The sequence below is a fragment of the Arvicola amphibius genome, chromosome 5 (genome assembly GCF_903992535.2).
Source record: "Arvicola amphibius chromosome 5, mArvAmp1.2, whole genome shotgun sequence".
In the NCBI taxonomy this organism is placed as follows: Eukaryota; Metazoa; Chordata; class Mammalia; order Rodentia; family Cricetidae; genus Arvicola; species Arvicola amphibius.
This window is the reverse complement of record NC_052051.1, coordinates 111786561-112018800: the sequence shown is the minus strand read 5'-3', so window position 1 is coordinate 112018800 and position 232240 is coordinate 111786561. Positions and strand designations below refer to the sequence as shown.

Here is a 232240-nt window from a genome sequence, read left to right as displayed (position 1 = left end):
ACAGCAGGTGGAGGCATATTCCTTAGTTTGAACCACTTTTTGGTTATCTTTAATAGTTTTTTACTAGCATATATTTATGTGTAATAATGGATCGTGTATCTGTGATTTGTTTGTTTGTTTGCTTTGGTTTTCAAGACTCAGTTTCTCTGAATAGCCCTGGCTGTCCTGGAACTTGCTTTGTAGACTGGGCTGGTCTTGGACTCAGAGATCTGCCTGCCTCTGCTTCCCAAGTCATAGGACTAATGGGACTGAAGACTTGTACTACTAGCATGATTTTTTTTTTAATGCGTGTATTTAATATTTAATCTCTGGGGTTTTGTTTGGTGTGTTTCTGTGTGGGCACAAGTGCCGTGGCATGCATATGGAGGTCAGACAGCTTACAGAAATTGGTTCCCTCCTTCTACCATGTGGATCCTGGGACTCTGCTTGTGCAGCAGTGCCTTTACCTACAGAACCATCTTGCTGGGCCTATGTTTGTTTTGGGGGAGTACAGCTTTGTGTCTGCAAACACTCGGGTGTCAAAGGAAAACTGGGAGTCCACGCTTTGATCACGTGGGTTCCAGGAATGGAATGACTGACCATCAGGTTTAGCACATGCACTGTAATTCTCTACTCTACTTCTTCCTCTCTGTTATGGTTTTTTTGGGGGGGGGTCTGAGACTTACTGTGCCACCCAAATTGGCCTCTAACTGAGCAATCCTTGTACCTTGGCCTCCCAAGCACTGAAATTTGTATTTGTGAGCCAGCTTGCCTATAGCTAATCATTGCCATTTTGTAATTTGGGAAGAAGATGAGCTTCTCTTGGAAGATCAATCCTTCCTGCTTCAAGAACCCAGATCACTCACTGTGCTTTTGCTTCCTCAGGTATCTTGCGGTACCGAGTAGATTTCCAGGGAATGGAATACCAAGGAGGAGACGATGAATTTTTTGACCTTGATGACTACTAGGTAGTCGACATGGGTCCGGCAAAATGTGCCCTCACCCTCCAGCATTCAACCCAAGGAGCATACCCGTGGTGGAATCCAAACAGATCCCTGCCTTACAATTGGAACATTTCCAGAACTTAATCCGTGAACATTGGATACTGAAAAGAAAGCGAAACAGAACCAGACCCAACCCTACACTTTGGTTTGTCATGGAGTCAGCGCAGCAGCCACAACTAAGTCCTAAATGCCACTGGACTAATTTAAAAAAGAACCCCAATTTTTACTTTTACTTGATGGTAAAATTGGTTGCTCTTGTATTTTATGAAAAAAAAAATGATTTTTTTAACCTTCATACATAGAAGCAAAACTACTTTAACTGCTGTAAACCTTCAAAAGTTAGTAGAAGTGAGATCATACTGGTTTGTTTCTTATTTTGATCAGAGAATAACTAAATTGCTGCATTTCGCAGTGACCCATTTACATGGCATTCTCAGCTTAGACTGCACAAGAAGAAATATATGTGGTGAAATATTGGAACTGTTTCTCTCTTGGTCTCTGTTTAATGTTGAAAGGGTGAGTTAATAGGAGGCAATTTCAGCTTCACTCCCTCACACTTCCCACTCCCAGACTGTCTGTTTCAAAGGTGCAGATTGTGTTGCAAAGTCAGACTGAGTGCTGAAACATTGGGGCCAGCGCATTCTTGACTTCCATCTTTTTGGAGGCACATTTGTGCCAAGCATTTGGGAGCTCTTAGTGTCACTAACATTAATGAAGCCCCTCCCCTTTGTCTCGGCCTACTAGGAACCAGTGTGGGATGGACACGATGGGGCTTCTGTGCCATTGCTGGGATTGGGAGAAATAAAACATGCAATTTAAGTGGAACCAAAAAAAAAAAAATGCAAAGATGATTTTGCTTGGATGTATTCTTGATAAACGGAGGTGGTCGTGTTTCCTTGTGTTGGGTGGCATGAGATTATGTGTTTTGATTTTTTTTTCTTCCAAATGAACTGCAAGATTTTTCACATGAACAACAGACAAGACATGTATGACTGCATGTTTCTCAAACCCCTGGTGGGGCTGGAGCATCTGTTTCAGAAGTGGGACTTAAAGCACTCTCAGATGAGAAAGTATGGGAGGAGGGTGGGGAGGGCATGGGGGAGGGATGGGACACAGCTTCTGGCACCATGGATTAAACCATGTTAGATCCAAAAGTTGGCCAAAAACCTGAAGCTTATGCTTCACAGCTGGGCTGTAAGTTGGATTTGAGCCCAGTTGAAGTACAAGGTCATGTTGTGCTCAAGGTGGTGACAGTAAAGGAAGTGTAGGGTGTGCCCAGTGGCAGCAATGGGGAAAGCATACCAAGTGGACTTTGAAGGACCAAAGGTTTTAAAGTCAGTTGGTATCACCCACACTCACCAGGGTGGTGGGGTACATTGGGTTTCAAATTGGGTACTTTTAACACTTTAGTGCCTGACTGCTGTTCCTCACTGACTTGACTCAGTCACTTGTAGCTTTATTGGTCTGAACCAGCTCCTGTTCCCAGGTTACAGACCTGCCTATCGTTCCAATAATCCTGTTTCACTTGAATGAAGGGAGTATGTCTTAAATGTAAAGCTTCTGGTTCTCACACTGTACCCTGAGGTCCAAATGACTGTCTGTCGCGTAACCTGATGTCTCAATCCCCAGTGAGAAGAGTCAATTCTTTCGTGTTCACCAACATGGCAGGCTTCACCAGAACAGGCTTTTTGCTTTGGGCTCTGCTGTTTGTTTGCAGAACACCCAAGAGCAAGCAAACACACTCTTCCCAGCAGTACCATAGGGCTTTGCCATTGTAAATGGGTCTAATGTGATATGACAAGACCAGAGAAATTGGATGTAAATTGACAGTTTTGAAATGCTTGTTGTTTCACATGATACATTTAGGGTATGCAGCTCCTTTTGTAGTTTTTATTTTTACTATTTAAGTTTGGAAATGATGCCAAATTTTTGTATTTCTTTAATCAATGTGTTCTCCTTGGTGATATATATTGCATTATATATTGATGTGTGTATCAATATATACCGATATGTGTTACACTTCCGCATACAAACACATACGTGAGAGGGGTGAAACCGTAGCCTGCACTCCCTAGCCTCTGCAGAGAGACCCTAAGAGCAGAATCTCGGTGTTGTGATGTACAGAAATGGAGAAGAGTATTAAACCATATTTAAGAATATATTTTGTGTGCTTGAGATTCTTTAGGAATGTTCCTAGGAAAGTCTGAACTACAGAGATTGAATTCTCCCATTTATTAGATTAGCCATGCCTAATAAATGCTCAGCCTTAGTGATTCCATGTTAATGAAGAATAGCTGAGGTTGCAATTCCAGGGTTATGCTATAGGAGCTTCCACTATCTATGGCCAAGCCAATTTATACCTTTCTCCACTTTTACATGTATGCCAGAAGGGAATGTGCATGTGTCCAGCTTTGGATTTTTGTTTGTTTTAAAATATTTCAAACCTGCCTATACTCCATGGAGACAGACTGTGTTACCTAACAGGTAAAAAGGCCTTCATCAGCAGCTCTTTGGTGATAAAACCAAAATTTTATCCTGGTCCCAATTCTTAAGTTAATTCTATGTCCACTTCCCTTTGAGTCCTATAAAGGTCCCATAGTCCTGTGGTGGTACAAGTTTGAGGCTAATCTTGGCTTCATAGCGAGATTCTGTCTCAAAAAATGAATGAAAGAATAGCCCAGGGGGCTGAGTAAGTTGGCTCAGCAGTTAAGGCTGTAAGCCAAGCCAAGTGGCACATGCCTTGAATCCCAGCACTTGGGAGGCAGAGGCAGGTTCAAGGAGAGCCAGGGATACACAGGGAAATCCTGTCTTGGAAAATGGGAGGGGTGGGGCACTGGCTACACTTGAAAGTGTGCGGGTTCAGTGCCCACATGGTGACTCACAATAGGCTGTAGCTCCAGTCTTAGGGGATCCAGTGCCTTCTGATCTCCGCTGGCACCTGGTGCATGCATTAAAAGTAAATCTGGTGTGATGCGGTTGGTGCATATCTTTAATCCCAGCAGGTAATCTCTTGAGTCCTAGGTCAGATCTTAACAATATTTCTTTTCTCTCCTTAAAGGTTTAGAAACATAGACGTTCATTTAACTTTATTTTATGTGCATTGGTATAAAGGTGTTAGATCCCCCGGAACTGGATTTTCAGACAGTGTGAGCTACCATGTGGGTGCGGGGAATTGAACCCCAGGCTCTCTGGAAGAACAGTCAGTGCTCTTAACCATTGAGCCATCTCTCCAGAGCCCCCCTCCTTTGAGAGTTTAAACGTAGTTGAGAAATAGCTGTCCATGGCTGGCTATTTCCAGTTTGAAGGAAAACTGACCGTTGTGATTTTCTTCTCCTACCCATCACTGCCTTTCCAGTGCTTTCTCATCTGACCCAGAAAGTACTCAGGTTAAAACAGTCTTCCTCTGGAAAGAGGCAGGCACACTGCGCAGCAAAGGAGGGGGTGTTTCTCCTGCAGCATGCCTAGGTGGTGTTCCTAATTAAGGTTCAGCTGTTGGGAGAGCAGGACATGTGAGCTGAGGCACTTGCCTGTCTGGGCCTGCAGTGCTGCCATCTTTTGTTCCCCGTTCCCATTCCCATACCACAACACTCCCAGACAGGCCCAGCAGATTGGCTGAATGCCACGGTGGAATTTAAGGTTCATGTCAGCTTCCCTGTAGTGCCGGTTGGAATTCGCATCTGCCAAAGTCCCACCCTGATGGAACTGTACCTCAAGGGGTGTAGGAGCTGGCGGGGGGGGGGGGGGGGGGGGGGGGGGGGGGGGTGGAAACATGGTGTTAGAGCCTGTGAGACAGGATGCCACAAGGTGGCATGAGGCCCAATGAGAACTAAGGGGAAATAAGCAGACATTCTTCTAAGGTTTCCTGCAAGTGCACGTCCTGGCCTGTGAACTGCCCTGGAGAGTAGAGCCGTCTCCAGGAGTCCCGGTATTCGGCAGGCTCATCCTTACCTGGGCTTAACAGGAACCAGTCTGTAATCCCTGGTCCTTGAGAGGCTTGGGCAAATCAAAGCCAGCCTGTTGAAACGAGTGAGGTCCTATCTCAAAACAAAGGGCTGGGGATGTAGTTTAGTGCTACGTTTGTCCAGTATATGTGAAGACTTTGGGGTTGATTCTTGTACCATGCTGAGCCCCCACCCAATTCCCCAGCACATGAGGTGTTAAAAAGCCCTGGCTTTGAACTGCATGTGACACACCGGCACTCTGGAGGCAGGAGAATAGAGAGTTTTTTAGGCCAGCCTTCTTACCTGGAAAGACTGACAGACTGGCTGAAGAATTTTCATAATGGTGAATCCATAGCACGGTACCTGGAGCTCGATTGGGCCCGTGATGAGACTTGCTATCAAGATTCCTTGGCTACCAGCTTCCTCATGGATGTGTCTAGAGTGACTTTACACCAGTGACCACAAGGTGGTGCTACACTACAAGGATACTAGCTATGGATGACATTTGCGTCGTCTGCAAAGGCCGGATCTCTGGCCAGCATTAGATGTCTGGAACAACTTGCTTTGTCCTTACAGTCTGGAGAAATAGCGAGGGCAGTCAACCAAAAGAGGGAGGAAGAACCCAGGGGGCTCATTCAACGTCTGCTCAGTTTTTGCCCTCTGAAATCTAGGTTTGAACCGTCATCTGTAAAATAACTACCGTCACTGACATTCAAGTTACATAACCCTTAAGAAACCACAGAGACATAGTTCTATCTGTCCAAGCTATTACATGGCAATCTAGGACTCGGTCAGGTCTTTTTGGTTCCAGAGTCATGAAATGCAGGCAATTCTTGCATTAAGGGGGAAAATGTTGGGGCAAGTGAGGTTAAGTGGGCATGCATGCCCACCCACTGGCATGCTTTCCCCCCTGCCTGCGTTGTATCCGGAAACACTTCTTCCCACAGCACACATTTCAGCTGGATAGCCATCTTATCCCCCAACACAGTTGAAGATGGATAAGGGGGTCCAAAGACCTCCAGCATCCTCACCAGACCTTGGAGGAGCACACTTAAACTGCTAGCACTTGGGAAGTGGAGGCAGGAAGATCAAGGAATTGAAGGTCATCCTTATACTGTGTTTAATGCTAGCTAGCCTTGGTTACATAAGACAGTCTCTAGGGTTGGGGGAAAACAGTTTATCCAGTGTCTTCATAGAATAGACAGAATTTTCCAAACGATAGTGTTTGTCCTTGGTCTTGTATTAACCCCAGTCCTGCTCTAAGCTAAGCATGTACTCTACCACTGAGCCACATTGCCACCTCCCACCCATCCACCCCTTTTGAAGCAAAAAGGTCTTGCTAACTTGCACAAACTCTTGGTCTCAAATGATTTTTTTTGGTTTTTAAATTTATATTTTTATGTATGCATTTATGCCTGCACACCAGGAGAAGGCACCAGATCTCATTATGGATGGTCATGAGCCACCATGTGGTTGCTAGTAATTGAATTCTAGTAAAAGGCCTTTGGAAGAGAATTCAGTGCTCTTAACTAAGCCATCTTCCCAGCCCTGCTGATTTTTTGTTTTTTAGACAGGATTGCTACATAGCCCTAGCTGTCCTGGAACTCCTCACTGTGTAGGTCAGGCTGACCTTAAATTCAACGACCGACCTGCCTCTGCCTCCCAAGGGCTGAGGTCAAAGGCGGGTGCCTCCACCCCTGCCTCAAGTGACTGTTGCCCTTTTTGCTCAGCATCAGAAGTAGCTGGTGACACAAGAGTGGCAGGTACCTGCATTGTGCCAAACTTGCCCCCAACTAGGTTACTTTTTCTTTTAAAATTATCACATTTTTGTTAACATTTTTTAGAGGTGCATGTCACAGCTTATATAAAAAATAAGACAACCTGTAGGTGGTGATTCTCTTCACCTCCCTCCGCCTCCCTCTGCTGAGCCCTCTTACCTGACCCTTGCCCCTGCTCTTCAAATTATGTCATTGATAGGACAGTTAACACTGAGATGTGAACTATAGATAAAACCACCATAGTTGGATTCTAGCTTTAGCTGGGCGGTGGTGGTACACGTCTTTAATCCCAGCTCTCAGAAGGCAGAGGCAGGCGGATCTCTGAGAGTTCCAGGACAGCCAGAGCTACATGGAACAAGGACTATTTGGGGACCTTTGATCCTAGCTAGACAAGCAGCAGGCGATGGGGAAGCACAGCTACCTGAAAACATGGAGTCCAACCTGAAGACAGACTTCTGTCCTTCGTCTCCAGTCAGTCCGCTCTTCACTACATAGCCTAATACCTTCACTTTTCAAAAAAGGTTGTTTCAGGGAGGGAGAGAGCTCAAGAAGAGCACTGGAATCTCTTCAAGAGGGCCTGGGTTCAATTCTCATTCACATCAGTCCCAGGGATCTGATAACCTCTTACGGCATTTACACATATTCCACACATGTGCACAGACATACATGCAGACAAAATATACACAAAATAATGTGTATGGGTGTTTGCCTGCATATATGTCTTGCACCAGCATGCATACAGTGCCTGCAGAGATCAGAAGAGGGCATCGGATCCCATGGAAGTCGATGGCTGTGAACCATCAGGAGGGTTCTGGAAACAGGATCCAGGCCCTCTACAAGAGTAACAAGTGCTCCTAACTGTGGAGCTGTCTCTCCAGTCACCCAATACTTGCGTTTTTGAGACAGGGTTTACTATGTAGCCCAGGCCAGTCACAGACCTAGTTATCCTCCTGCCTCCACCCTCGACGAGCTGGATTACAGGCATGCACCATTTTTGAGATCTTTGAGAATCCTAACTTTAGCACTCGAGAGCCTTGGATCTTATCCTGTTCCCTTCACAACCCAGAAAAGGCGGCTGGAGACCAGAGAGCAACATCACAGATGACCTGCCGAGCTCTAAGTTAGCACGAGCAGTCTCAGCAAACAGGTGACCTTGTTTTCTTAAATCCTGCTCTCTCCAGTGCTATGGGTGAAAGCACAGATTGTGAGAAGGGGCAAGTGAATGGCCATAACCAAAGGAGGATGGGAGGGGAAAGGAGGCGGAACATCCAGAGAGTGTTGTGAAGTCACTTCCCCTAGTCAGGGTTGCCTTGAGTGTGTGACTCAGTTGCTTCTCTTGCCCCAGGCTCCCAGCACTCTCTGCCACTCTGCTGAGACACCCTGTATGGCTCTATGTGGTCCTTTCTGCTTGGCTCTCCAAACCACTCAGCTAGAGATCCCATTCCTGGGGAGGCTAGGGAAAGAGCGGCAGCTTCAGAGACAGGCTCCAAGTAAGGAGCAAGGATCTTGTGAGATGGGGGCAAAGGAGAGCTCAAAAAGGAGAGAAATCAGGACTCGATGCCAGGACACAAGCCTGTTACATGGCTGTCCAAACTGAACAAGTTCCGAGTCTGGACTTTGGGGTGGGGAGTGATGGGACTAGCAAGGCCACTTAGAGGGGCTGCAGAGCACGCTCTGAGAAGATAGGATGACAGCTGCGGGAGAGATAGAGCTCCTCCCTGCAGAGTCGTGCTGGCCAAGACTAGGAGCTCGGTAGCTGAGGATTGCCTTGCATGTGTGGCTCTGGGGTTGACCCCAGCACTGGAGCTGCGCTCCTGTGCTCAGCCTGTGAACCTTCCCTTGTCCCACTTCAATTCTGTACTTCAGGCCGCCCTCCCATTCGTTCCCCATCCCTTTCAAATCTGACTTGGAAGAGAGGCAACAGATTAATTGTAGCCTGGGGACCTGAGCAGAGGGCCTCCGAAACCCAGACCCTTCCAGCCTTGTCTACAGCACCCATCACTGCCATCCTTTCCCTGAGCAAGCCTTCACAGGCATTTCCTATACGCTGAGCCTGTGCAGCATGCGGAGGCTCAGTGGTGAGCGGGCAGTGAAGAGCAGAAGGCCCAGGCTTTGGTTATTGACTTGATCTGAAAGCAAGGAAGTTACTCAAATTTCAGGAAACTGATATTTGATACTCATCATTTCTCATTTGTTTATTAATTATATTAAGGTATAATGTAAATACAATGAGACCCTGTGTTAAACCATTTCTAAAATAGGTGCCTATAAAATTCACACTATAATTTCATTTTAAAAATTATTTATTTATTTATTTATTTATTTATTTATTTATTTATTATGTATACAGTATTCTGTCTGCTTGTATGCCTGCAGGCCAGAAGAGGGCACCAGACCTCATTACAGATGGTTGTGAGCCACCATGTGGTTGCTGGGAATTGAACTCAGGACTTTTGGAAGAGCAGGCAATCCTCTTAACCACTGAGCCATCTCTCCAGCCCCTATAATTTCATTTTTTGAGACAGTCTCACTATGTAGCCCCAGATGGCCTGGAACTTGCTATATAGACCAGGTTGGCCTTGAACGTAGAGATATGTCTGTTTCTGTCAGGATCTCACTATACCTATTTTTCTTATTCTTTTTCTTCCCTCCCTCCCTCTCTCCCTCCCTGCCTCCCTCCCTCCACCCCCCCTTCTCTCTCTCTTTCTTCCTTTCAGCATGGCCTTTTGTTTTCAGAGACAAGGTTTTTCCTTTTTTAAATATTTATTGATTGATTTATTGATTCCTTGATTATGTATACAATATTCTGTCTGTGTATATGCCTGAAGGCCAGAAGAGGGCACCAGACCTCACTACAGATGGTTGTGAGCCACCATGTGGTTGCTGGGAATTGAACTCAGGACCTTTGGAAAAACAGGCAGTGCTCTTAACCGCTGAGCCATCTCTCCAGCCCGAGACAGGCTTTTTCTGTGTAGCCCTGGCTGTTCTGGAAGTCACTCTGTAGACCAGGTGGCCTCCAATTCATAGAATTCTACCTGCCTCTGCCTCCCGAGTGCTGGGATTAAAGTTGTGCACCACCACTGCCCTGTTTAGTACATTCCTATACTATACCCCGGGGTAGCCTGGAACTCATTGCCCTTGGATCTTCCTGCCCTAGTCTTCAGAGACTGCGGGCCCATGTGACAACACATCTCTCAGGACTGAACCTTTAAACTATGGTGTCTGCACTAAAATCAGCTGTCAAAATTGAACTGTTGGATCCCCAGCTCGTGTCTGGGGAGATGGAGATTCCACACACCCACATGCTTGGTGTTGAAAGTGTTGCAAGTAGAGTCACAAAGAGTGCAGCACTGCCTGGACATCCCCGGGTCTGGTCACCACTACTCTTTACTCATGGTGAGCAATGTTGCCAACCGCTCTTTGGGTAACTTTTGAGGAACTGGAGAGATGGCTCACTTAATAAAGTGCTTACCTTGCAAGTATCAGGATCTGAGTTCAAATCCCAGAACCCACACAGAGAGCTGGGCATGGTGGTAGGTTTGTATGTCCTTAGTGACTAATCCCATTTCAAACACATGTTCATAATGTTGCAATCTGCTGGCCTGCCCTGTCACCTGGGTATCCTGTCCCTTTAAGTGACAAGCCCTGCTTACTCCCAATCTCCCCTTTCCTGCCTACACAAGCAAGGGATCTCCTGCCTGCACTCCATCTCTCTCTCTCTGTGTCCCTCACTCTTCTGAAGAGGCCGCTTCTGCCTCTCTGCCTTTCCTTTCTTCTTTTTTGTTCCCCTCTTCTCTCTCCCCTTCTCCCCCCCATAACCCCTTACTCTTATAAAGTTCCCAATACCCACTAAATAAACTCTATACCCAAACTCTCTCTACACGGCATATCTGTCTGTCTCCCACCCGCGGGGCCTTGGGTCACCCATGTCATGACTAACACAATATGACTGTTGGCCATTGGCACTGCGTGTTCCTGTCCTTTGTTCATTTTTCACTTAAAAAAATAACTTGCCAGGTGAAAAAGGTACATACCTTTAATTCCAGCACTTGGCGGGCAGAGGCAGGTGGATCTCTGAGTTCCAGGCCAACCTGGTCTACAGAGTGAGTTCCAGGACAGCCAAGGCTAAACTGGGAAACCCTGTCTTAAAAAGAAAGAAAGAAAGGAAGGAAGGAAGGAAGGAGGGAGGGAGAGAGGGAGGGAGGGAGGGAGGGAGGGAGGGAGGGAGGGAGGAAGGAAGGAGAGAGAGAGAGAGAGAGAGAGAGAGAGAGAGAGAGAGAGAGAGAGAAAGAAAGAAAGAAAGAAAGAAAGAAAGAATTAAGTCCTGCAACTCAAGGACACAGAATGACTTTCTATTTATTTAGATTTTCTTTCTTTCACTATGGTTTATAATTTCCATTGAACAATCTTTCTACTACCTGAGTTAAATTTACTCCTGGGCATTTCTTTGTGGTTGAAAATGGAATTGTTTTCTTCATCTCTTTTTCAAACTGTTCATTGCTGGTGTCACTATGGTTTTGATTTGCATTTTCTGATGACTATAACAGAGAGCATCTTTTCATATGCTTATCAGCCATTCAGAGCCCTCCCTGGTGAAATCTGATCTTGGGGTTTTTGTCTTATTTATGAATGGCTATTTGCTTGCATCATATACCTGAGCACCATTTCCGTGTCTGGTGCTGCAGAGGCCAAAAAGGACACTGGATCCCGTTGAACTGTTGGAGTCACAGACAGGTGTTATAAGTGGCCATGTATGTGGGTGCTGGGGATCGAACCTGAGTCCTAGACCCTTCTCTGGGTCTCAGAAAACTACTTAATGAATGTGGGGTGGACATTGGAGTCAGCTGTCCAGGGGAACAGTGGCAGTCCAATTAAAGGCTCTGTGACTTTCAGGTTCAACTTTGAAATGAAGTTTTATTAAATATACTAAGTTGTTTACTACACAATATAGACAAGCAAAGGGTGAGCCCCGGGAATGTTTCATGAACAAAAGAAACAACCCCTGGACTTCCAGACTAGTGAATAACTCTGATGTGACACCCTAATTGTGACAGGGTTATGTGTGAAATCGAAGTCGCGCGGCTAACTGACCTGACAGAGAAAAAGAGGATCCCTAATCCAGAACAGCTCATTGAGGAGGCCATGTGAACAGGTCTTTTGGACTAAGGGAGAGTGTGACCAAGGTTGAACCTGTAGAACCAAGCAGACAGAGCCTAGTCATTCACGTCTGTTGTCCCAGCACGTGGGAGGGGGGAGGACCAGGTCAGCTTGCAATACAGAGAGGGGGACACGAGAGAGGAGGAAGAAGGGAGGGGGAGAGACAGAGATAAGCAAGCCAGGGAGCAGATCCCGCCCACCGAGTGTGAAAGGTGGGGCTGAGCTCACAACTCAGTTGAAGAATAAGGAGAAACTACTGAGGTATTTTAAGCAGGGAGGTGACACTCAAACCTCTTTTTCAAAAGATCCTTCTGTGCACAGTGCAGTTTGGAGAAAGCCTGGATCACTATGAAGAAGCTCAAAGCTACTTCATACCCAAGAAGAAACCTACAGGCCCGTGAGTGTGATATTGGAGAAGATTCGGAACACATGGAAGAGCAAAGAGTACATACTGCTCTTGTAAGAGGACCTAGGTTCAGTCTCCAGCTCGAGGGAATCTGACGCCCTCTTCTGGGCTCTGAGAGCACCTGCATGCATGTGCACACACCTATCACATGCATATGTGCATAATTAAAAATAAACCCGATTTGTGTTTGTTTTGGGAGACAGGGTTTCTCCGTGTAACAGCCATAGCTGTCCTGAAACTTGCTTTGTAGATTAGTCTGGCCTTGAACTCACAGAGGACCACCTACCTCTGCCTCCTGAGTGCTGGGATTAAAGATGTGTGCCAGCACAACCAGCCAAAAAGAATTTTTTTAAAAAAAGATATGGAAGTGAGCCAGGTAGTGATGGTGCACACCTTTAATCCTAGCACTTGGAAGGCAGAGGCAAGCGGTTGAACTCCCAAGAGGGGATCTATATGTGTACAGTCAGATCTCCTGCCCCCCCCAAACACACACACACACACACAACAAATGTAATTTTAAAACTCTAAAATATCCTAATAAACTCCAACATGCTTCAAAAAGAAAGAAAAAGGCATCCAGTCCTGTTGAGGTAGTCCAGCTTGGTATTTTAAGCAGTGGGCAGGTTTTTGTTTTGTTTTGTTTTGTTCTTCTCCCGTGGAGATTTGGTTAAGAAAAATGAGAGAGAGAGAGAGAGAGAGAGAGAGAGAGAGAGAGAGAGAGAGAGAGAGAGAGAGAGAGAGAGAGAGAGAGAGAGAGAGAGGCAACAAAATCGTGAAAATCCCAAGAGACTACACTACGTGTCACATGCTTTTTTATTTCTTCAAAAAGGTTCACCTTCTCAACCCAGATCAAATAACCAACCCTCGAGAGAAACCAAAAAAGCTGGCATCAGAGCTTTCAGAGGAGACTCAAGACCCCTACCAGTTCGTGGGGTTTTCTGAGACTCGTAGCCACATCACCGAGAAAGAGGTCTGCCAAGCAGAAGCATGGGGTTCCCGCGAATCCTCGTGGAGTTCAACACCTTCGACACCATTCCTCCAGCAGGCTGTTATAAATAGCTCTCTGGTTTCCAGCCCGGGATCTCCCAGCCTCACCAGAAGCAGTCACCGCCTCCACAGCCTGAATTGCCCTCGACCGGGAGGCATCGGCCAGCAGAGGGCGAAAGGAAGCGGGAGACGGCGGGAAGAACCGCAGGAAGCCTGGTGTTCAGGATCTTCTCCCACAAGAGGCGGTAGCCACGCTGAGGACAACGCTCAGGGCAGCTCCTGGAGCTTTGAGAGCCTCTCCACACACCGTATTCACGGCACTCACGGCGACACAAAACTCAACTGAAAGGCCTTAGTTGTAGCCATAGGGCATGGGAGTTTGGTAGCTGAGGGGGGAGACTGTAAGCCTGAAAGTCAGTTTACTCTAGATCGAAACGAGAAAAAAGAAGTCTGGAAGGAGGAAGAGAAAGACATACTGACGGAAAGATGTCCTTCAGAAAGCACCTGCTGTCCAGCACGATGACCTGAGCTTGAGCCCTGAGATACACACTAGATGAGACTTCTACATATTGTCCTCTGACTGCCACATACAGACCAAATAAATAAAAATGTAATGTAAAAATAAACACACACAACAAGAGCCCACAAGCTGCCTGGACTAGAAACCCCTTCTCTGGCAGCAAGGCAACAGGGAAGATTGCTTGTTTCCCACCCAGCATGAAGTCTGGACTTCAGTGACTCTGGTGCCCGTCCCTCTCTCTGACCTTTTTTTTTTTTCTTTTTTTTTTTTGGGCAGATCGCTTCAGTACCTGAGTGTCTGGCCCAGGTTTAAGTCCCTGCAGCTGCTGTAACAGGGCCTGTAGAAGCTTGTCGGTTCTTGTAATAGTGGATAGCTGTCAGGCAGAGCAAGAGAGGCCACTCTGGGGTTGAGGGGGCACCTCGTGGGTACTGTTGCTCACGGTAGCTGTACACCCAACCTAGCCGTCGCTACTCACCCCCCCCCCCGCTCCATCTTCTCTTACAAAACTGAATCACTCTTGAAGGGTTCTGAGGCTCCTGAACCTCCATCCCACAGGAAACCTAAGAGGCCTGATGAGAGGGTTCTTCCCTGCTTTACTTTCACGCATTTGAGGTGAACTAGGAATGCAACGAGCAAGACCAAGTCTGCAGTCTGGACAAACCGGGGTGCACAGAGCTGCTAGGTGCATCGTCTGCCGACCTAGGGGCAGAATGGGAAAGGTTTCCCCTCGGGTCACCTTAGGGAAAACTAGAAGCACTCGGTCTACCACAAGCCTGTGAGGAAGGCGCCTGAGTAAAGGCGGGGAGCTGCAAGAAGCAGCCAGATGCTCCTAAAAGACCAAATCGCCAAGCCAAAAGGGGGCAGGGCGGAGGGTGGCCGCGGCTCAGGAGTTGCGAGCGGCTAAAGGATGTCCAGCGATGGAGTGCTGCGTGCTCGGGAGGGGGAGAAGAGTGGGGCAGATGAAATGGATGGCGACGCCGGGCGCCTCTGACCGACCGACCTTACGGGGTGGAAGGCGGCGCTGTCCCGAGGGGCTCCGGAGGCCGGCCTGTCCGCCGTTCCCCTCCTTGGCAGGGTCACGGCGCCGCGGACTGCTCGCGGGGGCCGTGCTCAAGCCCGCGGGCAGACTGCCAGCTGCGCCGGGAAGGAAGCACCATGTATGGGCTGGTGACAGAGAAGGAAACTCCTTGTAGGGCTGGGGAAGGAAGCGCCATACATGGCGCGGGGAGGCGGGGGGCGGGGCGGGGGCGGGGAGCGCGGGATCGAGGCACTTCCGCCGCCCGGGGCCGCCCTAACCGCGCCGTGCCCCTGGCCCCGGGGGGTGCTGCTCGCACGCGGTCCCAGGATGCGGAGCCCGGGGGAAGCTGCACAGCGCTCGGCCCGGGATGGTGCAGGACCCCGCGGGAGCTGCACGCACGCATGCCATTCCACGGGGTCCCGTGGGAGCAGCACACCTCGCCCCAGGATGTGGGAATTCCAGTTTGGCCGCGCTGGTTCTGCAACCTTGAGCGGGTCGCCTTCTCTCTATCGCGGGGAAGCACGCCTGAGCACAGGCACAGCCCAGGGTGGCTACCCCGTTGTTGTGAGCTGGGCGGTTTTCCCAGATGTCTGCTGAGTCCCCTTAACCTCCTCCGGTTAAAAGATGGAACAGGGAGCTGCTTCGGAAGATATATGCCTAGAAGAAAATAAGGCGTCCTTACAGTGTGGGGTTTCCCCTTCAGGGCTCAGAGGAAGTCTAATCTCAGCTTCTCCCCTTACCAGCTGGTTAATGTTGGAAACAATACCTTCTCAGAGGCTCCAGGTCTTCGGTGAAAGGGGGCTAACGGCCCCTACTTTGCAGGTTTGTGGTGACCAAATGAAACAGAGTGTGGTGTGTGTGTGTGTGTGTGTGTGTGTGGTGTGTTAGTGGTGGGGTGTCTAACATGAAGTAGCCCTGGCTTGAGAGCTTGGGCATTCTTCTGGAAGGCCTGTCTCAGTGAGGAGAGGCATCCTTCACAACCTCCTTCAAATATTGGCACTGGAACACAAGGTACATGCTAGGCAAAGGCTCTCCAGCAGACCTATAACCCCAGCTTCTTTTGTATTTTTCATTTTAAAACAGGGTCTCCCTAAGTGGCAAAGGATGGTCTTGAACTTTTACAGTGCCATCTTCCTCAATCTCCAGAGTAGCTGGGATTACAGGCCCTCGACACCAGCCCAGTTCTCTCTCTTTGGCCACTGCTTCAGTGACCTGCCCCATGGTCCTGCGGTCCTGTCCTTCCTCCAGAGGATAAAGGTGGCAGGGGAGAAAAAGCACCCAGAGGAGACTGGGTTGCCATGACGGCCAGATCCAGGTACAGAAGATCCCTCTCCTCCATGTGCTGTCAGCACACACCCACACATTTCACCAAGAGGTGGGGATCACTCTCAGAAGAGCATTCCCCAGCCCAGCCTGTCATGGAGCCCACTGAAATCTAACCTGGATTTCCCTGCCCTGTCCTGTGAGCAGCTGTTAGATAGATTCCAGGCAAGTCTGTGAACACACAATAGCTGACTGTCACCCAGGGCCTTGTTTCCTTTCATCCCCGTTGGGCACAGAGGCTGTGGTTGGCATGGTAACCTTCCCTGTAAAAGTTGCAACTTTCAAGGATGTTTTTTTCAATTTCAGCGGGGACACAGCACCTTCTGTAGGCCACCGAGTGACATGGAGCTGTGTCATCCAGGCCTCCCCGGGAATGAAATGTGTCCCTGGTAGCAGGAAGGAAGGACCAGTTCCCAGAGAGCCCAGGGCTCAGTGGAGATGCACCCTGGATCTCCCTCCCTGTGTGTCAGTCCTGAACCACCAGAGAAACCAGTTCTGGAGCCTAGGGATGCCACCGGTGCATGATAAACATCTGACTACACAATCAGGCCCCCAGCAAATTGAGCAGCACTTACAGCTGCCATTGCTGTAGAGCAAGACTGATAAATCACAAAGACTCCAGACATCAGTGGGTTTTTTTCTCTTCAAACATCTGTGGAATATATGAATATTGACTATCTCCTGTGTTCCAGTTTCCCACAGTGTATCACCTAAGTCCCTGCTCAGCTCATTGAGGTCTTAGAACACTTATAGAAATTGGGGAGTTAGAATTTGGGCAAACATCATAAATAGCATGACCCAAAATCACATGGCCTAGCGGCGACATTAGACCTTTGACCTTCAGAGCATCTATCCCCCATCTTTTGTGTGAAGTCTTATACTCTGTTGTATTTACAAACACACACACACACTCTCTCTCTCTTCTATTATTTCTTCTTTGTATTTCCTTCTGTGCTTCGAGCAAGCGAACCTTCCCCCAAAGCATTGGCTTTCTAGGGAGCGCTCGGAAAAGAAAGGTAGCCTGGGCATCTGTATTGGGCCTGGATGTTCTTGTGTGGCCCCTTCCGGCTCCAAAGCACCCTCGAGCCAGCTGCCTTGTCTCCGTCATGGAGTTTTCCCAGCAGAGGGCAAGCCCAGGAAAGTGGTTCTCAGCTGCCAGCTCCAGCCAGGCAAAATCACATTAGAGCCAGCGCGGCTTCCCTCAGTCCCTCAGGGAGCGCAGTCAGCTCCCCTGCAAAAGGGAGGGGAAGAGAGGCTTGGAGAAAGGGAGGAAACTTCCACTTCTTCTCTCACTGGCTAGGAAGAATCTGGTGTCAAGCTGCCACTAGTGTAGGTGGGAAACATTGGTGCTGGTCCTCATGCGATTACAGAAGTCTGGAAAATAAACCTTGGGCAGAACCTTGGGCAGGGGCTAGGCCAAGGCCCCCGGTTAAAGAGTAGAGAGACTCAGGTCTCAGAAAGGAGAGAATCCCAGATCTCTCCTTCCTTCTCCTGCTGGCATTCAACTGTCGGTATGTCTCCCTCCAAAATGACAAGCCTGCCACCAAGTCTGACTACCTGAGTTTGGTCCCCCAGACCCTCATGAGCCGATTCTCACAAGCTAACCTCTAGATGTACACGGTCACACGCCTACCTACACTAAATAAATGAACGTAACTTAAAAGTTTTTCAGCTGAGGCTCGGGGTGGGGATGCCGTGCAAAGGCAGAGAGTATGGCTGCCATCACCAACGCCAGATGTGCCAGAGCAAAGGGTTAGAATTCGGATGCCTGTGGTCCTGGGGCACCTGCATGTGACTGCTTTGCCTCGCTGCCTCTTGACTCAGGCTTCTTCCCTTTTTTGAGGTACCTGCTTGGGAAGGCTGACACCACAAAAATCTGCTCATTGTGTTTGCCACACAGCACCCACTGGGCTTCACTCAGACGAACCATCAGAGCCTTTACTGGACTCATGGGCCTGCAGGAGCACAGTAAGGCCTTGGCCTGAAGAGCTGCTGTCAGTCACAGATCCCTGAGGCAGGAAGGAGCCTTGAGAGGTTTCCACTACCTCTCCCACCCTTGAGTGTTCCCTGAGAGATAGTCAGATGTCTAAACGGAACAGTGCCCAGTGCCGTGTCTTGGTGAGTTTAGTCTGAGAGCTAGAATAGCCATCACTGCTAGTTAACACGCTTAACACGCCCCATCTCCTGCGGATGATCGTTCCCCAGAGCCCTCTGCAGACTGCTTCTGAGAGTCATGCAGGAGCCTGACTCCATCGCTCCCACCCCTGCTGCAGCCTGAGGGGGTGGGAAACACTTGAAACTCTGAGTCAGAGGAAAGGTTCCACTCTCCCTGGAACAGAAAGTCAAGGATGCGGTCTGTAGAGAGGAAAGGGCACTGGAAAGCCAGGAGAACACACTGCTTCCTTCCTTCCCGGCCTCTCTTTTGTTTAGATTTTAAGCACTTACCTTTTATTCCATTGTGGGTAATGCATGCTCACTGCAGACAGCACGGATGCTGGAAACGAGGTTTGTTACCAGGCTTCTCCATTTAAAGAAAAACTCTCTCACCCACCTACAAAAGATGTCCAGCTCAGAAGTGGTGCCTACTCACGCACTAGGAGTTTGGCCTTTGGGGCCCCAGTCTTTGTTAGAATACAGAATAAGGGGCACTTGGGGTGCAGTCTGAAAGAATGGTACATGGAGACTGATGGCTTGGAAGGGAGAAGGCTTGAGCCGAGAAACGGATTCACCTGTGTAAGAAAACGCAGGGGAAAAGGGAAGTTGTTTTTTTAAAATAATTTTTAATTATGTATATGCGTGTGTCAGGGTGTAGACATGTGTATTTGAGTGCGGGTGTTCACTGAGGCCAGGGTGTCGGGTCCCTCTGCAGCTAAAGCTGCAGGTGATCATGAAGCCAGCTGCTACAGGTGCTGGGAACCAAACTCAGGGCCTCTCAAAGGCAGCTGCTGACCATCTCAGGAAGTGTTTGCTGCGGTGGTAAGTAGCTACCCTTTTATTCCCCCAGGTACAGATTAGAATATATTTTATTTTCTGGCTCCAGGATCATAATTTTTTTTCTAAGACAGGGTTTCTCTGTATATCCCTGGTTGCCTTGAAACTTGTTCTGTAGACCAGGCTAGCCTCAAACTCACAGAGATTCACCTGCCTCAGTCTCCTGGGTGCTGGGATTAAAGGCATGCGCCACCACTGCCTAGCTTTTTTTTTTTTTTTAAGGAAACAGGTTTATTTATTAAAGCAGCTGTTCAGCTGAGCAACGACTAGACTACTGCCAGCAGCAGCCATAACTATTTACTTGCAACGCTATAGAGAGCCTTGACCATTTAGGTACCTAAAAGATATCAATATTTTATAAATTAAAAAAAAGAATTAGATATTCATCTTCCTGAGGATGCTCATGTATGCCCGAAATCCCAGCACTTGGGATGCTGAGACAGGAGGATCAGGAGTTCAAGGCCAACCTCAGCTATGCAATGAGTCCAAAGATCTCCTGGGCTTCAGGGTGCCCTGCCCCCACCCCATACACACAAAAAAAAGGGTGCAAAAGAATCAAGGAGGAATTGGAAGGGGGAATATGATAGAATACACTTAGACATCTATGAAATTAATAATAAATTAAAAATAACCACACAATAAATCTAAGTGGAAAGGAAGAATAGTTTAGTTTACCTTTTCCTCACATCTATGATTCAGTCTAGAAAAATCCTGACTAATTAATGCAAATGGGGTGGCAGGACTACAAAAGTCATTGCAACACCCAATGAGATCATAGTTAGACAAGGATCATCAATAATGGGGAGCCAGCACCAGCACTCGGGCACCTGAGGTGAGAGGATCCTTTCAGCCCTGACAGTCAAGATCAGACGATGCAACACAGGAAGTCAACCCTTAAAACAACAGAGCCAGGGTTGGGGAAAGGCTCCTGGAGCCGTCGGTGGGGAGCAGACGGGCTCTCTATGGCATTATAATCTGGTAGGGCTTACACAGACAATGGTAACGTCACAGAAATAGACAACCAGCAAGAGAACTGAGAGCATATGTTTGCAAGAAGCCTGGATATGATGCTCATAGGACCAGTATTGTTCACAATAGCCCAAAGTGGCACCATGCCAAATGCCCTCCAACTGGTGATGGGATAAATAAAATGTGGCATAATCGTTTACTGGAATATTACTCAGCCATAAGAAGGAACTGAAGTACGGACCAATGCTACAACAATCTCATGCTAAGTGAATGAAACCAGGCATAAAATGTCATATACCATGATTCCTTTTGTAGAAACCTCCAAAACGAGGAAATGTTGAGAGATAGAAAATGGGGCAGCAGTTGGCAGGTGCTGGTGGATGACCATGGCAGCTACCTGGGACAAAGCTTTGGGGATGGTTTGAGTGTTCTAGAATGAGATGGTGACAATCACTTTACAGCACTAAATACTGAAAGTCATTAGAGTGTACACTTCATCTACATAGGTTAGGCTATGCCTCTTACAGCCTCTTGCGGCACCGAATGGCCTCGAACTCACAACGTAGTTGACTATGATCTTGAATTTCTCAGCCTCTTTTACTCCCAAGTGTGCATCACCACATCTGGTTTTTATTCACCACAGAGGATCAACCCAGACCTTCCTGTGCCAGCTCAGCTCATCCCTGCCCCCAACAGAACAATTTAAAATGCCAGATGGCTCCAAAGTTAAGACAGCACTGGCTGCTCCTGCAGACAGCCTGGGTAAGGTTCCCAGGACCCACAGGGTGGCTCTGAACCCTCTGTAGCTCCAGCTCCAGGAGGGCTAGCACCCTCTTCTGACATGGGTACCAAACACACACGCTGCATACGCAAACATGCAGGCAAACGCACACATAAAATAAAATAATCTTTACAAAAATAAAATGAAATGTCTTGTGAATTATATTGTAACTCTTGGGAATCATATCTGGGCAGTTAAAAAGAGGCAAAGAAGGGGAAAACCCAGAAATTCTGTACTCCTTTCGTTGCAGTAGAAAGCACATAGCATCGCCTAAAACTTGAATCTGACCCAGCCTCTCAGCTGCACAGCCTGTTCATAGGAAAGTTGTGGGGCTAAAAGGACATGGCTAGACCTGGGGGCACACGCCATCACTCCCAGCGTTTACGAGGCAGAGGCAGGCGGATCTCTGTGCACTTGAGGCCAGTCTTGTTTCCAGGACAGCCAAAGCTACACAAAGAAACCCTGTGTTGAAAAACCAAATAAGTAAGTAAGTAAGTACGTAAGTAAGTAAGTAAATAAATAAATAAATAAATGAGACATATGAAGCAAAAATTAGGAACAAATGCAATCTGTCAAATTCTAAAAGTGGAAAATTCTTCTGCCATGAGACAGAAAGACTCAACTCCAGCAGGGTTGCCCTGACCTCTTCAGGCATATGCCCCCCCCCCCACATAATAAATAAAATGTTAAAATAAATAAATAAAAAGATACCGAGAGGAACTATCATGACTGAAAAGAAACTTTAAGACAAATTAAGCAAATGCAAAGTGTGGTGATTAGGGTTCTGATTCAAGCAAAAGTACTTTTAAAAGTCTATAAAGACGTCCCCTGACACATCTGTAGACGGAAGTCATGTGATGTGTGAGATTTGCTTCGGTATCGTCTAGTGGGTGAGGAGGAGAAGGAGGAGCTAGAAAACCAAGGCTGGCTGTGAACTGCTTGACGGATAGGGATGGCTTCATTGTGCTAGTCCCGCCTGCTTCTGCGAAGGCTGGAAAATTTGGAGTTTCTATCCCCAACACAGGGGAGAACAGTGTGTATGTCTGTGTGTCTGTGTCTCTATGTGTCTGTCTACATGGGTGCCTGATTTGAGTCTAGACCTGTCCGTGAAATCAGGGTGTATTTAAATGCATAGATAATCTTGTTTGGTTTTTGTTTTGAGACAGGGTCTGTCTAAATAGCCCTGGTCATTTCGGAACTCACTATGTAGACCAGGCTGTCCTCGAACTCACAGAACCTGCCTGCCTCTGCCTCCTGAGTGCTTGGATAAAAGGCGTGCACCATCACACCTGGCTTGTTAGATGCATAAATATTCTATCTTACTTAGAGAAAATTGAGTTAAAGTTGAGTAATGGAGCCCCTAAGGTGGCTCTAATTGACGGAAACCTAAAGATTAAAGGGAATTCAGGAGCCAGGCCTGGTGACTGTCCTGGGTAGTTTTCTGTCAGCCTGATACAAGCTAGAGCTATCTGCAAAGACCCTCAATTGAGAAAATGACTCGATCAGATTGGCCTGTTGGCAAGTCGTTAGGGTATTTTCTTGATTAATGGTTGATGTGGGAGGGCCCAGCCCGTGTGTGATGTCACCCCTAGGCATGGGGTCCTGGGTTGTCTAAGACAGTAGGCTGAGCAAGCCATGGGGAGCAAGTCGGTCAGCAGTAATCCTCCATGGTCTCTGCTCCAGTTCTTGCCTCTCTTGAGTTCCTGCCCTGACTTCTCAGGATGATGGACTTCAAGCTGTCAGCTGAGTTTAACCCTTTCTCCTCGAGTTGCTTTTGGTCAAGGTGTTCTAGCGCACCAACAGAAAGCAAACTTAAAGCAGTGGCTTGCCCCTGAAATCCCAGCACCTGAGATGGAAAGGCAGGAGGGCTGCGGTGGCTTTAAACTCAGCCTGAGCATGGCTGGCCTGGAACTCCCAACACTAAAGGCATGCTTGAAATCTGGAGTGATTAGTCTAAATTATTGTCATTACCTTAATTGTTGGGTCAAGGGCGGGCACTTGGGCTCTTCTGAGAAGGGTGGACACACGCAGCCTTTCACACACACGAGGTGCCAGCTTCTATTGGGCTATCACTAAAGCTCTTCCAAATCTGGCCCCAACCTGCCTTTCCAGCCGCATTCCCTGCTCCTCCTCTGCTTGCTTCCTGGCCACACCCCCATTAATGTGCTGGTTTCTGATATCAGAGTTTGAGGTGCCTCTGCTGTGTACTTACTGTTCCCCCCGCCTGTGGGACCTTCTCCTGTGAACTCCCCAATTTCCTTCTCCACCCTGTTCCTGCATCCTTGTCCTGGACAGAATTAGTCACTCCTCATCCTCTACACACCTTTCATACACACACTGTCTGCTAATTATTTCTTTCCAAATATCCCCCCACCCAATTCTGGGTTTCCCCAAGACTACTTACCTTGTTTCTCTCTCTGTGCTCAGGGTTGGACATAAAACTGGTATTTGCTAAATGTTTGGGGAATAAATTTTGACAGAACAGCTAAAAGAGCCAAGGGAGTCTGGATGGCCCAGTGCTACTCTGTGTTCTCAAGAAAATCACACAGGCTCTTTCTTCAGCCACCACTAAACTGGGGTGCTCTGGAGGGAGCGGTGGACTGCGAATAGCTGAGACCCCCCTGGCTAACACCGACGCTAACACAGAGATCTCACCAGTTTTCTACAATACAGCTGAGGAAGGGCCAATGCAATGGCTCAACAGGTAAAGGACCTTGTCACCAAACCTGATGACCTGAGCCCAATCACCGGGATCCATACAGTGGAAGGAGAAACCAATTCCTGAAGGTTCTCCTCTAACGTCCACACAAGCATTATGGCAAACACAGACACACGCACACACCACACACACAATCAATCCAGCTAATAATAATTTAAAAGAAATAGTTGAGAAAGTGGGACCTAGTGGTATGCTCCTGTGACCCCAGTTCCTCAAGAGACTGAGGCAGGAGGAGGGCTGGAATCCAGAGTCTGAAGCCAGCATGGGTAATCAACAGTAAGTAGGTAGGTATCTAAGAAGAATATACAGATAGTAGACAGGATGGATAGATGATGCAGCTCAGAAAATTAAATAACTCTTCTTGGTTTGTTTGATTTGTGATAAAAATCAAACTCAGGGCCAGCAGTGGTGGCTCACACCTTTAAACCCAGCACTTGGGAGGCAGAGACAGGCAGATCTCTGTGAGTTCAAGGCCAGCTTGGTCTATAGAGCAAGTTCCAGGACAGGCTCCAAAGCTACAGAGAAACCCTGTCTCGAAAGAAAAAAAAAAAAGATCAAACTCAGGGCCCTGGGCCTGCTAAGCAAATGTGCCACAGGGTCTCACTCTACAGTTCAGGCTGAAGCCTGCTATCACTAGGGGACAATGGATTTGCAATCCTCCGTCTCAGCATCCCTAAGAACCGGGTTAAAGGCCGTACCAGCAGGCCCGGCTTCTTCATCTCTGTGCCTTACGGTTCTTTTGTTGTTGTTTTGTTTTGTTTTGAGAAAGGACCTCACTGTGCACACTGAAGCTCTAGCTAGCCTAGAATTCACCATGTAGACCAGGCTTGTCTTAAACTCACAGAACTCCACCTGCCTCTTCCTCCTGAGCGCTATGATTAAAAGAGAGGACCACCCTGCCCAGTCCGTATGGTTTTTGAAAACCGCGTAGCTGTGTTTCTCAACCTTCTAAATTAGTTTGACTCTTTAATACAGTTCCTCATATGGTGACCCCATTGCAAAATTATTTTCATTGCTGCTACTTCATAACTGTAATTTTGCTACTGCTAGGAATTGTAATTCAATATCTGTGCTTTCCTTTGGTCTCAGGTGACCCCGTGAAAGGGTCCTTGGACCCACATGTTGAGAAACCAGCGCCTTATAGCCTAGAGATTAGGAAGCCAGTGGCAACTGTCTGGCGCTTCTCTCCTCCAGCACCTAATGAGCATAACTCCGCAGGGACTACCAGACAGCTAACCTGCAACCATCTGGTAAACAGCCCAGAGCCCCGAGTCCCCAGAAGACATCCCCCTTCAGATTCCCCTTCAGCTTCAGCCCTCTCCTTTAAAGCTCGGTCCCTGAAGGGGCAGACCCCTGAAAAGAGACAAATATTCCATCAGAGAGGCGTCACAAAGATTCCATGGTACACCAAGTTCAAGGAAATGATTATGACACATATAATCCTCTTTTAAGATTGTATTTATAAGCCAGGCATAGTGGCACACACCTTTAGTCCCAGTGCTTGAGAGACAGGGGCAAGCAGATCTCTGAATCTGAGGACACGTTGACATACAAATCAAATTCTAGGACAGCCAGGGCTACACAGAGAAACCCTGTCTCAAAAAAAAAAAAAAAAAAACTATTTTATGTAAGTTAGGCATGATGTAACCCAGGATTTGGGAGGCAGTGGAAGGCAGACCTCTGTGAGTTCAAGGCCAGCTCAGGTTCAAGTTACATACTGGTTTCAAGGTGGTGTTACTTGTGTGCACGTATCTGATAAAACTGGAACAATGCCATCTAAGACTTGTTTTGTTTTTGAGCCAGAGTCTCACTATGTAACCCAGGATGGACTAGAACTTGCGGCAGCCCAGAACGGTCTCAACTCATAATCTTCCTGGGTCAATCTCTTGAGTACTGATATTACGGGCAAACAACACCATGAACGGCTCCATGTAGATTTGATTATTTAATACTAATTTTATTTTATTGTCTGGACATAGGGTCCTACTACATAGCCCTGGCTAGCTGAGAACTAGCTATGTAGACCAGCTTGCCTCTACCTTCTGAATGCTGGGATACTATGACCAGCTTATTGCTTAGCATTATAAGTCTCTTTCAGATCAATAAATAATTTATTACTCATCACAAGTGTTTATTTGCTTGTATGTGTGCATGCATGTGTTACGGTATGGTCAGAGGGGCAACTTTTCTTCTTACTACATAGGTTCTGGGGATTGAACTCAGGTTGCCATGCTTGGCAGCAGGTGCCTTTATCCAGTGCGCTATCTTACCCGTCCTAGAACATGATTTGTAATAACTGTCTTGTAGCCAATCATATCGTATAACACTTTATTATTCCAGCTGTCACTCACTGGATTTTTATGTTCATTTTTTCCCACCACAAGTAGAGAGTGACCAGCAGCAATCCTGGCAGACTCGCTAAGGAGAGGGTGCAAGCTATTATTAAAAGCTCTCGGCCATGCTGGTTCCCCAGGAAAGTGCTGGCTCCAGTTCATTCTTCCTCCAGCCATGCATGAGGTTTATGATGTCAACGGCTTTTGACTTATTTTAACATATACAGAAAGGGCAGGATGCTGTCTTAGTAACCAGTCCGTTGCTGTGATGAGGCACCATGATCAAGACAGCTTATACAAGGAAGCATTAATTAGGGGCTTGCTTACAGTTTCAGAGGTTATTATTATTATCACACCAGGAAGCACGGCAGCAGGCAGGCACAGTGCTGGAGCAGTAGCTGAGAGCTTACATCTGACCGGAAAACATGTGGCAAAAAGAGCCTGAGACCGGGCCTGTCACAAGCTTTTGAAACCTCAAAGCCCACCCCCAGTGACACACCTCCTCCAACAAGGCCACACCCCCTAATCCTTCCTAAACAGTTCACCAACTGGGGACCAAGCACTCAAGTATATAAGCATGTGGGGGCCATTCTTATTCAAACCACCACAGATGCTTTTACGTTTTTCACCAGGAGTATCTAATGTTTATGCATATGGCTGGTGTGTGTGTGTGTGTGTGTGTGTGTGTGCGCGCGCGCGCGCGCGCGCGCGCGCGCGTGCGTGGTATGTCACCATCCACTATGTCACTGTGGTGTAGCTGAGGCCAGCCCAGAGCTCTCTTTTTCAATCCTTCTACTTAGTTCCCAAGTGCTAGGCGGAGATTACAGGCATGTGCTACCAAGCCCAGCCCTAAGGAAAAGTAATGCCTTGTTTTGTTTTTGCAACCGTCTTACCCTGTATTTCGGATTGATTTGGAATTCATTATACAGACCAAAATGGCCTTGGCTTTGAGGTGACCTTCTTGCCTCTGTCTCCTGAGTGCTGAGATTATAGGTGTGAGACACCATGCCCAGCTGATACCACCTTTTTAAAGAAGAATAATTATCTGCTGCACTAAGCAGAAGGGGAAACTAAAGCCTAGAGGTGAATGTTAAAAGACATTGCTCCAAGAAGGCTGACAGCAGGGCCCGAGGAACTCGAAAAGGGTTTTTTGAGCAGAACCATGATATTCCTGAGGAAAAAAATCTAGAACATTCATTATTTCATTAGCATAAAATAAAATGTGGCTCTGAAGAGAACGAAAGATGGCTCTGAGGAGACAGTTTCAGAAATCATCTCAATCTGAGGTGACACGGGTTCTCTGAGCTGTGTCCATGGGACTGGAAGCAGCCAGTAGTATAAATTCTATCTATCTATCTATCTATCTATCTATCTATCTATCTATCTATCTATCTATTTTTTGTTTTTCGAAACAAGGTTTCTCTGTAGCTTTGAAGCCTGTCCTGGAACTTGCTCTTGCAGACCAGGCTGGCCTCAAACTCACAGAGATCCACCAGCCTCTGCCTCCTGAGTGCTGGTATTAAAGGTGTGCACCACCGCCCCCCAGCTAGCTAATTTTTTTTTTAAAAAAATTAATGTGTGTGTTTGTATGCATGGCACAGTGTGCACCTAGAGGTCAGACTGACTGATTTATGCTATTTTATGTGCATGAGTGTTTGTTCTGCATGCATGACTGTGCACTACATGTGTTCCTGGTGTCCATAGAGACCAAAAGATGGTGTCTGGTCCCCTGGAATGAGAGTCACAAACACTTGTGAGCTGCCATGTTAGTGCTGGGAACCAAGCCTGAGCCCTCTTCCAGGGCAGCCCGTGCTCTGAACAGCTGATTCTCAGACTATAGTTACATAAACCATCCCAGAATGAGGCAGAAACGTGACAGCAGCGAGCAGGTCTAGTATTCTAGAAAACTCACTGGGAGATAAGTACAGAAGTGGCCTCTAGAGAGCAGGCTCCTGGGCCGACTCCCTGTATCACTGTGGTGGTTTGAATGGCAGTCACCCGGACACGCTGGTTCATAACTGAATGTCGCATTGGAAGCTGGTGGCACTGTGCACCTGTTTGGGAAGGATTAGCAGGTGTGGCCTTACTGGAGGAGGTGTGTCACTGGGATGGGCTTTCGAAAGCCCATCAGATGTGAGCTCCAGCACCATGCCTGACTGGTGCCTGCTGCCATGCTGCACACGATAAAGGTCATGGACACAAACCCTCGGTAACTGTAAGATCCAAATAAATACTTTATTTTATAAGCTGCCTTGGTCATGGTACCCTATCACAGCAATAGAACAACAGTAAGATAATCATCTAATCCTCTGCCTCTTCCTTTGTCTCTTGGCCACTGGAATGTCTCTGGCCCTCTTTCTGTCACTTTTCCTCCATACAGAGCATTCCCAAGGCCTTATGCATGCTTGCTGAGATGCTGAGACACTGACAATATACCTTGCTTAGCCCAGACATCTCATTACCAAGAATACACAAACCAATAGGATTAAGTTTGTAATACAGCAATAAAAATAATGATTGGGGGCTGGATGGTGGTGATGTATGATTTTAATCCCACACCTGGGAAGCAGAGGCAGACAGATCTCTAAGTTCGAGGCCATCCTGATCTACAGAATGAGTTCCAGGACAGCTAAGGTTACAGAGAGAAATCAAATAAACACACGAAATGCCACACAAAAAACTACTACTTCTGTAGATGCCTTCTGAGTGCATTGAAGGGATACATTACGGGGGAAACTATGCCTCAACTACGTATTTATGCCAACAAATAAAACCTCCAGTGCCAAGAATGGGTTATAGCTTGAGTTGTTGGCCAAAGGGGTCTCATGGTCTGCCTCCCACAAATAACATACGCTATTGCTAAGGCAACTGGTCACTCCTCATAACCTGTTGACAAGGCTGTATTGAAAACACCACTTACGTCATCAAACATAGAAAAATCAGCCAGTGCCCGACTAGAGGCTTCACCCCCACTGGCTAGTAGATACTCTGCACACTACCAGAGGAGAAAAGTAATCATAAATTTCATCCAGATGCAAACCCTGCAACCTACAAAAGTGACCTACCTGCAAGATACACTGGCACAGATGGGATGAGGGTAACCAACCGCTTTTGATTGGATTTACAGCCCACTGTGTGAGATGGAGCGCATACCTGACCCTGCAAAAGAGGCCAAGAACCTGAGACAATATAGGTCATGGCCCTAGGGGAAAACACCATTTTTCTGCTAAAGGCGCACAGCAATAAAATGACTCCTAATGACACATTGCTGTACCCACAGATCAGTGCCTCGCTCAACTCTCGGCAGAGATGCTTCTTCTTGCAGTAGATGGTAATTAACACAGAAACCCACAGCTGAACCATGCACAGAGACGCTGGAGCACTCAGCCCGAAAGGGGAGGTCAAAGCCCTCCCCCAAGGCTAAGGGATCTATGAAGGAAAGGCAGAAAGATGGAAGAGCCAGAGGTGCTGCATGACGCCTTACAGAGACGGACAGCACACACAAGACCCACACAGCTTCAAACCAGACGAAACCCCAGCACTGAGGAGGGGTAGTGCACACAAAGTTCCATCCCTAACCGAAGAAACTATTTGCAATTGATAGCTGTTGGGAAAGGGGAAATCAATGCTTTCCAATGGAGTGTTATTGTATTTATCAACCATACTCCAAGACAGGGCTCATGTTTTTTTGGTTTTTTTTTTTTTTTTTTGGTAGGATTTTTTTTTTTTTTTTTTTTTTTTTTTTTTTTTTTTTTTTTTTTTTTTACATTTTTGCATTTTGGTTTTCATTTTTTGTTATTTTTGTTTTTCCTAGATATTTGTTTGGGGAAATGTTAGAGACAGATAAAATGAGTTTTGGTGGGTTGGGAGATAGAGATGATCTGTGAGGATTTGGGAGAAAGAGAAAGAAAGATGGCTCAGTGGTTATGAGCACTGACTGAGCCGGGCAGTGGTGGTACATGCCTTTAATCCCAGCACTCAGGAGGCAAGAGGCAGGTAGATCTTTGTGAGTTTGAGGCCAGCCTGGACTACAGAGTGAGTTCTAGAACAGCCAGGGCTACAGAGAGAAACCCTGTCTCAGAAAAGGAAAAAAAAAAAAAGAGCACTGCCTGCTCTTCCACAGGATCCAGGTTCAATTCCCAGCACCCACATGGCAGCTCTAACACCCTCACACAGACATACATGCAGGAAAACACCAAAACACATAAAATAAATAAATAATTATTAGCCTGGTGGTGGTGGCTCATGCCTTTAATCCCAGCACTCTGGAGGCAGAGGCAGGAGGATCTCTGTGAGTTCAAAGTCAACCTGGTCAACAGAGTGAGTTCCAGGACAGATTCCAAAACTACACAGCTACGCAGAGAAACCCTGTCTTGAAAAATATACAACACACACACATATATATGTATATATACATACATATGTATATATCAGTTATAGTTCAATAAAGTTGTAATGAGAAGTTTGTTTGTTTTTATGCAGTGTTAGGCTACGTAGCTTTAGTTGTCCTGGAACTCACTATGAAGAACATGCCCTCTTCAAAGTCACAGAGATCCTCCTGCCTTTGCCTCCTACGTGTTGGGATTAAAGGTGTGTGCCACCACGCCTGTCTCAATAGTTTCTAGAACCTCTCTGAGGACAGCCAGAGCTACGCATCTCATAAAAAATAACAACACAGCTTTAGGACTAGCCAGGGGTGGTGGCCCACTTCTCTAACCTCGATACTTGGGGAGCTGGGGGAAAGGTCTACAGAGCAACTTCCAAGCCAGTCGGAGCTACATTGTGAGACCTTGTCTCAAAATATCAAAAACCAAGGCAAAACCAAGGTCACTGCGTTGGCTCAGTGGGTAAGAGTTTGCCATATAAACCAGATGGCCTGAGTTTGGTTCCCAGAACCCACAGTAAAAGGAGAGAGCCATCCTTCAACACACTAACAAATAAATAAAATGCTAAAAACAAAAACTCTGTATAAATTTAAAATAGAATCAACGCCCTTAGTGCTGAGGAAGATGGGTCGAGAAGAGACAGTCCGCAAGTGGAAAACGAGATAAACTCATCAGACCAGAGCCATCATTCTGACTTAAGGCAGGTGATTATCTTAATTAAGCGTAACCAGAAAGGTCTCTCCTAAGTCCCATGTCTGGGAAAGGAAAACTTGGGGAGGAAATCAGCTCAAACAGCGGACCTGACTTGCTGTCTGAGTACGAACTATTTTATGGGTATGAGTGTTTTGTCTGCATGTATGTCTGCGTACCCCGTGAGTGTCTGCTCCCCTAGAATTGGGTTGTGGATGGTTGCAGTATGCCGTGTTGCTTCTGGGAATTAAACCAGGGTCCTCTTTGAGAACAAGGTCTCTTCGCTGCTGAACCATCTCTCCAGCCCTTGCCCTTACTGGCTTTTGTTTCAGGAAACACGTAGCGACCTGAACACAGGGCTGCTCTCCCTACATAGGGAGGTCACTGGCGGTGAATCAAAGGATCCCACCAAGTCCAGCCTGGTGAGCCAATGACTTCACTGCAGTTACCTGCAGGAAATCAGGTTAGAGGTTACTTACAGAAACATGAGTGGTTCAAAGCTCACCCCAGCATGGCTCAGGCTTCATGAAAGCTGCCGCCCTGCATCTCCCTGCGCAGCTGGTAGCAGGCAGGTCACACTCTCCCTAGCCTTTCTATACACTTTTATTACCTTGCGGGGGAGGGGCTTGTGAAACTTGTGAGTTTCAGCATTCTTAACCTTGGGAGGTTTGTTGACTTCCTGAGTCTCAAGACCCTCCAGGAAGGGGTGTTTCAATTGGAGGAAATCACCACACCACCGTACCCAAAGGTTTCTGGGTAAAATGTTGAAATTAAATGTTCTTAACATCTGATTCTTTGAGACTTAGTCTCATTTCCCTTAGGACACTGGGGTCTCCGTTTGCCCATCCCCCCAACAGTGCCAATGTTAGCATGATATGCTAGGATCTCAGTCAGATGGGGATGGGGACCTGGCAGAGAATTCCCAGCCTGTGGTCCTCTGACCTGGCCCCATTTCTTCTGTGAGTCAGGAGAGGTAGAACGAAGTTCATAGGAAAGCTGGAACATTGACAACCAGGCCAAATTCTTTCCTTCCAAGTGGAAGCTTTCAAATTGCATGGGATGGAATATTACTGAAATTCAAAAGAAACAGACCTGTAAAAAACTTAGGAGCCAGGTGTGGTGGTGCATGCCTGCAATCCGAGCACTCAAGAGGCAGAGGCAGGTCAGTCTCTGAGTTCGAGGTCAGCCTGGTCTACAGAGCTAGTACCAGGACAGCCAGGGTCTACAAAGAAAAACCTTTCTTGACCCTACCCCCACCCCATAAAAAGAACTTAGAGGGACGCTAGAGGGTTGTGGTTGTTTCCCTTCAAATCTAAACCGGTTTCTCCCCCTCTCCCGTTTCTTCCATGCTGTCTTGGTCTTCCCCATATTCCTAAAACTCTAGGCAATGTCCCCAGGCAACAACCCATTGTTCAACATTCATGTCACATCTCAACCATTTCTAAGATCACAGCTTTCGCCAGAGCTGTCCTGAGCCTTGGGTTGCAGGTGGCCCTCTGAAATGAAATTAACCCTTCTTATTTTGGGTGATTTTTCTGGAACCCAGGTTTTGGTACAGGCTACGAAAGAGCTACATTCACAGACCCTGCCAACACACCTAGATTCCTGGTCCATAAAACAGGGCAATTTTTTTTAAGTGGTGCCTTATTTCAAGCATGCAAAAGAACTTGAGTTTGGAGTGTTAGAATCTAATGAAACCTTGATGCCAAGACTGAGGAAAATTGCCTAGCGAGCTTGGCAGAATCTCTCAGCCAGCCATCTGCCTAGGAATGACCTTGTTATCAAGGCCAATACCAAAAGTCATCCTGGACAAGACGGCGGTGGGATGGACCCTCTGGGAAATTGGTCTGGTAAGCTTATCCTAGAGTCTTCATACAGGAGACACTGTGCTGTAAAGGGACTGTCCTTGCTTCCTCCTTCCCACACAAGTGTACTTCCGATGCACTTTGTTTCTTGGGAATCCAGGGTGAGAAACTCTAAAGAATGTCTAACAGGCACAGACCTGCATGAGCCTAGAGTGAGATGGGGAAGGGTAGGCGGGGCTAGGAAGAGGTCTGCCAACACAAATGTCCTGTGGGGACTTGGCAGTTTTGCCGGGAGGCTAACAGGGCTGTGCCCTTGTCTAGATAAGGTGCCTGGTTCCCCCTGGTCTAGGCTAAGGGATCTGGATTCATGGGAAAGGGCAGAGAAAAGTGTTGGCAGGGGAGGAGAGAATGCACAAGAACTAGGCTAATGCTAAGGGACTACTGGCATTCTCTGGGACCTAGGAGGTGAGGGCTGAGGACCTGAAGGGCCCTCAGAGGAAGCAGAGGGGTGGGGGTGAGTTCACCTTGACTCCACCTAGTTCCTGAGATGTCTGGGGTCAGAAGGTGAGTGTGGAGCCAAGACTGGAGAATTCCAGCACACCAAGGTTACTGTGCCACCTGCCCTAAGATCGTGGGTATCTGGTGAATTCGCAGAAGATGAGGCACATTGGAGCTAGAGGTGGTGTTTCCACAGCACTCCATGCTAACTACACTGGACATTAATGGCCACTGTCTTCCCGACTTGGGAACACAGAGGCACTGAGGTCCACCCCTACGTAGGCTGCCCAGTTTAACTTTCCCACCTCTTCTAAGTCCCCAGCTGGATTGGGTGACTGTCTTTGTGTATCCGGAGAGCCACACGCTTGCCCTGATTGTGTAACGTATCATTGTGTTGTAGTTTTTGGCGCACATCTCCATCTCCCCAACCATCTGCATTCCTGGAACAGGAACTGTTCTTGTCTGTCTGTCATGGCCAAGCCAAAGGCTCTCACTGAGCAGAGAGATGCTCACAAACCCAGGAGCACCCCAGCCCTGAGCATCCTTTAGGGACCAGAGTCAAGAAATCCTTGTACTGTGTACTCCTATTCAATGGGAACACACTTTGCCACCTCCTATTCACCCTGCCATCTCCCAGGAAGCTGCCAAGAATGGCCTTTCCAACTGGCAAAGGGATGAGCTTTCCTTCCTGGAAGGTTTTGGCTGGAGAACTGGCCCCTGCTTCGAAGTTGCTGGGTCCTTGCAAGGATGGAGAAGTTGACTCAGCCTGTGTTGTCTACCTCGTGTCTACCCCAAGAACATCTGGCAGGGACCAGATTTCTCCAATTCTGGGTAAAGGTAAAAGGTGGCATTAGCTCGTGCCTCTGGCCACAAGGCCACCTTAGGCTGCTACAGCCCACCACACTGACAGAAGAAGCCTGACATAGTGGAACGGGAGTACGGGAGTGCCTGCTTTTTTTTTTTGTTTGTTTTGTTTTTGATCCAAGGTTTCTCTGGCTGTCCTGGAACTCACTCTGTAGACCAGGCTGGCCTCGAACTCACAGAGCTCTGCCTGCCAAGTGCTGGGACTCAAGGGATATGCTACTTAACATGTGCATGGTCAGTTCCCAGCACCAACACACATGCACACACATCTGTAAAGCCACAGTCTGAAGAAAACCTCAACCCCCTTTTAGGCAGGAATGGATGTTGCACAGCCCTCCCCCTAGCCCAGGAAACACATAACCACTTACAGTTTCTTTATTTTCCTTTTAATTTTTCGGAAGGATATACACCACATATCCCATGGGCAATAAAGCGCATTCAATGTGTTTATAAGCCAAACAAGTCACTTTGTTTAAGCAAACACAAGTACAAAGTAAAATAAAACCACAAAATAATGAACTTCATGTTCATAACATACAAAAAATTGCCGCCTACTCAGTAGGTAACTACAACATTCCAACTCCTGAATATATGTATAAATTTACATTTTCAGTTAAAAAAATAGACTTTTGAGAGTTCAGATTTTGTTTTAAATTTTTTCTTCTTACATTCTGGAGAACCAAAGCTCAGCTCAGCCCTCTTCCTCATTTTTCTCTCAAAGCCTTCCCCAAGACATCACTCCTACCCGCTTAAGGCTAGAGGTGAGCGTGTCCCTCACAATTGCACATGTCAAGCCATCGGCAAGGCGTGTCACACAAAAGGCACCAAGACGTGAAACTTTTTAAACCAAAGGGACGGGCAAATATTTTTTTCAAAAAAAAAAAACAAAATAAAAACAAAAAACCAAACAAACCATACTTTGTCACATGTGAGAGTACAGTCGAGCATTATTTACAAAGAGGTTAACGGAACACTCTGACACATGCTCTGGTTAATACCTAGGACTGCTGCTTCAAAAGATGCTCCAAACATATTGTCACAGCAGCGTCATCACAAAATAGAGGATCACCATTGGTTTGCCTGGCTCTGCTCCCCCTCCCCCCCAAGTGAGAGCGGAACTCCAAAGAATACAATAGAGTATGCAAATTATCTTCACGTCAATACCCCAAGGAAAACAAAACCCACGGCACAGACGCTGTACAAAGATACCGGGCGGGGTTCCGAGGACCCAAACCCATTTTGCCAACTTGATGTTGTAGCACTGAGGGGAGCCAGGGTCAGGCGTATGATGGAGATGATACTGAAATGATTTACCCAATACCCATGCAAATCAAGTTCTTTGGGTAGAGGTGAAGAACTTGGACATGGCCGTTCCAGGCAGCTGAAGTCAAAGGGAATAGGAACGGGAAGCTGGGACGGCAAGTGAAAGGGCCGTTGGCCAACAGACCTCCTCCCTTGGACCAGAGGAAGGACTTGGCTTTGACCTAAGAGGAGCCCCTTCTGGTGGCCAGCTCCCTCCTGTCCTTTATTGTCTTTCATGGTTTCCCACCTCCCTCTCTTTTCTTTTCCCCTTTTAGCAAATTTCAATTGTCCTAGGAGAAAAGGTGGCTGTCATGTCCGAAAGCCCAGTCGAGGTGCTGAAGGAGTTGGTGACCGCTGCCGAAGGGAAGCTGCTGACCTGGGCAGGGAAAGCAGGTGGAACTGAGGCATAGGTGGTGGCCACTGAGGGCGAGGGGAAGCCACTGTGTGCAGGAGATGGGTAGGTAGAGGAGCCAGGAGAGGAGTAGGAGGTGGACACAGGGGACGGAAATGAGGTGGCGGCGGGGGATGGGTAAGAGGTAGCCACTGGGGACGGGTAGGAAGAGAGGGACGAGGTGGCCGAAGAGGCCACAACACTTTTGTCTGCTTTCTTGTCCTTCTGTCGTAAGTGGATTTTGGTATGCCTCTTGCGTTCATCGCTCCTGGCAAACTTTCTCCCACAAATGTCACAGGCAAAAGGCTTCTCGCCTGTGTGGGTGCGGATGTGGGTGGTAAGGTGGTCACTGCGACTGAAGTTGCGCATGCAGATTCGACACTGGAAGGGTTTCTGGCCTGTGTGGATGCGGATGTGGCGGGTGAGCTCGTCAGAGCGAGAAAAGCGGCGATCGCAGGACTCGACCGGGCAGGCGTATGGACGTTCGTGGGGGGGCGTCTTGCTGGGCCGGTTAGGGTACTTGCGCATGCGGCTGGGTTTGATGAGCTGGGACTGGTAGGTGCTATTAAGAGCCTTTAAGTCCTGGGAGCCCGACTGAGTGGCGAAGGCCTTAATAGTGGAGAGTGGGGTAAGTGAAGGCTGCTGGGTACGGGTCTCCAGACCCTGGAAGGGCTTCTGGTCTGGGGTGCCCAGGCCCAGGTCTCCTTGTTGCTGTGGAAACAGATAATCAGGGATCATGGGAACCTGGAAGCCACCCTTAGTGGCAGGGTAGGCAGGAGGCGGGTACTGTAGGGCTGTGCCTGCCGAGGTGGGAAAGGCCTGGCTTTGGGGCTCAGGAAAAATGTCAGTGTTGGGAGTGGGGAAAGTGGGCGCAGCTGAGTAAATGGGGCTGCTGTCGTTGGAGGGCACAGCGCAGCTCAGGGGTGGGCTCTGGGAGGCAGAGGAAGACGTTGAAGCCGCTGGAGAAGATGCTGAAGACGAAGAGACCGGAGGATTGGACATGCTCACGAGGCCACTGACTAGGCTAAAAAGAGGTTCAGGCCACAAAGTGTTGCCACTGTTGGGTGCAGGCTCCAGGGAGAAGCGGCCAGTGTAGGTGATGGGAGGCAACCGAGTAGTTTGGCTGGAATAACTTGTCTCCACCATCGCCTTCTCGTTATTCAGAGCGATGTCCGAAAATGACTCTGGTAGGAAAGAGAAGAGAGAGGCCTGGTTACTGGAGAGCAATCACTGGACGATGAGAACCGACGCGGCCAGGCAAGAGGTCGCCCGGCTACCAGTGATGTGGTTAATAATTGATAGCAGCAGATTGCAATGTTCCGGGACCTGCTCCAGTGGCAGAGCCCAATTCAACAGCTGACGCAAACAGAGAATCCCCCCTCTACTGCAGCTAGGAGAGCGCTCCGCAGCGAGGCTGCGCGAGCGAGGGAATCCCGCCAGCACCCTAATGGCCACGGCTAATGCCCGCCCCCTACCCTGGGCGGCAGGGACATCCCTGTTCACAGATTTTAGTCCTTCCTTGGGGACAAGCGGCAAGCCACGCAGCGCCGCGCGCGCGCGCGGGGGAGGGGGCAACCCTGCTCATCAAAACAAACCCCCCTCCCTTCTCCAACCACCCACGCAGCTTGAGCTCTCGGTCCAAAACAAACGCTCTGCCCTCCGCGCACCGCAAGGATGGTGGTGCGGGGTGGAGGGGGAGGGTTGTCCCCGGACATCTAACACAAGACAAGACCCTGGAGCCGTGTGGAATAGAGGGAACCCCAGGACCATGCCTAAGGTCTAGGAGCAGGTCTCTGCAGCAAAGGGCTGGACGTTAGGGTAGTCACTAAGGGGTATTCATCCTTGGCGCAGACCACCGCTTACCTGTGGTCAGGTGCTCGTAGGGCTGTTCGCCCGACTCCCCCTGAGGATTGAAGGCGCTGCTGCCGCTGTTGCTGCCGCCCCCACTACCGCCCCCGCTGCTGCTGCTGCTGCTGCTGCTGTTGCTGTTACCGCCGCTGCCCTCTGGGGCTCCGGCAGCACCGAGGAACTGGGGAGCCCCGTTGCTCAGCAGCATCATCTCCTCCAGTTTGGGGTAGTTGTCCATGGTGGGTGAGTGAGGAAAGGAGCCGAACGGGTCAGAGATCTGCAGTGGGGACATCAACTGCATCTCAGCCTTGGCCGCTGCCATCCCGGACGAGCGAGCTGGAAAGCTGATGTTGGGCGGTGGGCGCAGCCCGGGGCGAAAGCTACTGAGGGCGCACTCCCCAGGAGTTGGCCGGGTCACATACGGGGCGCCAGGGCACACTGCGGGGAGTGTAGGTGGATCCCCAGGCTGGCGGTGGCCGCGGCCCGTGGTGGACGCAGGGCTGCAGAGGAGGATGAGGCAGGGGCCGATCTTGCGGCGGCGGAAGCTGGCGGCGGCGGCGAATCGCGGCGAAGGTTCCCCAAGTTCTGCGCGCTGGGATCTCTCGCGACTCCCCGAATCGGCCTCTATTTCAAGGGTCTGGAGCAGCACGGGCCCGCCTCCGCCGTGACGTACATGGCCATATTTGGGAAGCAGGAAGCCCTAATATGGAAGGACCGGCCGGGAGGACCCGGAGTGACGTGAAGCACCCCCCCATCCGAGAGCGGTTGGCACCTCCACCCTGAGACCCGCTCCGGCATCTCGGGCACACAAACTCTGGAAAAGCCGAGTATCGGCACGGCAGCGGTGGCCTCCGGGGCCAGGCGCCTGGAGTTCCCAGCCTGCCCCCGCCCCAACCCCCCTCGCCCCTCCTCCCAGAGCCGGAAGCGGCAGGGCCATATTGGGCCGCTCCAAATAAGGCGCTGCCCAAATAAGGTCTGTTCCGGCGGGGGATCCTTCCTGCTCCTTATATGGCGTTTCCGGGTCCGCACTTCCCACCCTCCCTCCTTCGCCCCCCCCCCCCCCCCCCCCCCCCCCCGCCCCTTGGTTCCCAGCCGGGAGCCCGAACGCGCGCAGGAGTCGGGGACGCCCGCGTGGGGAGGGCGCCGGGCGTGTAGAGCTGGGCGCGCGGCGGCACCGACGGCCCCCGGGTGCGAGCTGGGCTGGGGAAGCCCAGACCGGGCGCGGGGGCGAGGGCGAGTCAGGCCGGGGTTCTACAGCCGTCATCCTGGGCTCGCCCGCCCACCTCGGGGACCGTGGGAGCGAGCCTGCCGAGAGGAGGAGCGGCGGGGCGGGCTGGGGCAAAGGCCGCCCAGGAGAGGCGGGGCCCTGACCCGAGCCGCCACTAATGGCAGGGTCACTTTCCAGGTGTCACCGGGAAAACTGAGACCAAGAGATGTGGCCCCTGGTGCTGGAGACGCTGCCTAGCAGTCGGGCGCGCATTCGGCCACCCGTCTGTAGGTTAGGGGTGTGAAGACCTGGGGCTCCCAGTGCGCCAGCCAGAATCGAAAATCTATTCCCTGGTCCCTGCCGTTGAGGAACCCACCTTTGGCGACCTGGACTGCAGACCCTGATTGCCCTAGGACAGTCTGGAGTCCCCGCTGGGAGCTGTTGGTTCTTGTGATGGTTGGACACTTCCTGACCTTTATGCAGTCCAGGTCGGGGCGGACCCTGCCCTGTTCTAAAGAGGGGACTTTCCTTCGGGCTCCCTGGCGACCCCTGGCTTGGGATGCTGAGGACGCGCCGGCGACTCCGTGCTGCCCTCTGGAGGTCTCTCCAGTTGTGTTTCCCCGGGCTCTTCCGCCGCCTCCACGGTCCCCCGCCCGTTTTCTTGGCTGGGCGCGGAGCCAGACTGGGAGAGCCTAAGACGCAGTGAGCGAGAACTGAGCAGGCGCGGCGGCCTGGGCCTTCCCCGCAGTCCCGAGGGAACCGCCGCTGCCAAGGCGCCCAGACTCCGGGGTAACACTTTCCTCCCGGAGCCAGGCCAAGGGCAGGGAACGCGGAGAGGTGATGGCGGAGGATTCCCGCAGGTCTCCTGGGACCCTGACGCAAGCAGCGAAGCCCTCCTCCCCCAACCCCAAAGGGAGAAGGAATTCAGGAAGGGAAGGCTTTGTTGTTTCCAAATTTGAATCCAGGAAAGGTGCAGCTTTATATTTTATCTTATTTTATTTTTTATATTTAAGAAGAAAGCAAATAGTGCGTCTGTGGGAGGAGTGAGAGACAGAAGAGGGAAGGTGATCAGGGTTTAACGGGGTGAGGGGACTACTCCAGCATTCTCTTTCTCTGACACCCCCCTTAAAAAAGCAGCTGAAGGAATCCAGCAATGAACCAGGGTTCCCCTGTGTTTGAACTCACCATCCTAAGTTCTTTGGCCAAGCGTTGCATTATTCACTTACGGGCTATAAGTAGCGTGCCTCTCCATAGGCTCCTGGCCAGGACAGGCAGCGTCAGTTGCTTCCTGTGTGAGAATGTCCCTTTTCCCCACTCTGCTAGGGTCCTCTGACCAAACTTTCTGTGTCTCGCGTTCTCTAGTGGTAAAATAATGTTAACGACGCTCATGTGGGAGAGTTGTTCCACAGAATGAAATTTACGCAGCCTGCTACCGACTACCAAGATCAGGGCTTGCGTTGCAATTAGTAAGCATTGAAGAAGGCTCACTCAGCCTTCAAGAAAACCCAAATGGGATTGGGGATGTAGCTCAGTTAATAGACGGATTATCATGCAGGGAAACCTTGGTTCTAGTTTGGCATGTATAGTGATTAGCTGTGGGCTGGCTTCCCGCTGCCCTATACCCCAAAATAATTACACGGAAACTGTATTCTTTTAAACACCACCTGGCCCATTATTTTCAGCCTCTTTCTCACATCTTGACTAACCCATATCTAATAATCTTTGTAACACCATGAGTGGTGTCTTACCGGGGAAGATTCAGCATGTCTGACCTGGTGGCTTGCTCCATCGCATCTGGCTTCTCTCTGAGGAGAGGCACAGCGGTCTGCCTAACTTAAGAGAGGCATGGCATCTGACTGATCCTTCTACCTCACTTCCTCTTCCTGTTCTGTCTACTCCACCCACCTAAGGGGCGGTCTATCAAATGGGCCAGGCAGTTTCTTTATTAGCCAATGAAATCAACTCAAACAGAAGACTCTCCCACATCATTTCCCCCTTTTCTGTTTAAACAATAAAAGAAAGGCTTTAACTTTAACATAGTAAAATTACATATAACAAAATAGTTATCAAGTAAGAATTAGTTACAATACTTATATCCATTTTATCTTTTATCATAACAAAGGAAAACTTTAACTATCTATCCATTCTTCAACTCCATCAAAGACTCCAGAAGGATATAATATTACCTAAGTAAATAAGAAGTAAGCAACTTACAAAACTCTAGAAATGACAGAGACATCTCGCTGCCTGGACAGTCACCCAAAGTTCCTCTGTACCGTTGGGGCATCCATCTTCGGCCTTCAGGCCCATAGTTTCCAGCAGACATTTCCATAAAGCAAGAAATTTCAAAGACAGTTCAGTCACTTTTTGCTGTGTCCTGCAGAATGTCTTGCAGACTCTTTCATGAATCAGGAATCCTGAAAGATCATCTCACTTTTAGGCAAGTTCAGCAGTCCTCTCTCTGAGGGTTCTCTATGTCCAGTTTATGCAATAGTCCAGGCAAGAGCAGTTTCTTGCCCAAATGGCTATCAAACTCAATAAGGATCCTCTTTGATGCCCATCTTCCTCTTGAAGTAGATTGGTGCTGCCAGGAGCAGACATGTCTCATTGTCATGAAAAACCCTAAGTTATTAAGACATTTAAAATGCAATATTCTGTAGTCTTTGGAAGATATGAAGTATGCCTATCTAACTGAAATATATCTCTATATATCTAGAAAATCTAACTAACATGACTACAAGCTTAACTATTATCAATGATTATTCATTAGCAACCTATATTTCCTAATTATACATTACATTTTTAAATGAACTACACAATCACAATACCTTAATCGTTATTAGAAATACATATACATATAACAAAATAGACCTTAAATTTCTATCAATAAGGCAAAATTTATACCAATGTAAATTATTCATATCTATATCATCTCCCCCTTTAAATGTAAAAGAACATTTATAAACAATATTTGGGAATATGGACGTAGTTATTTCTCTCCAAACTGCTTCCTGCTGAATGGGGACGCTGTTAATCAGATCTTTCATGGTGTAACCTGTGTGCCAGGTTCATCTCAGTCATCAGTTGGGTGAAGTAATTTTCTGAAGGTGTTCACAGCAACCTTTCAGGAAGGCGTGGTCTATCATACCATATTGGGATAGAAGCAATCCAACGGGTCTCATTTTCTGTAAAAATAAAAGAAGAATCTCTTTTCCAAAGTATCATATCCTTAGATCCAAATTCTGAAGTCAATGTATTTTCAAAATATCTATCTTGGATTAGTTCAGCAGCATTTATAAACAAATATCTTTTAGCAGCTGTTGCTCCTTCCTCAGCATTCAAACAATTCAAAGAGAGCACAATAGCATATAGTATCAAGATTCTCTGTGTATTTTCCATCTTTGTGCAGCTTTATTTTAACCTCTATTTCGTTTATTTTTACTTTTATTTTTTGAGACAGGTTCTCTTTATATCTTTGTCCTGGAATAACTCTTTAGACCAGGCTGTCCTTGAACTCACAGAGATCCACTGTCTTTGCTTCCCAAGTGCTGGGGATTAAAGGTGTGTGCTACCACACCGTGAACTCCTGGAGATCTGCCTGTCTCTGCCTCCCAGGCATTCGGATTAAAGGCGTGTGTTACCACACCTTGAAGTCACAGAGGTCAATCCACTTCTGCCCCTTGAAATCACAGAGGTCAATCTACCTTTGCCTCTCAAGTGTTGGGATGAAAGGTGTGTACTACCACACCCAACTGTTTCCTTTTTTTTTTTCTTAAGAACTTTAACTTTTAGCCTGCATATATTTCCAACACATTGTAAACCATTTTGACGTTTTCTTCGACTTTGAATCTTTCTTTTACTGTATATCTCTCTTTTTCTGACTATATGAGTCTTTAATTTACCAAACAATATCAGTAGGACTAAAGCCGTGGCTTTGACAGCTAGATCCAGCCCATTCCTTAGCTTTCCAGCCTCATGGCAGAGGTACCGGCTATAGCCTTGTTTATCACCACAACTCTGTGGCGGTTCAAGGTCCCTGCCAGCAAGCAAGCTGCAACAGTGTTAAACAACACTCAAAAGCTCCATAGTCAGGACCGCCTGCTTGAAAGAGTCAGAGTTTGCCCTGGTGGGACGGCCCAGACAGCTGGCATTTTAAAACGGCACAGCTTTTTTCCTGCTACGGCTGAAAACTGAAAAACAAACATTCAGCTTTTCATCAACACCATTTAAGTGTTTCGTGGCAGGACCTCTTAAAAGAGCTGCAAGATTTTGCAGCTAAAGCTGAGTCAGGAAGCCTCTCTTAGATGAGAGTGCTTTCTTACCTCTAGCAAGCAAAGCCAAACCTGAGAAATAGCTGCTACCAAGAAAACATGCTTTACTCTATTCTTTCCCAAGCTTTCTCAGGCTTTCTGTGGATTCAATTATCCACGTGGGCGCCATTCTGGTGCGTTGGCCAGGAATCGAACCCGGGTCAACTGCTTGGAAGGCAGCTATGCTCTGACACCCCCCTTAAAAAAGCAGCTGAAGGAATCCAGCAATGAACCAGGGTTCCCCTGTGTTTGAACTCACCATCCTAAGTTCTTTGGCCAAGCGTTGCATTATTCACTTACGGGCTATAAGTAGCGTGCCTCTCCATAGGCTCCTGGCCAGGACAGGCAGCGTCAGTTGCTTCCTGTGTGAGAATGTCCCTTTTCCCCACTCTGCTAGGGTCCTCTGACCAAACTTTCTGTGTCTCGCGTTCTCTAGTGGTAAAATAATGTTAACGACGCTCATGTGGGAGAGTTGTTCCACAGAATGAAATTTACGCAGCCTGCTACCGACTACCAAGATCAGGGCTTGCGTTGCAATTAGTAAGCATTGAAGAAGGCTCACTCAGCCTTCAAGAAAACCCAAATGGGATTGGGAATGTAGCTCAGTTAATAGACGGATTATCATGCAGGGAAACCTTGGTTCTAGTTTGGCATGAACCAGCCCCGTGTTGATAATCCTAATACTTAGGAAGTTAGGTAAGAGAATCAAGAGTTCGAGGCTATCCTTGACTACTTAGCGCTTTTGAAGCCAACTTGGGCTACATGAGACCCCATCTTTACAAAAACAAAAAAGAGAAGAAAAACAACAAAAAAAAATTGTGCCAAGAGAAAAGCATTCCAATCCTAACAGAAGAGATCCCTAACAGCTATTCTGTATCCTTTAAAAAAAACTTAATTATTTTATGTGTATGAGTACTTTGCCTGTGTGTGTGCAAGTGCACTGTCTCTGTGAACTGCCCATGGAGTCCCAAAGACGGCACCAGATCTCCTGAAACTGGTTACAGACTGTCTTAACATCTATTTGGTTGCTGGGAGCCAAACCAGGGTCCTCTCTGCAAGAGCAGCCTGTGCCCTTAACCACCAGCTGCCTCTCTGGCTCCTACCCTGTACCCTCCCTGCTGCAATAGGACTTTTTTTTCCTTAGAGCAGAAAAATTTCAACCTCAATGGTCAGCAGAATCACCTGTGGGATTCTAGAAAAGAAAGCTTTTGTGGAGCAACTGAATCATGGACCGGAGAAGGCAACCCAGGCAAGGACCCTGGTCCTATGAGTGGAGCATTCCTTAGACTGTGAAGCAAGCACGCGCGCGCACACACACACACGTGCACACACGCACGCCCCAGTGCCAGGACAAAGCAGTTGCCCCATGAGTCTACTGTGCGGTCCAGCTGGGTTATCTGCATGTCTCCATCTCTTGTGTGTCTAGCACTGTGATTTTGGAATATTCCTCAGCCAACAATTTCTTCTGAGGAGCTGCTGCCACTCCTGAGGTTGGAGGGAGATAACTCCACCCCTAAATCTAAGTAACTGTAACTGGGTTACAGTAGATCTGTAACCCAGGCCTGGCTATATAGGATCTTCTAACCTAGGAGCTTCTGTTTCCTATGGTGACTGAATTGAGATGGACATGTGCCACAAACCAGGCCAATGAAGATAACTCTGGGACTTTCTCTTGAACTCCTGAGGAAGAATCCTCCTTCTTTGGTAGATACAAAGCCAATGGAATGTGAGCCTCAGGACTGGAGAGCCTGCCTGAGGATGGAGCCAGTGGAAGGTGGAGGGCGATCAGAGAAAAGAACCTTTCCTACCCTGAGTTAGGTCTGGGATTCTATCTGGATCTTCAGCTCCACAGTGCATTCCCTTCTCGCTTCGTGAAACCAAATCTCCTCAGTTTCTATCCTTACTGTAGCAACACATCCTTCTCAGCTGCAGCGAGGCCTCTGGTGTAGCTGCCCCCGCCCCTCTGAGGAACTTACAGCGGGTAGAAACAAGCCTGGACTCTGAGGAGAAGAAGAAGAAGAAGGAAGCACTTCCTTAGCAAGCAGCATTGAGGGACTTAAGAGGTCCAAAGGAGTTAGATATTGCAAGGGTCGTGTAACTTGGTGACTCTAGTACCTGGGAGACAGAGGCAGGAGGACTGCTAAGATTTCAAGTCACTAGGTTGGGCCACCTAAGACTCTGTCTCAAGCTGGGCCATGGTAGCTTTTAATCCCAGCACTCAGGAGGCAGAGGCAGGCGGATCTCTGTGAGCACGAGGTCAGCCTGGTCTACAAGAGCTAGTTCCAGGACAGGGTCTAAAGCTGCAGAGAAACCCTGTCTCAGGGGAAAAGAAGAAGAAGAAAGAGGAAAGAGAAGAAGAAGAGGAGGAGGAGGAGGAGGAGGAGGTAGAGGAGGAAGAAGAGGAAGAGGGGGAGGAGAAGAAGAGGAGGAGGAAGAGGAGGAAGAGGGGGAGGAGGAGAAGAGAAGGAGGAGGAGGAGGAGGAGAAAGTTAGGTAGACAGGGACAGCGGAAAGATGATGGAGAAGAAAGAACATCCCAAGGACTGTACTGTACAGTGGGAAGTGAGACGCTCTTAGGCCCAGCTGACAGTGGGGTGGCCAGAGGGCCCACATCTAATTTTTCTGGTGAAGAGGATGCCAGGAAGTTCAAGCATGGTCTGGAATACAAAGGGCAAGGAGCCAAGTCACAGATTGGGCCTATGAGGAATAGCAACCCAGCAACTCAGATGGAAAAGTGTCCCAAGGCCTACAAGAAGGTAGACTGCATGGGCCTGCAGAGATGCTGGACCCCTAGGAATGCTCGGGATAACCTGGATTCTTGCTAGGGCCAGATCTGCTGTCTGCCATGCTCTAAAAATAGAGAGGAGAGGGAGGACCTGGTCACTGGTCTCCAGTAGAGAGCCAGTGGGCCATCTACTCTGTCAACCAAAGGCCAAGCAAGCGAGCTCAGCTCTCAGAGGAAACAAACCCCTTTTTCCATCCCCACTTCCTCTTCCCAGAGCTAGGCTGCGTCAGCACCCACGTGTGCTGCTCAGGCCGTGGTTTGCCGCTTCTGTGGCTAGCCTAGTGCTCAGGAAGTGACTCTTTTGGGTTCTGTCTGGGTTGCCTGTCACACTTTCCGATGGCTAAGGGGCCCCAACCGAAACCCAGACAACTTGACCCGGAATGTTCCTGGGTACAGCTTTTCTTCCACCTATGGAGGCCTTTGAGAGATGAGAAGCCGCTTGGAGAGGCCACAGATGAGGTGGGAAGGAAGTAGGGGACAAAAAAACAGGGACACGAGAGAGAAGAGGATTATCCCAGAATGAGAAGTCACATCCCCTCGTCTATAACCCTGAGACCTCAGCTAGGTGGGAAGGCCATGCAGAGTGGTACTGAGGCCTGAAACAGACAGGTTGATGGTCTGAGAGGGCCCCTGAGGGGCTGCAGCGAGACTTAGTGGTAGAGCGCTTTCCTAGTACATTTGATTCCCCAGGTTAAATCCCCAGAAACACACCAGACAGACATAGACATACACTCACACACACCCACACACAGACTCACATATACACATATACTCACACACACGAACACATGTACTCACACATGTACACAGAGACACACACAAACACAGGTAAACAGATGAACAGACAAACAAACATGATCTAGGCCTTGTAGAAAAGAGACCAAGAGGAATTTGGCACCAGGTTCAGGATTGCCTAAGGCAGTTGTGGTGTGGGTAGCTTGATTCAAGTCCTCAGAGCCCTAAGTAGTGATGAGCAGACAGAGTTAGGTTAGTCTTAAAACGGAAGCCACTGAGGCATGGAGAATTGGAGGAGGTGGCACAGTCTGTCCTGAAGGAGGTTTGTCGAGGGAGGAGGGAGTTGACTCTATAGACAGGCTCTCAGGAGCTTTCCTGCCCCAGGGTGCCCTGCAGAGACTGAGGGAGGCTCTGACCTGTGCTGCACAGCCCCTCTGCCGGATCTGAGCTGGATCTGAGCCGGTGAGGACACGGGACTCAGAGGACAACCCATCCTGTGCTGTTTTCTCTGCTCTCCCCACCCCCAGCTGAGTGTTCAGCAAAGCCAGCCGGCTGCAGAAATCTCTGGAAGCTCTCCGGGCAGGAGAGGGAGGGGAATGTTACATAAGAGCCCTACTGGTGTGCAGGAAGTCGAAAGCAGCCTTTAGATTCAAAAAGCAGGGTTTCCACCCAGCCCAGAAAGGCAGGAATAGAAACGGGTTATTTCTGGCCCCTCACCACCGCCCAGCGCCAGGCTGCTCAGCTTCTTGGTGGGTAAGCATGGATTCTGCAGACCTGGCAGGAGGAATGGGGGGAGGAGACAGGCACCTTCTGGGGTTACCTGATTGGGAACTGTCCTCAGTTACTCCCATCCTAACAAACCCGGGAATGCCAAGGACACAGTGGTGTCAGTGTGTGCTTCCGCCGGCTGTCCTTAATCTCTGGGTGCATTGTCCATGCCCACCCCTCCCAGCACACATTTGCTGTGGGACGTCTCTGGTTAGTGCTACCCAGCGTTTGTCTTCACAGGGCTTTGTGGGGTAGGTCTCATTGTTAGCCCCAGTTCATTGATGGGGAGGCAGAGAGGCAGGGAGGTGTGCAGAGAGGCAGCGAGGTCACAGAATTGAACCAGGATTCTCTTCAAGATGGTCTGACTTCTGAACCCTTTGCCTAAACTTTGACTTACACCAAGATCTGCTCTCTGGGGTCCCAGAATGAATCCGAGAAGCTCTCTCTCTCTCTCTGCAGTTCTTGAGTAAGGGGGGAACAAGAGACAAACAAACAGGTCACTTCTATCACGTCATATTTACTGACCAAACATCGCGTCTGTTCTATGATTAAAGGAGTTTAGGAGACTCCTGCAACCCTGCTCTTGCTGCTTCACAGCCTAGCCTAGCGGAGACAGACAGGCAGAGGATCCACGGCAAGCTGGGAGGTTACGGCAGGAGGGTCAGGAGCTCAAGGTCATCCTCAATTACAAAGGGAATTTCAGACTAGTTTAGGAATCCCAAGGCTCAGTTTCCTTCCCATCTAGGTGCAGAGGGTCATCATGGCAGTATGCCTGCCTTGAAGCTGACCTTGGACTCAGGGTAAAATTCTTGCCTAAATAGAACTCATGAGGATCAGTGATCGATTCCTAACATTGTCAAAAAATTAATTGTCTGGAAAGTAGAGACAGGCAGATCTTTGTGAGTTCAAGACCAGCCTGGTCTACATAGTCAGTTCCAAGACAGCCAGAACTATGAAGAGATACCCTGTCTCTGTACACATAAAATTTCCCATTTTTACCTCTTAATTCATATTTATGACCCAGGGCTGTTAATTACATACACTGTCCACATTGTCCACTTCAGAACTTTTTAATCCTTCCAGACAGAATCCTTCCATGACCATTAATCAAGTGCTCTCTGTCCCCTCCTCCCAACCCTGGCTAACTCTGTCTATGTTCTTGACTCCTCTTGGAACCTCAGATAAGGCAAACACACTGCAGTCTTTGGTGTCATATTTATCTGGGACTTGGCATGATGTTTTTATGAACTGTTCTTTCTTTTTTTTCTATTCTTTCTTTTCTCTTTTTTTGAGACAGGGTTTTTCTGTGTAGCCCTGGCTGTCCTGGAACTTGCTTTGTAGACCAGGCTGTCCTCTAAACTCAGAGATCTGCCTGCCTCTGCCTCCCAAGTGCTGAGATGAAAAGCCTGTGCTCCCACACCAGGCTTCTGTAGACTGTTCCTATTGTAGCTTTCCTGTATGACGATCAAGTCATGCACCATGTCATGTAGAGTTCACATTTTGTGTGTCCACTTATGTTAATGTGGGAGGTTTCCATATCAATTATTATTTTTGTCTTATGTACGTGAGTGAATGTTTTGCCTGCATGTTTGCCTGTGCACCATGTGTGTGCCTGTGCCTCGGGAGGTCAGAAGAGGGCATCCCAGCTTCTCTGGAAATGGAGTGACAGATAGTTGTGAGCCACCATGAGCATGCTAGGGATTGAACTCACATTCCCAAAAACTCAACAAGTGCTCTTAACCACTGAGCTATCTCTCTAGCCCCTTCTTTTTGTTTGTTTGTTTGTTTGTTGACTACTTTGAATTAGGCTGCTGAAAACTTTGGTGTCCCAGTGTGGTGGGTTCAGAATTATTATCCTATGGTGACAGCCATATGGTGTAGGTGACAGCCTGTGTCTACCTGTGCTTCTCTAGATAGGTGACAGCCTGTGTCTACCTGTGCCTCTCTGGATAGGCTTTGTTGTCTTGAGACAGGTGTCACTAAAGAGCTCAGCCTAGATTTGGGCCCACAATCCCCTGCTTCTAACTGCGGAGCACTGTTCTAGGTGCTCTACACTGCCACACCTGCTGTTCCAGGTAGCTCTTATCCCCGCCTCCCTCAGCCATGCCCACATACTCCCTGAGGGCCCGCTGAGTGGCTCCGGGTGGTTAGCTTTAGGAGTGAGGTGACAAAGGTTCCAGGCTCTTCTCCTGGACTCTGGGCATGTGTGCCAACATCTCCAAGCCCAGGCCCAGGCTGCTTTCCCTGGTAACATCCACGCTGTCTCACTTCTTCTCTCCCAGGCTAAATATGGAGTGTGAAACTGCTCTTCTTCCCGATTTAGCATTTGAATTAAAGCGAGAACTGCGTGTGGCTGAGAGGCCGCCTCCCATCTGTGTGCGAGAAAGGGCACTAAGGAAAAGGGCTGCCAGCAGGAAGGGCAGATGTGGCAGCGGCCTGGAGGGGACACCTGGCAGCCATCTGAGCTGAGAGTTGTGCACTTGTAGGAGCAGACCTAGGGAAGCAGGAGAGCCAGGAAGCTTAGGCAGAAAGAAGCGCCATGCACTGATGTGAGAGGCCATGGCTTTTGCCGAGCAGAGTCAGGAGGGTGGCCGTGGGTTGGAGCAAGACCTCTCTTTGTCTGCAATTCTCCCCTCTCTCCCTCCTCTTTTTACCCTTCATGCTGGAGACCAACCAGATGCCAGTGGCCTGGGCCAGAGACATCTGGTCACATGATCACTTTTATTTTGTTCGTGTGTATTGTTTTGTTGTGAGAAGAGTCTTCTGTGTGGTCCTGCCTAGCCTGGACCTCATATAGACCAGGCTGGCTTCAGCTGGGAGTGATTCTTCTACCTCTACTTCCTGAGGGCTTGGGTTACAGGTGTTCCCTACTATCCCCACTCATGAAGATCCTCCTGCTCAGGCCACTCAGAAAGAAAGGAGACCTAGCAGGCCCAAGGTGGACAGGGAACTATAGTAGGATCGGGATGGCATCACGGGAAATCAATCAGGAGAGGTCTCTGCTTGTTTCAGCCGAAGCCTCCTCCTCAGGGTGAAGTTAATCGCTCACAATCTTCCTCTTGCTAAAACCGAGTCATGGTTTTGGCTCAGATGGGAACGGGTGGAAATCTCAGCCTAAGAGAAACCTCTTGCTGGCAATGTGAAAGGCTATCTGGAGGGTCATGCCCCTGCCAGGCACAGCTGCCAGGCACAGCTGCCAGGCACAGCTGAGGGATGCTGGTGTAAAACTCGCCATCAATATTTCAGGCAACATAATTTATTGATCACTCATCTGGCTGGGACAAAAGGAGAGGATAATTCATCAGGGATACAGGGCCACTAGGGTCAGTTGGAGGGAAAGGTCAGAGAAAGGTAGGTCACCAAGGTGGCATCTCTGGAGGCCAGACCCTGCCAGACCCTGCAAGACTTGGGGATTTTAGGAGGTGCATATGTGTGTGTGTGCGTGTGTGTGCATGTGTGTGTGTGGTGTGTGTGTGTGCGTGCGCGTGTGTGTGGTGTGTGCATGTGTGTGCATGTGTGTGTGGTGTGCGTGTGTGTGTGGTGTGTGTGGGGGGGTAGGGGGGTGGTGGGTGGGTAGGCGTTTTGTTCTCTCTCCCAACTTCACAATATCCTTGATGAGAATAATGGAAAAGGCCAGGGGTCAGAGAAGCCTAGGGCAGGCCTGAGATGTCACCGTGGCCAGGTCCAGGGACACATCAACTCTGGAAATCTTTCCCCACAAACCCCAACTCTGCCCCTTGCCTCTCCTGACCCTGAAATCCATTTCACTAGGTGTCTCTCAGATGCTGGTTTGGAAACCCAGGTTAGGCCCCTCCTGGAAGAAGCCTGACATTGCCTCCTGCACCCAGAGCAGTGCAAGACCCTTCCCAGAAGGTTTCATTCTCTGTGTCTTGTCTGTCCACCTCCAGTTCTGAGTGGCGGGTGTGCACACAGTCTGGTTTCGGGCCGAGGTTGCTGAAGAGCCCACAGCTGTTCTGTCTACTCTCAAAGATGCGTTCTCCCCAGTTAGTCTCCCCTTGCGTGGAGCAGAGTATGAGGCTTTCTGGTTTCCAGGCCATGAGCCATTGGAGATTAGTCTCTGCTTGGTGATGGACTCTCACACTGGGAGGGAGCTGCGCCACCTAGTGGACCGTTTGACACCTTGCAGGCAGAGCTCCCACAGCCTATGCTTGGGTAAGATCCAAACGGAAGCCGCTGTCCAGCTCTCAGGACTGACTTGAGATGGCCGTTTTCTTCCTCGAGCCAGGCGTGAGACCCAGAACCGAGAAGAAATAACTTCTCGGTTATTATTCCCGGTAATGATCATGCACTCTCTGAATTTTAGGTTAGCAGGGAAACCAGCAGGGTCTTTCGACCCGGAAACATGTTTCTGTCACCCGGGATGCCACAGATTAGGCAGGTCACTGTTTAGGGTCCCAAGTCCCTCCCTCCTCTGTTAGCATTGCTTTCTTGTAGGCTGAGCAAGGCTGCACTTAGCTCTGCTAATCACGTTAGAGCTGGCACAGGCTCGAGGGAGCTGCTGGCTTTCCTCTGACGTCAGGGCCTGGAAATCCCATTTTAAGCAGGTTCTTGGGAGGTTGGGACACCCACAAAAAGGGAGGAGGAGTCAGATAAAGCAGCTTCAGGCCTGAGGCCATCGTAGATTGGAACATAGTCCTGGAGGGTTGCCTAATGTTCCCAGGAGCCTGGACGTGTGATGTAGCACTAGACCCCACCCATCAAAGGCTGATGAGGACCCATGCAGTTAGTGCCCTCCACCTAGCTCTAATGGACGTCTTTTGTACGCCTCTAGCCTGAAAAGATCTGAGGGAGAGGAGCGAGGGCAGGTAGACCTAGGGAATGAGGGGACGGCATGAGGTCACCCAGACCCAGGGTGCCCCACCAGTCAACCTTCTCCTAAAAGGCTTTCCAACTATTGTCACTCTCCATCTCCCCTCCCCTCCCCTGCACCACAGGAAGCAGGCCCTGTGCCTAGTTCTGGAAGCCTGAAGGTTTCCATGGCAACAGAACAAGGAGCTTGGAAATCTGAACATCTTCCTTTTGACACAAAAAAGCCCAGATGTATATGTAGAGTCTGTTCATGCGGAATCTTGGTCTCCTAACTACCACTGTGTGTGTGTGAGTGTGTATGTGTGCATGCGTGCACACACGCGATATGTAGCAAATGCAATTTGTACAGAATACCTAACCCGTTTTTCTGGTTATACGGTACGTGCTAGCATGGTACTACCTTCTGGGGATCTTCTAGACTGAGTCTCTTTTTTGACTGGTACCTTCCTCTCCTTTCCAATTAAAAAAATAAAAAGCTGAATTCCTCAATGGCTGTGCTGGCCAGCTTTTATGTCATCTTGACACAGGCTAGGGTCATCTGAGACGAGGAAACCCTGAGGAATTGCCTCCATCAGATAAGCAAGTCTGTGGTGCATCTTTTTCTTTCTTTTTTTTTTTAATTTTATTTATTATGTACACAATGTTCTGTTTGTGTGGATGCCTGCAGGCCAGAAGAGGGCGCCAGACCTCATTACAGATGGTTGTGAGCCACCATGCGGTTGCTGGGAATTGAACTCAGGACCTTTGGAAGAGCAGACAATGCTCTTAACCACTGAGCCATCTCTCCAGCCCCTTTTTTTTCTTTTTTTAAGAGATTGTCAGATTTTTTTTTAAAAAGATTCATTTATTAAGTATACAATGTTCTGCCTGCATGCCAGAAGAGGGCACCAGATTTCATTATAAATGGTTATCAGCCACCATGCAGTTGCTGGGACTTGAACTCAGGACCTCTGGAAGAGCAGCCAGTGCTCTTAACCTCTGAGCCATCTCTCCAGTCCCATGGTGCATTTTCTTAACTGATGACAGATGTGGGACAGCTCAGTTCCCTGTGGCCAGTACCGCCCCTGAGATGATTCTAGGTAGTACAGGAATGTGGCTGGAGGACCCACAGGAGCCAGCCGGTGAGCAGCGTTCCTCCACAGCCTCTGCTCTGGTTCCTGCTCTAACTTTCCTCCGTGATGGAGTGGGCCCCAGGAGTTGTCCACTGAAATAAAGCCTTTCCTCCACAAGCTGCTTTGGGTCATGGTGTTTATCACAGCAATAGAAACACAAATTAAACAGGGCCAGCGGTGAAAGGAAAGCCCTCAGAGGGCTTGATGAGAGGATTCTGGGGGAAAAGATCCTCTGTTGGTTTTTTTGTTTTTTCAAGACAGGGTTTCTCTGTGCGGTTATGGCTGTCTTGGAGCTTGCTCTGTAGACCAGGCTGGTCTCGAACTCAGAGATCTGCCTGCCTTTGTTCCCCAAGTGCTGGGACTAAAGGCTTGCGCCACCACCACCTGGCATAAGAGCCCTCTTATGTTCTCACATCTCAGTTCCGGAGGGCACACACATCCTGGTCCTCCAGGGCTACCACCTCAGCCAAGCCGCCTCTTCCCACACCTCATAGACTCCTTTCCTAGAACCCACAATCATGCAGGGCCCTGCCTTCTCTGACTCCACACTAAACTCTGGTCCCAGGATTTGGTGCCCCAGTATTTGTCTGTCCCCAAGACCGACAGACCTGGTTTGTCCACAAAACTTCCTTTGCTTCTTTCTCTTCCCTCACCCTACTCCCGCAGTCCTGGACTTTTCTGCCCCATCTACAGCTCTGTTTAACAGCAGCCTATCTTATTCTCTCCCCTGGGCACCTTGCTGGGTCCTTGTCCCTAGAGTTAACATATGAGGGGATCTGAGATTCTGGGGTGTAAAACAACTTATGGGGTTAAGAACCCTTAACTAGTTTCCCTGTGTTCTTCTGGCCTTTTTCGATCCCCCTCACAGCCGAGTCTTCTCAGTGGGGCCTCTACAGGCTTGGTGGGGCAAGAATAACGCAGAGGCCATAATGAAGGAGGTGGCAGAGTTTAATTTATTGGCTCATCCAGTGGGCACTATGGGATCAGGAGCCGCTCAGCTCCTCTTCCTTCTTCACAGATTCCACTTGGCCCTAAGTGAAGCTAGCAGTCCCAGGGCCAGGGGTGGGGTCCAGGTTGGTTCTGACAGGAGTATGCTTGGCACAGGAAGGGAACCCCATGGCAAGGTAGGATGGGTCCCCTTGACAGAAGAGGAGCCAGCTTGGCAGGACCTCCATAGTGGGCCCTAGGAGTGGAGGAGTCCAGCCTAAACCAAGGATGGAAGGGTAGGGAACAGTCCCTTGGAGCCTCATTCTGTCAAAGGTTCCGAGACCAGCAGGGGTGGATAAAGACCAGGGCTGAACCTCGCCAGCAAGCACGGCCTTGGGATCCCACCTCTTTCTGGTGGTATGGAGAGCAGACAGCCCTACAGTTACGGTTCTGGCAAGGCCGTGTCTTCACTCAGAGCTGGGCCTGAGCAACCCCCTCCCCACTTCTTCCCTTTCTCAAGGTGCCTTAAGGCCCCCTCCTTGGTCTCTCTGGACAGTGGCCACTACCCCTGTTGAAGGGAGAGCGGTGGAGGCATGGCAGGCCTCACAGAGGGGGATGGCCATGGTCTTCAGCAAGGCACTGGATGGGCGGGGCGGGGCGGGGCTAGAGCAGCCGGAGAGCGCCGCTGGCCGGGAAGCCCCCACATCCTCAAGGGCTCAGTCACCATCAGCTTCCGGCCTCAACCCTACAACTGTGCCTCCCTCCTCTCTGCCCAGCCCCCTCTGGAGGAGTGTCCACGGGAAGGAGGCACTAGAAACAGCCATCTAGGGGGTTCTCGGGTCCGGCTCACTGTGGAGGAGGGGCTAGGGCTGCAGCTCCCCCCAGTGCTTGCTATTGGCCTACAGCTGCAAGGGTGGGGGGAGGCGGGGCCTCAAGCGGAGTCCCCTCCTCCAGAACTCTTCTTCTTGGGTCGGGTCTTCAACGTCTTGGAAGCCACCGGCTATGGAGAGAGGATGATGGGGCTCATCCTGGTCCCACTCCATCGTCCCAGTTTCCCCAGGCCATGGCCTATGTTCTCACCTCAGCTTTGGGGACTTTTTTGATTGATTTGGTCCTCCTGGGTGCCTTGTCTCCCAGGTCATCTTCTGAGGTCTCTGTCCGGGAATCTGCCTGGCTTGTGCTGGACCTTACATTCAGGGCAGGGTCATCTCCTAGTTTGTGTGTGTGGTGGGGGAGAATAAAGGCTCAGGCGTCTGTCTGGTCTTTTCAGCTCTGTCCTATTTCCCCCAGCCCGGGGCCTGCCATTACCTAAGTCCTCAATAGTGTCCAGGAGCCCCCCAGGGCCAGGTCGGAGGCGGCCATCTGGCCCCTGTAGTGGCAATGCATCCTCATCTCGAATGAGAGTCAGGTCCTGCATGCTGAAGCTCCGGAGCTTTTCGGAGAGCACCCCCTGGCCCTAGGGTCACCACCACGCACCAAGAGAGCAGGAGGGAGGGGCGGGGTGGAGAGAGAGGTTACCATAGTGTTGGGTACCCTTTGTCCAGATGAGGAAACTGACCAGACAGTAGAAGAAACAAGGCTGGAGCCTGGATCCGCACAACCCAAAGTCTCCAAGGCCTGAGGACACGGGAATGAACCCACCCCCGTCTCACCTTGGCAGCAGCTGTGACTGCGGCATTGGCAGCCAGATTCAGGCCCCGCTTGCCCACCCGCATCATGGTCTCATAGCTCTTGTCTCGGGCTTGTGTGATATATTCGTCGATCTCCTGCGGGGATGGGAGACTGAGAGGTAAGGCTGCAGGCAGGCAAGTTACCTTTGTTCACATCTGTGCAAAGACATGGCCCGACCCAGGAAGCTGGGCTCTACAAGGTTACCGCAGGCTCTGGCCACCCCCGGGGAAATGTATGTGGCTGCAGGCACGGGAATGCCTCAGCTAGGTCAGGCTGGGAAGAGTTGAAGGTGGGGACGAACCTTTTCCTTGTTGGACAGCGTTGGATGCACGAACTTGCGGTAGAGAACGCTGGAGCCCTTGGTGTAAGGGGACAGCAGCCATATCACAAAAGCAATCTTGAGCTCAAAGTAGAAGGGGAACCTGTTGGGAGGACAGAGGCGCGTGAGTTAGGGGATCCTGGATCGAGTAGCATCGACCCCGAACAGTTCCCCGCTAGTGCTCTGGGGCCATAGGTTTCCAAGAGGACTGGAAGGGTGGATGCTAAACTGAGACTCCATGTGGGAAGGTAAGAAGTGACCCCAATCCGGGCGGCGGTGGCGCACGCCTTTAATCCAGCACTCAGGAGGCAGAGGCAGGCGGATCTCTGTGAGTTCGAGGCCAGCTTGGTCTACAGAGAGAGTTCTAGGATAGGTAGGACTACACAAATTTCTCTGTGTCAGAGAGAGAGGAGGCAGGAGAGGGGGAGAGAGAGAGAGAGAGGAGAGAGAGCGCGCTGGAGAGATGGCTCAGAGGTTCAATTCCCAGCAACCACATGGCAGCTTACAACCATCTATAATGAGATCTGATGCCCTCTTCTGGCCTGCAGTTATACATTCAGGCAGAACACTATACACAATAAATAATTTAAAAGAAAAGAAAGAAAGAGAAAGAAAGAGCGACCCCAATTGGGTACATGCCTATAATCCCTGTACTTGGCAAGGTGGTCACAAATTTGTGGCCACTCTGGGCTACCTAAGACCCTATCTCAAAATAAACCACAAACCAAAGACATGGGATATATTCCCCAATCTCAGGCAGCTGGGAAGGATCGTGAGTTCAGGTCATTTTCAGCTATACAGGGAGTTCAGGGTCAACCTGTCTCAAAAAAGAAAACAAAGCAAAAAGCAAAAAGAGACCCCAGAAGGAATTTCCCCAGCAAGCAGCTCTCCTTCCTGTGTGCTGAGGGATGTCACCTGTCTTCCAGGTTCTCGCCCTCCTTCCATGATGAGGACCGGGATGGTATCTGGATCTTGATCCTTGCTGCCATGACATGACCCCTACCCCCTTTTTTCTTCTTTTTTTTCAGTATCGGCCTCAGATGTGCTCAGCTCTCTACCATTGAGTTTTTTCATGTATGTGTGTGTGCGCGCGCGCTTGCGCAGACCAGATGTCAGCCTTGGGTACTGTTAGCCAGCCCTGGTATCCATCTTTCTGCTTCCCTGAGCTGGGATTACAAGCATTCACCATCACTGCCTTTTAAACATGGGTTCTGCATGGCAAGGTTCACACACTAAGCCATCTCTCTAGCCCTTCAGTATTTTTAGCTAAGAACTGTTTGAGAGGTATTCTCACTGCGTCCACACTGCGTTCACACTAGCAGCGGACGCCAGCATCAAGTGCCCTTCGCATCACTGACAGGCACTCGGTCCTTTGCCTTCTGAGTACCGCTCTCCATTTCCCCCAGGCTTTTACTCCCAGGCCCCAACCTCCCGCAAGTCTTCGACATCTCACAAAGCCCTCATCAAAGCCCTCTCCTTCACTTGTGCCCAGGGAATCTAGACTTACCACCCAGAGTCTTTTAACAAATTTCCAAATTACCTTCTCTCTACTGAAACTATAGCTGGTGAATACATTATCTACAAATGAAATGATAGTTTGTCTTCCAATCTTTACATTTTCTTTGCCTCTTATTTAAAAATGTTTTGTGAAGTCAAGGACAACTTTATTAGAGCGTAGAAGGAAAGCAAACAAACAATCCCAGGGCAGGCAAGCTTTCCATTCAGCAACTTCCGGGAAGAGGAGGACGGAAGCAAGGAAAAGAAGCAAGGTCAGACGCGTGGCTGACAAGCTGTCACGTGGGGGAGAGAGGGGAAGGGAGCCCTCTGTTGGGGAAGGAAGGTCCAAGTATTAAGGAGAGCATGTTTAGAAAAGAGATGGGCCAGGCTGTTGTGGCGCACAACTTTAATCCCAGCCCTTGGGAAGCAGAGACAGGCAGATCTCTGTGAGTTCGAGGCCAACCTGGTCTACAGAGTGAGTTCCAGGACAGCCAGGGCTACACAGAGAAACCCTGCCTTGAAAAACAAACAAAAAGAAAAGAAAAGAAAAGAAAGCAAGAAAGAAAGAAGAAAAGAGGCCATCAGTGGCTAAGAGCATAGGCTGCTTTCGCATAGGACCTGGGTTCAGTTCCCAGCACCCACGTGGCGGCTCACAACTGTCTGTGCTCCATTTCCAGGCGATCTGACACCCTCTTCTGACCTCCACTGGCACCAGGCACACAGGTGGTGCACAGACATACATGCAGGCCAAACACCCATACACATAAAACAAACATTTTTTTTTTAAAGAGAAAGTTGGACATAGTGGTGCATTATACACCTATAATTATAGCATTTCAGAGACTGGGGATCACTGAATTTCTGAGGCCAATTTGGGCTACATAAAGGGTTCCAGGCTACCCAGGTAGAAATAAATAGTGAAACTATCTGGGGGAGAGAGAGAAAAAGGAAAGGAGGGAGGGAGGGACAAAAAGAGGAGAAAAAAATTATGCTTTTTTTTTTTTTTGGTTTTTCGAGATAGGGTTTCTCTGTGGCTTTGGAGCCTGTCCTGGAACTAGCTCTTGTAGACCAGGCTGGCCTCAAACTCAGAGATCGGCCTGCCTCTGCCTCCCGAGTGCTGGGATTAAAGGTGTGCATTACCACCACCTAGATGCTATTGCCTTTCTAAAAGATCTTAACCATGGGGGCAGGAGGGATGGCTCGTTGGTTAAAAGCACTGGCTGCTCTTCCACAGGTTTTGAGTTCAATTCCCAGCATCCACAAGGTGGCTCACAGCTATCTGCAATGAGATCTGGTGTCCTCTTCTGGCCTGCAGGCATACATGTAGACAGAACACTATACATAATAAATAAATTTTAAAAAAATCTTACTCATGTGTGATATGTGCATGAGCACACGTGTGTGTGTTGGGTGCAGGCTTCTGCACAGTGCACATGTGGGGGTCAGAAGACAGTATCTGGGGCTGCTTCTCTCCTTCCACTCTTACCTGGCTTGCAGGGATCAAACTCAGGTCATCAGGCTTATGTGGCCAGAGCTTTGCTGATGAGCCACCTTTCTGCCCCCTGCACTGAGATTACGTAGGCCAGGCTGGGATACCTTATGGTCCCCAGGGATTACAGGTGATTCAAATTCCATGTACTGTCCTCTTCAAGAGGAGCGTGCTCATGCAGTAACACGTCCCTGTAACACTCCTGTACTTTAGGCCCATTAGCGCAATGCCTTGGAAATATGAGCATCCAGTGTCCCACACACAGGGAAGACAAGGCTTAGGAAACAGCCATCTGTCTACAGTCCCAACAAGGACAAAGGAGTGGACACAAAATCAGCGAATTCCACTGTGGTGCTATGGCTGTCACCAGAAATGAGGACAGTCTGACAAGCTTCTGGGCTAGGGTAGCCTCGGCTGTCCCGGAACTCGCTATGTAGATTCACCTGCCTCTGCCTCCCAGGTGCTGGGATTCAAGGCATGGACCACCATGCCCGGCTTGCTATATCTGTTCTTATTCTGCTGATATCAGGCCTTAAGTACAGTATTAAGGACACTCAGGGGCTGCTGGAAGTTGGAGTAACTCTAGCCTGGGTCTCAACCTTCTGCCTATCTGTCTGGCTTCTACAGGGAAGAGTCTGGGTCCTGAGACACAAGGAGCAGCCAGTGGACCTCACCATGACAGTATGATATCCGTTAGTGTCTCTGCTGTGGTGAAGAAGGCGAAGACAATCCAGTACATCATCCATTTTACCTGGGGGACAAAGGACAGCATTAAATGGGGCCTAGGCCTGAGGGTATCTAAACACCAAGGTCCCCGGCTGCCTGAATACCAGCTCTGAACACCCGGGCTAAGCCAAGGAAACCCAGGACCCCATGTTGCTGCCTGCTTTCTACTGAAGTCCTGGGAGAAAGTCCCCAGGACCTTTGTCTAGGTGGAGAATAGGGAACATCCCAGAACCACTTTTGCTCAGGGTTTCGTTGGATAGCATGGCACGAAGCCATAGTCTCCCCCCACCTGTAATGTGACAAAATGCCCCGCCCCCCGTTTGTTAAATGTTGTTCACTTACATATTCCTTCACGTTTTTGGTCTTCACGGCCTTGTAGGAAGAGTAGGCTGGGTACAGGGTGCCAAAGATGAGCCTAGGGAGGCAGGCATGGTTACTGGGCCCTCCTCCCTCCCAGCTCTGCATCAGCCCTTGGGGGCGGGGGGCTAAGGCGCAAAGGAACAGAGCTCCGAAGAAGCATCAGCGGGCTGAGGAGCTCTAGTAAAGAACTAAGGTCAGAGCAGTAAAGACTCCAAGGTCACATCCAGCCCTTTCCCTAGACCCAGAGGCTAGAGGATCCAAAGTGGTCCTTTCAGCCAGAATCCTTGGCGATGCACAAACATGCTTTGGGAGTTAAGGGGTCTGGTCACTGCCATGAGATGTCTTCCTTCTTGGCCTAATGCCCACTCAACCCATCTGTTCATACTCTCCACTTCCTTGTCTCAGAGACAGGCTGGGTAGAACCAATTCTCCAAGAGAACCTAACATCACCTAACAGCACCCAACCTGGCAGTCAGAACTATTGTGATCTTGGGACCAGAGGGCACAGGTTCAGGAGGTCCTGAAAGAGACAAAGAGGCTTATGGTCTGAGATCAGGTACAGTTAAGGCCCTGTCTGAGCATCCCACTGTAGATTACAGAAAGAACATCAGTGGGGGTGGGGTGGGAGTTTGCCCAGGCCAGGAGAGAACCAATTATTCGGAATGCCAAGCGGAGAGATAAGGCCTCTAGCGGGTGGGAAGAGGAAACCCCAATGGGCTGAGAGGAAACCAGGACACAGGCCTGTGACAGACAACACTGACTGGGAAGAAGGGTGGGGTTTCTGGTATGCCAGTCCTGATGGAGGCTGAGGGGCAGAACCTGAACTAGAGGAAGGGTTGGCTCTGAAGCCCGGCCCCTTCAAGTGTGGGTGTTGCCAAGATGGGGCACTTGCTGCCCGTGCTGATGCTGGATAGTGGGACAGAATCCTCAAGGCCAACATTTAGGCTTGCATGTGTTTGCGGGAGGGAGGTATTTCTTCCTGTATCCGGGGGAGGTGCCAGGGCCATAGCTCCACAATGTGACCGTTACAATGTGTCTGGGATCAAGGCTACCGAATGTTTTCCCAATCCTAGGCAGATAATAGACATCCATCCTGTTACCTCCCCACGCTGTCCTCGGCTTCCAGGCCCAGACTTCCTCCCTGGATGCCTAGGGCAGGTGTCTTCATCCAGCCTCTAGCTGGGGAAGCAGGAGGGAAGGTCTGAAAGCTTTGGGATCTGAGCTCTGGAATGATGAGGCCCCTGTCATGCTCCCCAGTCTTACTCTCTTCCCGAGGGAAAGGAAAGTCTTGTATGCTGGGCTAGACTGCTCAGTGGGGGAGGGGATGTGCCCGCCTCCCCTTATAAATCAGTAGCTGCTCAGCCTCTAGGATGGGGGAGGGCGCAGGAGCAAGGCAATTAAGAATAAACGGGTTTTAAAAATAATATGGGTGAGGTCTCTGGGAAACCAGGCCTGTATACTCCCGTAAGGCTGCTCCCCTTCCAGTCTTCGGTCTCACATCTCTGTCTCTGAGGACACCACATAGGGACCCTGGGCTAATCCGTCCCAGACTCGAATACCGCGCCCTCCATCACCGGCCCCCCTCATCCCCCACCGGGCGAGCCCCGCTACCGCCTCGGCACTCACACCACCAGGCGAGAGATGATCCAGGACACCATGGCGGGGCGGGGACCCTGCCCGGGCGAGGATGCCGCTGCCCGAAGCCGGCGGTGGAGGCAGCAGGAGCTGCAGTTAGCAGCGGCAGCCGCTGTAGGGTCAGCAGAGCGCGGAGTTGCCGCCGTTAAAGGGGAGGTTCCTGCCGCAGCAGCGGGCCGTGGGCGGTGGCGGCTCTTAAAGGGGAGGCCGCGGTGTCGGCGCGCCCCCCCAGCACCTGCTGTGGCTGGGCATGCGCCTTCACCCTCAGTGCCCAGCCTGCCTCTATATCGCTAGCTCATTTTCTTTGAGCTTCAAGGTGGAGGCCAAGCTCCCGGCGGGGACCCTTTTGGTTCCATCCTTTTGACATTAGCTTCGGCCCACCTCCGGCCCTGCCCACATCAGGTTGAAGGCCTCGAGATCCCACCAGGAGCAACAGCTGCTTTTTAGTGCTTAACAGGCTGGCCCTGTGCTTAGAGCTTTGTATGTTATTCCACTGCATCCTCAAAACTACCCTATAAGGCAGAAGTTATAGTTAATCCTCATTTTGAAGGTGGATGTTATTGGTTTTCACTGCTATGCTGAGGGTCACAAAACCACTAAGTCATACTTGTTACGATATAAAACCAAGTTTATTTTACAGGCTACAAGCTCCAAACACCCACCACCAAACTCTCCTCCCCCATTACAGGCTCCAGGACGTCCACCTGGGCTCCCGGGCCAGGAGTAGCTGCAGCTGTCCACTCCAGTTCTCATCAATAACCGCCAATTCCCAGGTAAAAGGGAATTTGTTCACATGGTTTAATCGGACTTTTGGGTAGTAAATTGTGCTAGGGTTAGGGATATGTGAAATTTAATTTCATGGGGAGGGGATAGGAGTGAGAGGAGTGAGTCTCAAGTCAGTGAAAAGTCCAGAGACCTCAGCGCCACCCCCATCAGAAAGTACAATTGGTAGTGGATGTCCTATTTCTGAAGACATTTATATCCAGAATGTAGGCTAGCGCGCCTCCTGATTTTCACCAAAGCAACTACATTCCAAAGCAGCCCCCTCCACTGCCCTCCTTCCCTGTCCCATTTTACAGCTGCTATATCCTGGCATCTTTGTGTTGAGGTATAATCCTTTTGGTGGATGACACTATTAAAATGTCCCGACCAGGCTTAAGGGCACGCTCAGAGTTCTGTATTTCAAAGACTCATATTCAAACCTAGCAGCCTTGAAAAACACAAATAGTCTATTTCTAGCTTGATAATTATGTTTCCAGGCTCAAATGCTTTGGAAGGTGTTTTCAGAGAAGCAGGCCTCTGATGATGCCTCTTGCTTTTCTGTACAACTTCCTTCCCAAAAGACCTCTTTTAACTAGAATGTAGTCTGTCCTTACCCAGCAAGAACAGTTAATTTTGCTTAATCAACAACCCCAGTGGGGCCCTCTTCCGCTTCATGGTGTGCAGTCGGATGACCTCACAGCCTCGCCTGGAGCTGTGCTCGGGCTGTACATTAGGGCACTGTTCTCGCATCCTGCACCCTAAAGGAAGGAGGACCCCACTTATCCCTTTTTGTTCACTGAGCATAAACTCTAGGGCAACAACCCCTCTACCCACCAGCCAACTCAGGTGGTCCCTCGCCTAGTCTCTCACTGGGCGCGTTCTTTCTCTCAGCGAAGCACAACTCAATGGCAGAGAGTGATCGGATCATTAAGTGCAGGGCAGCAGGAGGCCCTGAAACCAACTGCACCTCTGGCAGCCCACAGTGTAGTCTTGACTTTAGAAAAGTTGGCACAGAAAGAATTTTGTCTGCTCCAAACAGATTTGTTAGATTTTTTAATAAGAACATGGAAATCCCAATCAGCCCTTCAATAAAATTACAGAAAGTGAAATTAAAAGTATTCTACAGTAAATGACTTTTATTAAAAAAAAAAAGGTAACTGTGAACATATAAACAAGGCTGCAGGGCAGTACACCCGGGAAGAGATACATTTCCCAGTGTACCTATGGGCCAGTGAATTCCATCATTTCCAAGTAGATTCTTAATAAAAACTCCACTGAGTTGTAAAGTTTTGCTGAAAATAATTCCAGACAAAACTCTAAAAAACAAAAAAACTCTTATATTGGAAACCAAACTTTCCACCCCATTTGGAAACATATGCAGTCCCAAGGGAACGCTGGCAGTCAGCAAACAGATCCTGGAGTCAGCGGTGTGCACGCAGGGAGCGCTCCACAGCTCAGACATGACACAGTTCTTTCCCAGACAACTGTTCCCTCGAGATAAGACTGAGAGGGAGGGAGAAACTAAAGGATTCTAGTAAAATGCCAATTCTTTTAAATTACGCTTTGGCTGATTTTGTGCTATAAGGGACAGCTGATTTCTAAAAATCATATCTTTCAAAGAGTTTTATTGAAAGGAAGACTAAAGTAATGTGCCTTTCCTCATAGTCCAGGAAAACAACTGTGTTATTTCAAAAGTTCTAAAAATATCTACTTTCATGAAATAGTAACTATTTCACTACAAACCTAGGTCTCACTAAATACACACGTTTCCTAATCCTGGAGCCTCCTGGGAAAAGTTGTAGGCTCTCCCTGGGTCTTGAAGACTCCATATTCACAGAGAGTATGGGGAATGGGACAGGTCAGAAGTCATGTGCAGAGATATGGCCGGGCTTCCACCAGGCACATTGTATCTCCCTACTTTACCAGTTACGACTTCCTCCGCCTCCAAACACAGTCCCACTGAGCTAGGCACAAGAGGAACAGAGAAGGAAGGTGTGCCCACATTCCTGGTTTCCATGGTCTCAAACCAGGAGATGTGCAGGAAAGCCCAGCGAAGTTCAAGCAACCTGGATTCCCAAAAGGCCACTGGATGGAATGTGGCACCCTCAGCTTCGAGTCTGAAACTGTGTGTGTGAACAGTGCGATTTTCTTGTGTCAACCTTCAGTGTTGAGGCAGCATAGAAAGAGTGGCTGGAGAGTTTGTAATACTGACCACACTGGCTTGGGGAAGGGCCTCTGCTCTTGCAGAGCCCTGCCGTTCCCTGGTAAGTGTTGTGAAAGGCCTGCTTCACAGGAGAGCTGCAAGTTCCCCATGCCTTAAGACCTTGCCAGTTTGGATTCGTGGGCCTTGAGAGTGCCAACAGCATCTTTCACTGCATGGTATATGATGTTCTTCACCTGGAGAAGAATTAGCACTGTCAGTTCAGGGCAGCTCACAAACGCAGGTCTATATCCCACCCCGACAAGCTTACTGAAAAGCTAAATGAGGACACCCCAGCTGTGTGCTTCCCAAATCAAGCCCCATGATCAGTTACAAGTCATGCAGGATATGAGGTCCACACTCAAGAAAGACTGTGTATAGCCATCATCACCCCTGTTCTCACTAGGTGTTGGACAGTGTCACTAAGCTATTATGTGGACTTCTAGTTAATCTATGCTGTGAGCCTATGAAGTACACTTATTTTTATCATAAGCCTTGTTTAAAGACACTGAGAAAATCAAGTTCCAGGGAACTGAAGCTGGGCACAGAGGCAGATGTCTATAATTCCAATGGTGGAGGTCAACCTGGAATAAAGACTGTCCAAAATACCCTTGCCCAAGACCCCACAGCAATAAACAGTGGGAGTGTGGGTAGGCAATGGGCTGTGTTTCCTATTGCATGAAGGTTGGTTCTCTTCTTCCACCTTGTGGGTTCAGTAATTAGACTCAAATGCTTTCACACACTGAGCCACCCTGCCAGCTCCCCTCCCACCCTTGAGACAGGGTCGTACTATTTAGCCAAGGCTGGCCTCTAACTTCATTTTCCTGATTTAGATTCACAAGTAATGGGATTACAAGAATGTGACAGAGGTCTAGAGTGCATGTGCACACAGTCTAAGACACATATTTTACATGTGACATCGGAAGACTTAATTAAAGTTATTAAAATAAATTGACAGGCTAAAAACTTTAAAGAACTGACAAGATGATTACTATTTCTAGGGTAGAAAAGTGAGGTAAGACAAAAAAGGAAGGACACACTGGTACTTTATGATGTTGTCTATGTACATGCGTGTATTTATTTCATGTATGTTTGACATCTTACTTCACAAAAATAGGAGGCTCTGTGATGGGCATACAAGATGCCCTGGGCCTCTACTGGTCCTTTTCTATTACTAAACAAAAACGCATTGTGAGCTGTGTTTTTAGATTTGTGCCAGGGAAAGTTGTCAATTAAACACATTTCTGCCTTTACAAAGCTAATTAAGTTTTACAATTTAGCAAACTAGCAATGAACAAGTTAAAGAACAGTTATGTCAGATGGCGAAAACCATTACAGAAAAGAACAAAGTGATCGATGGGACCTAAAAGTATCAGCAGAATTGATGCTGCTATTGTATTATTTTTAGACTTACGTTTACATGTGTGTGTACACACTGAGCATCATAGGTGGGAGTTCTCTCCTTTACCACATGGGTCTTGGAATCAGATCCAGGTTATGAGGCTTGGTAACAGCTGCTTTTGCTTGCTGAGCCATCATGCTGACCCCAGTGCTGTTCTTTATTAATTTGTAATAAACTATTTATTTTTATTTTATTGTATTGTATTGTGTGTCTGCATGTATCCCATTACATAGGCCAGTGCTTGCAGATGCCAGGGGAAGGCATCAAATCCCCTGAAACAGGAGTTACAGGCAGTTATGAGCCTTGGGAACCACACCCAGGTTCTCAGCATCAGCAGCATGTGGTTTTTATTTTTTTTTAATATTTATTTATTTATTATGTATACAATATTCTGTGTGTATGGTTGCAGGCCAGAAGAGGGCACCAGACCCCAGTACAGATGGTTGTGAGCCACCATGTGGTTGCCGGGAATTGAACTCAGGACCTTTGGAAGAGCAGGCAATGCTCTTAACCTCTGAGCCATCTCTCCAGCCCCCAGCATGTGGTTTTTTGAGACAGGATTTATGTAAAACAGCCTTGGCTGTCCTGAAACTTTTTCTGTCGATCAGGCTGACCTCAAATGAGACACCCCGCCTGCCTCTGACTCCTAAGTGCTGGGATTAAAGGCATGTGCCGCCATGCCTGGCTAGCATGTGTTCTTAACCTATGAGCCATCTCTGTAGCCCCAGATGCTATAAAAAAAAAAAAAAAAGGATGAAAGGAGGATGAAGAATTGGCTCAGTGGCTAAGGGTACATCTGTTCTCCTAGAACACTCTTAGTACCAGAGTTACTGTCCAGAAATTTGGCTCCAGAGGTTCCAATGCCTTCCCCTTCCTGTGGAAAAAAAATGCTGGGTCGTGGTGGCGCACACCTTTAATCCCAGCACTAGGGAGGCAGAGGCAGGCAGATCTCTGTGAGTTCAAGGCCAACCTGGTCTACAAGAGCTAGTTCCAGGACAGCCAGGGCTGTTACACAGAGAAACGCTGTCTGGAAAACAATCAAAGCCTTATTTATTTATTTAGTGTATATGAGTGCTCTATCTGCACGTACAACTTTATGCCAGAAGAGGGTACAAGATCCCAATATAGACAGTTGTGATCCACCATGTGGTTGAGGGGAATTGAACTCAGGACCTCTGGAAAAGCAACCAATACTCTTAACTGCTTAGCCATCTCTCCAGTCCCCCAGCAACCCACCTCACCCCACTGCCCCCACAATGCCTTCTTCTGACGCGCGCGCACGCGCACACACACACACACACACACACATATGAACAGATACATAATTAAAAAAAAAAAAAGGCAGCTGGGTGGTGGTCACTTTTAATCCCAGCACTCATGAGGCTGAGGCAGGCGGATTTCTGTGAGTTTGAGACCAGACTGGTTTACAAGAGCTAGTTCCAGGACAGGCTCCAAAGCTACAGAGAAACCTTGCCACAAAAAACCAAAAAGGCATTAAGAGCAAAAAGACAGTCTACCAGTTGAGACCTGGAAGAGGTGGGGTATGAAATCGGTACATTTATATTGTTTCTATTAATATAAGTATATATAATGTGTGTAAGAATGTCCATCTGCTCTGATTTGCAGAATAAAGGACATGGCCAAGTTCAAGTTCTCTGATCACCAGAAGGCCCACTTGTCAAAGTGTGGCTCCTCTAAGTTTAATGCAGATGAATCTGAGGACGTAGTAGTTGAGAAACCACTTATCCCCAAAGGCTGTAGAGACAAATATGTCACCAGCTGTGGTCCCAGAACAAGTGCAGGCTTGCCACCTGTGGCGCCTTCTATTGTGATGAATGACGAGTCCCACTTTTTGACTAAGTTGGGCCTGTTGTCATAGGCTTATAATTCTAGCTACTCTTGAGCATGAGGCAGGAGGATGATAAGTTCTAAGCTAGCTTGGGCTACAGAGAGTTCAAGGCCAGCTTGAACAACTTAGTAAGAACCTGTCTTGAGTTCTCTCTGCTGTTGGTCAGCAGTAAAGGACAGCGAACCGTGTGCACAGCCTGTGCACATTCAGTTCCCAGCATTGTGAACAATGTACGAAGGAACAGGACTCTCCCTCTCTCCCAAATAAAAACCTTCCACAGTATTCTCTTATATCCCCGAGCAGGGATGCAAGCCTACTCAGTTATCAACACTAGAACTCCCAAGGACTGAGAACTAGGGAATCATTACATAGGAAAAAGGTAGATTAAAAGACCCCTCCATACACACACAACACAGGGCTCACTCAGGAGTTCAGGTCAGCCTGGAACTTGTGATAACTGCACTGCTTCGGCTGGGTTATAGGCATACATTAAGATGAGTGGATAATAAATTCCTGTAAAGGAGCTGGAAATAGGAGGATCAGGAGTTCAAGATCAGCCTGGGCTACTTGAGACAGTGTTCCAAAAACAAACCAATAATCGAAACTAAAAAAACCCAACTGAAATGGTTAGGTATCTGCTGTTTCCCCGAGTCACTTCACCAGAAAACAGCCATGAGGAGAATGTGTCTTTTGTGTGTCTGTGAGCATTAATTAGATGGGAAGACAGTGTGAGTGAAGGAGAGACCATTTACCTGTAGTTTATCCTCATGATTCGTATGGGTGTTGGAGAGATGCCTGAACTCCTGTGTTAGGCGGAAACAGTGCTTCACGTGCTCTGGGGATACAAAGTCTTCTGCGACTTTAATGCAACTATACAGATTGTGAACCTGGGAAGAGGCAAGTATAGCAGGAGAATGTAGACATCAGAGATTCAGTAACTCATACAAAAATGCCAGTGGGCCGGGCGGTGGTGGCGCACGCCTTTAATCTCAGCACTCGGGAGGCAGAGGCAGGCAGATCTCTGAGTTCGAGGCCAGCCTGGTCTACAAGAGCTAGTTCCAGGATAGGCTCTAGAAACTACAGGGAAGCCCTGTCTCGAAAAACCAAAAAAAAAAAAAAAAAAAAAAGCCAGTGGGCTGTGGCAGCACATGCCTTTTGCCTTTAATCCCAGCACCTTGGGAGGAGGGCAGGTGGATCTCTGTTGAGTTTGAGACCAGCCTGGTCTACAGTGGGAGTTCGAGGCAGCCAGAGCTACAAAGTGAGACTCTGTCTTGAAAACAAAACAAACAGTTTAGGGCTAGGAGTGGTGGTACACACCCTTAATCCTAGTACTTGGGAGACGAAGATCTCTAAGTTTGAGGGCTTCCTGGCTAAAAAACAAAAACAACCGCCCCCAAACCAACCAAAGAAAACAGAAACAGCAACAACAAAACAGAAAACAACTACCATAAAACAAACAAACAAAAACCAAGCATATAAAGTTACAAGGAATAAAGTTAAAAACTATCAAGCTATGGTATTAGAGCACCCAGTCTGATCCTGCCACTGATAGCTAGACTCAAGAAACAAGCCAAGCATCAAAGCCCATGGGGCTGTGGAGCTGGTCTCCACTGTGCAACCCACCTGGTGTGGGGCTCCAGCAGGTATGAAGACAGCATCACCCAGGAACTGCACGATGGCCCAGCCTTGCACGCCATACTCCTCAAAGAGTCGCTTCCGGAGGATCTGGTCCAGATACCAACTTTGGTCATGAATTGGGTCATGATCAGGAGGATTCTCTTGGCCTTGCTCTTCTCCAACCTGAAGTTATAATCAAAATCCAAAAAAAGGAAGAATTAATAAAGTAGCCCTTCCTTGCCCATGGTTTCAAGTTTCATTTACCCACAGCCAACTGTGCTCTAAAAACACATGGAAAAGTCCAAAAGGATTTGCAAGTTTAAAAATTGTGTTATTATGGTGTTTATTATGGTGACATGAAAGACTGTCCCACTGTCCAGCACCACCTCACACTAGACATGTTGTATCCTCATCTAGGATAGCTGTTGTGTCTAGGTTCCGTTCCAGTTCAGGTGGCTATGAAAGTTTCAGAGAACACGTGTTCAAGTACTCTTTAGCATGCTTTTAATCCCAGCACTCGGGAGGGAGGCAGAGGCTGGTGAAACTTTGAATTCGAGCACAGTCTGGTCAACAGAGTGAGTTCCAGGACAGCCAGGGCTACACAGAGAACCCTGTCCTGAAAATGAACAACAAAAAAAAAGCTCCTTGTCACCTCAACATTTACTACCAGTGTGCACATATAGGGGAAAAGATGTAAGGAACCTCCTAGGAATGTACTATCCCCTAAGCACACAAAGAACACTAATATCTTCTTTATTCTGTTGAACATGTTCTAGTGTGAGCTCAGGCCTCTTGCGCATCCTGAAAGGTTTCTCAACCAATAGGTCCCTTCTTTGCTTCCCCACAGTGCTGAAGATGGAACAAAGAACCTTATGCACACTAGGTAAGCATTCTAACACCAAACTCCAAACCCAGCTTTTGTTTATTATTTATTCATTTTTGAGACAGGGTTTCTCTGTGGTCATGGGCTGGCCTGGAACTTGCTCTGTAGACCAGGTTGACCTTAATGCTCAGAGATCTGCCTGTCTTTGCCTCCTGAGTGCTAGGATTAAAGACACGCTTCACCAGGTCTAGTCAAATTTTATTTATGTATTTTATGTATATGAGTGCTTTACTTGAGCATATACTGTTTCATGCCAGAAGAGGATGTTGAATTTCATTACAGATGGTTGTGAGTCACTATATGGTTGCTGGGAATCGAACTCAGGACCTCTGGAAGAACAGTGCTCTTAACTACTGAGGCATCATTCCACACACCCCCACCCCTTTAAAAAGACTTATTTTTATTTTATGTGTATGAGTGTTTTGCTTGCATGTATGATGTAAATCTGTTTACCACATGTATGCTTTGTGCCCAAAGAGTTCAGATGATTTACAAATGACCATGAACTTCCATGTGGATGCTGGGCACTGAACCTGGGTCCTCAGAAAGAACAACACGTGGTCTCAACCGCTGAGTCATCAGCCCACCAGCCTCAAGTTCTTGCTTTTCGTTTTCTTTTTTTTTGAGATAGGGTCTCTCCAGGTAGTCCAGGTTGGCCTCTAACTGTGATCTTCCGGATACCAGCACTCAAGTACTACAGGTGTGCCTACCATGCCTTGTATAAGTAGGTCTTTACTACCAAGAGACTTCACGTGAGAGACCTTGGTGCCTGGAGCTGGGGTATAGCCCCGCTGGAGGCGTACCTTCCTGAGGAGCTCTCGGATCTTCTCTGCATCCTTGGCTGCATAGATGTGCCATAAGGCCCCTGGCTTCTCTTTTCCATCGTGAATCCTCTGCTTGGTCACCTCATCAGCATCACCTTCATCAATTGTTCTGAGGACTTCTGAAAAGAACAAAGTGGTGATGACAAAGTGAACAGTCGCATCAGGACCTTTAGTGGAGATGTCCAACCACAACAAGTTTGGTCTCTGTTCTTCTCTAGCTGAGTAATATCACGAGAATCAAAGCTTACTAGGCAGTGGTGGCGTATGCCTTTAATCCCAGCACTTGAGGCAGAGGCAAATGGATCTCCATGAGTTTAAGGCCACCCTGGACTACATATGGAGTTCTACATAGATCCTGTTTTTTTTTGTTTTTTTTTTTAAAATCAAAACTCATATTGGGGCTGATGAGATGGCTCATCAGGTAAAGGCTCTTGCCATCATGTCTGCTGACCTGAGCTGGATGCCAGTGACCCGTGTGGGGGAAGGGAAGAACAACAGGGTCTCACTGTACCCTAGGCTGGCCCAGAATTCACAATGTAGACCAGGCTACTCTCTGAGATCCACCTGCCTCTTCCTTCCAAGTGTTGGGACTAAAGGTGTGCATGATCACTCCCAGCTTCTTATGGAAATCAAACTCTGGTCTTCATGCTATTGACACTTTACTTCAGTAAAAAAGATGACACTTTATGTTTCATCTTTGTGCATACGACCTGGCTTTGCCATTTATTATTCTACAGTTGATATGACTAATAAGTCAAGCAGATGGGTCAGTCCTGTCTTTTTTTCCCTTCATTTTATGAGACAGTTTTCTCTGTGTAGCTGTCCTGACTGTCCTGGAACTCGCTTGGTAGACCAGTCTGGCCTTAAACTGAGAGACCCATGTGCCTCTGCCTCCCAAGTGCTGGGACTAACAGAGTGCACCACCACTATCCAGAAGTCCTTTCTTATTATTTTTTTTTAAAGATTTATTTATTTATTATGTATATAACATTCTGCCTCTATGTATGCCCGCACACCAGAAGAGGGCACCAGATCTCATTACAGATGGTTGTGAACCAACATGTGGTTGCTGGGAATTGAACTCAGGACCTCTGGAAGAACAGACAGTGCTCTTAACCACTGAGCCATCTCTCCAGCCCTTCTTCTTTCTTTCTTTATTTATTTTTCTTTTTTTTTTTCTTCTTTTTTTTTAATATTTAGCAGGTGCCAGAGGGCATCAAATTCCTTGGAGTTGGAATTACAGAAGGTTGGGAGCTCTTGTGGGTCCTGGGCACTAGATTCAAGGGGCACTGCACTTTTAAGCAATGTGACAAGGCCCCAGTCCTCTCTGTCCTTTCTTTGCCAGACTTCATATTTGGACATTCCCTGAAAGGCAAGAATCCAGTCAAAAGTTTCCAAGCAGCACTTTGCTAGAACTTCCCGTTGTCTAACAATATCCACCAGGTACACACTAAACCTGGAAGAAACTTTCATTGGTTACTCTACTTCTTAGGAGAAGCCACATTAAAGCAATTTTTCTAGAACTCCTACCTTCATCATGAGCACCCTCCCCGACGGGAATCCCAACATACACCATCACGTTAACAGCATCAGACACATCTAAATGCAGGTTTGTTGTGCCAACTCTTCTGTCTTCTGCTGTTATCAAGCCTAAAGGTGGGAGGAAAATATGAAAGATGAACAGGTGCTATTACAAAGGACCCATGTCAAGCCTGAAAATGTGCTCTAGAAAGTCCTTAAAGAGATGCCCCGGGGAGAGGGAGTACCTGTTTATCAAGAAGGCAGTCCAGCAGTAGAATGCTGACTAATGTGCTCAAGCCCTAGGTTACATCTCTAGTACACAGAGGGAGGAGTGGAGCCAGGCAGGGAGGTGAGAGGGGAGGAATGAGCATCAGCTAAAGCATTCTTCTTTATCTTTTATACAGGTTAAGACTAATTTCTAGCTTGGTCCACATAGCATCAACATCCATCATGAAACCAAGCCACTTTTGAAAATGGTCCATTTCTTGAAATTCAAAACATACAGGCATTAGGGACATTCAGACAGAACTCTATTTTCACAGTATTTTATTTTTGGTCATTTTTGAACTTAATAGAATACAGGTATGACAGCAAGGAAGCTGGTATTCTTTAGTTTTCATAAAACTAAAGAATAAAACTAAGGATGTGTCTGCTGGAGTAGAATTTTTGAGTTTTTGTTTTGTTTTGTTTTTCGAGACAGGGTTTCTCTGTATAGTCCTGGCTGTCCTGGAACTTTGTGTAGACAAGGCTGGCCTTGAACTCACAGAGATCTGCCTGTCTGGGATTAAAGGTGTGCACCACCACCACCTGGTGAGAAGAAACTGTTTCTAACAGATATGCAAGCTTATGAACATTACACCAATCAGTGCGAAACATTCAGAACTACCCCCTATCATGTCTGTATATGAATGAGAACAGCAGTCCCCAAAGAGTTGATTCTGTCCTCCCCCTCATACCATAGGCGTTGTACATCTTGGGGCCCAGATCAGGCCTTACAAAGTAGCTGGGTAGCCTAGAAGCGAGGTTGAGCCTGCCATCCCGTTTGGTATATTCTGGAAGAGGAAGATTCTCCATCAGATCCTCAAACCTAAGAAAGGGCAGGAAGGAAGACAAAGAAGAGCATTCACTTCTCTGTGATTATGCTGTGTTGGTTTCAGCCAGGCATAAGCCCCTGAGGACGGCAATCCCTGAAGTCACTAACCTTGTTGGCATCATGTCCCGAAAATCTTCCCCAGGGGGCCAGTCTTTGAGTTTGAGCACCATTGGCTGCCCATCTTCTGACCGCAGTCTCTCTAGAAAACAGACAACATTCTCATAAACCCCTACTGCTACTCTTCGCAGGACCAAGTCTCTGGAGATGAGCCTCCTATTTCACTGTCTCTGCACCTCCTGTAGTAGTATGTGCACTATCTCTCCATTTTATAGGACTCTTGCTCCCTTCCTCAGTGCAACAGAGCTCCATGTAAGCCATATGCTCCCCGAACTGCAGACCTGTTCTGGGAGCCACAGGACTGCCATGCAGCTGTGTAGAGCTGGCATTAAGACAGAAGGCTCCTCCCAACAAGAGGATACAGTTTGTTATTTCAGGTACAGGACCAAGTATTTAGATGCTTACTACCGTTGTCACTGTGTAACCAGAAAGCAAAGTTACTTACTGCATATAATCTCAAAGCCATCCCAGAAATCCCGAACTTTGACATCAGAAATGATAGCACAGTTCCGGCAGTTCACCAAGTCCACATCCTGGTCTCCAAATTCCTGGCTAAAGGCTTCTGGCTTCCAGAGTTCAGACTTGAGCTTTTTATGTACCCCTGACACTAGCACTGGCTGTGGAAACAAAGATAACCCATCAGAACCATCTAGGAATATTGCTCTCATGAAAATTGATTGTTTTTCTCCAGAATGTAATCTACAGATTCCCATATATTAGTTAAAGACAATGGAAACTGTCTCTACTCTATTATTATTCTAGTCTCACTCTGGGGGAACATCCTCCGAAGAAACTTTTCTTTCTTGGCGAAGAGACATTGATGGCTAATGCAACCTTGAGAACACTGCCTCACAGTACAATGCAAACCAGCTGACTCCATAAGCTCCTGCTAAAGCATAAGCGCTATGGAGCACCATCACATTATCAAACGCATCACTAAAGACTCAAGTACTTACCCAGAACCCTACCACTCAGCTCCCACCTTCACACTACAAGCACTGCACTCAGGGTTCTCCTCCAAGGGTGTCAGCTCAGCACCCACTGGAGTTTCAACCGCCCTTTACAAATACCAAGCACAAAGTGTTCTTAGGGATTTCCTTGACTCTGTTTTGTTTTTTGAGATAGGGTTTCTCTGTGTAACAGCTCTGGCTGTCCTGGACTGCTGTTTGTAGACCAGGCTGGCCTTGAACTCACAGAGATCCACCAGCCTCTGTCTCCCAAGTACTTGGATTAAAGGTGATTGTCACTACCACCCAGCTTTCCTCGATTCTGAAAAGCAAAGTCAACTAGAAACAGAAGGATATCCTCAATGAATTTACTATATACATAATTTCCTGGCAGAAGACCTTCTAGACAGGCCTGGGATTATCCTGCCAGGCAAACAGCAGGCTATAAAATCAATTCAGTGTTTCTTACCTGGCCTTGTTTCCAGCATTCTCGGAAGATCTTCCAATTGTTTTTGTTGCTGGGGTCATGAAGACACAGAAGCCTCCCATCACAGAGCCAGGAATGAGAGGTATGGGGGTCTAGCACATTTAACCCCATCACCATCTCCTTCACTTCCTTTTGGGTATCAGTCAAGTTGCAGGACCGCTTTGAAGAATCTGAGGTTTTCTTATTTTCCACCACCGAGGCGATGATATGGTCGAGGAAGTTGGGCAGGCTGGCTTTGTTCTTCAATCCCTTCACAGACAAACCCTCAGGTGAGCTTGACTCAAGCACCATGATAACATTAACAAAAAAGAGGACTGTCTCACAGTTATAGTTCCAGGCTTTAATCTATCCAATTAATAAGATGTCTTCTGTAATTGCAGGGAAGACATAAAGTCACTAATCTTTAGTATCTTAAATTCCTTGACCTTTAGCATTTTCTTACATTTATGAAAGAACAGAAAGATTTTTTGTTTTTGTTAAGACAGGGTTTCTCTGTGTAGCCCTGGCTGTCCTAGAACTCGCTCTGAGACCAAGATGGAAACCTGCTTCTGCCCCGTGCTGGGATTAAAGGCATGTACCTCCAAGCCCGGCAGGAAGATCTCTTAAGACCCGGGAAACATATCTCTAGCTTTGAACTCTGTGTTAAGTACATGCATGTAGACTACAGAGGTCATAAAACACTAAGTGATTTATAAAGGTTAGTTCAGGAAAATCTCTCTTTGGATGGTATGCCTGGGAGATACTGCAATTGTACCTGAGCAGACTTAACAAGGCAGTGGTTTTCTGGGCCGGTGAGATAGATTGGCAGGTAAAGGTGCTTGCCACCAAGTCTGAGGACTTCATTTCTACCCTGGGACACACAAAGGAAAGATGGGGAGCAGGTGAGTGCCCACTCAGGTAACAGAAGGGCAGTAGTTTTCTGCCACAGAACATTTACCTTAGTAATCACTATCTAAGAACCATATACTCCAAAAGTGGTCTCTTTTCTTTCCAGTCCTTTTGTTACCATCTACTTTGAATTTCTCCCACTTCAGCTGATGGGAAAGCTGGGAAAGTCACAGAATAGAGGACTCGTATAAATCTGACAATCCTGTCTCAAGTACTATCCACTTATCCACTTATCATACAGTGGGGTGTGGTGGCAGGTGGGTCTCTGTGAGTTCAAGCCTAGTCTTGTCAACATAGCATTCCCAGCCAGGGCTACACAGTGAGACTCTGCCTCAACCAACTAAAAACATATAATCACACAATGTTCTGGTTGAAAAAAAAATTAGAAAAGGAAATGGGGGTATTCATAAGTACAACATATATTTTTGAAATAAATGACCTACAAGGTATAAATAAACACTAAGAAACAGGAAAGAAAACTGTAGAACAAACGTGTAAAACAGAAGAAAACTATATACATATAACATTTCTGAAATGACACTCAAGAAATAAATGCTGATGCTAGGCAGGTCAGATAGTTCAGCAGGTAAACAGACACTTGGTGTCAAGTCTGGTTGCCTGATTACTACTACCCACCAGATGGGAGAAGTGACTCCCAGACTTCTCTCTCTCTCTCTTTTGCGCGCACATGCACACACACACACACACACACACACACACCACACGACCTGAAAAAAAAAAAAGAGAGAGAAACAGAAACCAGGAAGACCTCTTTTTCACAGCACTGATTAAAAACAATACTGTACAAGTACCGTGACGCTAATGATATGTACTAGTGAATAAAATGCCTTCGCAAAGGTGAGAGTATACAATAGAACATATTATGATAAGTGCTATGAAAGCAATTATGTGTAGAGGATGGGAGTGTAGCAAAAACCCAGGTGAGGTTGTAGATGGACACTTACTGCTGAGGACGCAGAGAAAACAGGTGGGAAGGGTATGCCTGTGTCCAGGGGGGTTTGAGGAAGTTTTCCGGGTCCAGAGTGAAGGAGGTCTCGAAGGCTAGAACCCTCAGTTTTGCTGTTGGAGGCAGTGGGACCCAGTAACAGACTGTTAAAAAGCTTTGGAGTCAATGGAGAGACCTTTGCAGTGGAGTTGAATGAGTCCAGCCCAAAGGGTGAATGAGATTCTTTATTGAGCACCGACCTCAGGGACCCTGCTTCTGTAAGACCATAAAAAGAGAGAGCATTAGACAGGGAGGAACAGTCTGCAGACACCGACTCTCCCAACACTCCTAGGAAAGGTGCCCGCCCACCCCACCCAGCCTCCAAAATGAAAAGCTATGAACGCAGGTTTCAGGGATACAGAAAAATTCTCTACTTCTTTCTTCTTCTCTGTTTGGATCACAAAATTCCCTTTTTCTCATCTACCTTTTATCTTCTAAGACATTTTACGTGGTCTCCAGATCTCTTGAACTGGAATTGTCAGTGATGCTTGTTAAAAATGGAGGTCAATCCTTATCACAAGAAATTCTAACTTAATGGTTTCAAGTGGGATGAAAGAATGTGCATCTGAAAAACAATTCCCAGGTGGTACTGAAGCCCATTTAAAAAGGCTGCTTGGCAAGTCTGTGAGTGTGAGGCCAGCCTGATCTACAGGGATCACACAGAGAAACCCTGTCTCGAAAAACAAAACAAAACAAACAAAAAAGGGCTGGAGAGATGGCTCAGTGGTTAAGAGCATTGCCTGCTCTTCCAAAGGTCCTGAGTTCAGTTCCCGGCAACCACATGGTGGCTCACAGCTCACAACCATCTGTAATGAGGTTTGGTACCCTCTTCTGGCCTGCAGACATACAGACAAAATATTGTATACATAATAAATAAATATTTAAAATATATATATATAGGCTGCTCCTTTCAAGGCCAGTTGAGCCCTGCTTCAAAATAATCAGCTTTTCTAAGTCTTGCTGTCAACTCTGGCTGCAGAAATGAACCAGGAGGGAAAGAAGTTCACTAAAAACCTCAATTCTGATCAAGGAGGTCTAGGTAAGGACCCAGGATCGCTCTACTTTATATTCAAACAAACAAACAAACTCAAACAGAAGAGAATCACTCATGCTGTATGATCAGCCAGAGAAAAGAAGTGGCACTTTTCTAGAGGTGTATGGTTACAAGTCAGTTTGAAAATCAAACAAACAAATAAATCATAGAATAACCCAATTTTCCTCCCACAAGGCATGGGCAGTTTATCTCACCTTTTGTTTCTTCTTTAGCCTTCTGAGTTGCTAAATCTGCCAACCAATGCAGGGCAGAAGAGGGAGGGGCCGTGTCAGGGCACGGGGGCCTGATGGCTTTTAGTTCACTATTGCTATTTGATGCAGGGCCTTCTGCTCTTAGAGACTCCTCAGACCTGCTGTCAGTGCTGGGGCCTTTGGGGACTTGGTCCGGCTCTGGATTTATGATCGCTGCAGCTCCACCTCCGCCCGAGAAGGTCGTTTCGTTTCCAGAAGAGGCACTAGGGGTTATACTGGGGAGCTGAAGCAGGGACGGTGAAGAGTACCAGTTAGAAGCGCTACAGGGGGAGGGTTTGGTAGAACTGAACATGGCTACCAATGGCTGTGACACTACACCAGTCTGGGACGAATAACATTAACTGTCTCAAACAATGTTATTTTATCCACACTTAATGAGTCTACAATGTGCCAGCAGTTTACACTAGGTTCTGTAGAAACCACTAAGACTCGAAATTCATTACTTAAAGTATGTTTTAGATCACTTCTACAACAGAAAAACCAGAGATTAAAAATTAATCCTATAGGGGCTGGAGAGATGGCTCCTTGGTTAAGAGCTGACTGCTCTTCCAGAGGTCTTGAGTTCAATTCCCAGCAACCACATGGTGGCTCACAACCATCTATAATGGGATCTGGTGCCCTCTTCTGGCAGGCGTACACACAGAGGACTTATTCACCCAAAAATAAATAAATAAATAAATAAATAAGTAAGTAAGTAAGTAAGTAAGTAAGTGAGTGAGTAAGTAAGTAAATGTATGTATGTTGATTCCATGAAACCATTTTGGGGATGAAAAGAGATAAAATGTAAGTTATAGATGAGTTTTATTTGTTGTTTTGACTTTGCTCCTGAGAAGTAGTCTTGATACACTGCCCAGAGAGGCTTCAAAACTCACAATTCTGTCTGTCACCTCAGCACCCTGAGTAGTTAGAATTGATTATTATATTTTTTAAATATTTATTTATTTATTATGTATACAATATTCTGTCTGTGTGTATGCCTGCAGGCCAGAAGAGGGCACCAGACCCCATTACAGATGGTTGTGAGCCACCATGTGGTTGCTGGGAATTGAACTCAGGACCTCTGGAAGAACGGGCAATGCTCTTAACCTCTGAGCCATCTCTGATTATTTTTAAAAAGTCTTCTTTTCCTTTTAAACTTAAAGCACTGATTCTGTTTTAATTGGCATATAAAGTGACAGGTCCCTATGGCATCTTAACACACCTAGTTTTGCCCGCACACCCCAGCCCTGCTCTCACTTTCCCACCACCACCCCCAACCCCGAGTCCTGCCCTTTCTGGAACTAATTCTTAAATAAATAAAATATTAAAAAGAACCCAAAATAAGAGAGAGGGAGGGGGAGGGAAGGAGGGAGGGAGGGAGGGAGGGGGAGGGGAAAGTGAAACTAATTCGTCTCAGTTGTGACCCCACACTCTGTACCTGTGACATTCCGTTGGTGACAGCAGGTCTCAACACAGATTTGTTTTGCCGACTAATACAAGGGCAGTTTGCTTTAATTCCCCACTTTCCCCGGGCAGCATGTACCATGTCTCCAATGTTGTACAGCGCTAGGGGAGAAGGAAACAGTAAGGACCACTGAACACTTGCCCGTGTCACAGCGTACTAAGGCTCTTACTTTGTTATGAGACAGGGCACCCGTGGACCCAGGTTGGCTTTCAGCTCCTGAATCCCCCCAGAACTGGAGTTATAGGTGGTTGTGAGCTGTCCTATGTGGGTGCTGGGAACTGGACCTAGGTATTCTGCAAGAGTAGCAAAAGCTCTCAACCACTGAACCATTTTTTCCAGCCCTTAGCTAGATTTTTTTTTTTTTTCTTTTTTTTTTTTTTTTTTTTTTTCTTTTTTTGGTTTTTCGAGACAGGGTTTCTCTGCAGCTTTCTTAGAGCCTGTCCTGGAACTAGCTCTTGTAGACCAGGCTGGCCTCGAACTCACAGAGATCCGCCTGCCTCTGCCTCCCGAGTGCTGGGATTAAAGGCGTGCGCCACCACCGCCCGGCTAGATTTTTTTTTTTATAAGCCCAAAGCCAGAAGTCTGGTATGACGGTTTATTATTATTGTCAGCTTGATCAAATTTAGAATCACTATGGTAACACAACTCTGAGTGTGCTGAGGCACATTTCCAGAAAGGTTTAAGGGAAGAGAAAGGACCATTCTCAGTGTGGGTGGCGAGATCAGGAGGATTTGAGGCCCAGAACTGAATACAAAGGAAAAGCAAGACGAAGCATTTAACTTCCGAATCCTGACTCTGAATATAACCCTTAAGTGACTTTTCTCAGAATTTTGTCCCAGCAATGAGAAAGGTAGCAACAGATTTAGTGACTGCTACTGCTTTCTTTTACTCTGGCTCAGCTAACCATTCCACTGTTCCTAAATTCAAGGCCTGCTTACACTAGATAAAATCACTTTCTGTAGGTGGGGATGTGGCCTCAGGGTCATTCCAGGATGTAGAAAATAGCATGTGGTGGCAGACTCTTGTATTCCCAGTACTTAGAACTGGGAGACAAAAGGATCCTAACTGCAAGAAGCTTATTTACATAGTGACTTCCAGGCCAGTCTGTGCTAGAGTGAAACAGCAGTTAACAGTGCTTCCTACTCCTCTAGGGGACTTGAGTTCAGTTCCCGGTCTCAGGTCAGAGAGTTCAAAACTACTGGTAACTCCAGCTCCAGGGCATTGGATACCCTACTTCCCCTATTTCTGAGCTCCATGGGTGCTTGCACATAGACATACCATAAAGACATAAATAATATAAAATTAAAATAAATCTTTGAAAAATTAAGGAAAATGGCTGGAGAGATGGTTCAGAGGTTAAGAGTACCACCGACTGATCTTCCAAAGGTCCTGGTTCAATTCCCATGATAGTTTACAACCATTTACAATGACATCTGTTGCCTTCTTTAAATAAATCTTAAAAAAAAAATTAAGGGAAAAAATGCTAAAACAATGGGGCTGAAGAGATGACCCAGAGGTTAAAAGCACTGGGTGCTTTTTATAGAGTACAGGGTTCAATTCCCAGCATCTACACAGTGACTCGCAACCCTTTGTAATTCCAGGTCTAGGGGATCTGATGCCCTATTCTAGCCTCCATGGGAACCAAGCATGCAGGAGGCAAACATATACGCAGACACACATGCACGGACAGACACACACACAGAGACACACACACAGAGACACACACACACACACACACACACACACACACACACAGTAAGTAGACAAAAATTTAAAAGACTAAACAAAACAAGGAGCCAAATAGTTCTCTGTGAGTTGAGGCCTGCCTAGTTTATACATCAAGTTTCAGGCCAGCCAGGGTTACACAGTGAGACCCTGTCTCAAACACACAGACAGAGCGACTAAACCACACTCAGGCTAGGGATAGAGCTCTGTGGTAAAGTGCTGATCTATTGTGTAAAAGACCAAGAGTTCAATACTCATCACTAAAAAACCAAAACAAATAAGCACATAGCACTTTTTAACCCAATCTCAAAACAGAATTACTTACCTGTGCCTGGGATGATCTGTGTAGGCATGAGGTTTTCTGGTTCATGGGACTGCCCCTTGGCACACTTCAGCCAGGAGAAAACTTCTTCATCGCCCATTTCTTCTGTGTCTGAAACAGAAATTAATTACTTATTTTATGGGGTCATAGATGGATCTTTTTCAGTGAGCAGAAGTTTCAGAACCTTAACGGCCAATTTTCGCATGGCCAAAGAAAGTAGAGCTAACTTAAAAAAACTAAAAATTACAATCTGCTTTACTGTGTAACACTTCATAAAAAACATAAATCAACAATCTAAAGCAGATCACTGTTTCCTCTACAAACTTTGCTCTTCATAGCTTTCTTTCAATCTTAGCCCCAACTGTTCTGATTGTTGGATGAGGTCTCATGCAGCTAAAGTAGCTGCAGACACTGATCTCCAGCCTCTACCTGACAAAGGCAAATGTTACAGGAATGACTGACCACATCTGCCACACCCAGGCAAACACTACCAACACAGTGACATCCCTAGTCCTACTCAATCTTGTAATACTGAATTTTTTGTTGTTTGTTTTTGTTCTTTTGAGACAGGGTTTCACAGTAGCTATGGAGTCAGTCCTGGAACTCGCTTTGTAGACTAGGCTGACCTTGAACTCTCAGAGATCTTCCTGCATCTGCCTCCCAAGTGCTGGGATTAAAGGTGTGCGCCACCAGGCCCAGCTCTCACACTGAACTTTTCCTTGATGAATTTCATATAAATAGATGTATACAGGATAAAGTCATCTGTATTGGGCACCACTTAAGACTTTGTTTTGTTTTAGCCAGGATTGTGCTATAGAGTAGAGAGTGTACTCGCGCTCAGGCTGTAGTCCAGATTGGTTTCAGATGCATAATCCTCCTGCCCCAGCACTGCCTGGTGTAAATAGGTCTCCTGAGATAGGATGGATCTCAGGCTGATCTCAGACTTGCTATGTAGCCAAAGTCAGCCCTTAACTTCTGCTTTTTTCTCCAGAGTATAGGATTACAGGGGTTTGCTGCCAGATTTAAAGTAGATTTAAAAAAAGATAACTTCACCTGTGTCTGAATGAATGATGTATGTGTACAGGTGCCTGCCATGCCCAGAAGAGGGCATCAGGTCCCTGGGCCTGGAGTTAAAGGTAGCTGGGAAGAGCCTGATGTGGATGCTGAGAAGAGCAGAAACACTCTCAGCCAACAAGCCATCTCTCCAATTCCCCGCAGCTTCACTTTTAGTAATGGCTCTAGTGTTAACAGCATCAATCTTTAACTTATCATAGCCTATCTTCAACTATTATTACACCACTTTATATATGGTGTGGTGCTTTTACAGACACACACCTTTGAGCTATTACTTGTCACACATTTTCTTTTATTTTTTTCTTTACACTATTTCATTTTTATTTATTCATTTATTTTTCTTTTCGAGACAGGGTTTCTCTGTGTAGCCTTGGGTGTCCTGGAACTTGGTCTGTAGACCAGGTTGGCATCTGCTGCCCAAGTGCTGAGATTAAAGGTGTGTGCCAATGCTGTCCGGCACACTACTTTTACTTACTTACTTACTTATTTATTCATTTATTTTTTCAAGATAAGGTTTCTCTGTATCTTTGGAGCCTGTCCTGGAACTTGCTCTGTAGACCAAGCTGGCCTTGAACTCACAGAGATCCGCCTGTCTCTGCTTCCTAAGTGCTAGGATTAAATGCGTACACTACCACCACCTAGCTACCAGGACACTATTTTTATTTGATCCCCTTGGAATTGGAGCTAGTTTTGTGTGAGCTGTCGTATGGGTGCTGGGAATCGAACCTGGCTCCTTGGGAAGGGCAATCGGTTCTCTTAACCATTAAGCCATCTTTCTCCAGCCCATACACAATTTATTTTAAAGTTAAAATCTCCTAAATACACTGATTGTGTTTGTTTTTTATTTAAATTACATTTATTTATTGTGTGTATGTGTGCTCTCATGCATGGAAAAGTAGAATGACCTGCAGGAGTCAGTCCTTTCCTTCTGCCATGTGGGGGTCCTGGGGTCTCTACTCATTGAGTCATCTTGCCACTATTTAGTTTTTGAGAGGCCCTCCTCAAACATAGCTCAGGCTGGCTCCCAACATGATCCTCTTGGCTGATTCCTAGACTGTGATTACAGGTGTGCAACACTGTATTTTGCCTAGCAATTATTTTGAAAAATTGATTAAAAATGAGTGGGGGGGGAGTGTTTTATATATTAAAAAGAATATTTTTCGTTTCTTTGTGCGAACCTCAACTATCAGTATCATACTACTTTAAAATTTTTGCATATATTTAGCTAATTATTCCTATTTTATGTGCATTCGTGTTTGCCTGCTTGTTATATGTGAACAGCCATGTAGGTGCTGGGACTTGAACCTAAGTCCTCTGGAAGAGCAGTTAGTGCTCTGAAACTGCTGAATCACTTCTCCAGCCCCCATCATACCACCTTTTGTTGTCTGAATATTTGCAATTTATTACAGCAGTTATGGTAATGATCTCTCTCTCTCTCTCTCTCTCTCTCTCTCTCTCTCTCTCTCTCTCTCTCTCTCTCTCTCTCTCTCTCTCTCTCTCTCTCTCGGTTTTTTTCTTTATCGAGGCAGGGTTTCTCAGTTGCTATGGGGCCAGTCATGGAACTAGCTCTGTAGACCAGGGGAGCCTTGAACTCACAGAGATCCCCCTGCCTCTGCTGGGATTAAAGATGGCAGTTCGGGAGTGGTGCTCTCCCGTCGTGTGGAGCTGGGCAACCCTCTATTCTCTCACAGCTTGCCTTTTCTTTCTTCGCTTCTTCCCAGAATTAAGAGCTTGTTGAGAACACTGCGATGGAGCAGCACACTGCACAGCAACTAGATATGATCTTAAAACATTCTTTACTCATATTTGAAAAAGATTTTGAGTGTTAATTATGGACTTGTTTGTTTTCAACACTTTAAGATGTTATTACGTTGTTTTCTGGCCTATATGGTTTGATAAATTGGCTGCCATTCTTATACATAAAATGTGTAATAAGTAGTCTGCTATCTACCCACTCCTACCTTTCTAGATTTTCTTTATCGAAAGTCTGATTTTGATTATAATTTTTAAGAAAACACAGGCAAAATACCGATAAACATATTAAACAAACAGACCGAGTCAGGCAGAATACCCAGGAGGGAAAATGCTACACTTTTGTGGCTCTTTCTTTTCTTTTTCTAGGGAAGAAGGTGTTAGTATACAGTCCAGGTTGGCCTCTATTTGTAATCCTACCTCACCTTTCCAAGTGCTGGCTCAGAGGTTAAGAACACTGGCTGCTCTTCCAGAGGTCCTGAGTTCAATTCCCAGCAACCACATGGTGGCTCACAACCATCTGTAATGAGATTTGGTGCCCTCTCCTTGACTGTAGGTATACAAGCAGACAGAATACTGTATACGTAATAAATAAATTTTTAAAAAAAGAGCTAGTTCCAGGACACGCTCCAAAGCTACAGAGAAACCCTGTCTCGGAAAACAAACAAACAAGCCTGGCCTACAAAGTGAGTTCCAGGACAGCCAGGGTTGTTACATAGAGAAATCCTGTCTTGGGGAAGAAAAAACAAAACATTTTTTTTTTCTAAATTGTGATTTCTGAAAATTACTTGCCAATTATTTTCTGAAGGATTATCTTTGGGCCCCAAGGAATTTCATCTCATACTTGTGTAGATGCATTACACAGAAAACTGGGACCTCCACATGGCTCTCTGCTGTTAAGTTGTGCACCTTTTCCTCTTCAGCAGTCTACCTGAGGCAGACTTTGATCTGTCTTCATCCAGTGAGGCTGCCAAGCTCATCTGCTCCTAGGCAGAGCCCAGGCCATAGCAGAAACCAGCTTGCTTCATCCCATGTCTCAGAGATAACAGTCCCGTGGTGCCTGATGCAAATGTGGGAGGTTAGGGTTTTAAGTATTTCTTTTCTTTCTGTTTACAGCGGAAAAGCAATTCCTATAGTCTCCCACTGGCAGGGGGAAAGGATAACTGTAAATATCTATGCAGTGCTTAGTAGGTGTCAGTCCTGTGTGTGCATTTCAGATAGAATTCATTTAATTACCTGCAATGTTACAAGGAAGTACTGATAATACTGGCATCTTTGTTTTATAGAAAAAGGAAACTAGCCAGGTGGTGGTGGCACACGCCTTTAATCCCAGCAGTCAGGAGGCAAAGGCAGACAGATCTCTGTGAGTTTGAGGCCAGCCTGGTTTACAAGAGCTAGTTCCAGGACAGGCCCAAAAGCTACAGAGAAGCCCTGTTCTCGAGCCCTCCTGCCCCCACCCCCCAAAAAAAGAAAAAGAAAAGGAAAAGCAAAAGAAAAAAGACTGGCTCAAGAAACCACAGATGGTGTAAGAGATAGGTGCAGGTTTTCAAGTTCCAGTTGCTTCAAGTTCTAATACCCACTCCCACCAAACAAACAAAACAAAATCTATGCCCTTGGCATGCTACAGCCATGGCAACCAGCATCACAAAAAGCAGGCCAGGATCAGTGTTACAAACCATGGTCTCAGAATTTGGAGTACTGAGGAGATGCAGGGAAGAAAATAGTGAGCTTGACAGCAGCACAGCCTATGAAGGGAGACTGTTTTAACAAAACTAACCAACCACCAAACAACACAGATACCCAACTGTTAGAAAGGTTTACACTGGATCTCTGAGGAGGCAAGATGAGGATGAGGACGTCAAGGGGTAAGGGATTCCTAATCTAAGCTAGAACCAAGGGAAGCAAATAATTTGAATATACGTTTCTAAACAAAACAAAATGGATGGACAATAAGAACCCCAAAGATACTCAACATCACTAATCATGTAGATAAGATTTTTTTATAGGCTCGGGGATTTCTTTCAATATCACCTAAGTAAACAGGAAGTGCTTGTAAGCAAAATAACTACCCAATATGCTTTTCTGTAATGTTGGGGCATTCCTCTTCAGCCTATATGCCTAAGTATCTGACAGATTTCTCAGTGAAGTAGGAAATCTAAAGGACTGTCCCACCTATTTTGGCAAAATTCGTCAGTCTCTATTTTCTCTAAATTTATCAATTTATCAGTTGCTAATGGAGTAGATACTGTTGATGTATTTACTGCTTGTACATATTGTATATAGTTACTGTTCTTATGGTATACAGTTTTTCTTATAATTTTTTTAAAATTTTAGACAAAAAAGCAAAATGTGTATTTGTACTCTAACACATCAAGCTTGCCTGAAGATCAGAGGGCAGAGCTAGTCACTAGTTTGCCATAATTACAACGGGGCTGGCAGGATGGCTCAGCAATCAAGATTGCATACTGCTCTGCAAAGGATTGAAGTTTGGTTCCATAGAAGCCTGCACAGAGTCCCAGCTGGGTGGTGGTGGTGCGCGCCTTTAATCCCAGCCCTTGGGAGGCAGAGGCAGGGGGATCTCTCTGAGTTCAAGGCCAGCCTGGTCTACAAGAGCTAGTTCCAGGAAGCTACAGAGAAACCCTGTCTCGAAACAAACAAAAAGTCTGCACAGAACTATCTATACCTCCAGCTCCAGAGGATCCCATACCTCCTTTTAGCCTCTGTGAAAAGTGGCACCCACCTGTGCACACACCCGCAGACAGACATACATTCACATAATTAAAAGATAATAGCTGGACATGGAGCCATCACCAGAGTCAGACATGCAGAAACTTTGCCGGTAAGCCACTGCCATGTGGCAACACAAAGATTAATGGAGATGGGTTAAATTAATATGCAAGAGTTAGCCATTAAGAAGTTAGAGCTAGGGTTGGAGAGATGGCTCAGAGGTTAAGAGCATTGCCTGCTCTTCCAAAGGTCCCGAGTTCAATTCCCAGCAACCACATGGTGGCTCACAACCATCTGTAATGGGGTCTGGTGCCCTCTTCTGGCCTGCAGGCATACACAGACAAAATATTGTATATATAATAACTAAATAAAATATTAAAAAAAAAAAAGAAGTTAGAGCTAATGGGCCAAGCAGTGATTATTTCAGGGCTAAGTGGCAACAAATTGGCACTGAACAAGCAGCCTCCCTTCACCAACATTGCCTGTTTAAAACATCTGACAAAATAAAAGAGCTGAACAGCTAGTAGCGAGGTAGAAGGATAGGTAGGGCTGGCAGGCAGAGCGAATAAATAGAAGGAGGAATCTGGGAGGAGGAGGAGCACAAGAACAAGGAGAGAGGATGCTAGGGGCCAGTCAGTCAGTCAGCCATGGAATATAAGAGTAAAAGTAAGATTACAGGAGTAAGAAAAGGAAAAAGCTCAGAGGCAAAAGGTAGATAATTTAAATTGAGAAAAACTGGTTAGAAACAAGTCAAGCTAAGGCCGGGCATTTATAAGAAAACTAAGACTCCATGTGGGAGTTGGGTGATAGGCCCACCCCAAGCCAAAGAAGTAAAATGAGTAAAAAGAATACAACAAAAACAAATCTTTAAAAATAGATGTTATATGTCTCAGAAAAGATGTCGTGACAGCCAGGCAGTGGTGGTGCACGCCTTTAATCCCAGCACTAGGGAGGCAGAGGCAGGTGGATCTCTGTGAATTCAAGGCCAGCCTGGTCTAAAAGAGCTAGTTCCAGGACAGGCTCCAAAGCCACAGAGAAACTTTATCTCTTGAAAAACCAAAAATAAAAACCAAAAAAAACCCCCAAAACCAAACCAACAAAAACAACCCCCCCCCCCAAACAAAGGATGTCATGACAAAGACCAATGAGGCTGAAGAGGGACAGAAGCCCATTCCTGTCTGGTTCCACTGCCAAGCTCACCCAGACAGTATTTACTCACCACTTCGAGGACGGCTTTTCCTCAGCCGGTAGCAGTCCAGGCAGACCCCAAAGCCACACTTGCGACAAACCCAGTGGATGTTGAAGAGAGTCGTCTCGCAGACGTCACACATCTCCCGCACGCCCCGCACAGCTCGCTTCCAGGCCACTTTCTCTGGGGGGAGAAGAGTGCAGTGGCCGTGACTCCTGCGACTATAGCATAAGACCCCAGAATCTGACTGGCACTCATGGCATTTTGTTCAGTGATAAAAAATTAAATATGAACAGGTTTCTATAATTCTAAGAGAAACAAATACAAATACATGGAACACTTAATGTTGTTAGGGAATTGCGACAGGAGGTGATATGATAAACTAGTGCTGATTACATGTTATCAGTTAACAACAAAATTCTAGCTGTGTTGTAATTCGTGCACTTTGAAGGTGGAGGAAGGAAAATTAGGAGTCTAAAGCCAGCCTGGGTCACATGAGACCCTGTCACAAAAAAGATAGTATAAAATCTTTAATTAGGGAGAACTTGACAAGAGAATTTTTTCCTTGAAATTTAAAGTATAAATTCATAGTATAGTTTCCCTTGGTTTGGGAATAGCATGCAGTGTATTTGCACTGTTTCTCTGTAATAATGAGGATTCTAGGTGAAAAATAAAGTATTAAATGGCACCACATCTCAACAAACCATTGGTACAGATGCAAATTTGTTTAAAGCAAATGAAATCAGGATGACTCAATCCCAATGGGGTATCCAAAAGCTTCTGTTGGCAGACGTATGGCAAACAAGAAAGGCACACTAAGAAGGAGTTTCTGGTTTACTAATTGTCAAAGACTGAAAAAATGAGATCTGTTAGGTACAGTTCTGATTTTGATTATAGGTTACTACAAAGAGGAGTCTAATCAGTCTTAATTCATCTATAGTAGATGCCTTCTCCATCCACACACTCTCTCTCTCTCTCTCAAGCAGAGAAAATAATCAACACTGCATGCCACAGCAGCTGGAAACAAGTAGAAGGATGCCTTACGGTGCGGCTCCACCATCATCATGGCCTCCTTCTCAGACATTACAAGCTGGCAGAACTGGTCTCCAACATTGGCCAAGATGTATTTTGAGGTTTCTAGGTCTATTCCTTCTGCTAGGGAAGAAGAGGGAATCCACAGGTTCATAGCATCAGGGTCACTCTGCTGAGGGCTTAGAAATCCTTCTACACGGAGTACACCCTTGCGAGTGAAGACCAACCTAAGACAAAAAGGAGACAAGTCAAATACTACTGTCCTTTGGGAACTGAGGAGAACGGTTAGAGGCCATACTTCCTAGTGGGCCATGCTGCCTACTCCCTACTAAAATCTGTGGCTGATCAAGTCCCTCATAATATGATACTGTATTTTTACTACATGTTTTTGCATATTCCTTTAAGTCACAAGCAGGTTACTTATAGTACCTAATAAAATATAAATATTATAACATTACATATAGTATTACTATAATACTTAGTTTTAGGCTACACTGTTTAAGGACTGGGGAGGGATGAAGGGATGCACAACAGTGAGATGGCCCAGTGGGTAAAAGCACTTGCTGCTAAACTTGACAATCTGTGTTTGATTCCCAACCACTCCTTCAAGTTATTCCCTGGCTGTCAAATGCCACACACACAATTAAAAAAAAAAATTAACAGAGGTCAGAAAAGGCATTGGATCCCCTGGGATTAGGGTTAGAGATAGCTGTGAGCTGTCATGTGTGTGCTAAGAATCAAACATGGGTCCTCTAGTAAGAGCAGTCAGTGCTCTTAACCACTGAGTTATCTCTCCAACTACCTTGCCCCCAAAATAAGTAAATGTAAAAGCAAGATGAGAATAAGTTTCTACAGGTTTAGCTAGCATATATGTTATATGCCTAAATAAGTTTCTACAGGTTTAGCTAGCATATATGCTATATGCCTAAATAAGTTTTCAGTCCACTTGTTTCAATCTCTGTACGTGTGACCAGCACAGACAGAGGGCAAGCTACATGTGAGCTTTGCTAGGAGACCACTTACTAAATCTCCATTCTTTAAAAAGCTTCAATGAGGCCAGGCAATAGTTTAATCCCAGCACACTGGAGGCAGAGGCAGGTGGATCTCTGTGAGTTAAAGGACAGCCTGGTCTACAAAGGGAGTTCCAGGACAGCCAGGACTGTTACAGAGAAAACCCTTTTTTGAAAAACAACCAAACCAAACCAAACAGAACCCCCCCCCCCCAAAAAAAAAACAAAAAAACCCAACCAAACAAACAAAAAACTCCCATTAGAGTTGTCATGAGTTTTCCCATCCTTCTGTTCCAGGCCACATCCATGGCACTAAATGTAAATAGAGAAAAGCAGGGACCACTCCTTCGTCACACTTAAACCTTAGATGGGCCCTCCTCAGTGCCCAGCAGTCACAGCTGTTCACTGACTCACTCCTCTGCTAGATGCAGCCTCTCCCTTACCTCTCATCATATGGAGTATACAGAAACCAGAGAACAATATCTGTTTGTTCCTCTCACCACCTTACTGCCAGAGCTTCCTGCAAACAGACCCAAGTTCTCCATCTGATGAGCCATTTGAAATAAATTCTCAATCAAGTTCAGTATTTCTATGTATATCCTATCCTTTTCTCCAACTCAGTAGAATTTCTCTACTAATTCTTTCTCTCTTTCGAGAGAAGGCCTCATGTAGTTTAGGCTCATCTCAAATATACTACATAATCAATGCAAGCCTCAAACTCTTGATTTTCTTACCTCAGCCTCCATAGTGTTGGGATTACACACATGTATCAACAGATCTTCAAGCACTTACAAGCATAAAAGCCAAGGCTCCCGGTACAGTCCTTTAAAATATGGACCCATCAGTTTTAGCTTAGTGGGAAGAGTGCCTACCTAACTTGCAGAAGGCCCTGGTTCAGCTGTCATCACCACTAAAAGGACGGTGTTACACATCTACACCCCTAGCACTTAGGAGGCAGAGGCAGCATTATCAGAGCCTCAGTTCATCAGCACAGGGAGCTCAAGACTATCCCGGGGCACATGATAACCTATCTCAAAACAAACGAGCAACAAACAAAATATGGGCCCGCATGAGTTCTCCCTTTGCTCATCCTAGTCTATCCTCCTCCCTAGTTCTACCAGCAACGGTGCAACCTCCAGAATGAACTTATTTTCACGTTGTCTCTTGCGCTAGAATGGTGGTGTACATCTTTTCTCTTGAGACAGGGTTTTCCCTGTAAAGCCCTGGAACCCATTCTGTAGACTAGGCTGGCCTTGAACTCAGTGTTGGTGGTATTAAAGGTGTGCACCATTCCTGCCTGGCTCACAAAGAGTTCAGGACCAGTCAGGACTCATAGTAAGATCCTATCTCAAACAAACAAACAAACAAACAAACAAACAAAAAAACAAATAAGCCTCTCCAGCCTCCTCCAAAATATCAACTATCTTTTCACATTGTTTTTAATACTCAGATTTGACAGACTTCTTTTTGTACATATATATATTGGTTTTTTTGAGACAGGGTTTCTCTGCAGCTTTAGAGCCTGTCCTGGAACTAGCTCTTATAGACCAGGCTGGTCTCGAACTCACAGAGCCACCTGAGTGCTGGGATTAAAGGCCTGCGCCACCACCGCCCAGCTTGTACATATATTTTTTAAAATATTTATTTATTATGTATACAATATTCTGTCTGTGTGTATGTCTGCAGGCCAGAAGAGGGCACCAGATCTCATTACAAGATGGTTATGAGCCACCATGTGGTTGCTGGGAATTGAACTCAGGACCTTTGGAAGAGCAGGCAGTGCTCTTAACCACTGAGCCATCTCTCCAGCCCCCAAAACTTCTCCCCCCCCATGCTCGCCACAAGAGGGCGCAGGAGCTCGGGATGGACGTCCGAAAGCCACCGTTTCTCAGCCAGGAATCGAACTCGGGACCTCTGGACTCACAAGCGCCGCGTTTAGCTGCTGAGCCACCACTCAGTTCGGTTCATATAACATATTTTTAAAGATTTATTTTCTCCGGACGGTGGTGGAGCATGACTTTAATCCCAGCATTTGTGAGGCAGAGGTAGGCAGATCTCTGAGTTCAAGGCCAGCCTGGTCTACACAGCAAGTTCCAGGACAGTTAGGGCTACACAAAGAAAAACCCTACCTTGAAAAAGACAAAACAAAGTAATTATTTTTATTTTATATGCATTGGTGTTTTGCCTGGATGTACTGGGGGAGTTGAATCCTCTGGAACTGGAGTCATAGACAACTGTGAGCAGCTATGGGGGTTCTGGGAATTAAACCCGGGTCCTCTGGAAGAACAGCCTGGATCTCAACCACTGCACCCTCTCTGCAGCTCCAGACTGATTTTCACTTCAGGTCTGAGCACATGTGTCTGTGCTAACGTACACCAGGTGTGTGCAGGCCCTCACGCTGGAGTTAGAGTGAGGTGCCTCACAAAGGTTTTGGGAACTAGCAAGAGATAGCGAGACATTGTTCTAGCCCCTGGACATAATGTTTTGTTTTTGAACTTCTTCCTCTTGTCTAAACCACAAGAACTGAAATTTGGTGTTTTCTTGGCTTCTGAATGCACAGGGGATAAAATGGTTGACACAATAATGGCCCAATAAATATTTGCCAAATAAAGGAATTCAGGCCAGACCAATAAACAATTTGGATTTCTTTGCTTGATCTTAGTCAAAAAATGGATTTCTTTATTCAGTAAGTAGAGATTCTTAGTCTAGTGTGGTAGCAGACAGCATGTAATCCCAGCACTTGGATGGCTGAGGGCAGAGTGAGTTCAAGGCCACACTGACAACACAAATAAGACCCTGTCCCCAAACCAAGTCAAAAGAAAAAACAAAGGACAAAAGAGGCTTCACACTATCTCCTAACTCACACCCACCTCTCAGGCCACTCTAGCACTAAAGAAGGAGAGGTGGTCAGGTGGATCTGTAATATAAACTGAGTCCTGCTCATACTACTAACTTCGAATGGAACCCGGTTTGAGAATAAGTCAGGGACTAGCACAGGGCTACAGCTAGAACTGTTCACCTTCCATTCTCTAAGGGCAGCAGCACGTCATTTCATAATGCAACAGAGCCTCAACGCAGACTCCAAGAACAAAGGTTAAGGAAAGAGAGAGATGGAAAGACACCTTTGTGGATCCTGAGGAAGAGATGGTGGGATTCATTCAAAACTAATGAAAACTGGGAATTCAGTCAGACAAAGGAGCCTGGTACCTCCGGAAGTGGAAGAAGCGGCAGGCTACAGTGGAGTCGTCTTGCTCCTGTTCCTTGAACTTGCGATACCTCTCCAGGCGGCACTCCCTACACTTGTGCAGGTGGGGTGCCACGTTGATGCAGGAGCCGTCCTGCAGGAAGGGCTCTCCAGACTGCTTCAGCTTCTTCACTTTGCTCACGTCTTTCAGCACCGATTGGCCGACTGTGAGGAAGGAGGAAAGGCGGTCAGAGAGGTGTAAATAGGGTCCGCTGACACGATCCTCTTAGAGACAAGACAAATATCCTGACCTGAGCTATTTCACTTTGTATTCCTTAGGAATATAACCAGAAAGAGTACAGGAAGCAAAAAGGCCTCAGCTGGGAACTAAGCCATGGAGAATTTGTATCAAGTGACTTAGAGAAGTGAAAACACTGGTCTAGGGGTGAAAAACCCCACAGGAAAGAGGAGACAGCCACTACCTGAAGCTGGCTCTTCAGGATACGGCTGTATCTTGGGCTCCCAGAGTCTGTCAACCCCCAAAGGAAAGAGCTGCTTTTCTTACTAGACTCTCCTGTAGTAGTGACTGGACTCTGTAGGTGTTAAATGTCTTTTCTTACTAGACTCTCCTGTAGTAGTGACTGACTCTGTAGGTGTTAAATGTCTTTTCTTACTAGACTCTCCTGTAGTAGTGACTGGACTCTGTAGGTGTTAAATGTCTTGAGGGAGGAACAAACTGAGGCTGTGAAACTTTTTGCTTCATCAAACCTACAAAGGATTTCTATGGGAACAGTGACTATCTCTTTGGATCTCCCTGAAGTAAATTTAAAGCTGGTCTAAGTCAAAAGAAATGGGATATACACAGAAACTTAGTTCCTCATTTAAAAAAAAAAGACTGACAAGGTCAAGAATTTTGTGGCCAGAAAATCCTTACAGTAACAACACAGAAAACAATGCTGGTTCAGCAAGAGGACTCTGTCAAGCCCTTTTGGCTTTGTAATGCTATGAGATTAAGAACGTTCCATCAAATCATTTGATATTAGTGTTAGAGCAAAGCCCAGCTATGGTCCCAGCAGGATCACCTTTCAAGGGAGCAGTCCGAGGCCGGCCCTTTGAGGCCTGCTTCCCTTTGCCCTTGCCCAGCAGCAGCTCAGCACTGCGCTCCCCGTTGGGACCTAGCTTCCCCATCAGGTGCTCTGGAATCCCCTTCAGGCCACTCTTGGCCTGCAGCTGCTCCTCCGAATCACTAAGATCGGACAGGTCACTGTTGGTGCTGGAGTCAGAGTCCTGTCTGCAAGCCAAGCTTCGTTCATCCAATGAGAACCTTCTTACAGCTTCAAAAGGAGCTTTGTTCTCCTGTGAAAACTCTGCTGGGGAGGACAGAAAGCTGCTTGAGTGCCTGCCAAAGACGTTACTGAAGGTTTTGAGAAGAGGATTGTCCTGCTGGCCAGGCCCCACGGTTGGCCTCTCTTCTGTGGGGCTGGAGGAGAGAGTAGGCATCTCAATGGGTTGGGTGAGGCTGCTGGTGGGTGAGCTGGAACGGCCATTCCCCATGGCAGAGAGGCTTGGGCCCCCAGTGCTGAGAGCTGAGCCCAGAACACCAGACACCAGCTTTGAGGAGTCAGTTGTAATAAAGAGGGTTTTTTTCTTTGCTAAAGATGCAGAATCTGCAGAGGCATGAGACTCGGGCCAGCTGGGTGTTGCCTTTGAGGTGACAGTGGTGGCAGAGGAAGAGCTACCTGATGCCTGAGACGCAAAGCTGCTGAAAGGGCTGTGTTCGACTTTCTCCACAAACGCCAGGAAGGGGTTAGAAGGCTCTTCGCGGGATAGTTTGGGGGGCTGTAAAAATAGATTTTCATGACTCTCTGGGGTGCGGGTGTTTAAGAGACTCCGTGGGAAGGCTGGAGTAAGGGTGGGCATAGACTCTGCAGGCACTTTTCGGTCCACAGAGCTGCCAGTCTTGGGACCTGGCTTAGTATCTGTCCCAAGAGAAGATCTGCCTTTACACAGGCCTGAGCTCAGGCTCTCAAGGCTCTGTTTGAATGAGTCCCTGCTAGAGGAATCATCAGCCATACTCTCTGAAACCGTGGTGAAGTAGTTACTACTGGGTAAATTTTGGGACATGCATTGAAAAAAACAAGTTCTTGGAGAGATCTGAGTCCTTCTGAGACTCTGGTGCAGAGCTAGAGCTGAAAGAGAAGCCCAAAGGCTTGTTTTCTGTTGCTAAAACTCCATTGGACTGGCTCCTTCCACTTCCAAAAGTCAATGGTTGTGACAAACTTGAGAGAGACACTCCAAATCCAGAAGAGGCCAGACTAGAATTTCTTGAATTCTGGAAGGAAGATTTTAGTTTTAGTTAGTGATGCTGGCTACAACCTGCTAATCTTTCTTTGTCAGAGTTATAACTAAAGCAACATTTCTATAAGCCAATCAACTTCTCTCCTAGATTTCATGAATCTCTTCTTTTAACTGGCTTTCACCAGTACTGGTAGGGAGGAAACTGTCCACAGTATAGAAGTCATCTTTACTTTAGCAAGGTGAGCCAGAGGTGGCATGATGTCATCCAATCTGCTACTCAACTGGTCATTGTCTAGCTGGAAGGCAGTACCAGTACAATGCTAGATGCTAGGTGTATGAGTCTTAGTATATACTGTAGTTGGAAAGAAACTCCATCAAGGAACTGGGAGAAAGAAAGGGTTCCTGAACAGTCAACTCTTACTTTGTTATGTAACTAGAGACCTTTGTAACATCAATCTACTTCCTAAATGTCCTATTACAGAAAGGTATTGCTTTGAGAGATGTGGTCTCATGTAGGCCAGTATAGCCTCAAACTCCCTATGTCGTCCAGAATGACCTTGAACTTCTGCTCTTCCTGCCTCTACTTACCAAATACTGAGGTTACAGGATAGATGTGTGTCAACATGCCTGCTTTGAGGTAGTGGGGACTGAACCCAGGATTTTGTGTATGCTAGGCAGGCACTTTACCAATAAGCTATACAGCCCTCAATAGTTTTATTTACTTAAGCTATTGTAAATAGCCCACATTACAACTCCCTGTACATTAAAGAAAAGAACTTTATGAATTTGAAATTTCATAAAATGGATCTTTTTGGAAATCAGCCACCTACTTATAGGTTCATGTCAACTTGATGAATTTTTTTGAGACGGGGTCTATGTAGCCCTGGCTGGCTTTGAACTCAGATCTCCCGCTTTGCCTGCCTTTCTAGTGCTGGTATTTGATATGTGCACCACATGCTCTGTTCATGTCAACTTAAACTGAAAAGATGCTTCAACTAACACTAATTTACATGAGGCAATATACTGAGACCTTTTGCAATAATTCAGTTCTATTAAGACTCCCAAGGGGCTGGAGGGATGGCTCAGCGGTTAAGAGCATTGTCTGTTCTTCCAAAGGTCCTGAGTTCAATTCCCAGAAACCACATGGTGGCTCACAACCATCTGTAATGAGGTCTGGTGCCCTCTTCTGGCCTGCAGGCACACACACAGACTGAATATTGTATACATAATAAATAAATAAATATTAAAAAAAGACTCCCAAAATGAAAATGTGTACATTGAAATATATGCTAAATACAAACATTTAGGATAACAAAGAATGAAAGAAGTATTTTGACATTTCTTCCTTTACTTTGAAAATGCTTAACTTACATATGTGAATGCCTGTTGGACACTTTCATGTGCATTGGGCACCTAGACCTAACATACATAAACAGACACATTCATAGGAGCCCTTTCTTATTATTGGTTTAAATCTGTAATACTTAGATCCTAGCAGCTCACTTGCAAATCATGTACTACTAAAAAAAGAATGATATACCTAAAAATTCACTTTATTGTATCCGTTTGGAGTGAGAAAAATCTTGGAAACTAGTAATGGTTCTGGCTTTATAACATTGTGAGTGTACTAAACACCACCGAACTATACATTTTAATGGTTATAATGGTAAAATTTTTTTAGAGTAGCAAAGAAGCCTAAAATACTGGTGGCTTAGCTCCAGCTGACATTTGCTACCGAGACTGTTTTGGGACATTTAGAGTTAAAAAGTTCGCTTTCTCTCCACTAACCACACAAGTACTGACACACCCACGTTCATGAAAGAGAATAGGGCTGACAGTACCGAAGCTCTCCAGCTGTTTTACTGGCAGCATCTGGCCAGAAGCCCTAAATCTGCAAGACTCTAAGGAACTCTAAGTAACTCATACTTCATTACAAAAGCAAATAGCACATGGGCGATAGTAATTTGGTTGCTCTTTCCTTCAAATTCCAAATGCTTTTCTTTTTTTTCTCTTTTTTTTGGTTTTTCATGACAGGGTTTCTCTGTAGCTTTGGAGCCTGTCCTGGAACTAGCTCTTGTAGACCAGGCTGGCCCTGAACTCACAGAGATCCGCCTGCCTCTGCCTCCCGAGTGCTGGGATTAAAGGCATGAGCCACCACCGCCCGGCCCAAATCCTTTTCTTATAAGAAAGCGATGAAAACTCTTGCAACTCAGTTTTTAGAAGAAATTTCTTGGTGGCTATTCTGTTTCTATATTTCAGATCAAACAATTGTAATGGAAACATTTATGGTTATACTTTGATTTTAAAAGACAGGCTGAAACATAATAAAATGCTCGATAGTCCAGAAATTTCTCCAAGGTATTTGAATTTTTTGTGAGGTGGAATGAGGAGTAGGGACGACTAGGGACTGAAACTACTAGAACTGTGAGCACATTAGGCAAGTGTTCTACCAATGAACCATATCCCGAACCCTCCAACCCATTGAACCTACATTACTTACATTTATTCAGCTTTTCTACTTCAAGAATAAAAACATTTTATAGCACATAAAATTTGTTTTGTTTTATAAACCCATTTACACTCATACTAACTTTGATACAGTGTTGATTTTAAAAAACTTAGGCACTACAACGACTTATCTGCACTAGAAATCCACGTAAGAGCTACCTGTTCTTTTGCTAACACTGGCTAATTAACAAGACAACCATAAACAGTATTACATTTACAGGTCTTGTCCCTGCCTGGACTTTTCATCTCCCTCCCTACCCCTGAATACTAAAGCTTTGAAACATTTCACTTGCTAGGACAGGGAAGAAAAATGAAGTCAGTAAGCCATAGATTTTTGTTGCGGCTGTTTTGTAGTGTTAGAGACTGAAACCTGGCCCTTACACATAATAATCAAGAGCTCTGCCACTGACTATACCCTCAACCAAATGCCATTTTTTTTTTTTTGTTTTTTTTTTGTTTTTTTTTTTTTTTTTGGTTTTTTCGAGACAGGGTTTCTCTGTGGCTTTGGAGCCTGTCCTGGAACTAGCTCTTGTAGACCAGGCTGGTCTCGAACTCACAGAGATCCGCCTGCCTCTGCCTCCCGAGTGCTGGGATTAAAGGCGTGCGCCACCACCGCCCGGCCAAATGCCATTTTTATCTGGCATTTCTATACTTGAAATGATTCCATTTTATTTAGTAGGAGAGCGCCTCCAAATAAGGATTTGTCTTTTTAGAAAGGGTTTTAAGTAGCCCAGATTAGCCTCAAACTCTTTAAGTAGCTGAGAATAACCTTGAACTTTCTGACCTTCTTGCTCCCTCCAGAGTGCTATGACTATAGGTACTCATAGACCTCGCCTGTTTTTCATATATAGTATACAGTATTTAGCACACAGTAGTTTCTCGAATAAAGTTTTATATCGCCCAGGCTAACTGTCTTAAATCCTGGTTCAAATGAACCCCTTAGCCTCAGTTTCATTAGTACCTCAGACTACAGCATATCCAACTTTTAATTTATTTTATTTCTTTTTTTAAGACATATTTTTATGTCTGAGTGTTTTGCCTGCATGTATGTCAGTGTACCACATGTATAAGTTTGTAGAGGCCAGAAGGTATCAGATCCCTAGAACCAGAATTGCAGTCAGTTACGAGCCGTCCTGTGGGTGCTGGGGACTGAAGCCAGGTCCTCTGCAAGAACAGCCAGCACTCTCAACTGCTGAGCCACTTCTCTGGTCGCCAACTTTTATATTTTTTTCTTTTATATTTTTTAAAAGTCAAGAATTTCATATTCTAGTATAAGTTAACAGCCTGCTTGAAAGAAAAATGCTGACTAACACCATAAACTATACTTTGGTGACCAAATTTGATCAAAGCCCATATAAAACTAATTTTTATATTGTCCATTTTAGCTTATATTGCTATAACTGATCATATATACATATATATAAAGCACATAGTAAAGTGGATACCATTGTGACTAAAGCCATCAGATTTTACAGTAGGGCTCTTTAAGAGGATAAAATTAACAAGACAAAACTTATGGCCATATCAGATAACAGCAAACAGGCTGCCCACAAGAAAAAACATCACAGAAATGAAGAACTGAAAACAGCGTAACAGCAGTGTGGACACACACCCTTCATTATGGTGTTCACTATCATCAACACTGGAATTCATTAACTTTGCCTCTCAGAGTCCTAGTAAAGGCTCAGCCGCTATGTGAACTAAACAGATAACCCAAAGAAAAAGATTACCACCCCAGATCTTTTCCACATCTCATTCAATTGAATTGTCTTTTGGTTTTTAATTAGCTCAACTGTTAAGGTGAATTTTAAGAGTTGATGAAGTTATTAAAAAAATACATATTTGCCAAATGAGCAGAGTACAATTTAAGTCCATATCAGAAATCTTCCTTCCTTGGGGCGTTAGAGATGCTTTTCAATGTATTAGCAATGAAGGAGGGTGGAAGAATTAATGCAAATCTGCCAAGTCTGCCCTGAAGCACTCACCTCTCCTGAGGCCTGCGACCAGCTGCCTTTCTGTTTTTCCGGCCCAGTCCCTGATGCAAGGCCAGTGTCTGAGATCCTCACCGTAGTTGGGGTGGAGCTGGTGGTAGTGACTACAGCTGCTGAAGCCACCATGCCCTGGCTAACTTGTTCCAGTGCTTTTCCTGCCTCTTTGTTTTCAGCTCCACCTACCTCTGGGGCCAAAGGTGTCTGACCTGTGGCTGAAGAATATGGAGTGAACGGTACAGGTGTGTCCCCACCTACAGGTCCATCCTGCACCACCAGAGTCCTGCCGTTTTCTTTGGTGTAAGTGGCAAAGCGAATGCTGCGGTTAATCTGGGGGACAAATGTAGACGGCGTCTGCTTGGCTCTCTGCTCCAGCCCTGGCTCTCCACTGGCATTACCTCCTTTCCAGGGCCCTCGGCTTGCCTCACCTCCATCACTCCCATTACTGTCTACTTCACCCCTGTCTCCTTTTAATTTCTTTGTAGCAGGGTCACACCCAGAGTCCGAAGCACTTTTCCTCCTCCGGCCATCTCTCCCCTCTATGCTCTCTCTCTTCTTCTTTCCTTTGGAAGATTTTACTGCTTTTATGGTACCCCCCTACAAAACAAAATTCAAAAAAGGTTTATTGTAAGGGATCTTTCATTCTGTGAAAACCATTAGCCATTAATGCGTTCCCATCCCTAGAAGCAGATAAAGCAGGCACAGTTCTGATGCCAGCTCTAAACATTCAGAAAATCCCAGTCCTCTGGTGGCTCACTTTATAGGTACACACATTCAGGACAGTAGTTACTAGAGATTCACTTCCTTGGCAAAGCTTGCAGGTAAAATATATTACTTCACAGGGATTTTTTTTTTTTTGAGCATTTCAACAATTTGTGGAATTTTTGCTACAAACCCAATTGTCAGAGCTAGATTAGGAGCATTATTTGCCCAATAATGAAATAATGATTGCACAGTTATCTCCCTGGGTTTTTTTTTTTTTTATTTTTCATGTGTGTGTATGTGCCATGTGTCTTCCATGTGTGTACAGGTACCCTCAGAGGCCAGAAGTGGAAGTAGGATCCCCTGGTGCTGGTGTCACAGGCAGTTTTAAACTGCCTGATATGGGTTCTAGTTGCTAAATACCAGCTCTCTAAAGAGCAGCTGCCAGTGCTTTTAACTGCTGAACCACCTCTTTAGCATTCCTTCAAAAAAATTTTCAGCAGCACAGGCCTTTAGTCCCCAGCACCAAGGAGGCAGAGGCGGTGGAAAAGCAGTGTTGTTACATCAGAACCCTGCGTTGGGCCCGCCCTGCCAAGGAAACGGGGTCAGGGTGGTGGTGGTGGCTGGAGAAAAGACTCGGTGGTTAAGAGCACTAGCTGCTCGTCTAGAGGACTTGGATTTGACTCCCAGCACCCACATGAAAGCTTTCAACCACCTGTGTAATTTCACTTCCAAGGAATCTGACGAACTCTGACATTTGAGGGCACCAGGCATGCTCAGAAGCTGCACAGGCATACATACAGGCAAAAACACCCATACACATAAAATGAATACTTTTTTTAAAAAAGTTAAAAAATGTGTTTATGTTTTTGGATTTATTTTGAAAGGGGGAGCTTACATGTCACACTGACCAGTGTCTAAGTCCCTATGTAGACCTCAGGTGAGCCTCAGACTCAGAGCTTCTGCTTCTGTCCCACCAGCGCTGGGATTACATGTGCACCTATTCTGTTTTTGATAGGCTTGCATTTCAAATACTGAAATATAAAAACTCCACTATTTAGAAATCACTCAGCCCAAAATACGTGAATCCTGACCAAAGGAAAAGTAAACCTGACATTTGGAACTGCACACAGACACTGTTAGACTCCATTGATTTCCAGACCTTTCTCCAAACCTTTAGTCAGGGAATTGGAAAAAAACAACAGAGCAAACAGCAAATCTTTTTTTTTTTTCAAGTATCTCACGCTACCAATGATGTCTTGTGACATCTTTGAGGACAGATACCTAAGACGATGGGGATTAGAAGGGACAGTTCTCATCCTTTTCTGAGAAGCAGGTTTTAGGCTGATTCGGAAACACTGAAAAGTATAGAAGGGGTAATAAGCTAGTTCTGTGTAGCACTGAATATTTACCATTTAATAAATCTGCCTCCACTACCCTCAATACTTATTGAGTCATAACATTACTGGAATTAATTCTAATTACTGGAATTAGATCTGGTATGTCAATTTCTTTGGGTTTTTTTTTTTTGTTTTGTTTTGCTTTGTTTTATTTTGTTTGGTGACAGGGTTTCTCTGTGTAGCTTTGGAGCCTGTCCAGGAACTTGCTCTGTAGACCAGGCTGGCCTTGAATTCACCTACCTTTCCCTCCCACTTGCTGAGATTGAAGGTGTGTACTACCACCAACTTTGTAAAGCTTTAAAATTTCCTTGGAGCTGGGTGGAGTGGTGCACGCCTTTAGTTGCGGTAGAGGCAGGCAAAGCTCTGAGTTTGAGGTCACCCTGCTCTACTGAGTGAGTTACAGGATAGTTACAGCTACATAGAAAAGCTACATACTTTCTTTTTTTGCTGCCTTCATTTTTCTCCCTTAATTTTCTTATAAAATTCATTTTTTAAAAGATTGATTTTATGCACGTGTGTACACCTGAGTGTATGTACATAGGCCATGTGCATACACATGCCTTTGGAGGTCAGAAGGGGGCATTGGATGCCTGGAACTAGTTATGGGAGATTATGGGACAGCAGGTCAATGCTGGAACTGAGCCTAGGAACTTTACAACCTGTGAGCCACATTTCCAGTACCTCCTGCAAAACTCAAAACCCAAACCAAACCAAAAACCACTCAAGATTTACTTTCATTTCTCCATACTTCAGGCACTATTATCCACATTTCCACAGAGATAATTAACAGGTATGAATAAATAATAGAATGCTCACTATGACTAAGTATCATATTTCTGGTAATATTATGTTTCCCATACTTTTATTCAAGAATTGAAAGCACTTTGTTGAGTATAGTTTTTATTTCATCCTCATTTAAAACTACCCATTTGACGAGTTTTCAGTCTAACTGCAGAAGCATATTTACTGAGATAGTTCATTTATTCATCCTCACACTTAACAGAGATGAGGGGATTGATTTTGGAGGTCTAAAAAGGGTTATTATAGAGCTTAGCACAGTGTCAATAATAATTTTTTGTTAGTAAAGAATATAGTCATACCATGACAAAGCCAAAAAGGAAAGAGCCAATATCTTCAGCTAAAAAACACAGATTCAGTTTCTAACTCATGGCCAAACTGCAGCCCTGGCTCAGAGCAGTCTCCTACCATTCTCTAAAGAACCAGTGTGGGTCCTATTATACTGAGTTGCTCAGATGTGAGCAGACAGCATAGGGCAGTGAGACCTATCTAACCAACTGAGCAGTACCATTTATATAATAATAAGTACTTAAGCAAACAAATGAAACACAGAAAAAAAAAGTAGAGCTCAATACATCATCAAAATAATAGGTATTCGCAGCCATGCACATACAGTAAGGGTTTATCCTATTTATTTATGATAATGTAACTAAAGAGCTATTAAATTTAATCTGGTTCTTTCCTTTCCTTTCCTTTCCTTCTGTTCTTGTTTCAACAATGACTGCACAGCAGTGCATGGTAGCACACACCTTTAGGCCCAATACTTGAGAGGCAGAAGCAGGTGGATCTCAAGGCCAGCCCAGTCTACACAATGAGTACAAGACATACACAGATCCTGTCTCAACAGGAAAGGAAGGACCACATACTTCTCAAAACAGAATGAAAGAGGAACATTTACAGAGGTATTAGTACTTTAAAGACTATGAATGTGGACATTTGTTTTGTCTTTTGAGACAGGGCCTCAATTAGACCAGGCTGGCCTTGAACTCCTGATATTCTTGCTTTACCATCAATGTGCTGGAATTCACTGTCAGGTATGGCTGGCTCAGGCAGATTTTTAACATAGCTTTGTTATTTGTTATAATAATTTTTAATGAACCAAAGGTTGGCATGGTTCAGAATAATTATAAAACAAATCATTGTGTATGGAATGCTGAACTAGGCATTTGTTTAATTTGATTTCACTACAAAATATAGAATTTCAGTCTACCTTGGAGCTCACTGGGACCTGATTAGGGGTAGGAAGGATACAGCTTTTCCTTTATATCCTATTATGGGTAAGTCATTATTATTGCTATTGTTTACTGCAGTTTTAACTATCTATTAACTTGTCCTAGGAGAATATAAGAAGAAAGAGGCCATAGATTTTACAATGGGGACATAGCTTTAATTAAAAGTGTTTGCTCAAACAAGGTCTTTTTCCTAAGGCTGTTCTCTCTTAAATAGACAAATCAGAAAGAAAACAGAAAATAGCCAGAGCCAAGCAACTCAAGGGAATCCATGGAAAATATGTATTCAAGGGATCCACATAGCAGAGTAATTAACGCAAACTTACAAATCTACTTAGACTATTACTGTACCTCACTCTGTGGTGTCGAATTGTCCATCAGCATCACATGGATAAGTCTGGGGTCTATTGACTTAATCTCGCCAGTCTATAGAGCAGGAAAGCAGAACCCATGAAAAAAGGGAAAAGATAGTTAATACCTTGACAACCAAAATGTAATATACAGTTTGATCAACAATATAGGTATCTATTTAATTTTACTTCCCTACGAAAAGGAAAACTCCTAAGAAGTTTTCCCAGTAACAGTATTGGAAATAACATCTAGAATATGGTAAGGATTGATATATTTGTTAAGGTAACGAATTAAAGAACTGAGTGAGTACAAGATCTAAGTATGCCTTTGATCTAATAATGTCTATGATCAAATAATGTCTTAGCATATTCATTTAAATTTTTGTATCTAAGCCAACAATCATTAAAAGAGGCACTCAACTATTAAAGAAAAAAAAATAAAACCTGTAGGAATAGGGACAATGTGATAAAGTACAAGTTTATTCTATTTCTAGCAATTAGATACAAAGGAATTTATTTTATTTTTCATTTTTCTTTTTTTTAAAAAAAGATTTATTTATTTATTATGTACACAGTGTTCAGCTTCCATGTATGCCTGCAGGCCAGAAGAGGGCACTAGATCTCATTACAGATGGTTGTGAGCCACCATGTGGTAGCTGGGAATTGAACTCAGGACCTCAGGAAGGGCAGTCAGTGCTCTTAACCTCTGTACCATCTCTCCAGCCCCGTTTTTTGAGATAGGGTTTCTCTGTAGCTTTAAAGCATGTCCTGTAACTAGCTCTAGTAGACCAGGCTGGCCTCGAACTCAGAGATCCGCCTGCCTTTGCCTCCCAAGTGCTGGGATTAAAGGTGTGTACCACAAGTGCCCAGCTAGGAATGTATTTAACAGACTTATTTTTAATTACAAGCTATGTATGTGTTTGTACATGAGTACAAATGGTCAGAAGAGAGTGTGGGAACCCTTCTAAGTGGAGTCATAGGCAGCTACGAGAGGGTGCTAGGCAACAAACCCAGGCCCAGGCGCTCTTTACTGCTGAGCCACCTTTCCACACCTTCATGAAGGGTTCAATCTAATAAATAAAATGTGTGAAAGCATGTATAAGTGTGCTAATTTGCGCAATACCTGTGTTAGTAAAAATACTGCGCCTGATTTCAAAGTCCCCCAATTTAAAACTATTTAGTTATGATATATCCATTTAGAATATACTTTTTTTGTTTGTTTTTTGTTTTTTCGAGACATGGTTTCTCTGTATCTTTGGGGCCTGTCCTGGAACTAGCTCTTGTAGACCAGACTGGCTTTGAACTTACCGAGATCTGCCTGCCTCTGTCTCCTGACTACTGGGATTCAGGGCGTGCACCATCACTGCCCGTAGACTAAACATATATTTTAAAAGGATGAGTCAAATACCTATATATATATATATATATGTGTGTGTGTGTGTGTGTATAGCATGCATGTACAATTATATTCAAAAGATGAACTGTGCCTATGTACCATATTATATCAATCACTAAAGTATAATTTATGCAATTAAATTTCCTATAACTAAAAACATATTATAGATACATACTTAGAAAATATTAGGAAGAATATGGAAAACACCACACTGGTGGCACCACTGTGGGAGTAATAGTTTCTTAGAGGAAGTGGCAGTTTTCATTATGTACTTTACATGTATGTATATAATCTGAAAGTTTTTAAAAATTGTCTTTAGTGGGGACTAGAGAAATAGGACAGCTTTAGAGCAGAGGACCTGGGTTGGCACCAGGTTTACCCAGTGCCCACATGGTAAATCATAACTATGTGGAACAATTTAGGGAAATCCTACTTTCTTCAGAGCTCTGTGGGCACACTATGCATATAGCACATATACCCCCACACACCCATGCATATAAACAAAAAACTAACTTTATTATTACAACAAGTTTTTTTCTGTTTGCTGCAAAATTCAAGCTTGACCGTGCTTTAACCTGTTTCTGGAACTTGACATGCTCCCCACACTATGGAGTACATATATACTACATGTAAATGCAGTCACACCCAGTTTACAAGAACTGTCAAAGACTCCCAATGCTATGAAGTCAGTGGGCTTATTTATTTATTGGTTTTACAAAACAGAATTTCTCTGTGTAACAGCTCTGTCTGTCCCAGAACTCGCTCTGTAGACCAGGCTGGCCTTGAACTCACTTGCCTGCCTCTGCCTCCAGAGTCCTGGGATTAAAGGCGTGCGCCACCACCGCCAGGTGTCAGTGAGGTTTTACATGTTTACCTCTAATTCACAATTATGCAGCCTTCCTCAGGCTCACTCAGAAGCAGAGGTAGAAGCCAGTCTTCTTACAATGCTGAAATACTTTTGCTGTTATCCACACTAAAGCAGTGGCTGTTCCTCTTATGGAATAAGAGCCTCACCTCAGTTAAAGAAACCTCCATGAGACGGGTGATTGAGTCCTGACGGTTTACAACACCACACAGCCATACTTCTTCTCCTTCTGGCTGGTATATTTTGACCCTGTGACCTTGAATACTATAGGGACCTAGAGAAGAGAACAATTAGAACTGAATGCTTGGGCTAAGCACATGAGGTAAACACTTAGCATTTTCTGTGCAGAGCTGAAAGGAACAATTTTTCATACCCAGTAGAATAAAAATGAAACAATGTTTTTTTTCTAGTGAATTTTATAAACTTTTCATTTCTAAGGAATCTCCCAAGTCCCCAATTCTATCTTTTTAATCTATTATTTTATCTAATCTATTCTTTTTTTTAAATATTTATTTATTTATTATGTATACAATATTCTGTGTGTATGCCTGCAGGCCAGAAGAGGGCACCAGACCTCATTGCAGATGGTTGTGAGCCACCATGTGGTTGCTGGGAATTGAACTCAGGACCTTTGGAAGAGCAGGCAGTGCTCTTAACCACTGAGCCATCTCTCCAGCCCCTATCTAATCTATTCTTATCTATTCCCTCAACCATAAAATTCTGAAAGGCTAGCCTAAGATATAAAACAAAACAAACCAGGTCACTAAGCTAAATGTGCTATTAGGTAAAATGGCCATAAAAACAATAAATGACCATTAATATCCTGCTATCTGTTTCAGTACTGTTTGGGGGAAGAGTTCAACTCATGGTGAAAATATGGGAGCTAGGAATTTACATATTTTACAGAAGCACTCTACCACTGACTAGACACAAAAACTCTAGCACACACCTCCCCCTTTACTTTTGTTGTTAATGGACAAGACTATGAATTGACTGTTTTATGCATATACTTTGTTGGTGTTAACAAGCTTTTAGCTCTTGAGAAATGCGCAAGTTGTTAGTATAAATAGAACAACAGCAAAGGTTTCTCTAAGGGTGGTGTCTCTATCATTAATGCTTTGTTTAGTATGTAGTTAACATACTATGTGGAAAACACTAAAACTTTGTGTTTTGAAATACAGAAAAAAGATCTAAGGGTGCTGTGTTTGTCAGGACTATGAATTATTAGAAAATATGGAAATTTTATAAACTGAACCCTCTACCCAATGGAGGGAAGTGACATTGTACTAAACATCACTGAACATGATAGCGTGAGTAAGAGGCTGTTTTTTTGTTTGTTTTTTTCAATTTATTCTAGAAATTCAGCTAATTACAGACATTCTCTCCATCAATGGCTGACTGCCCATCTGCTCTAGATTCCAAGCACAGAAAACTGCTTGTTCTTACCTCGGCTGAATATCTCTTGTAGCTTTTGGTCACTGATCAAAGCATTAACTGTTTCTCTTAATGCAGCATGCTCTAAAAGAATCTGGTTTTGAGCATCTGTTCCCATCTGGCAGAGTGAAAGAAAACAACTGATGTTAACATGATGATGATAGACTCACCAGATGAGAACCCTCCTACAGAGTCCTCTGTCACCACAGACCCAAGGAGCACGAAGATGAATGAAGCAAGGATACTAAAGGGAATGACCTCTGAAGCCGCCATTAATAACTCATAGAATGTAGTTTAGGAAATATTGGTCTGAGCTCCCCCAATGAAAGAGTAAAACCTTCTAATCTACATGGGAAGTAGAAAAAGACAAGATCTCCAGAGTAAACTGGGAGCGTGGAGATCATGGGAGATGGCAGAAGAGGAGGGGGGAGGAAGGGAGGAGAGCCGTGAAAAATACATAGCTCAATAAAAAAAAAATTAAATTAAAAAAAAAAACAATCACAGGTAGAAACTTCCGAACCGTTTCTCCAATCAGTAGTATCTTTCTTAATGAAACTACCACTCACATGAGAGTGTGTTTAAACTATTCACATTCACTTTTCTCTGTGTGTGTGTGTGTGTGTCACACACACACACATATCCTTTCAATATTTCATACTGCTAGGAACCAGCTGTTACTCATTCCTGCTCATCTGCCACTAAAGTAAACACAAACCTCACTAGGTTCCAGCTACGCAAGTCATATCAAACGCCATTTTAGATAAGCCCCCTTTCAATTTATTTATTTGTTTGTGTGTAACGTGAGCAGGTATCAGGAGACAGAAGAGGGCATTGGTTCCCCTACAGCTGGAGTTACAGGCAGTTGTAAGCTTCAGGTTATAGGTGTAAGGAACCAAATTCAAGTCCTCTGGAAGAGCAGCAAGTGCTCTTACACTGCTGAGCCCTCTCTCTAACCCCAGAGAAGCCATTTTTCTTGAAGTCCTGGGTGGCTTTAGAGTGGGGGGTGGGAGTACAGAAGAGAAAAGAAGCATCAGTCACCAAATGTATTTTTTAAGAAATTAGAAAACTTCAAATGCAGAGAAAGGTAATGCCAAAAGGATTTGGATCAACAAGGAAATTAACAAGGAGGTAACTAATAAGCCCAAGATTAGATAGAGCAAATACCTGGAACAGATGCAGCCCATTAGCATCTGACATGAAACGCAGCTCTCGATCCACAAGGTATTCAACCGGCACCACAGAGCCCAGGCCCAGCTTATCTACCAGGGGAGTGAAAGTCTGTGGAGCACAGCGACAATGACAAGAGGCTGATGAGACTTGGAAGGGACTTCAGAGAAGCACATCCAATTACTACTCTCCTCTCATCCTAGGGAACACAGACAAGCTAACGAACAAGGCCTTGGGAACATTTCAAACATTGCCACCACTCACATTACCTCAGGAAGCAAACCAAAGGAGATTTTTTTCTCTCTCTTTCGTCTTTTTTGGTTTTTTTTTTTTTGTTTGTTTGTTTTTTGTTTTTGTTTTAGACAGGGTTTCCTCTGTGTAGCCTGACTGTACTGGTACTCACTTTGTAGACCAGGCAGGCCTCGAATTCAGAGATTTGCCTGCCTCTGCCTCCCAAGTGTTGGAAATTAAAGGTGTGCACCACCATGCCTGGCTATGTTTACTCAGTATTTTCTAACTTCTGTTTGTTTGGTTTTTGGCTCAGGCTACAGACCAGGTTTGTGAGGAATTTATGATAATCCTCCTTCCTCAGTCGCCTAAATGAGGGAATTATAGGTGTAAACCATCATACCTGGTTTTAATACTTTTATATCTAAAAAGGGCAAGTGGAATAAGAAATTAACCATTGTTGCCAGGCAGTGGCACATACCATTAATCCCAGCACTTGGGAGGCAGAGGCAGGCAGATTTCAGTGAATTTGAGGCCAACCTGGTCTTCAAAAAGGACTGTTACATAAGAAAACCTTGTCTCGAAAAACCAAAAAATGGCTGACCTTGAGATCTCTATAAACTAAGAATGACTTCTAGAATTCTGCCTTCATCCTCCTAGGTCCTGGGGTTACAGGTGTGTACCAACATACCAGCTTTTACGTGATGCTTTACATAAAACCAGGGGCTTCATATATGTTAGGCAGGTACTCTACCCAATGAGCTATATGTTCAAATCTCTTCTCCCCCATGCCTTTAATTATATTTATTTTCTGAAAGTGTATGGTATACTTAAACATGAACAGCAAGCAGCACTACAATACTTATGATATCAGAGGAAACCCTACGGTAACTTGTTTTGCTCCCACCATGTAGATTCCAAGGATCAAACTCAAGTTGTCAGGCTTATTGACAAATGCCGTGCCAGCATTGTCACTGTGACAACCTGCCAGCCGTGTGTGTGTGTGTGTGTGTGTGTGTGTGAGAGAGAGAGAGAGAGAGAGAGAGAGAGAGAGAGAGAGAGAGAGAGAGAACGAGCTTTGAGACTTTGAGACAGGGTCTCAATATGTAGCCCCCCCCCCCTTGACTCATATCAATCCTACTGCCTCAGCTTTCTGAATGCTAGGAATACAAACACACACAACTATGACCAGGCACTCTTGTTTTCTGAGACAGTCTCACTATATAACCCATTGTCCTTAAATTCATGATCCACCTGCTTTCCAAGTGCTGGTATTACAGGTATATATCATCAGACCAGCCTGGGCAAATCAGGAAGACACACTATCTGAAAGTGCAAGACAAAAAAAAAAAAAAAAAAAAAAAAAGGGCAAGCCAGGCATGGTGGTGCATGCCTTTAATCCCAGAACCCAGGGACAGACACAGTTAGATCTCTTGAGTTTGAGGCCAGCCTAATATATAGAGTAAGTTCCAGGACATTCAGGGCTACATAGAGAAACCCTGTCTTCAACATCAACCAACCAACCAACCAAATAAATAAATAAATAAATAAATAAATAAAACTTATATTAAGAGATAATAGTATACCAACAGATTGAATGTACCTTTTGGTTTATTTATTTTGGGTTAGTCACAGAATAAACCAGTGGGCAGTGGTAAAGCATGTTTTTATCCAAGACTTGGGAGGCAGAGGCAGATGAATCTCTGTGAGTTTGAGGCCAGCCTGGTCTACAGAATGAGTTCCAGGACAGTCAGAGCTACACAGTAAATCCTTGTCCCCAAAAAAATCAATCAATCAATCAAAATAAACTTTTCTTCAGAATATAGAGAAAAAGAACTGTTAATTTGGCTTTGGTAACTTCAGAAGAAAAGTTTGTTAAAGACAATGCATGTAAATATTTGCAATTTCTGAAGTTTATACTATGAGGTAAATATTTATAGGCCTAAGAGAAAAGGTCAAATTGCTCCTATCTAATAAAAGTGATTCATTTATTGGGCTATGATATAGCTCAGTGGTAAGGCACTTGCCTAGTATATAAGATTTGATACCTGACACCATAAAAAGAAATAGTACAACAGGGGAAAAATATCAAAATGCTTGCCTAACGTGTATGGGTCTGGGTTTGATAACCAGCATGGTATAAAAAGGGCTGGGTGGCACACACCTGTAATCCCAACCCTGGAAGGTGGAAGCAGGAGGGTAAGTTCAAAGTCTGCCAAGAAGCCAGTCTGGAGTATATGAACCTTTGCCTCCAACTCATCCCCCCCCCCCAAAATAAATAAGCACAAATAAATAAAAGCTACTTACTAGTGCTGGCCACTGCGCAACTGAGACACGAGTGCCCTGTAGAAGGACTGGGTCCTTCCGGGGTGCCCAAACAAGCGATCCTTCTAGCAGAAGTACTATTACTTCTTCAGCATGAACTTTAACCCAGGAGTGTTGCTTCCAGTTACAGCCGTCAAATTCTACAAAGATCTGCAAAGAGATATCAAAAACAATTGGAATGTCACATTTGGGGATAAAACCATTTTCCTAGTTTTAAACAACAGACTAAGAAAATTTCCATAAGCTTACTTCTAAGGTTATTTTTACTGATATTTTCTTTTACTTAAATGATTAAAACAGGGCTGGAGAGATGGCTCAGAGGCTAAGAGCACTGCCTGCTCTTCCAGAAGTCCTTAGTTCAATTCCCAGCAACCACATGGTGGCTCACAACCATCTGTAATGAGGTCTGGTGCCCTCTTCTGGCCTGCAAGGACACATGCAGGCAGAACACCATATACATAATAAATGAATTAAATCTTAAAAAACAAGATAAAAAAAACAAATTTATTTAGGGTGTGGCACATGCATGTGGAGGTAAGAGGAAAAGTTACAGGGGTCTGTGTCTGCTCTCTCCTTCTACTACATGGGTTCTGGGAATAGAACTCAGGCTTGGGGGTTAAGTCTCTTTACCTGCTTGCTAACCCATCTCACTTTAATTTTTATTACATTTATTTACTTATTTTGTGTGTATGTGCAATTGCCAGAGTATATACATGGAGGACAACTTGGAACCACTTCTTTCCACAGTGTGGTCACAGGGATTTGAACTCAGGCCAACAGGCTTGGCAGCAAGAGCGTTTTATCAGCTGACCCAACTCACTGGTCCAAGGTTTCCTTTTTTTCTTCCCAGACAAGGTCTCATGTGTCCCATACTGCCCTCAACTGGGATTACATTCATGTGCCATCACACCTGGTTTTATGCAGTACTAGGAATCCAGCTCAGCTCTGCATGGCAGGCAAGGAAAGGATGATAAATTAACAAAACCTGGAAGTTGGGAAGACATTCAGTGGTTAAGAACACATACTTTTTTGCAGAGCCCAGATCCATTTTGTTTTCTAATTGGAAGATTTTTTTGTTTTTGTTTTTAAGATCTATTTTTACTTTTAAAAATGTAAGCGTGGCCTGGTAGTGATGGTGGCGCACACCTTTAATCCCAGCACTCGGGAGGCAGAGGCAGGTGGATCTCTGTGAGTTCGAGGCCAGCCTGGTCTACAGAGCAAGTTCCAGGACAGGCTCCAAAGCTACAAAGAAACCCTGTCTCGAAAAACCAAAACAAGCAAGCAAGTAAACAAACAAAATAAAAAAGTGTGATTCAGATGTGGTGTCCCACAACTTTAATCCCAGGAAGAGTCGAACTGATTTGTGAGTTTGAGGCCAGCCAGGGCTGTTGCACAGAGAAACTGTGTCTGGAAAACAAGATGAAAACACAACAAAGGGTAGGGATGTGTGTGATGTGTGTGCATGCAGAGGAGTAAGAAGCCAGAGACCAGATTCCCCTGGAGCTGGAGTTACAGTCAGTTGTGAGCTAGCCAACATGGGTGCTGAGAATTGAACTTAGATTCTCTGCAAGAGCAGTAAGTGTTCTTAACCACTGAACCATCTCTTCATCTCTTTTGTTTGTTGTTTGTTTGTTTTAGTTTTTTTTTTTTTTAAAAGATTTCTGGGATGGAGACATGGTTCAACAGTTAAGACTACTGGCTATTCTTCCAGAGGGCTGGGTTCAATCCCTAGCACCCACATAGCAGCTCACAAATATCTGTAACTCCAATTCCATATGAATCTGATGTCCTCATACAGACATACATGCAAGTGCGCTTGTGCACGCATGGGTGCGTGTGATTAACTTTGATAACATGTTCCATTAGTGCAGAGGCCTATGGAGTCCAGAAAAGTCATCAGATACCCTGGAGCTGGAGTTACAGGTGGCTGTGAGCTGCGTGAGGTGGGTGCTGGGAATTGAACTTAGGGCCTCTACGAGAGCAACCAATATAGGCTCTTAACCACGGAGCCATCTCTGAGACAGGGTTTCTCTGTGTAGCTCTGTCTGTCCCAGAACTTGCACTATAGACCAGCCTGGTCTTTAATTTAGGAGCCATGTTTAGCCATGAGCCTGTACATCCACTGCAGTCCACTGAGAATGATGCTTCTCTGATTAAGGCTGAGAGGAGCATCTATATATGGGCATAAAACTCTGATTTGGGGGCTGGAGAGATGGCTCAGTGGTTAAGAGCATTGCCTGCTCTTCCAAAAGTCCTGAGTTCAATTCCCGGCAACCACATGGTGGCTCACAACTGTCTGTAATGAGGTCTGGTGCCCTCTTCTGGCCTGCAGGCAAACATACAGACAGAATATTGTATATATAATAAATAAATAATAAATAATATTTTTTAAAAATCTGACTTTTATCATGCTTTTTTCTTCAATGAATGTATCACTTATATAGGTAATTAATTTTAAAGGGAAAAATTAACTTTGGATTAGGCTTAAAAGATAAACTATGGAGTAACTAAGATTATTCACAAAGAAATAAAATTAAAAAACAGTAAGAGTATATGAATGTGAACTCTTTTTGAGATATTAGAGATGAGAATAAGGATATGGTGATGACTGTCGGGGAGTAAAGGAAATACAAGTTCATTAATAAGATTCTTGATTTTTAATTTCCCTTCCTATTTCAAAATGTGAATTATGTGCAATTTTACAAAACTGCAGGATAAAGTGAGTGGTGAAGCATGATTATGTGCTGCTGTTTTCAAGTAAATAACCATTTCCTCTTTATAGTTTAATTTCCAAGCAATATCTTTCCATACCCACCTAATACTGAGTATATTAAATGTAAGGTAGTTGGAGTAACAGTGATAGTGAACTTTCATTGGTTAATTAATAAAGAAACTGCCTTGGCCCTTTAAGAGACAGAAAATTAGGTAGGCGGAGTAGACAGAACAGAATTGTGGGAGAAAGGAAGCAGAGTTGGGGAGACGCTTCAGGCAGTCGCCATAGGCAGTCGCCATGCCTCTCCTCTCCGAGATGGACGCAGGTTAAGATCTCTCCTGGTAAGCGACACCTCGTGGTGCTACACAGATTACTAAATATGGGTTAAAGGAAGATGTGAGAATTAACCAATAAGAGGCTGAAACTAATGGGCCAGGCAGTGTTTAAAAGAATACAGTTTCCATGTAATTATTTCAGGTGTAAAGCTAGCCGGGTGGCGGGACGCAGCCCCGCCGCTCCTTCTACAGTGATAGTCTGAATAAAAATTCAAATATGTACAGCATTTTGAGGAGCTATAAGATCAATGTTACGTAGGGACTTGTACCTCAACTCCCCCATGGTTCTAATTTAGTCTCTTTGAGCCTGACTTCCTTTGTCTATAAATAGAAACAATAAGGGCTTCAGAGGGTTGCCTGGAGCATTCATTCCCTAAGCAAGCTTGGACTACTTATTGGTCATGGTAGAAACTAATAGAACCTTTAAAAGAGAAGTGTTGCTGGACTGTGGTAGCGTGCACTTTTAATCCCAGCACTCTGGAGGCAGAGGCAGGCGGATCTCTGTGAGTTCGAGGTCAGCCTGGTCTACAGAGTGAGTTACAGGCAGCCAATTACACAGAGAAACCCTGTCTCAAAAAACGAGAGAGAGAGGGGGGGGTGTCAGGTGTGGTGGTATATGCCTGTAAACCCTCTAGGTTTACCATTCTCAGGAGAGTAAAGCAGCATTAGCAGCATTGGGAGTTACAGGACAGCTTAGACTGAGATCATGCCTCAAACAAGACAAGAAAATGTAAAGATGTACCTAAAACTCTTAACATGTAAATAATCCGGCGAAACCACTCCTGTAATGATCTTAATTACCCCAAACACAGAGAAGTCTTTACAAAAAGTATTATTAAGGTAATCATGGTGGTACATGCCTGTAAATTCAGCATTCAGGAGGCTGAGGCAGGAGAAAAGAAAGTTCCCAGAGACTCGAGCTCTCCCCCCCCCCCCAAAAAAAGAACCTTGGTGCTAGGATTATAGATGTATGGCAGGCACTACTTTTGCATTGGAGGTGGGGTCCAGCCTTCATGCATGCTAGACAAGTGAGCTTCATCCCTAGCCCCAGATAGCTTAGCTAGCGCTGAGGTCAATATATTTATACTGAATCCACTATGCAGCGAAGCCTAGACTGAACCTGAAATGACTCTTTTATCTCAGCCATGAAGAACATGACATGCCACCACACCCACCCAGTTTATCATTTCCCCCCTTTCTGAGACTAAATTTCAATTGTGCAGACTTGACTGGCCTCAAAATTTATAGAAATACACCTGCCTTTGCCTAGCTTTACTATCTTTTTTGAAATAAAATCACATTGCCTAGGCTACTCAAAACAAAACATTTTCCAAACAAAGGTGGCAAACTTTTAATCCTAGCATTTGGGAGGCAGTCAGACAGATCTGAGTTCAAGGCCAGCCTGGTCTACAGAGTGAGTTCTAGGACAGCCAGGGCGACACAGAGAAACCTTATTCTGAAAACCAAGCCAAACAAACAAAAAACAAACAAAATAAAAAAAAGCTGGGCATGGCAGTGCATATCTTTAACCTCAGTACTTGGGAGGCAGAGGCAGGTAGATATCTGTGACTTCTGGACCAACCTGGTCTACACAGAACTTCAGCCTGTCAAGGCTACAAACTGAGCTTTCCTCTCAAAAAAAGGAAGAAAAAATTTCAGCCCATATTGGTGCATACCTATAAGCTCAACAATCAGGAAGCTAAGGTGAGTAGATCATTTAGGGTTCACCTGGGCTGTCTTGAGAAAGAAATGGGAATAAAGCAATGGAAGACAGAAAGCACTGGCGAATTAGAGGACTACAAACTGAGGGCTGCTTGCTATATCTCTGGGCCACATCTAATTTTCCTTGTCTAATTCTTCACACGGCAAAAATCCATCTTACCTTGAGTAGGTGAGAGGATTTTCATCTCTACAGGTATATGCACCACTGTAAATTAATAACTTTGCATATGGATTTTCAAATCAGTCTCCAGAGAATTTGGTTAGTGAGTCAGTCCCCTAGAGCCCCATTACCTACAAAGTCACTAAAAAATATGGAGCTTATACCCTCTTGTAAAACTAAGAGAGGCCACAACACTTGAATCACTACTAAACAATCAGGCAGGTTTCACTCATCTGGAGAACAAGAATAAAAGACACTTTAGCAGTGGACATGATGGGTTTTGGAGGGCTTAAAAACCACCAACCTATGGAAGGCTGTGGAAAACTGAGGAGTAACAGGTGTTAAGTGTCCCTCAGGCCTTCCGGCAAGAAAACCTACAGGCACACACCCACCACAGCTGTTGTTAAAAACACCGAGAGAATGTTTCTTATCTTCTACCCTGGGTTTGTTTGTGAAGGGAGACTAAATCAACCAGAACAAGCTAGTAGAACATACAAGTGCTTACAAGCTCTTGGCAGATGAGGAGTTGGTGATGCGAATCCCTGGTGTACGAACGAGCAATTAAGAGGAGCAATCTAGCTTGAAGTGGCAGCCGCACACACCTGCAGCACCAGGCCAGTCTGGCTACGAAGTTCCAGACCAGCCAAGGACACGGACACTTAGTAATGCTCTGCTTTAAATATAAAAGCAAAACCTAGCCAGGCACGGGCGCACACACTGGGGAGGAAGGGGGAGAGAGGAGGTCAGTTCAAGGCCAGCCAAGACTACATACTGAGACCCTGTCTCAAAAAACAAACAAACCTCCAGGACAGGCTCTAAAAAAGCTGCAGAGAAACCCTGTCTCGAAAAACCAAAAAAAAAAAAAAAAAAAAAAAAAAAAAAAAAAAAAAAAAAAAAAAAAAACAAACAAACCAAGCCAGGCGGTGGTGGCGCCTGCCTTTAATCCCAGCACTCAGGAGGCAGAGGCAGGTGGATCTCTGTGAGTTCGAGACCAGCCTGGTCTACAAGAGCTAGTTCCAGGACAGGCTTTAAAGCTGCAGAGAAACCCTGTCTCAAAAAACAAAAACAAAAAAAAGAACAAAACAAACAAAAAAAAAAAACAAAAAACACCAAAACTACAACAAACCCCAACCCCAAAGCAAACCAAACAAATGCGGAAAGAGGAGCGCTCTGATTCTGTAGTGGAGGAAGGTGAAGTAAGTGCTGTGCAGTGTGATGTGAGTGGACAATGGGCTGCAAAGACAAGGCCTTCAAACTGGGCAGCTGAGCAATTGGGAAGCTAAGGCAAGGGCTTCTCAAATTCCAGGCTACCCTGGGCTACAAAGCAATATCCTTACTAATTATTTATTTGTTTTAGTTGGCCTATACACTGTATAGTTCACACTGGCCTCAAATTCTTCCTCCTTAGGCCTCTGCTGGGATTAAAACCATTCACAACCCAGGCACAATAAATGTCTTTTAAAAATGAACAGAAGCCAAGAGTGTCAGTGCTTTCTTTTAATCCCAGAACTCAGGCAGGTGGATCTCTGGAGTCTAGGCAAATTCCGGTTTTACAAACTGAGACTCTGTCTCAAAAAAAAAAAGCGGGGGGGGGGGGGGGAGGGAGGGGAGGGGCTGAAACCTGGAGGTGGTGGCGCACGCCTTTAATCCCATTACTCAAGAGGCAGAGGCAGGCGGATCTCTGCGAGTTTGAGGCCAGCCCAATCTACAGAGTGAGTGCATTCCAGGACAGTCAGCCAGGAAGGACTGTGTCACAAAGAAACCCTGTCTCAAAAACCCAACCCCCACCCAAAAAAGTGGGTCTGGACTCAAGATGATAGGTGTTCTTAGCATCCAATTAAACACTACATGTTCTTATCAAATGAGCAGAACCTCATTGCTATTTAAAGCTACTCTCCAAAATGCTAGGAATTATAGGCTTGCATCACCATGCCCCGTTTATCTACAACTCTCTAAGCAGGTGTGGCGGCTCAAAACATAGACTGTTTCAAAACAACACACCTCTCTAAACATGCACTGATCCACAAAATATACTTTATTTACTTTACATGCAGGCAACACACATTAACATAAAAAATAAGTCAACAAATCTTTCAAGTGACAAAATGGAGAGAAGGGGAACATAACTGGGGGTGGGAAGTACAGGGTAGGGGCAGGGATGTAGCTGCACGGTAGAATACTATTACTCAGGCAGGGGTTTGACCTCCAGCATCAAATCACAGACTCCATCATAATCAGGGCTGACAAGTCTAGAAGTAGGTAGAAAGTAAGAATAATAGTTTCTACACAGGAAAAATGGTACTGGCATGGACCTGATTATAATGACATCATCTAGAAACAAAATGAGAAAGTAGGCATTTTATGGTTCACCTTCCCTACTATGACACAAAGAGAAAAGGTTGGTGTAGAAATAGTAGGCAGCTTGGTGTGGGAGTCCATGCCTCTAATCCTAGTACTCCAGAGGAGGAGGCTAAGGCAAGTGGGTCTCTATGAGTCTGAAGCCAGCATTGCCTACACAGTAGTTCCAGACCAGCCAGTGCTATAGAGACCCTGCATGAAAAAAAAATTGGGGTGTCGAGGGGGAGAGAATAGATACACTTTCATTCCTCATAGACTTCCAGATAAAAGTCATATGGTACTAGCCAGAACAATGCTATAATTATTATCTCAAATCACAACAAAGGGAATATTTTATTCTTATACTCTAAAACAGAAATAAAAGATTGAAAGTTAAAGCGCCCTTCTTGAGAGTATGGAGTGCTGAGACAGCTGTGATGGCTCACAGTCAACGCAACACTCACAGCACCGTTTAATTCCACCATACTGCAGCAACAAGAGCTTCCGTCAGAAAATTGGCAGTGCTACAATTGATTAATCAATAGGAGAAAAGAAAGGAGAGATCAGATCGCCTATTTTATTATATTCAATGAAAAAATTATCAGGTGACTGGGAGGTCCAAAGATTAAAGCAAGCCAGGAGTGGCAGAAAGCGCCTTTAAAACCAGCTAGCACTTGAGTTCACCAGCCTGGTCTACATAATGAGTTCCAAGCACACAGGGAGTCATACATAGTGGGAATATCTCAAAAAGAAAAAAAAAAGACTAAAATAAAAATACAAAGAATATTTATAGCCTGGTGGTGGCGGCACACGCCTTTAATCCTAGCCCTAGGGAGGCAGAAGCAGGCAGATCTCTGAATTTAAGGTCAGCCTGATCTACAAAGTGAGTTCCAGGACAGCCAAGGCTACACAGAGAAATCCTGACTCATAAAACAAAAACAGGGCTGGAGAGATGGCTCAGAGGTTAAGAGCACTGACTGCTCTTCCAGAGGTCCTGAGTTCAATTCCCAGCAACCACATGGTGGCTCACAACCATCTATAAGATATAGTGCCCTCTTCTGACGTGCAGGTGTACATGCAGACAGATACTGTATACAAAATAAATAAATAAATCTTTTAAAAAAGAATAAAACAAAAACAAACAAGAGTAGTGATTACAATATACTAGAGAGGTAATACAAGTTAATAACCAGCCTAGAAGTAGTGGCGCACGCCTTTAAACCCAGCACTTGGGACCAGAGGCAGTTGGATCTCAATAAGTTTGAGGCCAGCTTGATCTACAAAAGCCAGTTCCGGGACAGTCAGAGCTATAACAGAGACACCCTGTCTCAAAAAGTTAATAATTGCATAAAGAACTCAGAATAAAAACATAATTAACTCATTTCTCAAGTGATCAAAAGATGCATAATTAGGATGGAAGAGGAGGAAATACATCCAACAAGACCAGTAGTTATGAAAATGTTAGATACTTTTTCTCATTGTCAACAGTAAAATACTGATGACATCATTTGACAATAAAGATGAAGGAAAACAAAAACTATAGCACTGTTTGTGAGAGTATGACGCATTTTAACGAGTGGAAAATAACCATGCATTACCTAATGAGCTAGAAGTGCACGTCTCACAATCTCACTCTCAGATGCCTAAAATACAGCAGTGAGACCTGGATCACAAAACACAAATGTACTAAGGACAGATTAATATACTGTCCCTCCAAAAAAGATTTTAAATAAAGTGGATGTCCTCCAAGATAAAAAAAATAATTACTAGATCATGGCACACTCATTCTATAAAAATATGAAGGAGTTAAAAAAATGATGAAAATTTGGGAGTGTTGCTCAGTGGTACAGCACCCATCTAGAATGTATAAGGCCCCTGGAAGGGTTGAGGAGAGTTGGGAAGTGTTTACAACATAGATAGCTATTGATGTCTGTGGTATATATACATCAATTAAAATAAGAAAGCAGGGCTGAAGAGATGGCTTAGTGGTTAGGACCACTGGCTGCTGGTGCAGAGGACCCAGACTCTGCTCCCAGTACCCACAGCCAGCTGTACAGTTCCAGAGGATTAAACACCCTCTTCGGATCTTCTCAGGCACTAGGCATAAACATGATGCACATGCATACATGCAGGCAAACACTCATACACAGAAAATAAGTTTATTTTAAAAAAGCCAGTAGCAGATATTATGTAGTAAGATAGCATTTGTTTAAAAAAAAAAGCAATCCTTTGTAGAGAAGAATTTTACAGGTATGTACCCACCACCATGCCTAGTTTCTGCAGTGTGGTAATTATTAAACCTAGGCCCTTATGCTTGCTGGACAAACACTACTGACTGTGCTCCAACCCTACCCTTCTTTTCATATTTTTTTGCATGTACAGTATTTTTTTTTTAAAGGAAAAATAATCATATTCTTCCTTGGTAACCTGGAGCCACAGAGGTCAAGACTGCTGTGCTCTCACATCTATAGCTTTGACATTCTGTAAACAGTTGTACTTTTATAATTAAAAGGAAAATCCACGGTATTTTTGTCTGTTTATCTATATATGTAATGGTCTCAAGGACTCTGGAACATACATGAGCAAATAATGATTTTGGAACTCAAAGTGTACAACTACATTATGAAATAATATAAACACAAAATCCACTAATCTTGCAATATATTTAAAAAAACACATAAAGGACCTATTTTGAACGACAAAGCCACTATTCCAAGAGAAACAGAGGGGAAAAATTGGGTTTGTATCTGGATAAAAAAATCAGCAGCTGCTTGTCAAAGTAAGTTTGATGGTGTACACAACCACTCTTAAAACACTCATCAACAAATTTCCCAAGGAATGGAGTAGAGGTTTTCATTTTTTCCCCACACATCATATCTTAAGGCAGGATATGGCATTGGTAATGAAAAAAAAAAGGTTCATTAAATGTCTCACCAGTATACTCAAGTATTTCTGGGTCAAAAAGTATTTAGAAAGAGGGTATTAATGGAGCCTAAAATTGAGAAATGTGTTTTCAATCAGTTAAGAAACTATTCACCCAACCCTTAATTACTCATCCTTAACAGGGGGCGCCCTGCTATGTATTACTCAAAACCAAGCACGCCTGAAAAACCTCTTAAACATAACTGAAAGAAAGTCTGCCCAATCACAGGCCAGTTGCTGGCAAACTCCACCCTTGAGTACAGGAAGAACACTTTTGATTGGAAGATAGTTGTGTTTACTACAATGAGTGGTGCAAATTGGAAAGGTCCACATGCCCAGAGTCCAAAGACATTCTCGTCAATGAAAAAGGAAAACAAACGGCAAACACACATTTATTTCTCACTAGTCACCCTCTTCAACAAAAGCTCAATGTAACAGCAATTCTAGAACAGTACGGCAAGAGGTTAAAAAAAAAAAAAAAAAAAAAAAAAAAACCTAAAAGGCCCAGAGTTTTGTTGTGACTGTTTTCTCATATATGTTCCAGGATAAAAGTGTAAGACAAGCACAAATCTATTCACCAAGTCCAAAGTTACCTTTGCTTCTATGTTCACATTGCGCCATACAAGACCTTCAACACCGTTGTAAGAACACCTTGCTTTTTTTCAAGAATCACTGCAAGTGTTTAATTGGTTGGGAAACCCATTTACACTGGCCAAGTGGTAAAACTATTAAGTATTTAACCCTAGGTAGGTGTCCAGCACTCAGTGCACTCTGCAATCACGGAGACCAACAAACAACAGAGCGACTGGGTAGCCATTTCAGGTGCAGAGCTCATGAGCTGAAGGCATTTGATGGAGAACGGGAAACCACTATTCAAAGAACTGGGAAGTAAAATCCCAATGAAATGGCAATGCCTCAGGTCAGAGTGTGCGCATATGGGTAGAGCTCAAAAAAATGCTTTGCATGGGGGAAGGGAGGGGATTAGTGAATGAGAAAGAAACCATCGCGAACCGAACCCAACCCATATTTCGTAGAAAGGGCAGAGGAATTTAGGATCAAATCCCCATCTTATTGTCGTGGTATCTTTTTACTCCGCTGGACCTTCATTAATACCCTAACAAACCTCCTTTATACATCCCAGAGAATGATCAAAGCAAGTGAACAGAACCAGGAGCGGTAAAACTTGAGCCAGAAACAAGCCAATAAAAAAAAAAAAAAAGAAAAGAAAAAAGAAAAAAAAGAAACCCAAAAAACTAAAAACCCATAGTTGCTTATCAACTAGAAAGCCCAACACTTGATCCCTAGGATGCAAAACCAGCAGCAGACAACTACATTAATCCTAAATCTCACAAAATATGTTCCTGTTTGGTGAATGAAATGTCTGCGTATCAAGCCCATCAAGAATATTCACTTTCTGTTTACTAATCAATAGATCATTCCAAATACTCTTCCCGCCCATTTCTCATAGCTTTAGCTCACCAGAGAGGTTAGCTAGGGCCGCTATCAGAATGAGGAACTGAAGAGGCTTGACAAAACTCAAAGGTAGCATTTTGCCGCCACATTAGCAAAAATAAAAGCTCACGGTCTCGAACGCTACTTAACTATGTACGGAACAACTTTCACGGTAAAATATAACGAGGCAAGCGGCCAAACCCTAATACAAAGTTTCAAAGCAAAACCTCTCAAGGTTAGGGGAGTAACGGAGTTAGAAGCAAAAACCACCACTCCACAGCCTCATTCGGCTACCAGCACAGACCTCAAACTTATCAAAAGGCTCAAACAGCAGCTCCTGACACCCAGAAGTGCCAAAAGAAGGGCGTTCGAAATCAGACCATAGAACTGGCCTTTCTGGGGACCGCCAGGCCGAGCCCTGCTCAAACAAGGAGGAAGTAAGTGCCAGATTTAAAAAAAAAAAAAAAAAAAAAAAAAAAAAAAAGCCCCAAGCAGCTCCAACTGCAGCCTCTGAGCCTCTTGCAGCTACCCACATTCCGGCCGCGCTCAGGGCTGAGGGAGGAAGGGAACCCGGTGCGAGTCCCCCGAGATGGCCTGGGGATTCCAGGTCCGCGTCTCCTAGATGAATTTTGCGGGACCCGGGGACCCAGGGTTCGCGAGCCTGCCCTGAGGGCGTGGGGGGGGGGTGCGCAGAGCAGGGTCGCCCAGGAGGCGGGGCCTGCCGGCTAGAAGCAGCAGCAGCAGCTCCTCGCACCCCGACCGCCCCCCAGGAGAAACTGGGGCGCGCACCCCGACGCGGAAGCCAAGCCGGCCAGAGCCCGAGTGCCCAGGCGCCGAGGTGCCGGCGGGGGGCGCTCAGGAGAGCTGGGGGCGCGGAACTGGGTCACCCCCGCCTCGCCACCCCCCTCACAAAGGCCCCCGGGGAGGCCGCCCACAGGCCCCACAGCCCCGGCCTCGCGTGCCCGCCTCGGCCGCCACTCACCGCTAGGTCCTGGGGCACCGCCCCGCTCATGGCCCGCACCGTGCCGGCTCGCCAGGCCCGAGTGCGCAGCGCAGGCCCAGGATCTCCGCTCACTGCCGCCGCCGCCGTGGGGGCCGAGGCCGAAGCTGAGGCCGCAGGGTCCGAGAACAGAAGCAACAGCCGCTTGCCCACCGGGGAGGCCGCCGCGTCCGCCATCGCCAGGGCCGGCCGGACCCGCGCTCCCGCCCGCCGCCTCCCACCACCTCCGCCGCCAAGCGCCCGATCCACCCGCAAGGCCTCCCTCCGCACCACCCGCGGCCGCCGCTCCCCCCCACCCCCCCAACAGCCACCACCAACCACCGGCGCCGCGCAGCGCCCCCCGTGGCCGGGAGCGGAGGCACAGCCAGGGCCGCGCACAGCGCCCCCAGCGCTCTGGAGCCGGGCAGCAGCTGTCAGCCCCTCGCAGCGCTCCGCCCCAATCTCCCCAGGGCCTGCAGTGCCCCCTGCGGTCGGGAGGGGAATTGCAAGTTTGGCTGGGGGGCGGAGAGGTGGGCGGGTCCTTTATCCCCTTCCCCCACCAGTAGCACCATCATTGGTTCCAGTCTTACTCCAGTCCAGGTGGTCACGTGTGGAGTTTAAGCCCTCTCTCCTCAGACAACACCAAAGACTTTTCAAGAGGGTGGGGAGATGAGGGCAGGTACCTAGAACATGACTATTTTGAGTTAACCCCAATAACCAACCCATTGATCTCCTATCCTAAAACTAGTTACTCCCTGTTATCTGTTAGGAAATATCCACTCCATTGATCCATATGAGACACTACCATCCTTCTCATTGGCCCACAGGAGTTCAGTACTTGATAGATTTCCTTTCCCATTGGCCAATGTGTAACATCCATTGGGTGCGATTATGATCTCCATTGGCTAAAGACAAATGTACCTTCTTAGTGTTCTGTCTTGAACCCACAGAGGTTCTTTCCTTTTCTAATGGGCCAATATTTTTTTTTGAAGATTTATTTTAGCCTGGTGCAGCGGTAGCACATGCTCTTAACTTCAGCACTCTGGAAGCAGAGGCAGGCAGATCTGAGAGTTGGAGGTCGACCTAGGGAGATTTAGCCCAGCCAGAGTGACATAGTGAGAACCTGCCTTAAAACAAACAAAAAGACACTTTTATGCTGGGTGGTGGTGGTGCATGCCTCTAATCCCAGCTCTCAGGAGGCACTGGTAGGTGAATCTGTGAGTTCAAGGTTACCTGGTCTACAAGAGCTAGTTCCAGGACAACTAGAGAAACTGTCTCAAAAAACCAAAACAAAACCCTTTTATTTGTATGTTAAGTGTCTTAAGTATTTTGTCTCTGTGTGTGTGTGTGTATGTGTGTATGTGCACCACTGTGGAGGCCACAAGAGGGTGCTAGATCCATGGAACTGGATTACAAAACAGTTGTCATGTGGGTGTTGGGAATTGAACCTAGGTCTTAAGACCAGGGAACAGCAAGTGCACTTAACTACCAAGGCATCTCTCTAGCCCCAGTCCGTCAACTTGTAGGGAAATGGGAGAGACCACCTAATGTGGTGGCATTTCATTTTGCCATGGACGTCATAGGGTTGCAAGCAAAGAAAGTTTTGCAGCATCTACTAGAACTATTTCAGGTATGAGCTATCCCTCAATCTCAATTAGAAAAGGAGTTGGAACAGAGGGAGGGTGTTGAGATTTTGGCTAGACTAATGCACAATATGCAATGGAGAGCCTCCAACATTTGTTGGTGATGTTAGACTACCTTGTTTCTGACTGTCTCTTGAATACACAGACTAAGTATATACAAACCAGAAAGAGAAACAGTCTAGTCCTAAACCATGACTGTTGCTATAAAAGAGGCTAGTTCTTTCATTCATTTGTCCAAAGCAGCTGTGGCTACCTAGTTATCTCCTTTTCCATAACCTTGTCTGTACCTTTGACCTATTTTTTTAAAGCAAATATTGGGATGGGAGATACCAACTACCAACTTTATAAAGTACAAAATATCTAGGGAACTCTTTCTAGTGCCACCCTGTGGAGCACGAAGGGAACAAAAGTTTCCTCCCAACTTTTTTGTGTGCTTTTTAAGGGTCTCACTATGTGTCCCAGGCTGACCTGGAGGTCACTATGTAGAACAGTCTGCTTCTCTGGTTAAAGGTACGTTCCAACCCCTATTCCTTGTAACTTTTCTCTCCTGTAACAAAGCAGAGACCTGGACTGAGTCCTTAGAGCACATGGCCCATAAATTATTCATAGAAGGAAAACGAGTGAATCCATATAGGACCTATCTGCCTTGCATCTTTTCTACCAAAATTAACTACTGAAGGGTTTTCCTCCCATATGGAGCCTTTAATCCCTGCCCCAGTGTCTACAGCGGATTTTGCACAGCACTGTGACGACTATATTTAAGCTCAGGGATGGGATGGGCAAAGGAGAAATTCATCTAACAAACAAAACAGGCACCTTTTCATGTGCCAAGAAATTCCCAAGTGTTGAGGCCACAACACTGAATAAAACAATGCCCTGCCCTTATAAAATTTACACCTCTTTCTTATAAGAGACTTCAGCAATGAAAGTGATGAGCATATTTGACCTCAGAAAACTTACAGAATAACAGACCCATAGAGCTGGGGGAAAGCTGAGTGAGAGAATATTCACCTAGCATGTACTCGACCCTTGTTTTATCTTCAGCACTGCAGGCACGCGTGCACGCGCGCGCGCACACACACATACACACACACACACACAAAACCAACTCAAGACTAAAAATCAAAAATAAGTATTATTGTCATTTTAGTTGTTCAGACTTTGCCCTGGCTCAAACAAACAGGATAGTTGTGAAGAGAGAAAAAGCAGGAATAGAAATTTCCCTAACCATGTGTCTGCCATAATCCATCTCCAAAGTCTTTCCTCCTTTATTTCCAGGGCAGGTGGCAACTCCCACTTTCTAGGTTCCTGCTCCAAGTAGCCAGGCCAGTCCTGTCTTGTACACATCATTGGTTTCCAAGATGAGTACCACAGATTTGAAGTAGAAAACCAGGACATAGGGTGAGCACCTCGACTCTCCATTCAGCCTGGTAAGGAAAGGCAGAGGCCCTTGCTTAGCTAAAGTAGCTGTATTTCATCCATACACATTAGAAAAATGTTAACATAAGAAGGGTGGAATAGAAAAGCAAAGACTTCAACAACACCTTTTTTTAAGGCAACAACAGAAGTTTTAAGGAACATGTCCTTTTCTAGGACAAAAGAGCTTTGCTGGGGCTGGAGAGATGGCTCAGCGCTTAAGAGCATTGCCTGCTCTTCCAAAGGTCCTGAGTTCAATTCCCAGTAACCACATGGTGGCTCACAACCATCTGTAATGGGGTGCCCTCTTCTGGCCTTCAGGCATACACACAGACACAATATTGTATACATAATGAATAAATAAATAAATAAATATTAAAACAAAAAGAGCTTTACTGTTAGGATAATTTTGCAAACAGGATTTTTAAGATGGAAAAGTTACCCAGATTTTGGAATCTGAGTTCTGAGGACTAAATCTCTCTCTCCAGAATATAGCATGTGAAAACTCTTATGAAGGGATTCTTTTCTGTTCTTTCTCACCATCCAAAGCCAATGAATTAACCTAGTTAAGTGTCTAACTGCCCATCAGCCATATCTCAGGGAATTGGAATGTACTAGTACTTGCTTTTAACCAGCTGGAAATGGAGTGATGGCAGACAACACATGTAAGTACCAGGAAAACTGAAACCAAGCCATATGAACAGAATTCCAGGCCACAGTGTCTGATCATAGAAGGGTCTAGGGACCAGATACAGTTCTTTTGGGGAGGGGGGCTGGTCATGCCTTAAAGGGTTGGGAAGTCAAGCATCGTTCAGTTTCTTCCTCTCCCTCTCTCTCTCTCTCTCTCCCTCCGTGTGTGTGTGTGTGTGTGTGTGTGTGTGTGTGTGTGTGCGCACGTAAGGGAAAAAGACACTATAATACACGAGGTTGCTTGGGAAAATGGATTATTCTAATAAAACTTTATTTTTTCAAACACAGCCACAGAGGCAGAACCTCATGTTTTAACACACACAGACTTATGGAATTTTTAATATAAAACAAAGTTTACGAAAAATTTTTTTCCACTTTTTGTTTCTGTAATCCCATTAGCACAGGGACTTTGGCAGCAGGTGGGAATGAAGGGCAGCTAGGGCTGCCACTGGGCAGTCACCGGGCACAGGAGGAGAGCATCAGCCTGGGAGTGGCTTCACTCACACACGCAATAATACTCACCTACCGGCCAGCCACATCACACACGCAGCACAGATGCAGACGTCTACACAGCATCAGCCACAAGCCCCGGAGGTGTGCTCCACTCTGGGAAAGCCCAAATGTGAAAACCCAGATAACGAAACCAGCTAAAGTAGAGGGAGGTTGCTCGCTTTACAAAAGAAGCAATCATAGGCTGCTTTGAAATGACCAGCAGTCCAAATGCATCAAAAAATAGCATTTGGTTTACACAGAACTGTCGGAACAGATCTATTGTGTAAAGCAAAATGATTCACGTCTTGAAAAGGCTTGTTCCAGGGCCAGAGGCATTTAAACTGGGAAGCAAGATGATAGTTCTGCTTAGTTTAACATTCCAGACGTAAAGGAATGGAATTAAACTATGACAACTGTAGGCCTCCTTTCCCTAAGGGTGGTGACCTAAGGGCTCTGGGAAAGCCAGAATGAAGGCAGAATCACTGCCTTCACTTAAACTTAGGGCCTTGCAGAGACCCCATTGGCATTGCCAGTGACCTACTGGAAGCTGACACTGCCATCTGCAGCAGAGACCCCAGGGATGAGGATGCCCCAGGTGGAAAAGAAGCTGGCACCAGGGAAATTATGGACCAGAGAGGGAGAACCAGGGAAGGATGAAACCAAGGATAGGTAACTCCTGGGCTGTTTCCCTGGATTCTCATGAGAGCCTCTCTTAGGCCCTTAGAGACTGGTAGCCCAGTGGTAATATGTGGTAACTAGCCAGGAGATAGGGAGGAGCCCTGGAAAAGTAGAACCTCTGAGGGCCACAGGCTCAAGAAGACATGGCTACCTCCCTTGAAGACACCCTGGAAATTGAACAGAAAAATGCCCTTACTATAATAAGCAGGAAGGGCAGGTTCAATTTCGTTATGCAGGGTGTTCTAAACAAAGGCTCACAGATTGCAATAGTGGCAGCTTCTATACACAGGCCCACTGGTGCCAATCCTACCAAGGTACCTCCAATCTTTAAGTCCATTACTGTAGCCATTGGGACCGCTGCACTGGCTGAAGTTGTGGGTAAGAAACAAAAAAGGAAATTCAATCCAACAACAACAAACTCCCAGCTGCTTCTCATAGTCTTTGCTTTACACATCCCCAGCCAATCCCTCAGTTTGCCCCAGCCTCTCTGTGGTCTCTCAGGGCCAATTAGAGGCAAATAAACATTTCCTGGCAAGAGTGGAAGACAAGCAAACTATTAAATGCTGAATGCCCTTCCTCTGCCTCGCAGATCAGAAAGAGATCTGGCCTACATCTCGCAAGAATAAGTTTCCCTACAGCCAGCTTCCAAAAGGCAGTGCTGGGGTGGGCTCAAGGACTTCTGGATACGAAATGTCACTGCTCCTGCTACAGGTCTGCCTCAACATATTCTGGGGATCAACTTTGTCTCTGGCTTGAAAGATTAGAGCATGAAAGGGGTCCCCTTGGTGAAGAAGAGAAAGAACCCCTCTGCTCTGCAGCAGCTGCCCATGTGTGCACCTACTCAGAGAACGAGAGAGGCAGGCTGTGTGCAGCTTAAGTAATCGATGAACACAATGAACGTGACCTTTCTACAAGCCCTCAATAAGAGATTTATCTAGTGGGTGAGGGTGGGACTGAGGAAACGACCATTAGCTGAGGTCACCATTCTTAGAGCTGTCTGCAGAGCAAACAATGCTATGAACTTAACCAGAGTTAAGACCAAAAAAATAAAAAAATTAAAAAAAAAGAGCCCCCTCTTCTCTAGACACCTTGAACAAGCCCAACGTCATATTTAAAAAGAGGAAAAAAAAAAAAACCAAAACGAAACCTCCAGATTCTGGGGGCATCCTGAAGCTCTGCTGTTCCAGGAGCGACCACCTTCCTTCCCTAAGGCTACACACACCTTTCCTCAAGTATACGCCCAAGCACACACACACTCACTCGATTTCTCCGAGGAGGCTGACTGAATGCCCCCACCCTGGCCAAATTCTAAGACACAAGTGCCCTTTGAAGCAAAGGGGCTAGTGAAATTCCCCGAGCTGGGGTCGGCAGACCCTTCCTTCCCTGCCCATTGCTCTCTCAGTGGCAGGGATACTCACACTCAGGGCCGCCATGGGGAGGGTCTGCTCTGGGGCTGTCCCTCCCGCCACCAGCTCCGTTTATCTTGTCCCGGCCAGTCTCTTGGCATGGTCGAGCTTGCTGGAGCGAGAAGACTTGGGCTGCCCTGAGTCGGAGCCCTCCACTCACCCCCTTTCCCAGGCTGGGCCCTCAGCCTTGGAGCCTCCACACGTGTTAGTAGCCATTAGACAGTCAGCCTGTGTGGCCCCAGGAAGCAGTCTCTCGGTTTTAGTTTTCCTCAATCAGATTCAGGTCCAGGTCCCCAAAGTCCTGCTGGCACAGTGTCCGCTTGTTTAGTTCCTGCCGTTCCCACCGCACAGCCCCCTCTTCTTCCTCTTCGCTTTCACTCAGCACATGGGATGAACCCTCAACAGGACTGCAGGAAGCAGAGAGAGGTGGGGGGCTACAGGCCATGAACCATGGTGGAGAGATGCTGCTGCCTTCTGGAGCTGTTTCTTGGAGACAGAGACCTCCTGAGTATGGTTTCTGTCAAATAACAAAGTTACGACAAAAATATTAATTTCCCATAAGTAACCTAAAATTTAAAAACTTTCCATTGATTACTTTATGTGTATGGGGGTTTTGCTGGCAAGGAAGTCTGTGTACCACGCGCACAGAACAATGCCTGCAGAGGCCGCTAGAGGGCATCAAACTTCCTGAAACTGGAGTTACATGACCCGGGAGCTAGGAATCAAATTCAGGTCCTCTGGAGGAGTAGATGTGCCCTCCTGGCCCTCCAAAAATATATTTTAAAGGGTTCCTCTCAGTTACACTTGAGGGCCAAAATTCTAGGCTTTAGAGCGAGGTTCCAAATCATAAAATTTGGAGCATTTAGTATACATGTAAATTCTCTGAGGAAAAAACCCCAGTTTCCCCCTTTAATCTATTACCTGGGAGGCAGATCTCTGAGAGTTCAAGGCAGGCCTGGTCTACATAATGGGTTCTGGATTACAATAATGGCCTGTCTCAAAAAACCAAAGCAAACCAAAATCACAGCAAAGCATAGAAGCCTGGGAGCTGACATAGGGACACAGGTTCACTCACAAGTACTACAGAATGGAAGCAATGAGTTACGATGGGGCATGGCGTTATCACATAAAATCTCATAGCTCAGCAAGCTGAACCCAACGTGGGATAAACAGAAAAACTTTATCTTAAAAAAAAAAAAAAAAAAAAAAAAAAAAACCCAGCTCATTTATAAGCTTTTATAAGCTCCATGCAGCCAACAACACCATCTGCTTATTTGGCCACTCTTGTCTGCCTGTGCCTAAGCAGACTTGAGTACATAGATTTTGCCATGAACGCTTCCTGATTGGGAGACTAAAGGAACAAATTCTCAGAGACCTGTGACCAAGAAAAATCTGGAAAAAGTGATTAAGTACATCTCCAGCAACTGCTCTCAGGCTAGGACTTTAGAAAGGTGCCTGTTAAACTTGTTTCAGTCTCCAAAGGCTCACGAGGCAGTGAGGGGCAGAGAGCAAAGCCCACCGTGAGCAAAAGGCCTCAGCACCAATGACAGGACTTTCGTGACTTAAGAGTTCTCTGAGAGGAAAAGTGCCTCTGGCAGGACAAGGTTTAATGTCTCAGCCTAGTTTCTTCAAACACCAAGGACTAATCTGACAGGGCTGGAAACTTTAAAGGTTAAAACTCAAATAGTTCCAGGCAAGCCAGAAAGGTCTTCCTAGAACAAACTCCAGAGAAGAGTTCTCAGAGATATCTGCAAGAAAGGCAGAGCTAGGAGATGTCTCAGTCGCCTTTCCGCTCATCTCTGCTCTTCTGGCTTACCAGTCCCACCTGATTCATCTTGTCAAAGTCCAGGGAAGGCCTCAGGCGCCGGGAGTCCTCTTCGTGCCGCCGCTTGATCCCAGTTTTGCGGGCATCCAGGTCACAAGGCTGCGAGCGGCTTCGGGGAAGGTTGCGGAGACCTCGAGGTCTCCAGGGCAGCTCTGGGGAAGATGCAGGGGAGCTCCGGGCAGAGGGCAGAAAGCGGCTTGCCTGTGGGCCCAGGCTGGGTGACAGGGAGAAGCGGCGCTGGGGTGGGCAGGGTGACAGGGACTCAGCATCACTCTCCCAAGAACCATTCTGAGGGGAGGTGGCACAAGGTTGAGAAGAATCTTGGGCCAGGGCCAGGCTGAAGAAAGGAGGGCTGTAGGGTCTGTGGGCTGGGGCACATTGAGAAGAGGCACTGGGAGCTTGGAGGAACCTGAGGCTGGAGACCCGCTTTGGGGGGCTCTGGTGAGGCACCTGCGGCCCACCCCCTCCAGCACTGCCCCGGTGCTTGATGGGAGTCCACAGCTTGGAGGGGGCAGGCCGCCACACTGGCTGCCAGCGAGACAGGTCCACAGGCACCGAGAGTGAGCGGCAGTGCCTCTTGGATGGAGGAGCAGGGGGCACAGGAAGCTTCTCTGGGTCTGGGGGTTCAGGGCTTAGTACTTGGGAGAGGGGCTGCTCCTGTGGGGAGTTCTCCCGACTGGGTGGTCTGAGGTGCAGGCTTAGGCCTGAGGGATGGTAACTGAAGTTGAGGCTGTCCTGGAATTCAGCACAGGAACAGTGGGGAAGGCCCCTCCAGGAAGCACCTTCTGAAAGGCATTCATAATAAAAAGTATTAATAACTAACAGAAGAGCTCATGCATCATATAATGCAGCAAATACTTCATGTAGTTTCACAAAAATTTTCATGAAGGAGGTACTATGATCACCATTTTTCAAGGTGACAGGCGTCTAACTTGCTATCAATGAAGAGGATTCTAACTTTACTATACTCTGCTACCTTTATCCTAAGAATCAAGAACGTTTACACACCATCTTTCACTTCCTCCAAAATGTGCAATTGTCAAAAGAAACTCGTATGTCTGTGTGTGTGCCCCACTCACCCCCAATCTCCCAGACCAGCCCTATCTACTGCCCAACCTTCCCTGTGCCCAGTTTGGTTCTGAAAACCAGGCCTATATTCGCTTTCTTTGGCCTTCTTCCTTCCTTATGTGTCTCTGGGACCCAGCAAGGCAGTACTGTCTGGAAGAAGTAATCAAGCAGCTAAGCAATAACTTTCTTGGTTTTTTTTTTTTTTTTTTTTTTTTTTGGTTTTTCGAGACAGGGTCTCTCTGTGTAGCTCTGGCTGTCACTTTGTAGACCAGGCTGACCTAGAACTCAAAGAGATCTGCCTGCTTCTGCCTCCTGAGTGCTGGGATTAAAGGTGTGTGCCAGGACCACCTGGTTAAGCAATCACTTTGATCCCAAGTGAGATGCTGGCGGGTCTGATGGCAGAACGTGCTAGAGAATCTTGTGTTACTTTTGTTCTTTTATGTTTGTTTGTGCATATACTCTAGTTCCCTTCCCCTTAGGCCTTCATTATAAATTTTTGAGAAAAAAATTGTTTTTGAGACTAGGTCTCACTATATTTCCCTGGCTGGTCTGAAACTTGCTATGTAGATCAAGCTGGCCACAAACTCACAGACTCTACCTATATCTGCCTCCCAAGTGCTGGGATTAAAGGTATGTGCCACCATGCCCAGCTCCAAGCCTTTTAAAGACAAATAGATTGAAGGACCAAGTGGATATAATGGCTCAAGCCCATACTTCAAGAATTCTGAAAATGCAGGCAGGAAATGAGTTCACAGTAATCAATAACTACAATGTTGAATTTGAGGCCAACCTGGGCTACAGAAGTAACATAAAGCAAATGCCCTATGCCTGCCAAAGATAAGAGAACTGAAAGAAAGGGAAATGAGCTAAAAAGAACGATCCTCACTCACTACATTCCAATAAGAGCCGTAACTTATGGAGTGTATGTGTGTGCATACATTCATGTTTGTGTACATGTTCATGTTCACGTGGGTATGTATGGACATGAGCCCACACACATTGATCTCAGAGGTCAACATCTGATGTCTTGCTCAACAGCACGCTGCCTCATTTTATTTTTAAATTACATTTATTTATGTGTGTGGGTGGGTGTGCCCCAACACCACAATCATGTGTGTGCAGGTCAGAAGACACTTGGGGAAGTCACTCTCCCCTTCAGTCACGTGGGTCCTATGGCTGGAACTCAGGTCATCAAGAACTTTAGGGCACCCCACCTGCCTGCCCCTCTCAGAGGTAGGGACCCGCACTGAACGGTCACTCATCAATTTGGTCAGGCTGGCTGGCCAACTGTCTCTAAGTCTCCGGACACTGGAATGAGACTCTGCCCTAGAGTTTAGATCCTAGCACAAATAGCCAGGCATCCAGCCCTGAGTCTGTAGGGTGAAGACAGGAGGATGGATCGAGGCTTGCTAACTGCAAGCCTACCTCTCCAAATGAAAGACTGTCTCAAAGGGTGAGGCAGAGGGAGAGAACAGAACATCTGACACCCTCCTCAGGCTTCAGTGCACAAGTTTAGTATCCATACATGCATATACAATACATGCACACACACCCCAAAATTAGAAGACTGCAAATGTCCAAATCTCCATCAACAAGGAGTCGGTAAGTGAATACAGATCCATGCAGTGCAGTAACGTACAACTACGTAAAACAGGAAAGCGCTCAGCGCAGACGGGGAAGGTACTCAGCTGCGCTAAGCAATAATGAAGCGCGGACTAGCAGAAACTCTGTGCCAAAAACACAACAAAGCAAATAGACTTCTATTTGCCTCTACTTGTATACAGATATCTAGTGCTGCGAGGACTCAGAGAATAAAGGTATTTGCTGGCGAGCCTGATGACCTGAGTCATACCTGAGATCTACACAGTAGAAGCAGAGAACCAACCCAACACTACAGGCCATGGTATACATACCCCGCCCCTCCATAAGTATAATTTTTAAAAATTAGACATTATGAGTTAGGCCTGGTGGCACAGACCTGTAATCCCAGAGGCTGAGGCAGGAGGTTATAAAGTCAAAGTTAGCCTGTGACATTTAGAAACGCCCTATTTCAAGATAGAAAAGTGAGCTGGGCATAGAGGCACACACCTGTAATCCCAGAACTCAGGAAGTGGGAGCAGAAAATCAGGAATCAACATCAGCCTTAACTACAGAGCAAGATCAAGACAAAATAGAGTTGGAGATTCAGTCCTGCTGTGGAATAATCCTGTACTCCGTGAAGACGTGTTGCTCTCATTGTTAATAAAGAGCTGACTGGCCAATAGCTAGCTAGGCAGGAAGAGGTTAGGTGGGACAGCCAAACTGGGAGGACGCTGGGAAGAAGAGCAGATTCAGAGTTGCCATGGAGAGCTGAGGAAGCAGGAGATGAACATGCCATGCTGAAAGAAGGTACTGCCCCATTGTACAGTGTAAATAAGAAATATGGGTTAAGTTGTAAGAGCTAGTTAGTAACAAGCCTAAGCTATCGGCCAAGCATTTATACTTAATAAGTTACTGTATGGTTACTTGAGGGCCAGTTGGTGGGACAAAAAAACTCCACCCACACAGTCCTGTTCAGAGTGCTTGCTTAGTATGTGAGGTTCAATCCCATGTACTACCAAAAAAGAAAACAAATTTTCTAGTTGGATATTTGTACAAGAAACTAGTTAACAGAGCCCAAGCAAGAAAGCTCAACAGATAAAGGTAGCTTCTGTCAAGCTTGTTGACTTGAGATGGATCCCTGATCCCTAGAAGTGACATGGTAGAAAGAGAAACCCAACTCCTGAGGCACGTTGTCCCCTCACCTCCACATATGTACTCAACATCCATGCACGCACAGCCCATCTGTCCCCTCCCCCAATGTAAAAAAGAGAACGAGAAATTTATAGGTCAACAAGATGGCTACAAGGGTAAAGGTGCTTCAGGCCAAGCCTAATGACCTGAGTTTGATGATCCCTAGGACCCATGTGCTGGGTGAGAACTATAAATTGTCCTCTGACCTCCACACACTAGCACACATGTGCATACATTTTATAAAATAAATGTAAAAAAAAAGTCAAATAAAACCTAGTGATAAGAGTCGCCTCTCCACTCCATATATAGTTCTTAACAAAGGAAGAGCCGCACACACACTGGCCAAATGCCCTGTCACTGAGCACGGCTTTCAGAAGTTACTTTTAGAGAGGAACTGGGAGCTAACTAGGAGCTAAATGGATTGGAAACAGGAGACAATGACTTTTTATCAACGTAATATTTTTGCTATTTTTAAACTACGTAAATGTATTACCTCTTCAAAGCAATTACATTAGGAAAGTTATACTGATCGAGGCTCACACCTGTAACCTAGCACTCACTTACTAGCAAAACTATTAAGAGCTCCAGGTCAGCCTGGACTAGAAGATCTTGCCTCAAAGACTAAACATAATTTCCTGACAACACAGTAAAATAGAGATAAAGAATACTCTTAGAAGGTGGCCTTGACAAAAACAAACAAACAAAAAACAACCTGGTAGGCGGTGGTGGTGGCAGTAGTAGTGGGTCTTTAGTCCCAGCACTTCCGAGGCAGAGGAAGGTGGAACTCTTGAGTTCCAGGCCAGCCTGATCCACAAAGTAAGTTCCAGGGCAGCTGGAGCTACACAGAGAGCCCATTTCAGGAAAAATAAAAACAAAGAAACAAACAAAATGAAAACAAAGAATCAAACACAAATGAAAACAAAACAAAAAACCAAGTTGGGGGTGGTGGCAGGACATCTCTTACACTAATATTTTAATACTTGAGGCAAAAGCTGGAGATCTCCATGACTTCAAGGCTAGCCTGGTCTACAGAGTAAGACCCTGTCTCAAAACAGAACAATTAGGCCACCACAAAAACTAGAGGTAAGCTAACCATCTCTGGTCACTAAAAATTAATCAAAGAAACGTGTGGACAGAAGCACAAACACACACACATATATAAACCACAGATTCCTTACCAGACACAAGCTGGAAAGGGTTCCCACAGTTGGATATGTCTGCATGATCAGGCAAAGGCTAAGAGAGAGATTATCCATCATTATTTGGGTTCAGGACAAGGACATTTCTAGAGAGACCTCTTATATTCTTCCTATAGCTCATGAGCTACCAGCATATTAGAGACTCCTGTGTTGTTCTCTTCCTACTGTCTTCCCAAAGTTGGTGAGAAACAATCCACACCTTCAAACATTACAAAGCCCTTTTCAGCCAAGTTTTAGTTTCCCTGCCCCCTTCCTCTTGGGCTGGGTTTTGAGCCGTTAATGGGCTTTTCCAGTACAAGCATGTTTCATACAACACAGAACAAGGGTAAAGCCGTAGCAACAAACAGCCTCCAAGAAAGGGGCTAGATCATGAAGACGCAGAAACACTGGTCTTTTACCAGACTGAGGCTGAAGCGTGTGCATTTCAGCTCATCCAGGGTCTGCTTCTGTAGCTGCTCAGTGATCAGGGTTATCATGTTTTGTCCAGGATTTGACTTGCACACTTCGGAGCAAGTGATGGATGTCTTCTCTGTCTGTCTCCCAGGTCTCACTCGTGAGCCGACTTCTGCCACTGCAGCACCGTCCTAGCACCACTGGGACTTCCCTCTCCAGTCATGCCTGCTGAGTCTGCCAATTACAGAGGGATCGGCCCAAGTCACATTAGAGATGTTTCTGATGCAGGGATGGAGAATGCATGGCACATGTACCACAGCACCCCTATGCCAGGCCTCTGGCAAACATCATTAATTGATCATAGTACTCCCCCAGGAAGCCTAAAAACAGCCTCAGAAACACACTGAACTAGGCACTCTAGATATCCAGTAAAATAAACTGGAGAAGGCAAACTGAAGCCTATTTACTGTTCCTAACCTGGCTTATGCTCTGTTGTGTCTACCTAGAATATCAGCACCACTAAGGAAACAGCTCAAATGAGAGAGATGCCCAAGTGCTTATTTCCATACAGAATTAGCACAATATTCTCTTTATCTTACAGCCAGAAGCCAAGAAAGGAACCCTTCTCCTAAACCACCGGGGCTCAGTGCAGGGCGAGGAGCAAGGCATGGCTTTCTGCTTCAGATCAGAATAGGATTTTGAATCCTCCTATGGCCTAAATAGCTGATACATCTTTATTCCCCAGCAGGTATTGTGGGTATTCTCTTACACAACGAGAAGGAATGGTCAGGGTGGTTCCGATTACACTTCAACTGTACAGATATTAAAAACAACTCCATGACTTCATTCAGCCAAGTTTTTTCATGATCCCACTCAAAGGCCATGAGTATCGCTAACCAAGAATCTTCCTTATGACTGAAGCAAACTACTTTTTTTTTTAAATCAAAGAGCAAGCTTCAAAATCCCACACATTACTACCTGAGGGGCCTTGGCTTGCTCAGAGGGAGGCCAACAACATCTTTTCTTCTATCTCTTCCATAACTAACCAACATGCAGACCAGAGTACATGGAGGATTAACTAGTGCAGAGAACAATTAACCAAGAAATCTAAGTCCTGAGCCCAAACCCGGGATCCCAGAACTTGGGAGGTGAAAGCAGGAACACAAGAGCTCGTCAAGGCAAGCCTGGGCTACAAACTTGTCTAAAACACAAAGAGAAAAAGCTGCCGCCACCACCACCAAGTCTTAATTCAATTTGCTCAGTTTTGGCTGGCCACATAACATTCCCGCTTACCCATATGCAAGATGGGTATAACAATCTTATTCTATCACAGGAACGAGGCTACATGAAATATTGAACTGTACAATGCCTAACAACTGGCCTACAAAAGGTAGAAGTTCACATAGGCTCTTGTTTCTTATCATTCCTGTTTGCTGCTCCTCAAAAGCCTTGGCATGCCCCAAGTGGTGATATCATTAAGATGAAGAAAGCTATAGGGTCTATCTCTGGCTGGACGCCATCCTCCCTCCCTCACTTGTTCACCAGGGAAGAGCCTAAGGGGTAGGGCTCTTCCTCCTGTGACCTTGGGGGTAGGGGGACAGCACCCCTACAAAAAAAGAGGGTATCACCTCAGAGAAAGGCAACAAAGAAAGCAAAGCACCCTAGGATGTATTTGGAGTTCTTTGGAAGAGAGGTGCAGAAGTCAATCACCGCTCTAGTTAACTATCATTTCCACACTTAATTAGTACTACCACTCTGAACAAAGTTCCAGCTTCCTGCGAACTGCCTTTAGCTGCTTCCCTGTGTTCTGGTGGGAGACGCCAAAGCCGGAATCACTTCTGCTCCTATTTTCTTAGCTCTGCCCTCAAAAAATCAACAAGGCAACCTAAGTGGAGACTTTTACCCTAGAGACCCCAGGCTGACCAGACATAAGGAGCAGGGAGTGAGAAACCTTTGAAGCTTTTCATGAGGCATTTGGACAAGCAGCAAACTCCCAGCCCTCTCTAGAAGCAGCTGAAGAGAGTGATTTTCTATTTTTCTGCATTTTAATTGTTGGGATGTGGCCACACACAGCGGTAATTGGAACAATGCAACTACCACCACGCAAATGATACTCTGAGCCCGAGTTTCCTAAAACAGGCCAGGCTGAGAGGGGGAACAGAACGGAAGCCATAAGGAATCAAACCAGGACACAAAAGAAGGCAAACCAGCTCTGCAAGGGGCCTTCTCGTTCTCAAGCAGACATTAAAAAAAGTGTGAGAAAGCCTCTCTGGCGGCCTTCCTTCCCCTTCCATTTTGTGGATCTGAAGGGGCAGACAGCCCTTGACATCCACTAAACAAGTTAAAACTTCTCAGCTTAACATTACTGGCACAAGGCTCAGCCCTTCACTGAGCAGCAGGCCGCTCGGCCCTCCCAGCAACCCCACCAGGCCTAACTCTCAACCCAGGATCTCCCCGCACCACAAGCCCCCTAAGATAACGACTGACCCTCCCTATTTGTTCCCCTATTGGATGGAAGTAACCCCTGACACTTGCCTTTCAGGGATACTGAGGTTGTGCTGAAACCTGGACAAGTTAACAGTCAGGCCAGGGGAAAAGAAAGTCATAAATTCCCTGGGGGCATTCCCCCCAGGACCCAGTCCCAAACCTCTGGGAGAAACGGAAGGAAAACATAAGCGAGGCGGGGAGGTGTAGGAAAAGGTAAATGGGTATCAGACTGCTCTTCTTCCATATGGCTCTGGTGAAGATAGGGGTGACAAGTGGGGGTGCACCCATCCCCCCACCACGACGAAAGAGCAAACGGCTAGGCTCCCTCTAATCTTCAACCTCTCCCTCAGTTGCCCTGCCTGTCCCCGCGGGGTGGGGCATGGGGCATCTACTGGCTCCCAGGGTGGGGGGGAGACTCCAGGGTTTGCTTAGGGGGACTGTCGCTCTCCTTTTTCCAGTCGGGTTCCCCATCTGACCGCGGGAAGCGAACTCAGGACGCAGAGGATGGGGAGGGTCTGGGACATGCACTCCGCCACCCCCTCCCCCACCGGGTCCCGTGCTCTCCCGCCGAGGCGGCCCTGCGAGGCTCGGCCGCACCAGCGGCTGGACTGGGGGAGGGGAGAGAGGGAGGGACGGTCGCGGTGCCCGCCCCGAGGCCCCAGCACCACCTGCCCTCCGCTACCTACCGCGGCTCCTCCAGCTCCCAGGGCCGCGGCCGGAGCAGCTCTGAGCGCTCCGTTCACCCCACGGTGCCCTTAAAAGGCGCTAGCACGAACCAACGGGCCCTTGAGGAGAGTGGGGGGATCGCTCCTGTTCGCAGCCTCTCCCGGTACCGCCCGAAGAGGCCCGAGCCCTGTATGGTTTCTCCTTTAAGCCTTTCCAGAATAGTGCCGTCGGAAAGGAGCCTAGAGCTGTGATTTGGGGACGCGATGGTTTCCTCACTAACGAATCACCCCCTCCAAAATATTGCAGAAAGTGGACGGGCCCAGTTGGAAGCATATCCTGAAGCCCGTAGGGGAAGCCATGTCGGATAAAGGTAAACAAAGCCACTGTCCACTCCTTCCATTTCTTCATCTTCCCAACTGAACTGTCTTACTTAACTCAGACCCCGAAACAGTATCAGACACAGCTTTCTCACCTGGTCTCCTGCCCCTTCCGAAACAGCCACCTTTCTGTAAGCATCCCCCCCATTCCCCTGGCAAAGGACCGATCCTTGGTGTGAAGGCTGCCGGGAAATGTAGTCCAAGCGCCGATCAGGGCCTGCTCTGAGCCCCTGGAGCCCCTCTTCTAGCTGCGAATCTGCTGGAACCTTTATAAATCTGGGATTTATAACTGTTGCGGGGCTGTGTTTTATCTATAATTTGTCCTCCCCCAAAATACTCTGTAAAGCTGAGGCGGCCCCGAGGCTCTTCACTCCCTCCCTTCCCTATCCGCCTCATCCTCCCCCCCACCCAGCAGGATGAGGTAATGGGATTGTGATTATGACATCATAGGTGGTTCATTTGCCGGGTGTGTGTGTATGTGTGGAGGGGGAGCACGGTGGTTATGGCGGAACCACTTAAGACAGAGAGGGAGGAAGCTGGCGTATGAGGAACCGATGTCGACAGTACTGTATTTCCTCTTCAGGAACTGGAAACCACCTTTTTATTAAGTCTCTACCACCACCATCTCCCACCTCATCCAAAGTTTTAAGTCATCTTTCAAGAACTGAATGTTGATATAGGTGGTGGTGGTGGGACAAACCACCATACAGGTTCCTGGCTCTTCTGTAAATTGGAGTCTCAGCTGACTAAAAAGTTTTCATTAAATGCTGTTGTGCTGTGATCACTAGTAGGTTGTAGTTTTAGATGTCCTTCTTAATTGGTTGGAAAGTGGTCATTCCAGTCACTTGTCTATAACAGTAGTAGCAGCGAGTCCCTACAAATCATGGGTTTTCTTTAGTTTGCACCCTACACGTCTGGGATAGGTAAACAGCAGTAGACTCAGTGGTGAGGCTCTTCCTCTTTGAGCTTGGGAGGGGAGGAAACAGGACCCTTCAAGTATGCAAACTGAAAAAGAATGAAAAAAAAATAAAGAAGTATTAAAGAGTGGAGGTGGAAAGTCAGGTGTGGTGTCACACATGTAAAATCCTAGCCTGCTCCACATTTCAGGTACCAACCAAGTATATAGGAGGGGGTAGGGGGGAGATTCACTTTGCATTGTCCATTTGACAAAGCATATGGGAGCCATGGTTCCCAGAAATTGTGCTGTGCTACTTACTTTATGTCCTTGTTTTTGAGACAAGCTTTTATGCAGCTCCTGCTGTCCTCAAACTTACTATGTAGCTAAGAATATCCTTAAACTCTGTTCTTCCTGTCTCAGCCTCACGGATGCTAGGATTACAGACACGGACCTCCATGTCTAGTTGCGATATATACTTTTTGTTTTGGTTTTGATTTTTGGAAACAGGGTCTCTTTGGGTAGCATTGGCTGTCCTGGAACTCACTCTGTAGACCAGGCTGGCCTCAGACTCACAAGAGAGTCACTTGCCTCTGCCTCCCAAGTACTGTGATTAAAGGTGTGTGCCACCACTGCCTAGCTTTAAGTAAATATATTTATTATCATTTTCCTTTCAATCACCATATTTAAAAAGTCAACAACAGAACCACCTGAAAGGTTAAATGGCTGCCAAGTAGTAGGTAAAGGTTATATCAAAATCTGAGACTCTAACTCCTTGTTTGTTTGTTTCTTTTTTTTGTTTTGTTTTGTTTTGAGATATGATCTCACTGTGAACATCTGGCTGTCCTGGAACTTACTATGTAGACTAAACTAGCCTACAATTCATTGAGATCCCCCTGCCTCAGCCTCACCAGTGCTGAGATTATGGACATGGACCACTATACCCAGTAACCTTGCTCCCTTTTTATTACTAATATGTTTACTAATGTTAAATGACTGTGTGAAAGTTAAGCGCTTATTTGCAAAACATTGAAAGAAACCGAGTCAGATTGAAATTCACAATCCCAACGCTTGAGAGAAGCAGGAGGATTACCATAAACTCTAGGCCACCCTGGGTTACAGAACGAATTCTAGGTCAATCTGGACTACAGAGTAAGATGCTGTCTCACCTCCCTCTCACCAACAAATGAATAACTAAATAAATAAAATTAAAAAGGAAGGAAGGAAAGAAGGAGATAAAGCAAGCTTAAGGACAAGTAGGCAGAATAGCTCAATACTGCAAGGCAAAAGAAAACTGCAAAACAAAATTTAAGACCACGGCAAGTCATGCATAAGAACTCATTTGAGGGGCTGGAGAGATGGCTCAGCGGTTAAGAGAACTGGCTGCTCATGCAGAGGACCCGGGTTCAATTCCCAGCACCCACATGGCAGCTCATTCCTGCCTGTAATTCCAGTTTTAGAGTATCCTACACCCTCACACAGATATACATGCAGGAAAAGCTCTAATGCACATGAAATAATAAAAAAATTTAAAAAAAAAAGAAAAGAAAAAAGAACTCATTTGAAAGGAAGGGCACACTGTGTTTCAGTGTGGCCTGAGATCGCCTCCTCGTAGAGCCAACACTGCCCATACCTTTGCCTGCTTCAGTTTTCAAGGGTGTTTTTGATTGCCTTGTTGATTTTTATGTTTGCTTGTATGCTTGCGGGTCTTGTTTTTGTTTGGCAACAGGATATAATGTAGCTGAGGCTGGCCTTAACCTCCTGATCCTACTGTTAATTTCTGTAATAAAGAACTCTTAATGTTTCATACAAATCAAGTTTTAAATGACAGAAATAAACAATTTCTGGTCCTTTGCTTTTCCCTTCCCAGTACTGGGATTACAGGGGTCACCAACATGCCCAATTCCCTTTGTTCTATTTGTGATGAAAGAGATGAAACTCAGGGCTGGAGAGATGGCTTAGCGGTTAAGAGCATTGCCTGCTCTTCCAAAGGTCCTAAGTTCAATTCCCAGCAACCACATGGTGGCTCACAACCATCTGTAATGAGGTCTGGTGCCCTCTTCTGGCTTTCATTCATACACACAGACAGAATATTGTATACATAATAAATAAATAAATATTTTTTAAAAAAGAGATGAAACTCAGGGCCATATGCATGGAAGGCCACGCCCTCTATCTCCAGCCCCCAGCTCTTCTGGACTCTACCTTGTGCCCTTATAGGTCAGACCCCCATCTAGTTCCCTAATCCAGTGGTTTTTGGCAGAGGACGCTACCTGGGCCTCTTTCTGGCTTCTGTCCCAATTCTCTGAGGATTCCGGGGCCTGAAGCCAGTCATCCAGGAGATCATCCAAAGGAGTATAATCCACTGGCCTTAGGAAGTTATTAGTTGCCTTCCTAGAGAAGCGGCAGAGTGAGAGAACATGCACTCATGCAGATACCCCCCACTTCTACCCAACAAAACCTAAATCTTGCAAAGTGGAGAAAGTAGGGCTCATCCTACACCACTCATAGAAGGAGCCAGATTACTGAACACACCCCAAAGCCTCCCTGTCATGCAGAGGCTGGCTTGGGGGGTCCCAGGTATGCAGGGCTCTTCTCCATTGCCTGATCTGGGCATCCCAGGATTGGCGACTGTACCTCCTGTTTTTGTTTGGTGTTTGAGGGTGAAACTCAGGCTGTCGCTGTGCCCTGGCAACAATAAATATGGGTCAGATTGAGGTCAAAGGAAAGGGATACTGCCCATTGCTTACCACAGTGAATCAGAGGCCTAAACAGGGATTACCCAAGGGCAGGATAATACTCCATTCCAGCAAATACAGTAGGACCAGGCCTGGTGGCACATACCTAGAATCCTGAAGTCTTAGCACTTAGAGGTGGAGGAGGAGGATCAGAATTTCAGTGTCATTATTGGCTGACTACACAGTTTGAAGCTAGCCTTGGCTACATGAGACTAAGAGACACGGAGGGTGGGGCAGGGAATAACGCTTATTTCAGCAAGCACATATACTAAAATTAGAATTATACAGACGCTTAAACTGGTCCCTGATTAAGGATGAGCTCCAACTTTTTGATGCATTTCACATTGTGTGTATATGTGTGTGTGTGTGGGTGTGGGTGTGTGTGTGTGTGTGTGTGAGAGAGAGAGAGAGAGAGAGAGAGATAAAAATAGAAAGGGAACTATAGAAGAAGACGAAGAGGTAAGAGGTCTAAATGCAGCAGAGAGGAGAGAATATTGGAATGTATGTGACATGCAAACAGAAGAAGGGGTTGGAGAGATGGCTCAGAGGACCTGGGTTTGATTTCCAGCACCCACACGGTGTAGTTCCAGTTCGAGGGGATCTGATATCCTCTTCTGGACTCCACAGGCGTACATGTGGTGCACAGACATACATGCAGGGAAAAAAACCATATACATAATAAAAGATTTAAAAGCAATGAACAAAGAATAATGGAATACATTCGTATAATGAAACCATCACAGCGAAATCCATCCCTTTGTACATTAACAAAGAAAATTAATAATAAAAAAAGAAACATGGGGGCCAACAAGATGGCTCAGTAGGTAAAAACATTTGCTGGGGTGCGGGAGGCTGATGACCAAGTACGATCCCCAGAACTGCCTGTGCTGGAAGCAAAGAACAACGTTTGAATGTTATCCTCTGACTGTGACAGGCACGTCTGCACTCACACAGCTCACACATTAAATGATAAAAGCAGGAGGACTGTGTGGATGGCTCAGAGGTTAAGAGCACTGGCTGTTCTTCCAGAGGTCCTGCGTTCAATTCCCAGCAACTACAAGATGGCTCACAGCCATCTGTAATGAGATCTGGCGCCCTCTTCTGGCATCGAGGCACGTTATATACATAATAAATAAATCTTTTTGAAAAGTGATAAAAATAGAACACAACAAAGACTTTAGAAGAAAGAAACGGACAAGCTTTGAAAGTCTTCTGGGTTAAGGCTTTTTCTACTTGAGAGAAATCTCACACTTATTTTGGGGGACTAGATTGTGGGAGAATTGGTCATTTTTTACCTCTGCTAGAGCACTCAGCTGCCGGTGATCTTTTCATCACTCGACAACGAGCTACAGCCGTCTGGTTGACATTCTGGTTGTAACTGCCCCCAGTTGCACTCACCTGGGGACCTGCTGCAGAAAGCACTGGTAACCAGGTGTGCGCTTGCCATAGTCTATCTGCTTCTGCCGCCGCTGCAGGACCGCCTCATCTGTCTCAACTTCCCACCTGCAGGGAAGTGTATGTGGTGCCTTGAAAAGTATGACTGTAGCCATCAAAGCAGAAATAAGCACATCTCACACTCCCTTAAACCCCTAGGCTTATTTTTCAACTTACCTTCCAAAGGTCCTGGGTTCAATTCCCAGCAACCACATGGTGGCTCACAACCATCTGTAATGAGGTCTGGTGCCCTCTTCTGGCCTGCAGGCATACACACAGACAGAATAGTGTATACATAATAAATAAAAAATTAAAAAAAAGAGGTCAAGATGGTGCCGAAAGCGAAGAAGGAAGCTCCTGCCTCTCCCAAAGTGGAAGCTAAAGCAAAGACCTTGAAAGCCAAGAAGGCAGTGCTGAAAGGCGTCCACAGCCACAAAAAGAAAATCCGCACATCGCCCACCTTTCAGTGGCCCAAGACCCTGTGGCTACGAAGGCAGCCTAAATACCCCCGGAAGAGCGCGCCCAGGAGGAACAAGCTTGACCACTATGCCATCATCAAATTCCCCCTGACCACCGAGTCAGCCATGAAGAAGATAGAAGACAACAACACACTTGTGTTCATTGTGGACATCAAACAGGCTGTGAAGAAACTCTAGGACATCGATGTGGCCAAAGTCAACACCCTCATAAGGCCCGATGAAGAGAAGAAGGCGTATGTCCGCTTGGCTCCTGATTATGATGCTCTGGATGTTGCCAACAAAATTGGAATCATCAAGCCGGGCGGTGGTGGCGCACGCCTTTAATCCCAGCACTCGGGAGGCAGAGGCAGGCGGATCTCTGTGAGTTCGAGACCAGCCTGCCAGCCTGGTCTACAAGAGCTAGTTCCAGGACAGGCTCCAAAGCTACAGAGAAACCCTGTCTCGAAAAACCAAAAAAAAAAAAAAAAAAATTGGAATCATCTAAACTGAGCCCAGCCGGCTAATTCTAAATATACACTTTTTCCACATAAAAAAATTTAAAAAAGAAAGAAAAAGAAAAGAAAATTGGCTGGAGAGATGGATCAATGGTTAAGAGCACTGGCTGCTCTTACAGAGGACCTGGGTTCAATTCCCAATACCTCCATGGCAAGGGATCTGACACCTTCACACAGATTTACATGCGGGAAGACATGAATGCACATGAAATCAAAATAAATAAATTATAAAAAAAAAAAGAAAGACAAGAGCCAGGCGGTGGTGGCGCACGTCTTTAATCCCACCACTTGGGAGGCAGAGGCAGGCAGATCTTTGTGAGTTTGAGACCAGCCTGGTCTATAAGAGCTAGTTCCAGGACAGGCTCCAAAGCTACAGAGAAACCCTGTCTCAAAAAACAAAAACAAAACAACAAGAAAGACAAGAAAAAATTCACATCTATTCTGAAGCAGAGTATAGGAAACTGGATGGGTATGGCATCACACACCTGTAATCTCAGAATCCAAGTGGTTGAGGCAGAAGGATTTCAAGCTGAAGACAAATTTAGGCTAAACAACACACAAAAAGCATAGCATAATGCTTTGTTACTTAAGAGTATGGTTCTGGGTCCAGGGGCATCATCATCAACTGAGAATTTGTTATGAATGTAGAAATTTTGGTCTCATACCCCTACCTACTGAATCAGAATCCAGTTTCTCAGGATCTCCAGGTGGTTAGTATGTATGTTAACTAAAATTTCCCACCCAGTCATCACCCCCACACTCATGGCCAATTATCTAATCCCTACTCACGCTCGCTCTCAAAAGATTTGAAGGAAATAAAAAAAGACCAACATAAGAACTTCTTGGGCTCAAGGGCTGGAGAGATGGTTCCGCAGTTAAGAGACACACAGCTCTTGCAGAGAAATTGAGTTTGTTTCCCAGTACCCATGTTGGGCAGCTTACAACTGTCAGTAACTCCAGCTCTGAGGGATAGCCTCTGACCTCCCAACTGGCACAAATTTTCACTCACACACACACTCACTGACTCACATACACACACACACACACACACACACACACACAATTAAAAATAAAAGAAACTGAAATCAGGCAGTGGTGGTACATGCCTTTAATCGCAGCATGGAGAGGCAGAAACAGATGGAGCTCTGTGAGTTCGAGGCCATCCTGGCCTACAAACCGAGTTCCAAGGAAGTCAGAACTGTTACACAGAGAAACCCTATCTCGCCAAAACAAAAAACAAAAACAACAACAACAAAATCTAAAAGCTGTTACCGGGGAGTAACAGCTAAATGACAGTACTTGTGTAGCATTCCCAAGGCTCTGGTTCCATTCCTTCCATTCCTATTCTCACCACCACTACTAATATAATAATCTTCATCAGCCCTCTCCTCCTTCTAGAAGGGTCTCACTCAAACCCAGGGTGATCTGGAGCTGACTGTGTACTGCAGGCTGTCCTCAAATCACGGCGATCTTATCTCAGTCTCTCAAATGCTGGGTTACAGTCATGAAACCACCCCTCTCTCTACATACAAACCTCATCTTGTCAATGTTCAAATTTACATAAATAGCTAAAGGTTATAATCCTTTAGAATGTCGTAAGGATTACGTCAAAAGGTTCAATTCCTCTATTCTCCCTAAAACGGAATTTCTACCCAGAAAACGTCTTGGAAGTGGTCAGCGGCGACTCAGCATAAACACACACCTGTCATGCCCCAACAACTGCCACGCCGGCGACAAATGCTCCATTTCCAGCCGAAAGCTAACAAAACTCAAGAGAAACAACGCAAGAAAGTAACAAGAAGAAGGAAATACTTCCAACTCAAAAACGGTTCCTTCAGACCATCATCGTTAGTGGGGCTCTATTTAAATCTCCCGGGGTTGCTGGGCTGCGGGAACTGAGTACTGGAAGGGTGTGGCGATTGGCCAGAGGGAGAACCAATGTGCATCAAGCTCTCCGTGTACCGGAGAGATACGAGCCTAGCGATTGGTCAGAGGGCGGGGTCATGGTCTGGAATGCTGACTGGCTGACGCTGCAAGCAGGCGGGCGGTGATAGGTTGTTGAGAGAGCGGAAGGTTTGAATGGTCAGGCCTATGACTGTTGGTCTTGTCCTTCTGCCAGTTCCGGAGAGAAGCTGCAAAACTGGACCTCTAGCTACAGAGATACAATTTTAACCCGAAGAAATGCTTCTGTTCCTCAGATTCCTTGTCATCCTGTGGAATCTTTGCTTCTGTCCAGTCCTGCAGGAGTTTCTCCAAATTTAAGTCCGCCTCTACTTAAGGTAAGCGGAGAGCCGTGTCCGTTCGGGAATCTCGGAAACCCGATTGTCCCTGCAGGATTCTTTCGGGACCAGAGGTCCCAAAAGCCTTATCGCCTTAGATTCATTTTTTTTTTTTCTGGTCAAGAGTGTGAAACTGGATGATTTGGATCAAGCCAATCTTATCTTCGTTCCACCTTTGAAATCCTGAGCTTGCCAGACGCCTGTAAGCTTTCGCCCTGAGCAACTGCAGTGTGACTGACATTCCAGCTGCGTTAGACTCGTCGATCCTTTGGGGTTGCTCTTCCATTCGGGATTAGGCAGGCTCTGGAAAGGGCAGAGAGGTTGAAAAAGTTGGACATCTGGAGTGTTCTTCTCTTAGATAACCCCCCTCCTTGGTGAAGACTTGGAAGTCATGTCTACAGGACCCTTTCCACCTGCAAGAGAAGAGGAACGTTCTGTTTCAGCACCCAGTTTTAGGTCCAGTCAAAGGAAGATGTTACACCTACTTTTGGAGAGAAACGCTTCTTTTACCGCCCGTTCAGACTTCCCTGGATCTCCAGGAGACAAACTCCTTGACTTGCCAAACCTAAGCATTTTGTCTGGGTAAATTCATTTTTAAAAAAGACTTATTGTTTAAATGATTTATAGGAGTGTGTGTGTATGTGTGTGTGTATTTCACATGTGGATATATGTTTGTGATTGTAGGTGTTTTCAGAAGTCAGAGACATTGTACCCCTGAAGTTACAGGTGGTTGCTCTGCTTGAAATGAATGCTGGAACCCTAGCTACAGTCTTCTGGAAAAGTTTGTTTGTTTTTCAAGACAAGGTTTCTCTGTGTATCAGCCCTAGTTGTCCTGGAACTAGCTCTTGTCCAGGCTAGCCTTGAACACACAGAGATCTGCCTGCATGTGTCACCACTGCCCACCACAGCAAACTCTTAACCAGAGCCATCACTCCAACCAGTAAATTAATTTTTAGTTTTACACCTTATTTTGATTTTATGAGCAGGTTTGTTTGCTGAATTATCCTGTTTCAAGTTCAAGGTTTGAGTCTCAACCAGGACCTTGAACATGTGACTCTTTTGGGTCTTGAGCTTCCTTTTTATGTAACAAACAATAAAAAACATCTTTTTTCTATCTGGGACTTGGTGGAGTATGTTTAAGATGGGATGACCACAGATTCAAGGCCAGCCTGGGCTTACCTTGAATTTCAGGACAATTAGTGGGCTATGGAGTGAGACTCTATTGCAAATACATAATAACAAGAAGAAAAAAAACATATCTTTTTAAAAATTTTTAATTTATTTATTATGTGTATGGCTACATATATGCTTACACACCAGAAGAGAGCACCAGATTTCATTATAGATGGTTGTGAGTCACCATGTGGTTGCTGGGAATTGAACTCAGGACCTCTGGAAGAGCAGCCAGTGCCCTTAACCTCTAAGCCATCTCTTCAGCCCCATCATTTTCTGTCTTAACAGAAGTGAACTTTCCTGCTTGTCAGAATCAATGTGCTGTCTAGGAAGAACTCTGAAAATTCTATTATGATGTTCTATGAGTTGGTCACTTTAATTGTATCAGTTTAAGTGTTGTACTTTAGATTCTGGTCTTTTCGTCTTTACACCTCAATAGCAGACAAGATTTGAGGAGTAGTAGAGATTCCAGGGAGAAACTGAATTTGTGTTCAGGGAGAACAGGATAGAGAATGTGGTGTCTAGATCCTATTTACTGGGCAGGAGAGATGGCTCCGTGTGTAAAGGCGCCTGGCACCAAGCCTGATGACCTCAGTTAGAGCCACTGTCTCCTCGAGTTGTCTCTGACCTTCACACACAAGTATGTGCTCATACAAAAATAAAATGTAGTAAAATCCTTAAAGAAAGAAAGAAAGAAAGAAAGAAAGAAAGAAAGAAAGAAAGAAGGAAAGAAAGATCCTTTTAGTTCTCATTAAATAAATCCTATCTCAGTATGTTGGTGAGAAGAAAATGAGGTTCACATTGTTGTCCTAGAGAAATGTGAAACGTTTGAGATTGTTTTTCTCAACCCAGTCTGAGCTGTTTAAAAATAGCAGCTAAGTTGGTTTGGATACTGTTTAGACCTTTGTGGTGATAATTGAGAGAGATTTCATATGAAGACATGATCTCTACCTTTTTAGGATAGTACACCCTAATGGGAGTCTTGATAGAGTCTTATGTCTCAACAGAGGAACTCCAAAACGTTGCCTTGATCTTTCGAATCTTAGCAATGGAGAGCTGTCTGCTTCTCAGCTTACTGCTTCTGCTGACTTTGATGAAACCGGTAGGGGACAGTCTTCAAAGAGAAAACTAACTTTAAAATTTTTATCTTTATTTAACTTTTATGTGTATAAATGCTTTTCTTGTGCATGTATAATATGTACCATATGCATGCCTGGTACCCTCAGAAGCCAGAAGAGTTGTGAGTTGGATCCCCAGGAAGTGGGATTGCTGACTGTGATGAGCTACTGTGTAGATGCTAGGAAATGAACCTGGGTCCTTTGGAAGAGCAGCAAGTGCTCTTAACTGCTAACATCTCTTGTGCTGGAGAGGTGGCTCAGCCTTTGAAGGCTAAGGCTTACAACTATAAGGAAAAAATAACTTTTCCGAGAAAAGACAAGGTAATAGCATAGAAATGGAAGATGGTGAAAATAGGTAAAGAACCTATGTAAAAGCAGGTATAGCTTTTACATAAAAGCTTATGTAAACCCAAAACTTGGAAGGTTGAGGCCAGCCAGCACTACCATATACCAAAGCCCTGAGAGAAAATATTTACCTAGAAGTAGAAATTTTGAGGTTAGATGATTTTTAGTTGAATGATAAATGGAAAGAGAAAATAACAGTAATAGAAGTTGCTTTGCATTAGAAAAAGTTTTTCAAGAAGTAATTTATTTTGTTGACTGATTAATGGTGGGGATGTAAGTGCAGTAATTTTTTTAATCCCAATTTAATCTTACTAGAAGCAAAGAAATTGGCATAAAAATACTTTGTTCTACAAGACCCTTCATTCAGTCCTCAGTACCCTCCAAACTCAAAAGATATACTTTGTCAACTAATTGGTGTGTGTGTGTGTGTGTGTGTGTGTGTGTCTGTGTGTGTGTGTGTGCGTGTGGGTCTGTATGTGTGTGTTTCTGGGTCTAAAGCAAAAAATTTTGCTAGTAAACCAATCTAATGTTTGCTCTAATTTCAGATTTCCTGAATAGCCACTTTCTTTTCTGTTTGCTTTCTTGGGGAGGGGAGAAGGTGGAGGTTTGAGACTGCCTCATGTAGCTCAGGCTGGCCTCAAACTTACTTTGTAGCCATTGAACTTCTGATCTGATTTACCTCCCAGGTTCTGGAATTACAGGCATATTTGTGTTTATTCCTTCTTAAGTGTATGATGTTTTGCCTGCATGTATAGTGAATGTGTGACTGGTGCCCAAAGAAGCTAGAAGCGGGTGTGAGATCCCTTGGAACTGGAGCTGAGAATGGTTGTAGAGCACTGTGTGGGTGCTGAGAACCAAACCTGGGTCCTCTGCGAAAGCAGCAAGTGCTCTTAACCTCTGAGCCATCTCTCTAGCCCAGTTAATGTTTTTTTTCCAATTATTTATTATTAGTGCATGTTTGTGTGGTGGGGGTGGGGGTAATGGACTATGAGAAAACGGCTGTGCGCCACCATGTTTCCATACATGTTTCCATACAGTGCTGAGGATTGAAGTTTGTGCATGCTAAGCAAACACAAGTAAGCTGCATGCCCAGCCCATTATTCTTCATAACTGATTGCAGGTTCCTCGGATTCCTCAGGACCTCAGGATGCACAGTTAACCGCCAAGTAAGTTCTGCTGTTGAAAATGGTCTGCACGTCCTCACTGATCACAGGGATTGTAAAATTCCCTAATACTTCCTTTATTCCATCTTGTGCTCTTTTTGTTTTGTTTAATCTTTTTTTTTTATTGAGCTCTACGTTTTTCTCTGCTCCCCTCCCTGCCTCTCCTCTCCTCTCTTCAGTCCTCCCCCAAGGTCCCCATGCTCCCAATTTACTCAGGAGATCTTGTCTTTTTCTACTTTCCATGTAGATTAGATCCATGTAAGTCTCTCTTTAGTGTCCACATTGTTGTCTAAGTTCTCTGGAATTGTGGTTTATAGGCTGGTTTTCTTTGCTTTATGTTTAAAAACCACTTATGAGTGAGTACATATGATAATTGTCTTTCTGGTTCCGGGGTTAGCTCACTCAAAATGATGTTTTCTAGCTCCATCCATTTGCCTGTAAATTTCAAGATGTTGTTATTTTTTCTGCTGTGTAGTACTCCATTGTGTAAATGTACCACATTTTCCTTATCCATTCTTCAGTTGAGGGGCATTTAAGTTGTTTCCAGGTTCTGGCTATGACAAACAAAGCTGCTATGAACATACTTGAGCACATGTCATTGTGGCACGATTGAACATCCTTTGGATATATACCCAAAAGTGGTATTACTGGGTCTTGAGGAAGTTTGGAGAAACCCTATTTTAAAAAACTAAAACCATAACAAAAAATCAAAACTTATTCTAAATGACTGTTTTAGTCTTTTTAGCTTCTCCTTAGATATTGTATAAGTAGATACTATGTAATCGCACTGGGGAACACTTTCTATGGCAGCTTTTATGAGTACATGTGAAAATTTTATTTGTCTTTGAACTGATTTTTTTCTTCCTCCTTTTTTTCTTCTTCTTCTTCAAGACAGGATTTCTCTGTGTAGCCTTGGCTTGTCCTGATACTCTGTAGATCAGGCTCCAGAGTGCTGGGATTAAAGGCTTGTGACCACCACCTGGATTGATTTTGGTTTTTTCCTCTTTCAATGCTTTTTTCTTGGAGGCTGGGTCTCATTGTACGACCTTGAACTCACAGTGATCCTCCCTCTTCACCTGAATGCTGGCTCCACAGTGGTGGGCCACAGGCCTGGCTTTGGGTTGTTGTAAGAACCCCTTGCTGTGTAGACTAGGTGGGAATGTGGGAGGGAAGATCGAAACTCAGCTCTGAAAAGAGCCTCCTGTCGCCAGTGTGGGTACAGGAGTGGCAGGTGTTGTCTGGTGGTCGCCTGGCTTGCCCAAGGCCCCAGGGCCCATCCTAGCATCAGAACAGGAATAAGAGATGTGAGGTAGACTTTCTTGTGTGCATGTTTATCTCATCCAGGTATGCTGGTGAACTGAGGTCCTTTTCCCCAGGATGCCACTGAGTCTTGATATTTAATACCCTGCACATTGTTGGAAGAGACACATAAAGACTAGGACTCCTTGAATAGAAGAAAGGGAAACTGGGTGCCCCTAGCCGAACTGTGTTTGGGGATTACCTGACTAGTGGTCTGTTTTTGTTTTTATCTTCAGGAATCATCGCCAGGACCCTGTGAAAGGCACCCCAGTAGGTAGACCAGCCTGCTCACCCACCTTCCCACCTCCGCCCCTTCCTTTGAATAGAGGGTCTCACTGTGCTTGGCTAGCTGGGCTGGAGTTGAGCTCTGACACTTCAGGCATGCATCACCATGCCCAGCCTAGACTCTCCTTTGGTGTGCCTGTGGCTTTATTTCTCTGGTGGGAAGCAGAGGGGTCCCAGCTGGTGGTGTGGCTTACAGAGACTGGATGTTTTCAGTAGACAGTGTCTTTTAGGTGCAGCTTCTGTGTAGTACTCCAAATGCTTTGGACTATGGCCACAGAAAAAAAGATGCAATGCGTGGCCTATCTGCAAATAAAGAAAATGTGAGTATTTAGTGGAAACCTTGCTATATTAATTTTATTTTTTTAAATGAACAACTGCTTGATGTTGATTGAAACCTAGGCTCAAATGCTAGACAAGCAAATTCCGCCACTGTAATAACAACAACAACAACAAACTCTTGTTTTTCTACCTAATGTTTAACCGTAGGACAAAAATCTAGCTCTATAGCAAGTTATCAGTTATCTTCAGTTCATCAGTTTAAGTATACGAATTGCCATTACTATCATGTAAATGATTGATTTGAAATGGCCATGTTGTGTTTGTAGGTGTAGGCACACGTGGTACGCACATATATCCAAATATACCTTCCCAAGCAAACTTTCTTCTCTATCCTTTTGCTTACGATGATAAAATTTGTATTTTCCAAAGCAAATCTGAGTGTCAGACATGAAGTCCAAAGTATTATATATCTTACGATATGCATTTGATGTTTGTGTGTGTGTGTTTATGAGAGTATTCATGGTTTGATCAGATATGATTCTTTTGGCAGACATTACTACTTCTCTTCCTCCAGCCCATGCAGTTTTTCTTATGCAGATAAACACCAATCTGAAGACACTGGAGTGGGAGGCACCTAGGACCCCGAGATTTCGAAACCTGCCTGGAGAGCCTCTGGCTTCTCCCCTTCCTGTGCTGGTGAGTTGTTGACTATGTTGACGATTGGAGTATCATGGACCAGAGAGTAAGCTGTGGACTTCTGGCCTGTTGACTTTTCCTGAGCTGCTTTAGGTGATAAAAGGGTGAGGGAGTAAATCCAATCTCTGTCTTTTTAGGTGTTTAAACTATGGAGTGAGAGTTTTTCTTAGGCCTTTGGTTTCTTCTTCTTTTCTCTTCCTTTCTTTTTGGGTTTTTGAGACAAGGTCTCATTCTGCAATTCAGGCTAGGCTAGTCACTGTGTAATTCAGGCTGTTCTAAAACCCACAACAATCCTGCTATCTCAGTCTAGTGCTAGGATAACAACCCTGCGTCACGATGCATGTTGCCTAATTTTTTTCTTTCTTTCTTTCTTTCTTTTCTTTTCGTTGTTTTTTTTTTTTTTTCTTTTTGAGACAAGGTTTCTCTATAGCTTTGGAGCCTGTCCTGGAACTAGCTCTTGTAGACCAGGCTGGCCTCGAACTCACAAAGATCCACCTGCCTCTGCCTCCGAGTGTGCCACCACCGCCCGGCCTGCCTAGTTTTTTTATTCTTTTTTGAAGTGAGGTTCCACTGCTCAGGCTAGCCTTGAATGCCTGTTCTCTATCCTCCTGTTTGGTCTTTTGAGCCCTGATGTTATAGGTTTCTGCCACTACAGGTTGCTTCTAAGCGTTGTACACTTTTAATTCTTACATTTATATTGTTAGTATATTTTGAGTCAGTCTTTATTCATGATACAAATGTTCTGGTTTTGTTTTGTTTTGTTTTTACAGTTTTTCAAGACAGGGTTTCTCTGTATCTTTGGAGTCTGTCCTGAAACTAACTCTTGTAGACCAGGCTGTCCTCAAATTCACAGAGATCCGCCAGCCTCTGACTCCCAAGTGCTGGGATTAAAGGCGTGCGCCACCCCGCCTGACTGATGCAAGTGTTCTGAATAAAGTCAGGGTTTCTTGTTTGTTATTTTTCATTTTTTGTTCTTTCATTGAGACAGGATTTGAGTGTGTAGCTCAGCCTCTTGATTAGTGGGATCATAGACATGTGCTTTCACACTGAGCCCTAACTAGGTTTTAATCTTGTCAATATACTTCATAGGAAAATAGAATCTTGGTGGAAAATGAAATGAGATATCTGGGTAGTCCCATTACTACAGTTCCAAAATTGAGTCAAAATCTAAAGCTAGAAGACCAAGAAGGGATTTCAGAGGAGCCAATGGAGTTTTCCCTGGAAGACCAAGACACCAAGGTATGGTGTTCTGTTACTTCTCATTTTTCATCCTTTCTTTTCCATTTTATTTTTTATTTGCATGTGTCTGTATGTTTATGTGTATGTGGATGCCATATGTGTGGTAGTCAGAGGACAACTTGTGAAAGCTAGTTCTCTCTTATCATGAGGGTCCAGGCGTCAAACTCAGATCAGCAGGCTTCACGAGCTGAGTCATCAGTGGCCCTTGGTTTCTGCTATTGTTTTTGTTTTTTCCTGTTTCTGGGTTTTTTTTTTTTGTTTGTTTTGTTTTGTTTTTTGTTTTTTGAGACAGGGTTTCTCTGTGTAACAGCCCTTGCTGCCCAGGAACACACTCTGTAGATCAGGCTCGACTTGAACTCACAGAGATCCGCCTACCTCTGCCTCCAGGCTGCTGGGATTAAAGGCACCACCGCCCTGCTGTTTTTGTTTTTTAAAAGCAGGGTCTGAAGACATAGTCCGGGTTGCGGACATTGCTGTTCAGAGCACCTTTGAAGTGCACACTCCTGTCTTAACCTCTGGGATACTAAGACTATAGGTATGCAATCTTGTGCTGCCGTTCCAAATTTTCCATTTCAGTTTGTTTGTTTGTCTGTTTGTTTGAGACAGGGTCTAACTTTGAGGCCCAGGCTGTCCTAGAACTTACTTGTATTCAAAACTGGTCTGGAATTCACTGTATAGCCCAAGTTGTCTTGGAACTCCTTAATCCTCCTGCCTCAGTCTCCCAAGTGCTAGAATTACAGGTATGAGCGTCTACATTTGTTCCTAAGTAAACAATAGTCTATCCCTATTGTACCAGGGCTGTGAAAACAAAACAAAAAGCCAGGATCTTAGTCATGATACAAGCCTATAATCTCACTGTTTGGTAAATAGAAGCAGGAAGGTTGTAAGTGAAAAGCCTGCCTTGATTACATAGTGAGGCCTGGTCTCAAAGGGGCAGTGGACTAGACAGATGGCTCAGCAGTTAAGAACCCGGGCTGCTCTTTCAGAAGACCAGGGTTTAAGCTCAAAATTTTATTTTAATTAAAAAAGAAAGAAAGAAAGAAAGAAGTCTTTAGACTCGAAGAATCACCTAACGGATAGAGTCTTGTCACCATGGAGATCATCCTATTACTGGATGAGAAATTTTAGTCAGTAATTTGAGTCATCAGCAGAAGTGATGGCTGGAATAACCAGGCAGGATCTTGCAAGTGTTTTACGGTGTACTTCCCACACCACTAGGAGATAATTTGAAACTGCTTGTGCCTTGTAGGTGTGTGTTGACATTCCAGAGATAGTTTCTGAGGTGTTTAGCACTTCTGAATCAGCTTCATTGATTTGAAACTAATGTGGGCAAAGATGTTTAAAAATCCACTCCCTTAAATGGAGTAACTTTGTCTAGAGGGATAAGCTGACTAATGGAAGTGAATGGACACAAAAGGGCAGGATGGGGGGTGTGGGAAATAGTGCACTCGACATACAATGCACCCTTGTACTGAAACTTTATAAAGTTAAAGATAAATAATTTGCCAGGCTTGGTGGCTCATGCTTATAATTCTAGCACTTGGTGCACTGAGACAGGAAGGTTTCCTCAAGCTCGAAGTTGGCTAGGGTAGCAGAGGGATACCCTGTTTCCACAAGCTAAGTGTAGTGAGTTCACAAGGCAGATGTGGTCCATGGGTTTCAGTTCCTGATCTCTTACTAGTGTTAGGCCATCTGCCATCTACTGCGAGCCTCAGTTTTCCCTTTTGAATGGGAGAGCAGGGCTGGGCAGAAGGCTCAGCTTATAAAGTCCCAGAACCCACATAAATGCTGGGTGGTTCCATCTGTAATCCAGCTCTAGAAAGGGGAAGACAGCAGACAGAGATTGGGGTCAGCAGGCCAGTAGAGCACCCTTACCAGCCAGCTCTCTGCTCAGTTGACAGTCTGCCCCGTGAATGAGGAGAGTGATTGAGGAAGACTATTGGCGTCCACCTAGGGCCTCCACACGCATTCACAGACACGTGCATACATGCACGTGGGTTACACGAATACGCATGTCAAATGGTGAACGTAGTAACTTCCACAGAATTCCTGTCCATATGATAAAGTATTAAGAGCAATTTGTATAATTCCAGCACTCAGGAAGCTGAGGCAAGAGAAGTCCAAGTTCAAGGCCAGCCTGTCTCAATCTATGCTTCTCCCTAAAATAAAGCATGTGTGTTCTTATTTCACACATCTGTGTGTATGTGTGTGTATAAACACGGGATAGCAGTGTTTAATGGAGGAGAGATCCACCTGCTTCTGCCTCCCAATTGCTGGAATTAAAGGCGTGCATCACCGCTGCCTGGCTAGACTGTGGAGTTGGTTCTCCCTTCCACATTTATATGGTTCTGGGAATTGAACTCAGGCCGCCAGGCGCCAGCAAGTACCTTCCTTACTGCGCCGTCTTGGCAGCCCTGTTCTGTACATCTTTTGTTTTTAATTTTATTGATTTTTATTGAGCTCTACATTTTTCTCTGCTCTCTTCCCTTTCTCTCCCCTCCCCTTCAACCCTCTCCCAAGGTCCCCATGCTCCAAATTTACTCAGGAGATCTTGTCTTTTTCTACTTCCCATGTAGATTAGACCTATGTATGTCTCTCTTAGGGTCCTCATTGTTGTCTAGATTCTCTGGGATTGTGAGTTGTAGGCTGATTTTCTTTGCTTTATGTTTAAAAACCACTTATGAGTGAGTACATGTGATAATTGTCTTTCTGTGTCTGGGTTACCTCTCTCAAAATGATGTTTTCTAGCTCCATCCATTTTCCTGCAAAATTCAAGCTGTCGTTATTTTTTTCTGCTGTGTACCACATTTTTTTTTATCCATTTAGGTTGTTTCCAGGTTCTGGCTATGACAAACAAAGCTGCTATGAACATAGTTGAGCACATGTCCTTGTGGCACGATTGAGCATCTTTTGGATATATACCCAAAAGTGGTATTACTGTGTCTTTTTTTTTTTCGAGACAGGGTTTCTCTGCGGCTTTGGAGCTGTCCTGGAACTAGCTCTTGTAGACCAGGCTGGTCTCGAACTCATAGAGATCCGCCTGCCTCTGCCTCCCGAGTGCTGGGATTAAAGGCGTGCGCCACCACCGCCCGGTTTTACTGAGTCTTGAGGAAGGTTGTTTCCTAATTTTCTGAGAAATCACCACACTGACTTCCAAAGGGGCTGTACCAGCTTGCACTCCCTTTACCCCACAACCTCTCCAGCATAAGTTGTCATCAGTGGTTCTGATTGTTCTTTAAATCTTTAACATGAGAATGGAGTGAGAGTTTTGTCATTTCAGAGTTTAAGTCTAAAGAAGATGGCCTCTCTCTGTGACATCAGTGCCATTCAGATTGAGGAGGAAGAGTCTGACCAAGGGTATCTGATTGGTGATTTCTCCAAGGTGAGTTTGTTTCTATCTGCCTTTACTACGTGTGTGTGTGTGTGTGTGTGTGTGTGTGTGTGTGTGTGTGTGTGTGTATGTGTGCGCGTGTGCACGTGAGCTCACAGAGATCTACCTGCCTCTGCCTCTGCCTCTGCCTCTGCCTCCTGAGTGCTGGGATCAAAAGTGTGTGCCATCACCACCAGGCTGAATCGTCTGGATTTTAATCTCTGTTTGCAGAGGATGCTAGATGTAACACTAAATGTGCTTTGTTGACCTAAAGGTATATATATCTCAACCCTAAATCTATCTACTAAGAAGGTATTTCTTGTTTATCTAAGAAAAATCCAGAACACTGGTATGTATATGAAACTTTGTATCCTTTATTCTTGTTAGAAATATCTTTTTGAGAGCTGGCAAGATGGCTCAGCAGGCAAAAAGCACCCTGGAGCTTGTGGTAGAAGAAAAGAACCAATTCCAGAAAGTTGTTCTCTGCCTTTGACACTTGCATGGTGGCACATGAGTACCCACAGTCGCCCTCACACACATTTTTTAAAGGCATTTGTTGATTATGCACACAGTGTTCTGCCTGCGTCTGTGCCAGCGTGTCAGGAGAGGGCACCAGATCTCATTGTAGATGGTTGTGAGTCACCATGTGGTTGCTGAGAATTGACTCAGGACCTCTGGAAGAGGAGCCAATGCTTTTACCCTTTGAGCCATCTATCCAGCTCTCACACACAATTTTTAGGATGTTTAAAAATCTTTTAAGCTGGGTATAACAGCTCATATCTATAGTCTCAGCACTCAGGAGACAGAAGCAGGAGAATTGCTGCAAGTTTCAGATCAGCTTAAACTCTATAGTGAGTTCTAGGCAAACCAGACTATCCAGTGAGACCTTGTCTCCAAAAGCAGTTTGTGTGTATGTGTGTGTGTGTGTGTGTGTGTGTGTGTGTGTGTGTGTGTGTAAATAAGTAAAATGATATTAATACTTGGTTAATATAAAAAGTAGAAAAATTCATTCCAAACCTTTTTAACCAGGAAGATTGTTTTTTGTGTGTATTTCTACAGACTTTTTCCACACAAACACACACAGACAAGTATTTTTATCCCCCAGCCCTCAATAACAACAAAAATAACTGTTATGCTCTTTTGAGTCTGTTGAGGTTTTGTGTTGTTTTATATCATCTCGTGGGCTCATCGGAATAAGAGCACAGCTCAGTTGTAGAGAGAGTGCTTGCCTGCTGTGCCCAGGTTCTGGACTGGATCCTCAAACTGCCTGTCCTCCCACTTTGTATCAAGTCCATCTTTTCTGAGGCAGGGTAGTGAGATCCTGTCCCCAAACCACAGCCGAAGCTTTTCAGTGGGGGCTGGAGATGTAACAGTGATAGAATTGTATGCTTAGCTGTCCATGGCCCTGGCTTCAGACCTCGGACAGACAGTCTTTCCAGCAGCAAACAGTTCTGTTTCGTCATTTATCTTTGCTTTTGCAGTGTTTTTATTGTTAACGCCTTTAAGTTTTTTGAGTGAGTGTGCGTGTACATGAGAATGTGGAGTGTTCATGTCATATACTAGAGGACAACTTACGAGAGCTGGTTTTCTCCTACTATGTGGGTCCTGGGGTTGAACTCAGGTTTTCAAGCTTGGTGGCAAATACCTTTACCCACTGACCTGTGTCTCTGGTCCTGTTTTTGTTTTTGTTTTGTTTTTGAGACAGCTTGTTTTTTTTTTTTCTTGCCAGGCTTATGCACAGCCACTTGGCTTATGTTTTTGTTTTTTAAGATATCTCATATCGCCAGGAGGTGTTGGCTCACACCTCTAATCCCAGCATTTGGGAGGCAGAAGCAGGCGCTCTCTGTGAGTTTGAGGCCAGCCTGCGCTACAGAGTGAGTTTGGGATGGCCAGGTCTGTTACACAGAGAAACCGTCTCAAAAAAAGAAATCATCTCATAGCTCAGGATCCTTCTGCTTCAGTCTCCCAAATGCTAGGATTACAGATGTATACCAATACTTGAACTTTAATCTTTTGATTTTGGGTGTGTGGGATGCTGTATGTGCTTTAGTGTATGTGTCCATGTGAAGCCATAGGTCAACCTTGAGGGGTGTTCCTCAGGAGCTGTCACCATGTGTTTTTGAGGCAGGGTCCCTCACTGGTACCTAGGGCTTACAGATGAGTCTAGACTGGCTGGCCAACAAGCCCCAAGGATCCTTGTGCCTCTGCCGCCCCAGCTCTGGGATTATAAATGCATACCATCCCGCTAGCTTTGCTTGTGGATGCTAGGGTCAATGCCGGTCCTCATAGTTGTATTTTGCTACCTGATTTATCGCCCCCATTTTATTGTTAACAACAACAACAACAGAATTGTTTATTTTTATTTTGTTTTTAAGTGTTTTGCCTGAATATCAGTACGGGCCAGTGACACATAATGTGGGTGGTAAGAAATAAACCTTGGTCCTCTGCAAGAGCACCAAGTACTCTTCACTACTGAGCAATGTCTCCAGCCCCATGCTTCATCATTTAAAAAAAATGGCTAAATAGTGCACACCTTTAGGTAGGCAGATCTCTGTGAATTCAGGGTCACCCTGGTCTACATAGTAAGTTCCAGAACTGTCAGAGATACATAGTGAGACTCAAAAAACAACAACAAATTTTTGTTTGTTTGTTTTGGAGCCTGTCCTGGATCTAGCTCTTGTAGACCAGGCTGGCCTCAAACTCACAGAGATCCGCCTGCTTCTGCCACCTGAGTGCTGGGATTAAAGGTGTGTGCCACCACTGCCCAGCCAAAAATGTTTTTTTTTTTTTAAAAAAAAAGTTTTATTTATTTTGTATACAGTTCTGCCTGCAGGCCAGAAGAGGGCACCAGACCCCATTACAGATGGTTGTGAGCCACCATGTAGTTGCTGGGAATTGAACTCAAGACCTCTGGAAGAGCAGCCAGTGCTCTTAACTGCTGAGCCATCTCTCTAGCCCCAACAAAATGTTTTTATTTTATGTATATGGGTTGTGTGCCTGTGTCTATGCATCACATGTGTGCAGTGTCGTCAGAGGACGAAAAAGGGCATCAGAGCTATTGATAGTACAGCTAGAGACAACTGTGAGCCACCACGTGGGTGCTGGGAGTCTGAACCTGGGTCCTCGGGAAAGCAGCCATCCATCCCCCCAGACCTGTATTTTATCATTTTCAATATCTGTTCATTAGTTAATTCTTCGGCTATTCATGATTTCTCTATAAGTCCTTTCTGTGGGACATTTGAGTTTATATTTTCCTTATGAGTAAAATGGGGATATTTGTGGAAACGTAAAGTTCTGTGTACATCCTTGAAAAGTTCCTAGGGATCAGTTGATAGAAACAGAATTGCTGTTTTGTTTTGTTTTCTAATATCACTTGAAAGCCAGATGTGGTGTTGCACACCTTTAATCCTAGAACTCTGGAGGCAGAGGCAGGGGGATCTCTGAGTTAAGGCCAGCCTGGTCTATAAAGTAAGTTCCAGGATAGATCTACACAGAGAAACCCTGTCTCAAAAACAAGCAAAAAGTCCCAGCACTCGGGAGGCAGAGGCAGGCGGATCTCTGAGTTCAAGGCCAGCCTGGTCTACAAGAGCTAGTTCCAGGACAGGCTCTAGAAACTACAGGGAAACCCTGTCTCGAAAACAAACAAACAAACAAAAAAAAAACAAAAAACAAGCTAAAAGGACTTACTTGGAAAGGACACTATGGGAGTCTTTGATCTGACGCTTGGGCTGGGAATTCCTGCTGTAATTTCAGTTCTTGGGACTTTCTAGGTGTGTGTGCTGCCGACGGTGTCAGGAAGACACCAGGACCTGAAATACGTCACCCCAGACACAGTAAGCAGATTCTGCGATGATAACTGGGCGATCAAGCCATCCGGGCTGTGCGCCCCGAAAACCCACCTCTGTCTGTGTTGCCGTCACTCCGTCCGCTCTCATGGGCATCTTATTCCACTGAGGCTGTATGAAAAGGACTTCTTTGTATCCAGTTTTTATCTTCTTAACAATCTATCTATTTTAGAGATAAGGTTTCCCTCCGTAGACCAGGCTGTCCTGGAACTCACAGAGATCTGCCTGCCTCTGCCTCTGTCTCTGGAGTGTTGGGATTAAAGGTATTTGTACCATGCCCAGCTCCATTTTCTGCCTTTTAAAATTTTTTAAATTAAACAAACGATATATTATTATAAATAAGCGAGAGAAGGGAAGGAAGACATAAAAAGAAAAAAAATTACTCAGTTGGGACTCAAAGTAGCCTTGAACCCTTATTTATATGTTAGCAATCTCTCTCTTTCTCACAAACAGTAGCAACAACAACAACAAAACACACACATACACACAAACAATAACAGCAGAACCACACACACACACACACACACACACACACACACACACACACACGATAACTCTGAAAAAGTCTCCTTTATCCCAGACTGTTTGTAAATTCACTGTGTAGTTGAGGCTGAGTAATGACCTTGCATTTCTGAGCCTTCTACATCTACTTCCTGAGTGCTGAGAGTCTAAGCGGGTGCCATCATACCTGTTGTAATCCGTGCTCGCAGAGTTGCAGGGCGGGGGAGCAGGCTTTGTGTGTGCACTCTTCCACCTCAGTCTCTAGGTCCCCACTCTCTTTTTGAGACAGGATCTCTCTATGTAGTCCCAACTGGCCTGGAACTTGCTTTGTAGATCACACTGGCCTTGAATTTACAAAGATCTGCTTGCCTCTTTTTCTGAGTACTGGGATTAATTTTAGTTTATAAAAAAATGGAGTGATGATGAACTTATAGTTTTGCTTGGTGAGATTATTGTAAGTATTTGAGGCCAGCAATGGTAAGACCTTGTCTCAAAATTAAAAAAAAAAAAAAAGGCCAGTCATAACACACATCTTTAATCCAGCACCTGGGAGCAGAGGCAGGTACATCTCTGAGTTTGAGACCAGCTGGTTTATAGAGAGATCCAGGACAGCCAGAGATATACAAGGAAACCCTGCCTTGAAAAACAAAACAAAGAAAAAGATGATCTGTATTATTTTAATAACTATATAATCTGTTATACCAGAATGTATAATTTATTTAACTAAACCTTTCTTATTGAATATTAAGTTGTTTCTAATATTTCAGTGTTCTAAAACAATGCTAAGATGAATATCAATTTGTGCACTTAAAGTGTTAGAAGAAACTCGGGGTAGTGGGTACATGCTTTTAATCCCAGCAGTTAGGAGGCAGGGCCAGGAGGGTCAAGAGTTCAGAGTCATCCTCAGGTATAGTGAGTTTGAGCACAGCCTGGGCAACATAAGACTTTATCTCTTCAAAACAAAGACTTTAAAATAGGGGGTATAATTTCATGTATTTTTATATGTATTTATAACGTTTCTTTCTAGAAAGGCTGAACTAATGTATTCTTCTAGAAGCAGTTTTAAGTTTCTCCTTTAAATATAAATCCTCACCTGAAAGACTTGGTGAATGGGGATCTACTTCCCTTGTCTTCTTATAAAATTGGGTTCTCTAGCTATTACCTCTGCTACTGCTGTCCTCCTTGGATGTCTCCTGAGAGGCTGCTGGTGACCATGCTTGTCTCTAGATGGAGAGGTAACTTCAACATCAGCCACATGGGGCCTCTGCACAGGCATCTCCACTTCATGCTCATGTGTGGGACTGGGCTTAACCTTTGCCATGTTGCAGATGCAGGTTATCTCTGGGGGTTGTGCATGCAGCGTGGCTCTGGGTGACGAATGGGAGTATACGAAAAGGTGCTGTGGCTCCTCTCTCTGAGTGACAGTGGACAGGATGTTCAGTCTCCCTTTCCCTGCAGGTGGCTGATTTACTGTCTGGAAAGTTCCAGGATCTGATCGAGAAGTTTTATATCATCGATTGCCGCTATCCGTATGAGTACCTGGGAGGACACATCCTGGTGAGGTGACACTGGGGACATTAGCAAGGGAGAGGCTGGGGATTTGGGTTTATTGAGAAGAGTGTATGGGCAAAGGGTCCTGTGAAATCTAGCACCAGGACGGAGATTATCCGTTTGGATCGCATCGGAGGGAATCATTTCTGTGTTAAGCAATCCCTTTCCCTTCTGGATAATCTCCCCCTTTCCTGTGGGAGCCCCAAAGTAAAAACAGTCGGAGAACCAGGAATACTTTGCAAACATTTAATGTTCACAAACAGTTCTCAGAGTTTAATCTGTACTCCGGTGGTTCAGTTCTGTGAACAGGCGTGGAGCAGCCACAAACCAAACTCTTTGCCAAACCCTAGGGTAGATACAGAGATAGGCTTAGTCTCTTGCCCTGGAATTCCTTCTTGCCTAGGCTTTCTGGCCTAAATATCCCAGCATAGTATCCCAGGCATTCCTAAGTATTGACTGGACACAAGCCCTTGAGGGAATGCTTGCTAACATCCTTTTCTACAGGGAGCCTTGAACCTGTACAGTCAGAAAGAACTGCATGAGTTCTTTCTGAAGAAGCCTATTGTCCCTCTGGATGGCCAGAAAAGAATCATCATTGTGTTCCTTTGTGAATTCTCCTCAGAGCGAGGCCCCCGAATGTGAGTGTCTAAGGTTGGCGATGGAAATGGATCTTGAACGAGACTTGTCAGACCCGTTTAGACAGACTAACCCGAATGAGTGTCTTCCACTGCAGTTAGATGGTGTAGAACTTTGAGACATGGGTCTTGGCTAGTACACACAGGCCATGGGGACGGGCCTTGGGGGTTGTAGTCCAGCCCTACTTCCAGTCACATACCTGCTTCCCGATCCACCAAGATGTGAACAAGCTGGGCAATGACCTCCCAAGTGGTTCCCAGACTCAAGTCTGAGCACTAAAGGGAAGAACTGGGCACTGCGATGGAACTCAGCTGCAGTGTGCTTGCCTAGAACGCATGTCCTTGGGTTTGATCCCCAACATTGCATAAGACTGGTCATGATTGTACACACCTATAATCCCAGCCCGGAAAGGTGGAGTCACACAACCAGGAAGAACAGAAGTTTAAGGTCTTCCTGGGTTCTAGATCAGTCTGGGATAGAGAGCCTGTCTCAAAAGAAGAGCCAGACATGGTGGTGCATGCCTAAAATCCCAGTACTTTGGAGGCAGAGGCTGGCAGATCTCTTTGAGTTTGAGTTTGAGACCCTGTCTCAAAAACAAAACAAAACACAGACAAACAAAAATCCATGTAAACACACATACACACACACACACACACACACACACACACACATACAAAGAGTTTTAGGGATGAAGCTTCAATGGAGGAAATGGAAGAGAATGTTATTTGGACCTTGGTTAGCAAACGGTGAGAGGTTATGTGTATCGGAGGTGGTGGCTGGGGATTAACCCTCTCTTCTAGACAGTACTTTACCCCTGAACTACATTCCTAGCCATAAAAGTTCTTTAGGGAAGTTAGTCATGGTCTGCCCCCACCCCCCCACTGAAGGAAACCTGACTTTTTGCTTCCTTCACCCAATTCATCTCTGGATTTTCTCTAAAGGTGCCGTTCTCTGAGAGAAAAAGACAGAGCTCTGAACCAGTACCCGGCATTATACTACCCCGAGCTGTATATCCTCAAAGGGGGCTACAGAGACTTTTTTCCAGAATATATGGTAAAGGGACATGGAAGAGCCCAGACATGGCAGGGTGTGGGGGTGAGGTGAGGTGAGGTGGGTGGTGGTGGTGTGGCTCAGACTCAGAAGAGCCAGCATTAGCCTGCAACCTCCAAGACTGTAAACATCCTGAGAGGAAACTGCTGTAGCTCAGCCACTGGGAGCAGCACCTCTTGTCCTTCGTGGGCAGAGCTCAGGAGCCTAAGGTGTCCTTGGCCTTGTCTCCTGCCTTTCAGGAGCTGTGTGAACCGCAGAGCTACTGTCCTATGCACCACCAGGACCACCAGGCTGAGCTGCTCAGATGGCGAAGCCAGAGCAAAGCACAGGAAGGGGAGCGGCAGCTTTGGGAGCAGATTGCCGTCCTGGCGAAGGATGTGAGGCCATGATAGTGGGTATGACAGTGGCCGTGAAGTCACTGGAAGACAATGGAAATGCCGAATAGAAAGAGTCATCTATGCCGCTAGCCCTATGGTTGTTAAAACTGCAAACACTGGGGATCGTCAGGCACGGTGCAGCACCTTTAGTCCCAGCACTCAGGAGGTAGAGGCAGGAGGATCTCTGTGAGTTTGAGGCCAACCAGGGCTACACATGACCCTATCTCAAAAACAAACAAACAAATAAAAAGCAAACAAAGCAAAAGCCATCTACAAGCTGTTATACTGACGGACTGCTAGGCCTGAGAACCGGCCGTGTCAGTGAGCCGCTGCCTGGGGGCTGGATGGTGAGCAGAGGTGTTCGCCCTGCTTCAGGGAGTTCATAGAGCTCTCTGCTTAGTTTCCCATGTCTTAGAAGAAGCCAGACAGCTGGTTCTCTGACCAGGCCTGGCTGTCTGACATCCTACCTCTTCTCTTTCTTTGTATTTTTCTGCCATTGGTCCCCATCGTCTTTACTGAATGGGAAAAGAAACAGGAGATGTGTGGTTGTGAACCCAGGCTCTTCCTAGAAGACCTACATAGAGCGAGGAGTTGTGAGTGAGGCTCCTTTAAGGGACTGTCGTGCCTGATGGGGGGCTTGCCCAGCAGCCGCAAGAACCCTGAGTTTGGGCTCTAGCACTATAACAATTTAAAAATACAGTCTTGGACTGGGGAGATGGCTCATTGGGTAAACATTTGCTGTGTAAGCATGAGGACCTGAGTTCCAAACCCAAGAAGTCCCACACAACTGAGCACTGTAACTACATCTGGAGTCCTGGTGCCCTTCCATGAGACGGAGGTGGGAACAGAGGCCCAGGACCCTCTCAGGCCAACTAAACCGGCAATACGCGAGTGAACAACAGAGAGGAGACCCTGACTTAAATAAGGTGGAAGATGGAGGCCCTGGCGCTCTCTCTCTCTCTCTCTCTCTCTCTCTCTCTCTCTCTCTCTCTCTCTCTCTCACACACACACACACACACACACACACACACACAGCTTTGAGACCTAAAGGTATAACCTGATAATGCCAAATTCTTCTCTTTAGTGCTTAAGTTTTAGAGCATGGGCCCTCAGCATCATGAATTTGAACTAAAAAAAAAAATCATGGTGTTTGCTTCAGCAGCACATATACTCAAAATGGAACAAAGGCGCAAGGATAATGCACAGATTAGTGAACCATTCAGTATATACCTGTATACACACACATGTATGCATGCATATACAGATAAAATACTTATTCCTCATTTCAGAGTTTTAAAAAAATTTATATATTACTATTATTATTATTTTTTTTTTGAGACAGGGTTTCCTAGTAGCTATGGAGCCTGTCCTGGAACTCACTCTGTAGACCAGGCTGACCCCAAACTCACAGAGATCCACCTGCCTCTGCCTCCTGAGTGCTGGGATTGTTGCCAGTGGTAGTGGTGGTGGTGCACACATTTAATCCCAGCACTCGGGAGGCAGAGGCAGGTGGATTTCTGTGAGTTTGGAGTCAGCATGGTCTACAGAGTGAATTCCAGGATAGCCAGGGCTACACAGAGAAAACATGTTTCAGGAAAAAAACAACTTTCAAGTGTGGAGCAAATGCCTGTAATCTGAGTACCTGATGAGGTGGACCTAGGAGGACCTGAAGTTCAAGGCCAACCTCGGCTACTTGAGATCTTATTTCACAAAATCATCAGGGCAAACGTTCCTCCTCAGGTCATCTGATGCACCTTGAGGCACTGTAGCCGTTGCTCTGGAGCTAAGGAAGGTTTGTATCCCTAAGAGGCCAGGGCAGGAAGTTGGTGAATGTTAGGTCTCAAACCTGGGATTCACTAACAATGAGCTCGTGGACAAGATGCAGGTCTGTGGTGAACTTTTTCATTGTCTTTTCTTTGAAATTTTCTAAAATTAATTTATGTGTATGAATGGTGTGTGTGTGTATGTGTGTGTGTGTGTGTGTGCCTGACAGAAGATGCCGAGACCATCCTAGGACACTAGAACACACCTGGAGCTGGAGTTGGGGATGATGGTGAGCCACCATGTGGATGCAAGTGCTCTTAACTGCTGAGCCGTCTCACCAGCCCGTTTCTCATTTTTATTTTTGAAATGACTTCACTCTAGCTCGGGCCCGTCTGGAGTGACTAGTTTGGTGAGCACTTGTCTAGTATACGTGAATTCCCGGGTTCAGTCTCCAGAACCACACGAATGGGCATGCTGGCTACATGCCTGTAATCCCAGCTACTGGAGATAAGGGAAGGGAAATTAGAAAGTCCGTGTCACTCTTGGGTGCTTATCAGCACAGGCTACACAAGACCATGGCTTTAAGATGGCAAGAGGCTGGAGAGGTGGCTTGGCAGTTAAGAGCAGTTGCTGTCCCTCCAGAGGACCCATGTTCAGCTCCCAGCACTGTCATCAGTAGCCACTGTAACTCCAGCTCCAGGGGAGTCGATGCCTTCCTGTGGCCTCCATGGGCACCCACATATGGTGGACACTTTGCAATTTTTTTCCTTTGATTTGTCTTTTTGGTTTTTTTTTTTTTTAAAGAACTGAAAAGACGGCTCAGTGGTTAAGAACACTTGTTGCTCTTGTGGAAGACATTCACATGGTGGCTCACAAACTGTCTCTAATCCCAGTTCCAGGGTATCTGACTCCTTCTTCTTGGAAGCATCTGGCACACATGTGATGCACATACAGACATGGAGGCAAAACACTCATAAATCTAAAAATATTCATACACACACGTGCCGTGGTAATCATGCAGAGATCAGAGGATAAATTGCAGGAGTTGATTTCTGCCTACCACCTGACTTGGAACTGAATTTGGGACATCAGGCTTGGAGGCGATGCCTTTACACACTGGGCCATCTCACCAGCTGTGCTGGCTAGTTTTCAGTGCTGTTTGACAGAAGCTAGGGTCATGTGGAGAGAGGGACTCTTAATGAGAAAGCGCTCCACAAGCTCGGCCATAGGCAAGTCTGCACAGCCTTTCTTGATTGGTGATTGATGTGGGAGGCCCAGCTTACTCTAGGTGGTTCTCCTGTGCTGGTGGTCCTGGGTTAAAGAAGAAAGCGGGCTGAGCAAGTCAGTAAGCAGTGTTCCTCCGTGGCCTCTGTGTCAGCTCCTGCTCCGGATATCCAGGACAGCCAGTGCTACACGGAGAAAGCCTGTCTTCAACAACAACAATAACCAAAAAGAGAAAAGAAAAGTCATTTAGTTGCTTTCTTGACAGAGTTGCCTAAAAGTGTCCTTGGTGGGTTGGAGCTGGGGAGATGGCTCAGTGGTTGAGAGCACCTCCTGTTCTTCAGAGGTTCTGAGTTTGATTCCCAGAAACCATATGGTGGCTCACAACCATCTGTATTAAGATCTGGTGGCCTCTTCGGGCCTGCAGGCAGCACAGTGTATGCATAATAAATAAATAAATCTTTAAAATAAATAAAAGTGTCCTAGGCAGAGGTGGCAGCTCTGAGTTGGTCTTATAATTTCCTTGTCTGTAGCTGGGATTTTGTTTTTCTATTTTTCAAATTCCATTCCATTTTAAATCTCAAGGATAAAGTGTAGAACCTAGGTTAGTTGAAAATAGAGACTTGTGATATATGAAGATGCAGATAGCAGTACAGGAGCTTGGGCGTGGTGATACACCCTTAATGCCAGCACTGGGAGGCAGAGGGACGTGGATCTGAGTTCGAGGCCAGCCTGGTCCACAGAGTGAGTCCTAGAACAGCCAGGGCTACACAGAGAAACCCCGTCTTTAAAAACATAAGAACAACAACAATAATAAATAAGAAGAAAGAAAAGGTAGAAGTGCAAGGGAAGATCAGCTGGACTTCAGGAAGACCTTTCAAACCTTCCACAGTGCTCCGGACATTGCCAGAGCTCTTTAGGTGGGCAGCTTTCATCGTGGGGTGAGACACATAGCTCTGTGTCTAGTGACTGAGAATCCAAGTTTAGGAAAGGAGGAAGCACTCTAAAACTAGACTAGAGACAAAAAAAAAAAAAAAAGAAATCTTCCCATATTCTGGAACAGGACAACATTCTTGATGTAAACCACTAATAAAGAGGGCTGTGACCAGACTGTTTCTTGTTGAATGCAGGCTTCCCAGCAGAGGGCACTGCTGCATTCTCAAAGACAGCCTGAGCCTCGACTCCAGCTTCTGTGGAAATGAATGCTACCTCCATTGCCACTAAGCCCTTGAACTTGGCCTCTGAGAGTGAGGGCCCCGAGGGGAAGGTACCGTTCCCGGTTCCGCGCTTACAAGTGCCAGGGCCGAGCCAGGATCCAGTAGCCTGAGGAAGAAAGTACTCAAAACACCCAACTGGGTGGGTGGGGGGGCACTCTGGACACCTTGCTGTCCCGGAGAGGTAGATCCAAGCCCCAATAAGATACTGGTGTCTATGTATTCACGTTTCAGTAATCTTATTTATTTATTTTTGATTTTTGAGATAGGGTTTCTCTTGTATAGCTTTAGTTGTCCTGGAACTCACTCTGTAGACCAGGCTGGCCTTGAACTCATAGATTATCCACCTGCCTCTGCTTCCCCAAATTCTGGGATTAAAGGTGTGGGTCCCCACCTCCCAGATGCCCCAAGATTTTTCATCTCCCTCTATATTGGGACTGGATTGTCAAATTCATATTACTTTCAAAAATACTAATAGCACTTTGCAGCTGCATGCAAGACTGTCTAATCTCATTGCATACATACAAACTAATTTTCACAGTAATCCTATGGAGAGAAATTGAGGAACAGAGAGGATAGCCAAACCACATAGCTGCCCCCACATGGCTCACACCTGTAATCCCAGCGCTCCAGACAAGCAGGAAGGAGGATTGCCTAGAGTTTGAGACCAGTCTGGATTGCATAGCCCTAAACTAGTCTGAACTAATGTGAGATTTGTCTCAAACAAAAACAGAAAGGCAGGTATGATAGCACAGCACACTTATAATCCCAGTATTGGCCAGCCTGGGCTACATGGAATCCTGTCTCATAAGGGAAAGGGTCTGGGAGTGTAGTTCAGCAGCATGTCTCATACCCACAAAGTCCTGGGTGTGGCCACAGCTATAATTCCAGCACTACGGAGCTAGAGGCAGAGGATTGGAATCTCAAGATCATCCTTGGCTACTTAGTGAGTTCATGGGCAGCCGGGGATACTCAAGAGTACATGTAACAACATGTGTGTGCGTGCACATACACACAAGTGAACAAAAACGGTAAAGTAGTAAATAGTTGTTCTTCATGTTTTTTGTTTGTTTGTTTCTGTGTTTTTGTTTTTTGTTCTTTTGTTGTTCTGGTTTTTGAGACAGGGTTTCTCTGTGTAGCTTCGGAGTCTGTCCTGGAACTTGCTCTGTAGTGGCTGCCCTCAAACTCACAGAGATCCACCTGCCTCTGCCTCCCCAAGTGCTGGGATTAAAGGTGTGCGCCACCACTGCTCGGCCCCGTTTTCAGGATTTTATGCAGCATTGATAAGGACCTAAAAGATTAAATTCGTTCTTTGACTTCATCACAACACACATAATACATTCTGATTTTCCCCTACCTGCCCTTGTATCCCTCCCATACTTCATAAATTTTGATGTTACCAAATCCTCATCCTATAACAGTGTGCCTTTTGGGAGTGGGTGGTGTAGTGGGCTTTAAATCTGTATTGTATATGTAGGTTCTTGAGCACTCGTGTGGTTTAGGCTTAGAAAAATAGACCAAGGGCAGACACTAAATCACAAGGCTTTGTAGGGGCATAGCTCTCACTGGTGGCCTTGAACTACCTGATATTTGTCAGGTAGTAAAGAATGAGTAGTTATCAGTGTCAGCTCAGTGCCTGGCTAACCTTATTAGGAACTTATTGTTAGGCATGATGTAGATGGAGCAGCAGAGGGCTGCTTCCTGCCACCCGGCTAGCTTTACCCAAAATAATTACACGGAAACTGAATTCTTTTAAACACTGCCTGGCCCATTAGTTTCAGACTCTTATTGGTTAATTCTCACATCTTGCTTTAACCCATATTTAGTAATCTGTGTAGCACCACGAGGTGGTAGCTTACCGGGAAAGATCTTAACCTGTGTCTGTCTTGGAGAGGAGAGTCAGTGAGGTGACTGCCTCACTGCCTTCTTCCTCCCAGCATTCTGTTCTGTCTACTCCACCTACCTAATTTTCTGTCCTATCAAAGGGCCAAGGCAGTTTATTAACCAATGAAAGTAACACATAGACAGATGACCCTCCTCCATCAGCATAAGCTATTATTTCTCAGTTCAGGCAAATATTACCCAAAGTACCACGAGGTGGATGAAGTGGTACTTTGCCTATAAATCTCAGCACTCAGGAGGTAGAGGCAGGAGAATTTTTTGCAAGTTTAAGGCCAGCCTGGTCTACATAGTCAGCTGCAGGTCAGCCAGGTCTACATTGAAAGTCCCTGTCTAGGAAAAAAGAAAGGACAATTCTTTCTAACATGTATATATAGAATTGTCAATTCTTGGTGCCAACAGTGTTTAAACGTGATAGAATTGCTGCCCTTAAGAAACTGACAAGGCGGGGGCTGGAGAGATGGCTCAGCGGTTAAGAGCATTGCTTGCTATTCCAGAGGTCCTGAGTTCAATTCCCAGCAACCACATGGTGGCTCACAACCATCTGTAATGAGGTCTGCTGCTCTCTTCTGGCCTGCAGGCATATATTGTAAACATAATAAATAAATAAATAAATAACTATTAAAAAAAACTGACAAGGCATGTAGAGATGAAGGCAGCTGGAGCTACTTGAGACCCTGTCTCAAAACCAAACCAAAAACTACCATATCCAGCCAAAGAAAGAAATACTGCCCCTTCTTGTTCCAAATCGGCAGACCGGGTGGTGGGAGCTGGCCAGAATAGTTAGCTCCTGTACTCCACCTGAGACGATGCAGTTCCCTCAGCTCTCACTCTGCTGAGGTCATTTGCTGAACCTACATCCAGTATGCACTCAGCTCATAACCTTATATAGTATAATGCCCTTAACTTTACAGATGAAGAAACAGAGCGCAGAAAATTGACTTGTTATTGTCACTCTGCAAGGCGCTGGAGAGAACCCTGAACCTAGGCAATCTATAATGTGTGCTATTAACTACTCACTATGTAGTAAATAAATAAATACAGCCAGGCAATGGTGGTGCACGCCTTTAATCCCAGCACTGGGGAGGCAGAGGCAGGTGGATCTCTGTGAGTTCGAGGCCAGTCTGGTCTACAAGAGCTAGCTCCAGGACAGGTTCCAAAGCTACAGAGAGACCCTGTCTCAAAAAGAAATGAGATGTCAGTACCTCCCTTTTTTTTTTTTTTTTTTTTTTTTTTTTTTTTTTTTTTTTTTTTTTTTTTTTTTTTTTGGTTTTTCGAGACAGGGTTTCTCTGTGGCTTTGGAGCCTGTCCTGGAACTAGCTCTTGTAGACCAGGCTGGTCTCGAACTCACAGAGATCCACCTGCCTCTGCCTCCCGAGTGCTGGGATTAAAGGCGTGCGCCACCATCGCCCGGCAGTACCTCCCTTTCTTAAAAAGTTAGCTCATGCAGAGACACTATCATGTCTTATGACCAAAGAACAATACCAAAAACAAAAGCCAGGATTCAACATATAAACAAATTCTGTAAATAAATAAAATATAAACATTGTATTATGTCAGAATTTGAATACTAACTGCAGCAGATTTGGCCTGAGCATTGTTCTTGGGTACTTTGACTATTAAGAGTTAATAATACAAAGCCAGGCGGTGGTGGTGCACGCCTTTAATCCCAGCACTCGGAAGGCAGAGGCAGGCGGATCTCTGAGTTCGAGGCCAGCCTGGTCTACAAGAGCTAGTTCCAGGACAGGCTCTAGAAACTACAGGGAAACCCTGTCTCAAAAAACCAAAAAAAAAAAAAAAAGAGTTAATAATACATTGTTTGGGACATAGCAATCTGCCAGGGTTGACTTAGAGATTTTGTATTGGTAGAGGATCCTTGTAGCCACAAAAGATAACTCAGTGATGATTAAACTTGAGGGAAAATGATTGTAAAACTGTTCTGTCACAGTTTATCAATGATAAGTAAAAAATGCACAAGAGGAAGTGAAACACATGTTCAAAACCAAAAATTATACAACCTATGCTTTGGAACAACATAAATCTATCCCTACTTACTGAATTCTGTATAAATAAAGAAACATTCTGGCTGCTAGTCAGTGAGGCTGCAAGATTCTCCCAACCACCATGCCTGGCTCATCTTCCTCACCTCCTCCTCTCCTCTTAGAACCTGTCAACGGTTGGGGCTGGCCCCCAGCAGTTCAACCAGGAGGGGATATGGCAGAACACACAATCCATTAGCCTACTCAGAGGGGAGAAAATCAACATTGCAAATGCTAGTGCATTAAGATAAGGGACTTTGGACCTTTGGGCACCAGTCAGTAGATTGTAAGGCCTCCCAAGGCTGTGATTGTGTCTTAATCACTTTATACTAGCCAAAGCTGTGCATGTAGTCGATCTCAAGAAGACCTTGACTGATGGCTAATATCATCTCTGTAGACATTGACTGGCTCGTTTGTCACCATCTACAAGTTTCCTAAGGGCTATGCCACATGCTTCACAGGTGTTGGCAGTCTGAGACATGGCTGATGGGAAGAGCATGCTGGGGGCAGTCAAAATTAGTCTTGGAGTTATATTTATTTGCAGAGGTTTCCTCAACCCTCCCTAACCTTTTAATGCAGGGATGGTAAACTCAGGCAGAAATAATGCCTTGGGCACCTCTTTTGCCATCATAAAAGGCTGGTCTCTTTCAGGTGAAAGTGGGCATCTCGAATTAATTTGCCTGACCTTGTTCCTGCATTTATTTTAAAAGCTAGATTTCCCACTATGTAGACCAGGCTGGCATTAAACTCGCAGAGATTCACCTGTCTGCCTGTTGAATGCTGGGATTAAAAGTGTGTGCCACCATGCCAGACAGTCCCCAAATTCTTGGTTATTCTATGGGAACAGTATTGGAAAGATACTTTTGGTACGCTTCGTCAATGAATTGGACATAGTTTGGGTGCTGGGAAAGTGTATTGGGGTACCCTTTGGCCAACCCACATCTTTGTGAGATCTTGGAACTTGGTCCATTCCTAGCATCCTGACCACCTGAAATTGTTTCCTTTTGCTTTGTAAATTACTTTTGAAACTCCTTCAATAATAAAGTGGAAAGCCGAGCTGTGGTAGCGTATGCCTTTAATCACAGCACTCGGGAGGCAGAGGCAGGCGGATCTCTGTGAGTTCAAGACCAGCCTGGTCTACAAGAGCTAGTTCCAGGACAGGCTTCAAAGCTACAGAGAAACCTTGTCTCGAAAAGCAAAAAGAATGAAGTGGAAAGTTGAGGCCACCAGCTAGCTCCCCAGCTGCAGGTTTCCTGACCTCATTGGAGGGGAGGCTTGGTACTTAGGGATGGGGGTGGGGTTGGGAGCCAACAGGCCCTGTACAATGGCTGGGTAGCCCGATGTTTGCTTTCACAGTTCTCCTGTAAAACTAGCAGGGCAGATATAGATAAAAACGTAGCACAACTCCATTTAAAGTGCATTACAGATCAGGAGCCAGCTCCCCCCTGGGCAGGAGAAGGGAGGGAAGGGCGCAGAGGCCACATCAGTCCTCTTCTTATCTAGGGCCACGTGTCTCTCTTCTAGCTTTGTGAAGCGTGATTTACACCCCTGACTGGAATGACTCTCTTTCTGGGCTGATTACATCTGCAAATGCCCCCCAGAGGCCACAGCAGGATGGCCATTTTCAGTCGGAGCGGCCAATAAATCTCAGAGGTTTATATTGTACTTCACAGTGCCTTCCCTCTTGGCCCTCTGCCAGTTGGTTGTGGAAGGTGGGGAGGGGTGCTCAAGTTGGAGGCCTAGGAGACAAAACCCTCCTCTGCTGTCACCCTTTACTCTTGTCCTAGACCTGGCTTAGTTCTGATCTTCCCAAGTCAGTCTTTCCTCTGGAAACGGGTGGGACCCAAGCCCAGGCAGGACCGTGGTCCTTGCTCTCACAGGTGATGTGCTGTGTTCTGGACACTGCAGCTCCTAGCTAGTTTAACCCTGGTACAGCAGCTTGCTCACAAAACCCCGTCACCTGGAAGTGGGATCGTGAGTGGTGTCTCTAGTCTCTCTCTCTTCAGTGACTAGGCAGGAGTTGGGGCGTGGGTGGTAGGGGGCAGGGTCTCCAATCCAGACTGGTACTCCTGCCCTCCAGTGCTGAACCCAGAGCCTCGCTCTATCCACAGTTCCGCATCTTAGTTCTGCTCAGTGTTTGATCTGTTTAGCAGGGACTGGGGCACTAGGGGTTAGGGTGCTCTCATAGGTCCGAGGGGCTTGATTTTGGAGCAGATGTCTGGTTTACCAAAGCTCCCGAGTCTGGCCCTGGATATGCTCCCCTCTGTCATTTCACTAGTCTGGGAACCATTTTTTAGAATCTTGATTTTAATAATCACAAAACCTTACCTCTGGAAATACTTAAGGACAAATGAGATAATAGATGTACAAATTTATACACACACACACACACACACACACACACACACACACTCAAGATACCCTTGTTCAAGGATTCTTGGTTTGGTTTAGCTTTGGTTTTGTTTGTTTTTCTGTTTTGTTTCGTTTTGTGTTTCTGAGACAGGGTTTCTCTGCCTAGACCAGGCTGGCCTAGAACTCAACAGAGACACCTCCCCCTCCCCCCTCCCCGCCTCTGCCTCCCAAATTTTGGGATCAAGGGAGTGTGAGATATGGTGTCTCTCTGTAGCTCAGACAGGTCTGGAACTCACTATGTAGGTTAGGCTCGAGTCAACTCACAGCAATCCTCCTGTTTCCACCTCTGAGATTTCAAGAGCGAGCCCACACCTAATTGATTCCAGTGTTGTTACAAGATTTCATTTGTTCCTGGATGGGGAGAAGGGTTCTGAAAGAGAAAAACTGCTTTGTCTTTTGACAATTACTTAACAGCAGCAATCTTGCCAGGGAAATTGGCAGCGGACAGACAGTAGGTTGGCAGATCCAAGTGGCCCTAAGGTCTTGTCCCGCTCTGGGTCCGGAAGAAACAACTACCCGAAGCTCCCTCGCGCTTCAGAGTTGGAGGGCGGTGCCCACGACCCTAGTGGGAGAGTGGTGGCGCCGGGAGGAGGGGCGGGAGGCGGCGGTGGGAGGTGCCGGCCGAGGGAGCCCTGCTAGCAGAGTCCCGCGCACGGAGGCAGGCGAACGCAGCTCCCTGCGCAGGCAGAGCGCCTGGAGAGCGGACACCCAGTGTCTACACCCGGCCATGGGACGCTCCCGGAGCCCACGACCGCCGCCACTGGTGCTCTTGCTATTGGTGCTCTCGCTGTGGCTGGCACTAGGAGCAGGTAAGTGTCGCCCGTGCATTCACTTAGTCAGAATCCTCTAGGGCTGTAGGACAGGTGGAGCTAAGAGTATTGGTGGGGTGCTCGCTCTTCTGTCTCTCGAGTCTGGGGAACTGGAGTAGAAAGTCCAGAGTGTCAGAAAGGGGCTGGTTTCCAAGCCTAGACAAGAGTATGGACTCGTGTAGAAGGAGCCCTAGCAAATCCTGGCCACCTAAGCATCTCCTCGCCCCTGGTTCTACTTCTTCCCTCTTTTGAGGTGCGTCTAAATCAATCATGGGACAACTTGAAGCCAGGGCAGTACCAAGTCATTATCTCCATGAGGTGAGAATCTGATCAGAGGTTGCCGTTAGCTCTCAGTGGCTTTCGACCCTTCCATACCACAGAAAGGAAGTAGAAACTAAAGAATTTGTGTATACTTGTCATAGAATAGGCTTGTGAATGTGCTGACCTCATTACCTGGTTGTACTGTTGAGATTGTTACCACAACCTGCTCTCTTCCTACACTGGGATGTGCTTTTTAGTTACTAAGTTATTTAATTTTATTTATTTATTTTGTTTTTGATATAGGGTTTCTCTGTGTAGCCCTGGCTCTCCTGGAATCAGCTGTAGACCAGGCTGCTCTCAAACTCACAGAGATCTGCCTGCCTCTGCCTCCCAAGAGCTGGGGTTAAAGGTGTGTGCCACCACTGCAGGCTGCTTTTTAATTTAAAAAAAAATCAATCAATTAATTAATTTTTGAGACAGAGTCTTGTTTAGTGGCCCCGTCTTGGCCTGGCTATGTATAAGAAGATGACGTTGAACTTCTAATCTGCTTCTACCTCACATGTGCTGGTGTTCCAGATGTGTGTCACCCCCTCCTGTTTTATGATGTTCTGGGGACAGAGCCAAAGGCTTTGAGTATGCTGGTAGAGCGCACAACTGAGCTACAACCCCAGTCACACTGGATATAGGGTTGGTGGTGGTGGGTGGTTGCTTGCTTGTGAATTTTTTTTGCTTGTTTATGTTTTTCCTTAGATAGGGTCTCACTATATGTTGCCCTAGCTGACCTGGAACTCTATATATATCAGGCTGACCTTAAACTCACAGAAATCCACCTGCCTCTGCCTCCCAAATCCTGAGATTAAGGTTTTTTTTATTGAAAATAGATTCTTCTCTCATATTATACATCCCAATGGCAGTTTCCTCTCCCTCCGAGACTCCTCCTAGCCCCCACCTACCTTTTCTCTCCACCAGATCTACTCCACTCTGTTTCCCTTCAGAAAAGAGCGGGCATCCAAGAGACAACAACCAAACAACAAAATAGGATACGATAAGACAAGTGAAAAGCCCTCATATCAAAGCTGGACAAGGCCACCCAATAAGAGGAAAAGAGGCCCAAGAGCAGGCAGCAGCCAGAGACATACCCACTCCCTCTTAGGAATCCCACAAAGCTGGTGTTGAGAACTCTCTATCTGGCCATACAGCTTTCCCCAGCTGCCCAGTACAGTGCCTTCTCCAGAGGGTAACTGACCGTAGTAAAGTCTGTGGGATGATGTAATTCAGGGCTGAATTAGAGCCATGTCCTTCTATCCAAGGAAGAGAATCCTAAGAGCCACAATCCCTGGAAAGAATGATAATGACCTCGGGAACGCAGAAAGGCACTCGGGAGTCACACTCTGGGTCCCCTGCCAGAGCCTAAGTGAGAAAGCAAAATAAAGTTACAACAACAACAACAATAACAACAACAAAACAACCTAGCCTGCCAGGCAATGGTGGCGCATGCCTTTAATCCCAGCACTTGGGAGGTAGAGGCAGGCGGATCTCTGTGAGTTCGAGACCAGGCTGGTCTACAGAGCTAGTTCCAGGACAGGCCCCAAAACCACAGAGAAACCCTGTCTCAAAAAAACAAAAAAACAAAAAAACAAAACAACCTAGCCTGAGTTGAAAGACTCCTGAGTGAGAGACCACACACAACAGAGGTGGTGGTCATGGTGCTATGAGAAGAGAGACCTTGACTTTGAAACCAGCCTGGGCTAGATACACGCAATACCCTGTCTCCAAAAAGGTGCCGAGCATGGGGAAGGGGAGCAGTGTGTGTCTGGGGAGATGGCTCAACAGGCAAACTGCCTGCCGTGCATTCTGGGGACCTGATTTCCAGTTCTAGTACTTACATAAAAGTCGGAAGCTCTCATCTGTAACACCAACAGTAGGGGTGGGGTTAGAGGGGTGGAGCCTGGGGTTTGTTGGCCGGATAGTCTAGCCAAAATGATGAGCTCCAGGTTTGGTGAGAAAACCTGTCTCAAAAAAAATGAAAGTAGCCAGGCAGTGGTGGCGCACGCCTTTAATCCCAGCACTGGGGAGGCAGAGGCAGGTGGATCTCTGTGAGCTCAAGGCCAGCCTGGTCTACAAGAGCTAGTTCCAGGACAGGCTCCAAAGCTACAGAGAAACCCTGTCTCGTAAAACAAAACAAAAAAAGAAAAGACAGTAGAGAACAATAAAGAAAGACATCTAACTTGACACACAAACTCATCTATGTGCACTCAGACACATATACATACATGCAAATATAACACACACACACACAAGAAACAGAAGAGAAAGGAAAAAAGGGAGGCACTAGTCTGTCCAGCCTGTCTCCGTTGGTAAATCTGGGCAATAAGAACTCGTCAGCCTGACTTGGCTGCCCACCAGGAAATTCCACTAGTCCCAACATCTCTGCCGGTCAGGATCAGAGGTAAACGTTAAATACCTTCCTCATTAATTGGTGAAGTGGGATGACAGACAGGTCCATTCCGCAGTAACACTTGTAATAATTTCTGCTTACGTGGCCTTACCAGGGCCTAGGTGTGTGGGTATACTTGCCTTGCGTCATTCCTAAGGCCCTATGGTTTAATCCCTAAGCACTATAGCACACACACACACACACAGAGCACACACACACACACACACACACACACACACACACACACCATTGTTGTCCAGTAGCTGCCAAGTGCTCCCAAGTGCCGCTTATGAGTTTTTAACAATTGAGTAGAGAATACTACTACTCACCCCAAGCCAAACATAAAGGGGTCTTCCCCTCTCAGGGATGTGGCATCATGGACTAAAAATCATTCTTAAACTAGACAGAAAACATGCGTTCTAGGTTCTAACTTTGAGCTAGGCTGGACCGGCTACGTCCTCTGGTGCTCATTATTTTTTTTTAGCTCGTTCGTCCATAAATGGGTGTCCATGCAAGGAACCACACTGGAGAGAAACGGATGAGGCTCATGTCCCCTGAAAGCAGAGGCTGAGAATTAGTCTTTCTCTAATGAACCCCACTAGAACCAGCTAGAAAAGGCACCCGTGTGCTTGAATGGGACTGCCATTACTCAACTCTGGATGTAAGAGTATAGGTCTTGGAGCCTGAGTGTGTCCACTCTCCCGAGAGAAAGCATCTGGCTTCTTTTCTTGAGACTGGGTCTCACTAGATAGCCATAGCTGTCCTTGAACTCAGAGAGATCCCCTGTCTCTACTGCCTGAGTGCTGGGAAAAGCACGGACTACTATGCCCGTGGAGCACCATGCTTTTGTTTTTTTGAGGCAGGGTCTCTCTACACAGCCCTGACTGTTCTAGAACTCACTATGTAGACTATGATGGCCTTAAACTCACAGAGATCCACCTGCCTCTGCCTGCTGAGTTCTGGGATTAAAGGTGTGCACCACCATGCCCGGCTTGTCTGGCTTTTTTTTTTTTTTTTTTTTTTTTTTTTTTGGTTTTTCGAGACAGGGTTTCCCTGTAGCTTTGAAGCCTGTCCTGGAACTAGCTCTTGTAGACCAGGCTGGTCTCGAACTCACAAAGATCCGCCTGCCTCTGCCTCCCAAGTGCTGGGATTAAAGGCGTGCGCCACCACCGCCCGGCTTGTCTGGCTTTTAAATAGCCACTAATTATATCTCTAAAAGGCTTTCTTTTTTAGGTCAAAGTAGGTAATAATCTTAGCACTCATCAGTCTGACTGATCTGTCCAATGGGAAACTCCACCACTCCTACGTGTGGCTGCATGTTAGGGTCAGAGAAAAACATTAAACATCTTCCTCGTTAGCTAGTGAACTGGATTGAATGGCAGGTCTATTGGACAAGGTCAGCCTGATTCACTCGGCGAGTTCTAGAGCAGCTGGATACATAGCCTGTGGCAACCAGTCCTGGCTGCCCGGAAGACCCTGTCTCTAAAAGAAATAACAGTCCTGGCTGCCTGGAAGACCCTGTCTCTAAAAGAAATAAGTAACATTTCAAAAGAAGGAAAAGCATATGTGGTAGCACTTGCCTGGCATTGAGTCTCCAAGCATCAGCACAGAACCGTAGATTTAAAGAAGAGAAGGAAAAGGACTCGGGACCTCTTGCCAACAAGAGCTAGATCCAGTTTCCCAACTCCAGCCAAGAAGAAAAGAAAACATATGTGTCAATTAAAGCACACATCTGTGCCTTATGTCAGTTTATGATCTTGCCCTGAATTAAGCCCCAGTTTCACAATCCATAAGGCAGCTTCTACTTTTTTTCCTCTTGAAATTTAAATTTAAGTCCCTCCAAGTTCTTTGTGGCCTGAGCGGTTTGCGAATCCACCAGGCTCAGGCTCGGTCAACTACCAGAAAGAAGAACTTTCCCTTTGGAAGAGTTAGGACTCAGCATTTGGTCCAGTTAAGTGTTCATTTGGTTCAGTAACCTCAATGAGACTGAAGCCTGTGACCTTTCCTCCAGTCAACCACTAACTCACGTTTATTTGTAATGAGTGTCTCTTTAAACTTTCTACAATTCCTCAACTTGTTTAAAACCACCCCTCCTTGGGTCTTTTCTTTTCTTTCTTTCTTTCTTTTTTCTTTGAGAAGAGTCTCTCTCTCTCTTGTAGCCCTGACTGTCCTGGATCTCACTATATAGATCAGGTTGACCTCAAACTCACAGAGATGCTCCTGCCTCTGCCTTCTGCGTGCTGGTATTAAAGGTGTGTTTCACCATGTCCAGCAATCTTTTCCAATTTTTGTTCACCATCCTTAGTCATTAATAAAACAACCACACCATATATATATATATATATATATATATATATATACACACACACACATACACACACACATACACACACAAGCAAATATATAAATCTCATGCCTTCCTTAAATATTTTTGAAAATTCAAGAGCTTTGTGGCTTCTTACACATATGATGTTATCAAGTAAAACTTCTATTTTATATGCATGTGTGTTTTGCCTGAATATATTTGTGTACCACATATGTGCACAGTCCTTGAGGCGAGAAGAGGGTGCAGGATTTCCTGGGATTGGTGTTACAGACAGGAGTGTGCCATCATGTGGATCCTGGGAATTGTGCACGTGTCTTCTGCAGGAGCAGCCAGTACTCTTAATCTCTAAGTCAACTCTCTAGCCACCTTCTTTTTCTTTTCTTTCTTTATTTTAAAAAAAGATTTATTTCATTATTTTTGTGTATGTGTGTATTTGTGTATCTCTTTCTGTGTGAGTGCAAGTGCCAGTGGAGGCCAGAAAAGGGTGCTGAATACCTTGGAACTGAACTTGCAGGCGGTTATAAGCTGCCCCATGTGGGTGCTGGGAATTGAATTTAAGTCCTCTGGAAAAACATTATTCTCTCTTAAGAGCTGAACCATCTCCAGAATGCCTTCTATATGTTGTGAATACCATTAGTTAATAAAGAAACTGTCTTAGGCCTGTACAGGGCAGAATATGGGTAGCAGGGAAAACTAAACTGAATGCTGGAAGAAAGAAGGCAGAATCTGGAGAAGCCATGTAGCCCCTCAGGACACAGACGCCAGAACTTTACCTGGTAAGCCACAGACATGTGGTGATACACAGATTAATAGTGATCGATTGAAAGTATAACCCCAGTCCCTGGCATTCATCCTTGGGGCGCCAATGGAGCGCCAGTGAACGAAAAAACTCCATCTCAGGCCCCCTCCCCCTGGGAGTTGCCTTGCTCTGGACTCCACCTCTGGAAAAGTATGCCAAGTGCTGACCCCTCCCCAGGGAGGATCAGGACCATTCCCACAGGCTATTTAGACAGCTGCCAAGAAAAAGAACACGTGGTCTCAGGTTTTATGTGCCCCCCATCTTCTCTCTCTCTCTCTCTCTCTCTCTCTCTCTCTCTCTCTCTCTCTCTCTCTCTCTCTCTCTCTCTCTCTCTCTCTCTCTCTCTCTCTCTCTGTGCCTTGCTTCCCAGACCACCCAGGAGTGCTGCAGTAAATATGGGCACTGATTCGGTCTAATTTGGTCTGATTGGAATTATTTGTGTTGGCAGAGAAGCTCGTCTTAAGGATATTCCTAACAAATAGAAATAGGTTAAATAAAGCTGTAAGAGATTAGCCAGTAAGAAGCTAGAGCTAATGGGCCAAGCAGTGATTTAATTAATACAGTTTCTGTGTGGTTATTTCAGGACTGAGCAGCAGGGAACCAACAAATGGATTCCTATAACATATGTAAAAAAACAAATATGTATGTTTTTGAGATAGGGTTTCTTCTGTATAGCTCTGGCTGTCCTGGAACTTGCTCTGTAGATCAGGCTGGCCTCGAACTCACAGAGATCCACCTGCCTCTGCCTACCGAGTCTTGGGATTAAAGGTGTGCACCACCATTGTCTGGATCAAGTGAATATATTTTAAAGAAGCACAACTCAGAAACAGCTCTCTGATAGGTGCCACTGGCATGACTCATGTGCATGCGTGTGCACACACACACATACATACACGCACACAAGACAATTTTAATTTGTTTATGTCAGTGTTTTTCTTGTATGTATGTCTGTGCACCCCATACATACAGAGGTCAGAAGGGGATGACAGATCCCCTCGAACTGGAGTTATGGACAGTTGTAAGCCATCATATGGGTGTTGGAACTTGAACCAGGGTCTTTTGTAAGAGCAGCCAGTGTTCTTAACTGCTAAGTCATCTTTCCAGCACCCTCTGCTCCTCCTCCCCCTCCTCCTCCTCTTCTTTTTCTCCTCCTCCTCCTCCTCCTCCTCCTTCTCCTTCTCCTCTCCTTCTTATTCTTCTATTTTTTTCTGTGCATGGGTGTTTTGCCTACATGTATGTCTGTGTGAGGGTGCCGCATCCCCTGGAACTGGAATTACAGACAGTTGTGAGCCGCCATATGGGTGCTGGGAATTGAACCTGGGTCCCCTGGAATAGCAGCCAATGCTCTTAACTTCTGAGCAATCTCTCCAGCACCCTCCACACTTATTCTTAAAGGGCTTTGTGATGCCCTAAGATTTTTCTCATGATATCATCGGAATCTGCCCTTCCTCACCTCATGATTTGGTGGCCTCACTTGATTGCTGTCTTTGCAGGAGACTCCCCTCCCACAGAGAGCAGGTTTGTGAACAGCTGTATCCTGGCCAGAAAGAAGTGCCAGGCTGATCCTGCTTGCAAGGCTGCCTTCCATCAGCTGGAGTCCTGCACCTCTAGTGCAGGTACCGCACTGGCCCTAGTGGAGTCTTCCACGTCTGCGGACTGCCTCCAGGCGATGCAACAGCTTAGGAACAGCTCTCTGATAGGCTGCACGTGCCGATGGCGCATGAAGCACCAAGCTACCTGTTTGAAAATATACTGGACGGTTCACCCTGCCCGAAGCCTTGGTAAGACACTCTCCTAGAGTGGACTAAGCTGTAGGTGGATTTGGGGAAGTCATTTCTCAGTGGTGTGAGACAGGCTGTGTGACTGACTGATTTGGTGGGGACAAATGAAGCTCTGCGAGTGGCATCCGGAAGAGATGCAGGGAAAATCTGGCATTATCTTCTTGGGTCCTTAAAACTTTGCCCTCCCCTCTACCTATTCCTACATTTCTTTTTTCTTTTTCTTTTTTTTTAATTTAACCTTCTCATTTTAATTGTTTGGATTGGAATGTGCTATACATTTTTTCCCACTCCCCTTTCCTCCTCCCCTCTCCCCTTCCACTCTCCCCACCCCCTTCCTCATGCTCCCAATTTACTCAGGAGATCCGTCTTTTTTTCCTCCTTCTTAGGTGGATCCATGGTGTGCTCTCTTAAGGGTCCTCTTTGTTACTTATGGTTCTCTGGGGTTGTGGCCTCCCCCTTTCTCTTAAAAATATTTTTCAGCATGTTTTATTAGCACCACATAGTACATTAAAAAGTGGACGAGTAGCCTGGGACTGGTGGCTCACGCCTTTGGTCACAGAAGTTGGGGAAGCAGAGGCAGGTGGGTGAGTCTTGAGTTTAAAGTCTGCCGGGTCCACAGAGTTTGCTCCAGAACAGTCAGGGCTATACAAGGAAACCCTGCTTCAACAAACAAACAAACAAACAAAAATTATTCATGTGTGCAGATCTATGTTCGTACGTGTGTCAGGGTGCACGTGAGTTCTGGGGTAGCTTCTCTTCTGGGAATCAAACTCGGGTTGTCAGACTTGGTGGCAAGCCCTTTAACTGCTGAGCCATCTTGCTGGCCCCTTACGTCCACTTTTCTTCCCTGTATCCCCCTCTTCACAAAGCTCTAAGCTGGAAGATCCCAGCCTGAGGAGTTCCTGAAACAGGATGTTGAGAGAAAATAAGGAAAAGAAAGGGATCTTAACTCAGAACAGGTTCAGAACACCACAGGGCCTGCTGATTCAGAAAGAGTAGCTTGTGACAGAAAGGCTTTCCTTAATCAGGAGGCAGCAAGAGAGAAGGCACAGAGAGAGCCAAGCAGGTTTACACCTGTCTCTTGCCATAGGCTCATCTTTACTAGTCGTCATTGTTAGGAATATTTTCCTAACGCAAGCTCTCCATTGATGCAAAATCCCAATCAAGCCAAATCAAAACAAACCATATTAAGAAATATCCAGGTAGCCGGGCAGTGGTGGCGCACGCCTTTAATCCCAACACTCGGGAGGCAGAGGCAGGCCTGATCTCTGTGTTCGAGGCCAGCCTGGTCTACAAGAGCTAGTTCCAGGACAGGCTCTAGAAACTACAGGGAAACCCTGTCTCGAAAAACCAAAAAAAAAAAAAAAAAAGAAAAGAAAAGAAAGAAATATCCAGGTTTAATGGGAGTTTCTGCACTCTTGGGTGGCCCCGAAGGGCTGTGAACGCGACCACAAGGAAGAAGGAAAAGAGACCACGTGTTCCTCTTTTTGGGAGTTCACTTAAATATTCTGTGGGAGTGGTCTTGAGGACCCCCGGCCGGGAGGGGTCAGGATTTGGCCTGCTGGGATGCTGGGATTTGGAGTCCAGAGTGCTAACTCTCAGAGTCAGGGGGCTAGGATAGATGCAAAGGGCTGGAGCTTAAACTCCCAATTTAACAGTCATCTTTGTAATTAACTAACTAACTAATTTGGGGTTTTTTGAGACAGATTTCTCTGTGTAGCCCTGACTGTCCCGGAACTTGCTCTGTAGACCAGGCTGGCCTCAAACTCAGATATCTACCTGCCTCTGCCTCCCAAGTGCTGGGACTATGTTGTGGTAACAAAGAAGAGGAAGAAGAGGTCCATAGGTGAGCATGGAGGCTTGTAATCCCAGCACTCAAGGGACTGAGGTATGAGGATCCCCAAAATTCAAGAATAGCCTAGGCTAGTGAGACCCTGTCTCAAACAACAAAACAAAACAAAACCCCAAAACAAACAAATAAATAAAAGATCAAAGGGGGCTGGGGAGGTAACTCAGTCAGCCTTGCAAACATAAAAGACCTAAATATGAGCTCAGAACACACATTAAAAGAAAGCAAATGGGCATGTGACATTTGTAATCCCAGGGCTGGGGAAGCAGACAGGCAGATCCCTGGGGTGTAGGCCAGACAGCTGAGCCTGCTCAGTGAGTCCCAGACCAGTCAGAGGCCTCATCCCTAAAACAATCAAACAAACAGACAAAGTAGGGGGCAGTGTGAGGAGGGGGCTGCCGAATTGTTCCCGAGGTTAAGAGCACTGGCTGCTCTTCCAGAGGACCCAGGGTTCAATTCCTAGCACCCAGGAGGCGGCTCATGACTGTCTGTGGCCCCAGTCCAGGGGATCTGACACCCTCTTCTGGCACTTGGACACTTTTAGGTTTTTGCCCATTGGTCTTACTCTGAAGCACAGAATGGCCTCAGACGTGGTGTGCCCTCAACGTTTGAGAGTAGAGAACACAGGCCTATGTCCTGGCTCATGGAATTTTCTCTGCTGGGTCTGGATCTGGCTCCTCTTGATCTAGAAACCCATAAATCGCAGACAAGTCATCTGCCTTCCGTAGTCTCAGTGCACGGTAAGGAACGGAATCCAGACACAGCGCTCAGAAAGGGGAGGCTGGGAGGCATAGGGCACACTGGCTCACAGAGGATGTCCAAAGACCGTCTTCCCTAGGAGGAGGGGTGTTCCCTTTGCTTTAGGGGTGCAGTGAACTGTCCCTTGTTCTTTAGGACTCTTGGCCCAGCCCTCCGCCAGCTTCTTGCTTTTCTATTACTCTCTTTGGCTGTGTTTGAAATGGGCGTAGGAGACTGAGCCTCCTTGGGGATGAAACAGTATTCTCAGCCTGCTTCCTGCCTGACGGAGGTCGGGGATTTTAAGTCTCATAATCTTTTAATATGGGCTGGTAGCTCTTGGCTGTACAACGCATAATTGCTTTTTATATCTTTGATTTCTGTCATCTCATGAGCCCAGTAGCCTTTCCCACAAAGACATGTACTTCCTTGTAGCCCTAATTAAAAGTCCCTTGCCCTTGTTTTTCCTCCGGAGTGTATTTGTCCAACTGGCAGGATTTATTCCTTACCCCCTCATCAATCGAGAGATCCCAGCGACTGCCAGGGTACCCATGTGTTTGCTTTGCTTTCCTTCCCGTTGAGTTCTGATCAACTTCGTAACTCAGAACCTTTCCAGCCTTATCTTCTATGTCCAAATAGGAGAGAAAGTTGCTTCTCTTAATCCTGTAATCCTAAAATTCCTGATCTCTTTTTTCTTTTTTTTTATTTATTCTTATTTTATATACATTGGTGTTTTGTCATGGATCTTGGATCCCCTGGAACTGGAGTTACAAACAGTTTAGCTACCATGTGGTTTCTAGGAACTGAACCCAAGTCTTCTGGAAGAGCAGTCAATACTCTTAACCACTAGGCCATCTCTCCAGCCCTGTTTTTTGCTTTTTTGAGATAGTTTCCTTGTGTAGCTTTGGTCATTTTGTAGACCAGGCTAACCTCGAACTCAGAGATCCACCTGCCTCTCTGCTGTCTTGAAAATGAAAACTTTTTTTTTTTGGTTTTTTCGAGACAGGGTTTCTCTGTAGCTTTGGAGCCTGTCCTGGAACTAGCTCTTGTAGACCAGGCTGGTCTCGAACTCACAGAGATCCGCCTGCCTCTGCCTCCCGAGTGCTGGGATTAAAGGCGCGCGCCACCACCGCCCGGTGAAAATGAAAACTTTTGCTAGGTTAAACTGCAGTTATAACAAGCCCTCTCCCAGACCACTGCTTTATTTATTTATTTATCTATTCATTTATTTATTTATTTACTTACTTACTTACTTACTTACTTACTTATTTATTTATTTATTTATTTATTTATTTATTTATTTATTTATTGGGGGTGTCTCAAGACAAGATTTCTCTGTGTAACAGCCCTAACTCTTCTGGAACTAGCTCTTGTAGACCAGGCTGGCCTCAAACTCATAGAGATCCTCCTGCCTCTGTCTCCCAAGTGCTGAGATTGAAGGTGTGTGTGCCACCACCACCTGGCTCAGACCTCTGCTTTAAAAAAGAAATGTCTTTCTTGTTCATGTTTTACACTTGACGCCAGCTTCCATCAGTTGACTTTGCTCTGCCTTTCGTCCTCATGGAACAACCCAGGCTGGTAGAGAAAGGAGGAGCAGCAGAACCATGCAATGGGTCTAAAGCTTCTGCTCAGATACAACTGACATCAGTACAGCCTAAACTCCACAGGCTGAAGTGAGCCACATGGCCAAGCCTGACACCAGTGGGCTGACTGTGTGTGTTCCTCTCACAGGGGACATGGAAGCCCCACTTCCTGCTTTCTGCTCCTCATCCTAACCGTTTCTCTTCCCCAGAGACATCTTCCGGGACTCTCCCACTTCCTGCTTCTCTTCAGGAGGTCCCAGGTCTTCCTTTCTTAAAGCCTGTCTTCTCGGCTTTTCTCACAGCCATGCTCCTGCAGTCTTCAAGATGCTTTTACAAAGGCCTGTTGGGTGACACCAGCCAGCTCACCTCGTTCTTCCAAAAGGAAGGTCTAGAGACAGGGTCTTGTGAACCCAGGCTGGCTTCTAACCAGCCAAGGATGACCATGAACTCTTGATCTGCCCACTCCCCCTTCCTGAATGATGGTATTACATAGGAGCCTCTATGCCCAATCTCTTGTAGGCACTGGGGTTGAACCCAGGGTTTTGTACATGCCAGGCGAGCACTCTAACACTGAGTTGCATCCCAGCCCCCAACACTTATGAACTGGCATTTATTGAGCACCCACCATGCTCATAACCTAGCAAGTGCCCTTCAGAGTCCGTAGCCCCACAGGAGGATGGGGAGAGAGATGTGCTGGTTGTGAAGCCACTGTGTCTTTTCTTCCTCTGGTTTTCTCAGTTTGGTCCATCTCAGGACCAGGCCTCACTTCCATTTCTATGCTGTAACATGTGTCTCTATAGTCAGCAGTCAAGCCTAGAACACAACCTGTTTCCGTCCCTTCCCTAATAGCAAGGGAAAGCAAGAAAACATCTCCTTGCTTAATTGTGTAGCCACAGGGGAGGTCTATTCATAGGAGCAGAAACTCTAGAACCAATGTTCTAGATTCTAGATTTTATATCCCACCTCACCCCGCCCCTTTATTTGAGACAAGGTCTCACTATGTAGCTCTGGCTGGCATGAAACTTGCTATGTATATAAATGTATGAATGTATACACACCAGGCTGGCCTCTAATTCATAGAGAGCTGCTTGCCTTGTCCCAGAGCACTGCGTACATTGCCACGCCTCGCCCAGGTCCCCTTCTTATTAAGCTCGTGTGAATCTAAACAAGTCACTTACCCTCTCATCCTCAATTTCTTCTTACTCAGACTTCCAGAAGGATGAAATGAGCTGTGTGTGTGTGTGTCTGTGTGTGTGTGTGTCTGTGTGTGTGTGTGTCTGTGTGTGTCTGTGTGTGTGCGTGTGCACGGGCACGTGCCTGGGATCCAATGTGTTTAACAAGTGACAGCTCTTAATTATTTTCATATATTTATTCATTGGGCCTAACCTGTGCCTTCATGGCTCTGAATTATTCTCGTCTCTGTGCAGCCATAGCTCCCTAGGTACAAGACCTTGTCTTGTCTTTTGCTGTACAGAGCCTTGCCACCTGGCCCGGCAACTTCAGCCCTCCCACTCCCCTTTACAAGTCCTTGTCTTTGGCATTTACATACTCTCCATTCTCTCTAGGTGACTACGAGTTGGATGTCTCCCCCTATGAAGACACAGTGACTAGCAAGCCCTGGAAAATGAATCCCAGCAAGCTGAGCATGCTCAAACCAGGTGTGGAGGATAAGCCCTAGGATGTGGAAAGGGAGGCTGGGCTTGGGCTCTGAGGGAAGGTGGCTGAGGGGAGCATAAACTGGGGTGCTTTGGGGAAGAGTTTCTGCCTGCTGCGACAGGATGGAAGTCGGAGCTGTGTTCCCAGGAGTCGTTAAAAAGCCACTGTTACTAGGGAAACCTCCAGAGCCCATTAGGGCCACTGGCCCTCAGGAAGGGTGTGTGGGAGCAGCGCGGCAGAAAGCACGCTGAAATGGAGTATTTACCCACATTTAAGGTGGCCAGGAAAATAGTTTTTTCAGAAGTCCCTAAGGACTAGGAAATTGCCTGTTATCAACTGTTCTAATGGCGTGGGTGAGAAGTTGGTCAGGAGAAAGTAGCAAGCATCTCATTCCCCACAGGGGTCACTCAGGGTGGGAGCTATCAGTCCTGTGAGGGCTGGAGTGCACGTTTTCCCTCCAGTCCTGTGAGACTGGAACTGATTGAAAAAGAAGATAGAAATGCACAGGCGGGTGGGTAGTACAGCCTTAATTCAAGCTCTTGAGAAGTAGAGGACGGACAGATGGTCAGGAGTTCAAGGTCATTCTCAGCTACAGAGTGACTTCGGGGCCAGCCTGGGCTACCTAGCTAAAAAACAAAACAAAACAAACAAACAAACAAACAAACAAAACAACAAAAAAGAATACATTCAGGAAGTAGGTTTTAAGATACAAATAAAAGTTAGGATTTTTCTTGTTTGGGGGATAGGGTCTTACTACGTAGCCCAGACAGGCCTTGAAGTCTTGTTATTTATTCTTCTGCTTCCAAGTACTAGAATTATATGAGTACGCTGCCATGCCTGGAAGAATATATATATATATATATATATATATATATATATATATATATATATGTTTGCTTTGTTTTTGTTTTGAGGCAAGATCTCACTATGTAGTCCTGGCTGGCCTGGAACTCACTATACAAATCAGACTGGCCTCAAGCTCCCAGAAATTCACCTGCCTCTACCTCCTGAGTGCTAGAATTATAGACATGTGCTATCAGATCCAGCTTAAGAATTAGAATTTTTATTGAGTTTTATATTATAGTCAATTATATATATCTTAGAACTGGAGTTTTGAGGAGAAAACACAGATTTCTACATAATGGACCCATTAGGAGGAATCAGTAAACAACCTGTGAAAAATCACAGCCTGCTGGAATACTCTGGGCTGTTTGTTGGAATATTCTGTTACTAGAAATATCATAGGGGTGTGGGACTGTAGCTCACTGGTGTGTAGACAGCATGTAATGAAGTTTAACTCCACAACTCCATACATTACAATATCATTCTAACCGGGCGGTGGTGGCGCTCACCTTTAATCCCAGCTCAGGAGGCAGAGGCAGGTGGACCAACACTAGCCTGGTTTCCAGAGTGAGTTCCAGAATAGCCAAGGCTGCACAGAGAAACCCTGGTTCATGAAGCAACAATACCACACACACACAGTGTTGTTATGATATATATATGTGTGTGTGTGTGTGTGTGTGTGTGTGTGTGTGTGTGTATATATATATATATATATATATAATTCTAGTTTTCAAAGTTTCAGGATATGGGAGGATTTTTATATGTGAATCGGTGAATGAAGGATGGGCAGGTAACATAGCACTGAATAGAATAAACGAAAGATGGACGTGGTAGCTCATAGCTGTAACCTCAGCCCTTGGGAGGTAGAGTAAGAGGAGGATCAGAAGTTCAAGGGCATCCTTGCTAGACAGTGAGCTCAATGTCAGTCTGGGCTACTGTGAGTCCCTGTCTTAAAAACAGGACCGCTGAGATGGCTCAATGAGTGAGGGCTCTTGCTGCCAAGCCTGGCCACCTGGGACCCATGTGGTGTCGGAAGAGAACCAGCTCCCTCAAGCTGTCCTCCAGCTTCCAAGCATGCTCCCTAGCAACACACACACACACACACACAATTTTTAAAAAGAAAAGAAAAAAATATCCCCTCCAAGAAAACTGACACAACCCTGAACAGAGTAGAAAAGCCTCCATTCAAACCTAAGCAGAATTTGGTCGCATCGTCTCAACAGCTGGGAAGTTCTCTGGGGTGTTGCAGAGCTTCTGATTGGTGATCCCCACCACCAGGCCTCACTGCAGGGGTCAAGGAGCCCCATTTGTTTACTGAGCTGTCTCCTGCTCATATGCTGGATAAGTGCGTGGGTGTTAGATGTGTGTGGATGTCGGTGTTGATGACCATAGTGGTGATGACGATGATGACGGCTAGGGTGATTTTACCAGACCAGATGAGGGCAGGGAATGAGAGATGTGAGAGAAGTGTTAGGAGTGGATTAGTTCAGGACAATCCTTCCTTTCTGCCACCTCAACAACCTGTCACCTCAGGCGTTTGCTGAACTTCCTAGTGAGACTTTGCCTTGGTGACTTGGTGCTACTCTCCCCACAGACTGGGACCTCTGCCTCAAATTTGCTATGATCTGTACTCTTAACGACAAATGTGACCGTCTGCGCAAGGCCTACGCGGAGGCGTGCTCAGGGTTCCGCTGCCAGCGCCACCTCTGCCTTGCACAGCTGCGGGCCTTCTTTGAGAAGGCGGCAGAGCCCCATGCCCAGGGCCTGCTGCTGTGTCCATGCAGGCCTGAAGATGTGAGCTGTGGCGAGCGCCGGCGGAACACCATCGCCCCCAGCTGCGCCCTCCCCTCTGTGGTCCCCAATTGCCTGGATCTTAGGAGCTTCTGCCGTGCGGACCCTCTGTGCAGGTGCCCTGTGAGGGTGGGCAGGATGGGCAGGGATGTGGCACACCTCTCTCTCTGGGTCTGGCTATCCTGCGGAAGCCGTGTCTGATTCCCCAGACACCGGGAGCCCACTTACTGTTTTACCTTGGAGATTTTGTGAAACTCTCCCTCCCACTCTTCCTTCTTCCTTCCTGTAGCTCAGGATTGTCACTACATTATGTAGCCTAAGCTTTCCCCTGGATTTTCTGAATGCAGGGAGTTATAAAGTCACCTCACCACTTCTGCCCATGGCTATTTTGTTTTTTGAGACAAGATTTCATATAGCCCTGAATTCTTTTGATCTTCCTTCCTCTGTTCCCTAAATGGCTGGTCAACTTACTGAGTTCCAGACCAACCAGGGTCGCAAAGTGAGACCCTGCCTAAAAAAACAAAAACAAACAAAATAAAAAACAAAACAAACAAACAACCCCCCACATTTATTTACTTATTTGTTTATTTGTTGTTGCTGTTATTGTGAGACAGGATCTCTCTACAGGTCCTGGAACTCACTAGGTAGACCAGGCTGTCCTTTGAGCTCAGAGATCTGCCTGCCTCCACCTTTGGAGTGCTGGGAGGCCCTGGGATGTCTGGTTAGCACCTGCAGTCCAGGTATTCCTACAGCCCAGAGGAAGAGGTAGGAGGGGCCTCCAAGCCTCTGGACCAGGAAGGAGGCAGCTGCAAAACTAAGAGAGACTGTCCCAACGTGTTAGTGGAAGGTGTGGAGTGCTCCCCATACACATACTGTGGCTCCCTGACCATTCCTCATGTAAATAAGGAAAGTATTTCTAATTAAAAATTAAAGAAATAAAATCCCAAGCCAGGCTAGTGGCTCACATTTGAATTCTCAGCACTTGAAGGCCAAGGGAGAAAGAGCAGAGATGGAAGAGCATTCTCAGATTCATCCTGAACTTGAGGCCAGCATGGGCTATGGAAGACCTTGTCTTAGAAAAACAAAAATAAAAAGTAAATCAAAATCAAGTTCTTAACGAGCACTAGCATTCACCGAGCACTTGCTCCTCCCCACAAGGCTGGGCACTACGAGCAGGTTAACTTTGATCAGAATCCCATGAGATCTGTAGTGCTATCCTAGCTTTTACAGGAAACTCGATAGAGCCTTAGAAGCCTGAGGCAGGAGGATGCTTGAATCCAGGATTTTAAGACCATCGTGAAAAATACAGTAAGACGGTTTCAAAAGACGAAAATTAAAAGTGTAATGAGAATGTCTTTACAAAACCCATTATTACACATAATTAATATATGCTAATACAAAATTTTTAAAAAGTTAAAACATCGCTCAATATTCTGTCACTATTCTAGAGAGCATTTCCTGCCTGCCAGACATTTTTCTATCCAGGCAATAAAACAGGCACATCTGTGTCTTGAAGTCTTTCCTACACTATACACTGCTCACCACGAGTGATCTCCTGTGGAGGCAGGGTGGGCATGGGTAAGAAGGTTCAAACATGTAAACTCAGGTCCATGCTTAGCTGCTAGATCAGTCTCAGCTGTAAAGAGAAGCTTCACTTGCAGCTGTTGCAGGGGACCTGAATCCAGTTCCCACACGATGGCTCACAATAGCCTGTAACTCCAGTTCCAGGGGCATCCAACTCCACATTCTAGCCTCCATGGGCACCAGGCACACACATGCTGCACATACATACATGAGGCAAACTTCATATATATAAATGATTTTTTTAAAGCTTATACTTAGAGCTCTCAATAATAACACTGACATTTCCAGCTGCTTCTTATGGACTTGATGCTGCTTTAAATACTTAGTATCTTCTTGTTTAAGTGGCAGGAAGCCTATAAACTGGTTGCTGTGACTCTTTTGTATCATCCTCAGTATACAAAAAATGAGCAAGCCGTAGTGGAAAGAAGCAGAATAGTATGCTCAAGGCCTATAGGGAGAGAGTCTGGCTTCTTTTCTTATTCTTTTCTTCTTGTTGAGATAGGATCTTTCTATGTAGGCTTGGTTGGTCGGGGACTTCCTAGGTGGACCAAGCTAGTCTCAAACTCTCAGAGATTTACCTGCCTCTGCCTCCTGGGAAAGGTGTACACTAACATGATAGCCAAAAGTCAGATTTCTAACTTGGCTTTGGAGGGCAGGAATAGGACTTAGTCTCTAACCATTCTGTGTTCCTGACGATTATCATTCTAGTAAACATTACTGTCATCTCACACATTTTATTTATTTTTTTAAGGTTTATTTATTATGTACACAGTGTTCTGCCTGTATGTATGCCTGCAGGCCAGAAGAGGACACCAACTTTCATTACAGATGGTTATGAGCCACCATGTGGTTGCTGGGAATTGAACTCAGGACCTCTGGAAGAGCAGCCAGTGCTCCTAACTGCTGAGCTATCTCTCCAGCCCCCTCACACATTTTAAAATGAGTAATATACTGGCCTTTAAGAAGTTCCTAGTTGTGTAGAAGTAGTAGAGAAGTAAACAATTAACCTAGCATGAAGCAAAATGTAACACAAACTGAAGAAAGATACAGGACAAACTCAATTTTAGCACCTAAAAATGACTGATATGCCAGGTGGTTTTGTTCTTTAAGGTTTTCTTATTTTGATTTTATATGTGTTTTGTCTATCTGCATGCATGTATGTGTTCCATGTACATATCAGGTACCCTGCGAGCCAGAAAAGGGCATCTGATACTCTTAGACAGGAGTTACAGATAGTTGTGAGCCACCATGTGGGTGTTAAGAATCGAACCCCTAACTGGGCGGTGGTGGCTCACGCTTTTAATCCCAGCAGTCGGGAGGCAGAGGCAGGTGGATCTTTGTGAGTTCGAGGCCAGCCTGGTCTACAAGAGCTAGTTCCTGGACAAGCCTCAAAAAACAAAACAAACAAAACACCCCAAAACAAAAAGAATCGAACCCCTGTCCTCGAGAAAAGCAGCCAATGCTCTTGACTGCTGAGCCATATCTCCAGCCCTGGGGATTGCATTTAATCACAGTAATTGATGTGATCGGACCCACCATTGTGAGTGACGCTGTTCTCAGCGCTTGGGGTCCTGAGCTGTATAAAAAAGGAGAAAGTGAGCTAAATACCAGCGTGCATGCATTTTCTCCCTCCTCTGCACTGTGGACATGAGTGGCCACTTCAAGTCCCCATTGCCGTGGCTTCCCTGCTCAGTTGAACTGTGACCTGGAACTGTAAACTAAAATAAAACCCCAAATTTTACCTCAGCAACACAGAGAGAAACTAAGACGGCCATCTTCCCTAATGTAGGGTGAATGCTAATAATCAGAGTGTCTGGCGTTGGTTAAGCACGGGATGTGCGCCGGGCACTATGCTGAATGCATCCTCCTGTTCGTCTCCTGAAAGTCAGGCTGCTTCAGCTGTTGTCCTCTCTGACTGACAGTCAAGAAAACATCAAAGATCCTGTAACCAGGGACTGTGGAGCTCACGTTCACAGTGATGGGCTGTGGGGCCTCGGCGTGGTGACTGGATTGTGGTGCATGTATGGCTGAAGGAGAAGAGGAGCTGGCATGAAGACAGGCGTGGCCAGCTGAGGACAGCGAGGGTGAAGTCCGGGTCCTCAGAGGGGGTCCTGGGTTCCTTTCTTTCAGATCGCGCCTGCTGGATTTCCAGACCCATTGCCATCCTATGGACGTCCTCGGGACTTGTGCCACGGAGCAATCCCGATGTCTGCGGGCTTACATGGGGTTGATTGGTGAGGCTGAGGCATACGTAGGGAATCAATAGAGTAGCCAGCTCCGAGGTGTGAATACACTGGAGACAGCGCCCAGAATGGCGCTGAGGTCCTGGGACAGGCGGAAGAAGATGGAGGCTGGAGTTGGAGTTTATCCCTTCCTCTCTTCGCCCAACAGGGACTGCCATGACCCCAAACTTCATCAGCAAGGTCAATGCTAGTGTTGCCCTAAGCTGCACCTGCCGAGGAAGTGGCAACCTGCAGGAAGAGTGTGAGCAGCTGGAAAGGTCCTTCTCCCAGAACCCCTGCCTCAGTGCGTATGCCCCTCCTACCGCCAGCCAGTGACTGTTGGGAGAGAGAGAGAGAGAGAGAGAGAGAGAGAGAGAGAGAGAGAGAGAGAGAGAGAGAGAGAGAGAGAGGGAGGAGGGAGGGAGGGAGGGAGGGAGGGAGGGAGGGAGGGAGAGAGGGAGAGAGGGGGGTCAGTTATGTGGTCCACGTGGGTCCTGTCCATCTCTCTAGTCAGAGCATCCTCTTCTGGGCTCTGCCCTTCATCTCTCCAACCTGAAGCTTTCTTCCTTCTCCCACTCCTCCCACTCCCAGAGTGAGCTCCATGCGGCCTGTTCAACTTGTCTAGGCCCCAAGATGAACAAGTCAGAATTCTACTTCCTACCCACCTGCCCACTGTACCCCAGGGGCCCCCGGCATTCCCTTTCTTGCCTTGAGAGTCTGAGGAACTTCCTGGCACCTTGCTCCAATCTACTTTTTCTCCTGTACTTAGTGGAGGCCATTGCAGCTAAGATGAGCTTCCACAGACGACTCTTTGCCCAGGACCGGGTGGACGACCCTACCGTTTCTGTGATACAATGGCGGGTAGGACTCCCTCTGTCATATACCTCACGATTTTACCACACTAGTTGGAGAAAATGCAAACCAGTCAGACAAAGGGACAAGGTGGGAGAGACGCCATGATATAGACCTCTAATAATATAGCCCTCTAACGCACACGTCATGTGACAGGCTTAGGTGTTGAAGGGAGGTGTCCTCTGGGCTGGCTCTATTCCATTTCTTCCACAGGACAATAACCCTGCTCCAAGACCACAGCCCCGGCTGCCCGTTCTTTCTGTCTTCATGCTTACCTTGAGTCTACTTCAGACCCTCTGGTAGCTGGTCGTCCCCAGGGTCCTTCGTGCTTCCACCGCACCCAGACTGAATTGCAGCCTGTTATGGGTGAGAAAATGACAGCCTCCGGAAGAGGATGCAGTGTGCAACACCGTAACCCTGGACCAAGTAGGCGTCTTGCCTAGCACGTCCTGTCTGCTCCAGATGAGGGCCTGGGAGAAGCTAGGGGCTATGACCTTCAGATCCTGACTGGCTAGTTCTCAAACCTCCCTGACCCCTTCTTCTATCTCAGGCTCTCCTGCCTTAGGGCTTTGTCACCACGGTTTTGGCCATATATTCTGGTGGTGATTTGCTTCCCCACCCCCATCCCTTTTTCCCAGGATTTCCCAGAGTCTAATGAGTCAGCCATTCCCTGTTCCATTCTATAGGAAGGCAGGGCTGCGGGTTCTGAAGCAGCTGAAAAAGACACTCCCGTTGTGAGGAAGGCTGGTGTTCCTGGCCCCTCATCCCCTCCGAATGGAAGTGAGAGACTGCTGTCTTCACTGCTCTGCCCTGCAATCCTGAACATTTGGGCATCAAGAGCTGAGGCCTTTGGGTCTTGCTTAACTCCTACAACTGTCCCCAAGTCCCCCAGCCTCTTGGATCATGATTAAACATTTTGACCTAAACCTTTGATCTTCTCCCATTTTCTTAAACTGTGAGTTTACACAAGATTAGTGGCACGCCTCAGTCACAAGGGCACTGAGAGGATGATGAGGAGACACAGCCTCCCGGCTGCTGACTGCTGTGAGCCTTCCGGCAGCGCTCTCAGCCTCCCTTGCCACAGAGTTGGAAGAAAAATAGTAAATAAAAATAAAAGATGAATAAAAGATTGTCTCCGTCCCAGCTCTAGGTGATTCTGGGACCTGCCTAGAATCTACCACTGAGGCCTCCAGTCAGCCGCAGCATTGATTGAACCCTTGTCTGATGAGCCTGCTCCAGATCATGACAGGCCCAGAAGAACACAGAGGCTGATCCTTGCTCTCGGGGAATCTAGTCCTACTGGAGTAAGGAAGCATCCTTTCCGAGCAGAGTAGCTGAAAGAATGTATTTATAGAGCTGTGCGTATTTGCTTATTCATTCTTTCTTTCTTTCCAAGGCCGGCTAGTCAATTCTGTCTCCGTGAGATACTGGGGTAGACGGAAGAGGGGCTGAGGTAGCGCGGCTCAGACACTATTCCAAGTCTTTTCTCATACCAGAGTAGAGATACCGAGAAGACAATCAAGAAAAACACAGTGTGATAAATGCAGCAAAAAATGATAACAACCCTCATTTCTTGAGCTTACGCTGTGTGCCAGCTCCTGTTTAATACACATTGTTTTCAGGAACACACATTAATTCATTTAGGCGTCTGTTGTAGCTTAAAATCATTTTTTTAGATTTACTTTTTTATTTTATGTTTGTGAGTGTTATGTACCACATGCATGCTCAGTGCCCACAGAAAAGGGCAGCCTGGGACAGGAGTTACAGATGGTTATAAACACCGTATGGGTGCTGGGAACCAAACCCAGGTCCTCTGCAAGGCCAACAAGTGATCTTAACTGCTGAGCCATCTTTCCAACTCCTCCACCTGTGTTGTGGTTTAAATGTGAGGTGTCCTCCCCATAAATGTACAGCTATCTTAGCTTATACATTAATTTCTGAAACGCCACCCATAAACTCATATAGTTTTTTATTTTGTTTTATTTTGTTTTATTTCACTGGTTTGTTTAGACAGTTTCCCTGTGTAGTCCTGGCTGTTCTGGAATTTGATCAGTAAACCAGGCTGGCCTTCAACTCTGAGAGACACTCCCCAGCCTCTGTCTCCCAAGTGTTGAGATCAAAGACACACACCACCAGGCCTGATTTGTTTGTTTTTGAGACCAGGTCTGTGGTGATTTGAATAAGAATGCCCCCCCCCCCAGGCTCATGCTTGGTCCCCAGTTGGTGGAACTGTTTGGGAAGGATTAGGAGGTGTGTCACTGGGGGTGGATTTTGAGCTTTGATAGCTCACTCCAATTCCAGCTAGCTATCTCTGCCTTCTGCTTGTGGATCAAATGTAAGCTCTCGGCTACTGCTTCATTGCTGTGCCCATGCTATGGTGTTCATGGACTCATCCTCTGAAACTGTAAGCAAAACTCAATAAACTCTTTCTTCTATAAATTGCCTTAGTCATGGTGTCTTTTCTTATTGATATTTATTGAGCTCTACATTTTTCTCTGCTCTTCTCCCTGCCTCTCCCCTCCCCCCTTCAATCCCTCCCCAAGGTCCTCAGTCACAACGTCTTATCTCAGCAATAGAGAAACATCTAAGACAGCATCTCACAGAGTTCAGGAGTCCTCAAACTCGCTATCTAGCTGAGAATGACCTTGAAATCCTGATCCTCCTGCCTCTACCCCCCCCCCAAGTGCTGGGATTATTGGCATTCACCACTATGACCAGCAGTTTTTGTTTTATTTTGTTTGAGACAAAAATCTCACACTGTAGCTCAGGCTGCTCTGAAACTCAATGTGTAACCCCGATTGGCAGTGAAGTCCTAACAATCCTGATTCAACCTCCTGAGTGCTAAGATTACAGATGTTGGTCACCATGCATGGCTTCTCTTCTTCCTTCCTTCCTTCCTTCCTTATTTCCTTCCTTCCTTCCTTATTTCCTTCCTTCCTTCCTCTCCCTGCCCCTTCCTTTTCTTTCTTTTTATGGTGCAGCTTGAAATCCAGTTTAGGACCTGTATACACAAGTCAAGAACTCTGCCACTCAGGTATTTCTTAGTACTCTGCCCCCGCTTCTTTTTTTGGAAACATGAAGTCCCGACTGGCCCTTGCTATGTAGCCCAGGTTGACCTTAAGCTTGTGGCGATCTTTCTCCTGTCTTGTGAAATTGTGAAGAACTTTTGAGAGGTGGGGCTTAACTGGAAGTTTTTGTTGTTGTTGTTTGTTTTGTTTTGTTTTGTTTTTCAAGACAGGGTTTCTCCATGTAGTCCTGGCTGTCCTGGAACTCACTCTGTAGACCAGGCTGGGCTCGACTCACAGAGATCCACCTGCTTCTGCCTCCCCAATGCTGGGATTAAAGGCGTGCACCACTGTGGCCAGGCTGGGGGGTATGTTTTGATATGTGTGTGGAGGTGCACATCCAAGTGTAAGTCACAGACATTGCAGCAACTGTGAATGGAGCCTGAGCTGAGCCTGCTCCTCTTCGCTGCACACCGTGGACTTGTATGGTGTATGTTCATATGCACAGCTATTTAACCAGTTCTCAACTCATGGATATTTGATTGTGTTTTTACTTTTATTTTTGTATGTGAGCAAATAAACATGCTATGGTGTATGTGTGGGGGGTCAGAGGACAATTTGACGCAGGCACTTCTCACTTTTTAAAAACTGCAACTTTTTTTAAAATGTGTTTTTGACATAAAGGTATCAGATTCTCTGGAACTGGAGTTACAGACAGTTGTGAGCTGCCATGTGGGTGCTGGGAATTGAACCCAGGTTCTCTGAAGAACAGTCAGTGCTCTTAACCGCTGAGCCATCTCTCCAACCCCCACTTCTCACTTTTTATGTGGGTCCTAGAGTTCAAATTCAAGTGCTCAGGCTTGGTGCAAGCACCACCACCCAATGAGCTATGTGTTTGTTTGGTTTTCGAAAAAGGGTCTCCTGTAGCCAAGATTTATCTTCAACTTGATGTGTATTTGGAGATGTGAGAATGATCTTCAACTTCTGATCCTTCTTCCCTTACTTAGTTAATCTTTTATTGATAACACAGTATCACAGATCTGGTAAATAATAAGGGAGAAGAGGTTTCTCTGGGCACAGTGGCACAATCTGTAATCCCAGCTACCAGGAAGCTGAGTCAAAAAGGTCATGGGTTTAACAGCAAGATTCCCTGTTTGCTAAAAGGCGATTTATTTGGTTTGTTTCTGGATTAAGATCAAGGGGCTCTCTCTGGCTATGGCTTTGCTGGAAGAATCTCTCTCTCGCTCTCTCTCTCTTTCTGACACCAATATCCAATCATGGAGGTACATCCTTGATGATCTTTATCTGATCACTTCTCAAAGGTCTCACCTCTAAATACCAAAGTTGGATGTGTGAGACAGAGTCTCACTATGCAGCGCTGGCTGGTTTGGAACTCATTACATAGACCAGGCTGGCCTCCAACTCACAGAGCTCCTCTGCCTTCCAATTTCTGGGATGGGTGTGCACCACCATGTACAGCCTCCAGTGCGGACTGAACCCCAGCAAAGCTTTCTGTGGAGACAAATCAGTTCACACCAGAGCGCTTTCCATTTTTCTCTGATCTAAGGTTTTGTGCGTGTGTGTGTGTGTGTGCGTGTGTGTGTGTGTGTGTGCGTGTGTGTGTGTGTGTGTGTGTGTGTGTTATGATGAAGACTGAACCGAGCTCCTCACACATGCTAGGTAAGTGCTCTGACACTCGGGTATGTCCCCAGACGCTGCTTTTGTTGTTTGTTTGTTTATGAGTATTTTGCCTGTGTGTGTATGTGTATCACATGCACACCTGGTGCGCGCGCGCACACACACACACACACACACACACACACACACTGCTGCCAGAGTGGTGGGTGGAATAGGCAAGCCTCTCCCTGCATATTCTTGTATCCTCATAGCCTGCCTAACCCAGGAAATGCTCAGCCAAGCTGCCTCCCAGCAAACTCCAGCGGGGGCACAGGGTCTACCCACCTTCCTTCTTTCTCTCCTCCCGGGGAGATTTCTGAGCATCCAAGGCCTCTCCATTTGCTTTGGCTCCATTAGCCTGGGCCTGGGGGTGTGAATGGTACAGTCATTCCTTGCTAAGTGCTTGAATTAGACTAATAGGTCATCTGTGCTTTTCTCTGAAGAAGGTCCAAATTCCTGGTAAACAACTAGATACTCTCCCAGCCCACAGTCCAGAGCCAAGATCAGGTGGAGGCACAGTGGCTGGGCTGGAGCTCTTAATGGTGTCATGGCTGGGGTGGTTAATGTCATTAGACTAGTTTCCATGAAGCCCAGTGCGTAGGGCTCTGGGAGCAGAGCATTGAAGGACAACCTTGGGACAGCAGAACTTTGTGCTTGTTTGTTTGTTTGTTTGTTTTGTTTTGAGATAGGGTCTCACTGTGTAGCTCTGGCTGGCCTCAAACTTACAGAGATCTACCTGCATCTGCCTCTCAAGTGCCAGAATAAAGGTATGTGCCACCATGCCTGGCTTCCATCTTATTTTTTGAGATAGGTTCTCTTGCTGAACCTAGAGCTCACTGATCCACCAAGACTACCTAGGCAGCAGGTTTCAGGGATCCTCCTGTCTCCAACTCCCCCATGCATGGCTAGAAGCTGCCATACCTAGCTTTTTTTTTTTTTTTTTTTTTTGATGTGGACACTGGGGATCCAAATCCAGGTCCTTATGCGTGTGCAGTGAGTACTTCCCCAATTGATTGCTCGTCCCAGCATCCCAACTTGGTTGTTTTAAAGGTTGGAATATATTATTATAATACTTGACATAGTGCCCCCTATGGGATGAGCACTGGATAAATGACAGCCATTGTTATTGTTTCTGGGAGAGACCTCTGTGGGCTCCATGGATTCGGTTCTAGGACCTGGAACAGCACTATGATGGTGCTGCTGACTCTTCCACTAATTGTGCCCAGGTTCCATGTGGAGCGGCCTTAGGACATCTTTTCAAAAGCTGAGCTCCAGGCTGAAAACCAGAAGGCTGGGTCTGCCCCTCAGATCCCAAGGGACCTTGCACAATTCATGAAAGCTGAGGTAGCATCTTTGTCAGTAGGCTTTGGACTCCAAGTAACAGAATTACTTGAATTACTTAGTACCAGGGTAACTAACCACTATGCAATGCAGTTCCAGAAAGTCCAAAGAGGCTTTCGGGAAGCCGGCCCAGCGTGTCAGGAACCAGGGGCATCTTCAATTATTTTACACTTTTTGTATACTAATTTTCTCTACATGAGGAAATCTGGGTTCATGGTCAAGACTGGTGCTTTTGGGTAGGGGTAGTACTAGGCACAGCAAACACAGAAGTTGCTGTCGGCTTGCTAGATTTCTGGTCTTGGCTATGGAAGAGTAAGTAGGGCAGAGTGAATGTGTTACCCACAAATTAATTTTATTTTCGCACTGAACGGAAGGTAATGAGAACCAACAGAAATGGTAAGAGTTCTCTATCTTTGTGTGTTTGTTTTGTTTTGGGGGCAGGGTTTCTTTTTTGTAGCCCTGGGTGTCCTGGAACTTGCTCTGTAGACCATTTTGGCCTCGAACTCACAGAGATCCGTCTCCCCCTTGCCTCCTGAGTGCTGGGACTAAAGGCATGTGCCACCACCTCTGTCTTTTATCTCCTGAAGGCAAGGCATAAATTTGTAATCCAGGAAGGGGCCTTCCCTGTGTCAGAGTGAGAAAGCTGCCTTTCTATTCCCCTTGAGGTTTTGGAAACAAGGTCTCATGTAGACCAGGCTGTCCTCAGATTTGCTATGTAGTGGAGAATGATCTGGAACTCCATCTCTTCTGTCTCCACCTCCCAAGTGCTGGTATTATAGGTGTGTATTACCAGGCTCAGGCTCAGTTTCCTTCCTTCCTTCCTTCCTCCCTCCCTTCCTTCTTTCCTCTCTCCCTCCTTCCCTTTCCCTCCCTCTCTCTCCCTCCCTCTCTCTTTCTTTCTGATAGTGTTTTCCCATGTTACCCAGGCTGGTCTCAGCAATCATGTCTCAGATTCCCAGACAGCTTGGTTTCTGATGTGTGTCCCTATACCTAGAGAAAAGCTACTCCTTTTGTTTGTTTGTTTCAAGACAGGTTTCTCTGTGTAACCCTGGCTGTCCTGAAAGTTGCTCTGTAGACTGGGTCGGCCTCAAACTCAGAGATCCTCCTGCCTCTACTTCCCCAGTGCTGGGATTAAAGGGGTATGCCACCACTGCCCAGCAAAAAGAAAGCTACTCTTAAATTTTTTACAGATTTATTTATTTTTATTTTATGTGTGTGAATGTTATGCCTGTATATATGTCTGTGCACCACATGTAAGCCTAGTGTCCGAGGAGGTCAGAAAAGGGCATCAGATCCCTTGGAACTGGAGTTAAGGATGGTTGTGAACCACAGTGTGGGTGCTGGAACTGAACCTTGCTTTCTGCAAGAACAGCTAGTGCTCTTGACCACTAAGCCATCGCTCCAGCCCCAGAAAAGCTTTTCTTGTTATCCAAAGGAGGACTTAACACCAAGATGAATTTGCATAAATCGACTTTACTGAAGAGCAGGCAGCTCCCTTAGCTTCCTATACATGCTTGCTAGTCACTTCTCTGCCACCCATCGTTCAAATCTGCGTCCTTTCGCTAGAGGGGACATAGATTCTCCGAAGTCTAGCTGTCTCTTTCTCACTTCTTTTCTCTGAACTCCTGTACAATGGTGACAAAAAATCCTGCACCCTCTGCCCCACTAATCTGTGTGTCCCTGTGACCAGCTGCCTTCCACACACAGCACCACGCCCTCCTTTCCACAACAGACTACTTTCAAACTATGATCCAGAATAAATCCTTTCCTCTCTTTGAAAGGAAGTCAGAAGCCAGGTGTGGTGCTGCACTCCTTTAATCCGGAGGCAGAAGCAGAAGGGTCTCCGTTGAGTTTGAGGTCAGCATGGTCTACCTAACAATTTCAGGCCAGCCCAAGCTATAGTAAGACCCTCTCTCAGTCGAGAATAAAAACAAACAAACAAACAATCCCCCCACACACACGTATTTGTAAGACACTTTCCTTGGCTGATGAGCCCTCAGTTTTCTTCTTCCACGCTTGCAAGAACGTCCTTCGGTTCTGTCCTGCATCCTTTCTTGGGAATCTCTGGTTCTTAGTGTGTTCTCAACATAGCTGTTTCTCTCCAGAGGAGGGTTTTCACATCTGGATCTAAAAGATTAATTCCAATACAATTCTGCCTTCCAAAAAAAAAAAAAAAAACCAAATAAACAAAACAAAACCCTTCTGCCTTTAGAGACTGAAGCAGCCAAGGCCTTATCTGAACGCTGCGGGTGGAATGGGAGTAGAAGAACAGAAACAAAGATAATGGCTAACATTTATTGGGAGTTTAATGTGTATAAGGCACCATGCTAATGGCCTAATGAGCATTATCTCATTTAATTTTCATAATTATCCTATTTTATTTTCTCAATTTTACAAGGAGGTTCAGTGCAGCCAAACAACGCACCCAAGGCTCCTGAGCTGACAAGTGACTGATCTGGCAATCAAAGCTCAGTCAGCCTGACTCCCCACACATCTGATGTCCATGATGTCCAGCACTGGGCCGAGACCCCATAGCCTCAATTACAAGAAGCGATAGGGTCTGGACTTGGCCTCAAACACAGAGAGCTCTTTCCAGGCAGCAGGAATGGCTTCCTGGAATGGCCAGGCTTGAACAATGAACAAGATTTGTTTTGCAGAGATGAGGAAAGGGCGGCCCGGAGACCAGAGGGGCACATGCAGAGGCTAGAAAGATTATAGTGTTAAGCAGGCGACAAACAGTTGGCTGTGACCGGGGTTCTGAGAGCAAGCCCTCCTGTCACTTCCCTCCACAAGGAAGGACACACTGCATGGCAGGGCTGCTAGGACACAAGCTAGGCCTTGTGGAAGGGGCAGGGGTCTTGGAGAGCCAGTATGCAGAAGTCTGGGCTGGCATGCTTGGTATTCCTGGCCATGCAGAGATCCGTGACCCTTCACCCTTTCAGTGACATCCCAAAGCAAAGGTCATTGGCACGAGGGTGTGTGTGTGTGAAAAGATGAAATGAGCCTGTGTCTGGCTAGAGCAGTGCCAAGAATGAGGAGCCCACCCCCCACAGAAGGATGTCTATAAACAGACCAGACCGTCTGGAGTCTCTGTTGAACTGAACAGAAGAAGGGAGAGGCGTTTTTTCCCAAGACCCTGGGCTGCTCATACTTGTGTTGGCTTTGAATCTTCTTCTGCTAAATACCTGCGGTGGACTGGGTAAGGCAGGCAGTAGGGTGACCCAGAGATAAAGCAGACAGACAGACAGACAGTAGTGAGAAGCATTATTCTTTGTGAGCGCAGTGTCCAACACCGCACTAGCTTTACCTGTGTGGCCTTTTAAAGCCGAGTGCCTCATGGTTTGTTTCTTTTTAGTATCTATCTCATATCTATCAATTCTGAAAGAAAATTTCAATATGAACTGCATACTCTTTGAAAAATAGTGGCAGCAAGACTTAAATTCTGTGGCTGGAGAGATGGCTCAGGGGTTAAGAGCACTTGCTGTTCTTTTTTTTTTTTTTTTTTTTTTTTTGGTTTTTCGAGACAGGGTTTCTCTGTGGCTTTGGAGCCTGTCCTGGAACTAGCTCTTGTAGACCAGGCTGGTCTCGAACTCACAGAGATCCGCCTGCCACTTGCTGTTCTTGCATAGGGCCTGGGTTCGGTTCCTAGAAACCACATGTTGGCTCACAACCACCTGTAACCCCAGTGCCCTCTTCTGGCCTCCATGAGCACCAGGTATAAACATAGTGTATAGATGATATAGATATAGATATACATGCAGGCAAAACACACATACTCATAAAATAAAGTAAATAGTTATTTAGAGCAGGTACTATTATCTCATTTTATTTTATTTTTCAAAGCAGGGTTTGTAGACCAGGGAGCCTTCAAACTCAGAGATCCCCCTGCCTCTGTCTCCCAAGTGCTGGTATTAAAGGTGTGTGCCACCATGCCCAGCTTATTATTTCATTTTAAATCCATCACCATTTCATCTATTTTCTTACTTGAGGAGGCAAGAAGGGACCTCAGTTCTGCCCTGCCACTGTCCACCTTATTCCTTTGAGGCAAGATCTCTTGCTGTCTGGAGCTGGACAGGCAGGAAGCAAATCCCCTCAATACTACTTTCTCTGCCTCCACAGTGCTAGGCTATAGATGCAGACAACTGTGCTGGGCCTTAACAAATGATTATATCACATTTATTTATGTGCATGTCTACGAATGTTTGTGCACATGTAGAGGAGGCCAGGGGACAGCCTGCAGGAGTTGGTGCCTTCGTTACAACTTGTGGGTCCTGGGGACAGAGCTCAAGTCATCAGCCTTGGCGTTAAGCGCTGGGCCATTTCAATTGCCTTCCACTGGTTTTATTCATGTTTTGTTAGCAACAGTACAGAGATCCAAACCCAGGTCCTCAGGCTCGTGCTCTCCCCTGCAGAGCCATTTCTCCAGCCTCCCATTATCCTGTTTTACAGGAAGGAGAAACAGGTGTCTGGAGTTTAACTCATGCCAGGGCCACAACACTAACCACTGGTTAAGTGGACTGCAAGCGTGTTCTTTGCTTACTGGGAAAGTGCTGCGCTCTGAAGCCTCTCAGAGGCATGAGGGTTAGGAATTCAGCAAGCTCCCATCACTGAAGCTTTGTGAAGGAGGAAACCTGAAAGGCATCACGGGCTGAAGCGAAGGCCCAGGGTTCCTTCAGAAAGGAGGCCTTAGAGACACGCATATCAGACAGGCTGTGAAGGGAGTAACTTTGCCCCTCTCCCACAAGGAGGGTGAGCCTGGCACTTAGGAGGTTTGTCTGTTTCCCAACTTTGCCCCAGGCTGACTCTGTCTGTGCCCTCTTAACACAAAAGAACCCTTGTAGTCCCTGAAAGAGACCATCTGACTCAAGCTGGCTCCCCACAGTGGGGAAGGTGGGAGGGAGGAGATCCCAAATCAAGTACTTGGTTCTTCAGAAATGGCATGCTGACTGTCGGAGACCTTCAGTGGCTTAAAGACCACAGAGTACAGTGAAAAGGGCACAAGGGAAGCAGATCCGGCTTGATCTGGATTTGAGACTCAGCAACATTAGTCAGCTGAGGGGATTCTGGCAAATGGCCTAATCCTATTGCTCTTCAGTCTCCATCTGAAGACCGGTGGGCCCTTCGATTATTACAATAAATACAGACTTTAAAGTAGCACATTAAAGTTACTGTTGCCAAATATTTTTAGACATAACTCTGCAAAGATGTGTTGCATTTGTTTATGTTGTAGAATCTTCGTTTAACTATGTAAAGATGTATTGCATTTGTTTATGTTGTAGAATCTTCGTTTAACTATGTAAAGATGTATTGCATTTGTTTATGTTGTAGAATCTTCTTTAACTATGTAAAGATGTGTTGCATTTGTTTATGTTGTAGAATCTTCGTTTAACTATGTAAAGATGTGTTGCATTTGTTTATGTTGTTGAATCTTCGTTTAACTTTGTAAAGATGTGTTGCATTTGTTTAATTATGTAAAAATATGTTACTGTTTTACCTTGCCTGCCTAAGGCACCTGATTGGCCTAATAAAAAGCTGGACAGCCAATAACAATGTACGAGGTATAGGTTGGCCTTCCAGGGAGAGTAAGTAGGAGGGGGAATTTAGGCTTGGGGGAACAAAAGAAAAAAAGATACCAGGGTCCAGATAGAGAGTAAGCAAGAAAGCAGGATGAAATGAAATGAAAGAAAGTTAAAAAGCCCTGGAGCAAAATGTAGATGAATAGAAACAAGTTAAATTAAGTTATAAGAGCTAGTGGGACAAGCCTAAGACAAGGTCCAACATTCATAATTTTTTAAAAAAAGGCGGGCTCTCCCAGGCAGTTTAAATCCCAGCACTTGGGAGGCAGAGACAGTCAGATCTCAGTGAATTTGAGGCCAGCCTGTGTCTAGAAATCTAGTTCTAGGACAACTAGGGCTACCCAGAGAAATCCTGTCTCAAAAACAAACAAACAAACAAACAAAAGATGGGTCCCCTTTGTGTGGTAGATGAAGCAAAGAGAAAAGAGGAAGAGGAGGGCCTGGAGCGATGGCTCAGTGGTTAAGAGCACTGGATGCTCTTCCAGAGGTCCTGAGTTCAATCCCCAGCAGTCATATGATGACTCACAACCATCTATAATGAGGTCTGGTGCCCTTTTCTGGCCTGCAGACACTGAACACTGTATACACAATAAATGAATCTTTAAAAGAAAAAAAAATGAAGAGGATCTATGGTTCTAATATTTACTTCAGGGTTGGATGTTAAAGACTTGTCAAATCCAGGTTTTCCTGATTCCTAGACAGTGGAGGGAAAAGAAGGCGGCAGATGAACACAGAGGGCTTCTTGCTGCCTCTTTGCTGTGCTAGAGCAACCCCACAAACCTCTCTAAACCCGTTTCTTCTAGAGCAACCCCACAAACCTCTCTAAACCCGTTTCTTCTAGAGCAACCCCACAAACCTCTCTAAACCTGTTTCTTCACCTTCACATGCCTCTTCAATTTATTTATTTATTTATTTATTTATTTATTTATTTATTTATTTATTTATTTTATGCCTCTTCAATTTAAGGGATATTATGGAAGGCCATTCCTTATTTATTTATTTGTTTGTTTGTTTGTTTGTTTTTGAGACAGTGTTTCTCTGTGTAACAGCCCTAGCTGTCCTGGAACTAGCTATTGTAAACCAGGCTGGTCTGAAACTCACAGAGATTCTCCTGTTTCTGCCTCCCAAGTGCTGGAATTAAAAAGTATGCACCACCTCACCACCTCCACCCGGCTCTCTTTAATTTTTTAAAAACAGATTCTTTTTTTTTTTTGTTTTGTTTTTCAAGACAGGGTTTCTCTGTAGTTTTGGAGCCTGTCCTGGAACTAGCTCTTGTAGACCAGGTTGGCCTCGTACTCACAGAGTACTGGGATTAAAAGCATGTGCCACCACTGCCCGGCTAAAACATTCTTGTAGGTTTATTTCAAATTGTGTGAATGAGTGTTCTTACTGTGTGTGTGTGTGTGTACCGCATGCATGCCTGGGGCCTGAGGCGATCTGGAACTGGAGCTACAGATGATTGTGAATCACTACTGGGTGCTGGGAACCCAACACAGGTCCTCAAGAGCAGTCAGTGCTCTGAACTGTTGAGCCATCTCTCCAGCACCAAAAAAAAAAATACTTTTAAAAGTTTACACTTTAGGGCTGAAATTACAGTGGGAGATTGAGGAAGGGGAATCAGAAATTCAAGACCAGCCCAGGCTACTTGAGACTCTCTCAAAAAGTAACAGCACACACACACACTCACTCTGAGGGGTTGTGGGGGTAGACAGAGAGACAGGGAGACAGAGACAGAGAAATAGCAATCATAAAGTAAACAAAATTTGGGACCCCCTATATTTGTGTTTGGCAAGAGAAGATAATTTCTCTGCCACCCAAGGAATTCCAGAACATGACCAGTTTCTGGATGTGTTAGCACAGGTCTGCAAGCTCAGCACTCCAGAGGCTGAGGCAGGAGGATCGAAAGTTGGAGGGCAGCTACACAGGGAAACCTCGACTCAAAAATCGAAACCAGGGCCAACCTGAGGGCACACTGGGTAAACGCACCTGCTGCCAAGCCTGATGACCTCATTTTGGAAAACCCACCGTGGTGGAAGGAGAGACCCAACTCCAGCAAATTGTCCTCTGACTTGTATACACTTGCTGTGGCACACCCACAACCCCTCTCTCAGCACACAATAAATAAATTGTAATTAAATAACTAAAGACAAAGAAAACAAAAACTTGACCACTTCAGAGAAATGAACATCCAGGAAAGATAAAGCAGAGAAAAAAAATAAATCAGAGTTGGAGTTTCAGGATTCACGTTACTGAGGCTCAAATTATCTGTGGCTGTTCTGCCGAGCAGCACGTCTATAAAAACCCCTAGCATAGTGTCGGGAGTTACCTAGGGGTACAACACAAACCTGGGAGTCCAGCCGGTTGGTGAAGGGGGCTGGGAGCGCTGCCTCACAGTGCTTGCACGTCTATGGTTCCTGCACGTCTGTGGTTCTTGCGTTTTCCCTCCTCCTACCAGCCCCAATTTCCACTATGTGTCTCTAGAGTCATTATAATGAATCATAAGCTAAAGTATGTTAAGTGCTCTGCCCAGTGTTGGAACACAGTAAACAACAACACGAATAACCACGCTTGAGCAAAGGTGGCCACATCTTGGAACAATATCCCTCCTCCATCCATCCCGGCTGGGACCCGGGTCCTGTGAGCGCAGCAGCTGCTCTCGGTCCCTCAGCCACTGCGGGTGCGGCGCGGGAGGTTGGTGCCCGGGCGGGGGAAAGTGAGCTGCGGGCTGCGAGCAGGAGGCCGCTAATGCAGTCGTCAGTTAATTAGAGGAGAAGGTTATGTCATTAACGGCGGGATCGATGTAAAGGGAATTAGGAGGCTCTGGCAGCGCCACCGCTGTACGCTCTGTGCGGGTCAATTCAACGAAAATTCGATACGCATTAGCGCGCAGGATCAGCAGCGGCCCAGGGCGGGGAACGCGGGCCTGGGACCTGAGCCTCGGACCTGACCCTGTGTTCTGGGTCTTTCCGAGCGCTTGTGAGGCGTGGTCCCTGCCTGCCGCACCTTCGCTGGTCAGCATTAAACCTTCCAGCAGATCTTCCCCAGGTCACAGAGAAGATGCTCTGACCTCCCTAGACTAGCCCAGAACCCCCCCTCAACCTCCCTTACCGCACTCCGTTCTTTGTGGCATTTATCAATGCCACTATATGGTCACCTGTGTAACTTCGGTGGCTTTCTGTCCAGCCAGCCCAGGACTGAGGATTGTGTCTGTCTTGTTTATCTGCACAGCACCTGGAATGCAGCAGGTGCTTAGTAAATATTTACAGAAAGAGTGGATTTTCTTAGCAATCTAAAGAACTGAAAGGAGAATTAAGGCTGAAAGAAAGGAATTGACTTTCTCAAGATTACCCTGCTCTCTCTAATGCCCAGCCTCTTTGCTGGAGCACATCTATTAATGTATCTGAATCTTGGTTTTCCCAGCTAGGTGCCAGGGATTGTGCTAACGTTTTCTGTATGTTTGCCCCTGAATTAAAGTCACTTAATGAGGCAGGAACTTGACACTAGTTTACCCTCACATCTGCTCCTCTTCGGTTACCATGGTACAGAGGCCTGCCCTCTCCTCAAAACCTGTCCACTCCTGATCAGGCTCCGTTTCCAGTTGGCTCTAACTGAGGTTGGCCAACGTAAGGGTACCAGATGGAAAGGTTCTGGGTTGGATCTGAACTGTCCCTCACAGGTCCACATTTTCCTTCCTTACTTCCCTACTCTCTCCCTCCCTCCCTCCCTCCCTCCCTTCCTCCTTCCCTCCCTCCCTCCTTCCCTCCCTTCCTCCCTCCTTCTCTCCCTCCCTCTCTCCCCCTCTCTTCCTCCTTCCCTCCCTTTCTTCCTCTCCCTCCTCCCTGCCTTCCTTCCTCTTTTCTTTCTTATTTGTTGATTTATTTTAATTAAATAGTCTGCATGTATGCATGTGTACTGTGTGCATGACTGTTGAATGTCCTGGAACTGAAGTTGTAGATGATTAGGAGCCACCAAGTAGGTGCTGGGAATGGAAGCAGGTCCCCTTATAGAGCAGCAAGTGCTCTTAACTGAGACATCTCTCCAGCTCTCAGGCTCGTGTTTTGAATGTTAGTTCCCCAGCTGGTGGCCTATAGCAGGAGGCCCAGAGGTCACAGTAGGCCACTAGGAGTGGGCCCTCTGGTCCTGTCTGACTTTATTTTCTGATCCTCCTCTCTTTACTTCCTGGGACTCAACGATGTGAACAGCTTTGCCCCATGCTCCTATTGCTGCTATTTGAGATGCTCGGCATGTCTCCCCCTCCATGACGGACAGAGACCTTCTGCATGTCTCCCCCTCCGTGACGGATGAGACCCTCTGCATGCCTCCCCCTCCATGACGGACTGAGGACCCTCTACATGTCTCCCCTCCATGACAGATGAGACCCTCTGCATGCTCCCTCCATGACAGAGACCCTCTGTGTGCCTCCCCCTCCATGACAAATGAGACCCTCTGTGTGCCTCTCCCTCCATGACAGATACCCTCTGCCATGTCTCCCCCTCCATGACAGAGACCCTCTGCATGTCTCCCCCTCCATGACAGACACCCTCTGCGTGCCCCCCTCCATGACGGACACCCTCTGCCATGCCTTCCTCCCTTTAAGTTGTTTCTGTCTGCTACTGTAGTCATAGTGACATGAAATTAAATGACATAGAGGACAAAGGGGACAGAAGGCAAAATACCCCTACCCTTGGTATTTTCTGACCCTGCTAATAACGTCTGGTTTGCTTTCCTTTCCCCATCACATCAGTGATGGCTTCTCTGTCACCTAAGCTGCCACAGTGTCAATTTCTTTGCATTAGATACTCTGCTTGGAATATTTAGGGTGAAGTCATTTTCATGATTACTATGAGAGCCATAATTTGAATCTAGATCTTTCTAATCTTTTCTAACCTCACTTACTTAAAATTTCTCATAAAAGATGCCAACGGGACGGAATGAAAGAATGACAACCGCCTGCCCATCCTACCGTGAGAGTTCGTCCCCATAATCTCCAAGAGACCAGCTGGTGCTGAGACAAGGTCCTGCTGTATAGCCCCGGCTGGCCTGGAGCTCACTGTGTAGACCAGGCTACCAGAGATCCATCTGCCTCTGCCTCCTGAATACCTTAATTCCACATGTGAGACCCATGCCCAGCATAAGAGAGAAACTAGTTTTGAAGATAATGACACCTCCGTGGTACCTCTTCATGAATGTTTACTGTGTTTTAAAAACTCTACTTTCGACAGGCAGTGGTGGCCTGTCGAAATCCCAGCACTTGGGAGGCAGAAGCAGCCAGAGCTCTGAGTATGAGGTCAGCCTGATCTACAGAGCAAGTTCTAGGATAGCTGGGGCTACCGATAGAAACCCTGTCTTGAAAAGCCAAAAAGAAAACAGAAACCCTGACTCTACAAACCAAAACCAACCAACAACAAAAAAAGCCCAAAACAGAAATCCAATACTTTTGATAGCTAAACATTGTTTCCATCTGTGAACAAACACAGGTGTGCTGGGTTGTATTTGTTGTTTGTTTTGTCAACTGACAGGGCCCAGGGTCATCTGGGAAGAAGACCTCTCAACGGGGCAAATGCCCTTCATCAAATTAGCCAGTAGGTAAGGCTGTGGGGGTATTTTCTTGATTAATGATTGTTGTAGGAGGGCCCAGCCCACTGGAGGCAGTAGCACCTCAGGAGGCAGTCCTGGTTTACAAAAGGAAGGTGTCTGAGCCTGGCGGTGGTGGTGCTGGCCTTTAATCCCAACAATCGAGAGGCAGAGACAGGCAGAGACAGGCAGATCTCTGTGAGTTCAAGACCAGCCTGGTCTACAGAGTAAGTTCCAGGACAGGCCCCAAAGCTATGAGAGAGAGAGAGAGAGAGAGAGAGAGAGAGGGAGGGAGGGAGGGAGGGAGGGAGGGAGGGAGGGAGGGAGGGAGGGAGGGAGGGAGGGAGGAAGGAGAAAGAAAGGTGTCTGAGCTTGAAAACCTGAAAGCTGCTTCCCTTGTGGGTCCTGCCTGTCTCTGCCCCGATGTCCTTCAATGATGGACTATGATGGGGAGGTGTAAGCCAAACAAACGCTTTCATTCCCTCAAGCTGGTTTGGTTCAGTGTTCTACCCCAGCAACAGAGGGCAAGCTAGAGCACAGGCAAAGCTGTACGATGAGATGGACTAGTGTATGCCAAGGACACTGGCACACTGGCCACCTGTCCAGTGGCCGTACTTTTTTTTTTAATAATTCGTTTTTATCTTATGTGCACTGTGTTTGGCCTGCATATGTTGGACTCTAGAGTTCAAACACCGAGGAGGAGTCACCCCCAGAGACCACCTCTCATACCACAGCCTATGCAAAAGTATGAGGATTTTATTAGTTCTGTCATGACAGGGTCCCTCAGCATTCGGGAAGCCGAGAGACCCCGACTAGCTGGTACAGGCTACTTTTAAAGGAGAAAGGCCATGGAAGCAAGGGGGGTTGTGAATGGCTTATTGGAAAGGGCTATTACCAATAATTGGCTGGAGAGCTGTTGCCAGATCAGATGAAGTAAGAGGTCATTTTGACCCCGTTTCCCAGGGGACTGAATCAAAACATGCGTATATGGGTAATTGTTCAGGAACTGAGTATATGCATGTGTAGCCGTTAGGTCCTTGGTTCCCAGGGGAGGAGGGGAAGCACTATGGCACAGAGGCTGAGAGGGTTCAGAATTGTCAGAAATGGCTTCAGAATTGTCTTAAAGTCTTACACATACATGTCTGTGTGAGGATGCCAGATCCCCTGGAGCTGGAGTTACAGACAATTGTGAATCACCATGTGGGTGCTGGGAATTGAACTCAGCACCTCTGGAAGAGCAGCGTTAACCGCTGAGTCATCTTTCTAGCCCCCAATAGTTGTCCTCTTACCAACTTCTTTAAATCCTGAGGAGTTTTTTGTGCATCTGGTCTTCTCAGCTAGGTCTGCCTGCCCTGCCCTGGGAAGGCAGCGGAGGTGTCTTTCATTCTCGCGTGTTCTACTTAGAACATGGTAGACTCAGGGACTTGGAACTCACAATCAGATGGCTGGCCTGGCAGCTACAATACACAGAAGATGTGTGCAATGAACATTAGGTCTGACTGAGTGCTCCCAAATCAATTGGCCCACCCCTGAGACTTGGCTGGCAATGAACGGGAGTGTGAGGTTCTTTTGACACATGTACTCAGGGCCTGATTTGAGCTAAGATGTCTGTTCAACGGTCCCCAGGGCAATTTTCTCCTGATTGAATTGCAACTTTCGATTTTAATGGAAAAGAAGCCAATTGTAAAAGGCAGTTTTCCCCAGAAGCAGAAACCCTTGTTCGGCTTTTCTTTCTGAACTTGAGGGGTGCCAATGCCTGCCATCTGCAAAGGGGCTCCAGGGAGGGTAGTTCTCTGGGGAGAGGTACACAGGTTGAAGTGGAAATTGGGGACAGAAGTTTTTTCTTTCTTCTCTTTTTTTTTGTTATTTATTTATTTAGAGACTGAGCCTTACTATGTAGCCTTAGTTGGCCTGGAACTTTCTATGCAGACCATGCTGGCTTTGAAACTTATAGATATCCACCTGCCTCTGACTCTCAAGTGCTGGAATTGTAGGTGTGTGCCATCCTGCCGAACTCCTTTAAAAAAAAATTTATTTGTATTAAATACAGGGTTTCACTATGTAGTCCTGGCTTGCCTGGAACTCACAAAGATCTACCTGCCTCTGTGTCCTCAGCATTAAAGTTAAAGATTTGTGCCACATGCCCAATCCAGCCAGGGCTACACAGAGAAACCCTGTGTAGAAAAATTTTTTAAATTTTAAAAATTGCCAAAGCGATTTGTCCCTGTATAGGTGTCCTATGTCTGTTTCCGCTGAACTGGATATGAATATAGTGGTCTTGAACCAGGGCAGCAGGGATCATCCACAGAAGACCCGCACTAGATCAAGCCCCATTAACATTCCCTTGGAGGCCTGGAGCCAGCACTTGGGAGGCGGCGATAGAAGATCAGAAATTCAAGACTGTCCCTAGGGGCTGGAGAGATGGCTCAGAGGTTAAGAGCACTGACTGTTCTTCCAGAGGTCCTGAGTTCAATTCCCAGCAACTACATGGTGGCTCACAGCCATCTTTAATGAGATCTGGTGCCCTCTTCTGGCATGCAAGCATACATGGAAGGAATGTTGTATACATAATAAATAAATAAAATATTTTTTTAAAAAAGACTGTCCCTATATAGCAAGTTCAAGGCCAGCTTGGGCTACCTGAGACCCCATCTGGAAAACAAACAAATGTTCCCTTGTGGATAGATGGGAAGAAGGCCCTTCGGGAGACGCTCTCAAGCTGCACCCCTTCCCAGGTATGAGAGGTAAACAACTGGCCAGGTTGATTCTCTTTGGTGGCGTGGCTGTCCATCCATTTCCAGGGGAACCTCCGTGATGCAGCTTTTTGTGGGCCATCTGTGGGGAAGGTGATATTCTTCAGTGGTTTGGCTGCCCAGCAGACCTTTCTGCCTTCCTTGCTGTTTATCCTTCTGTGAGTCATTCCTGCTCTTATAAGTAATTCCACTATGCTGGGATTTAATAGGCGCCTCTCCCTCCCCCCCTCCCCCCCCCCCTTCCCTCTCTCTCTCTCTCTCTCTCTCTCTCTCTCTCTCTCTCTCTCTCTCTTCTTTTTTTTGAGATCAGGTTTCTCTGTAGTTTTGGAACCTTTCCTGGAACTCACTCTGTAGACCAGGCTGGCCCCAAACTCACCAACATCCACCTGCTTCTGCCTCCTGAGTGCTGGTATTAAAGGTGGGCAGTGGTGGCACACTAGGCTTGTTTCTTTAGTCTATGGGTACTCTCCCAACTCAGAGAGAATAGATGTGTCCTTATGTCTCCTGGGAAAAGTCATTCAACAATGAGGTAAGACTGGTCTTTTAGGGGCTGGAGAGGTAGCTTAGTGGTTAAGAACACTGGCTTCTCTTGCAGAGGATCCAGGTTCAATTCCCAGCATCCACAAAGCAGCTCATAACTGCCTGTAGCTTCAGTTTCAGGGGATCTAACAATTTAGGAAAAAAGAAAAGGAAAGGTCCTTTAATAACTCACCACCAGAGCCAGTGGCACACGCCTTTAATCCCAGACGCAGAAGCAAGTAGATGTCTGTGAGTTTGAGGCAAACCCGGGCTATACAATGAGTTCTAAGCTGGCCTGGGCTTCAGCGTGAGAGCCTGCCTCAACAGTGAACAGTGGTGACACATGCCCGTTAGGGTAGAACGCTCAAGAGTCCACCTTTTCTCACTCTTTGACCAGTTGTAGGTCTCTGCATTAACTGCTGCCCACTGAGGAAAGGCGTTTATCTCGCCAGCGTTAAGTGCGGCACTAGTCAATGGGTATACACACTAATATTGAACAGGGAGTCTGACAAGCTGACCATCTAGCAAAACGGCAGTAGTAGAACACATCTTCCCCCCACAACCTATGACATCCCAAGTCATGGCCTTTTGAAAGGTTTACAATCAGGAATACATTTCCTTCCTGTGGGGCAGATCTCAGATCCAGTCAGAGAGTGGTTAGTTACCCCATAACCTTCATGCCACTATTATAGCAGTGGGCATATCTTATCTGGCAGTTCAGTAGTCAGAGTTCACCACTAAATAACTAATGCCATTGATGACCTTTCGCCCAGTGACCTGCTTAGCATCTTCCAATACTATGAAAGCAAGCCAGCCTGGAGGAAGTTGTCAGGTCAGTTCCAGCTTGATGTCACTCTGCCCTGCAACCGAAATACATTGTATCCTCAGCAAGCAGTTCTGGGTAACCAGGAAAAATGGCAATAGCCTGAGAACTTAATGTTTACTTTTTATAGATGAAACTGATATTCAGAGAATTAGTTTATCTGTCAGGGCACAGTGGACGGTAATGGAGCTGGCCTCAGGCTTCTCTGAAGGAGCCGAAAGTCTGTATTCTTTGTTAACATGCTCTTTGCCTCCTGTTAGGGTGCAAGCCTCACACAGAGTTCGTGAAATACTAGCTCCCTCCTCTTGTCTGACTTGGTCTCTTGTGATAGACGTAAAAGCTTTTTGTTCATTCTGCCTGCATTTTCCAGCTCAAGATGAAAGAAGAGTGACTGGCTCAGTAAGTGTTAGCTGTTATTAATATTGTATTGTCCAGGTTCTTTCTGGCAGCCAGGGAGGTGATTCCCCAGGCCATTGCTAGCAGTGAGTACTTAGAAGTGCTCTTGAATGAAGGACACCAATGGGTTGGGAGTTTGGAGAGTAAAGTTGATCTAGGAAAAAACTGAAAAGGGAGAGTGTAGGGAGACTGGGGAGGGAGCAGTGGGGCAGAGGAAGCAGTTGGCAGGATGCCAGACTGCACTTTGCCTTTGGTGTGGCGTCCCTGAGGGTTGGGAGGTGTGGGGGGGTGTTAGCCCCTCTACTCCTGATTGGTCAGATCTCCTCGCTTTAGGCCTCATTTCTTCCCTTTCAGGGCAGTGGGGAGATTGAAGCTTGTGGTTACATAGAGCCCCCTGGAATTCTTCCAGGAAGAGGGTGAAGCGTGCCTTGAAAACCAAGACTCAAGTCCTATGTGCACTGCCAGGCACACTACACTCATACTGCTGGAGAGCTTCCAAATCAGCCAGATGTCGGTGCACATCTCAGCATCCCTGCTCTTGCAACTGTGTGACTTTGCGCAGGTAATGCATGCATCCTGTCCTGAATTCCTGAATTCAAGAAGGTTGATAAGTAGTGCCCACTGTCCAGGTGCTTTTGTGAAGGCTTCGTGGGTGAATGCATTTAAAGGTTTAGCATGATGCCTAATCAATAGCCTTATTACTGTTCTTGTTATTATTAAGTGTTGTTAGAATTTGATGTCCCATTGGCATGAGCTCATGAATTCTCCAACCTCTTCCTCTCTCCTGTCTCTCCAGTCCAGGAGAATATGAGTCACATGCACTCAAAGGCTCTACATACCTTGATTTCCAGTGAGTCAGCCCTTCTGGTACCTCTGGGTAGCCCCAGGACGGTGGCAACTGTCCCTCCAGGATTCTAGGATGACCTGTTTGTCCCATGTCATGGGGAAAGACTGATAAAAGCTTTATCTGAGTCACATTCCATTATGGAATTAAATCAGACTTGTTCTAGTTGCTGCCGTAGGCTGGATTCCCAGCAGCAGTTATTGCCTTTGGCCCAATCTGAGGTCATCACACTTCTTTGTACCCAAGGGACCCACCCCGCCTCAGGCAGAGGAGGAAGAGAGGTCCTGGCAGCCACAGGGATTTCAGTTAGCAAGCACAACCTAAGTGTGGCTACCTACAGACAGGCACATATGGGGCACACTAGGAGAAAGGAAGGCTCTAGACATCTGCCTAGCCAGCCCTCGCCTGGCAAATGACAGTTGTATAAGAGCAATGAATAAGGGGCATCAGCAGAGAGGTAAAGAGGCAGAGGAATAAATGTGGCTGACTGCAGAATAGCGGTTCAATTTCTCCGAGCTTCAACTTCTTAGGACATTAGCGATGACTAATAAGAGTTAATCCAAATGGAAACATACTGATTTAAAGGATGTTTGTTTGTTCTGTTTTCTCGAGACAGGATCCTAGGTAGTCCAGACTGACTTCAAGCTTGCTACAGTGACCTTAAATTTTGGATTCTCCCACCTCCCAAGCTGGACTTCCATGCGTGCTTACGCAGTGCTGGGTATTGGATCATCCAGGCATTCTGTCGGCAGAGCTGTATGACTTCTTCCAAGGTGGGACAAAGATGAAGGAAAGCACACCTTGGCTGGGATGTGTAGTTAAGAACAGCTCTCACCCCCTGCCCTGCTTTTTTATGTAAACCTCAAGCTCCTGCCAACATACTGAAGACAAGTTTGGGGTCATGGAGTCCAGTTGATCTGTCCCTTTATCTGTTCTTCTCCACGTGGAGATGCTGGTTAAATTCCACTTTCCTGCTTTTGACCTTGTAGCCCCTGGTCCAGATGAAGATGCCCTTGGCCATTCGGGGAACGGTTGAAGGAGGAATCCAACCGAAGATGGTCAGACTTGAGTGACTTTCCTCTCTGACTCCAGATAAAGAGCATCGTTTGGGTCCGAGTTGCCTGCCTAGACTCACGGACCTTGGGAAACGTGAGCGCTGCTATCTTCTCAGGGAGGCCCCACAAGCCCACTAAGGGCATTATGGTTTTCAGTGACTGCTGGGAGTATCCTCTGCTGTCTTCCTCAGAGGGAAGGAATCACTCAGTGGGAAACTGAAGTTCCCAGAAAACAAAATGGCTTTTCCTGTGCTAAATGCCCTGCAGGGCGATTGAATGATTGCAAGTTGTGCAGTTGTGTAGATGTTACAGGGTCAGAGCCAAATTACCTGAGGCTATCTTTAGCTTCCTAATGGCTATTATTGCCCACTTGTGTGTGAGCTTGCATCCTTGTTACTAAGAGGTAAATCCTTCTAGAATGTACTAACAGACTACTAACTCGAGGGCCAAGAATGCCATCAGACAACCCCTGAGGCTTATAACAAATCTTTCTGCTTTGCTGTGACTAGAACATTCCCTGCTTTCCCCAGTATATTTTTAAAGTACCTTGATTTATGATTCTCTTCATTCTGCTATTATAAAAATGCAAAAAACCAGCTGGACTGGGGTGGTGCATACCTTTAACTCCAGTACTTAGGAGGCAGAGGCAGGCAGATTTCTGTGAGTTTGAGGCCAGCCTGGACTATAAAGTGAGTTCTAGGACAGCCAGGACTACATAGAGAAACCCTGTCTTGAAAAAAAGAAGTCACACACCAGGCTGGATGTAGTATTGAAGCACATGCCTTTAATTCCAGCATTCCAGAAGACAGTTTGTGGTCATCTTGGTCCAGATAGCGGATTCCAAGCTAGCCAAGGCTACATGGTGAGACCTTGTCTCAAAAAACAACACGAAACAAACCCCCAAAGCAGCAACAAAACCTTCATGAGACTGTCCCCACACTGGCACATGGTATCTGGGGTAACCTAAATCTGTTGCCTAGCCATGGTCCAGAACATTGAGGATAGCTTTCCTAACTTGTATATAGGTTGCTAATTTTCTTACAGCAACGTCAGTACCAATCCCTGTTTGACAAGACTTCTGTTTCCCCACTCCTGCCCAGTCAGGAGTTCAACCCCCATCTGAATCCGGAATCCCCTCCCACATCCTTTACTCCTTAAAATCCTGCCCCTGAGCTCAATGATCTCTCATCCAACCACAGTGTTAGAGTGGGCGGAGAGTCCAAGTTCGAGTTTGAATAAAGACCATTTGCTTTTGCATACGAACTCGGTCTCCTATTGGTCTCTGGGGAGCTCATGACGCCAACATAACCAACATAACTGTATTCCCAGTCCCTCTAATTTTGTATCCTTGGAATATTGTCAGTCTTTTGACAAGCCACAGTTTTTGTTGTTTTTCTTTCTCTTCCTTCCTTCCTTCCTTCCTTCCTTCCTTCCTTCCTTTCTTTCTTTCTTCCTCTCCCTCTCTCTTTCTTCTCTGCCCCCTCCCTGCCAGAGGGTTTTTCTCTGTGTAACCCTAGCTGTCCTGGAACTCTTTCTGTAGACCAGGCTGGCCTCCAACTCAAAGATCCGCCTGCCTCTGCCTCCTCAGTGCTGGGATTAAAGGCATGTGCCATCACCACCTGGACAAATTATAGTTTCTTATGACTCATTTTATGGAGACAGGGTCTCACTGTAGCCCTGGCAGTCCTAGAACTTGCTACATAGATTAGGCTGGCTCCTAACTCACAGAGATCTGTCTACCTCTGCCCCGTAGAGGGCTGGGATCAAAGGTGTGTGCCACTACACCAGACTGCTTGTTTTACTATTGCAAGTAAATGTTCCCCTTTTGACTTAAAATAATACAAATGCCCCTTTCTGTGCTGGGGGCTAGCAGTAGCAGGATAAAGATGAATGCAAGGCAGCTTAACAAGGAGAGGTCTGGTCCAATCTCCCTTTGCTTTGCTTTTTTAAAAGGAATTTCAAAAATATTGTGTGTGTGCGTGTGTGTGTGTGTATGTGTGTGTATATGAATCTATATATGTTTACTGCATTTATGCCTGGTTTCTGAGGAGGTCAGAAGGAGTTTGGGATTCTCTGAAACAGGAGTTACAGATGTCTGTGGGCTGTCATATGGTTGCTGGAACCTGAAAGCCATTCCTCTGCATAGTAGCCATAGCCCTTAACTATGAGCCGAGCCATCTCTCCAACCCCCTTTCCTCCCCATACCTGAGTGTAGGCTCTTCTGGCTGTCTGGCCTGCCTGACAGGAAGCTTACTGTGATCAAGCTCAGCTTGTGGCCCCAGCAAGGGAGTTCCCCCTGGATCATCTTCCTTAGACAGAGGAAAGAGCTGAGCCACAAGTGATGTCAGCTCAATCAATGCCCCCTCTTATAGTTCTTAGCAGTGACCTGGGTGGTGAGGCAGCCTTAAGGGGAACCTGATTAATAGGGATGAGAGACACTGGGAAGTGGGGAAGGTGCACAGGCTGGGAGCCCCATGAGCAGAATCGACAAGGAGGCATCCGATTACATGCTGGGGTTATTACCTTGGGGAGAGGGAACTGGACAAGCCTGCGTTTCCATTATGCAAAGAAAGGGCTTTTCAAGTAAATTTCCATTTAAGTAGGAGTTTAGACCGTGAAGATGGGGCCATAATAGCTCTGATGGGCACCATAGCTATTAAAAATACATTTTCCCCTGCGCTCAGGCTGCCTTGTCATCTTCTTACCATTTATCCCCAGACGACTGTGACTTGACCGTGCCCAGCCATCTGGGAAGCAGGTTACCATTGATCTCTATTTTCAACTTTCAAATTCTTCGGCATACACAGTGGATAAAATTCACATGGTTGACACAGCCCTCTGATGTTCCAGAATGTGACATAACCTAAAGGTTGGGTTGGGGAAGGAGGGGCATGGTGGGCAGAAGGAAAGCTCTCTGTTCGTTAGTCATTGTCGGGCTCCTATCTCTCCTTATACCACCTTGTGCCGCACAGTCTCCATTTGGGTCCTCGGACATACATGATGTGCTTTTAGTTCAAGGCACTCAATCTATTGGTTCTGCTGCCTGGATTCTTCCCCTGCGCTACCAGGCTCACTCTTACCTATGCTTCAGGTTTCTGTTGGAACCCGATTACTTCACTGAAGCCTTCTTGGTAGACTTCCCCGGCCAGGTGAGGGCCTCATGTCTGTTCTATATTGTTACATAATAATCTGCTCCTGCCGAGCTCTCAGAATTCTCTACTTTCAGATGGACTCAGCCTTGCCTGGAGCCGGTTTTGCGTTTCAGTCGGTTGTCCTGCTGCTGGCGCGCTGGCGGGCTTTGCAGAGCCTCAGCCAGAATGGCAGGGGAAGCAGGGGCAGAGTGATGTCTGGCCGAGCTAAGAAGTGAACCTGGTGCCTGCTTATGTAGTGTCTGCAGGGCAGCAAAAGGGCAAAGGGCAAACCTGCATGGTCTCTTATGGCTAAGGCTCACAAATGACATCACTCCCTGTTAGCGTAATCTCTTGGTTGGAGCAAGTCACAGAATTAATGGAGACTCAAAGGAACTGATGCAAATTCACCTCCGGAGACAAAGTCACACTATAAAGGGGCACATAAGCAAGATCGGGAGGACTTGTGGTCTCTTTGCTCCCAACCTAGCACTGGCCTCCCTTGTAGCTTTTCCCTCCATGCGTCTCTTATAACTGTTTTCAGTTTTTGTTGTTGTTTTGGAAGACCTTAAACTCCTGCCTCCACACCCTACGTGCCGGGATTACAATCACATCACCACATCTGGCTTGTTTTTGTTATTTTTGAGACAGAGTCTTACTCTGTATCCCAGACTCCTCTGGAACTCACTGTAGAATGCAGGCTAGCCCCCAGTTCACAGCCTACTTCAGCTTCCCAAATGTTGGGAGTGTAGACAAGAGCCATCATATGCAGCCTCTAACTATTATTACTGCAGAGTTCCTTGTGGGGTTGTTTATTGTCTTTCTCCCTCATGATACAGAAATGTTTGCAAATGTGGATTCATCTTGCGCTTCGATCTATCCCAAGAGCTTGCGTAGGTAAGCGGTTATTGAATAAATAGACCACATGCAGACACACACACACACACACACAGCCCAAAAGTCACTGACTGTGAACTGAGAACTGACTTAGGGACCCGGGAACTGACTTGCTGGTAACTGACTGTTCTTTCTTTCCTTATGGAGTTTAGACTTAGTGAGTTCTTTCCGGCAGCAGCCAGCTCCCACTGTATATTGGTCTCAGGACTTTTGAGCTAAAGTGTTTCTAATTCAGCAGGCAGACTGGAGGGATAAAGGGAAGAGCTCCACCTGCCGGCGGGAACCAGGATTACAAAAGGAGACAGCACTGGAATTTTGCTCAGGATCTCAGGTACCATCAACCTTGTGCACATGACAACGGAAGCAGTTTCCAGGCCTGGTTTCTTTACTTCAGAATGTGTGGACAGTCCCCATATTATGTCATCCTGCTTTCTCTTTCTTTTTTTGTCATCCTGTTCTTTTGAAGAATACCAGGATCTCCTAAGTGTATACCTCTCTCATTGTCATGACGAATCTACAAGATGGGCTTTTTAGCATCTGAAAAAGAACACAAGGTCTATTTCATAGCAGCCAATAACATTTGAAAACAATTTGTAAATGGCAACTATAAATAAGAAGGAATAGTATCGACCAGCAGGTTGGCTCAGTGAGTAAAGGTGCTTTTCAAAGAACCCGATGATCGAGTTAGCGCCCTGCAACCCACTTGGTGGAAGGAGAGAACTGACCCCCAAAGGTTATCCTGTGACCTCCACAAGTGTGCCACAGCAGGTGCACACCCACACATGTAACCACAAGCACAAACAATTAATTACAAATGTAAGGAAAATTTAAAAATAGCAATATCACGAACTTAATGTTATAAAAATAGAGTGGAAGAATACAGACATTCGGGTGCAGGCCTTGAGGTCACCTCACCTAAATTATCACCTGAGGTTGTTCTCTACTGTGTGATATGGAGATAAGGACACTTGTTTGGAGGAGGCCAAAAGGATCACCTATGTCAAGGTCTTCTGCGATGATCCCTGAGCCTTAGGTGCAGGAGTTGTGTTCTAGATGTTATCGGCTGGGGCTGGGTACCACAAGAGCTCTTGTTCTCTGCCTTTTGATTGGCTGTGGTTTTCTTTAATAATCTTTATCTGTTGAAAAGAGAAGTTTCTTTAAAATTATTTCAAAGGTAGGCACGGAGCTGGTGGAGATGGTTCAGTGAGTTAAAGTACTTGCTGCCAAGCCTGACCACCTGAGTTCAACCCCAGGACCTACACATGGTGGAAGACGGGAAGTCACTCCCTACAAGTTGTCCTCTGACCTACACAGACACACACACACACACACACACACACACACACACACACACACACACACACGAGACACTAAATAAATAAATGTAATAAAGAAAGGTTAAAGCCAGGTGTGATGGCATATATCTATTAATTGCAGTACTTAGGAGGTAGCGGCAGGAAGATTAGGAGTTCAGAGTTATTCTTGGCTACATTGGGAGGAGTTCAAAACCAGACTGTACAACATGAGATTTTTGTCTCAAAATGAAAAGCTGGAAATCAATTTTCGGTAAAATGTTATTGTAAATTTAAATTTTATCATTAAAAATTGAATTATCTTTTCACCCCCTTATCAAATAAATGTCTGTGAGTTTGAGGCCAGCCTGGTCTACACAGAGAATTCCAGGACAACCAGTGCTACAAAGAGGACTTTTATCTCAAAAAGACCCCAAACTAAACCCAAACAAAGAAAAAAATCCAAAGAATAATAAACTAGCTCAAAAATTTCCCAAGGTGTTTTAGTTAATTTTCTATTGCTGTGAAGAGACATGGTAATCAAGGCAATTTATAAAAGAAAGCACTTATTTGAAGCTTACAGTTTCAGAGAGTTAGAATCCACAGCCATTACTCATGGCAGCAGCGGACAGGCATGATGTTGGTGCAGTGGTTGAGAGCTGACTCCTTGGTGCACAAGCAGGAGGCACAGACAGAGAGCTAACTGGGACTGGTGTGGGTTTTTGAAACCTCAGAGCCCTCCCCAGTGACACACCTCCTCCAGCAAGACCGCAGCTCCTAATCCTTTGCAAACAGCTCCACCAACTGGGGACCAGGTATTCCAACACATGAGCCTATGGGGGTCATTCTCATTCAGACCACTACAGAAGGGAATTGGTGAGCTTCTACTGATATTACTAGGTGAATTAAAAAAAATCCCTTTATGTTCCTCCAGGCTAGTCTAGAACTTCTGGGCTCATGCAATCCTCCTTTCTCAACTCCCAGAAGAATAGGACTACAGGCATGTGCCACCACATCTGGCTATATGAAAGACTCTTAGCTTAAAGAAAATGTCAGTGATGCTTAGCAGTACACATCTGTAATTTCAGCACATAGTAGGTGGAGGCAGGAAGATTAGGAGTTCAAGGCCAGCCTGAGCTCCATGAGAACCTATCCCCACAAATCAATCAAACAACAAAGAAATGTTAAGTATCTTCCT

At 46.0% G+C, this 232240-nt stretch overlaps 7 protein-coding genes and 2 long non-coding RNA genes across 14 annotated transcripts; 4 read left to right on the top strand and 5 right to left on the bottom strand.

The window, feature by feature from the left end:
* Positions 1–34518: 34518 nt before the first annotated feature.
* Egr1 (early growth response 1) lies at positions 34519–38275 on the bottom strand. The gene is made up of 2 exons (XM_038330686.1): positions 37705–38275; positions 34519–37025 (listed from the first exon to the last, which is right to left on the bottom strand). The coding sequence occupies exons 1-2, from the start codon at positions 38009–38011 to the stop codon at positions 35722–35724; spliced, it is 1611 nt and encodes a 536-aa protein (XP_038186614.1). The 5' UTR covers positions 38012–38275; the 3' UTR covers positions 34519–35721.
* Positions 38276–47316: 9041 nt separating this feature from the next.
* Positions 47317–60740, top strand: LOC119815769. Of its 3 annotated transcripts, none has more exons than XR_005285571.1 (3): positions 47317–47474; positions 55907–56151; positions 59966–60740. It is a non-coding gene; the product is annotated as an uncharacterized LOC119815769 (long non-coding RNA). The 3 variants fall into 3 exon arrangements; XR_005285572.1 differs by having other exon boundaries at positions 47317–47478; XR_005285573.1 differs by lacking the exon at positions 59966–60740 and adding an exon at positions 57279–57960.
* Reep2 (receptor accessory protein 2) lies at positions 54366–62554 on the bottom strand. 2 transcript variants are annotated; one of them, XM_038332059.1, is made up of 8 exons: positions 62051–62554; positions 60407–60479; positions 60013–60089; positions 56335–56455; positions 56015–56128; positions 55671–55818; positions 55443–55573; positions 54366–55362 (listed from the first exon to the last, which is right to left on the bottom strand). In XM_038332059.1, exons 1-8 carry the CDS (start codon positions 62080–62082, stop codon positions 55294–55296), a joined length of 765 nt encoding a protein of 254 aa, XP_038187987.1. In that variant the 5' UTR covers positions 62083–62554; the 3' UTR covers positions 54366–55293. The 2 variants fall into 2 exon arrangements, with proteins under 2 accessions (XP_038187987.1, XP_038187986.1); XM_038332058.1 differs by lacking the exon at positions 62051–62554 and having other exon boundaries at positions 60407–62021.
* Positions 62555–63857: 1303 nt separating this feature from the next.
* Positions 63858–125941, bottom strand: Kdm3b (lysine demethylase 3B). Its single transcript, XM_038332057.1, is given in 25 exon segments — positions 63858–65218; positions 69025–69159; positions 69896–70072; positions 71576–71715; positions 73127–73246; positions 74074–74204; positions 74319–74409; positions 74773–74944; positions 75744–76010; positions 77615–77871; positions 78904–79183; positions 80378–80505; positions 82455–82562; positions 89224–89376; positions 90238–90452; positions 94443–94644; positions 95502–96555; positions 96557–96751; positions 101211–101810; positions 105694–105768; positions 108103–108227; positions 109400–109505; positions 110552–110665; positions 113090–113257; positions 125731–125941. Coding segments are annotated over 25 exon segments (5289 nt in total). The 5' UTR covers positions 125926–125941; the 3' UTR covers positions 63858–65137.
* A 3772-nt stretch (positions 125942–129713) lies between these two features.
* Positions 129714–142730, bottom strand: Fam53c (family with sequence similarity 53 member C). 2 transcript variants are annotated; one of them, XM_038330871.1, is made up of 5 exons: positions 142483–142730; positions 139315–139543; positions 138896–138953; positions 133869–134662; positions 129714–132569 (listed from the first exon to the last, which is right to left on the bottom strand). In XM_038330871.1, exons 2-5 carry the CDS (start codon positions 139390–139392, stop codon positions 132312–132314), a joined length of 1188 nt encoding a protein of 395 aa, XP_038186799.1. In that variant the 5' UTR covers positions 139393–139543; positions 142483–142730; the 3' UTR covers positions 129714–132311. The 2 variants fall into 2 exon arrangements, with proteins under 2 accessions (XP_038186799.1, XP_038186800.1); XM_038330872.1 differs by having other exon boundaries at positions 133878–134662.
* LOC119814816 lies at positions 142464–143542 on the top strand. Its single transcript, XR_005285464.1, has 3 exons — positions 142464–142651; positions 142769–142832; positions 143423–143542. It is a non-coding gene; the product is annotated as an uncharacterized LOC119814816 (long non-coding RNA).
* A 236-nt stretch (positions 143543–143778) lies between these two features.
* On the bottom strand, positions 143779–150418 carry LOC119815318 (oocyte-specific histone RNA stem-loop-binding protein 2-like). Its single transcript, XM_038331452.2, has 5 exons — positions 150414–150418; positions 147871–147975; positions 146270–146422; positions 146008–146128; positions 143779–143844 (listed from the first exon to the last, which is right to left on the bottom strand). Exons 1-5 carry the CDS (start codon positions 150416–150418, stop codon positions 143779–143781), a joined length of 450 nt encoding a protein of 149 aa, XP_038187380.2.
* A 168-nt stretch (positions 150419–150586) lies between these two features.
* On the top strand, positions 150587–170190 carry Cdc25c (cell division cycle 25C). 2 transcript variants are annotated; one of them, XM_038330870.1, is made up of 15 exons: positions 150587–150726; positions 151078–151158; positions 151517–151740; positions 153339–153433; positions 154915–154960; positions 156493–156526; positions 156772–156861; positions 157418–157516; positions 158606–158755; positions 162036–162137; positions 165896–165958; positions 167930–168028; positions 168527–168660; positions 169600–169711; positions 169948–170190. In XM_038330870.1, exons 3-15 carry the CDS (start codon positions 151550–151552, stop codon positions 170095–170097), a joined length of 1365 nt encoding a protein of 454 aa, XP_038186798.1. In that variant the 5' UTR covers positions 150587–150726; positions 151078–151158; positions 151517–151549; the 3' UTR covers positions 170098–170190. The 2 variants fall into 2 exon arrangements, with proteins under 2 accessions (XP_038186798.1, XP_038186797.1); XM_038330869.1 differs by lacking the exon at positions 150587–150726 and having other exon boundaries at positions 151010–151158.
* Positions 170191–181341: 11151 nt separating this feature from the next.
* On the top strand, positions 181342–202802 carry Gfra3 (GDNF family receptor alpha 3). The gene is made up of 8 exons (XM_038331575.1): positions 181342–181443; positions 188760–189047; positions 194780–194872; positions 197308–197620; positions 201219–201322; positions 201480–201614; positions 202080–202171; positions 202376–202802. Exons 1-8 carry the CDS (start codon positions 181362–181364, stop codon positions 202463–202465), a joined length of 1197 nt encoding a protein of 398 aa, XP_038187503.1. The 5' UTR covers positions 181342–181361; the 3' UTR covers positions 202466–202802.
* Positions 202803–232240: the final 29438 nt, after the last annotated feature.

Coding starts and splice junctions, on each gene's coding strand:
- Gfra3 (XM_038331575.1), top strand. CDS start 181,362: ATGGGACGCTCCCGGAGCCCACGACCGCCGCCACTGGTGCTCTTGCTA. Junction 189,048..194,779: donor TCACCCTGCCCGAAGCCTTG/GTAAGACACTCT, acceptor CATTCTCTCTAG/GTGACTACGAGTTGGATGTC. Junction 197,621..201,218: donor CGTGCGGACCCTCTGTGCAG/GTGCCCTGTGAG, acceptor CCTTTCTTTCAG/ATCGCGCCTGCTGGATTTCC.
- Fam53c (XM_038330871.1), bottom strand. CDS start 139,392: ATGATAACCCTGATCACTGAGCAGCTACAGAAGCAGACCCTGGATGAG. Junction 138,954..139,314: donor CACGCTTCAGCCTCAGTCTG/GTAAAAGACCAG, acceptor TCTCTCTCTTAG/CCTTTGCCTGATCATGCAGA. Junction 134,663..138,895: donor CCCTTTCCAGCTTGTGTCTG/GTAAGGAATCTG, acceptor AATGCCTTTCAG/AAGGTGCTTCCTGGAGGGGC.
- LOC119815318 (XM_038331452.2), bottom strand. Junction 146,423..147,870: donor TTTCTGCAGCAGGTCCCCAG/GTGAGTGCAACT, acceptor TATTGTTGCCAG/GGCACAGCGACAGCCTGAGT. Junction 143,845..146,007: donor GAAGCCAGAAAGAGGCCCAG/GTAGCGTCCTCT, acceptor ATTCTTTTTCAG/TTTGCATACTTGAAGGGTCC.
- Cdc25c (XM_038330870.1), top strand. CDS start 151,550: ATGTCTACAGGACCCTTTCCACCTGCAAGAGAAGAGGAACGTTCTGTT. Junction 162,138..165,895: donor TGATTGGTGATTTCTCCAAG/GTGAGTTTGTTT, acceptor GGGACTTTCTAG/GTGTGTGTGCTGCCGACGGT. Junction 168,029..168,526: donor ACCTGGGAGGACACATCCTG/GTGAGGTGACAC, acceptor CCTTTTCTACAG/GGAGCCTTGAACCTGTACAG.
- Egr1 (XM_038330686.1), bottom strand. CDS start 38,011: ATGGCAGCGGCCAAGGCTGAGATGCAGTTGATGTCCCCACTGCAGATC. Junction 37,026..37,704: donor CTACGAGCACCTGACCACAG/GTAAGCGGTGGT, acceptor CTTTCCTACCAG/AGTCATTTTCGGACATCGCT.
- Reep2 (XM_038332058.1), bottom strand. CDS start 60,529: ATGCAGAGCTGGGAGGGAGGAGGGCCCAGTAACCATGCCTGCCTCCCT. Junction 60,090..60,406: donor CCAAAAACGTGAAGGAATAT/GTAAGTGAACAA, acceptor TTTGTCCCCCAG/GTAAAATGGATGATGTACTG. Junction 56,456..60,012: donor ACGGATATCATACTGTCATG/GTGAGGTCCACT, acceptor TCCTCCCAACAG/GTTCCCCTTCTACTTTGAGC.